Genomic DNA, 265,001 nt, shown 5'->3' with positions numbered 1-265,001 from the left:
AATGTATCCTCTGGCCTTCCTGACCATTTAATGATTCATTCTAATGAAGTGAAGGATAAAGCTGATATTGTAGGGCTCTTTAACAAGTACTTCATATCTGCTGGTTCAGTTTTTGATAATGATGGGGCCCACCTCTAATGTAAGCTCTGTTATGGTCAACTATGACATAGGCCCTCATGAGAACCATTTTATCTTTGAGCCTGTTTCTTATACTGATGTCTATAAAGCACTAAAGGCAATAGACACTAAATAGTCTGCAGGTCCAGACAACCTGGACCCCTACCTCTTAAAGATAGCAGCTGGTATTATTACTGAACATGTGGCTCACATTTTCAACTTGAGTCTCTTGACCAATTCCATACCCAGTATTTTGAAATCAGCTTATGTCCTCCCACTACTAAAGGGTGGAGATCCCTCAGATGCTAATAACTATTGTCATATCCTATCTTAAAACTCCCTATCCTGGCCAAATCTATGAATCCACAGTTAAACAACGTCTTAATTGAAAAGAACATACTGAGCGGGGCACAGCATCACAACGGCAGCTATGGCAGTGGCAAATGACAATCACAAGTCTGGCTTTCTTGAGATAAATAGAGGTGTGCCCCAGGGTTCCATTTGAGCTCCTGTATTGTTCTACATTTTTATGAATGATCTGGGAAATGGGATGCAACCAGCAAAGTTGCATCTATATGCAGATGATACAGTTATATATTAATGTGCTCCTTCTCTGGTTCAGGCTGTTGAAGAGCTCCAGACTGCTTTTCAGTCACTGGAGGCCTCCCTTTATGGTCTCAAACTCGTCTAGAATGTACAAAAAACTAAATTCATGACCTTTACCTGAGCCAGAGAAGGTTAGCATTGTCACATTTGGTTGCTTATCCATTGAAAAAGTGTCATCCTACAAATACCTAGGTATATGGTTGGATGACAAGCTGTCCATTAAAGTTCATATGGATAATCTTGTGAGGAAGCTTAAATTAAAATTGCTTTTTTATTTTCGTAATAAGGATTGCTTCCCATGTATGGCCAGAAAGAAGCTTGTTCAGGCTACTTTTCTCTCTGTAATTGATTATGGTGACTTGTTGTATATGCATGCAGCCTCCTCTGTCTTACAGAGACTATGTTTATCATGCATCCTTGCGCTTTATTACAGATACCAAGTCACTCACCCACCATTGCACCTTGTACCAAATTGTGGGTTGGACCTCACTTTAAATGCGCAGAAAGCTACATTTGTATGTGTTCATCTACAAAGCCTGTTTGTGTAAACTCCCTCTTTACCTCTGTAGTCTGGTCTCCTTCACGACCAGCAGTTACCATACCCACTCTGATAGGTGGTTGCTACTTGAAGTCCTCAGGACATTTACAGTATTAGGCAAGACTGCCTTCTTGTCTTATTCCAGAGGCATGGAATAGTCTACAACCCATGCTTCATTTAGATATGTTATTCCCACTGAATGAATTAAACATTTTGATGGGAGACTCTGTTACAGAGGAGTGTAAATGCTTTTTTTGGATCATGTTGTTGAATTGTATTGTTGTGTCTTTTAATTATGTAATGTATTGATTGGTGCTGCCTTCTTGGCCAGGTCTCCCTTGAAAAAGAGGCTCTGGGTGTCAATGGGCTTTTTACCTGGTTAAATAAAAAATAAAAAAAATGTCGTGGACAGATTTAGGACATTTCCTCTCTGATTAAGTCTTAAATAATTTTCCCTCTCTGAAGCTAGATGGAGACATTGAGTCTAGTTGCCGTTGTTATAGTCAATTGCCACACATACTCAGTCACACTGTCGTGTACAATCAGACTCTCGTCCACAGTGATTGTAGAATAGATCGAAGGAGATTTCTGCATCTCCTAAGCATTATAGCACCTCCTTGTATCTCTTTCTACCTGTGGAAGTGAAATGGCTCTTGGATTTTTTAAAATTTTGTTTGTTAATTGACTTGACTGAAAATATGATAATATTATTCAAATTCAAGATGATTCACAAAAATAGCAATTTATAATTAACCTCATGTTAGAAAGTATTCACACCTCTTAACTTTTTCCAAATTTTGTTGTGTTACACAGTGGGATTAAAACTGATTTAATTGTACATTTTTGTCAATGATCTTCACAAAATAATCTGTATTGTACATTTGTAAGAAATGTATGAAAAATAAAACATTAATATATCTTGATTAGATAAGTATTCAACATTCTGAGTCAATACATGTTAGGATCACCTCAGCAATTACAGCTCTGAGTCTTTCCGGGTAAGTTTCAAAGAGCTTTCCACACCTGGATTGTGCAATATTTGCCCATTATTCTTAAAAAAATTCTTCAAGCTCTGTCAAATTGGTTGTTGATCATTGCTAGACAACCATTTTCAGGTCTTGCCATAGATATCATGCAGATTTAAATAAAAACTAACTCGGACACCCAGAAACATTCACCGTCTTTTTGATAAACAAGGCCAGTGTAGATTTGGCCTTGTGTTTTAGGTTATTGTCTGGCTGAAATGGGAATTCATCTCCCAGTGTCTAAACAAGGTTTTTCTGCCTGTGCTTAGCTCCATTTCGTTTATTTTTTATCCTGAAAAATGTGCCAGTCCTTAATGATTACAAGCATACCCATACCATAACATGATGCAGCCACCACTGTGCTTGGAAATATGGAGAGTGATCCTCAGTAATGTGTTGCATTGGATTTTCCCCAAACTTTGTATTCAGGACAAAATGTTAATTGCTTTGCCACATTTCTTTGCCATAGTATTTTAGTACCTTGTTGCATCTTTTTGAATATTTGTTATTGGTACTGGTACTGGCCTCCTTCTTTTCACTCTTTCAATTAGGTTAGTATTGTGGGAAAACTACAATGTTGTTGATCCATCCTCAGTTTTCTCCTATCACAGCCATTAAACTCTGTAACTGTTTTAAAGTCACCATTGGCATCATGGTGAAATCCCTGAGCAGTTTCCTTCCTCTCAGGCAAATCAGTTTGGAAGGATACATGTATCTTTGTAGTGACTGGGTGTTTTGATACACCATCTAAAGTTTAATGAATAACTTCAACAGGCTCAAAGGGATATTCAATGTATTTTTTTACCAATAGGTGCGCTTTCTGAGGCATTGGAAAACCTCCCTGGTCTTTGTGGTTGAATCTGTGTTTGAAATTCACTGTTCGACTGAGGAATCTTACATATAATTGTATGTGTGGGGTACAGAGACAAGGTAGTCATTCAAAAATCTTGTTAAACACTATTATTTAGGCTTGCCATAACAAAGGGGTTGAATACTTATTGATTCAAGACATTTCAACTTTTCATTTTTAAAGAATTTGTCAAATTAATACAAAAAAAAAAACATAATTCCACTTTGACATGATGGGGTATTGTGTGTAGGCCAGTGACAAAACAATCTAAATTGTAATTCAGGCTGTAACACAACAAAGATGTGGAAAAAGTCAAGGGTTGTTAATACTTTCCGAAGTCACTGTAACTTCCATTCTTAATTAGTTTCTTAGCCAGTTATCTAATCAGTCCCCTGTAACGCAGGTGTTTTTGTGATACTGCAAGTTCAAGCTTTCACTTCAAACGACTCAAGGAGACAACTTCAGCCAAGCACTACAAGCTTTAATGACTGTTAAATTGAACAGGCTTAACTAAGGCAGATAATATCTCTTTGTATAAATGTGCCTCTTCGGTATTCTGTTTAATTAAAGGAGATGGTTAAAAAGCTTTAAATGCAGTCATGCTCATTATGAGTTCTCTGTTAATAGAATGTCTAGTTGATATGAAAGTAAAAACCCAAGTCATTACAGATACTCTAAGCAGCCAATGGAAGGAGCTTTTTTGGAGGGAGAACTATTTTGGCATTGAGGTACGTGCATGTATAGTACAAGACTTGGAGGCTTACTGAAGTGTTTGATTGGTGTAAGGGTCATTGCAAAGAGCATGATCAGCATTATGCTAATCACCACTTTTATGAGTGTGAACTCATAACCTCTTGTTATGATTGTGAACATGTCTAGCTGCATGCAGAGTAGTGATATACACTACCGGTCAAAAGTTTTTCTTTATTTTGACTATTTTCTACATTGTAGAATAATAGTGAAGACATGATTGAGAGAATTGAGAGAATGCCAAGAGTGTTTAACCTGTTGAGGCTGGGGGCGCTGTTGTCACTATTTATGCTAATCGTGTAATTTTTGAAACGGCTTCCCACAAAATTCTTGATCGTACAATATGCATATTATTATTATTATCATTGGATAGAAAACAGTCTATAGTTTCTATAGGAGTTGAAATTTTGTCTCTAAGTGGAACAGAGCCCATTCTACAGCAATTTCCCTGACATGGAGTCAGATTTCAGAAATGTTGGCCACTGTTCTGAAGTCAGTTAAAAGGGCACTGTTATTGCTATGACTATACGGACACTTCTTACGTCTTCCCCTGGATGCCTTTACGTGATGACGATTCCAATGGGGTCGATTGCGCGTTCACAGGCACTACAAATGAAAAAACCCTGAGGCTAGCAAGTCTTTTCTTGGTGCGTAACGCGCGTGGAGGACTCCGACCCGCTCCTGTTCCAAGCGTAAGTTTAGCCTGTTATATTTCTCCGGTCATCTTTTCACTCATTATAGGAGTTAAAAACATCATAAGGTAGTTAATTTAAAGCGTTTTATAGCAATTTATATCCGTTTAGTGCGATTTTGGGACATTTATTTTTGAAACGATGTGAATAACTGGGCACGCTTTTCAGTTCATCCCGAACGCAGTTGGCATTTCCACATGGCAAGAGGACAGCTTTCCACCAAAAGACGATTACTCCCAAGAAAGGATCCTTTGCCCAAGATACTGATGGAAGAACAGCTCAAGGTAGGACATTTTTATTATGATAAATCGTGTTTCTGTCGAAACATTTTAGTGGCTTAGGACGCCATGTTTTTTGACGTAGCTTCGCTTGGCGCAAACTGTATTGAAAAGTAAGGATAAATTAAAAAATGTAATTCCGCAATTGTATTAAGAATTAAATTGTCTATCAATCCCTGTCCACCCTATATTTTTTAGTCACGTTTATGAGTATTTATGTATAAGAGTAGATCACTGTCTAAGTGGCGCAAGGACATTTTCTGACCAGCTGAGTTACATTTCACATTGTCTAACCATGATTTTGGTGGCTAAATATAAACGTTTTCGATCAAACTCTATATGGATTGTGTAATATGATGTTACAGGAGTGTCATCTGAAGAATTCTGAGAAGGTTAGTGAAAAAATTAATATATTTTTGACGATGTTGACGTTATCGCTCACTTTGGCTAGAATCAATGCTGGGCTGCTATGTGCTATGTGCTATGCTAATATAACGATTTATTGTGTTTTCGCTGTAAGACACTTAGAAAATCTGAAATATTGTCTGTATTCACAGGATCTGTGTCTTTCGATTCGTGTATGCTGTGTATTTTTACGAAATGTTTGATGATTAGTAAGTAGGTAAACACGTTGCTCTAAGTAGTTTTTCTATTCCATTTGTGACGGTGGGTGCAATTGTAACCTATGCCATCTACCTGAAATATGCACTTTTTTCTAACAAACCCTATCCCATACCATAAATATGTTATCAGACTGTCATCTGATGAGTTTTTTTGTTGGTTAGGGGCTATAAATATCTTAGTTTAGCCGAATTGGTGATGGCTACTGGTGTTGGTGGACAAATAAAAGATGGTGGATTATGCTAATGTGTTTTTAGGTAATAGATGTACATCTTTACATATTGTGTCTTCCCTGTAAAACATTTTAAAAATCGGACATGTTGACTGGATTCACAAGATCTGTGTCTTTCATTAGCTGTATTGGACTTTAATGTGTGAAAGTTAAATATTTAAAAAAAATATTTTTTTTGAATTTCGCGGCTCTGCCTTTTCAGTGGGGGTGGGGGGGGAGTGCCGCTAGCGGCACCCTCAGCCTAGACAGGTTAAAGCTGTCATCAAGGCAAAGGGTGGCTACTTTGAAGAATCTCAAATATAAAATATTTGTTTAATACTTTTTTGGTTACTACATGATTCCATATGTGTTATTTCATAGTTTTGATGTCTTCACTATTATTCTACAATGTACAGAATAGTACAAATAAAGAAAAACCCTTGAATGAGTAGGTGTTCTAAAACTTTTGACCGTTGTGTATGCTTGTTTTTTCTTCTCTGCGTGAACAGTGTACAGTAGGCCAGCCTTGAAGCAGCTCTTTATAAATCAGTGTCAGTCTCTTTCTTATAGGCCAGCTGTCTGTAGCTCTATTTACCAATACCTACATCATGATAAATTATGTCTGGTGAACGACCAAGGCTGTCCGATTTTGTGCCTGTATTGTTATTGTGAATATATATTACATGATTATAAACATCACTATTAAGTGTTTAAATGTATATTTATATTTTTATACTACATTTATACTCCCTTTTAGTAAAACACCCAGTGATGTTTCTACTTTCTTCACAAAACGTGACAATAGTAACATTTTGTGTAAATGTTCTTTATTCCTGTGTTTCAGACAGCCAGAGGCCAGACTGACGTGCCCCAGTATTCCCAAATCGTCTTAGTTGCCATGGAGAGTCCATGCTTGACATGGTTAACCGTTACCATGGGGACTCCCTATCACAATATATCTCATTTGTATGCTTCTCTTGTTGCCTTTACATACATTTTAGATGCTCAGGGGAGAGTCTTTTGGGATCTATGAAAGACCTCTGTAGGCTTCCCTGACACTGCTTTCCCTATTCACTCAACACAATGACACATTTTATTTTCCATGATACATTTTTAGTAAAGATGAAGTATGATCATTATACAGAACAATCTGCCTCGTGTTTACATTTACGTTTTAGTTTGTTCGCAGACGCTCTTATCCAGAGCAACTTGCAGGAGCAATTTGCTCTGGATATTTGCTCTGGATATATTGACAGATATTCGACTCAGGAATTCGAACCAGCAACCTTTCGGTTACTGGCCCAGTGCTTTAACCACCATGCTACCTGCGGCACTGTTCATTAAAGAGTAGTTTGAGGGGGTTGCCAGAATGCTATAAACACCCGCAAATGTGTTACTTATATCCAAGATGATTTCATTTAGCTGGTTGTTTCCTCCAACAATCCTCACCTGTACAAGGCTTTGATTTCCCAGGTTAGTTTGTGTGTGTGTGTTCTCACGTGAATGCAACTGTGTTTGTGTAGGTGTTATAGGCTATGCTTATATAGGCAGCCCAATTTTTTCCACTAATTGTTCTTTTGACCAGTCAAATCTTTTCATATCACATATTTTTCAGAACTTATCTGATGGTTCAAAAGACCAATAAGAAGAAAAAAAGATCTCAATTAGGCTTCCAGTCTAAACCCCACCCTGTGCAATTGGGTCCTGGACTTTGATGGGCCTCCCCCAGGTGGTGAAGGTAGGAAACAACATCTCCACTTCGCTGACCCTAAACACTGGGGCCCCACAAGGGTGCGTGCTCAGCCCCCTCCATGTTCACCCACGACTGCGTGGCCATGCACGCCTCCAACTCAATCATCAAGTTTGCGGACGACAACAGTAGTGGGCTTGATTACCAACAACGACAAGACAGCCTACAAGGAGGAGGTGAGGGCACACGGAGTGTGGTGTCAGGAAAACAACCTCTCACTCAACAAAACAAAAAGGAGATGATTGTGGACTTCAGGAAACAGCAGAGGGAGCACCCCCCTATCCACGTCGAAGGGACAGCAGTGGAGAAGCAGATAAGTTAAGTTCCTCTGCATACACATCACAGACAAACTGAAATGGTCCACCCACACAGACAGTGTGGTGAAGAAGGAGCAACAAATTTGGCTTGTCACCCAAAACCCTATCAAACTTTTACAGATGCACAATCGAGAGCATCAACTGCAAGGCTCTCCAGAGGGTGGTGTGGTCTGCACAACGCATCACTGGGGGCAAACTATCTGCCCTCCATGACACCTACAGCACCCGATGTCACAGGAAGGCCAAAAAGATCAGAGGACATCAACACCCGAGCCACTGCCTGTTCACACCGCTACCATCCAGAAGGCGAGGTCAGTACAGGTGCATCAAAGCTGGGACCAAGAGACTGAAAAACAGCTTCTATCTCAAGGCCATCAGACTGCTAAAAAGCAATCACTAACTCAGAGGTTCTGCTGCCTACATTGAGACCCAATCACTGGACACTTTAATAAATGGATCACTAGTCACTTTATACAATGACACTCTAAATAATGCCACTTTAATAATGTTTACATATCTTACATTACTCATTTCACATGTGTATACTGTATTTTATACCATCTATTGCACCTTGCCTATGCCGCTCGGTCATCGTTCATCCATATACTTACATGTACATATTCTCATTCACCCCTTTAGATTTGTGTGTAGTAGGTAGTTGTTGGGGAATTGTTAGATCAAGACTGTTCTCAGGGCAGGTCTGCCGGTTTTGACTAGCGTAAGTTACTTTTCGCAGCAGATTAAGTGAATTTACGCAGAAGGTTAGGGGAATTAACGTGGAAGGTAAGGGGAATTAGGTTAAGGAAATGGTTAGGTAAAATTCTAAAATTGACCCCAAAGGGACTAACATATTAAGATACATTCAGACCTGCCCAGAGATCAGTCTTAGTTTCCTCTAATGAGGTGCTGCGACATTTGGCAATGTCTGCCTGCTTCAAAAGTATGTCTCAATTTAACTGTGGTTTCTGTCAAACCTAGCATCAGTTATATTAATACTACACAACCTATTTGGACTATTAGGTTAATTAAAAGTCTACATTGATCTTTAGATAGGCCTACAGGCTGCAATTTAACCAGTTTCATGTTTTCGGTAGGCTTTAATCCAGTTCTTTGAAGGACCTGACCAGTTAATCCTTCATTATTTTCCTGACATCCCTCCCCAGTTCTCTGTTCCAACCTGTTACGGCCTAATTAACCAGGGTCCCCCCAAGGCCTCGTCAAACCTGGCCAATCGTCTGTGCCTCACTCAAAACCAACACCACTGACAGGAGAGAGATACAGATCTGGGCCTCACTGTAACCCATTTTACAAATGTTGTGCTCCTACATCTGCATTGCTTGCAGTTTGAGGTTGTAGGCTGGGTTTCTGTAAAAGCACTTTGTGACATCCGCAGATGTAGAAAGGGCTTTATAAATACATTTTATTTCTGCCTAAAGTTTGAATGCTTTACGCCGGTGTGTTAAGTGATTTTTTCCCACCACCTAGACCAACGTAAACAATGTGAACCGTCACCCCAGTCTGAGGCCCTGAGGACTCTGTTAATGAATACTCAGGGAGAAAAAGGTGTAGATTCACGCGCAGACCAGGGCAGGTGTTTATTTCGCCTTCGCAGAAGGCTGAAATCGTGGTCACAGGCAGGCAATGGTCATACACAGGTAGGCAAACAGGCAGGTGAATCAAAACTAGGACTGAATGCTAGAATTGGTTCTCACAAACGAGCTAGGAAAAGGCTTAGTAGAGTCAATACCTCAAAGGCATAAACAGGAAGAACTGAACTAAATAAGGAGCTGATGAGACCAGGTGAGTAACTAACACAGGTGAAATCAATTAACAAAAATGAAAGACAAGGCTACGCTCAATAGTAGTTGGAGAACCCAATGAAACGTTGAAACGTCCTTAACGGTGGTGGGTTTGGGCCAGTTACTGACAGCGGTGACTTTGTTCTCATCCATGCTGACCCCTCCAGGTGTCAGTACTAAACCGAGAAAGTTTACCGAGGTTACATGGAAGGTGCTCTTTTCAGTCTTCACATAAAAGTTATGATCAAGGAGCCATTGAAGAACCTTTTGCAAATGCTGTATGTGTTCCTTCAGGGAGTTGGAGTAAATCAGGATGTCATCAATGTAGATGATGAGAAAGAAAGCGGTTGATCATATCCTGGAAAACCTCGTTCATAAAGGATTGGAAGATGTCGGGGGCGTTACTAAGGCCGTAGGGCATGACCAGATATTCGTCGTGCCCTCGTGTGGTGATAAAGGCCGTCTTCCATTCGTCGCCTTCACGTATACGGACAAGGTTATATGCACTTCGAAGGTCGAGTTTTGTACAGATGTTGGCGTGGCCCACTAGTTCAGGGGTCGCTGGGGTCAGAGGAAGAGGGAAATGGTTCTTGACTGTGACGTCATTCAGGGAACGGTAATCAATACATGGACGGAGACCACCGTACTTTTTTCCATTAAAGAAGAAGCTGGATGCATCCGGGGAAGAAGGATGAATGAAACTTTGAGTGTTTCATCAATGTAGTTCTCCATTGCCTCATTTTCCGGGATAGATAGGGGGTAAACACGGCCCGTCGGTGGGGACACTCCAGGGAGTAAGTCAATAGCACAGTCCACTGGGCGATGTGGTGGCAGAGTGGAGGCCTTGATTTTGCTGAAGACATTTCTGTACTAGGCGTATTCAGATGGTATGGTGGGTGGCACTGCAGAAGCAGAGTCCTCAATGGTGGTGGCTCTGCAGGGTAGGCTGAGACAACCTGTGAAGCAGGTAGAGGACCAGGACAGTAGTTCACCTTGTTGCCACGAGATGGCAGGGTTGTTACGACAAAGCCAGGGGTGAGTGAGTGGCGGGGTGAGTGGGTGAGTGGCGGTTTGGGTAATGAGAGTTCTATAAGTTTAATGGCTTCGGTGTGGAAGACTCCAATCTGGAGGGTGACGCTCTGGGTCAGGTGCGTAATGAATCCCGTGCCCAATGGCTGCCTGTCCAGGGTGTTAATCCTTAAGGGAGGGGTGACAGGTGTTAGATCAATGTCAAACTCTTGTAATAGCTGGTGATTGATAAAATTACCTGCTGCTCCCATTACCTGCTGCTCTCAAGCCCTGTACGTACTTAGTAACCCCCATCATGGTTATCAATACTGGGATGGAGAATTGCTTCTGGGAGATATTTAGAAATAAGAACACGCCTACCTGCGTGGCAGCGGAGGGACCCTTCTCATCTCTCCGTGGGGGGCGAACACGGCAATGGCTGAGTAGATGACCTTTCCCTCCACAGTATAGGCAGAGCCCTTCTTGGATCTGCCTTTGATGTTCGATACATGGGAGAGGAGCATAGCCCAACTGCATGGGCTCTGGAAGACTCGGACGGGATGATGGAATCATGGAAAGAGAAGATTTTGGGTTCCTGGGTGGCAGAGTTCTTCAGCAGTCGGCGATTGATTTAAATCCGGAAGGCCACCTCTACAGGCCAGCTCCGCCTGAAGTTCCCTGTTGAGCCCTCTTCGGTAGACGGTAAGTAAAGCAGCCTCACTCCATCCACTCCCTGCAGCCATGGTGCGGAACTCGAGGGCATACTCGGCAGCTGAATTGCGTCCTTGTTGAAGTTCTATGAGGTGGTCTCCTATAGGATGACCGGAAGGAGAGTCATCGAATAGCTCTTTGAAGAGGGTGTGGAAATGGGTCTCGGATCCAAGTTCCGTGCTGTTGGCAGTCTATATGGCAGTGGCCCAATCCAGGGCTTTGCCTGTGAGTAGAGACACAAATAAATCCACCCGGTTCTTGTCGGTGGCGAAGTTAGTGGGCTTGTGCTTAATGTATTTGCTGCATTGCATGAGAAATCCCTGACATTTCCCAGGTGAACTGTCATATTTTCCAGGCATGGATATGAATGAAGGAGGGCTATGGGTTACTATACCTGGCATCGGAGGAGTAGGGATAGGCTGGTGGAGAAGATGGCAGATTTCCTCCATACGCTCGTCTTGCTGGGTTAGGCGCCGCTGTAGCTCCGCTGAATCCATTCCGTTTTTTGGGCGAGGTATTCTGTAGTGAATACTCAGGAAGAAAAGGGTGTAGATTCACGCGCAGAGCACAGCAGGTGTTAATTTCATACACAGGTAGGCAAACAGGCAGGTGAATCAAAACTAGGACTGAAGGCGAAACTGGTTCTCACAAACGAGCTAGAAAAAGGCTTAGTAGAGTCAAAACGAACAATACCTCACAAAGGCACAAACAGAATGAAATTAACTAAATAAAGAGCTGATGAGACCAGGTGAGTAACTAACACAGGTGAAATCAATGAAGAAAAATGAAAGACAGGGCTACGTTCAAGAACACAAAGAAACACGGCTGCGTTCAAGAACACAACGAAGCAGAACACAAGGTTGACAAAGAATACAGAACCTTACAACTCTGGAGCAGGTTTTCATCAAGGATCTCTCTGTACTTTGCTCCGTTCATCTTTGCCTCGATCCTGACTAGTCTCCCAGTCCCTGATGCTGAAAAACATTCACCATAGGATGATGCTGCCACCACCATGCTTCACCGTAGGGATGGTGCCAGGTTTCCTCCAGACGTGACGCTTTGCATTCAGGCCAAAGAGTTCAATCTTGGTTTCATCAGACCAGAGAATCTTGTTTCTTAGGTGCCTTTTGTCAAATTCCAAGCGCGTTGTCATGTGCCTTTAACTGAAGAGTGGCTTCCGTCTGGCCACTCTACCATAAAGGCCTGATTGGTGGAGTGCTGCAGAGATGGTTGTCCTTCTGGAAGGTCCTTCCATCTCCACAAAGGAAATCTTGAGCTCTGTCAGAATTACCATCGGGTTTTTGGTCACCTCCCTAATCAAGGCCCTTATCCCCGATTACTCAGTTTGGCCGGGCTGCCAGCTCTAGGAAGAGTCTTGGTGCTTCCAAACTTCTTCCATTTAAGAATGATGGAGGCCACTGTGTTCTTGGGGACCTTTAATGCTGCAGACATTTTTGGTACCCTTCCCCAGATCTGTGCCTTCAATCCTGTCTCGGAGATCTACGGACAATTCCTTCGACCTCATGGCTTGGTTTTTGTTCTGACATGCACTGTCAATTGTGGGACATTATATAGACAGTTGTGTGCCTTTCAAATCATGTCCAATTAATCAATCAAATTTATTTACAAAGCCCTTCTTACGCCAGCTAATGTCACAAAGTGCTGTACAGAAACCCAGCCTAAAACCCCAAACAGTAAGCAATGCAGGTGTAGAAGCACGGTGGCTAGGAAAAACTCCCTAGAAAGGCCAGAACCTAGGAAGAAACCTAGAGAGGAACCAGCCTATGAGGGGTGGCCAGTCCTCTTCTGGCTGTGCCGGGTGGAGATTATAACAGAACATGGCTAAGATGTTCAAATGTTCATAGATGACCAGCAGAATCAAATAATAATAATCACAGTGCTTGTAGAGGGTGCAACAGGTCAGCATCTCAGGAGTAAATGTCAGTTGGCTTTTCGTAGGCGATCATTCGGACTATCTCTACCGCTCCTGCTGTCTCTAGAGAGTTGGAAACAGCAGGTCTGGGACAGGTAGCACGTCTGGTGAATAGGTCCCTGGTTCCATAGCCGCAGGCAGAACAGTTGTAACTGGAGCAGCAGCACGACCAGATGGACTGGGGACAGCAAGGAGTCATCAGGCCAGGTATTCCTGAGGACAGGGCCAAACAGTCAGGATATAACCCCACCCACTTGGCCAAAGCACAGCCCCCACACCACCAGAGGGATATCTACAACCATCAGCTTACCATCCTGAGACAAATCCGAGTGTAGCCCACGAAGATCTCACCCATGGCACAACCCAAGGGGGGGCGCCAACCCGGACAGGAAGATCACGTCAGTGACTCAACCCACTCAAGTGACGCACCCATCCTAGGGATGGCATGGAAGAGCACCAGTAAGCCAGTGACTCAACCCCTGTAATAGGGTTTGAGGCAGAGAATCCCAGTGGAGAGAGGGGAACCGGCCAGGCAGAGACAGCAAGGGTGGTTCGTTGCTCCAGTTCCTTTGAATTTACCACAGGTGGTTTCCAATTTACCACAGATGTTCTCCAATCAAGTTGTAGAATCATCTCAAGGATGACCAATGGAAACAGGATGCACCTGAGCTCAATTTAGAGTCTCGTAGCAAAGGGTCTGAATACTTATGTAAATAAGATATTTCTGTTTTATTTTTATTTCTAAAATACAGTTTTCACTTTGTCATTATGGGGTATTGTGTGTAGATTGATGAGGAAAAATGTATTTAATAAATTTTAGAATAAGGCTGTAACGTAACAAAATGTGGAAAAAGCCAAGGGGTCTGAATACTTTCCGAATGCACTGTACCCTCAAATTAAACCTGACAGTCCGCACTTTAAGCTTCTAGTCATTGTATCATTGAAAATCCAAAGCCCTGGATTACAGACCCCCCCCCCCCCCCAAAAAATGTCACTGTCCCAATACTTTTGGAGCTCACTGTATATGGGTGGCTGCAGGGGTGGATACATACACACTCCTAGGACTCCTTATTCGGGATCGGTGTCCCTTCCACGGGACGAATGAGCTAATGTAGGCTAATGCGATTAGCATGAGGTTGTTAGTAACAAGAAAATGTCCCAGGACAGAGACATATCTGATATTCTTGTTAATCTAACTGCACTGTCCAATTTACAGTAGCTATTACAGTGAAAAAATACCATGCTATTGTTTGAGGAGAGTGCACAATTTTGAACATGAAAAGTTATTAATAAACAAATTAGGCCTATTTGGGCAGTCTTGATACAACATTTTGAACAGAAATGCAATGGTTCATTTGATCACTCTAAAACTTTTCACATACACTGCTGCCATCTAGTGGCCATAATCTAAATTGCAGCTGGGCTGGAATAATACATTATGGCCTTCCTTTTGCATTTCAAAGATGATGGTACAAAAAAATATATAAATTTTTCTTTGTAAAAGATAACTTTTACCGGATCTATTGTGTTATATTCGCCTACATTTCTTTCACATTTCCACAAACTTCAAAGTGTTTCCTTTCAAATGGTACCACGAATATGCATATTCTTGCTTCAGGGCCTGAGTTACGTGTAGTTAGATTTGGGTATGTAATTTTTGGCGAAAATTGGAAAAAAGGGGTGGATGCTTAAGAGGTTTTAAGGCGAGGGTGCTAAGCTGACAAGGTTCGTCTTTCCCTTCTCTACAGTGACATTGATAGGGTCGTCTACCCCTCACGCAGCCAATACATCCTCACGACCATACTAAACACTTCCCACATCGTCTCGACTGTGGAAGTGTCCAGCTGGTAGACATTTATTACACAGCTTATAGCTGAGTCCCACTGACTTTCTGCAGTGTTCACACAGCAAAGCACAGGACACTTCCTTGACAAATTGGGTCAGCCCTTTATCAGAGCCCCAGTCTTTTCCACCCAGACCTCTGCTAAGCTTTTTCCCAGTCTTTCTTTCTCATTAGTGCTAGCTGTGCTTCTATTCCGGTCAGCCGTAGTGGACAGCACTAGCTCAGCGATACTGCAGGTTAGGTTGGAGGAAATGTTCAGACGGCAAGATAGTTTATGGTTATAAATGCTTATTGTTCCCTTGAGTAAGGTGTTTTACTTGGAATGGCCTCAGTGGTGGATATATCCAGCAACAGAAAGAACAAGGGTGTAAAATGCGAACCATGTAAGTGGCCTAGGGTAAAGGCAAGTGTAGAAATATAGAGAGACTGGGTGAGTGAGTCTTTGTGAAAGAAATCAATAGGGTCCGTCTAATGGAGCACAGATGAGAGAGGGCAACTTGTTAATTTCTCTTAGCCCCAATAAAAGATACAACCATATTAGTATAAAAAATATATATATTTCTACCAGAAATAAGCTGTTGTCTAATGACTCATTTTGTAGTCCTATAAAGGTGACTAGTGGAAAGAATATGGGGAGTGACCACCATACACACTCTTTCCTGTTATGGAAACCAACTTTACAAATGTCTAAAGGCTCTATCCTCCTCTGTCTGGGCAGGAGATAAGATGCCTTCCCTCCACTCTCTTTGTGAGACCCCTTTTTCCCATGAATCCCAGACAGTGTCTGTCTGTCTGTCTGTCTGTCTGTCTGTCTGTCTGTCTGTCTGTCTGTCTGTCTGTCTCTGTCTGTCTGTCTGTCTGTCTGTCTGTCTGTCTGCTGATAATATAATGGCGCTGGAGGAGATGGCTGCCGTTTTACCAATTGTGCTATTTTGTGTGTTTTTTTTTGCATTATTTGTGACTTATTTTGTACATAATCTGTCTCCACAATCCCTTAAGACTGAAAAGAGCTTCAGGATATCAGAACAGCAATTATTCACCTCAAACTTTTCTTTAACAAGTAGGACGCAAAGGATTTACTGCTGATACCGGACCAGGCCCAAATCATCGTCATTCTTATGAAAAAGAGACGCAGGGAACGCAGGTCTGGGTGCCTTGTGAGAATTTATCACCGAATGGGTAACCCGCCTCAACCATCCATCCTATTGGCAAACGTTCAATCATTGGAGAATAGACTGGATGAGATCCGTTCAAGACTATCCTAACTGTAATATCTTATGTTTCACCGAGTCATGGCTGAACGACGACATGGACAATATAGTTAGCTGTATTTTCCGTGCATCGGCAAGACACAACAGCTGCCTACGGTAAGAGGTAAGAGGGGTGTTCTTCAAGGGAAGCAACACTGAAGCATAGATGAGAGCACCAGTTGTTCCAGATGACTGTCTGATCACTGTCTCTGATGTGAGAAAAACCTTTAAACAGCTCAATATTCACAAGGCCGCAGAGCCAGACAGACTACCAGGACGTGTACTTAAAGCATGCACTGACCAACTGGCAACTGTCTTCACTGACATTTTCAACCTGTCCCTGACCGAGTCTGTAATGCCAACATGTTTCAAACAGACCACCATAGTCCCTGTGCCCAAGAACGCCAAGGTAAGCTGCCTAATTGAATTCCGAACCGTAGCACAAATGTCTGCCATGAAGTGTTTTGAAAGGTTGGTCATGGCTCACATCAACACTATCATGCCAGAAAGCCTAGACATACCGCCCCAACAGATCCACAGAAGATGCAATCTGTATTGCACTTCACACTGCATTTCCCACCTGGACAAAAGGAACACCTAGTTGAGAATGCTGTTCATTGACTACAGCTCAGCGTTCAACACCATAGTGCCCTCAAGCTCATCACTAAGCTAAGGACCCCGGGACTAAACATCTCCTTCTGCAACTGGATCCTGGACTTCCTGACAGGCCGTCCCCAGGTGGTAAGAGTAGGCAACAACACAATTGCCATGCTGATCCTCAATACAGGGACCCCTCAGGGGTGCGTGCTTAGTCGCCTCCTGTACTCCCTGTTCACCCATGACTGCGTGGCCAAGCAAGACTCCAACACCCTTATTAAGTTTGCCAACAACACAAACGTGGTAGGCCTGATCACCGAGAACGATGAGACAGCCTATATGAAGGAGGTCAGAGACCTGGCAGTGTGATGCCAGGACAACAAACTCTCCCTCTAGGTGATCAAGACAATGGTGATGATCGAGGACTACAAGAAAAGGCGGGCCGAGCACACCCCAATTCTCATTGATGGGGCTGTGGTGGAGCAGGTTGAGAGCTTAAAGTTCCTTGGTGTCCACATCACCAACAAACTATCATGGTCCAAACAATCCAAGAGGGCACGACATGCCTGACTGAAGAGAGTGAAGAGGGCACGACATGCCTGACTGAAGAGAGTGAAGAGGGCACGACATGCCTGTTCCCTCTCAGGAGACTGAAAAGATTTGGCTTCGGTCCTCAGATCTTCAAAAGGTTCTACAGCTGAGAGAGAGCATCCTCACTGGTTGCATCACCCCCTGGTTTGGCAATTGTTCGGCCTCTGACCGCAAGGCGCTACAGAGGGTAGTGCGTACGGCCCAGTATGTCACTGGGGCCAAGTTTCCTGCCATCCAGGACCTCTATACCAGGCGGTGTCAGAGGAAGGCCATAAAAATTGTCAAAGACTTCAACCACCCTAGTCATGGACTGTTCTCTATGCTACTGCACGGAAAGCGGTAATGGAGTGCAGCTTCTACCCCCAAGCCATAAGACTGCTGAACAGCTATTCAAATGGCTACCTTGACTATTGCATTGACCCCTTTTTTTCTTTTCTTTTACGCTGCTACTACTCGCTGTTCATTATCTATGCATAGTCACTTTACCCCTACCTACGTGTATATATTACCTCAATAACCTCGACTAACCTGTATCTCCGCACGTTGACTCGGTACCGGTACCCCTTGCTATTTATTCTTGTTATTGTTATTTTATTGTTACTCTTATTTTTTTACGTTTGTTTATTTAGTAAATATTTTCTTAACTCTTATTTTTCTTAAAACAGCATTGTTGGTTAAGGGCTTGTAAATAAGCATTTGCACCTGTTGTATTCGGCGCATGTGACAAACAAAATGTGATTTATTTTTAATTCACAGCGCTCTAGAACCCAGCCGGCCCGCTGGATGCCCGTCTCCATGGAGACAAGGGTGGGAAGGAGAGTGATGATGTTGCGTATAACAGCACAGCAGCCTGCCTGTGTCTGAATGAACTGTGTTGTTGTGTGATTGCTTCGCGTCTTGCTCAAAGAGGGCCATGTTATTGGCCCATGGCTGACTAGCACCATACAGTATGTGAGCCATGTCAACCCACACACAATTGCTTGACTTGTTAATGTTTGATTTTGAAAACTGGATCATTTTGTGAGCAGTGCAGAAATTGTGTCAGTGCAGAAATGACATGCATTAAGTATCACTCATTTTGAAAGCATATTCTGTATTTTTCTTCCATCTGAGATCTCAATGCACCAAAGAAAACACGATTGATCAACTCTGTCTTGACAGTCCTACCCTGAAGGAGAGCTGTCAACACAACACACGCAGTATTCATTTTAGTACCAGCTCTGCTACTGTCATATTAGACAGTGATGACACACAGACACAGGCAAAGATGTGGTTTAGACACGGTGTCTGCACCAGTAAGTACCAGAATACAAAGCCCAGCCATTACTTGGGATGATTATGCTCTTCTGCCTTAGTTCCTATAATACACTCTGGCCATCAAACACAATGCAGATGAGTTTGTCTTTGTCACAGAAAAGGAAAACAAAGATTTTATAACGACCTGAAATTGTTGTCATTTTGGACCTATCCTCAACCCAGCCAACCAAATTGAGGCACTGGATACCATGGCGACAGTGGCTCTGTGCGTAGAGAGGTGATAATGGAGATTTAAGAGGTGGGGAGAGGGGGGTTACGAGGAATTGCCACACTGTCAGAGGTGTCTCACGGTCGGAGGGGTTTCTCAAAGGACTAAAGGGTGGAAAACGTCCACTGATCAGAAATGAGCCAACCAAATGTCTGAGTAACAGCAATATGATATTTTTAATAATGACAGACGTATAAAGGCATTTAATGTAGCCTCTTCTGTACCATTTGTCCTATTGTCAAAATATGTATTGAATTGTATTAGCCTCTCGGGTACAGGGCCTAAATCATTTCAATATATTTTTAAGGTAAGCCAAATCAGAGTAATGCAATTTTTGGCCAATCATGCTGCCAGTCAGGCAACAGATGCTGGAATTTGTTGTGTATGATATTTGTAGTGTTCGATGCTGCTGAAGCGACAAGACTGGAATGATGTGCTTTGATTGCTGTGGTTTATCTTAGTCACTCTCCTCTCAGTGGCTCTCATTGCTGTGCTGGATTCTTTCTGTTTGAACACAATTTATTTATGATTACCACTGTCTTCACCATCCCCAGTGTCCTACATGTCTCCCCCATCCTACTAAAATGATTGACTGACATTAATAGTCCACTTTAGAAGGTACATTTAATTTTACCAGAGTTCCAAATAAAATGATGTCAAAATGTAATAGCACATAATGGGTTGAATGGCATGCTGAGTCCGAGGGAGAAGTTATCTTTTGTTTCCCAATATAGCATGCCAGGAAGAGTGAAAATAGCCTACTATATCATGCAATGGCACAATTAGGCACTAGGAAACAATAAAAGTATCAAATAAAAACATAACACCTTGGTTAACGCCTACCACGAGTGGCTGGTATCCAATATACATCAACAATAAAACACTGCCGCTCGTTAGAACATTTTGGAATTATTATTATTTATTTTTGGAGGATGGCAATTATCACAGTACAGTTATTATTCTCTTCCATAGCTTAAAAAAACCTCTAACACATGAAACAGTTCAAACCAAGAGAAAGCTTCAAAACAATACAAACAGATACTACATGACCAAAAGTCGAACATCTCATTCCAAAATTATGGGCATTAATATGGATTTGATCCCCCTTTGCTGCTATAACAGACTGCACTCTTCTAGGAAGGCTTTCTACTACATGTTGGGACATTGCTGCCGGGACTTCCATTCAGCCACAAGAGCATTAGTGAAGTCGGGCGGTTAGGACTGATTCGCAGTCGGCGTTCCAATTCACCCAAAAGGTGTTTGATGGAGTTGAGCTTCTTCCAGACCGATCTCAACAAACCATTTCTGTATGGACCTTGCTTTGTGCACAGGGGCATTATTATACTGAAACAGGAAAGGGCATTCCCCAAACTGTTGCCACAAAGTTGGAAGCACAGAATCGTCTAGAACGTCTTGTATGCTGTAGTGTTAAGATTTCCCTTCACTGGAACTAAGGATCCTAGCCCAAACCATGAAAACAGCCTCATTATAGCACAGACCACATTATGCATTCGGGCAGGTAGCATTCTCCTTGCATCTGCCAAACCCAGATTCGTCCATGGGACTGCCAGATAGTGAAGCGTGATTTATTACTCCAGAGAACGCGTTTCCACTGCTCCAGTGTTCAATGGCAGTGAGCTTTACACCACTCCAGCTGACGCTTGGCATTGCTCATGTGAACTTACGCTTGTGTGTGGCTGCTTGGCCATGGAAACCCATTTCATGAAGCTCCCGACGAACAGTTGTTGTGCTGAAGTTGCTTCCAGAGGCAGTTTGGAACTCGGTAATGAGTGTTGTAACCGAGTACAGATGATTTGTATGCACTACTCGCTTCGGCTCTCGGTGGTCCCGTTCTGTGAACTTGTGTGGCCGACGACTTTGCGGCTGAGCCGTTGTTGCTCCTAGACGTTTCCACCTCACAATAACAGCACTTACAGTTGACGGGGGCAGCTCTAGCAGGGCAGAAATGTTATGAACTGACTTGTTGGAGTACCACATTGAAAGTCACTGAGCTCTTCAGTAAGGCCATTCTACTGCCAATGTTTGTCTAATCCAATCTAATAAAATGTTATTACTCACATACACATGGTTAGCAGATGTTAATGCCAGTGTAGCGAAATGCTTGTGCTTCTAGTTCCGACAATGAAGTAATATCCAACGAGTAATCTAACCTAACAATTGCACAACAATTACCTTATACACACAAGTGTAAAGGAATGAAGAAGAAAATGTTCATAAAAAATATATGAATGAGTGATGGCCGAAAGGCATAGGCAAGATGCAGTGGATGGTATAGAGTACAGTATATACATATGAGATGAGTAATGTAGGGTATGAAAAACATTATAGGAAGTGGCATTGTTTAAAGTGACTAGTGATACATTTATTACATACATTTTTCTATTATTACAGTGGCTAGAGTTGAGTCAGTATGTTGGCAGCAGCCACTCAATGTTAGTGATGGCTGTTTAACAGTCGGATGGCCTTGAGATAGAAGCTGTTTTTTAGTCTCTCGGTCCCTGCTTTGATGCACCTGTACTGACCTCGCCTTTTGGATGATAGCGGGGTTAACAGGCAGTGGCTCGGGTGATTGTTGTCCTTGATGATCTTTTTGGCCTTCCTGTGACATTGGGTGGTGTAGGTGTCCTGGAGGCCAGGTAGTTTGCCCCAGTGATGCGTTGTGCAGACCTCACTACCCTCTGGAGAGCCTTACGGTTATGAGCGGAGCAGTTGCCGTACCAGGCAGTGATACAGCCCGACAGGATGCTCTCGATTGTGCATCTGTAAAAGTTTGTGAGTGTTTTTGGTGACAAGCCGAATTTCTTCAGCCTCCTGAGGTTGAAGAGGCGCTGCTGCGCCTTCTTCACCACGCTGTCTGTGTGGTTGGACCATTTCAGTTTGTCCGTGATGTGTACGCTGAGGAACTTAAAACTTTCTACCCTCTACACTACTGTCCCGTCGATGTGGATAGGGGGGTGCTCCCTCTGCTGTTTCCTGAAGTCCACGATCATCTCCTTTGTTTTGTTTTGTTGACGTTGAGTGTGATGTTATTTTCCTGACACCACACTCCGAGGGCCCTCACCTCCTCCCTGTAGGCCGCCTCGTCGTTGTTGGTAATCAAGCCTACCACTGTAGTGTCGTCTGCAAACTTGATGATTGAGTTGGAGGCGTGCATGGCCACGCAGTCGTGGGTGAACAGGGAGTACAGGAGAGGGCTGAGAACGCATCCTTGTGGGGCCCCACTGTTGAGGATCAGCGGGGTGGAGATGTTGTTACCTTCCCTCACCACCTGGGGGCGACCCGTCAGGAAGTCCAGGACCCAGTTGCACAGGGCGGGGTCGAGACCCAGGGTCAAATTGGAGTGGGTCTAGAGTGTCAGGTAGGGTGGAGGTGATATGGTCCTTGACTAGTCTCTCAAAGCACTTCATGATGACGGAGGTGAGTGCTACGGGGCGGTAGTCATTTAGCTCAGTTACCTTAGCTTTCTTGGGAACAGGAACAATGGTAGCCCTCTTGAAGTATGTGGGGACAGTAGACTGGGATAAGGATTGATTGAATATGTCCGTAAACACACCAGCCAGCTGGTCTGCGCATGCTCTGAGGACGCGGCTGGGGATGCCTTCTGGGCCTGCAGCCTTGCGAGGTTTGACATGTTTAAATGTTTTGCTCACGTCGGCTGCAGTGAAGGAGAGCACGCAGGTTTTGGTAGCGGGCCGTGTCAGTGACACTGTATTGTCCTCAAAGCGAGCAAAGAAGTTGTTTAGTTTGTCTGGGAGCAAGACGTCCTGGTCCACGACGGGGCTGGTTTTCCTTTTATAGTGCGTGATTGACATACCTCTCGTGTCTGAGCCATTGAGTTGCGACTCTACTTTGTCTCTATACTGACGTTTAGCTTGTTTGATTATCTTGCGGAGGGAATAGCTACACTGTTTGTATTCAGTCATGTTTCCGGTCACCTTGCCCTGATTAAAAGCAACGGTTCGCGCTTTCAGTTTTGCGCGAATGCTGCCATCAATCCACGGTTTCTGGTTTGGGAATGTTTTAATAGACGACATCGCCGATGCACTTGCTAATAAACCCGCTCACCGAATTAGTGTATTCATCAATGTTGTTGTTAGCCGCAATGCGGAACATATCCCAGTACACGTGATTAAAGCAATCTTGAAGCGTGGAATCTGATTGGTCGGACCAGCTTTGAACAGACCTGAGCGCGGGAGCTTCCTGTTTTAGTTTCTGTCTATAGGCCGGAAGCAACAAAATGTAGTCGTGGTCAGCTTTTCCGAAAGGATGGCGGGGGAGGGCCTTATATGCGTCGCAGAAGTTAGAGTAACAGTGATCTAGGGTTTTGCCAACCCTGGTTGCGCAATCGATATGCTGATAGAATTTAGGGAGCCTTGTTTTCAGATTAGCCTTGTTAAAATCCCCAGCTACAATAAATGCAGCCTCAGGATATGTGGTTTCCAGTTTACATAGAGTCAAATGAAGTTTGGGCCATCGATGTGTCTGCTTGGGGGCGATATATGCGGCTGTGATTTTAATCGAAGAGAATTCTCTTGGTAGATAATGCGGTCGGCATTTGATTGTGAGGAATTCTAAGTCAGGTGAACAGAAGGACTTGAGTTCCTCTATGTTGTTATGATCACACCACGTCTCATTAATCATAATGCATACATCCCCGCCCTTCTTCTTACCAGAAAGATGCTTGTTCCTGTCGGCGCGATGCGTGAAGAAACCAGCTGGCTGTATCGACTCCAATAGTGTTTCTCGAGTGAGCCATGTTTCCGTGAAACAAAGAACGTTACAGTCTCTGATGTCTCTCTGGAAGACTACCCTTGCACGGATTTTGTCTACCTTGTTGTCAAGAGACTGGACATTGGTGAGCAGTATGCTCGGGAGCGGTGCGCGATGTGCCTGTCTACGGAGCCTGACCAGAAGACCGCTCCGTCTGCCCCTTCTATGGCGTCGTTGTTTTGGGTCGCCGGCTGGAATCCGATCCATTGTCCTGGGTGGTGGGCAAAACGTAGGATCCTGTCACGTTCCTGACCTTATTTCCTTTATTTTCTTTGTTTAGTATGGTCAGGACGTGAGCTGGGTGGGCATTCTATGTTATGTGTTTCTATGTTGAGTTCTTTTCAATTAGCCTGATATGGTTCTCAATCAGGGGCAGGTGTTTTACGTTTCCTCTGATTGAGAACCATATTAAGGTAGGCTGTTCACACTGTTTGTTTGTGGGTGATTGTTCCTGTGTCAGTGTTTGTACCACACTGGACTGTTTCGTTTTCGTTCGTTTGTTAGTTTGTTCCTGTTCGTGCGTTCTTCATTGTCTGTAAGTTCTCAAGTTCAGGTCTGTTTACGTTTGTCACGCCCTGGCCTTAGTATTCTTTGTTTTCTTTATTATTTTAGTTAGGTCAGGGTGTGACATGGGGAATGTTTGTGTTTTGTCGGTTTTGGGTGATTATATGGTAAAGGGGGTGTTGGGTGTATTGTATGGGTTTGTGTGTAGTGCATGTGTCTAGCGTTGTCTATGTTGGTTTAGTTGTTTAGGAGAGTCTATGGTTGCCTGAATGAGTTCCCAATTAGAGACAGCTGATTTCTGTTGTCTCTGATTGGGAGCCATATTTAGGGTAGCCATAGGCTTTCATGTGATGTGGGTAATTGTCTATGTCAGAACGTTTGTAGCCTGTTGTATGTGCACAACGTTTATTAGCTTCACGATCGTTTGTTGTTTTGTTAGTTTGTATTAAGTGTTTCGTGTTTATTTTTCGTCATCTTTTAAAATAAAAGAAGATGGCTTACTTTCCAAATGCTGCGTTTTGGTCCATCAATCCGCCACACGATCGTGACAGAATTACCCACCAAAGGATCAAGCAGCGTGAATTGGAGCAGTGGCCTGCTACACAGGATTATTGGAGTTGGGAGGAAATATTGGACGGAGAAGATCCATGGGCACAGCCGGGAGAATATCGCCGTCCCAAAGCTGAGCTGGAGGCAGCGAAAGCAGAGAGGCGGCGATATGAGGAGGCAGCACGGAAACAAGGCTGGAACCCCGTAAGTCAAACCCAAAAATGTTTTGGGGGAGGGCTCTCGGGTAGTTTAGTTGGGTCAGTCGGGAGACGTGAGCCAACTCCTCCTGCTTACCGTAAGGAGCCGGTGAGGGCGGATTTGGAAGTGAGCGACGCAGAGACAGTAAAGGAATTAATGGAGAAATTGGAGGAGAGAGTTATGAGGGATGTACTGGTTTGGTGCATGAGGCACGGCATCCGTCCGAATGAGCGTGTTGGTGAGTTAATGTCACCGGGAACAGCTCTCCATACTCGTGCTGAGGTGCGTGCTAGCCGTCTGGTTAAGACTGTGCCTACAGCACGCACAAAGCCTCCTGTGTGTCTCCAGAGTCCTGTGCGTCCTGTTACTGTTCCTCCACGTACTAGCCCTGTGGTGCGTGTCTCCAGCACATTACCACCAGTGCCTACACCACGCACCAAGCCTTCTGTGTGTCTCCAGAGTCCTGTACGCACTGTTCCTTCTCCCCGTACTCGTCCTGATGTGCGGGTCCTCAGCCCGGTACCACCAGTACCGGTACCACGCACAAGGCCTATAGTACGCCTTGAGAGTCCAGTATGCCCTGTTCCTTCTCCCCGCACTAGCCCTGAGAAGCGTGTTCCCAGCCCGATACCACCAGTGCCGGCACCACGCACTAGGCCTAATGTGCGTCTCCAGGGTCCAGTATGCCCTGTTCCTTCTCCCCGCACTAGCCCTGAGATGCGTGTCCCCAGCCCGGTGCCACCAGTCCCGGCACCACGCACCAGGCCTACAGTGCGCCTCAGCCGGCAGGAGTCTGCCGTCTGCACAGCGATGCCTGAACTGCCCGTCTGCCAAGCGCCATCTGAGCCATCCGTCTCCCCAGCGCCATCTGAGCCATCCGTCTCCCCAGCGCCATCTGAGCCATCCGTCTCCCCAGCGCCATCTGAGCCATCCGTCTGCCATGAGCCTGCAAAGCCGCCCGTCTGCCATGAGCCTGCAAAGCCGCCCGTCTGCCATGAGCCTACTGAGCCGTCCGCCAGACAGGAGCCGCTAGAGCCGCCAGCCAGACAGGAGCCGCTAGAGCCGTCCGTCAGACAGGATCTGCCAGAGCCGCCAACCAGACAGGATCTGCCAGAGCCGCCAACCAGACAGGATCTGCCAGAGCCGCCAACCAGACAGGATCTGCCAGAGCCGCCAATCAGACAGGATCTGCCAGATCAGTCAGCCAGCCATGAGCAGCCAGATCCGTCAGCTAGCCATGAGCAGCCAGATCCGTCAGCTAGCCTTGAGCAGCCAGATCCGTCAGCTAGCCATGAGCAGCCAGATCCGTCAGCTAGCCATGAGCAGCCAGATCCGTCAGCTAGCCATGAGCAGCCAGATCCGTCAGCTAGCCATGAGCAGCCAGATCCGTCAGCTAGCCATGAGCAGCCAGATCCGTCAGCCAGCCATGAGCAGCCAGATCCGTCAGCCAGCCATGAGCAGCCAGATCCGTCAGCTAGCCATGAGCAGCCAGATCCGTCAGCTAGCCATGAGCAGCCAGATCCATCAGCCAGCCATGAGCAGCCAGATCCGTCAGTTAGCCATGAGCAGCCAGATCTGTCAGCCAGTCATGGGCCGTCCCTCAGTCCGGAGCTGCAGTCCCTCAGTCCGGAGCTGCCATTCCTCAGTCCGGAGCTGCCATTCCTCAGTCCGGAGCTGCCATTCCTCAGTCCGGAGCTGCCCCTTATCCTGGTGCTGCCCCTTATCCTGGTGCTGCCCCTTATCCTGGTGCTGCCCCTTACCCTGGTACTGCCCCTTACCCTGGTACTGCCCCTTACCCTGGTACTGCCCCTGACCCTGGTACTGCCCCTTACCCTGGTACTGCCCCTTACCCTGGTAATGCCCCTTAGTCCGGAGCTGCCCCTTAGTCCGGAACTGCCCCTTAATGCTATGGGGTTAATGTGGAGGGGGGTCATTTGGAGGAAGCTAAGGAGGCGGTTAGGGACTATGGTGACGTGGGGACCACAACCAGAGCCGGAGCCGCCACCGTGGATGGAAGCCCACCCAGACCCTCCCCTAGACTGTGTAATGGTGCGCCCGGAGTTCGCACCTTAAGGGGGGGGGGTTATGTCACGCCCTGGCCTTAGTATTCTTTGTTTTCTTTATTATTTTAGTTAGGTCAGGGTGTGACATGGGGAATGTTTGTGTTTTGTCGGTTTTGGGTGATTATATGGTAAAGGGGGTGTTGGGTGTATTGTATGGGTTTGTGTGTAGTGCATGTGTCTAGCGTTGTCTATGTTGGTTTAGTTGTTTAGGAGAGTCTATGGTTGCCTGAATGAGTTCCCAATTAGAGACAGCTGATTTCTGTTGTCTCTGATTGGGAGCCATATTTAGGGTAGCCATAGGCTTTCATGTGATGTGGGTAATTGTCTATGTCAGAACGTTTGTAGCCTGTTGTATGTGCACGACGTTTATTAGCTTCACGATCGTTTGTTGTTTTGTTAGTTTGTATTAAGTGTTTCGTGTTTATTTTTCGTCATCTTTTAAAATAAAAGAAGATGGCTTACTTTCCAAATGCTGCGTTTTGGTCCATCAATCCGCCACACGATCGTGACAACGTTGTTTATTCTTTTGTAGTTTGTTGAGAGTTTTTCCATCTTCGTCTTTCTTTAAAAAATCAAATATGTATTCTACCCAAGCTGCGTTTTGGTCCGATCCATGCTCCTCCTCAGACGAGGAGGAGAACGAACGTTACAGATCCGCTTCGGGAAAGTCGTATTCCTGGTCGTAATGTTGGTGAGTTGACGTTGTTCTTATATCCAATAGTTCCTCCCGACTGTATGTAATAAAACCTAAGATTACCTGGGGTAACAATGTAAGAAATAACACATAAAAAAACAAAATACTGCATAGTTTCCTAGGAACGCGAAGCGAGGCGGCCATCTCTGTCGGCGCCGGAAGTGTACCCAAGAGGACTCACTGCTGTCTATGGAGATTGCATGGCTTTGTGCTCGATTTTATTAGCCTGTCAGCAATGGGTGTGGCTGAAATAGTCGAATCCACTAATTTGAAATGGTGTCGACATACTTTTGTATATATAGTGTGAATGATATATAGTGTGATGACTGTGTGAAGTGGATCCTCCTGTTTTCCTATGGAGGTAGTGTTTAGGAAATATGTCTCAGCGTCATCAATACTTTCAGAACAGCAGTAAACCTTCTCACCCTAACAGTATTTGTCTTTTCAATTGTCAGACAGTAGGTACGGCCTCGTTAGATTTATCATAATGGTCTCTGCAGTGCCAGTTCAATTTGCACCTTTTTGGCATCTCAATGATTTGCATCTGGAATAGGGTAATGGGGATTAGTGCATCTTTCTGTTTCTCAGGTGTCAAGAGATATTCAATAGAGTTGTTTCTCTCCCACAACTGGGAGTTACTTATACGCCAAAATCCAGGAAATTACCTTTTTGACTAATTTCTCCCTTTGTTTATGGAAATTCAGCACATGTTCTCCAGGCCTGTTCTAGTTCCCTCAGCTGCTGCCATTTTGGGAGGGCAGTGAGGCAGACAGTCCTATGCTGTTCCTTTTGGCATCTCTGACACTGGGAGACTGTAGAGTACAGTCAGTGTGATGCTGGACATTGCTGAGTCAGCTGGGTGCACTGCTTGCCTATTCCCAGATCTGTTTGGGTGGTTTAGCCAACTCCTATGGTCATTGTCATACCAGCTTTCCAAGCATGCCCATGACTGTTGGAGTTTTTAATCAGATCTGGCACCAGGATAGTGCAAGGACCCTGACATATCAATATCACATAGTCAGTCAGAAACATTCAGCACTTAGACAGTGCAGCACTCTGTATGGATGTTAGTATGTTGTGAAAACTGTACCAGATCGAGCCATATACTCGTACTAGGTTTAAAATGAAATTAGAATCCATTTTGAAGGCTACTCAGGAAAGCAGATCTTTCTGCTTGCTGAACATAATAATGCAAGACTGTCCCATGGGGAAATACAAGAAAATCAAGGATACCTTTGTTATGTTTAGCCTAGTGGTTAGAGTGTTGGACTAGTAACTGAAGGGTTGCAAGATCAAATCCCCAAGGTAGAAATCTGTCGTTCTGCCCCTGAACAAGGCAGTTAACCCACTGTTCCTAGGCTGTCATTGAAAGTAAGAATTTGTTCTTAACTGACTTGCCTTGTAAAATTTAAAAAAAAAGTTTGCTTGCTGCATAAATTATTTGCACAGTACAGCTGTAACCCTATTGATTCATACAGAGTGAGGAACCTACGTATGAGCAAGCCTACAATAGTCAGAACAATGACATACATACATAAGCAATAAGGCCCGAGGGGGTGTGGTATATGGTCAATATACCACGGCTAAGGACACAGCCCATATCCATGGAATATTGGCCATATATCACAAACCCTGGAGGTTATTATGAACTGGTGACCAACGTAATTGCAGCAGTAAAAATAAATGTTTTGTCATACCCATGGTATACGGTCTGATATTTCACGGCTTTCAGCCAATCAGCATTCAGGGCTCGAGCCACCCAGTTTATAAAACAATATAGATCATCTTGTCGAGAAGAATAACAAAGCTGGAGAGTTTTATGGCTTCATATTTATTGGCTTTCACGTTGGAATGACTTTCATGTGCAGATATGTGATCTTATCACTGACTATAAATGTTACCGAACAGATTCTTAATACCAACAGGAATTGTGTGGAGGATTTTGGCAAAGTTTCAAAGCTCAAGCCCAGTATGGTGAGAACGGGAGATGTTTGTGTTCGTACCTTGACCCCTGTATGTATGCATATACTTGTTTATATGTGTGTGTGTGTGTCACGGTATTCGTTGTCTGAAGAAGAGGAATCATCGGACCAAAGCGCAGCGTGGTAAGTGTTCATGTTTGTTTTATTAAAACTGAACACTATAACAAAAATAAACAAGAGAATAACCGAAACAGTCCTGTAAGGTGAAAACACTAAACAGAAATGAACTACCCACAAAAACCATTTGGGAAAAAGCTACCTAAGTATGGTTCTCAATCAGAGACAACGATAGACAGCTGCCTCTGATTGAGAACCACACCCGGCCAAACACAAAGAAAAACAAAACATAGAAAATGAACATAGAATGCCCACCCAAATCACACCCTGACCAAACCAAAATAGAGACATAAAAAGCTCTCTACGGTCAGGGCGTGACAGTGTGTGTGTGTGTGTGTGTGTGTGTGTGTGTGTGTGTGTGTGTGTGTGTGTGTGTGTGTGTGTGTGTGTGTGTGTGTGTGTGTGTGTGTGTGTGTGTGTGTGTGTGTGTGTGTGTGTGTGTGTGTGTGTGTGTGTGTGTGTGTGTGTGTGTGTGTGTGTGTGTGTGTGTGTGTGTGTATTGATCTGCATGCATTTGTGTGTCTTTCTCAATTATGTAAGTTACTGTTTGATTAATGTTGACCCTTGTCAGTCTTTTGTGCTTTGCAGGCTCGGAGGGAGCTTAAAACAAAACAATAGTTGGTGAAGGCTCCTTTGTGCGCATGCCAGAAACGTAGTTGTGGGTTACCATATTGTTAATCAACCAAGCTTAAGCAAATGCATTCTGACTTATTATAACATATCAGTTTCCTCATCCCCTCTCTACCTATTATGTAGCTCATCGAGTAGCTTGAATGAGTGTGTACGCAATTCATCCAGTGTCGTTGAGAGCTGAGCTAATGGCCCTCAGTGTGTTCCTCTAACAGTCTGTAACCGTACCTCTTTATCAGCAGGGAAACACTTGTCCAGGAGTGACCTCCTTAGTGGGAAAAGTAGGTCTGAGTTTAACCTGCCTTGTGTTAGACTCTCAGCGGACCTTGACAGAGGCAAAATGAACTCCTCAGCTGTACAGAGCGCTAGCAGCTAATAAAGTTGTGTGAAGGATGGTGGGAGAGAGATAGGCTATACCTCTCTGCAGGAGCTGAGGAGGTGTGGAGGGGTTGGGGTCTGTGTGGGGAGGGGGGTGTCTACCTCTCCTCGTTTTATTAGACTCTCTACATCTCGAAACCTTTCTGCCCACTGTCTGTGCAGCTGAACCCTTTACAGGGTTTCCAAGGGAAGTCCCATCAGACTGGACTTTGCCCTACACACATGGACCTTTATTATATTGATCGAGGACCTTTTCCAAGATTTCATTCACACTTTGACTTCCCTTAAGTTTTAAGATGCACTAAAGAAGCACAAGGTCTTAGATCAGTATGTGCACCATGTCAAATCTTGAAGACTTGCCATCTCATCAATACAATAAATACCTTATGTACTGCCAAGGAGTCATCCTTAAATAACAGGACACGTCACTGCCAAACTGCAGATACAAGGGTTAATGAATTAGTGCCAATGAAGAGCTACCTTGGCCAATTTGTGAGGCTCTCAGTACAGCTTTATGGGTCTTTTAAAAAGGGTGGTTTTTAACAAATTTTCTTACGAAGCCATACTGCTTATGACGCCACTCAAGATGCAGTGGTTGCAGTGGCCTTTAGAGAGACAGCAGCTGTTGAAGTGTCAGAGTGTTAGCATAGAAAAACGGTAGTGGCTAAACAAAATTTCTCAACAGAGTAAGAAAAATCCCTTGCTGTCACTCACAAATATGGATTTCAGATAAACAAGACCTCTAAATATGAGATTCATGTTTTGTCGTTGATTGTGCACTGACATCCTCATTGACTTCAGGTTAGGTGAGGTGATTCATTTGAGATGGTTTCATGGGGAGAATGCAGTTAAGATGATTGATGTCTAGTGAGGGCTTTGATTGAATTGAGCCCCCTCAGTCAGTGTTGACTCTAGACGCTGAAACCCCCTAGCAAGCTGTCTGTCTGTCAGCACCAACGCCATGACAGTAACTCTTTGTCTTTATCAGAACGACTGTAGTTGATAGTCACAACCCAGAATAAAGAACATGCTGTTTACTGCCCACTGAAGGAGAACAAGCTCTCTCTCTCTCTTTCTCTCTCCCTCCCTTTTCTGTCTCACTGTCACTTTCACTCCCTGAGACTGTGTGTATTTTTCTTTCTTTCCTTCCGACCCTTTCTCTCCTCTCATCACCATCTTAATTTGTCAGTCTGTGTAACCTGGGGCTTTGTTCAAATATTGCTTCCTTGAGGTTGAGGGCGTGGCCCCTCGTTCCTTTTCTTCCTCTCTTTCTATCTCTTTGTCTGTCTCTATTGTTGTATGAACATTGCCTCCTGTGGTCTGAGAGAGGGTGGGCCGTCAATGAGTCTTGTGTTTTGGTGCGTGGGAAAGACTGCATATTCTATCTATGCAAAGAAAAGAATGAAAACTACAATGGCCTACATGCTCAGACATGTAGGGAGGATGTTTTGTTTGTGTGATGGCACACAATGATCAGTAGAGGGCAGACAGGAGAGTCAGTGTGAGAGATAGCAATCTCATAGATGTGAGGGCACTCCCTCACGTCCACAACCAGCATTATAGAGCAGCAGTACCATCATCTTACTGAATATATCTATATTAATACTGTGAACAATTACACATCTTTTTAACATGAAACAATATTTGAATGTCATAATCCCCTTTAATTTGTGTCACATCATACAATCCTCATGTAATGACACCTAACTCATATTCTGTTTGGTAAACTTCTAAAATTAATATTTCCATATAGAGAATGTAGAGGGTAGAGACGTAGAAGAGTCAGTTTATATTGGAGGAAGTCATTTAGAGACTGGCTACTCTGTCTGTGTAGATGAGTCTCCCTCTCTGTCTCTCTGTATTCTTTTCTAGCCTGCTAATGCCACATTATCTGAAGGTGCTACGCTGATTACGTCACGCCAAGCTCTCACAGGATTACTGCTGTGGGGGGAAAATTCCCCCTTTTGAAATGGAAATGAACATCCAAAACAAAAAAACACAAAAACTGTAGTGAGTGGCTACAGGTATAGGTAAACTGCCAGATGCACAGTAAACATTCATCTTCTGCTAGTAAAATAAGATTTGTTTTTAAGAACTGGATGTTACCCAATAAGAATATTAGCTGGCAAAATCAATAACCCTTCCTCGATCTCCCTAGACTTAGTAAGAGAGGCCATGCCCTTTGACATTAAAACAGTGACAGAGGTAAAATGATCGTCCAAAACACAGTGTAACCCAGCCCCTTTCCTAATTCTGTCCCTCTCTGTCTCCCTTTCCACTGAGTGTAGGTCAGCCACAATCTGGATAACTAACTGTATCTCCGCTCTCTCTCTCACCAGAAACACGTGGTTTCAGGGGCACGGTGGAGAGGGAGCGTAATGGTGGTGGTGGTGGTGGCAGTTTGTTTGGGATATTGCTGAGGGATGGTAGCTCATTTTTGGCACACTCCCCTCTGCTGGTGTAATGTTTGTGATAGGGGAGCATGGCTGGTGGATGACAGTGGAGACTGTAGTTGATAGTACCAACCCAGAATAAAGAACATGCTGTTTACTGCCCACTGAAGGAGAACAAGCTTTCTCTCTCTCTTTCTCTCTTTCTCTCTCCCTCCCTTTTCTGTCTCACTCTGTCACTTTCACTCCCTGAGACTGTGTGTATTTTTCTTTCTTTCCTTCCCACCCTTTCTCTCCTCTTATCACCATCTTAATTTGTCAGTCTGTGTAACCTGGGGCTTTGTTCAAATATTGCTTCCTTGAGGTTAAGAGGGCGTGGCCCCTCGTTCCTTTTCTTCCTCTCTTTCTATCTCTTTGTCTGTCTCTATTGTTGTTTGAACATTGCCTCCTGTGGTCTGAGAGAGGGTGGGCTGTTACGCTCTCCTCAGTAAAGCTGATCTTGCTGGCACAGGGTGCGGGGAGACATCATTTTCTGGAAGGACCTGATGCATCATGCTAATGATCCGCTCCTCACTCCTCTCTCTCCAGCCTGCCAAAGGAGCAGGGGTCTCATTTGATGTCGCCGCCTCATCCGGGAACAACAAAAGCAACTTTTACCGCGCAGGAAGCACCCAACGTTGGAGTCAACCATCCACTGATGATTTGGCTCTCTGTGTTCTATGTCTAGCTCTGTTTAGGTCTCTTTCCTCTCTCTCTCACTGTTCTCTCTCTGTATCTGTTTGGATCACACCCCCTCTTCTCTCTCTCTCACTGTTCTCTCTCTGTATCTGTTTGGATCACGCCCCTTCTTCTCTCTCTCTCTCTCACTGTTCTCTCTCTGTATCTGTTTGGATCACGCCCCCTCTTCTCTCTCTCTCTCTCACTGTTCTCTCTCTGTATCTGTTTGGATCACGCCCCCTCTTCTCTCTCTCTCTCACTGTTCTCTCTCTGTATCTGTTTGAATCACGCCCCCTCTTCTCTCTCTCTCTCACTGTTCTCTCTGTATCTGTTTGGATCATGCCCCCTCTTCTCTCTCTCTCACTGTTCTCTCTCTGTATCTGTTTGGATCACGCCCCCTCTTCTCTCTCACTCTTGCATGCTCTCTGTCTCTCACTAACTCCCTCTCATTCACTCATTCATTCTCTCACTCACCCATCTCTCTCTCTTTCTCTCTCTCTCTCTCTCTCTCGCTCTCTCTCTCTCTCGCTTCATCAGTTTCTGCATCAGCTTCAGTCAGGCTAGAAGGGAGTTAGATGCCACTGAGTCTACTGTCAGGTAGGCAGCATTAGATCCTCCAACCCACAGGATTATCCACATTTTCTTTCAGTCTTCCTTCCTCAACATCTTCTTACTCTTCTTCTTCCTCCTCATCCTCCTCCTGCCTTCTTTCTCTCTCCTACTTCCACACCCTGCCTCTGAGTGTGTTGGAGAGTGGCACCATTCGTGTGGTAAAGCAGTGGGAGTGGACCTCAGCGTGTGTATGAGTGTGTGTAAGTACTCTTGTGTGTGTGTGAGAGTACGCTTGTGTGTGTGTGTGAGAGCGAGGGAGCATCAGCCTCTCCAGTCCTCCACACTCTCTCCGTGGAACATCCCTTCTTAAATGGACTTTTAAATGGGTTTGAGACTTTATCGCCACTGAAAGCAACGCCACTGCCGAAGCTCTACATGTTGGAATAATATATAGCTCAGGAAAGTCCCAAGATGAGTGAGGAAGCTAAGGAAAAAAGCACTGGAAAACCAGCACATCGCAAGAAGAAAGGAAAAAAGGTATGTGAAGGAAAAACCTTTTGGCTGTCTTTGTAAAAGCTTTGAATGTTGTGTTTGTATTGCTGTGGTTGGTTTACATACATTACTCCCACAAGTTGTGTGTCTATGATCTATAGACTAAGTTTAAAGAGATCATTGTGTTAAGGTTCATAAAAAACAAGCCTCAAGGAGGATGGTGTGAGTGCCTGCGCTCGTATTCCTGCGTGTTTACTTTGGTTTAGAATCTTGTCTCTTCAATGCAGAGATAACGTTCATGAATCTAAACACAATATTCATCAACAAAACATTTTGTACAGAGCAGTTCTGCATATTTGTTTCTATGTGTGCATATTTGTTGTGGTATGAGTATTTGACTCACCTCGAATGCAAAGTCATCAGAACAGATCCTGTCACAAAACACTTTTTGGGACCACTTGTTGTTCTGGTATTTCCACTGCACCTGATGAGCTAAAGCAACTAGATGATTACCTAAGCAGGCACTCTAGGGGGGAAGGTGCAGCCTCAGGGTTAGTGTGGGGGCAGCATCTGTTGTTGTTTCTCTACATCACCGTCATTGTGAGTCCACAGCTGTACTTCTGATGTTGTCCTCCTCCTGTCCCCAGGGGCTGTGATCAAGCCTTTTAATTAAAGGTGTTCTTAGGCACAGCACAGTGTTTATGTCATGGAAGGCTAAATGGTTTTGTGTGTGTGTGTGTGTGTGTGTGTGTGTGTGTGTGTGTGTGTGTGTGTGTATACCTGCATGCATGCTTGTGTGTAACTGTGCATTTCCACTAAGTGCTGTTGTGCTTCGCTCTGCTCCTGTGGCCATGTTGTTTTGTCAATTGGGTAAACCCATGATAAATGGGATTCAGCAGGTTCCACTGATCCCTATGGGGCAGGACTCAGAGGGAAGGCTTGGGTCTGGTGCGTGAGGCAAGAGACTGAAGACCGGGATAGGGGAGATGCTAAAGGATTAGGGAAGCTTTGGGGTATGGCTTTGAACAGGGTACCAGGCAGAGTTATTAGGTTGGGATAATTGTTTCGGTATGAATCTATTGACAGGGGCAGGGCCATGGCTGATGTTGGGATTAAAGTGATTCCTTGTTGCCCCTGATGTCCCTTTGTGTTTGATGTGAGACCTGATATCACTGGACTTTGGTTTAATCATACTTCAACCTGTTGTTTTGTATTCCCAAAAGTAATGTAGCCACATGGGAACACAAATTAAATATTACTGGCATTTTTCTTTCTCCCTCTAGTAAGCTCAAATCTATTGGAAATCCATTTTGGTCACACACACACACACACACACGCATACGCGCGTGCGCACACGCACACACACACACACACACACACACACACACACACACACACACACACACACACGGTCATGGTCACCTAATAATCCCCAGTTTACAATTGGCTCATTCATCCCCCTCCTCTCCCCTGTAACTATTCCCCAGGTCGTTGCTGCAAATGAGAACGTGTTCTCAGTCAATTTACCTGGTAAAATAACGGTAAAATAAATAAATAAAATAAAAACACACACACGGCCTACAGTCGAATTGTGAAAAAACAATGGCTGCAGCTCAATGGTTTCTTAACCACAGAAAGTGAAAAGGCTGGTTAAAAAAACTCTTACCCCTCCCCTTTTGCATTTCATAAATATACCACAAAACTTTCAAGCACAGGAACAGGTGGTTTGCATGCCTAAGTTACTCTGGCCAGGTATTTGATTCGTTTCACATTCGCAGTAATGTATTGTAATGTATAGTAAAGCATGTTAATCACCACAGGCAATACTGATGCTCTAAGGCTAGGAAAGTCCTTTACCTCTTGGCAACTATGCATGTCAGTAGGGCTTTGGAGAATGCAAGCACCTCCCCTACTGCATCTAACTAGACACTTCACTCTCAATGTTTTCTACGGTACAAGCAAACACCCGGTATAGCATTGATAACATCAGGACCTAAAGCTAGAAGATTGTCAAGATTAGTCACCTCACACCTCACGGTCCACAATTAGGCTCTACCATTGGGAGGATAATCAGTACAACTACTGGTGAATGATCTCTGATGAGTGAATTGCATTGACTAGTGATGATACCCGAAAATACATTCTCTACTATATGCATACAAATGTGTTTCCGGTGTTGGTATGTTTATGTGTGCCTGTGTGATTATGTGTGCATGTGTGTGTGAGTGTGTGTGTGTGTGCCTGCATGTGAGAGTGTCAATGTGAGCGTCAGATAAACATGCCAGATGTGTTAATGATTGTAGCCATGGCAACTACTTTTCTGTTCTGAGGACGAGGGATATAGAGGGCGAGAGTGAGCGAGGGAGAGTGAGTAGAGGGGGCTGGTGTTCTAGTCAACCCTGTGGCAATCAGGCCAAATATATACACTGAACAAAAATATAAATGCAACATGTAAAGTGTTGGTCCCATGTTTCATGAGCTGAAATAAAATATCACAGACAAATTTGTTTACATCCCTGTTATTAAGCATTTTTCCTTTGTCAAGATAATCCAGCCGCCTGCCTCCCAAGTGGCGCAGCAGACTGAGGCACTGCATCACAGTGCTTGAGGCGTCATTACAGACCCGAGTTCGATACAGGGCTGTGTTGCAGCCGGGTGCGACCGGGAGACCCATGAGGCGGCGCACAATTGGCCCAGCGTCGTCTGGGTTAAGGGAGGGTTTTGCCGGCCAGGATGTCCTTGTCCCATTGCGTTCTAGCAACTACTGTGTCGGGCCGGGAGCATGAACACTGACACGGTCGCCAGTTGTACAGTGTTTCCTCCGACACATTGGTGCGGCTGGCTTCCCGGTTAAAAAAAATGTGTCAAGAAGCAGTGCAGTTTGGCAGGGTCGTGTTTCGGAGGACGCATGGCTCTCGACCTTCGCCTCTCCCAAGTCCATGCCGAAGGTGCAGCAATGGGACGAAACTGTAATTACCAATTGGGGAGAAAAAGGGGTAAAAAGTAAAAAATGTAAAAATAATTCCAATAAAATAATACATCCACCTGACAGTTGTGGCATATCAAGAAGCTGATTAAACTGCATGAGCATTAAACAGGTGCACCTTGTGCTGGGGACAATAAATGGCCACTCTAAAATGTGCAGTTTTGTCACACATCACAATGCCACAGATGTCTAACGTTTTGAGGGATTGTGCAATTGGCATGCTGACTGCAGCCATGTCCATCAAAGCTGTTGACAGAAAATCTAATGTTCAATCCTCTACCATAAGCCGCCTCCAATATTGTTTTATAGAATTTGGCAGTACATCCAACCGGCCTCACAACCGCAGACCACGTGTATTGCGTCATGTTGTGAACAGAGTGCCTCATGGTGGCGGACAACGAACACAATTGTATTTTATTGATGGCAATTTGAATGCACAGAAATACATTGAAGAGATCCCGAGACCCGTTGTGAGGCCCATTCTTTTAAGATATCTGTGACCAACAGATGCATATCTGTTTTCCCAGTCATGGGAAATCCATAGATTAGGGCCTCATGAATTTATTTCATTTGACTGATTTCCTCATATGAACTAGAACTCAGTAAGATCTTTGAAATTGATGCATGTGTGCTTACATTTTTGTTCAGTACATTTCATGAGACTGATGATGGGAAATACTGAAGGATACAATAAAGTATCTTTTGAGCCAAGGCTTCTGACCTATGGCGATTATATGACAATGTTATAAATCAAACTGAAATGTAATTTGTGTCTGAGTATCTGTGTGCAGCTTCAGATGACAATGCCTGGCATTCTTGTCAAACAAATTATGTAGGATCTTTGAGAGAACTTTGGTATACAATAAAATAATGTGACTGATAGATGAAGATTACTAATATGATACTCGTCTCTTCTTTCAGCATCTAGTCATAATGTATACATGCAGGTGAAGGATACACATACAGCTGTGATGTTTCTGCTCAAGATACATTCCCTCTCATTAGAGGACAGTGTGGGCCTCCTGTCCTGTTACCTCACATTACAAGTGGGGACAGCAGGTCATGTGTCTGCCTCCATTGTCATGGCAATGACCCAACTGTGTGATGATAAACGTCTGTATCAGACTGGGCGTCGTCCATGATGGGAGAGAGGGGGAGCGGGGGTGAGGAGAGGGAAGGAGGGCGAAGGGTGGTCAGGTTACCGTCTCAGTCGGTTTCCTGTGCCTTTCCCTTCAAAGCACAGTCTGTAGATGACGAGGGAAGAGAACTTTCTTAACCCCTGCTGTATGACTCACATGACATCAGTGTTTACTGAGACTCATAAAGGCCATCATCTACTGTATGATTGGTTGTTATTGTCTGACTTCGACATAGGCAGTGACACTGGTGTTTATCTATGACACAAAATGAGGTCGAAGGTGAGGCATTGGTTTATTTAGGATTGAGAAATATTGAGGAGTGTAGCAGTAAAAGTAACTGAAATAATATAGGGGACTGGACACAGTCGTGGAATTTCTCTGTAGAGTTCTGTCATTTCTTTCTTCCATTCTTGTTTTAAATGATGCCCCAATGTCTTCCTCCGTAGCAGCGGGACTGGTATTCAACGCTCTGGTCTTTGTCTTAGTGAAATAATTCAGTGACTAGCTAAGAGCCTTGTGTTTAAAGGATTGGCGATACACATGTAAGCTCTTTCGTGATGTAGCTTTCAAAGAAGAATCACACATCAGAGCATTGGCAATAACATCGCAGCCTTTCTGAAAGCGCTGACAGAATTCTCCCATGCAAGACATTGGAGAACCAGTCTGTGTTTTGTTTTCTAGATTAAGTTAACGGACCTGGCACAGAGTATATCCTTAAGAGGAATAGGTTTACACTTTAGATTAGAAAGTATATCAAGAGAAAAGCGGGATGTGTGTGTCTATGTATGTTTGACAGAGAGAGATAGAGTAGCCCAGACCAATGACAGATAAGAGACGAGAAGAGGGTGTGTCCATACTGTGACATACCGAGGTATCAAATTAAGACGTGGGGAATTGTTTTATGTGTAATGGTGGATAGGTTCTACTAAGATAACATATGACATTTTTTAAGATGGTCATATCAAAGATAACTTAGGTATTCCATTTTTAGGTATCCCTAAATAAGTCAACTCATAACTTGCAGCTGATTGTTGACACATCAACCAGGAGAGGATATCAGGGCAATTTGTGACTGTTGTTGTTTTGGTAATCAGGGGCTGTGTTGGAGGGGGAGTGGTTTCTCCTCCTAGGCAATCAGCAATTAGTACTGGGTGGTGTGCTCTTACCTCTGCTAGGCAATTAGCAATTAGTGTTAGTACTTCAGTATCTCCTATTATCACAGCAGTGGTCTTGTTGCCAAAACTAAAACCAATTCATGCTTTATCCAAAAATGTGGTCTGAGGCGCCGTATAGAGGGTGTGACGCAATTGCGGAGCCTCAGGAGGCATGCAGAAAATGAGCTCCGTACCTCATCTCCGTGCACCTCCCAAATTTTGTAACAATGCAGAGGGCTCGGTATAGATCCGCATTGACATGATTGGTTGACGGTAGGTTGGGGCGGGGGTTTTTATACTGGAGCTAACTCACTTCCTTCACAACAGCTCTGCTATGCGAAGTGCAAGAAGTATAAATGCCCTGACTTCTGAAGAGGCCGTATCGCAGTAAATGCTGTAAATGCTGTTACCATGCAGAGCCTTTAAGACAGTTCTGTCGAGTTGTTCGTCACAGTTAGAGGAAGGAAAGACAGGAAGAATCCACACCATGCTCTCACTTGAATATCTTACCTAGATATTTTTCAGATCAGTTTGGTCTTTTGTAGCTTTGTCAACTATGTGTGTGTTTTCTATACCTGTTCACTCCTCTCCATGTAGGCTTTACAGATGCTCCCCACCCCTTGGCCGCAACCCTTCTAAATTTAGTGTACCCTGCGCGCACAACCCATGTGGAATTCCTGGTCAAGAACGCAGAGCTCATTTTAGCCTATGGTGCCCTTCAGTCCCTAGACTTTTTGGCCCTGACAGAGACATGGATAACCGCAGAGAACAGTGCTACTCCACCTGCACTCTCTTCACTAAAGAGGCAACTGGGCAAAAATGGAGGAAAACTAAACTTCCAGAGGACCTATCATTCTTTCACTTCCTCCCCTCTACCTGCTCTTCCTCTCTATCTGCTGCTAAAGCCACTTTTTATCACTCTAAATTTCAAGCTTCTGCCTCTAACCCTAGGAAACCTTTCCACCTTCTTCTCCCTCCGTAATCCTACACCCCCTCACTCTCTGCAGATGACATTGTCAACGACTTTGAAAAGAAGGTTGACAACATCCGCTACTCATTTACTCAAGCTTATTGAATCTACTGGTCCCACTCATAGAGAACTACCCTACGCCATGTCCTCTTTCTCCCCTCTCCCTCCAGATGTAATCCTGCAACTAGTGAGGTCTGGCCGCCCGACAACCTGCTCGCTCGGTTCCATCCCCTCCTCCCTTCTCCAGACCATCTCTGGAGACCTTCTCCCATTCCTCACTTTCCTCATCAACTCCTCTCTGACCACTGGCTGTGTCCCCTCTGACTTCAAATTGTCCAGAGTCGCTCCCCTCTAGAAACGAACACTTGACCCCTCTGACGTCAAAAACCCAGAACTGTATCCCTCTTTTCTTTCCAAAATACTTGAATGTGCTGTCTGACCAACTCTATCTCTCTCAGAACAATCTTCTTGACCATAACCAGCCAGGCTTCAAGATGGGTCACTCAACCGAGACTCCTCTTTTCTGTATCACTGAGGCTGTCTGGACTGCCAAAGCTGACTCTCTCTCTTCTGTTCTCATCCTCCTGTATCTATCCACTGCATTCAACAGATTTCCTCTCCACCCTCTCAGAGTTGGTGGTCTCTGCATGCTCTTGGATTGCCTCCTTTGTGGCAGGCCACTCCTACCAGGTGACGTGGAGAGGATCTGTGTCTGCATCACGTTCTCTAAATACTGGTGTCCTCCAGGGCTCGGTTGTAGGTCCTCTTCATACACTAAGTCGCACACATCCTCACATGGTCTCTCCTATCATTGCTATGCAGATGACCCTCAACTACTTTTCTCCTTCCCCCTTCTGACTCCTAGGTGGCGACACGCATCTCTGTGTGTCTGGCAGATATCTCAGCTCGGACGTCAGCCTACCACATCAAGCTCAACAAGACGGAGCTGCTCTTTCTCCCTGGGAAGGCCTGCCCACTCCAAGATCTCTCTATCATGGTTGACAACTCCACAGTGTCCCCCTCCCAGAGTGGAAAGAACATTGGCGTAACCCTGGGCAACAACATGTCGTTCTCTGCAAACATCAAAGCAGCGACTCGCTCCTGCAGGTTCATGGTCTACAACAGAGTATTACACAGGTAGCAGCGCAGGTCCTAATCCAGGCACTTGTCAGCTCCCGTCTGGACTACTGCAACACGCTGTTGGCTGGGCTCCCCGCTTGTGTCATCAAACCCTTGCAACTTATTCAGAATGCCGCGGCCCACCTGGTGTTCAACCTTCCCACGTTCTTCCATGTCACCCCACTCTTCCGCACACTCCACTAGCTTCCAGTTGAAGCCCAAACTCGTTCCTGGGGCCATCGCTAGGTGCACGTTTAGCTTTTTGCCCTATCACTACACAGCTGAATCAAATGACCAACTCATCATTAAGCTTTGATTATTTGAGTCAGCCGTGTAGTGCTAGGGCGGGTAGCAGGACCGAGTTTGGGAAACCCTGCACTACAAGACCATGGTACGGAGCAGCAAGAGGAACTTCCCCTTCTACCTTCCGGCTATGCTCAAACCCTACATCCCAACCTGAGCACTCTGTTCTGCCACCTCTGGTTGTCCCACCTAGCTATCTTAAGAATAATGCACTAAATGTAAGTCGCACTGGATAAGAGAGTTTGCTAAATTATTAAAATGTAAATGTGTCCATCCATGCTACCTAGAGTGGGTGAAAATGCGCTTTGGGGAAGAAATGTCACTTCCTTATGTTATACATTTTACCAAGACAATATCCAAAAAGTCTGATTTCGTAACCTAATACAGCCAATAATAAACACTGAGCACTTAACAGAGCTTGCTTTTGAGGATGTTACATGCTGTGGTGTTCGTCTGCAAAGTTGTTTCCGTGGGTCGCAAAAGCCTAACTAACATGTCACAAACTGAATTAAATGCTCAGTGCTCCGTTGACATTTCACAGAGAGAAATCTTCTAAAAATAACAGTTTTTTAGCTTTATCAAAAGCATATACTAAAATATGAAAATACTACATGTCATGCCTGCTCCCGCTCCCCCTCTGGCGCTCAAGGACAACAGGTGACCCATCATTAAGGACACCTGTCACCATCATTATGCGCATCTGTGCAATATTGGACTCACCTGAACTCCATTACTTTGTTGATTGCCCCTTTATATCTGCCTGCTCCTCAGTTTGTTCCCACTTGTCAGCATTATTGTCATTATGTTTTCCCTGTCCAGATGCTGTCCTTGATTGTTTTTATGTCTGTTTTATTAAATGTTCACTCTCTGTACTTGCTTCTCGTCTCCCAGTGTCTGTCCTTACAATGTCTCAAAATCTATCTTAACTCCTATATTGTTTTATGTCCTCTGGATTCAAGAAGAAAGATTAGTTCAACGGTGAGCTTGTCAGTTAGCCTTAATTCTCACATGTATCTGGAAAATAGTATTGCATCAGCTTTTTTACTACTTTTTTCCCCCTGGCCTCTTGATTTAGTCACCCTAATTTTGGCCATCCTACCAGGGTAAAAACTCCAATAAATGTTGAACAGATTATGATAGAGACATGAGGTTTGATCCATTGGTTTACTTAGAGTATCTACACAATTGCAGTGCATTCAGAAAATATTAACAACCCCTTGACTTTTTACGAATTTTGTTGTGTTACAGCCTGATTTTTAAAATGATTATTTTCTGCTTTTTTTCTCTCACTGGCTGGCCTACACACAATACACCATAATGTCAACATGGAATTAGTTTTTTTGAAATTTGTACAAATTAATTGCAAATGAAAAGCTGAAATGCCTTGAGTCAATAAGTATTCAACCCCTTTGTTATGGCAAGCCTAAATAAGTTCAGTAGTAAGCATTTGCTTCACTGACATAATAAGATGCATGGACTCTGTTCTGTGTGCATTAATGGCGTGGCTGGCATGAAAATGAACCACGGGAAAAGTGTCCTCCATTCGCTATTTAAGTGCATAGATGACATTTATTTTTCCCCCTGCCACGAGACAGGTGCATGATAATGGTCCATTCAAATAAAACAAATTTCACACATATTATTTAGTATATGGAAAGACAAGATTAAATTAGGAATAGTCTGATCGATGACAATATTAGCCTATCACTTGTGAACGATGTATTATCACTTGGGAATGCTGCCCAGCATATGCAGTAAGGCAAGAAACAGTGCATGCCATTTTGTGCGTTTTTCATATCATAGTCGCATACTTCATGTAGCCTAGCCCATACGCATATATGTTTTGGTAAGGTTTGTATCACAACTAATGTGGCCAAACAACTTCTTAAAATGAATCACATTCATCCGCTTTACAACCGGTGTAGAGACTAACTGGCATACATAGGTGGCGTGTGAGTTTCAAGTTTAGGGAAGATCATTTTCAATATAAAAAGGCATCCTTTAAAATAAAGCAATCATGCATAATCGCATTTGCGGTCACTTCTGAGAACAGTGTTTTCCTGCTAATTGATTGTATTTTGTAACTTTGCACTTATAGTCTACTGCCGTGTGCACATTGCTGCGCTTATAATGTGAAGAAAATGCCTAATATTTCTTTCTTGCACAGAAGGACAAGTTGACCAGTAGAATAGTACTAGAATAGAATTGTACTATGGGAGATAGTAGATTGACATAGGCTAGTGCTTTTGTTGTTCGCTAGACCTACTCATCTTATTGGCTGATGAAAAGTATGTTCAGCCCAAGGGCCCAACGGCCACTTTGGCCGCAAAAGGCATGCATTTTTTAGGGGGCATTACGACCACACAAGGGGGATGCCGCCGGGAAATTCCAGGCCTGGTGAGAATATTATCAAGTACTTGTCAAATTGTGAATGAGAGACTGATGAAGTGGGTGCAGCCTCCACAAGAAAGAAAGCAGTGCTCATGCCTTTCATGTGACTTTAAAAAAATCATCATTAGTCGCATCATGCAGCCTTAGAAGGTAATAAAAATCTAAACATATATCCCAATGTTTTTATCACTAAAGTTCCATAAATAACTATAAATGTAGCATTTAGGAGGACCTGTTTCTTTGTTAACTGCTCAACACAGAATAGCTACATGTGCACACTCCCTCGGAAATTGTTTGGAGAAAATTTTATTATTTTATTCAGCTATGTTCAATTGTATTCTTTATAAAATAATGCCACGGAATTCTAAGCAAATCTTGTCTGCTAAATGAACTAGTGTAGCCCACAGCCATATTGCATAGCTAGATCAGGGCCTAACATAAGGAAAATCTGAGTATGCTATTCTGTTCTTCTGAAATAGACTACATTTTCTTCATATCATGTTTCTTTAGACCTGACTAAAATAAATAATGGATTTATTGTGATGGTGTAGGCTATATTAAATGGATTTATTAGACTTTTTAAAATGTAGATGTTCCAAAGGTCTGCATCAGTGGCTTGCAGGCTATGCGTGGAAGCCAGGAGATGGTAAACGTGTTTATGTTAATTCATGGTCAATTAATGTGATACCAGTAGTTATTTGCTTGACAATCACCGGCTGACAAAATGTAATGACTGCCACAGCCCTAAGCATGGTGAAGTTATTAATTACGCTTTGGCTGGTGGGTCAATACTCCCAGTCACTACAAAGATGCAGGTGTCCTTCCTAACTGATTTGCCTGAGAGGAAGGAATCCACTCAGGGATTTCACCATGAGGCCAATGGTGACTTTAAAACAGTTACAGAGTTTAATGGCTGTGAGAAAACTGAGGATGGATCAACAACATTGTAGTTAGTTACTAACCTAATTGACAGAGTGAAAAAAAGGACGCATGTACAGAATACAAATATAAAAAAACATGCCTGATTGTAACAAGACACTAAAGTAATACTGCAAAAAATGTAGCAAAGCAATTCACTTTTTGTCCTGAATACAAAGTGTTATGTTTGGTGCAAATCCAATTCAACACATTACTGAGTACCACTCTGCATATTTTCAAGCATAGTGGTGGCTGCATCAAGTTATGGGTATGCTTGTAATTGTTAAGGCCTGTGGAGTTTTTTAGGATAAAAAATAAACGGAAAGGAGCCAAGCACTGGCAAGAATCCTAGAGGAAATCCAGGTTCACTCTGCTTTCTACCAGACACTGGGAGATGAATTCACCTTTCAGCATGGCAACAACCCAAAACACAAGACCAAATCTACACTGGAGTTGCTTACCAAGAAGACAGTGAATGTTCCGAGTTCCGAGTGGCCAAGTTACAGTTTTGACTTAAATCTGCTTGAAAATCTAGGGCAAGACCTGAAAATGGCTGTCAAGCAATGATCAAGAGCCAATTTGACAGAGCTTGGAGAATTTTGAAAATAATAATATGGGCAAATGTTGCACAATACAGGTGCGGAAAGCTCTTACCCAGAAAGATTGCTACCAAAGGTGCTTCTACAAAGTATTGACTCAGGGGTGTGGATACTTATGTAAATTAGATCTTTCACTTTGTTATTATGGGGTATTTTGTGTAGATGGGTGAGAAAAAAAGTCATTTTAATCAGTTTTGAGTTCAGGCTTTAACACAACATGTGGAGTAAGTCAAGGGGTATGAATACTTTCTGAAGGAACTTTAATATATTATTTTACCCATTGGTCAAAAATGTGTTTTTTATTGTCTTATTATAATAAAACTATGTGGTGGCCAATCTGTAGACCATCTACAGATGGACTATCCAAATAAATTGTGACCCATTGTAATTAGCCAGCCGATTTGTAACTTTTCAAGCTAACGTTAGCTACATTAGGTTATGTTAGCTACAGCCTACCGGACAGTATCTAACCATTAGCTAGCTAGCTAACTAACTACCACAGAGGCTAACGTGACTGTGTTCTATTTAGAGTCCGATCCCATCAACATCCGCAGCGACATCAACATCAACCTCAGCACCAGGAACTAGTGTAAGTCAACTTTGCTAAATCTTTCCATGACTTCATGATCAGCAAATAAATATACTGGAGCTAGGCATAAACATGGTCCGTGTCTTGTTGTTATAGTTGGTGTGTTTACAAGTAGGCTACAACTTCTACTGTAGTTTTCTGTATTATGGAGGCTTAGTTGATTGTTCATGCATCGTTCAGGGGATGGTGTGGGTGACTGACTGGTGTCTGTTGGGGTGGGTATTGTGTGCAAAGGTTAGTGTGCCTGATCTATTGACATGAGGGGATGGGGGCTATAGTACCTTGATTGAGTGTGTATTGATGGGGACAAAGTAGTAATCACAGACTACTGTGTCCTACAGTAATCCTGCTGCTGCTAATGACGGTAACCTTGACACCAGCTTTAGTAGTACAGAGCTGGAAGACCCTTTGGATGAAAGTTCAGCTCAAGCTAAACATCATTTGACTAGGAAACAAGCCAGGACAGCCAAAGGTACTTATAAAAGTGCAATACCCTCTTGAAAAAATTAAATTACCAATAGACTAAACTGTTTACAAGCCAAGTGCTCCTCAAACCTTTCAATTCTTTCGCATGGAGGAGAGGAGCTGTTAGTATATTCTTCTAGCCTATTCACTCAATTGTTGGCAGTGCTTGCCTACTCAAGACAATACACTACTGTCTACAAGTCAAGCCCCCTTCAAACTTTTCACACATTTGATAACAGCTCACCTCAATGCCCCATCATTGACTCTGAGTGTAACAAAACACATAACATCTACTGTACCCTTTTTTTTGACAGATTAACATGGTATCTTGTATTGTTACACATCCTCATGATCAAATCAAATCAAATGTATTTATAAAGCCCTTCTTACATCAGCTGATATCTCAAAGTGCTGTACAGAAACCCAGCCTAAAACCCCAAACAGCAAGCAATGCAAGGTGTAGAAGCAGTCTTTATGTTTTACACATCCTCATGATCAGTCTTCATGTCTTTCCAGGAGACTTGCAGTACAAACAAATCTTCTGAGGTCAAAGCAGTGGGTGATCGAGGAAGTGTATGAACCCCGAACCCACCAATTCAGGGAGAGGCTTGTCCACCTGACTGTGGAGTGCACAAAGGACAAGACAGTTGTCTACAAGGAGCCAGAGTCACAGCTCCCAAAACCCAACATCGCTACAGCGCCAAAGCCTGCTAAACCAGCTGCTATTAACAAACATAAGACGAGGTTCACCAGCTGAAGAACATTCTGGAATATTCAACCAACACATTATCCATATTCAGTTAGACTGATGTAACATAATATAGAATGCCTAATATGCCCACAACTGTATTGTAGTAGCGCTATTGCCATCTCTTGTACATATGTATACACTCTTAGAAAATAAGGTTTCAAAAGGGTTCTGCGGCTGTCCCCATTGGATAACCCTTTTGGGTTCCATGTAGAACCCTCTGTAGAAAAACTACTACTTGGAACCCAATAGGGTTCTACCTGGAACCAAAAAATAGTTTTTCAAAGGGTTATCTTATACGGAAAGCTGAAGAACCATTTAAGGTTCTTGACAAGTGACTAAAGTATTCCAGTTTCATCAGAAACCAATAAAGCATTGACTTCAACTTATGGATCAATTCATTGTGATATTCATGAAATCTACTTGGATATTTTTATCTTACCTTTATTTAACTAGGCAAGTCAGTTAAGAACAAATTCTTATTTTCAATGACAGTGTGTTAACTGCCATGTTCAGGGGTAGAACAACAGATTTGAGCCTTGTCAGCTTGGGGATTCATTCTTGCAACCTTTCGGTTACTAGTCCAACACTCTAACCACTAGGCTACGCTGCCACCCCAATATGTTTGTATCATTTAAACTGATTTGTTGTTGAGTAAACATGTTTCAATAAAACAGATTAGTCTGTAAATATAGAAAACAAGTAGACCAGGCTTGTATTCAAGGCGTTTATTTGCCCTGGAGACTGAAGTGAGTTTAAACAGCAGTATGCAGGGACAGTTATGGCAATGTATGACATAAACAGTAGAGAAAAATATACTACTAACACTTATAATAAGTACTACAGTTCTACAAAGGGAATACTTGCATATGGTGTGTTTGGGTGGTGCAGTGAGGTGTTCAGAGTCACTTTGATACCAGGAGAGATTGTTGTTATGGGACCTAAACAAGATGGCCCTGACAGACATGGTCACCTTGTTTCTAGTGTAACCGGTGTGAAATAGTTATCTAGTTAGCGGGGTGCGCGCTAAAAGCATTTCAATCGGTGATGTCACTCGCGCTGAGACCTTGAAGTAGTTGTTCCCCTTGCTCTGCAAGGGCCATGGCTTTTGTGGAGCAATGTGTAATGATGCTTCAAGGGTGACTATTGTCTATGCGTGCAGAGGGTCCCTGGTTCGAGCCCAGGTAGGGGTGAGGAGAGGGACAGAAGCAAAACTGTTACACTAGCTCTTAGCCAACTTTGCAGTAATTATTTTGTGTGTGTTTTTTCTTACATTATTTGTTCAGAATATTTTTGCATTATTACCTACAGCCGAAAATAACTTTGGGATATAAGATCGTTGGTCCCTCATCAGCATTTCGACCAGAAATGAGACTTTCCTGAATTGGATTCTTTGTTTAAACTCCAAGGCAATTCCATTTATCCCAGGGCTGCTCCAAGATCCCATCGACGGAGAAGAGAAATAAGGAGTGGGCTTTTAGTCAGATTCAGGAGGTATGTATACCATCCACCACTTCGGAGTATATTACTTGCTAATATTCAGTCCCTAGACAATTAAGTAGACTAGCTCAGTGCGAGGATCTCCTTCCAGAGAGGCATCAGGGACTGTAATGTACTCCATTTCAACGGGATCATGGCTCTCTCCGGATATGCTGTCCCATTCCATTCAGCCAGTGAGGTTTTCCGTCCATCACGCAGATAGAAGGACAGGACTCTCCGGGAAAAAGATGGAGGTGTAAGTTTTGTGATTAACTACTAATGGTGTGATTGTGGTAATTACAGGAACTCAAGTCCTTTTGCCGTGTATATTCCCCCCCAAGCCGATGCCATGACAGCCCTCAAGGAACTACACTGGATTTTGTGCAAACTGGAAACTATATTTCCTGAGGCTGCATTTATTGTCGCTGTGGACTTTCATAAAGAAATTCGGAAGAAAATGCTACCAAAGTTTTATCAACGCATCTCCTCTACTACTCGCTCATCGAGCACTCTTGACCAGTGCTACTCCCCCTTCTGGGACGGTTACAGGGCCCTCCCTCACCCTTCTTTCTGCAAATCAGATCACGTCTCCATTCTGCTCCTCCCCTCCTATAGTTAGAAACTTAAACAGGAAGTACCAGTGGTAAAGACTGTTCAACGTTGGTCTGACCAATTAGAATCTATGCTTCAAGATTGTGTTGATCACGCAGACTGGGATATGTTTCGGGTTGCTTCTGAGAACAGTATTGACGTATACACTGACTCGGTGACTGAGCTCATCGGGAAGGGCATAGAGGAGTTTGTTCCCACTGTGACGATTAGAACTTATCCAAACCAAAAACGTGGATAGATTGAAGCATTCGCACAAAACTAAAAGTGTGAACCTCCACATTTAACCACGGCAAGGTGACTGGGAACACGGACGAGCAGAAATGGTCCAACTATGCTCTCCGTAAGCCAATCAAACAGGCAGAACAACAGTACAGGGACAACGTGAAGGTTGCAATTCAACTGTTCAGACACAAGACGTATGTGTTAGGGACTCAAGACAATCCCAGATTATAAAGGGAAAGCCAGCCACGTCGCAGACACCGCACCCAGACAAGCTAAACACCTTCGTCCGCTTCAAGAAAAACAGTGCCGCCGACAAAGGCCATTTAAGTTTATTTACCCTCACAAGGTTGCCGGCCCAGATGGCATCCCAAGCTGCATCATCAGAGCATGTTCAGACCAGCTGGCTGGACTGTTTACGGACATTTTAAATCTCTCCGTATTGCAGTCAAGATGTCCACAATTTTTCCTGTACCCAAGAAAGCGAATGTACCTGAATTAAATGACTGTCAATCGTAACACTCACTATTGTCATCATGGAATTCTTTGAAAGGCTAGTTAAGGACCATATCACATCCACCTTACTCGACACCCTAGAGCCACAATATTTTTTATAACGCCCCAACAGATCCACTGATGACACAAATCGCCATCGCACTGCACACTGCCCTATCCCATCTGGACAAGAGGAATACATATGTAAGAATGCTTTTCATAAACTACAGCTCAGCCTTCAACACCATAGTGCCCTCCAAGCTAATCACTAAGCTCGCGGCCTTGGGTCTGAACCCTGCCCTGTGCAACTGGGTCCTGGACCTCCTGATGGGCCGACCCCAGGTGGTGAAGCTAGGCAACACTTCCGCTACGCTGATCCATAACACGGGGGCCCCACAATGGTGCGTGCTCAGCCCCCTCCTGTACTCCTTGTTCACCCATGACTGCATGGCCATGCACGTCTCCAACTCAGTCATCAAGCTTTCAGACAACACAATAGTGGTTGGCCTAATTACCAACAATAACGAGACAGCCTACAGGGAGAAGGTAAGGGCCCTGGACGAGTGGTGCCAGGAAAATCACCCCTCCCTCAATGTCAACAAAATGAAGGAGCTCATCGTGGACTTCAGGAGACAGCAGAGAGAATTCCCCCAGCTACATCGATGAGGCCGCAGTGGATAGGGTGAAAGGCTTCAAGTTCCTCGGTGTGCGCATCACTGACAACCTGAATTGGTCCATCCACAGTGTGGTAAAGAAAGTGCCTCTTCAACTTCAGGAGGCAGAAGAAGTGACATTCTGTCAGGCTGTGTCATCGCCCTGGTACAGCAATTGAGCAGTCCGCCAATGCAGGGCACTCCAGAGGGTGGTTTAGTCAGCCCAATGCATCACCGGGGGCACACTACCTGGCCTCCAGGACATCTACAGGAACCAGTGTCACAGAAAGGCCAAGCAGACTTGAGCCACCCAAGCCATAGACTGTTCACCCCGCTACCATCTAGAAAGCGGAGACAGTACAGGTGCATCAAAGGTGGTACAGAGAGACAAAAAAACTGCTTCTATCTACAGGCCTCAGACTGTTAAATCATCACCACTAGCTCGCCTCCGCCCAGCACCCTGCCATGAACTTATTCACTGTTACTAGCCGGCTACCACCCGATACTCTACCATGCACTTTAGAGACTGCTGCCCTATATCACTGAACACTGGTCACTTTAATAATGTTCACCCACTTCATACGTATATACTGTATTCTTGTCAAGGCTCAGTCTGAATAACTTCTGCTGTACATACCTTTTCTATTGATATACTGTTCATACTGTATATAAACACCATCATATACCAGACTCTGACATTGCTCGTTCTGCTATTTCTTAATAATATATATTTTTTAAAGATATATATGTTTTTGTATTGTTTTGTATAGTTAGGTATTATTGCACTGTTGGAGCTAGAAACATAAGCTTTTCACTGCACCTGCGATAACATCTGAAAAATTAGTGTACACGACCAATAACATTTAAAATATTTTCGAGAGTCATGAACTTCTTTGTTTCCAAGCAAGTTTGTCTTAGAGAAAGACATGGGCAATTGTTGTGTACTGTCTGTATGTGTAGAAAATGAGACATCTTAGACAACACTTTAGCTAGCTAGCTACAACACAGGTATAGTTACTCAAAGACTAATATGAGTCATAAAGCCAAAGTCATTCCTTTACTCTTCATCATCAAAACATTTATCCAGTTTTGCGCCTAATGAGATGCACTGAGGCTCCCTAGGATGTTTAGCTAGCTAGCTATAACAATAGACTACAGTATATTTTAGGTATAGTAAACAAAGATAAATAGCTAAACTTGGCTAGCTTGCCTTGTAGTGGTATTAGCAAGCACCTTTATGGCAGAATTGATCACGAAATTGTACTGAACAACACTGCCTTGTATAAAAAGATAGATAATATTGTAAGCTAGCTATGACAGCAAAACAACTTCTTTGTTAGGCAGTGTTGTTCAGTACAATTTCGTGATCGATTCGGCCATAACGTGGCTTGCTAATACCACTGCAAGGCAAGCTAGCCAAGTTTAGCTGGTGGGAACACAACTGGGCAAGGAAGTAGGGATCCCATCAGGGTGTAGTCTTTACAAAGCCAGGGTAAATGACTCAACCTAGATATCCTGCAATGTCCTGGCAAATAGGAATATCGTCCAATGGCTCTATTGAACAAGGACCAATATACTTGCTGCTAGCGTGAAGCAATTGTCGAAACAAAGGCTACAATAATTGCTACAAAACATGACTCCATACAATTTTAGATCAGACAGCAGGCTCAATCAACCAAAGAAGTCATTGGTAGAACTCTCCTGGCACGAAAATTCTAAATTACCGCTATAGTGCATAATTATGTCTGGAACACCTCATCACTCAGAATTATGTAGGGAGACTGGAAAAACACCCCAAGTAGTGTCTATAAGTGAAGTTTCTCTTTAAGATCACGGGTGTGGCATGACAATAATACAGCCCCATCCTTAAACATGTGCATACACACGTCTTCCTCTGGGATCTTCCTTGTGCTCCTCCAGGCAGAGGCTGTCGTCACAGGGCCCGAGCACAGCTGCATGCCCCGGGGAGAGGGCAGAGGGATCAGTCTGTCAGGAGAAAACCAGACACAAATGAACTGTCTCCCACACAGCGAGAGAAAGAGAAGGAGGGCAGAGCATAGAGGCAGAGATAGATAGAAAGCACAACACATGGAGAGAGAGGAGACAGCAAGAACATGAAAGAGTGAGAGGAGAGTGTAGAGGGAGAAACTGAGCAAATGACAGTGAAGAGAGAGAGTGTATTTACAGCAGCAAACTGGCACTAAATCATCTTCACAGTGTGTGGGTCTGTTGCCATGGTTTTGGAAGCATTTCTCTGGAGCGTGGTAGGGGGGGGTTAAATACTCTGAACCCCACCCCATAGCATTGGTGACATTTTCCGCTGGTGATGTAAACCAATCCCAGAGGAGCAGAATGGCTTTTTTTCTTCTCCTGCGCCCCAGGCCTTCAGGGCAGGAAGTGAGTTTGAGGAGCTCTGGCTGGTAGCTCTAGAAACCAAACCACTGGACCAGTAATATGACTATTGTCAAACACAAACATATGCACAATCATAGGTACCCAACACATTCAGTAAAGTATCAGATCTAATAAACCAATGCCAGGAACAGGTGTCCTTCACCCACAACAGTCTACCTTTTAACCTTCTCTCTGTTCTCTTCTCCATCACTGCTGCAGGACAATTTGGAAAAATGTCACGCTTTAGTGAGTTTCATGTTCAGCGCTTGAAATAGTGAATGTACCAGCTTGTACTCAGCTCAGTTCAAACCTGTGTCTCTCTGTTCCTCTCTATGCACGAAACACTAATGCTGAGTCAATGCATAACCTTAAATGTTGCTGCATGCTTTCCAAATCCGAGGGCCACAAGGCAAATAAAAGGCCCACATTTCAACCTGTGCTGGCTCAGGCTTGGATGTCTTTGAGCCTAGTCCAGAGAGCTCTTTATGTGTTCCATTGGCAGTGTTGCTGAATCTCTGGCTTGCATCTCCCAGAGCAAAAATGTATTTATGTTCAGTGTCTCGCTTCTTGTTTACCCCGCCTGCCACCACATCGACTCCAAAGAACTGTCAGTCCTGGTCTGAGTCACCAGGACGCGAAAACCCTTTTATCAAGTCTGAGATCTTCTTTAAGCTCTCTTGAGTGTCACCATGGCAACTGTAAAAGCTCTATACCAAAAGACATTCATCCCATTCTGTACATTGACACTGAAGAATTTCAGCTTCAGAATGATTTAGCAGGGAACATTGTCTATCATGATAGCAGTCGATCCATATTCTTTTATAGTGTATAATTGTTTGCAATCTCAAAACACTATGCCTCCTCCTTTGGGGAAGATCACATTTGGCTAATACAAGAGTAATATAGGAATGTATCCTACGGGAAGTGCCGACTAGGCCAAGCCAAACTGGTCCCTCTGCTCGGTCCTCTAGGTTCAAAGATGTCTGTAATACTAGTCGGTAGATCCTCGACCCGCTCCAGAACATCACGTCTCTGCTTGGAGCTGCAGTGTTTTCCCAGGCTCTCTGGTGTCGGCGTAGGAACCCGATCGGCTGCTCCTGAGACAGGGGGCTGGGGGTGGAGAATGTGGTCTGGAAAAGCGTTTAAATGTCCCAGCGCTCCTCTGGGACCTAGATCTGGGGGTGACAGCAGTGTAATCTGACCTGAGAGGGAATAACATCACCTGGGATAGCCAGCTCCCCCACAGTGGGGTGGGGGGGGGGGGGGGGGGGGGGGTGGGGTGAGAAGGACGGGAAGGAAGGACAGAAAGAGAGAGAGGCAGGCACACAGACAGAGAGGGATGTCATCAAAAAGAGAGAAGGAAGTTGAGAGAATGTGAGATCAGAAGTTTACAAAATACAAAATGAACTGCTAACGACACAGTAATGTCACAATATTCATAGTGACTTTTTAAAGATGAAACTTTTTTCAATTTTCATCTGATACAATTTTCAGATTCAATGATCAAATGGTGTTGTTATTGGAGACTGGCAGGAGTGACGCTGATTATGATATTTGGATCTCTCTTTGGAACACTGAGTAGAACAGGAGAGGAGACGCCCTTTTATGGTGTTATTGCGTAATCTAAATGAGCGTTTTGCAGAGCCATATTGAGACTTCACCGAGTCACTTACTTTATATACTGTGTTTGGCATTGGGTTCACAGACACACACACTCTCACTCATACTTCACAATTATCTTCACCTCACGATTCATAATAGAGTGTGTGTGTCTGTGCTCGTGTGAGAGAGACAGAGAATGACAGAGAAGGAAAAGATCCTAACATGATATCTATTAAATTATGCCTCCACATCAGATGTGGGTGGGGTATCAGCTTTAGGTTCAGAATTCAGTGGAACAATACGATTAAATCAAAATGGAGAATTCTTTGATTAGAAACTTTATGTCATAGAATTCTAATTCTCATTAGATTAATGTCACAAAGGTTACCTGACTTGGAATGTTGACCGTTACCATGCAAACCTGTTTTTTAGCTCCAATTCTACATTTTGGAAGAAAAAAATATATCATTCTCTTTTTTGACAATAAAGTTTAGAACAAAGTGTTACGTCAGTCATTGTGTGTATCCTATAGAGCTAAAGAACACCGTCATTTGGAGGTTATAAAGAACTTGACAGGCCTGTGGGACAGCAATGGGCAACGCCAGCCTCAGTCGAGATCACGAGCCAGTCATCTCAGACCCGCCCTGGCACAGTACCTGGACTTCACTCCCACGCCGATGACCTCCGATCTCCAGATACTTGGCCTGACCTCTGACTTCTTGGACTTCATGGAGGCGCCCGAGGAGACATTGATTATGGAGGTGTGGGACCTTGGGAAAGACTGAGGAGACCAACACTACAAAGCCAGGTGGGAGATTGCTGGAGAGCACGGAAATCTGCTGGACGAGGACACCTGGTTCCAGAACAATGACAACTGGTGAAACCACATATTAAAGACACTCCTGTTGAGTGAACAATTATCTTCACCTCACGATTCATAATAGTGTGTGTTTGTGTGTCTGTCTAGAAACATTAAAATATCTTATTTCCTTAATAAAGGTATGTTTGTTCATCCCTATTATTCTTTAATATTCTTTAAAAGGAAATGGATATTCGACCGGCAGATCCAAAAATGTACTTACATAATAGAGAGGGGTGGAGGAATGAGAAACAGGATGAGAGAGAAAGTGACTTCTCTGGTAAGCAGAGGTGATACAGAAAGAAAATTAGAAATAAGAATGATAGGTAGAGGATTAGGGTGAATACACTGATCTACACCCACTCTGTGCTGACATGCTTTTAGCATATACAGATGTAGGATCTTAATTTGAGCTACAGCAGGAAAATAATCCTGCAGGCAACAGGAAATTTGAATTATTATGTAGATTATAATGATTGGACATTTTTCATTAGGGCAAATCAAGTCTGACATTTTAAAGTGGAATGTACAAACTTTAGAATAATTTTTAAATCTTGAATGCACTACAAGTTTGCAATTCCTGCTGGGCTAAACAGAGTGATCAAATTAAGATGCTACATCTGTCGATTTGATTCATCAGATTTTCCTTTGAGCCTGGGATAGTCCATTCCCCACACCATTGGCTTTAATGAGGAGCCCAGAGAATGGTTGTGCTGTTCTGTCATTTCCCTTCTACTTACCTCTTTCCTCAGCGAACAAATTTGAGCTGGTATTGCTTCTGTAAGAATGCTTTGCAAAAACGTACCATTACGCATCTGTTTAACACATTAAGAAACATACTATACTGAACTAAAGCCATCAGCTCAATCACAGAATAGGAACGTTTCCTGTACTTCTCCCTCAGTTTATTCTAGACAAGCCTGTTTTGTGTGACAAAACATGTTATTTGTAGAGGAGTGAGGCGAGGTTTTGTCTGTAGGTGTGAAATTACTGCTGGAATAGTAGGCTGGGCCAGGGAGGGCTGTAGAGGGATAATTTGGTATTTCTGGAGCCTGTGGTCAATAGGTGTGACAACCTCCCACCGAAAGACTTATCGAGATACCCCAGAGAGCAATCAACTGTAGGTGTAAGCGTGTGTGTGTGTGCTTGCATGTGTGTGTGCGTGTGCTGAGCGTGCATGTGTGCATTTGTTTGCTATTGAAACTACTCAGAGAACGGACATCATCTCTCAAGAGGACTGAGGTGTGTGAGGGTGTCATTTCTCCATGTGTGTGGGTGTCAGAGAGACAGCAAAAGGGAGCACACCATAGATCTATCCTACTTTACAAATAATATGGATGCATGTTGGCATGTTCGGTTGGTGTGTGCGTGTTTACTACATCTGTGAGCTTATAGACCCAAGATAGTTTCATCTCCATATTACCACACATACATAGCAGGGAAGGGTGCTGGCAGGCGGGTATTAACCCGGCCAACCCCTCAGCCAGACACTAATTGAACACAAGGAGCCAGGCTGTAGCCCGAGAAATCCGAGCAGCCTTTTGTAGCGTGTTGCACTAAAGGGTCCTGAGCTGTGCCTCGCACACATAGACGGTGATAATTCATTCTCTCTGACACTTAATGATATGTGATTAATGTGAGTGGAGAGAACAGGGAGGGAGGGTTGGAGGAAATATCAGAAAGGTCTGGCGATGATGTAATGGAGTCACAAGAACAGCTGGGGGGGTGGATGGGTGAGGACTAGCAGAGAAGGGAGGCTCTTATCCATTTGTGTCATGAATGATCACAGCAGATATCAGCAGCAGCTCAATTTAGCCCAGCCAAGCTTAGCTCAGTCTCCAATTTGGGGATAGAAAGAGAACTTTCCCCCTCAAAACACTGATCTAAGGTCAACTCTGGATGTCGTCTCTTGATGGGATTGGGATTTGGGTAGGGTTAGCTGATCCTGGGTCTGCATTAGACAGGTAACCTTTACCCTAATGCAGAGGCTGTCCCTTTCCACGGGCAGGCCAGAGGGAGAACCTGGTGGTGCCAGTTTAAGAACCTGGCAGAATTCCTGCTCCAGATCTGATAGGTGGCTCTCCAGACTCTGGGCAGAGGCAGGGTCACTGGAATAAAAATAAGTGACCAGTCTCTCAGTGGATGTATAACGGGTGTATAAGTCTGAGTGGGAACACGGGGAGAGGTCTTTGCATTTAGGAGACACTCTTGCCTAGTGTGATATACACTAATAAGTGCATTCAGGGAGGAGACAACACATAGCTTAATAATTACCATCTTCGATATAACGCAGAGGAAACACAGTGGAAATCTCTGACCTCTGGAATTAGCACATCAACAAGGTGTTACATAAAGCCATGTGGGAAGATGTGATCAACTCTAAGTCAGTCCATATTATGAAATACAGTCATTTCAGCTAGGAGCACTACTGTACAATGCTGTAGCAGAACAAAGACAAAAATAAAATTTTGTTCAAATTGAAAGGGACTGTATCATTAATCCTAAAATACATCTCATATTCCAGTCTCTCCAGCAACACAGAGAGAGACAGCTTAAAAAGGAAAGCCGTCTCTCATTATAGCTTTGATTGATAATATATCTGCTAAAATGATGATGACCTGAGATTTGTCAGTGTGGATAGGATAGGATAAACTTTAATGTCCCAAGGGGAAAACTGTCTTAGACAGTACTGCTGTATACAAAATAGACACTGTCAAACAGACCCAACACAATACATGCATTGCATGTTACCCTTATGATCATACACTTCTCATATAGCCACATGCATAATACTTAGCATATTCCCTTATTCTGTCAGTGGCGTACTAACACAGCTCAGCTTTGCTTATTGTTGTTCAGGTATTTGTTGAACATGGGAATGAAGGTGTGCTTATACCTGTTCAGCTTACATGTAAGGACCCTATAGCGTCCGCCTGAGGGGAGGAGGGACCCTATAGCGTCCGCCTGAGGGGAGGAGGGACCCTATAGCGTCCGCCTGAGGGGAGGAGGGACCCTACAGCGTCCGCCTGAGGGGAGGAGGGACCCTACAGCGTCCACCTGAGGGGAGGAGGGACCCTATAGCGTCCGCTTGAGGGGAGGAGGGACCCTACAGCGTCCGCCTGAGGGGAGGAGGGACCCTACAGCGTCCGCCTGAGGGGAGGAGGGACCCTACAGCGTCCGCCTGAGGGGAGGAGGGATCCTACAGCGTCCGCCTGAGGGGAGGAGGGACCCTATAGCGTCCGCTTGAGGGGAGGAGGGACCCTACAGCGTCCGCCTGAGGGGAGGAGGGACCCTACAGCGTCCGCCTGAGGGGAGGAGGGATCCTACAGCGTCCGCCTGAGGGGAGGAGGGACCCTATAGCGTCCGCTTGAGGGGAGGAGGGACCCTATAGCGTCCGCCTGAGGGGAGGAGGTACCCTATACATGGGATGAAGTACATGGGAGGGATCAGAAATAATTTTCTGTGCTTGTCTGGTAACGGTTGTTAAAACCTCTAACGAGTCACAAACCCGGATCCGGGACCCCCCCATCAAAAAAGCTGACTAGCATAGCCTAGCCTAAAGCCACAGGGATATCATCTAATAAAATGTTCATGAAATCACAAGTCCATGACACCAAATGAAAGATACACATCTTGTGAATCCAGCCATCATTTCTGATTTTTAAAATGTTTTACAGGGAAGACACAATATGTAAATCTATTAGCTAACCACATTAGCAAAAGACACCACTTTTTTTACTCCACCCTTTTCTTACTGCATCAGTAGCTATCACAAATTCGACCAAATAAAGATATAAATAGCCACTAACCAAGAAACACTTTCATCAGATGACAGTCTGATAACATATGCTATACAATAAATATGTTTTGTTAGAAAAATGTGCATATTTCAGGTATAAATCATAGTTTACCATTGCAGCCACCATCACAACTCTCACCAAAGCAACTAGAATAACTACAGAGAATATCGTGTATTAGCTAATTACTCATCATAAAACATTTCTTAAAAATACACAGCGTACAGCAAATGAAAGACACAGATCTTGTGAATCCAGCCAATATTTCAGATTTTCCAAGTGTTTTACAGCGAAAACACAATATAGCGTTATATTAGCTTACCACAATAGCAAACATCACAACAGCATTGATTCAAGCCAAAATAGCGATAACGTATAAACCACCAAAATATATAAATTTTTTCACTAACCTTCTCAGAATTCTTCAGATGACAGTCCTATAACATCATATTACACAATGCATATAGAGTTTGTTCGAAAATGTGCATATTTAGCGCCACAAATCGTGGTTATACAATAAAAAAAGTAGCAAAGCTGCCCAGAAAATGTCAAGAGAAATCTTTGAAGAGGCACCTATTCTAATCAGTAACTATTCCAAAACTTGACTAAAAAAACAGGTTGGACAGCAATTGAAAGACAAATTAGTTCTTAATGCAATCGCTGGGTTACATTTTTAAAATTAACGTTACTTCAAAATACAGCGTGCGATAAAGCGAGGCTGCACTGCAATTAATGGTGGCTTATGCATTTGACATTTTTCAACAGAACAACGAATTATCAGCATAAATAGTTCTTACTTTTTGATGAACTCTCATCAGAATCTTGGGAAAGGTGTCCTTAGTCCAAAAGAATCGTTGCTAGGTTGAATAACGTCCTCTTCAACGTTGCAATTAGCAGTAAACATTAGCATGAGAGAGAGAGATACCCAACCCCCTAGAACGTCAGGAAATGAAATACCCGAAAATCGCAATATACTGACATAAACTGATATAATTCGGTTTAAAATAACAAGATTATGATGTCTTTAAAGCCTATATCGAATAAAAACACAGCCGGAAATGTCTAAGATCTATAACCGATGGTTCTAGTACAATATGCCAAGGTCCTCAGTGCGTCAGAGCGAAGGGGGAAAAGAACATACACGTCTTTGCCAAGTGATTTATAACCTTTGAGATCTACGTAGAGACTCCATTTCAAGTCTCCCTATTCGCTAACATCCAGGGGAAGGCGTATGCAGTGCATGTCAACCAATAGAAGACAGGCAGATTTATACACAGGTCTCAAAGCAGCTTGGAAAATTTGGCATTCTCACATACACAAAGGAAAATTGCTCTAAGTCCAGTTCTGTTTTACTCACAGTTATAATTCAAATGGTTTTAGAAACTAGAGAGTGTTTTCTATCCAATAGTAATAAATAATATGCATAGTGTACGAGCAAGAATTGAGTACGAGACAGTTTAATTTGGGAACGTCATTATTAAAAAGTGCTAACAGCTCCCCCTATTGACAAGAAAATGTCTGCAGGGAGGGATGTTACCTCACTCTCATTACCTCCAGGGCAGTTTGCATCACGTGGGAAATTTGGGATTTCAGTTGGACTGATAAATTGCCAAACCAGACTGATGCCATATCTCAGGATACTCTATGACTACATGATAGAACAGGAGCATTATTTTCCGGTCAAATCCGCAGCGGACACTCTCTACTTGGACCTTCCAGCTCAGCAAATTGTCCATGTGTACACCTCGGTACTTGTATAAGCTAACCTGTGCTATGTTGGCATTGTGGACTACCACAGGCACGTGGTCACAGACAGATTTGGGGTCAAACATAATCTACTCCGTTTTCTTTACGTTGAGGATGAGATGGTGCTCATCACATCACTTGACAAACCTTTGAATCTCTGACCTGTACACAATAGTATCAGCATCTTTATACATCAGACCAAGAATGGCGGTATCATCAGAAAACTTGACAATATAGTAATCAGGATTACTGCTAGTGCATTCATTTGTATGTAGTACAAAATATAGTTGGCTCTCTCCCTCTAGATTCTCCAGACAACACTTAACTAGCCTACAGGCTCTAAGTCTGAGCAATTTAACACTTCTTAGACCTGCAAAGTCAACACAGCCTAATATCACTGTCCGGAGGCCGAAACTCCCAAAGTGCACTGCAGTATCAAATCACTATATTTGACCACAGTACAACCATGACTGTGAGAACCACCCCTCCTAATCCCCCCAATATATATATATATATATATATATATACACAACTTACAACACACAATACCTATTTCATAGAGAATAGTACTGCATATCTAGAAGAAGATAAATTGCAAAGAAATATGGCAGCGACACCTCTATGTGATATTGTTACGAAACCAATAACTAGCCTGATAATGTTATTGCACACGCTAAGTCTAAGGGACTTAGGCCTAGTTAACTGGTCCGCAACCTGATTTGATGTGTGTATAAATGTGTGAAGTAAGCGTATGCGACCAGGTGTTGAATGTACATGCGCCGAGGAGAAAGCCACCTTAACTTAGGTCCAGGGCCAGATCCTTCTTGACCTCTTGGCCGGCCAGTTCAAGCAGATTATTATTTGTTCAGATGGTGACGAAACATACACTACCGTTCAAAAGTTTGGGGTCACTTTGAAATGTCCTTGTTTTTGAAAGAAAAGCACATTTTTTGTCCATTAAAATAACATCAAATTGATCAGAAATACAGTGTAGACATTGCTAATGTTGTAAATTACTAATGTAGCTGGAAACATCAGATTGTTTTATGAAATATCTACATAGGCGTACAGAGGCCCATTATCAGCAACCATCACTCCTGTGTTCCAATGGCACGTTGTGTTAGCTAATCCAAGTTTATCGTTTTAAATGGCTAATTGATCATTAGAAAACCCTTTTGCAATTATGTTAGCACAGCTGAAAACTGTTGTGCTGATTAAAGAAGTAATAACACTGGCCTTCTTTAGACTAGTTGAGTATCTGGAGCATCAGCATTTGTTGGTTCGGTTAAAGGCTCGATTACAGGCTCAGAATGGCCAGAAACAAAGAACTTTCTTCTGAAACTGTACTTCAGTACTTCAGTACTTCAGCATAACAATTTCTGAAGATTTCCTCATGGTTCTGAGAACGTTAAGAAAACTTTCCATAAAAAAACAAGAAAACTTTTGTGATGTTCAGAGAACGTTCTAAGAATGTTATTTACAAACATATACATTCCATTCTCAGTGTCAACAAAACCTTCTCTAGCCTGTATCTTGTTAAGTGTGTTCAGGTGTGTTGGACACACCCACTGATTGGCCACACCTGATCTTAATGAGTGCTTTTTTCCTTTAAAAGGAGGGTCTGTTTGAATAAATAAAAATGAACATCTTTGTATGAATAAAGAAACATGGCATGCTGGTGCTGCAGTGAACTAATTCCATTGGCAGAGAACAGAAGATCATAGGTTGAGATATCATTGATGCTATGGCACAATAAAAAATATATATAATAATTCCTAAGCAACTTAATTTACATGTGTCCTATCTGTGCTTGGAGTTCAGTTAAGCTAGCAGTGTTATTGAAAGATTTATTGATACATGTTCTCAGAACGATATTTAATTACCTTCAAATAACTTCTCAAAACACTAATAAAGCCTCCAGGGAAAACTTTCAGGGAACGATAGTAAAACCTTCTCAGAATCTCCCTGTAACCAAAAACTTTTAGTTCCCAGTGTAACGGATGTGAAATGGCTAGCTAGTTAGCGGGTACGCGCTAATAGCGTTACAATCGGTTACATCACTTGCTCTGAGACTTGAAGTAGGGTTTCCTTTTGCTCTGCAAGGGCCGTGGCTTTTGTGGAGCGATGGGTAACGACGCTTCGTGGGTGTCAGTTGTTGATGTGTGCAGAGGGTCCCAGGTTCGCGCCCGTGTCGGGGCGAGGGTACGATCTAAAGTTATACTGTTACATTGATGCTGTTGACCCGGATCACTGGTTGCTGCGGAAAATGAGGAGGTCGAAAGGGGGGTGAGTGTAACGGATGTGAAATGGCTAGCTAGTTAGCGGGTACGCGCTAATAGTGTTTCAATCGGTTACATCACTTGCTCTGAGACTTGAAGTAGGGTTTCCCCTTGCTCTGGGGCCGTGGCTTTTGTGGAGCGATGGGTAACGACGCTTCATGGGTGTCAGTTGTTGATGTGTGCAGAGGGTCCCTGGTTCGTGCCCGTGTCGGGGCGAGGGGACGGTCTAAAGTTATACTGTTACACCAGTACAGGCAAACTGTTCACTTCCGATCACAGAATGTTTAAAAAATCTTTCAGTTTTACTGGTCAGGAAATGTATGGCTTCGTTCCCAGAACCAATGGGAAACCAAAGACAACGTTCCCACAACTTCCAAGGAACCAAGTGACAACACTTGTGGATCTGGCTTTTCCACCCAACTCACTTTTTCAAGCTCCTGATTATTATCACAAGACACAGACGTGTCACCCCACAAAACCCAGTCCACATCGTCCAGTGGATCCTCACAATATTACAGTGAAGAATCTCCTCATTAGCGTAGCTCAGTGAGACGCGTCAGCTAAATCAACACCTGACACCAAAACAACCGCATGGTCAGCCTGCTGAGGAACCACAACTTCCCCTACTTTTGCAAGGAGTGTGTCAGTTAAAAGAACCAAAGAATCACTGGCAACCAAGTTCCTTGGTGTCCACATCACTAACGAATTATCATGGTCCAACCATACCAAGACAGTCGTGAAGAGGGCACGACAAAACCTTTTCCCCCTCAGCAGACTGAAAAGATTTGGCATGGGTCCCCAGATCCTCAAAAGGTTCTACAGCTGCACTATCGAGAGAATCCTGACCAGTTGCATCACCGCCTGGTATGGCAACTGCTCGGCATCTGACCGTAAGGCGCTGCAGAGGATAGTGTGAATGGCATAGTACATCACTGGGGCCAAGCTTCCTGCCATCCAGGACCTATATAATAGGCGGTGTCAGAGGAAAGCCCATAAAATTGTCAGAGACTCCAGCCACCCAAGTCATAGACTGTTTTCTCTGCTACCGCACAGCAAGCAGTACGGGAGCGTCAAGTCTAGGACCAAAATGCTCCTCAACAGCTTCTACCCCCAAGCCATAAGACTGCTGAACAATTCATACAATCGCCACCGGACAATTTACATTGACCCCCCCTCCCTTTTGTACACTGTTGCTACTCGCTGTTTGTTTGTTACCCATGCATAGTCACTTCGCCCCCACCTACATGTACAGATTACCTCAACTAGCCTGTACCCTCGCACACTGACTCGGTACCGGTGCCCCTCTATATAGCCTTGTTATTGTTCTTATTGTGTTACTTTTTATTATTACTTTTTATTTTAGTCTACTTGGTAAATATTTTCTTTCTCTTTAACTACACTGTTGGTTAAGGGCTTGTAGTAAGCAATTCACGGTAAAGTCTACACTTGTATTCAACGCATGTAACATAAAGTTTGATTTGATTTGAATCTAACAGATCACTTGAAGGAACCAAATCTGTTATCAGATCACCAAAATAACCTATATGCTCAGTGTCACTCAATCCAACAAAGAACGTTTCCCCTAAATTGACACATCAATCAACCTCATCCTGTCTCAGTTAGAGACACACAAGAATCACCTTCTTCACTAGGGAGAACAATTTCCTGGAAACCACCGCCTAGTTTGGCAAGGAATGTTTCCTTCAAGTTCCCACACAATTCGTCCTCCTCCCATGCCTTGGATAACTTGGTTTAAGGATATAATAGCAGTAATTGGTGGTTTTGCAAGCCAATCCACAGCTATGATTAGCTAAAAACCAAATTATTATTGATGGGGCTTTGTCCTGTGAATTGGTAACGTTATGAGTGTGCTCCTTAGGAGATGGGGCTGATACTGAGACAGCCCGAGAAGAAATTTAGTTAGCATGAATTCCGCTCACTTTAAAATCAGCTTTAAGTTGGGTTTATGCAAATAACCTATGCAAGACAGAAATATCATCATATCCTCATAATCTTCAGACAATAAAATATCCCTTAAATGCACGTGTCAAACTAATTCCATGGAGGGCCAAGTGTCTTCCGGTTGTTCGCCCCACCTTTGTACTTGATTGACGAATTAAGGTCCATAATTAGAAAGGAACTCCTTTCACCTGGTTGTCTAGGTCTTAATTGAAAGGAAAAACTAAAAAACCTGCAGACACTCAGCCCTCCCTGGAATGAGTTTGACACCCCTGCTTTAAAGGATGCGTAGTGGCTTTTACATAATGCTATCTAAACTCTTCCATCAGTCTGTTTTGGAGGGGGTATACTCTGGTCTCTCAAAGGATAAAAAGAGGAGAGCAGATCCAGCTTCTATAGTTGGGATTTACCTTATTAATCTGCCTATAATGCTAGCTAATTGGAGCTGTCGAGCTGCTGCTAATTTTGAGTATGGAATGCTGTCTGAAGAGCCGAACAAATCTCAGCTTTTCGAGGGATGATTAGGTCCTGTTTGAATGTGCTGCTGTTCCTGTATCAGGAGATCACGCAAACACTCATTGTGGATAAAGGCAACCCCAAAATGAGTCTGACAAAAAATGTGATAGATTATCATAGAATTTCATTTCTTCAAACAAATTCTTAGAGTTGACTCTGTCAAAAGGGAAATAAAAATTAATGGAAAAGGACGCCTTTACAAATATTGTCAAATCTCATTTTAAACTCCTTCACACCATTTATCCCTGGCTTTTCACTGAATAGAGTAAAAACAATTATCTAAACCCATACCCTCACTTACTGTGTGGTAAAGTAAGGGGACATGTGTATCATATCTTAAACATGGGTGATTCTACAGAAGTAGTGTAAATTGCTGTCCCACCCCCAAAAAAGAATGAAAAATGATATTTTACATTTCCAAATTTAGGACATTTTTTCTAACTAAATCCAAGGCAATAACAAACATTACATTACATTAATGTTACATTAATATAGTACAAAGTCATAAAAAAATATATATCTTTTTTTTTAAGGGGTGGATCAGCTTAATATGCGGAAAGAATGTTGCTTCCATCAATGTAATTGTCTGCATGATTTCCAATCCCCCATATTTTTTGGGTAAATATATTTATCCATACACGCATGCATACATAAACATATATATACATACACATACCTATATAGACATACATAATTTCTGAAAGAATATGCCTTTATTATTATTCCCCGCGAACCCTACCACCGATCCCCCAATTGGAGTAAACTAATAAACACTTCTGCTTTTACCTTTATACATCTTATACACATTTTACAGACACAGTCTACTTTACAATAGTTCTCTCTTGTTTATTCTTAGTCCTTCCTCTATTTCTGATGTCCATCCAGTTTGATTTCTATTTGTAACTGTGCTATTTCACAAAAGTTCTGAACCTATATACATTTTACAGATCCCGTATGTTTTACATTGTTTATCTTGTTATTAGTCCCACCCTTCAGCTCCATTCAACCCCTCCCATCTATCTCTCAACATCATCCATTTTGGATTTCTATTTGCCATATATTTTTCAACTGTGCTGTGATGCTTCACAAAATAATTGAACCTTCCTATTCTCATAGCTTCTACAGATTGTAAATTAAACATATTTTTTTTGCTAAAATAAGTATTATATTATTGATTGATTGACTATGGCTTTTCAAATCACCCAGTATTGCTATTGATATTTCTATATGTCTGTGTTAGCTGCATGTGTGACATAACTCCACCAGTCCTATTTATGATATCATTCACTAAAAGTATACCTTTTTTTCCCCCTTCGATAAATACGTTTTTTTTAATCAATTAGTATATTTGAATTTAACCACAATATTTGTTGTACTATTTGTTCCGTCCTTTCAGGTGTATTAAACTGAAATTGCAACCAACTTTCTAAGGCTTGTTAAAAAAATTAAGATATTTTGGAGATTATTTCCTTTTCAAACAACCGAAAGTGAGCAGGTGTAATCTGAATAAAGGGAAAAAGGCCCTTCTTGAACATAGGATGAGACATTCGTACCAATTTACTAGAGAACCAGTTTGGATTTAAGTATAACCTTTGTATGACTGATGCCTTTAGTGAGAGGTCTAATGCTTTAATATTTAATAATTTCTGCCCTCCGAATTCATATTCGTTATATAAATAGGCCCCTTTAATTTTATCTGGCTTGCCGTTCCAAATAAAGTCGAATATTTTTTGTTCATATAATTTAAAAAGCAGGTCACTAGGTGTAGGCAAAACCATAAGCAAATAGGTAAACTGTGATATGACTATGGAGTTAATCAGGATGATTTTTCCACAAATAGACAGGTATTTTCCTTTCCATGATAGCAAGATCTTATCTATTTTTTGCTAACTTTCTATAAAAATGTATTGGAGTGAGATCATTTCTTTCTTTTGGGATTTGTATACCGAGTATGTCCACATCTCCGTCAGACCATTTAATTGGTAAACTACATGGTAATGTAAAATGTGCATTTTTTTGTGATCAAATACGTAATATGGTACATTTATCGTAATTTGGTTTTAACCAGAGAGGATAGCAAAAGTATCTAGATCCTCTATGAGGCTGTTGAGAGACTTAATTGTGGTTTTAAAAGAAAACATGAATCATCAGCGTACAATGACACCTTATTTTTTAAGCCACGGATTTCTAGTCCCTTAATATTATTGTTTGATCTAATCTTAACAGCTAACATTTCGATGGCAATAATAAATAGATATGCCAATAGTGGACAACCTTGTTTTACTCCTCTAGATAGTTTAAAACTTTCTGAGATGTAGCCATTATTTACTATTTTACACCTAGGGTTACTATACATAACTTTAACCCATTTTATAAGAGATTCCCCAAAATGTTAATATTCTATGCATTTATATATAAACTCCAGTCGTACTTTTTTAAAAGCCTTTTAAAAATCAGCTATGAAAACCAGGCCTGGTGTCCCCGATATTTCATAATATTCTATTGTTTCCAGTACTTGCCTTATATTATCTCCAATGTAAAAAACCTGTCTGATTAGGATGAATAATATCTGACAATACTTTTTTAATTCTATGCGCCAAGCATTTTGCCAGGATTTTTGCATCACAACACTGAAGTGTAAGAGGTCTCCAATTTTTAAAATGGACTGGATCTTTATATATACCACTTGGGTCCTGTTTCAGTAATAATCATATCAGACCTTCTTGTTGCGTGTCTGATAATCTACCATTTATATAGGAGTGGTTAAAACAAGTATGCCAACCAGCCCTGGAGTTTTCCCATCCTTAAAGGCCCCAATTGCATCAAGCAGTTCCTCCTCTGTAATTTGGCCTTCACACGAGTCTTTCTGTACAGATGTTAATTTTACATTATTATTAGGGGAAAAAATCCATACAATTAGTTTCAGTTAGTGGAGATGTAGGAGCCTGAAATGAAAACATATTCTTAAAGTACTTTACTTCCTCTTTCAAAATATAATTTGGTGAATCATGCGTGACTCCATCATTTGTAACAAGTTGGTAGCATTTCTATATTGAAGATTGAAAAAGAATTTGGTGCATTTTTCCCCATATTCCATCCAGTTTGCTTTATTCTTATAATATATTACACTGGATCTTTCTTGAATAAGTTCCTCCATTTCTTTTTGTTTTTCCTCTAACTTATTCTGTGCCTCTATGGTACCGTTTTTATTGCTATCTAACTGTACTGTTAGTCCTTCAATTTCCTTTGGACTCTTTTGGACTCTTTTGATCTAAATTGCTTTTGTTTCATAGATGAGTACTGAATTGCATGGCCTCTAAAGGCACAGTTAAAAGTGTCCCATACAATATGGGGATCTCCTGTACCCATGTTATGTCTGAAAAAGTCAGTTATAAATTCTTCTGTCCTAGTTCTAAACAATTTATCATCTAGTAGGCTTTGATTAAATTTCCAATATTCTCGCCCACGTGGAAATTCTGTAAGAGTAATATATATGCCAATTATGTGATGATCCGACTGCATTCTGTCCCCTATCAACACTTTTTAATCTTTTGGTGCCAGAGAGAATGGCATAAGAAAGTATTCAAGACGACTAGGTTGATTAAGCCTCCGCCATGTATATCTCACTAGGACAGGGTATTTAAGTCTCCATATATCCACTAATTCCAATATATCCATGAAATTCATGATTTCCTTAAGTGCCTGAGGGTGATAGTTTGTAGTGTGATTTCCTTTCCGGTACATAGAGGTATTTAAGACCGTATTAAAATCTCCCACCATAATAATAGAGTCTAGTGCTGCTTGTAGAGTTGATAAATTCTTATATATATTTTCAAAGAAGCTTGAATCATCATTATTCGGACCGTATAGGTTAATAAGCCATATCTGTTTATTGTCCAATAATATGTTTAAAATAATCCATCTACCTTGAGGATCTGTTTGGACAATTTGCACATTTGGATCAAAAATTATTGTTAATTAAAACCATCACCCCTTTTACAAAGTCATTGTTTATATACCTATTTATATTGAGAGGTGGCTGTCCCAAACCCTCACTACTAAACTTCATGTTTAAAAATAAAGCAATTCATGATTGTTGTAATAAAAAAAAAAATATTATTTCAATAGAACATCTTGAGTTGTTCTATTATCACATTGAAAGATACTGATCTAATTATTAGTTGTTTTTAAACATCTTTCTCTGAAAAAGGCTGTCCCCACTGTTGATGTCACTACAGAAACACACACTTTAGTTCTCACATGTGGTGCAGCGGTCTAAGGCACTGCATCACAGTGCTTGAGGCGTCACTACAGATCTGGGTTCGATCTCGGGCTGTGTCGCAGCCGGATGTGACCGGGAGACCCATGAGGCAGTGCACAATTGGCCCAGTATCGTTAGGGCAGGGTTTTGCCGGCCAGTATGTCCCATCGCGATCTAGCGACTCCTGTGGCGTGCTGGGCGCATGCACGCTGACATGGTCGCCAGTTGTATAGTGCTTCCTCTGACACATTGGTGCTTCCGGGTTAAGTGAGCAGTGTGTCAAGAAGCAATGCGGCTTGGCAGGGTCGTGTGATATGCAATGTCTAAATCTGGCTTCTCTGCCCTCTGCATGATCAATCATCAGGTGGAGACCCACAGCTCATCTCAGTATGGAGCGCAGTTCACAATGCATGTAGACCTATCAACTCATCATGGTAAAAAAAAACATTGTGACAGATAGGTCCTACATTTGCTGCAGCATAGCCCATGCTACAGTAATATAAGAACCGAAAGAGCGTCTAGCTGTGTGCTTGATTTTATACACCTGTCAGCAACGGGTGTGGCTGAAATCGCCGAATACACGAATTTGAAGGGGTGTCCACATACTTTTGTATAGATAGTGTTTATATGGTCAGCCTACTAATTATAGAAATAGGCACTATAATATTTCAGAATTAAAATACAATTCACTATCCTATACTTGTAACTTTGTGGGCCGCACGTGCTGCACCAGAATTGGATGTTCTCTCCCAACTTTATCATGGTTGGAACGAGATGCATAGTTCCAATCCAGTATAATACAATACCGTACAGTAATACAGCCCACACTCAAAAAGACTAGCCTACTGGAGCTTGTGTCATTTATTTACCCAAGATAGCATATAGCCAGCTACATATATGGGCTTTTCTGTTTTAAAAAGAAACCCAAAATGTTACACAACATGCAACAATTTCAAGGATTTTACTGAGTTACAGTTCATATAGGGAAATCAGTCAATTAAAATAAATTCATTAGGCACTAATCTATGGATTTCACATGACTGTGCAGGGGCACAGCCTTGGGTGGGTGTGGGAGAGCATAGGCCCACCCACAGGGGAGCCAGGCCATCCCAATGGGCAGCCAGGTTCAGCCAATCAGAATGAGTATTTCCCCACAAAAGGGCTTTATTACAGACAGAAATACTCCTCAGGTCGTGGGCTAGCGTGGTTACACGTGGTCTGCGGTTGTGGGGCTGGTTGGACGTACTGCCAAATTCTCTAAAACGACGTTGGCTTATGGTAGAGAAATGAACATGGAATTCTCTGGCAACAGCTTTGGTGGACATTCCTGCAGTCAGCATGACAATTGCAAGCTCCCTCAAAACTTGAGACATCTATGGCATCGTGTTGTGTGACAAAACAGCACATTTTATTGTCCCCAGCACAAGGTGCTTAATGACCATTCTGTTTAATCATCTTCTTAATATGCCACACCTGTCAGGTGGATGGATTATCTTTGCAAAGGAGAAATGCTCACTAACAGGGATGTAAACAAATTTGTGAACAAGACTTTAGAAAAATATGTTTTTGTGCATGTGGAACATTTCTGGAATCTTTTATTTCAGCTCATGAAACATGAGCATGTTGCATTTATATTTTTGTTCAGTATATATTGTGTGTAATGTGCAGTCACCTATATATCATAGGCCTATATTTAATGGATAATGGCACAATCATTTGGGCTTGGGCTCATAACATGTATTTAATGTATGGCTCATTAGACTCAGGGAGCATTAGGTTTGAATTTTCGATCAAATCGCAAAGGCTTTTGAATTACACTTCTGGTTTTGGCAGGGAAATACCTGGTTACCTGGGAGAAAAGTGATTTATTCTCAGGATGGAACATTTGTTAAATACTGAGAAAATGTTCAATGTGAACCCCACCCCCAAACTACTTCCTGCAGCTATGGGCACCTTCAGACCTTTGAGCAAGAACAGTGCTATGCCATGATCAGGACAGTGTAGAGATTTAGCACAGATACTGGGATTTTTGGGGGGCTACAGAGGGCTATATTGGTCCACTAATACAGGACTAGTAAAGGCCTAGTGCACGACTTTTGTGAGAAAAAAAATATATATATTAAAGAGGATTGGGACAAAATCCCCCCTGAGATGTGTGCAAACCTGGTGGCCAACTACAAGAAACGTCTGACCTCTGTGATTGCCAACAAGGGTTTTGCCACCAAGTACTAAGTCATGTTTTGCAGAGGGATCAAATACTTCTTTCCCTCATTAAAATGCAAATCAATTTATAACATTTTTGACATGCGTTTTTCTGGATTTTTTGGTTGTTATTCTGTCTCTCACTGTTCAAACAAACCTACCATTGAAATTATAGACTGATCATTTCTTTGTCATTGGGCAAACGTACAAAATCAGCAGGGGATCAAATACTGTACTTTTTCCCCTCACTGTATTTTTATTAATATATTTTTCTTGGGGCGGCAGGGTAGCATAGTGGTTAGAGCGTTGGGACAGTAAATGAAAGGTTGCAAGATCGAATCCTGAGCTGACAAGGTAAAAATCTGCTGTTCTGCACCTGAACAAGGCCGTTAACCCACTGTTCCTAGGCCATCATTGAAAATAAGAATTTGTTCTTAACCTGCCTAGTTAAATCATAAAATAAAAAAAATACTTCACACAGCTATGACACCGCCAACTCTCGTCCCTGGATTGAGTTATGTTTTCTGGAGGCATATCTGGCACTGTCCTAATCATTGCATAGCCCCTTTCCAATTAGAGAGAGAAGTAATGGACATTTAGTTGGATTCTTATGGCTATGTGTAGTCATGGCAGGGAAATACAGGAAAATAATAATTTATCATGTGTATCTGTATCTGTCTCTGTGTCTCAGACAGTCTCAGACTGTAGTACCAACATCAATGTCTGTAGTTGAAGAAACACACTGTAAAAGTCAGTTTGGCTTCAAGACTAAGAATAAGAACAGACTTTAAAAAACCTGTAATCACAGGGGATTAAAATGACTGGCAGCCGGTTCAAATGCATTTTAAATGTCACCCTTGTGTCTGAGCGTGTGCAGACAAAAGGAGCAGGCATCAAGTATTTCATTTGGTAGGCCAGACTAATAATGTGCACCAAACACAGAGTGTGAAAGACGCTCAAATGTTTTTTCTCTCTTGCGCAGTAGGCTACTCGTCTGTCTTCTATTTGCGGCTCTGTGCCTGCACTTCTCTGTCAATTGTCTAGGAGACCGCACGAGGCTGAGCGCTTGACCCCACCAAACAAAAGCAAGCGGTGCAGTTGGTGTAAGCTACAGGACTAACCACCACAACTGTGTATTAATTCACAGCAACACAAAGTGCCTGGATTCAGCTGTTTTACTATTTCTCTACATCCCTTTTAGTAGATGAAGGGTGGGTAAACGAATGTTGTCATATTAAAGGTCCAATGCAGCCGTTTTTATCTCAATATCAAATCATTTCTGGGTAACAATTAAGTACCTTACTGTGATCGTTTAATTTTAAATGGTATTAAAAATGTTCTTGTTAGCAAAGAGCAATTTCTCAAACAAGACTTTTGCAAGGACTGTCTAGGGGAAACTTATAATTAGCTGTTATTAACATTAAGGTCACTTTACTGGTCAGTTAGACACAAGGTCCAACCGAAATTTGACATCCGCTTTTAACCCAACCCCTCTGAAAGACACACATACAATTTTTGGGGGGGAGAGGTGCAGGGGGCTGCCACACTGGGCACCGAGGGAGCTGTTGTTGTGGGGGGTTAAGTGCCTTGCTCAAAGGCACAACGGCAGACAATCGCATCAAGGATTTGATACAGCAACCTTCCAGTTACCAGCTCACTTTCCCATCAGACCCGGGATTCAAACTGGCAAACTTTCAGTTGCTGGCTTGTCTCTCTAACCGCTAGGCCAGCTGCCGCCGAGAGGAACTCTCTATCATATTGGTCTGTTAACTATTGGCAGAAAGGTTTAGAACTCTTTCTTTTTGGTCGATTAACTCATTTACCGCCTGGTGATGTCACCAGGCAGGCCATACCTCCATCTCATCAAAACAGGCTGACATTTTCAAATAGATCTTACACAAAAAGGGCATTATCATAATTTTCACAATTTCACGGTATTATTCCAACCTCACAGTGTGGAAAAGACATATAAGCACAGGAAAATCTCAATTTTGACTGCACTGGGTCTAATGTATACCCCTACCTCCAGTTGCTTCATTCATACAATGGCGCTGACCCACTCTGTTGTCTCACGGGTTGCGTCCTCCTTTCAGGGTGAAGCTCATTTGTTGATCTCCTAACCTGATTAGCCGTTGGGTGATTAACTCACTGTAACCCTTCTGCCACTTGTTGCTAAAGTGTGTTAACAGCCTGTACACACTCTCCTGGTAAACACAACCACACTTTCCCTTGTCAGTGTGTCCACTAGTCTACTCTCATGCTTGCCTCACCCCTCTCCCACCTGATGACGTAGACTGACACTCGACCTCCATTGACTCAAAGATGAAAAGAGGGGTAACATGGGTAAGTCATATCTAATTATTTGTAGCTCTAACTATTCTACTATCCATTTGTCATTTATATTTATTTCAGTCTCTTGGCAAGCCACTGCAGTCTCCTTCCATCTCTAAAGGATGGAGTGTGGGTGATTGTCTCTAGAGTCAGGGAAAGGAGGTTGAAAGGAGAAAGAAAATCTGCTTTTGCCAATGCCAATAGTTGAGTGTAGGCCTTACAGGTTAGGCTACTATTCTGATTGTAGCCTAGTACCATGCAAACGTTGGTGTTTCCTTTCTGTTCTGATGTGTCTGATACTGTTGTAGGGGAATGGGGGAATCGTATTTTTTCAGATTCTATTCCGAACAGAAAGTCTCCCTATGTGATGTTAGTTTGTCTATAGGCCAAAATCAATGGTGTGGTGGAGGAAACAATAGGATTCCTCTGTGGGTCCGAGTTTGAGTGCTCACCTTTGACCTCTCAGCTTTTCATTTTCCCTCTGGCTGAGTAGCAATGACAGTATGAGGTCAGTGGAGAAGGTGAAGGTACAGACAGGACGGGTGAAGTTATGGGGACTTAAGAGTGATACACGCATCGGTGCCCAAATGTTATCTCAGCGTTGAGGTGGAGATGACAGCTCTCGTGTGGGGGGATGGGAAGGGGGAGAATGAGAGGGGGGTCTTATCCCCCCCCCCCCCCCCCTCGCAGAATGACTGCACTGACATTTGAGGAAATGTCTACTGATTTGAGACTGGAGTCGCAGCATTTGACAGGAGTACAAGAGGATGGAGGGTGGAGTGAGGCAAAAGAGGGGATGAGGAAGGGTGTTGCTTATCAGCTTTGCCCTGGATCTCATCTCAGAGCTATAAGGCTTGTAGGGAACATAGAGAGAGAGAGAGAAGAGCACGTATCACTCTCTCTCTCTCGCTCTCTTTCTCTCTCTCTCTCTCTCTCTCTGTTTCTCTCTAGGATATTGTGTTACAGAGATGGAGAAGATGATTGGATCTCATGTATGCATGACGTGGTTTAGTGTTGTTACTTTGAAATGCATCAATCACAAATTGATGATGGACTGATGTTTACTTAAGGTCCGATTTCAGATCCACATAATATGATAAAACATTATGCACATGTACTTTTATTCATGTTGTTTGTATATGTAATGCCAAGGCTTGAAAAGTGATAAGATCATTGTATTGACTAAAGTTCAATAGCACTAGGTTTATTGCAGACCTCATACAATAAGCTAGGCTGAATTGCAGCCATTTCTGCAGATCTCATGTCTGGCACTTCTCACTGTGTTTTTCTTGATTAAGGAAAGTCGTCTGTGTGGAGATCCATAATTAGGTACCAAAGTGCTGGGAGTTGATCATTTCCAATCAGCAGACTCCCTGATTAGTGGTCTTGTTTCTACGTTTTCAATCGTCAAGGACTAGGATAGTCAGGTAACGATTGGTGTTACAATTCATACAATGGTAAACCATTCATTCTAATTATAGCTGTGCTGAGTGATGCATGATTACTGTTCCTCTCCACAAGTGCATAACCCTATATCCTTTATAATAGACCTCTATTTTTGATGCAAGGTCTTGTTAGGTATGCATCTAACCAATGAGGCTAAAAGAAGCCGTGCTTGTTCGATCAGGCAGTGAAGATGTTAACACACACCCTTGCATGACTTTGCCATACAGCTGGATTAACTTGACATGACATGATTAACTGTTAAAATTTGTGATATTCTCATTTGTCCTCTTTAAGTATATGGGCATGAAGCAGGAAGAGGCATAATGGATCCGTATTAGCTACAGATATGCATTAATTCAGTTTTTGTGGATTACAGCCGTATCCGTAACTGACATTAATTGGCTATGGCATTTTCCCCTCATCTGAGTAGTGTTGATTGACACATGCACACAGTCTGATGGTTGTGTGTGTGTGTGTGTGTGTGTGTGTGTGTGTGTGTGTGTGTGTGTGTGTGTGTGTGTGTGTGTGTGTGTGTGTGTGTGTGTGTGTGTGTGTGTGTGTGTGTGTGTGTGTGTGTGTGTGTGTGTGTGTGTGTGTTATACACAGTGCATTCGGGAAAGTATTCAGACCCCTTGCCTTTTTACACATTTAGTTAGTTAGGTTACCGCCTTATTCTAAAATGGATTACATTGTCGACGCCCCCCCATCTACACACAATACCCCATAATGACAAAGCAAATTTATAAAAAACTAAAAACGGAAGTATCACATTTACATAAGTATTCAGACCCTCTACTCTGTACTTTGTTGAAGCTCCTTTGGCATCAATTACAGCCTTGAGTCTTCTTGGGTATGACGCTACAAGCTTGGCACACATGTATTTGAGGAGTTTCTCCAATTCTTCTCTGCAGATCATCTCAAGCTCTGTCAGGTTGAATGGGGAGCGTCGCTACACAGCTATTTTCAGGTCTCTCCAGAGATGATCGATCGGGTTCAGGTCCAGGCTCTGGCTGGGCCACTCAAGGGCATTCAGAGACTTGTCCCAAAGCCACCCCTGCGTTGTCTTGGCTGTGTGCTTAGGGATGTTGTTGGAAGGTGAACTTTCACCCCAGTCTGAGGTCCTGAGTGCTCTGGAGAAGGTGTTCATCAAGGATCTCTCTGTATTTTGCTCCGTTCATCTTTCCCTCAATCCTGACTAGTCTCCCAGTCCCTGCTTCTGAAAAACATCCCCACAGCATGATACTGCCACCGCCATGCTTCACTGTAGGGATGGTGCCAGGTTTCCTCCAGACGTGACGCTTAGCATTCAGGCCTAAGAGTTCAATCTTGGTTTCATCAGACCAGAGTATCTTGTTTCTCATGGTCTGAGATTCCTTTAGGTGCCTTTTGGCAAACTCCAAGTGGGCTATCATGTGCCTTTTACTGAGGAGTGGCTTCCGTCTGGCCACTCTACCATAAAGGCCTGATTGGTGAAGTGCTGCAGAGATGGTTGTCCTTCTGGAAGATTTTCCTATCTCCACAGAGGAACTCTGGAGCTCTGTCAGAGTGACCATAAGGTTCTTGGTCACCACCCTGACCAAGGCCCTTCTCCCCGATTGCTCAGTTTGGCCGGGCGACCAGCTCTAGGAAGAATCTCGGTGGTTCCAAACTTCTTCCATTTAAGAATGATGGTGAATTAATCTGTGTGTAAAAAATTGTTGTAAAAATGTATTTTGTCATGCACAAAGTAGATGTCCTAACCGACTTGCCAAAACCATAGTTTGTTAACAAGATATTTGTGGAGTGGTTGAAAAACGAGGTTTAATGACTCCAACCTAAGTGTATGTAAACTTCCGACTTCAACTGTATATATATATACAATTAAAAAATATATTTTTTAACCTGTTTTGGCTTTGTCATGATGGCGTACTGTGTGTAGATGGATGAGGAATTATTTTTATTTAATCCATTTTAGGGATTAAATTGAATTGGGATGATTTCTCACCTGCCTGTATTATGCGAGTAACATTAGTCCTAGTGACCGTGTGGACACTAGGCTACATACATCTATGGCCATCCTATGCTAAAGCTTGCTAGCTTCTGTAGGTATGTTTGAGGCAGTACATAACTAGTTTCTGTTGTTGACAATGACATACTATGCTCTCTCACTGCTCTTTACACTTTAATTTGATCTTGTTTAGTTTCTTAATCAAAGACAATCGCTGTTAAAAGCGCAGTATTTTTATTTATTTATTTTTACTACCAATAAAGTGATCTTAGCCCACATTGCAGTTTGGCTGCATTTAGGTCATTTCGGATACTAATGTTACTCGTTAGCTAGACAATCCTGTCTACCGATATTTGTGTATATTTACATTTTTTATTGGGGGTCTGCTTGATGTAACAGTTTTTTAAATAGTATTTTTTATAATTTTTTTAATAGACATTCTGAACTACCGTGGTTTACATTGGCCTTAATTGGTGATGTTGGTCACTGATGGTCCTCAGTCACATTCACTTTATCTTGGATTCTAAAACTATCACTCTTCTCTTCCAATTTTACTGTTGTTTAACTGTTGCACTAGCTGAAGACTTGAGACCTATGGTTGGTTTGCTTGATTGTACATATCCAAAATGTCACTGTTATTGAAGGACGTTTGTAACAATTTACAAATACAGGGGCTGACCCTTTTCATAGCCTACTAGATAATAAACATTATCCAAAGATTATTGTGCTCCGTTTCTGTTTCTCTAAAGGATTTGAGTTTTGTTTAATTCAGATGTTTTTTTTAATGCTGCTCCTCTCTCAATCTCTCTTTTCCTCTTTCTTTTTCATTTGACTTCTCCTTTTATAAGGATTCATGTCTAGTTCAACAACAAGTCAGGATGGTATTTTGGGGCTTCCAATCAGACTGGTGACAAGGAACGTACACGGGTTGTGGGAGGCAAATTAAGCGCTCCAGAGTATTTTCACATCTGAAGCGCATGAATGCTGATATCACATTACTTCAAGAAACGCACCTACGTGTTAATGACCATACTAGATTGCGTGAAGCATGGGTTTGACAGGTTTTTCATTCTAATTTTAACGGCAAAGCCAGGGGACGAGAAAAGAGTACAGTTTTCACCCTCACAGATAATTTCAGATCCTGGAGAATGGTATACAATAGTTAGTGGCACCCTCTTTCAGACCTCTGTAGTACTTGCGAATGTTTGCGCCCCTAACTGGGATGACACTAGATTTATGACATCTCTTTTAGCCTGTCTCCTTAATCTTGATACGCACCGCCTTGTCTTCAGCGGGGACCTTAACTGTGTTATTGAACCAAGACTCGACCAGTCTAATCCCAGAGCAAAAGCTCTCTCTACATTTATGACCCAAATAGGTTGTGTTGATCCATTGCGCTTCCTCCACCCTGTCAGAAAGGACCTACTTTTCAAGCCTACCTAAGCATAGACTACTTTTCAAGCCTACCTAAGCATAGACTACTTTTCAAGCCTACCTAAGCATAGACTACTTTTCAAGCCTACCTAAGCATAGACTACTTTTCAAGCCTACCTAAGCATAGACTACTTTTCAAGCCTACCTAAGCATAGACTACTTTTCAAGCCTACCTAAGCATAGACTACTTTTCAAGCCTACCTAAGCATAGATTACTTTTCAAGCCCTACCTAAGCATAGATTACTTTTCAAGCCTACCTAAGCATAGATTACTTTTCAAGCCCTACCTAAGCATAGATTACTTTTCAAGCCTACCTAAGCATAGATTACTTTTCAAGCCTACCTAAGCATAGATTACTTTTCAAGCCCTACCTAAGCATAGACTACTTTTTTTTAGATAGAGCCCTTCTCCCCTCAGTTAAAACTGCTGAATATTCTGCTATAGTAATTTTGGACCATTCCCCCCTCATTCTGGTCTTAGCTCTTACTCCGAACGCAAAAAAACAGTCGAATTGGAGATTTAACATGGCCCCATTGTCTAACAAAGAATTATGTGACTTTATTTCAACCAACATAGATGTATTCCTTCAAACAAATAAAAATGATGACACCTCCAGCTCTCTTCTTTGGGAGACTTTCAAAGCTGTATTACAATGCTCATTATGTCAAATAAAGAAAACTGAAATGTCAAGAATTGTTGGACTCAGTCCTGGCAACAGACCGGCAATATTCAACTTCACCATCCCCTGAATTATATGCAGAAAGGCGAAAACTTCAAACTCATTTTAATCTGCTTTCCACTGCTAAAGCAGAGTTTCTGTTGCAACGAACAAAGGGGACGTACTACGAATATGGGGACAAGGCCAGCCGCCTTTTGGCACACCAACTTAAACACCACTCAGCATCTCATCTTATCTCTCAGGTATATGACTCTTCCCGTAATCTTACAAGTAATCCCTCTGATATGAATTCAACTTTTGTGTCATTTTATTCTAACCTCTTCAAACCCGAACCCCCATCAGATAACACGGCTATTGACAACTTTTTAGATAACTTGGATATTCCATCCATTGATATGAACATAAGTAAAGTTCTGGTTAACCCTCTGCATCTAGATGAGATAACAAAGGGTCTAAAGTTAATGCGAAGTGGCAAGGCCCCAGGCCCCGATGGCTTCCTTGTCGATTTTTATTTTAAAAATCTCTCTCCCCCGACGCCAACTCAAGTCTCCATCTCACTTATACTCAAGAACGATAAATATTCAGCAGAATGTGGTGGATATCGGCCTATTTCACTTTTGAACGCTGATGTTAAACTATTAGCTAAGGTTCTAGCATGTCGGTTGGAACCCTGCCTTCAGGATGTCATATCTGATGATCAAATGGATTTTGTCAAAGGGCAACAACTGTTTTCCAATGTACGCCATCTTTTGAACATTATATAATCTCCTTCTGTCTCTCCAGACCCTGAAATTGATGTTTCTCTTGATGCGGAGAAGGCTTTTTACTGGGTGGAGTGGGATTATTTAGTTCAGAATTTGGGAAGATTTGGTTTTGGGTTCGATTTCATCTCATGGATTAATCTGCTCTATTCTGCTCCTACGGCTAGCGTACACTCCAGAGGGACCCGTCAAGGGTGTCCTATGTCCACACTCCTTTATGCACTTGTGATCGAACCACTTTCCTTGGCCTTAAAATTATCATCATGATTCACTGGAATCCACGGAGCTGGTGAAGAACACAGTGTCACTGAAGGCAGATGATCTACTATTATATATCACTAACCCTGTGAACTCTGTCGATAACATACTGCGTATTTTAAACACATTTGGATCATTCTCAGGTTACAAATTGAACATTTAGAAATGTGAATGTTTTCCGATCAACCCTCCTGCCAAGCAAATTTCCCCTGGAGCCCTGCCTTTCCGTCTGTCACCCTCTGGTTTTTCCTATTTAGGTGTGAATATAACACATTGTCTGGCTACCCTCCATAAAACTAACTTTGCAAGTCTAGTCACACAAGATAAAGCAGACTTACAACGCTGGGATAGTCTTCCTCTCTCCTTAGCTGTCAGAATCCAATCTGTTAAAATGAACATTTACCTAGGTTTCTACACCTTTTTCAATGTCTTCCGAAATAATTTTTTATCAAGTTGGATAGGCTCATCAGTCATTTTATCTGGGACCTAGGATACGTAGAGCAATACTTTGAAGAAGGAGACAAGATGGAGGATTGGCGCTTCCAAATTTACTGCTTTACTATTGGGCAGCCAATATGAAAAAGATTAAGGTATGGTGCTCATTAGAAGCACACTCCTGCCAATCATCCTTCCTTTCTGCTCTTGCTTGTGCCCCACTATCCTTGTGTCCTTCAAAGTTTACTGGAAACCCTATTGTGCACTCTACTTTGAAGATCTGGAGACAATTTCGTCAACATTTTAGACTTTCTGCCCCTTCTCTTCTAAGCCCTATCTGTAATAACCCATTTTTTTACCCTCCAAACTCCACCAGGCTTTTGTTTTGTGGCAAGAGAGAGGATTGGTATGTTTCAAATACTTGTTGTTTTGATGGGAAGTTTGACCGTTTTAATTATCACGGAACCAAATTATAATCTTGCTCATTCAAATCTTTTCTGCTATTTTCATGCATGTAACTGTGTTCCCTCTCATTTTCCCACCTTTCCTCAACTACCTCCCAAGACGTTGCTAGAACATATTTTGTCCCTGCTCGGTTAAGTTTCATTCAGTTCAAGGTCTTGCACAGAATTCACTACACCAAAGAAAAACGTAGTAAATTCCTCCCAGACACAAATGACGTGATAGATGTTAAATCACTCCGGCAGACCACACCCATATGTTTCATTAATGTTCTAAGCTGTCTGAGTATTGGTCATCCTTTGTTAATACTCTCTCTAAAATTGTAGATATTGACCTGCAGCCTTGTCTTTTGATAGCTATATTAAATATTAAATATAGCTATCAAAGGAGCTCGATCTTTGTTGCCTAGTCTCACTAAAGGTATAGCAGACGTTGTAGCGTTTGCTTCCCTCATAGCCCGCTGGCAGAACTTGTTTAATTGGAAATCTTCCAAACCTCCCACTGTATCATCCTCGTTGAAACATTTAATCTCTTTTCTACACTTAGAAAGAAATGTATACACTTTGAGAGGTTGTACTGATAACTTTTCTTGATGGCAGCCTTTAATTTCCTTTTTTGAACAGTTGCTTTCTATTTATCAGGAGTAAGAATTTTGGCCAACGGGATATAAGAGGGTGTGAGAGGGAAGGGATATTATGTTGTGATATTTTTTATTTATTTGTGTGTATGTATATATGCACAGTGCCAGTCAAAAGTTTTGAGACACCAACTCATTCCAGGGTTTTTCTTTATTTTGACTATTTTCTACATTGTAGAATAATAGTAAATACATAAAAACTATGAAATAACACATATGGAATCATGTAGTAACCAAAAAAGTGTTAAACACATTTTTTATATATTATATTTTTCAAAGTAGCCACCTTTGCCTTGATGACAGCTTTAAACACTCTTGGCATTCTCTCAACCAGCTTCAAGAGGTAGTCACCTGGAATGCATTTCAATGAACAGGTGTGCCTTGTTAAATGTTAATTTGTGGAATTTCTTTCATTCTTAATGGGTTTGAGCCAATCAGTTGTGTTGTGACATCATTAAGGCAAAGGTTGGCTACTTTGAAGAATCTAAAATATTAAATATATTTTGGTTTGTTTAACACGTTTTTGGTTACTACATGATTCCATATGAGTTATTTCATTGTTTTGATGTCTTCACTATTTTTCTACAATGTAGAAAATAGTAAAAATAAAGAAAAACCCTGGAATGAGTAGGTTTGTCCAAACTTGACTGGTACTGTGTATATATATATATACAGTGGGGCAAAAAAGTATTTAGTCAGCCACCAATTGTGCAAGTTATCCCACTTATAAAGACGAGAGAGGCCTGAAATTTTCATCATAGGTACACTTCAACTATGACAGACAAAATGAGAAAAAAAATCCAGAAAATCACATTGTAGGATTTTTAATGAATTTATTTGCAAATTATGGTGGAAAATAAGTATTTGGTCACCTACAAACAAGCAAGATTTCTGGCTCTCACAGACCTGTCCTCCACTCGTTACCTGTATTAATGGCACCTGTTTGAACTTGTTATCAGTATAAAAGACACCTGCCCACAACCTCAAACAGTCACACTCCAAACTCCACTATGGCCAAGACCAAAGATCTGTCAAAGGACACCAGAAACAAAATTGTAGACCTGCACCAGGCTGGGAAGACTGAATCTGCAACAGATAAGGGGTTTGAAAAAATCAACTGTGGGAGCAATTATTAGGAAATGGAAGACATACAAGACCACTGATAATCTCCCTCGATCTGGGGCTCCACGCAAGATCTCACCCCGTGGGGTCAAAATGATCACAAGAACGATGAGCAAAAATCCGAGAACCACACGGGGGGACCTAGTGAATGACCTGCAGAGAGCTGGGACCAAAGTAACAAAGCCTACCATCAGTAACACACTACGCCGCCAGGGACTCAAATCCTGCAGTGCCAGACGTGTCCCCCTGCTTAAGCCAGTACATGTCCAGGCCCGTCTGAAGTTTGCTACAGAGCATTTGGATGATCCAGAAGAAGATTGGAGAATGTCATATGGTCAGATGAAACCAAAATATAACTTTTTGGTAAAAACTCAACTCGTCGTGTTTGGAGAACAAAGAATGCTGAGTAGTATCCAAAGAACACCATACCTACTGTGAAGCATGGGGGTGGAAACATCATGCTTTGGGGCTGTTTTTCTGCAAAGGGACCAGGACGACTGATCCGTGTAAAGGAAAGAATGAATGGGGCCATGTATCGTGAGATTTTGTGTGAAAACCTCCTTCCATCAGCAAGGGCATTGAAGATGAAACGTGGCTGATGGAGCATGACAATGATCCCAAACACACCGCCCGGACAACGAAGGAGTGGCTTCGTAAGAAGCATTTTAAGCTCCTGGAGTGGCCTAGCCAGTCTCCAGATCTCAACCCCATAGAAAATCTTTGGAGGGAGTTGAAAGTCCGTGTTGCCCAGCAACAGCCCCAAAACATCACTGCTCTAGAGGAGATTTGCAGGAATGGGCCAAAATACCAGCAACAGTGTGTGAAAACCTTGTGAAGACTTACAGAAAACGTTTGACCTCTGTCATTGCCAACAAAGGGTATATAACAAAGTATTGAGATAAACTTTTGTTATTGACCAAATACTTATTTTACACCATAATTTACAAACAAATTCATTAAAAATCCTACAATGTGATTTTCTGGATTTTTTTTCTCATTTTGTCTGTCATAGTTGAAGTGTACCTATGATGAAAATTACAGGCCTCTCTCATCTTTTTAAGTGGGAGAACTTGCACAATTGGTGGCTGACTAAATACTTTTTTGCCCCACTGTATGTATGTACAGAAGTTGGGTGTATCTAAAGATTTCACTTTGAAGTTTATTTATATATAAATAAACTTCAAAGTGAAATCTTTAGATACACCCAAATTCTGTTTTCAACTGTTAGTCTAATAACGTCACCCCAACACAACCTTAATGGGAGATGACCTTTAATCTATGGAGATGAGTAAATGGTACAGGAGGGGGCTTGAGTGTGTGTGAAAATTCACGTATAAAAGCTGTGTGTGTGCCCATGTGCATGCGCATCAGCGTGTGTGTGTAGTTCAGGAGTTCTCTGTGTCCCTGCAGTGCTGCCCAACTGTTTGCTATGTGCTGATACACTGATACGGGAGAGAATGGGAGCGGGAGGGAGAGAGAGAGGCTCCCCGAGGTCTCTTGACTTGTCACCACTCTGTGATCCCATTGTGATGGGAAACTGAACTCCAGATATTCCACTGGCCACTGGCTTAAGCAAGCTTATAAGAGTAATAGATTTGGTAAGAGTACACTCGCACTAATTCACGCACACACGCTCACACATTTTCACGCTCACACACTCTCACAAACTAAATGTCTGCAATCATGCACAAACACTGGCATAAACGTGAATAGATTCATTTGTCAAATAAGCATGTGTTCACATTTTCAAACATACATTTAGGCACACACACCATTCCTAACTCGTACAAATGAAGAGTCCCATCCATAAGCAGGGGGATGATTGGCACAGAGAAAGCATTACACCAGCAGAAAAGGCATATGGCATTGTGACCCACTGATGGGCACACACATATGGTGGTAGTGAGTTGTGCTATGCACAGTACGCAAAGAGGAAGGTGCTGTGCTCTGCTTGTGTTTGATGTGCCTCCAAAACCCAGTGCAGTGTGGCTAAAATCGGCACCATTTTGCATTATGTCATGTAGCTACTAACTTCAGTTATCAATTCAAAATGAAAGCATTTGCATAGCATGTGGCATCCTCCCCATTGCAATAAACTGTTCCCTACAGTGTGACTGCTTACAAAGGCCTGTCTGAACAACAGTATTCTACTGTATGAATTGAATTGTCTGAAACATTTTCGGTATACTCAAAATAAATATTTTCCTGAATAGTATTTGCATAACAGATGCATTGCTGATTGTTGAAGAATGCTAGCTGTACTTCTACAGCAACTTGAAGGATAGACTGGACTGGGCTCAGTTTTAATATGGATTCCACACAGTGGAACTGAGGTGGTAATGGCCAAATTGAGCTTGGATTGTCATGGCAACCATTGTTTGCCTACTGCTCCTTTGTGAAAAGGTTCTGGAGTACCCTGGTGACAGTGCCTGGTCCCCACAGTGACTCTGGTGTTTTGTGACTGTTTGCTTGGTGACTGTTGTCATACTGTAGAGACCAGTCGCCATGGAGAAATGCTCTCCGAGAGGTACCTGAATGCAGGGGTAAACAGCTCTCCCCTGGGGTGTTGGTCAGGGTCGTGAGTGGCTGGAGTGGTGGGGTTGACCACTGTACCCTTCAACCTGCCCATCGCACCCCTCACACCCCTGTGGCCATTTGGTCCACATTCAGCTTGCCTGAGCTCACTCGTCTCTCTCTCTCTCTCTCTCTCGCTCCATCCTCTATCTATTAAAAAAAACTCAGCTTCTTGCCTGACAGCTTCTGTCATTTTGTTTTTCTGACTCCAGTTGAAAAGCAATCAGACAATCCTCTTCATGATCATCATTAGGATGTGACTTCTGTGGGAATGACTTGTGTTTTAATACACCCTGATGGTTTCTCATCAGAATGATCTCATCCTGAGAGCCTGTCTTAGACAGTAGGCTATGATTCAATTGGACCCAACACATTACTTCTGTGCCTTATGGAAATAAATTGTGTAGATGTGTAGATGACGTGCAGTTGACTACCACTCTTTCTCAGCCTTTTTCATGTCGTCTCATGTTTTATTCATTCAGATGGTGACAGATTATAGCCGGACTCTTTTGAAATGATCCATGGTATAGGTAACGAACCTCTGTTTTATTACAGTAGGAATCTTTAAATAAACCTGTGTTTTGAATTGGTAATACTGTAACGGCTTTCTTCTGTGGACGAAGGAGAGGACCAAAGCGCAGCGCGGTTAGTGTTCAACATGTTTTAATGAAGACGATAAACGTGAACACTACAAAATTACAAAACAACAAATGGGAAAAACCGAAACAGTCCTATCTGGTGCATAGACACAAAGACAGAAGACAACCACCTACAAAACCCCAACACAAAACAGGCTACCTAAATATGGTTCCCAATCAGAGACAACGCAAAACACCTGTCTCTGATTGAGAACCATAACAGGCCAAACAAGAAACCCCACATAAAAACAGACAACATAGAATGCCCACTCAGCTCACGTCCTGACCAACACTAAAACAACGAAAACACAAAAGAACTATGGTCAGAACGTGACAAATACTTTAGTTGATGGAGCATGGTTGTGCATTACCGACCGTCCCCATTGAAATGATATATTCTTTAGGCATTTTCATGTGAAAGAGAAAGGATTACGTCCTGAGACTATTGCAAAAAAAAAACAAATAGTGAACTCCGTGTCGTGTAGGTTACAACTACATCTAAGGACTCTGCTGTTATGTTATGCATTTATTTTGATGGTAAGAATGCTTCAATCGCCCTTGGCCCTAAGTTATCAGTCTGAAACAGGATGGAATCATACATTTTTAAACCTGTTATTTGAAGTTCAGAGAAATGCTCAATAGTTATTCATCAACTGAAGCCGAGTGCCTGTTTCATCTCATTGATCTAACAGTGCTGAGCTGAGGTCCAGGTATTAGGTATTCAGGTATACTATTTCTCATAGAGCAACCACCAATGTTTACATTTGATATTAATCTTGAGTTATTCCCTTGGGATAATTAGGCTATACAACGGTTGGTTAGTTCTGATCCTGGATGCTGACAGTCTAGTGTAGGTTGGACCTCAGCTCAGCACTGTTAGATCCGCTTACACCTTTAACCACTCTGACCTGAATGTCAGACTGTCATTGTCACTGACAAACAGAATGTATCCTCCCTATCTGAGGAGCTGACTACAGCGGCTGTGTGTATACTGTGTAACTGCCCCTCTGTGGGGAAACCTGGGAAATACATTTTGGTCTGATTTCAAAGGGACCAATTGTGACACACATTTAGGTAGGTTACTGGCTTTTAACTGGGTTAAATTTCAATTGCATTATTCATGTAAGCCTTTCCAAATGGAGACTTACAATAAGATGTATAAAACTAAGAATGGACTCCAGGAGATGAACCACTTGAGTGGACCCTGACCAATATCTAGTTCCAGATGACCACAGTGGAAGTGTTATTCATGGGAAAACCCTCAGCAAGGAGATTGCCTGAATGTTTCTACATCATCTATACAACATAACTGCAATTGTTGCACCAGAGAGTTTGGGCTGACTGAGATTTGATTAGCCTAGATTTTGACCCCCCCCCCTCTCTCTCTCGCTCCCTCCCTCTCTCTGTACTCTTTTTCTTTGTTCCCTTCATTTTCATCTGCCTCTTATTTTTGTCTCCTTTATTTTCTGTTTTTTATTTATTTATCTTATGTGTTTCCCTGTCATTCGCTGAGCCTTTTTTCTTTCTCATGCTTTATGTTCTTTTTCCACCAATCTGAAAAGCCATTCCGGTCAGAATAGTTAAATGGATTGGATCTTGGATCTTGGTCCAAGCTAACTAACCTTTCACCTTCAAACTCTTTTCCTCGACTGCTGCTTTGCTCTGGGGCTGGTGGTCCATTCAGACCAGAGCTATAATTACAGCATACCTGAGTTGCATTTGGTTGTGTGCAGCCAACAGTTGAATCTGTTAGCCAAACGAATTAATTGAAGAGTTCTGTAGAGAAGCCCAATCCAAAGAGTATTATAAACATTTTATCATACTTAATCAAAAATACTGAGTGTGTAGAACTTCAATACTTTCCTGGATATCAAAGGCAAAAACATAATCTGGCAGCAGTGACTGTAGCATACATAATGATAACATTTACTATTTGCCAGCCTGTTTGCACCATTGACCACTAGAGGGACTCAGAGAATAGACAAAGAACAAAAAGTACCTTGTTTCACAGAGAGCAAAATTTGTTGTTTCTCTCGTTATGTGGTTGACTTAAAAAGTCAGTGACCACAAAAAATAGTGTGCCACAAAAATAGCCATTTCACTTATGAAATGAACCCCTAGTTCACAGGAAAGCAGTTTTTCCTTGACATGGTCAAATAACTCAAGCAGAGAGTGGTAACTTTTCTTCTAATTTGGCACATAAACTAGAGGCCATGAATAACTTGGTAAAAAAGAATGTCACTGATTGGCCTATGGTGGTGCTGTTATAAGCAATCTCTCTTAAACCTTCATATCCACTACCCCATTTGACTTAAAGGCATAAAACCTTATATACTGAACAAAAATATAAACGCAACATGCAACAATTTCAATGATTTTACTGAGTTACAGTTCATATAAGGAAATTATTCAATTGAAATGAATTGGTTAAGCCCTAATCTATGGATTTCACTTGACTGGGCAGGGGCGCATCCATGTGTGGGCCTGGGAGGGAATAGGCCCACCCACTGGGGAGCCAGGCCCAGCCAATAAGTTTTTACCCACAAAAAGGCTTTATTACAGACAGATATACTCCCCAGTTTCATCAACTGTCCAGATGGCTGGTATCAGACGATCCCGCAGGTGAAGAAGCCGGATGTGGAGGTCCTGGGCTGACGTGGTTACACGTGGTCTGCGGTTATGAGGCCTGTTGGACGTACTGCCAAGTTCTCTAAAATGACTCTGGAGATGGCTTACGGTAGAGAAATTAACATAAAATGATCTGGCAACAGCTCTGGTGGACATACCTGCAGTCAGCATGCCAATTGCGCACTCCTTTAAAACTTGAGACATCTGTGGCATTGTGTTGTGTGACAAACTGCACATTTTAGAGTGGCCTTTCATTGTCCCCAGCACAAGGTGCACCAGTGTAATGATCATGCTGTTTGATCAGCTTCTTGATATGCCATATCTGTCAGGTGGATGGATTATCTTGGCAAAGGAGAAATGCTCACTAACAGAGATGTAATCAAATTTGTGCACAACATTTGAGAGAAATGCGTTTTTTTTTTGCATATTGAACGTTCCTGGGATCTTTTATTTCAGCTCAAGAAACATGGGACCAACCCTTTACATGTTGCATTTATATGTTTTTTTCAGTGTATATATCCTCCATCTTGGAAATGTTTGAAAACATTTGAAAAACTATTCTCATGAACCATAATGAGACGGGCCAAATACATTTTATGCTTGTTTCAAGGCAAGCAACACTGAAGCATGCATGAGAGCACCAGCTGTTCCGAACGACTGTGTGATCACGCTCTCTGTAGCCGATGTGAGTAAGACCTTTCAACAGGTCAGCATTCACAAGACCGCAGGGACAGACATATTACCAGGATGTGTACTCAGAGCATGTAAATACCTACATGTTTCATAGCAGACCACCATAGTTCCTGTGCCCAAGAACGCCAAGGTAGCCTGCCTAAATGACTACCACTACGTAGCACTAAAGTCTGTAGCCATGAAGTGCTTTAAAAGGCTGGTCATGGCTCACATCAACACCATCATCCCGGAAACCCTAGACCCACTCCAATTCACATACCACCCAAACATATCCACAGATGACGCAATCTTAATTGCAGTCCACACTGCCCTTTCCCACCTGGACAAAAGAAACACCTATGTAAGAATACTGTTCATTGACTACAGCTCAGTGTTCAACACCACAGTGCCCACAAAGCTCATCACTAAGCTAGGGACCCTGGGGACAAAGACCTCCCTTTCCAACTGGATCCTGGACTTTCTGACGTGCCGCCCCCAGGTGGTAAGGGTAGGCAACAACACTTCTGCCATGCTGATCCTCAACATGGGGGCACCTCAGAAGTTTGTGCATAGTCCCCTCCTGTACTCCTTGTTCACCCACGACTGCGTGGTCAAGTACGACTCCAACACCATCATTAAGTTTGCTGACAACACAACGGTGGTAGGCCTGATCACCGACAACGATAAGACAGCCTGTAAGGAGGAGATCAGAGACCTGGCCATGTGGTGCCAGGACAACAACCTCTCCCTCAACGTGAGCAAGACAAAAGAGCTGATGGTGGACCACAGGAAAAGGAGGGTCGAACACGTCCCCATTCACATCGACGGAGCTGTAGTGGTGCAGATTGAGAGCTTCAAGTTCCTTGGTGTCCACATCACCAACAAATTATTATGGTCCAAACACACCAAGACAGTCGTGAAGAGGGCACAACAGCGCATATTCCCCCTCAGGAGACTGAAAAGATTCGACATGGGTCCCCAGATCCTCAAAAGGTTCTACAGCTGCACCATTGAGAGCATCCTGACCGGTTGCATCACCGCCTGGTACGGCCCAGTACATCACTGGGGCCAAGCTTTCTGCCATCCAGGACTTCTATACTAGGTGGTGTCAGAGGAAGGCCCAAAAAATTGTCAAAGACTACAGCCACCCAAGTCATAGGCTGTTCTCTCTGCTACCGCACGGCAAGGAGTACCGGAGCGCCAAGTCTAGGTCCAAAAAGCTCCTTAACAGCTTCTACCCCCAAGCCATAAGACTGCTAGACAATGAATCAAATGGCTACCCACCCTATTTGCATTGAACCCCCCCTTTTTTTTACACTGCTGCTACTTGCTATTTATTATCTATGCATAGTCACTTTACCCCTATCTACATGTACATATTACCTCAATTACCTCGACTAACCTGTACCCCCACACATTAACTCGGTACCGGTAACCCCTGTAAATAGCCTCGTTATTGTTATTTTATTGTGTAACTCCATTTATGTCAGTCTTTAACCTTATACTGTAGTGGGCTAACTCAGGGTCACACAGAATGTTTCTTGGTAGTCTTAAACATATCTACTTTGAAAGAAGAGTATACACCTCATCAAAAAAAAGTACACACCTCACACATGGTTATGGGCTTAAAAAAAGAAGACACGTGTATCATATCAGATATAGAGATGACATTTTGAGTTTGCATCCCAATATTACACTTTATTAACATCACAGAAGACTGAAATTTAACAAAACCGTTTGACATAGAAACATCGGATTTCTTGTTTTGAGATTTTTTGTTGTTGCTGCATTCAAATATGGCCACACTGTACCTATAGATGCATGTTAGCACATATGCTAATGATAAAAATACTTTCGTAATCTTCTTCTCATGAACCATGAATCAGATTGACTCCAGATTTGGTATATAGACTCAATAAATTAGCCTCTAATGAATTTGAGAATGATTACCTGCATTCAAAAATAACCAACCTGCAGCACTAGACTAGACTAGGTGTACCAGCATAGAGGTTAAAAGCATTGGGCCAGTAACCGAAAGGTTGCTGGTTTGAATCCCCAAGCCGACTACGTGAAAAAGCTGTAGATGTGTCCTTGAGCAAAGCACTTAACCCTAATTGTGCCAGTAAATCGCTCTGGATTACAGTGTCTGCTAAATGACTAAAATGTAGATTACACTTCACTTGGGTCATCTTTGTGGTATTGAGAGATAAATATGGTAATGCTTTCACTGATTACATACAGTATAAAGGAAGATAGTTCCTACATGACAGAGGCTTGCTTTGATATCCAAATGATCTTGTGTCCTTTCTGTGAACCCTGTTCGTTCCTGCTTGCAGCTATATGTTTTATTACAACTGAATGGAATTATTTAAATTAATCAAACTTTTAGTGGGTTTAATTTTCAATTAATTCTGAAATGTATGGCAATATTCAAGTGCACTTTAAGAGCACTTTAAGTTTAACTTGGTGAGTATCTGAGGAATAGCCTTACACCTTACATTGTTGTCCTTGAGAAACAGAGTTGTTGTGGATACACAGGTTGTACAATAGAGTTACCACAATATTGACATAATGATTTCCTTCCAAAGACAAAGGAAACGTGTCGTAGTAAAGGGCCCATGGAGCAGGTGTAAACGACTCCGGTATCTTCCTCTAGCTTTTTGCTGTGAGAGTTCTGGCATTTGACCAGGGAACCTTTGCTTCTTTCCCTCAATTAGACCTTGTAAACATATTCAGTGTCAGAAACAAACTTTATGCCTTTGAATGCAGTCATCACCACTTTCTATTTAGAGAATGTCTCCTAACCTCACTTCGACCTACTTCAGTCTGTAACGGATGCACAGTGTTGCCGTCTTTGTCTGAGGCTGTGTGCTTGGTGTCACTAGTACAAAATGTTGTGGCTGTGGAGGTCCAAAGGTCAATAAGACTGAACACAGGGAACAGGGAACGCTTCTGTTACACCCAGGGGAGCAATCACACGCATTCATGATGAACAAAACAGAAGAGAGACAGCAAGCTAGGGACTAAACACAGCTGTCACTCTTCGAGGGACGTGTTTCAGTAAGAGTAGATCATTTTTTAAAGATTGTCTTTAATTCAAATTAACGTTTTCTGTCATAGAGATATTTAGCTGTTAGTAACTTGTCGTTAACCTGGCAAGACATGGCATAGCCTAATCGATTTGCACAAAGCAGCAAGTAGCCTATTTCCTGTATTGTTGTTGTTGAGTCGTTTACCGACCAATTAAAACTCTTCAGTTCAGTAGCTGTATTGATATGGTTTGTTGCTTAGAGTGAAGGTGAAATGGGTCTATTAAAAGTCCATCACTGGAATCAAGCCAGCTCTGCCCAAGGTTGTTTTAATCTGAACAGTGGACACATTTAGTCTGATGACAGCAAAAGCTATTGGGACTATTGGAGCCCTTCTATGTGACTTTGACCACTGAATATGGGTCTGTCTAATGGTTATGGATGTTGTACGCATTTAGCAAGCATTTCTCAATATTCCTCTTTACAATGATAGGCTGTTATATGACATACTGAAAGGCTATATATTACAACATATGAGTACAAATTATATTTATGTCTCAGATATCATTCCAGCACAAGCTTTTCATTGTATGGATGATCTTTTCTTATCCACAGGGAAACATTTCCTTTTCTCTCTGTCTCTCTGCATGCTTCTCATTGAGAAAGGATTTTTAGGAATGGTGGTTGGTTTTCTTGTGATTTCCTACATGCACCCCCCAACTGGTGTTGTTACATTTCTGTGCTCCTCAACCACCAGCCACCCCGAGCAACACCATTGGTCCTCGCCTAGCAACAACATGATAATGTGGCATAATGTGACACCCCCTGATGTATGATGGGGAGCTAGGGCCGCGCCCCTGAAGCTGGTGTCTGCGTCGCTATAAAAAGAGAAAGGGATAAAAGAAAAGGGGATTTCACGCTCATATCATTACATGGCTGGTGTCCGGAGAATAAACCTGTTATGTGTCCCTTGTGTGTGTGGCAGCCCTCTTCCTGACAAGAAAGAGGGATGATTCTTTTTTCTCTTTTCTACTCTTCCTCTCAAATACACATACGGTCACACACACACAAAGAGCCAGGCATGCGCCGGTGAAGGACCGGGGCGCAAGCGCTCAGGTGTTGAAGCAAAGACAGAGAAAACAAAGATGGCCGTTCCCTTTTCCACGTTGCCATGTTTGATGTGAGCAGTGGACCTGAATGACATTGTAAATAACATGTTTCTGTACTTTCTCTCCCTGAAAAATCGAACCCAGTCTAAAGTTGTCTCTTACACTGCTTTGGATATCCTCCCTCTTTCTCTGTCTCTGTTTTCAACAAAGAGCCATTATGTTTGGTGAAACAAAAGGTCCCCTGATCCCATTTCACCTTCCATCAAAATGGCACTGGCCTCAGATGGCATAATGACCACAGTGTAGGGACAAAGAATCTCAGTTATTGTTTCAGCACATTTGAAGAACTGGTATAGGGGGAAAAGGAAACCAGTTTTCATTCATTTGTTTTCTCTCGGCATAAGCATTAGTATGTCGGTGATTAGGACCTTTTCTCCTTTCTTTCTGATAATGTATGACCCAAGAAAAGTTATTGTTGTCATTCTTAAAAAGACACAGACAGCAGTTAGTATTCCAAAGCTATACAATCAGCCATCTTTTGTACAATAATAGAGTAAAATTGAAAAAAAAGGCTCAGCTCTGAATATGATTGGATAGGTCTTTTACTTCCTCCCCCTCCTACCACCGCACGCGTGCGCGTGTGCGTGTGTGTGTGTGTGTGAGGGACAGAAAACTACCATCAGGGCCATCCCACCTCCCCCTCCATAATCTACACTGTCTCCCCCATCCCATCTCTCACTTGGGCACTTCCAGCTAGTGGGTTGGGGGAAGTACACACACACTCACAGCCGTACACACACTCGCAATCTCCCTCACATTCCCCGTCCCTGCCTACCCCAGCTGTCTCCCTCACACTCCATTCAGACACTCACTCACTCACACACACTCTCTCCCTCTCTCTCTCTCTCTCTCTCTCTCTCTCTCACACACACACACACACACACACACACACACACAGATCCACGCGGAGCACCGACCCAGGTGCCGCCATGGACCAGGATGGGAACGTGAAGAGGACAGCTAGAAACAGAGGGTGGTTACCGTAGTAACTGGATCTCTCCTCTTATCTCTCCTCTTCACCTCTGTGCCTGGTGATGCTGTCTCTCCATCCGGCTTCTCTTCTCTCGCTTCTAGATACACTACCTCTACACTGATAGTGGATGACACAGACACAGGAGGGGCTGGTTTCTCATCTTTTCACCCTAACTGAGAAGGGAACCTTATTCTCCGACACTCTCCTTGTCAGGACGGAACCCTACACTTTTTCCCTTTCCTTATCTTTTTCTCTGAGATCGTTGGCTTCCACTTCCCTGGGATTTCTACCGTTTTTATTCCGCCATGGCTCACGCAGCCTCCGCATTGAAGAAGAACCGGGACGTGGATGTCAATGCTATCGAGGATGAGAAAGAAAAGAAAAGGAGAATTAAGAAACTTGCGTCTCGGGAACAAAAGAGAAAGGTACTATCCCTGGAGTGAGACTCCCGGCTCAGCCACATCCCCATTGTGTTTATATGGGCAGCACACACACACACAGGCACATGCAGCATGTGTGTGTTTGAGTGTGTGCTCGAGTGCATGTAACCTTGTTGAATTTCACCTGTTAGTAAAGTATCTGCCTGGGCCTTCGTGGTGTGCAGTGATAAGGTCACACTTGGAATTTCTAACAGCATTGTCTGATTTACAGCATAAGCACGGGGCTCCCCCAAATACTACAACATCACCACCACTGCCTTACGTCAAAATCAGCATCTCTTAGTGTGCTGATTCAAAAATCCTTGATCTTACAGCTTTTAAAGTGGACAGGGGTATGGACTGATCCAAACTATTCCAGGTTCCTTAGTGATTCAAAGAGTTCTGTACTCTTCTGGGCATGTGGTTGTGTTGTTGTCCAGTTGAGAGCATCTGTGTAAGGCTGGATGGCTGTACAGACGTCCATGGATAATGCGTATTGATATCATTTATTGATGACAAAGCTTTTCATATGATGGAGGAGGATACCCGTGTTTTAATGCTTGTTGTTTTACCTGCTGTACGCACATCACTGTGGTGTTGCTGGACAAATAGCTTGAGTTAATAAATAGCTAGAATATGTCTTGAGTAATACATCCACTGCTTGATGTTGACTGGATGCAATTATTTCACCCATGAGATCTATTCAATAAGGCTGACATTTATTGTCAATGGTCTGTCGGTTTTAATTATGGTCCATAGATAATGTTATTGGACCCCAGGATAAACAATGTTGGCTTTTTTACATTTCTGAAGATATTATTTATTTAACAAAAACCTTTTAGGTGACTGATTGAACTTCTTTAATTGTGTACATAATCTTTGTGTACATAATCTTTGTGTGTGTGTTTGAGTGTGTGTTTGTTCCTGATGTCCATGGGAGACATTATTATCGTTATTATAAAGACTCATATTTCATGTGAGGCTGAGGGAGCTCTTCTTTATTTATTGATTGGTGCAAGTTTGGCAGGCTCCACTCTGATAATCAGTTTCCCCTTCGTCCTGTCCTCATGCTTCTTTCCCCCTCTTTCTCTCTGTGACTCTCTCTCTCTCTCTGTGACTCTCTCTTTCTCTCTGTGACTCTCTCTCTCTCTCTGTGACTCTCTCTTTCTCTCTGTGACTCTCTCTCTCTCTCTGTGACTCTCTCTCTCTCTCTGTGACTCTCTCTGTGACTCTCTCTCTCTCTCTGTGACTCTCTCTGTGACTCTCTCTCTCTCTCTGTGACTCTCTCTGTGACTCTCTCTCTCTCTCTGTGACTCTCTCTCTCTCTCTGTGACTCTCTCTGTGACTCTCTCTGTGACTCTCTCTGTGACTCTCTCTGTGACTCTCTCTGTGACTCTCTATCTCTCTCTCTCTCTCTCTCTCTCTCTCTCTCTCTCTCTCTCTCTCTCTCTCTCTCTCTCTCTCTCTCTCTCTCTCTCTCTCTCTCTCTCTCTCTCTCTCTCATATACACAAACAAATGCATAAACACCTAATATGCTCCTTCTGTTGATAAGCGGAAATGGAAATGTGTTTGATACACACACATCACATGCCTAATGACAAACACACAGGACCTTCAAACCTTTCCTTTTTCATTTTTTTACACTACTGTATTAGCCTAGTTGTTTTTTGCTTCAGAACATCCAGTCTATCTCCTATCCTGTTTTTATTCTACGTTATGGGCTTGGCTGAGCTTAGCCTGTGTTGTTTACAGTACTCCTGTCTGGTGGGCCTCCGATGGGAGAAAGAAAGAGAAGGATAGAGATTGGAGAGATAAAAAGAGAAGGAGTGAGAGAGAGATTGGGAGAGAGAGAAAGAAGGAGTGAGAGTGGAGGAGAAAAAGAAGGTGAGAGAGAGAAATTGCTGACAGAGGAGCCTGCCTGCCTCTCTTATCAGCCTTCACTCAGTGTTGTATGGGCCTAATGGAGTGGAGGTGTTTGTTGGATTGTTTTTGGCAGAGGAGACCACTAACCTTCCTCACCGCCGAAGGAGATGCTGTGCATGGGGGTATCGCAGCCTACCAGTGAATGAGATACCTCCTACTGACACAGACACAGTGAGGGGGAACATGGGAGAGGTCAGGTAAATCAAGCCCAGACCTTATACTAGAAGCAAAGGAGGGGGAGGGAGGGGTCACTGTTACCTTATCACACAGGTTATCATACCCCCTTTACTTAAAATATTATTATCTCAGAGATTCTCTTAGAGCTCGGTAATAGCAACAGTAGTAAGAAGAGACTCCTGTAGGTGTTAGAGAGGAAAAGGAGACCTAGGAGGAGGCAGCCTTTAGGGATGATGGGAGGCACTCATCCTCTTCTAACCAGACTGAGCACGTGTAGCTCACAAAATGGGTCTCCCCCCCCCCCCCCTCTCTCTCTCTCTCTCTCTGTCTCTGTCTCTGTCTCTGTCTCTGTCTCTGTCTCTGTCTGTCTCTCTTTCTCTTTCTCTGTTTACCTCTCTCTCTCTCTATCTCTGTGTTTCTCTGTCTGTCTCTCTCTCTCTCTCTCTCTCTCTCTCTCTCTCTCTGTCTACCTCTCTCTGTTTCTCTGTCTACCTCTCTCTGTTTCTCTGTCTACCTCTCTCTGTTTCTCTGTCTACCTCTCTCTGTTTCTCTGTCTACCTCTCTCTGTCGCTGTTTACCTCTCTCTCTCTCTCTCTCTATCTCTATCCCTCTCTTATTCTCATTCATTTCCCTCCGTTTTGGGGCAAGCAAAACGAGCAGTCGTTCCTCTGTCAGGCAGAACGAGCAGTCGTTCCTGTCTTTCCCTCCTCCCCCTCCCCCCTACCCGTCCATAAAGATGGAGGTTAATGAATTCTGCACTCATGCATACCTCATGCATACCTCATGCATACCTAAGCTAATTGGATTGGCATTAGGAACACCACCCAGTATTACACAATTGTCACCAAGATGGCTGCCGGGAAGTGTGAGTTTAAAAATCCTGCCAAATGCCGGGTCGTAATTGTTACATAGCAGTGCTGCATGATTTAATCTACCTGATGGGAACATCACAGGTTTTGTTGTCAGGCCACATGTTGAAGTGATGTGATGTAGGCTCTAGCACTTTCTTCTACTCAGAAACGTGAATGAATGATAATTATCATCCTCATCCGAAATAAATGATTGCTGTAAGAGGATTCCGATTCAGACTGATTTAGGAACAGTCCTTATCAAACACAAGAGATACAGTATGTGGAGAGAGAGAATGATCCTTCCTTAACCCGCCAAAGGATAATTGCTGTGTGTGTTGCAGCTGATCCAGGACCAGTCCCAGGGGTGCAGTTGCGACCTAGAGAAAGCCCTCATCAGTCAAATGGGCAGGCCCCTCATCAAACTAAATGCTAAACTGCTAAACTGAAACCCTCTGCCCAGCTTTGCTTTTCAGGAACATCTACGCTGCTAGTGTAGTTTAACAATTCTGGTTCAAACGAAGTCAACACTTTATTTGATCTGATCATCGATTGCTTTCGTTCATTTGCATTCAATATGCTGGCACCTCCAAAGTCTTAAGCCATTTATTTCTGGCGAACAGTAGACTGTTACCCATAGTCCTCAACCCTTCAATCTACAGCATACTGCCCTATTCTGAATGGCTATCTATCTCACTGCAATAGATCCAGTCTCCAAGTGCCTATGAGACGCCATAATAGGGATTGTTGTAATTATCGATCGATTGGCCCAGTCGTGTAAAGCTGTAACTGGAGACTACACAAGACTGGTATGTTTGTCCTACTACTGGCATGGTACACCATAACCCATGTCATCTCTATGGTACATTAGAGATTGGAAGTGACTGGAAATGGGTCTGGTGTAGTGGAATAGAACACAGAGGATGTTACTGCAAAAAATAGGCTCCAGTGTAGCTTTCATGTTATTGTCAAAATCTACCATGTTCTGGGTGTCATCTCAGAGATGGACAGTGTGAGACAGAGAGAGAGAGAGAGAGATGTTAGGCCTAAAGGTCATTTGAAGGTGAGTGGCGTCCTCCTCTCTTCTCTCAGCTCAGTGGTAGTCCTGTAGTCTGTTGCTGCTCTTTCTCATAGAGGCTGTTTGTCTCCGAGGCTGTATTGAGCATTAGCCTAGATGCTTATGCTGTGTGTATAAACTCTGAATCTCTCAGTTTGGTGTGTGGCGTAGCAGACTTTGATTGTACATGAGAGCTTTAATGGCAAGATTTATCTTGTATTATTCTCTAGTAATTTATTAAGACATATCAGCGTGCCATTTTCCCTCTTGTTCAAATTCACAGAGAATAGCATAGTCTTTTCATTCTTAGCCTACATAGCAACAGAATAGCATAATCCTTTCATTCTTAGCCTACATAGTAACAGCTATGCATTATTACATTAGAAATGCAATATGTGCATTAGAAATTCCACTTACTATAAACATTTAAGGACAGACAGTATGGTTAGAGCCTTATAAGGAGAATATCATTATAGCCTTGCTTTGAAGCCATTGCTGCTCTACATACAATCCTGTAGGCGACTGTAGAACCAATCCTAAGGCATGAGATGATGTGTTTATAGAACTCAGAGAGAGCGAGAGACAGAGAGAGAAAGAGAAACGAGGGAGAGAGACCTGGCTCCTATTATTTATCCTGTTTAATGAAGTGCTCAGGGTTGGGGATGACATGGGCAAGAATGGAGGAGAGTAGAAAGGGGGGATGGGGGAGGAGATGAGAAGGCAGGACAGGAGACGATCTGGAAAGGTGAAAAGGAGGGGAAAGAAGGAGAGGTAAGGATGGGTGAGGTAGTGAACTAAGGAGAGCAGAGAATGGGATAAAGGAAATATTACAACTGACTAGAAATGGGTAGTGAAGAGCTAAAGGAAAGCATTAGGAGTAGGTTGCTGAAGTGCCATAGGGATGCTGTGCATTTGAAGAGTTGAGCTCCCACCCCCACACAATACACACACACACACACACACACACATTAATGCAGTGATGAGTCCTCATCTTTCATCAACAGTAGCTAAAAGCTAAAGCCCACCTCCTCCCCCACAGCCTGCCGGCGCTTCCCGACACGGCCCCTCAAACCCCCCTTCTCTACTCGCCCCTCAATCCCCCCCCCTTCTCAATAGGATTGTCCCCCATATGCACTCGCTCATACACATACACACACACAAGTATAGTTAAACACGTCCACACACACACACACACACACACACACACACACACACACACACACACACACACACACACACACACACACACACACACACACACACACACACACACACACACACACACACACACACACACACACACACACACACACACACACCAGCCAGTTGGGGCCAACCACCAACCATAGCAGCAGGGCATGTGCACTGGAGTGTGTGTTGTACAGCCTCCCTTTCTTCCCCCTGCCCGGCATCGTCACACTCATTAATCCCCCGCTGTGTATCAAGGCCAGGCCTCCTCCATCAGGCTCTTAACCCCCCCATCCCCCCGTTCCCATCCCCGTCCCCCACAAGAACACACATACCCTCGACCATGCTCCCCATTCCCCTCGCTCTCCTGCCAAACCCCTCCTCTCTATTGTGTGTAATGGAGAGTGTGTGTCTGTTATTGGCTTCTTAATCGATCTATGTCATCCCACAAGGCGGAGGGAATAAATACAATATATTTAACTAAACATCTCTACTAGAGCCATGCAAGGTAATGACAAAAATCCCAAAGGATATGCACTATCTTTTGTGTCATTTGAACAGTGTTTAGATTCTAGACCTATATTTGATTATTTGAACTTTTATTAAGACCCTGGTTCTACCACCCACTCTGGCCATCCTTGGTCCCCAGAAATAGGCCTCTCTTTGTGGGCAGAGTCAGCCAGTCGGAGCCTGGCTCTGTGTCCTGATGGTCTGGAAATGGGCTGTGTTGTGGGCAGATAGATGACAATCACAGAGCAGACACTCCTCCACAGTCAGCTCTCTCAGAGACACAGATTGATGATTAAAGACATAGATTGATGATTAGAGAAAAATGCATTCTGTCTCTCCAGCTACCCCCTTATTTACCCCCACGTGTTGGTGTCACACAACAATCAGTATGTCTCACATAAATGGAATCCAGTGTTTCAGCATTTATTTGGTTAGTCTTTGTTCTATTTTAAACATGGAGAGCTTGTTTTTCTATTTGGTTCTGTGATCCCAGACAAATCATGTGAAATAGAGAGCTGGATCCATTCTACCTGCTCCATATCTATGGCGCCTTGCTCTATACCAGACTGACTGAATTGATTGGACAATGGAATTGAATTGATTGGACAACTGAATTGATTTAGACTATATGGTTACCTGGTTTTGAATGTTCTGAGAGAATGAGTGTCATAGAGTGTGAATACTCTTTGTCTCAGACACAAACTGCTGCATCACTGCATGGACAAAAGCTTTGTTTTGTGTACAACAACCCCTGAGGAAAGAAATAATGTTTTCTCTTGGACGCAATTGAGCATGAAATGAACAGAGTCTTTGTTGAGCGGTAATTTGATTCTGCATGGAAATGTTAACATTTCTAAAATGTGTGTCACATGAGAGTACAGTGAAAGGAGGAGAAACAGAAAAGCAGTGGATAACACTGCCCACTAAACTATCTTGTGCTGTTCTGTGCTGCAGTGGCAATTCTAGCATGTAAATCTTGGTGGGGCAAAAACTAAATAAAAGTGGAATGCATGCAAGCAAAGCCACTACACGACACGATACAACACAACACTAAACAATACATTAATTGCACTATAACGGTGACAAACGGTGGCCAAAAACTGTTAAGGCCTACATAAAGCTGTCCCAACAGCAGTCCCAACATCTTACCACTGCTACACCTGGCTATCAGCGGAGCCTTGTCTCGCAGCGAAACAGTTAATTCAGCCTCATTTACTGCCTTCAAAAAAAACATAGCTGATATGTCTGACTTGCTTTAACAAATGTGGCTTCTACTAACAATTGAGATGTACAAACTATGGCACAAGGGGGCGACAAGCGGATAAGAGGCAATCCGTAATATCGATGAAGACAATGAGCGAGTTAGGACAGATGTAACGTTAGTCAATATAACTATTTATTCAGCACTTTTGAAATGTACAGTAACAGAATTCAGAACATGGGCCGTTCTTACAGTGTTTTCCCTGTGCACCAAGGATAAATAAAGGGGGCATATAGACAGACAATGAAAGCTCTTACAATATTTGATGATTACATTCCTCTAAAACAGGTTATAGGCTACAGTAAAACAGTCAGAACAGTAGGCAAAATTAAGAAATAGACCAAATTATTATGGTGAGGCACGTGGACTACTAACATCTTATTACACAACATACACTTAGTATTAGTGTCTTAGCTACAGTATACATATCTCCCTGGCACATTACATAATTTATGAAGCAGCATACAATACATTTTGGACTCACATTGTTTTGCTCGGCTAACTTAAACAGAAAGGTGGCGTGGCTGTCCTCCGAGTTAACAGTTGTTTTGAGCGTGGCACAAAAAATCCCAGATTTGGGACCACACAGCCACTGTCACTGATTCCTTCCAAACCACTCGCTGAATTTGCGATTTCCAACTTGTTGTGTAATGTTTATGCCAAATGGCCGATGAGCACCGATACGTTTTATCTGTAATTTCTCTTCATTATTACTCTTCATATGACAATGGCCAATGACCTTGAGCCTTCTTGAATGGGCACTTCTATGGCAGCAGTTGAAGGGCTAGAATTTTCATAGGTCTGCTCTTACACTTGGCAGTGACGTAAAGTCCCCATGAGTGTGTCACGACTTCCATCGAAGTTGGTGCCTCTCCTTGTTCGGGCAGCGTTCGGTGGTCGACGTCACCGGCTTTCTAGCTTCCACCGATCTACATTTCTTTTTCCATTTGTTTTTGTCTGTATTGTACACACCTGGTTCCCATTAAATTTGAATTATTTCCCTATTTAACCATCTGGAGCCATCATGGTTTTGTGCGTGTTTATTGTTGTCAGTTGTCTCGTTTATGTGATTCTGGATTTTCGTTCTCCTTGTTGGAAGATCATTTTTGAGTAAAGTTACTATTATTACTCATCTCTGTGTCCTGCGCCTGACTCCGCCTTACCCACATCACCTAGACTCTGACAGAAACATGCCCCTTCAATGGAGTCAGCAGGTGCACACAACCCTCCTCTACCTATGGAGGAGCGCGTCCAGCAGCATGCGACTATGTTGCAAAGTCTTCGGCACAGCCATGGATTGTGTGCTGCAAACCATGGAGCGATGGGAGAGAGGGGTTTTTCCAGCAACCCCATCATCATCACCCCAGCTCCTACAACAACCCACACCGCTGTCCACCCCTCCTTCACCTGGATTCAGTGGGATTCGGCTCGCGCTCCCTAGGGTATACGATAGAATGGCTGCCGGGTGCCAGGGGTTCCTACTCCAGCTGGCGCTCTACCTGGCAACCGTTCACCCAGCTCCTTCGGGACGCAAGAGTGTAAACGCCCTCATCTCTTGTCTGACTGGTAGAGCACTCGAATGGGCCAATGCAGTCTGGGGAAGGGAAGGACCGACGTTGGACAATTATGAGGATTTTCCCCACCGCTTCCGGGCAGTTTTCGATCATCCACCTGAAGGGAGAGCGGCTGGGGAACGCTTGTATTATCTCAGATAGGGGATGAGGAGCGCACAATACTTCGCTCTGGACTTTCGAACTCTGGCCTCCGGCGCGGGATGGAATGAGCGGGCCCTGATCGACCACTACAGGTGTGGTCTACACAAGGACGTTCGTAGGGAGCTAGCATGCAGGGACACCATCCTTACCTTTGACCAGCTGGTGGAACTATCCATCAGGCTGGATAACCTGTTGGCCTCCCGTGGACGTCCGGATCGAGGTCCGTCAGTTCCATCCCCCAGCACCTCAGATCCGATGCCGATGGAGCTAGGAGGTGCTGCTATGAGGGGGACCGGAGGGGGAGCCATTCCCTGCACCACCTGTGGCCACAGAGGGCACACTGCTGGTCGGTGCTGGGGAGGTTGTCCAGAGAATCGAGGCAGCAGGCAGGGCACTGGTGGATCATCCCAGGTGAGTAGGCACCCGACTCACCCAGAGTTTCCTGTTTCACACCTGTGTGTATGTATAGAATTTCCTGAGTTTGATCAGGGAGGTCACAGCTCCACTATGTATGATAACGCAGGGGGATCATAAGGAGAGAATTAGTCTCTTTCTGATCGATTCGCCGCCGTTTCCTTTGGTGTTGAGGCGTCCCTGGTTGGCCGATCATGACCCCACTATTTCGTGGAAACAGGGGTCTCTCAAGGGATGGTTACGTCAGTGCTCAGGGAGGTGTGCAGGTGTTTCCATAGGTGCAACCACTGCTACCGGAGGTTTATCTGGGGCTTTGGTCAGGTAGCTGCTCCCATTACCCCTTTGCTGAAGGGGGGACCGGTGCGACTGCAGTGGTCAGCTGGGGCGGACAGGGCTTTTGGTCACCTGAAGGCTCTGTTTACCTCGGCTCCCATGCTGGCTCATTCTGATCCCTCTTTGGCATTTATAGTAGAGGTGGACGCGTCCGAGGCTGGGATAGGAGCTGTGCTGTCTCAGCGCTCGGGTAATCCACCAAAGCTCCGCCCCTGTGCTTTTTTTTCGAAGAAGCTCAGCCCGGGGAAGCAAAACTATGAAGTGGGTGATCGGGAGCTGTTGGCTGTTGTCAAGGCTCTGAAGCCGTGGAGGTATTGGCTTGAGGGGGCTAAACACCCTTTCCTCATTTGGACTGACCACCGCAATCTGGAGTACATCCGGGCGGCAAGGAGACTGAACCCTCGTCAGGCAAGGTTTACCATGTTTTTCACCCATTTTGTTTTCACACTTTCCTACAGACCAGGTTCCCAGAACGCTAAGGCAGACGCACTGTCCCAGATGTATGACACAGAGGAGTGGTCCACGGATCCCACTCCCATACTTCCGGCTTCTTGCCTGGTGGCACCGGGGGTATGTGAGGTGGACGAAGGGCATCGAGTGGGCGTTACGTACAGCGCCTACTCCCAACCAGTGTCCAGTTGTGCGTCTGTACGTTCCGTCTGATGTCCGCGATTGTTTGATCTGTTGGGCTCACACGTCACCCTCCTCTGGTCATCCTGGCATCGGTCGGACAGTGCGCTGTCTTAGTGGGAAGTACTGGTGGCCCACTTTATCTAAGGACGTGAGGGTTTATGTTTCCTCCTGCTTGGTGTGCGCTCAGTGTAAGGCACCTAGACACCTGCCCAGAGGGAAATTACAACCCCTACCCGTTCCACAACGGCCGTGGTCACACCTATCGGTGGATTTCGAGACGGATCTTCCTCCGTCACAGGGAAACACCACGATCTTGGTTGTTGTGGATTGGTTTTCTAAGTCCTCCCATCTCCTTCCTTTGCCCGGTCTCCCTACAGCTCTACAGACTGCGGAGGCCCTGTTCACCCATGTCTTCCGGCACTACGGGGTGCCTGAGGATAAAGTTTCTGATCGGGGTCCCCAGTTCACGTCTAGGGTCTGGAGGGCATTTATGGAATGCCTGGGGGTCTCGGTCATCCTCACCTCAGGGTTTCACCCCGAGAAAAACGGGCAGGTGGAGAGAGTTAACCAGGATGTGGTTAGGTTTCTGTGGTCCTATTGCCAGGACCTGCCAGGGGAGTGGGCGGCTTTCATCCCCTGGGCAGAGATGGCCCAAAACTCCCTCCGCCACTCCTCCACTAACCTATCTCCTTTTCAATGTGTACTAGGTTATCAGCCGGTCCTGGCACCGTTCTATCTGAGGCAGATTGAAGCACCTGCGGTGGACGAATGGTTTCGGCGCTCGGAAGAAACATGGGATGCTGCCCATGTGCGCCTGCAACGGGCCATCAGGTGGCAGAAGGCGAGCGCTGACCGCCACCACCGTGAGGCCTGGCTCTCGACCCGAAACCTACCCCTTCGCCTGCCCTCCTGGAAGCATGGTCAGCGGTTTGTGGGGCCATTTAAAGTCCTGAGGAGACTGAACGAGGTTTGTTATAGGTTACAGCTCCCTCCTGATTACCATATTAACCCCTCGTTCCATGTGTCTCTCCTCAGGCCGGTGGTGGCTGGTCCGCTCCAGCAGTCTGAGGTGCGGGAGGTTCCTCCACCCCCTCTGGACATCGAGGGGGGCCCGGCATATACTGTGCCGAGCCATTATGGACTCAAGGCGTTGGGCGAGGGGCCTTCAGTACCTCGTGGAGTGGGAGGGGTACGGTCCGGAGGAGAGATGCTGGGTGCCGGTGGAGGACATCCTGGACCCTTCCTTACTGCAGGAATTTCACCGTCTACACCCGGATCATCCTGCGCCTCGTCCTCCGGGTCGTCCCCGAGGCCGGTGTCGGCGCGCTGCTGGAGCCGCGTGTCAAGGGGGGGGTACTGTCACGACTTCCGCCAAAGTTGGTGCCTCTCCTTGTTCGGGCGGCGTTCGGCGGTCGACGTCACCGGCTTTCTAGCCTCCACCGATCTACATTTATTTTTCCATTTGTTTTGTCTGTATTGTATACACCTGGTTCCCATTACGTTTGAATTATTTCCCTATTTAACCTTCTGGAGTCATCATGGTTTTGTGCGTGTTTATTGTTGTCAGTTGTCTCGTTTATGTGATTCTGGATTTTCGTTCTCCTTGTTGGAAGATAATTTTTGAGTAAAGTTACTATTATTACTCATCTCTGTGTCCTGCGCCTGACTCCGCCTTACCCACATCACCTAGACTCTGACAGAGTGACAGAACACTGAGCCATTTACGGCGCAACACTCCGTATTTTCTGCTGGCTTGCCCCACCACCACAGAAAGCAAAGAGCTAGGCTGAAACACCTGCCTTTTGGAGCTGCCTTACTCAAGAAAACAAAAAACAGATGCAGCTTTATTAACTCAATGATATATATTATTTTTACATTGTTTGCAAACTAATGTGTGACATGTATTAATGCCAAACAACATTATTTTGCAAAAAATGTGTGGGTCGCCACTGCTGTGCTGTAGTGTATTTGGCTATTGGCAGTGAATAAAAGGTTCAGTATGGCTTCAAGGTGGGAATGGTATTACCATTGTTGTGTATAAATTATTTATTATTATTATTATTATTATTATTTATATTTCCGCATAATGAGCCCCCCCCCCCCCCCCCCACACACACACACACACACACACACACACACACACACACACAGTACAATGTATCATATTACAATGCCCAGCGCCATTGCACACATTCAGACAGAGTCCCAGCCCAGCTCCAGGCTCACCAGCTGTGTTGCATACTCACACATGTTGGAACAGCATCTGCCTGCGACAGAGACAGAGAAAGCAAAGCACTCATGCTTATTAATGTTTGATGCTGAATTATTTAATACAGGCACTTTCAAAACATGCTACAGAGCCTCTTGTCAACAGTCAGCAATTATTGTTTGATGGTGTGGTATTTAAGAGGTGCAGGTCACAGTCAGCAAAAAACACACTGAAATCGATGTAAGAAATGACTGTAAAGAATTTTCTCTGCAAAGAAATGACAGTTATTGAGTATGTACATTTACTAAAAGGAGTGGTATAGGTTAAACTTTATTTAAATGTTTTATTACAGTCGTTCAAAACAAATTGCCTGTGTAGACTGGTTCTATGGTCTCAATAGGCTTGATGGATGTTTGGTTCCCTTGGCTGTACAATTACCAGAATTTATGTTTGTCTTTGAGTTCAATTGCCGTCTGAGGTCACTGGCCTGTGTTAGGAATCAATCAATGATAGCAAGGGCAAGAGTGTGGAAAGAGGGAGAGGAACATGAAGGAAAAGACTTGGCAAGAGAAAGGAGAGAAATGGAGGAACAGATACTATAAGGAACTACAGAGAGAGGATCAAATCAAATCAAATTGTATTGATCACATACACGTGTTTAGCAGATGTTATTGCAAGTGTAGCGAAATGCTTATTTATTGATTCATTTTTATTTATTTATTTCACCTTTATTTAACCAGGTAGGCAAATTGAGAACACGTTCTCATTTACAATTGCGTCCTGGCCAAGATAAAGCAAAGCATTTCGACACATCAAATCAAATCAAATCAAATCAAATTTTATTAGTCACATACACATGGTTAGCAGATGTTAATGCGAGTGTAGCGAAATGCTTGTGCTTCTAGTTCCGACAATGCAGTAATAACAACAAGTAATCTAACCTAACAATTCCGCAACTACTACCTTATACACGCAAGTGTAAAGGGATAAAGAATATGTACATAGAGATATATGAATGAGTGATGGTACAGAACGGCATAGGCAATGGTGCAGTACATGGTATAGAGTACGGTATATACCTAAGAGATGAGTACTGTAGGGTATGTAAACATAAAGTGGCATAGTTTAAAGTGGCTAGTGGTCCATGTATTACATGAGATGGCAAGATGCAGTAGATGATATAGAGTACAGTATATACATATACATAAGAGATGTGTAATGTAGGGTATGTAAACATTATATTAGGTGGCATTGTTTAAAGTGGCTGGTGGTACATTTTTACATAATTTCCATAAATTCCCATTTTTAAAGTGGCTGGAGTTGAGTCAGTATGTTGGCAGCGGCCGCTAAATGTTAGTGGTGGCTGTTTAACAGTCTGATGGCCTTGAGATAGAAGCTGTTTTTCAGTCTCTCGGTCCCTGCTTGGATGCACCTGTACTGACCTCGCCTTCTGGATGATAGCGGGGTGAACAGGCAGTGGCTTGGGTGGTTGTTGTCCTTGATGATCTTTATGGCCTTCCTGTGACATCGGGTGGTGTAGGTGTCCTGGAGGGCAGGTAGTTTGCCCCGGGTGATGCGTTCTGCCGACCTCACTACCCTCTGGAGAGCCTTACGGTTGTGTGCGGAGCAGTTGCCGTACCAGGCGGTGATACAGCCCGACAGGATGCTCTCGATTGTGCATCTGTAGAAGTTTGTGAGTGCTTTTGGTGACAAGCCGAATACATACAACAACACATAGTAACACATGGAGTAAAACAAACATACAGTCAATAATACAGTGAAAAATAAGTCTATATACAATGTGAGCAAGTGAGGTGAGATAAGGGAGGTGAAGGCAAACAAAATATATATATAAACAAATAAAAATATAAAAAAGGCCATGGTGGCGAAGTAAATACAATATAGCAAGTAAAAAAACACTGGAATGGTTGGTTTGCAGTGGAAGAAAGTGCAAAGTAGAGATAGAAATAATGGGGTGCAAAGGAGCAAAATAAATAAATAAATACAGTAGGTAAAGAGGTAGTTGTTTGGGCTAAATTATAGATGGGCTATGTACAGGTGCAGTAATCTATGAGCTGCTCTGACATCTGGTGCTTAAAGCTAGTGAGGGAGATAAGTGTTTCCAGTTTCAGAGATTTTTGTAGTTCGTTCCAGTCATTGGCAGCAGAGAACTGGAAGGAGAGGCGGCCAAAGGAAGAATTGGTTTTGGGGGTGACCAGAGAGATATACCTGCTGGAGCGCGTGCTACAGGTAGGTGCTGCTATGGTGACCAGCGAGCTGAGATAAGGGGGGACTTTACCTAGCAGGGTTTTGTAGATGACCTGGAGCCAGTGGGTTTGGCGACGAGTATGAAGCGAGGGCCAGCCAACGAGAGTGTACAGGTCGCAGTGGTGGGTAGTATATGGGGCTTTGGTGACAAAACGGATGGCACTGTGATAGACTGCATCCAATTTATTGAGTAGGGTTTTGGAGGCTATTTTGTAAATGACATCACCGAAGTCGAGGATTGGTAGGATGGTCAGTTTTACAAGGGTATGTTTGGCAGCATGAGTGAACGATGCTTTGTTGCGGAATAGGAAGCCAATTCTAGATTTAACTTTGGATTGGAGATGTTTGATGTGAGTCTGGAAGGAGAGTTTACAGTCTAACCAGACACCTAGGTATTTGTAGTTGTCCACATATTCTAAGTCAGAGCCGTCCAGAGTAGTGATGTTGGACAGGCGGGCAGGAGCAGGCAGCGATCGGTTGAAGAGCATGCATTTAGTTTTACTTGTATTTAAGAGCAATTGGAGGCCACGGAAGGAGAGTTGTATGGCATTGAAGCTCGCCTGGAGGGTTGTTAACACAGTGTCAAAAGAAGGCCCAGAAGTATACAGAATAGTGTCGTCTGCGTAGAGGTGGATCAGAGACTCACCAGCAGCAAGAGCGACATCATTGATGTATACAGAGAAGAGAGTCGGTCCAAGAATTGAACCCTGTGGCACCCCCATAGAGACTGCCAGAGGTCCGGACAACAGACCCTCCGATTTGACACACTGAACTCGATCAGAGAAGTAGTTGGTGAACCAGGCGAGGCAATCATTAGAGAAACCAAGGCTGTCGAGTCTGCCGATGAGGATGTGGTGATTGACAGAGTCAAAAGCCTTGGCCAGGATAACCTGTCTAGGATCAGCGTGGCGCTAGCGGCACACCCCCCCCCCCCCCACTGAAAAACCAGTGCCGCGAAATTCAAAAAAAATATTTTTTTAAAATATTTAACTTTCACACATTAAAGTCCAATACAGCTAATGAAAGACACAGATCTTGTGAATCCAGTCAACATTTCCGATTTTTAAAATGTTTTACAGGGAAGACACAATATGTAAAGATGTACATCTATTACCTAAAAACACATTAGCATAATCCACCATCTTTTATTTGTCCACCAACACCAGTAGCCATCACCAATTCGGCTAAACTAAGATATTTATAGCCCCTAACCAACAAAAAAACTCATTAGATGACAGTCTGATAACATATTTATGGTATGGGATAGGTTTTGTTAGAAAAAAGTGCATATTTCAGGTATATGGCATAGTTTACAATTGCACCCACCATCACAAATGGACTAGAATAATTACAATGAGCAACGTGTTTACCTAACTACTAATCATCAAACATTTCGTAAAAATACACAGCATACACGAATCGAAAGACACAGATCCTGTGAATACAGACAATATTTCAGATTTTCTAAGTGTCTTACAGCGAAAACACAATAAATCGTTATATTAGCTTAGCACATAGCAATTAGCAGCCCAGCATTGATTCTAGCCAAAGTGAGCGATAAAAGTCAACATCGCCAAAAGATATTAATTTTTTCACTAACCTTCTCAGAATTCTTCCGATGACACTCCTGTAACATCACATTACAACATGCATATACAGTTTGATCGAAATGTTTATATTTAGCCACCAAAATCATGGTTAGACAATGTGAAATGTAGCTCAGCTGGTCAGAAAATGTCCTTGCGCCACTTAGACAGTGATCTACTCTTATACATAAATACTCATAAACGTGACTAAAAAATATAGGGTGGACAGGGATTGATAGACAATTTAATTCTTAATACAATTGCGTTATTACATTTTTTAATTTATCCTTACTTTTCAATACAGTTTGCGCCAAGCGAAGCTACGTCAAAAAACATGGCGTCCTAAGCCACTAAAATGTTTCGACAGAAACACGATTTATCATAATAAAAATGTCCTACCTTGAGCTGTTCTTCCATCAGTATCTTGGGCAAAGGATCCTTTCTTGGGAGAAATCGTCTTTTGGTGGAAAGCTGTCCTCTTGCCATGTGGAAATGTCAACTGCGTTCGGGATGAACTGAAAAGCGTGCCCAACTTTTCACATCGTTGCAAAAATAAATGTCCCAAAATCGCACTAAACGGATATAAATTGCTATAAAACGCTTTAAATTAACTACTTTATGATGTTTGTAACTCCTATAACGAGTGAAAAGATGACCGGAGAAATATAACAGGCTAAACTAACGCTTGGAACAGGAGAGGGTCGGTGTCTTCCACGCGCGTTACGCAGCAAGAAAAGACTTGCTAGCTTCAGGGTTTTTTCATTTGTAGGGCCTGTGAACGCGCAATCGACCCCGTTGGAATCGTCATCACGTAAAGGCATCCAGGGGAAGACGTAAGAAGTGTCCGTATAGTCATAGCAACGACAGTGCCCTTTTAACTGACTTCAGAAAAGTGGCCAACATTTCTCAAATCTGACTCCATGTCAGGGAAATTGCTGTAGAATGGGCTCTGTTCCACTTAGAGACAAAATTTCAACTCCTATAGAAACTATAGACTGTTTTCTATCCAATAATAATAATAATATGCATATTGTACGATCAAGGATTTTGTGGGAAGCCGTTTAAAAAATTAGCCAAATTAGCATAAATAGTCTAAACAGCGCCCCCATCCCCAACAGGTTAATGAATACGGCTGCACAGTATTGTTTCCTATCGATGGCGGTTAAGATATCGTTTATGACCTTGAGCGTGGCTGAGGTGCACCCATGACCAGCTCTGAAACAAGATTGCATAGCGAAGAAGGTATGGTGGGATTCGAAATGGTCGGTAATCTGTTTGTTGACTTGGCTTTCGAAGACCTTAGAAAGGCAGGGTAGAATAGATATGGGTCTGTAGCTGTTTGGGTCAAGAGTGTCCCCCCCTTTGAAGAGGGGGATAACCGCAGCTGCTTTCCAATCTTTGGGAATCTCAGACGACACGAAAGAGAGGTTGAAAAGGCTAGTAATAGGGGTGGCAACAATTTCAGCAGATAGTTTTAGAAAGAAAGGGTCCAGATTATCTAGCCCGGCTGATTTGTAAGGGTCCAGATTTTGCAGCTCTTTCAGAACATCAGCTGACTGTATTTGGGAGAAAGAGAAATGGGGAAGACGTGGGCGAGTAGCAGAGGGGAGGGCAGTGCTGTTGACCGGGGTAGGGGTAGCCAGGTGGAAAGCATGACCAGCCGTAGAAAAATGCTTATTGAAATTCTCAATTATAGTGGATTTGTCGGTGGTGACAGTTTTTCCTATCTTCAGTGCAGTTGGAAGCTGGGAGGAGGTGTTCTTATTCTCCATGGACTTTACAGTGTCCCAGAACTTTTTTGAGTTTTTGTTGCAGGAAGCAAATTTCTGCTTGAAAAAGCTAGCCTTGGCTTTTCTAACTGCCTGTGTATATTGGTTTCTAGCTTCCCTGAAAAGTTGCATATCACGGGGGCTGTTCGATGCTAATGCAGAACGCCAGATGATGTTTTTCTGTTGGTTAAGGGCAGTCAGGTCAGGAGAGAACCAAGGGCTATATCTGTTCCTGGTTCTAAATTTTCTTGAATGGGGCCTGCTTATTCAAGATGGTGAGGAAGGCATTTAAAAAAAATATCCAGGCATCCTCTACTGACGGGATGAGATCAATATCCTTCCAGGATACCTCGGCCAGGTCGATTAGAAAGGCCTGCTCGCTGAAGTGTTTCAGGGAGCGTTTGACAGTGATGAGTGGAGGTCGTTTGACTGCTGACCCATTACGGATGCAGGCAATGAGGCAGTGATCGCTGAGATCTTGGTTGAAAACAGCAGAGGTGTATTTGGAGGGCAAGTTGGTTAGGATGATATCTATGAGGGTACCCGTGTTTACAGAATTGGGGTGGTACCTGGTAGGTTCCTTGATAATTTGTGTGAGATTGAGGGCATCAAGCTTAGATTGTAGGATGGCTGGGGTTATTAAGCATGTTCCAATTTACGTCGCCTAGCAGCACGAGCTCTGAAGATAGATGGGGGGCAATCAGTTCACATATGGTGTCCAGAGCACAGCTGGGGGCAGAGGGTGGTCTATAGCAGGCGGCAACGGTGAGAGACTTGTTTTTAGAGAGGTGGATTTTTAAAAGTAGAAGTTCAAATTGTTTGGGAACAGACCTGGATAGTAAAACAGAACTCTGCAGGCAATCTTCGCAGTAGATTGCAACACCGCCCCCTTTGGCCGTTCTATCTTGTTTGAAAATCTTGTAGTTAGGGATGAAAATGTCAGAATTTTTGGTGGTCTTCCTAAGCCAGGATTCAGACACGGCTAAAACATCTGGGTTGGCAGAGTGTGCTAAAGCAGTGAACAAAACAAACTTAGGGAGGAGGGTTCTAATGTTAACCTGCATGAAACCAAGGCTATTACGGTTACAAAAGTCATCAAAAGAGAGTGCCTGGGGAATAGGAGTGGAGCTAGGTACTGCAGGGCCTGGATTCACCTCTACATCACCAGAGGAACAGAGGAGGAGGAGGATAAGGGTACGGCTAAAAGCTATGAGAATTGGTCGTCTAGAACGTCTAGACCAGAGAGTAAAAGGACGTTTCTGGGGGCGATAAAATAGCTTCAAGGAATAATGTACAGACAAAGGTATGGCAGGATGTGAATACAGTGGAGGTAAACCTAGGTATTGAGTGATGATGAGAGAGATATTGTCTCTAGAAACATCATTGAAACCAGGTGATGTCATCGCATATGTGGGTGGTGGAACTGAAAGTTTGGATATGGTATAGTGAGCAAGGCTAGAGGCTCTACAGTGAAATAAGCCAATAAACACTAACCAGAACAGCTATGGACAAGGCATATTGACATTAAGGAGAGGCATGCTTAATCGAGTGATCATAAGGGTCCAGTGAGTAGAGGTTGGTTGGGGTCACGGCGATCCAGACAGCTGGCCGGGTAGCTGGCTATCGGTAGCAAGATAGCATAGGATGGAGGTCTATTTTTAGTCACCTCGTGCGTTTCCGTCGGTAGATTAGTGGGGTTCCGTGTGGTAGAGGGGATCAATCCAATTGGCAAAATAGATATAGTGACCCAAGAAAAATTGTCCGATATACTTATTCAGATAGCAGCCGATAAGACAGCTAACGATTAGCGGGCCCCAGATGAGCGTTCAGATAACGTCGCGACGGAGGTGCCAGTTGGATAACTCCCTCGGGCAGATAACGTCAGTAGCTTATGGAAATAATACATAAAAAACGAAATACTGCAACGTTTCCTAAGAGCTAGAAGCGAGGCAGCCCTCTCTGTCGGTACCAAAGGAGATGGATAAAAGGACAGAATACGAGGTTGAGACAAGGAGAAGGTGAAGGGAGAGAAAGAAAGAGTATACCGGTAGGCTATATTTAAATAAATGAGAGAGAAAGAGAGGAGAGAGGGATGAGGTAGTGAGGGCCTTCCACACACACTGGAGAGGAGCTACAGTAGCTACACACACTGGAGAGATGGGAGTGAGTGGTCTCAGCAGAGATACTGATGATGATGAGGAGGAGGAGGAGGAGGAGGGAGACTCATTCCTCTCTAGACAGTACACCACAATATCTACTTGGCAAAACAGCTAATTTCTTATTCCTGCTGCTACTCTACAATTCCACAAATACAGCAAAACATGTTCATCCACATAACTCAGTAAAATGCACACTTGTCAATTCCTCATACAACAGGGCACTTTTGTTATGATCTATGACTTCTATTATGATCACATACATGTAACTGCCAACATAAAGGAAACACTTGAGTAAATGAGGGATACAAAGTATATTGAAAGCAGGTGCTTCCACACAGTTCTGATTTTCAGAGTTAATAGAGCAATTAAAATCCCTCATGCTTAGGGTCATGGACAAAATGCCCGGTTGCCCATTACTTTGGCTACCATGGCTAGATTGAGCATAGGGGGTTTAAAGGGTTTGTGTGTGTGTATGGGTGTGTCTCAGTCACCAGATCTCAACCCAATTGAACTGGCGTTTTCCTCCACCCATCAACAAAACACCAAATTATGGAATTATCTCGTGGAAGAATGGTATCACATCCCTCCAATAGAGTTACAGACACTTGTAGAATCTATTCCAAGGTGCATTGAAGCTGTTCTGGTGACTCATGGTGTCCCAATGTCCTATTAAACACTTTATGTTGGTGTTCCATTAATTTTGTTCATACTGACAAAGAAGAAATCCCTTACAAAAAAGATTGCAGTTTTGAAACTGCAGTAAAAGTGCAGTAATTACAGTCAACTGGGGTATTTTGGATGCAGCAATTGCAGAATAACTGCAGGGTACTGCAGTTGAACCTCATTTATACTGCACTCTGAGTGCAGTTCAGTGGAGGCTGCTGAGGGGAGTACCGCTCATAATAATGGCCCGAATGGATTCACTCTATTCCAGCCATTATACTCCATTCTAGCCATTGTTATGTTCTGTCCTCCCCTCAGCATCATTACAATTACTGCAGTAAAAAAAACTGTGCATACTGCACTCTAACTGCAGTTATACTGCAATGTACTGCAGTTATACTGCACTCTAACTGCAATATTTCTTTGTAAGGGATGCAACATTATCCCTGTTAATAGTATGATTATTGCAGAGCACCCTGCCCCAGACTGTCTAGATGTTCATTCTTTAGCTCGCAAACTACATACCTTTGCTGTGGTGATTTATTTGATTCATTCTTGTCTCTCACTTTTGTCTCACATGATCTGTTCAGCTCTTCTGTGTCCTGCTCCCAGATATCAACCAAGTGCTATTCACCAAGCATAGGCTGATTCACTCACCTGTGAGGAGAACCATCCTACTGCAGTTTGATCCAGCCCTGCTGTCTCTATTTAGATATTGGGACCACATATGCACAAGTGTATGTAAACTTCCAGCTTCAGTTGTATATTCATGAAACATACATTATGGAAAACATGTCTCACACTCAGTTATAGTTAGTAGAATAAGGAATGGATTTGCCAGATTTTAGCACCGTCAACTTTTAGAAGGAAAGGGAATAATTTAAACCACCTAAATATACTCGCATTCACTGAACATTTAGTATTTGAAACTCAAACATTCATTTCCCAACTGCTTTTACCATAATCCTACAGGCTCTTTATCATTCTCCAAAAATTATGTTCCAGTGCATCCAACGTGATACATGTCCACCAGGGTATTGGGCAGCTGCTATTTGAGAATTCACCTGGTTTAGAAATCAAACTATGACTGGTCATCTTATTGCAAAGCACATTGTACAGCTGTTTTTGAAAATTGTATTGCAGGTATCCTATATGTGCTGGCTATGGCATAGATGGGTTGGTTGTTTAGCAACAAAACTGACGTGTGCGGAACTACGGGGAAAAACAGACGGGGTTGGCTTAGATTGTTGACAACATGTAAACTATATTTTGTCTCCAATGTTTATTGAAAACATACATTTGCACAATGTGCACTTGTTGTCTCTCAAATACATTGTTACAGTTGTTGGTTAGCTAGCTAGCAAATACACTGCTCAAAAAAATAAAGGGAACACTTAAATAACACAATGTAACTCCAAGTCAATCACACTTCTGTGAAATCAAACTGTCCACTTAGGAAGCAACACTGATTGACAAAAAATTGCACATGCTGTTGTGCAAATGGAATACTGGCCTGTCTCCTGGTAGCGCCTGCATGCTCTGGACACTACGCTGACAGACACAGCAAACCTTTTTTGCCACAGTTCGCATTGATGTGCCATCCTGGATGAACTGCACTACCTGAGCCACTTGTGTGGGTTGTAGACTCCGTCTCATGCTACCACTAGAGTGAAAGCACCGCCAGCATTCAAAAGTGACCAAAACATCAGCCAGGAAGCATAGGAATTGAGAAGTGGTCTGTGGTCACCACCTGCAGAATCACTCCTGTTTTGGGGGGTGTCTTGCTAATTGCCTATAATTTCCACCTTTTGTCTATTCCATTTGCACAACAGCATGTGAAATTTATTGTCAATCAGTGTTTCTTCCTAAGTGGACAGTTTGATTTCACAGAAGTGTGATTGACTTGGAGTTACATTGTGTTGTTTAAGTGTTCCCTTTATTTTTTTGAGCAGTGTATTATCCATATTAGCATCGACATTATTCCCCACATGGCAGCTACTTGTTATTCTATTGTATTATTGACTGTATGTTTGTTTATTCCTAAATTGGCTAAATGGTTAACAGAATTACCTCTTCATATGATCAAAACCATTCCTATTACATGCTGCATATTTCAAGTGCAATATATTTATCTTATTTCAGTCTTTGGGAGCTAACTTAAGTTCCTCTTAACCTGTTTGGGCTGCAAGCCCGAAATCGGACGAAAATGACAACAGCTGCAGGGCGCGAAATTCAAAATCTATTTTTTAAAAATATTTAACTTTTACACATTAACAAGTCCAATACAGCATTTGAAAGATAAACATCTTGTCAATCCAGCCAACATGTCCGATTTTTTAAATGTTTTACAGAGAAAACACCACATATATTTATGTTAGCTCACCACCAAATACAAAAGTGGACAGACACGTATGGATATGATTATGAAGTATGAATTATGATTGAAGTAGCATGCACAAGCCAACCGAAATAAACTAAAACCAACCTAAAGAGCCCAGAAAAAACTACCTCAGATGACAGTCATATAACATATTACACAATAAATCTATGTTTTGTTCATAAAAAGTGCATATTTTAGCTATAAATCAGTTTTACATTGATGCTACCCAAAAATGCTAACACATAGCTAGAGTCTGAATCCAGACGGGAGTAGCCAGAGAAAATACATACACCAACGTCGGCTACTAATTACACCTCATAAAACATTTCAGAAAAACATATGGTGGATAACTAATGAAAGACAGATATCGTGTGAATAAAGCCAACATTTCCAATTTTTGAAGTGTTTTACAGCGAAAACACAATATATCGTTATATTAGCTAACAACATAAGCTAGCATAAGGCAGCATTGATTCTAGTCAAGCGCTAGCCTAGCACAGTTAGCACAGTTAGCATACAACAGTTCGACAGATATATGAAAAAGCATCCCAAATTGGGTCTTATCTTTCTTGATATTCCATCAGAATGTTGTAACGGGGTCCAATGTCCAGTAGAGTCTTTAGTTGGGTTCCAGAACGAATTATTTCCCTCTTTGGTTAGCAAGCACGATAGCATTGCGGCGCTACACAGCGTTTCTTCAAAAAATTCTTCCGTCGTATCACATCTAAAGTCCAGAATAAATTGCAATAATATAATTAAAGTATATTGAAAAAACATACTTTAGGATGATTTTGTGACATGTATCAAATAATATCGTCGTCAGACATCATATTCACCGTTATCTACCTTGTTCCAGAAGCCGAGACCAAATTATCCTTCGCGCCCGGAATTTTTTTTTAACTGCGCAGGTCTCACAAGAAGGTGTGTTATTCAGTCCATGGACGAGATATTCGACTCCTTTCAATTCTCACTTCCGCATTACAGCCTGACGAACGCCTGTGACGTGTCCCTATGGTCCTAAGTCAAAGGGCCTTTTATAGAGAAGGTCTTAAAGAGACACATCGCATTTTGGAAAATCTCAATTCGGCTGGGAAAATGGCTGTAAAAATATTTCTGTTCGACTTAGAGAAACAATTCAAACCCTTTTAGAAACTACAGACTGTTATCTATCCAACAGTAGTAAATATATGCATATTGGAAAATAAAAAGTTTCTTAGGAGGCCGTTTGAAAATGTGCACACATTTTCCAGTTTTTTCAATATTCAGCTTGCAGCCCAAACAGGTTTAACACACTGACAACAGACCACGATTACATCTTAGATAGAAGCAGGTCGCTCTAACTTTTGCCACCTCAATCTCCTTCACCCTTACATGGCAGTCCAGGAACTCGGGGTCATGATGCCCCACCGCAATTGCAACACCGTCATATTTCTGCACTCCGTTCTGTCTGCACACAATGGAAACATGGCCAAATCCTTTACAGTTCTTACACATACACTGCAGTGGTTTGGTTTGTCGCCAGCAGCATACCACCCTGCATACCACTGCTGGCTTGCTTCTGAAGCTAAGCAGGGTTGGTCCTGGTCAGTCCCTGGATGGGAGACCAGATGCTGCTGGAAGTGGTGTTGGAGGGCCAGTAGGAGGCACTCTTTCCTCTGGTCTAAACAAAGATCCCAATGCCCCAGGGCAGTGATTGGGGACACTGCTCTGTGTAGGGTGCCGTCTTTCGGATGGGACGTTAAACGGGTGTCCTGACTCTCTGAGGTCATTAAAGATCCCATGGCACTTATCGTAAGAGTAGGGGTGTTATCCCTGGTGTCCTGGCTAAATTCCCAATCTGGCCCTCAACCATCACGGTCACCTAATAATCCCCAGTTTACAATTGGCTCACTCATCCCCCTCCTCTCCCCTGTAACTATTCCCCAGGTCGTTGCTGCAAATGAGAACGTGTTCTCAGTCAACTTACCTGGTAAAATAACGGATAAATAAAAAATAAATAAATAAAATTGGGGACAAAACACTTACAGCGTATCTTACATAACCAAGCTTCAGATAAGATGGCGCCGAAGACGATGGCTGACGTTTTACATGTCCGTGACCAATTGTGCTATTTTCTTTTTGTTTTGTGTTGTTTGTAACTTATTTTTTTACTTATTCTGTACATAATGTTGCTGCTACCATCTCTTATGACCGAAAAGACCTTCTGGACATCAGAACTGGGATTACACACCACGAACTGGAAGAAGCTTTTTCCTTTAACGAGTCCGACGAGAAGTCCGACGAGAGTCCGATGAGATCCCCGTCATTTGCATGAAGAAAAGACAGAGGGAAAGAGGATTCAGATCGGACTGCCTTTTGAGAATCCGTAGGCGAGAGAGTAATCTCCCACTGCCATCAATTCTACTTGATAACATGCATCATCATTGGAAAAAAAATTGATGGCTTACAATTACAGTTATCCTACCAATGGGACAATAAGAACTGTAATATCTTATGTTTCACAGAGTCGTGACTGAATGACGACACGGATAATATAGAGCTGGTAAGACGAGAGGTGGGTGGGTGTGTCTTTTTGTCAATAACAGCTGGAGCGCGATGTCTAATATTAAAGAAGTCTCGAATTATTGCTCACCTGAGGTAGAGTACCTTATGATAAGCTGCAGACCACACTATCTACCAAAGAGAGTTCTCATCTACATTATTTGTAGCCGTCTATTTACCACCACAGACCGATGCTGGCACTGAGACCGCACTCAACCAACTCTATAAGGCCATAAGCAAACAAGAAAATGCTCATCCAGAAGCGGCGCTCCTAGCGGCTGGGGACTTTAATGCAGGGGAACTTAAATCAGTTTTACCAAATTTTTACCAGCATGTCACATGTGCAACCAGAGGGAAAAAAACTCTAGACCACCTTTACTCCACACACAGAGATGCATACAAGCTCTCCCCCGCCCTCCATTTGGCAAATCTGACCATAATTCTATCCTCCTGATTCCTGCTTACAAGCAAAAACTAAAGCAGGAAGTACCAGTGACTCGCTCAATACGGAAGTGGTCAGATGATGTGGATACTACAGGACTGTATTGCTAGCACAGACTGGAATATGTTCCGGGATTCATCCAATGGCATTGAGGAGTGTACCACCTCGGTCATCGGCTTCATCAATAAGGGCATTGGCGACATTGTCCCCACAGTGACCGTATGTACATATCCCAACCAGAAGCCATGGATTACAGGAAACATCTGCATCGAGCTAAAGGCTAGAGCTGCCACTTTCAAGGAGCGGGACACTAAAGTAGACCCCTATAAGAAATCCTGCTAAGCCCTGAGATGAGCCATCAAACAAGCAAAGTGTCAATACAGGATTAAGATTGAATCCTACTACACCGGCTCTGACACTCATCGGATGTGGCAGGGATTGAAAACTATTACGGAGTACAAAGGGAAAACCAGACGTGAGCTGCCCAGTGATACAACCCTACCAGACGAGCTAAATGCCTTTTATGCTCACTTAGAGGAAAGCAACACTGAAGCATGCATGAGAGCACCAGCTGTTCTGGATGAATGTGTGATAACGCTCTCGGTGGCCATTGTGAGCAAGGTCAACATTCACAAAGCCGTGGGGCCAGATGGATTACCAGGACGTGTACTCAAAGCATAAGCGGACCAACTGGCAAGTGTCTTCACTGACATTTTCAACCTCTCCCTGATTGAGTCTGTAATATCTACATGTTTCAAGCAGACCACCATAGTCCCTGTGCCCAAGGAAAGGAAAGGTAACCTGCCTAAATGATTACTTACGATTACTTACGTCGGTAGCCATGAAGTGCTTTGAAAGGCTGGTCATGGCTCACATCAACAGCATCCTTCCGGATACACTAGACCCGCTCCAATTCGCATTCCGCCCCAACAGATCCACAGATGACGCAGTCTTAATCACACTCCACACTGCCCTTTCCCACCTGGACAAAAAGGAACACCTATGTGAGAATGCTGTTCATTGACTACAGCTCAGCATTCAACACCATAGTGCCCACGAAGCTCATCACTAAGCTAAGGACCCTGGGACGAAACACCTCCCTCTGCAACTGGATCCTGGACTTCCTGATGGGACGCCCCCAGGTGGTAAGGGTAGGCAACAACACTTTTGCCAAGCTGATCCTCATCACTGGGGCCCCTCAGGGGTGTGTACTTAGTCCCCTCCTGTAATACCTGTTCACCCACAACTGTGTGACCAAACATGACACCATCATTAAGTATGCTGATGACACAGCAGTGGTAGGCCTGATCACTGACAACAATGAGAGCCTATAGGGAAGGGGTCAGGGAACTGGCAGTATGGTGCCAGGACAACAACCTCTCCCTCAATGTGAGCAAGACAAAGGAGCTGATCGTGGACTGCAAGAAAAAGCAGGCCGAACAGTCCCCCATTAACATCAACGGGGCTGTAGTGGAGCGGGTCGAGAGTTTCAAGTTCCTTGGTGTCCACATCACCAACAAACTAACATGTTCCAAGCACACCAAGACAGTTGTAAAGAGTGTACGAAAAAACCTTTTCCCCCTCAGGAGCCTGAAAATATTTGGCATGGGTCCCCAGATCCTCAAAAAGATCTACAGCTGCACCATCGAGAGCATACTGACCGGTTGCATCACCGTCTGATATGGCAACTGCTCGGGATCTGACCGTAAGGCACTACAGAGGGTAATGCGAACGGCCCAGTACATCACTGGGGCCAAGCTTCCTGCAATCCAGGGCCTATATAATAGGTGGTGTCAGAGGAATGTCCATAAAATTGCCAGAGACTCCAGTCACCCAAGTCATAGACTGTTTTCTCTGCTGTTGCACGGCAAGCGGTATCTGAGCGCCTAGTCTAGGACCAAAATGCTCTTCAACAGCTTCTACCCCCAAGCCATAAGTTTGCTGAACAGTTAATCAAATGGCCACTGGACTATTACATTGACCCCCCCCCCCCCCCCCCATTTGTTTTGTACACTGCTGCTACTCTCTGTTTATTATCTATGCATAGTCACTTCACCCCTACCTACATGTACAAATTACCTCTAACCTGTACCCCCACACTGACTCGGTACCGGTACCCCCTGTATATAGCCTCGTTATTGTTATGTTATTGTGTTACTTTTTATAATTTTTTACTTTAGTTTATTTGGTAAATATTTTCTTAACTCTTCTTGAACTGCATCGTTTGTTAAGGGCTTGTAAGTAAGCATTTCACGTTAAGGTCTACACTTGTTGTATTCGGCGCATGGGATAAATAAAGTTTGACTTGATTCACATGTGTAGGTTGGTGCTCTTTATCAAATAACAACAGGACCAACAGACCAACAGACCCAGCAGGTCAGACACCGGGCACCATTCACACCAGGAATTCTCTTCAGGTATTCAACCTGAACATCAGTCATCACCCCTGAGATGACTCCTTTGACGGCTGCTCTTTGAAGTTCAAAGCACGAAACTTCTGTTGAGGCCCACTGCAATCTTCCAATGTTCTTCAGAAATATAATTCATCAAAATAAGACCACTCCTGGTCATTCTGACAGACTCCACTTTTCCCAGCGCATACGTATAGTACCAGTCAAAAGTTTGGACACACCTACTCATTCCAGGGGTTTTCTTTATTTTTACAATTTTCTACATTGTAGAATAATAGTGAAGACGTCAAAACTATGAAATGACACATATGGAATCATGTAGTAAGAAAAAGGTGTAAAACAAATCAAAATATATATCGGCCAACCACCTAAGAAGAGCGTGACATATTTGTGGCAAACAAATATTTTGTTTGTGTTTACTTCTGAAGGATTAAGCTTTTGGATAAAAAAAACTGACTTTGAAAAAGCACATAGCAAGGATTAACATTTACAGTAAGCCACTCACTATTCCAGCAAATAGGCCTAGATTGGGGCTAATCTTTTAATGGCAATCACAGATGCAATTTTTGGTTAATTCTTTGTGATTGTACTGTTGTGGGCGTGATATTGTATTGTGACTACTACAGCTAAGCTCTCCCATCATCAATATACAGGTGGCCTATATTGAGTGACACCCTGCTGTGAGAGAAACAACAGTATGCTTGGCTAACATCAATACTACTGTCAGTGTGGATGTAGTTTATTCAGTGTGATAGTGAGATATGAGTCAAGGCATTAGTGCTGACTCTCTCCGTGTCAGCTGTCAGCCATCTTGAGAGTGTGAAGGCTCTTGACAAGCAAATGGCTGGGCCAGTAGCACATTGGAGATGCATGGGAAGGGGCTGATGTGTTTATTGCCTGCAGTGCCTTGCAAAATTATTCATCCCCCTTGGCGTTTTTCCTATTTTGTTGCAATGCAATTTAAATGGATTTGTATTTGTATTTCATGTAATGGACATACACAAAATAGTCAAAATTGGCGAAGTGAAAGGAAAAAAAACAAGTTGTTTGAAAAAAATGTAAACGGAAAAGTGGTGCATGCATAAAGTTGAAGTCGGAAGTTTACATACACTTAAGTTGGAGTCATTAACTTGTTTTTCAACCACTCCACAATTTTTTTGTTAACAAACTATAGTTTTGACAAGTTGGTTAGGACATCTACTTTGTGCATGGCACAAATTGTTTACAGACAGATTATTTCACTTATAATTCATTGTATCACAATTCCAGTGGGTCAGAGGTTTACATACACTAAGTTGACTGTGCCTTTAAACAGCTTGGAAAATTCCAGAAAATTATGTCATGGCTTTAGAAGCTTCTGATAGGCAAATTTCCATAATTTGAGTCAATTGGAGGTGTAACTGTGGATGTATTTCAAGTTCTACCTTCAAATTCAGTGCCTCTTTGCTTGACATCATGGGAAAATCAAAAGAAATCAGCCAAGACCTCAGAAAAAAACAATAGTAGACCTCCACAAGTCTGGTTCATCCTTGGGAGCAAATTCCAAATGCCTGAAGGTACCACGTTCATCTGTACAAACAATAGCACACAAGTATAAACACCATGGGACCACATAGCCGTCATACCGCTCAGGAAGGAGATGTGTTCTGTCTCCTAGAGATGAACATACTTTGGTGCGAAAAGTGCAAATCAATCCCAAAACAACAGCAAAGGACCTTGTGAAGATGTTGGAGGAAACAGGTACAAAAGTATCTATATCCACAGTAAAACAAGTTCTATATCGCCATAACCTGAAAGGCCACTCACCAAGGAAGAAGCCACTGCTCCAAAACCGCAATAAAAAAGCCAGATTATGGTTTGCAACTGCGCATGGGGACAAAGATCGTACTTTTTGGAGAAATGTCCTCTGGTCTGATGAAACAAAAATAGAACTGTTTGGCCATAATGACTATCGGTATGTTTGGAGGATAAAGGGGAGGCTTGCAAGCCGAAGAACACCATCCCAACCGTGAAGCACGGGGGTGTTAGCATCATGTTGTGGGGGTGCTTTGCTGCAGGAGGGACTGATGCACATCACAAAATAGATGGCATCATGAGGTTGGAAAAGTATGTGGATATATTGAAGCAACATCTCAAGACATCAGTCAGGAAGTTAAAGCTTGGTCGCAAATGGGTCTTCCAAATGGACATTGACCCCAAGCATACTTCCAAAGTTGTGGCAAAATGGCTTAAGGAAAACAAAGTCAAGGTATTGGAGTGGCCATCACAAAGCCGTGACCTCAATCCTATAGAACATTTGTAGGCAGAACTGAAAAAGTGTGTGCAAGCAAGGAGGCCTACAAACCTGACTCAGTTACACTAGCTCTGTCAGGAGGAATGGGCCAAAATTCACACAACTTATTGTGGGAAGCTTGTGGAAGGCTACCCGAAACATTTTACCCAAGTTAAACAATTTAAAGGCAATGCTACCAAATACTAATTGAGTGTATGTAAACTTCTGACCCACTGGGAAAGTGATGAAAGAAATAAAAGCTGAAATAAATCATTCTCTCTACTATTATTCTGACATTTCACATTCTTAAAATAAAGTGGTGATCATAACTGACCTAAGACAGGGAATTTTTACTAGGATTAAATGTCAGGAATTGTGAAAAACTGAGTTTAAATGTATTTGGCTAAGGTGTATGTAAACTTTCGACTTCAACTGTATATATTCACCCCATTTTCTATGAAGCCCCTAAATAAGATCTGATGCAACCAATTACCTTCATAGTCACATAATTAGTTAAATATAGTCACATGATCACATGATGTCACATGATCTCAGTATATATACACCTGTTCTGAAAGGCCCCAGAGTCTGCAACACCACTAATCAAGGGGCACCACCAAGCAAGCGACACCATGAAGGCCAAGGCACTCTCCAAACAGGTCAGGGACAAAGTTGTGGAGAAGTACAGATCAGGGTTGGGTTAAAAAAAAATATCCCAAACTTTGAACTTCCCACGGAGCACCAGTAAATACATTATAAAAAATGGAAAGAATATGGCACCACAACAAACCTGCCAAGAGAAGGCCGCCCACCAAAACTCATGTACCAGGCAAGCAAGGCATTAATCAAAGAGGTAACAATGAAACCAACGATATCCCTGAAGGAGCTGCAAAGCTCCACAGCGGAGATTGGAGTATCTGTTCATAGGACCACTTTAAGCCGTACACTCCACAGAGCTGGGCGTAACCGAAGAGTGGCCAGAAAAAAGCCATTGCTTAAAGAAAAAAATAAGCAAACATGTTTGGTGTTCGCCAACAGGCATATGGAAGAAGGTACTCTGGTCAGATGAGACTAAAATTGAGCTTGTTGGCCATCAAGGAAAACGCTATGTCTGGCGCAAACCCAGAACCTCTCATCACCCCGAGAATACCATCTCCACAGTGAAACATGGTGGTGGCAGCATCACGCTGTGGGGATGTTTTTCATCGGCAGGGACTGGGAAACTAGTCAGAATTGAAGGAATGATGGATGGCGCTAAATACAGGGAAATACAGGGACAGAGGTTCACCTTCCAGCAGAACAATGACCCTAAGCATACTGCTAAAGCAACATTCGAGTGGTTTAAGGGGGAACATTTAAATGTCTTGGAATGGCCTAGTCAAAGCCCGGACCTCAATCCAATTGGGAATCTGTGGTATGACTTAAAGATTGATGTACACCAGCGGATCCCATCCAACTTGAAGGAGCTGGAGCAGTTTTTCTTTGAAGAATGGGCAAAAATCCCAGTGGATAGATGTGCCAAGCTTATAGAGACATACCCCAAGAGTCTGTCAGCTGAAATTGCTGCAAAAGGTGTCTCTACAAAGTATTAACTTTGGGGGGTGAATAGTTATGCATGCTCAAGTTTTCTGTTTTTTGTGTTATTTCTTTTTTGTTTCACAACAAAAAAGATTTTGCATCTTCCAAGTGGTAGGCATGTTGTGTAAATCAAATGATACAACCCCCCAAAAAAATCTATTTTAATTCCAGGTTGTAAGGCAACAAAATAGGGAAATTGCCAAAGGGGGTGAATACTTTTGCAAGCCACTGTATAGGAGACATTTGAAGGTGAGCTGAGATAGGGGTGGGGTAGAATTTTGAGTGTCTGTTTATGCTGACAGTGGCATTTGTAAAGATGTATGCTCTTTTGTAATTAGTTTATGAATAATATGGATAGATTTGGTGAGCAGACCGATAGACATTATGTAACAAAAATACCTGATGTCATAAGATAACCTTAATGTGCTCCAAATGTACCATTGCATCCATGCTTGACTGGTTGGTGGTTGTAATTAATTTCGCTCTTAGCTTTGACCTTGATGGTGTAACATGACGTAGTAGACAGAACAGACACTATAGGTGCACATACATGCCTTGAGAAAATATGAATACCCATTGACCTATTCCACATAGAAAGTGAAACACACCTACTCATTCCATTTAAAAAAAAAAATTAAACTATTTTCTACATTGTAGAATAATAGTGAAGACATAAAATGATGAAATAACAAAAATGGAGTCATGTAGTAACCAAAAAAGTGTTAAACAAATCAAAATATATTTTATATTTGAGATTCTTCAAAGTAGCCACCCTTTGCCTTGATGACAGCTTTGCACACTCTTGGCATTCTCTCAACCAGCTTCATGAGGGAGTCACCTTGAATGCATTTCAATTAACAGGTGTGCCTTTTTAAAAGTTAATTTGTGGAATGTCTTTCCTTCATATTGCATTTGAGCCAATCAGTTGTGTTGTGACAAGGTAAAGGAGGTATACAGAAGATAGCCCTATTTGGTAAAAGACCAAGTCACGTACAAGTCAAGTACATTAAACAGAAATATAAAACAATACATTCAACAATTTCAAAGATTTTACTGAGTCACACTTTGGTAAAAGACCAAGTCCATATTATTGCTTATTTCAGCTGTTCTTATGTTTGATGTGATGCCATTTGTCCCGTTCCAACCATTAATATGAGCCGTCCTTCCCTCAGCAGCCTCCTGTGGTGGAGTGTGTGGAGGATGTTACTCAGTCTCATAGACATACTCACAGGACTGATCTCTACTCTTGATGAAGGAAGGTACCTTCTGCTCCTATATCATACCATGCTGTTAGAGACAAGCAAGTGGCTGACATCATAACTAAAACCATCATTAGGCATAGCCTACTCAGCAGCATGTAAGTCTCAGCTTGAAGGGATTAAAGGGAAAATACACTCAAAAACTACTTTTGGTAATTTTTCATTATTCCACTGTTGATAAAGTCCCCCCCAAAAATGTATGTCAGCAGTCAAGTTTTCAAGATATTGGACTTTCAAGAAGCAAAATGTCATCGGTCACATCCTCAGCATTTGTGGAGATTGAAGGGATCTCCAGGGTTAGCCATCCCTGAGTCTGTGTCTGATACTTTATATGTCAGAAGGTTAACAATGTGGTAAGGTATGGCGGGAGTTTATGCAAGAGGGCTTTATAGAGAGATTTTCGTCAATACAGATGCCCAGATATTTATAAGTAGGGACACGATCAATGAGGGCACATTTATTTGATACTTATTTTGTCATTTAGCAGATGCTCATATCTAGAACAATTTACTGTAGTGACTGCAGACATTTTCATATTAGACTTTTTTCTCACACTCATGTAGCCTACAAAATTTGTATGCATAAATCATGAGATACGTTTTTATGTGATTTGAAAAATAACATATATTTGGTTTTACCTGAATTAAGTGGCAATTTCAGTATCAACAGCGGACTAGTGAGAAAAAAATGATATATATTTTTTTGTGGATTTTCCCTTTAACTGTGGATCAGGTTTTCTTTGCATTGTCTGTCTGCAAAAAAAGACAAACGAAACATTCAAAGACAGGCTATATTCCTGTATCTCTGTATTGATTTGATCTCAAGTATCCTGAGCTAAACATGGCACATTTGGAGAAACATTGAACTCAAAGTGTACACAGATTAAGCAGGTGGATGAGGCCAGCAGAGAGAGATAGAGCGTTAAGAATGTGAGACAGTAGGATTCATCCTAACCAGGGCTGTTTCCATTGAAGCTGCTGGGCTGTGACTGTATGGCTGTGGCGGGTGCTGTTCATCTCATTGGGTTTCTTTAACAAGACAGGATTATTGTTTTGGTGCATTGTCCTGTTCAACATGTCAGAGTGTGGCTTAGTTGCTTCTTGACCTGGCAACCTAAGGAATTGATTATTTAGCTATGATGAGACATCACTGTTACCATAATGGAGAGTGACTGTAGCTGTCGAGGTTGTGGAGGCAACTAGCCATTCAAGGTCATTTCACACATAAGCAATGTCAGACCTTCGTTCCAATCATCCTCAAAATAGCATAGGAATTGATCAAATAGATGGCTGATGGTACACATATTTGTTATTTGGACGATGCTGATGAAATCCCTTAAAATGTATTGTTGGTCATGAAACTGCATCTACCCTAATTGAAGGCATGATGTTATTACAAGCTTTGTGCCTCACACAAGAGGAGCTTATTATATTCGTTGTGCCTCACTCTTCATCGAAGAGCTTATTATATTCTGTAGCCTAGGGGCTAACTGTTACAGACAGCCATTATCATACTTGAGTTGCTTTTTGTTGATATTTGGGTTGCTAAAGCAGCCAGAACCCAATATATGTCCCAGGTGAATAAAAAAGTCTGATAACCTAGCCTATGTAGGGTTATGAGGGCTGATAGCTGTCACTTCCCTTGAAAAACAGTGTGCCCTACAACCAAATCTGTCGAATCAAAAGAATTTGCAAAAACAATCAGATTTTGACAGAAATATGGCTGAGACGCAAAGAAAATTCAAGGAGTGGGGGTCCAGAAATGGTCAGATTAATAATGCCATTGAGAAAATCCAAAATAAATCGAGACATGATCTTTTTCAAGGACAGTCTTGCAAAAAGAAGCGTTCTTGCATTCTTACTACCCGCTATTCAAAGTGCTCTGAACCAGTTAAGGGAATCGTTCACAAAAATTGGCACATTCTAAGATCCGACGACAGTATCGGTAATGTGTTTTCGGACCCTCCCTTGGTCGCATTCTCGCGAGGCAGAAATCTCAGAGAGCAATTGGTAAACTCTGATTTACCACCCCAAAATAGCCCTGCACAGCATCTATTGCCAGATGGAAACTACAAGTCTAATGGCTGTGCTCAATGCAATGGCACTTACAAATGTTTGATCCTTCAAACACCACCAAACAGGGAAACAAATCCCAATCAAAGGTGTTATCACGTGCTCCACTAAGGCAGTTATTTATTTTATAACTTGTCCTTGTGGTAAAAATGTATGTGTGTAAAATAAAGCGCAAATTAAAAGTATGAATCTTGGCTCATCGTTGCACCATTAGGTGCAAAAACTCGACGTACCCTGTTGTGGCCCACTTTTTGGAAGCGAACCACTCGATTTCGTCCCTAAGCTATATCGGCATCGAACACGTTACCCTCCCTAGGAGATGGGGTGACCTTGACAATTTATTGTTCAAATGAGAATCTGCCTGGATCTTTAATTTAAAGACCCTTGCTCCCTTCTGTCTCAAAGTAGACTTTGATCTGAAGAGGTTATTGTGATTATTGTTATTTTGCTATTCATTGAAAATTTTGTAGGCCTCTGTAGCCAAATTGTATCTATGATCGTATGCCTTCCATATGTCGAGACTTTAATTTAATTAATCTGATGACTGTTATTAATTTAATCCAGTAACTATATCTAATTGTAACTATTTAAATGAATCATGTAACAATTAACTCATTATACGGATGTGGTGTTCAATGAGGGTTGTGCGGCCCGGCTTCTCGGAGAACACCGCCGTGTTCCGATCGACGAGGTCCCTGAGCTCTTGTTTCTAGGCCCGGGTCGAGGTCCTCATTGCTCGGAACCACCACTGATACTGTTGGCGTCCTGGGTCCATAACACGGCCAAGGCTGTCCTCTAGTGTCACTTCTTAAACAGGTTCACGTGGTAAATCTGTTGGGGTTTCCATCTCCCCGGCTGCCGTACGCGGTAATTAACCTTTTATGGCTGCAGGCCGGTGTCGGGCTCAATATGACAACAGCCCGTCCAAGTGCAGGGCGCGAAATTCAAAAGATATTTTTTAGAAACATTTAACATTTCACACATTAACCTTTTTGGGCTGCAGGGGCAGTAGTGAGCAGCCTGGATAAAAGGTGCCCATTTCAAATGGCCTCGTACTCAATTCTTGCTCGTACAATATGCATATTATTATTACTATTGTATAGAAAACACTCTCTAGTTTCTAAAACCGTTTGAATTATATCTGTGAGTAAAACAGAACTCATTCTGCAGCAAACTTCCTGACAGGAAGTGGAAAATCTGAAATCGATGCTCTGTTCTGAAAAACCAGTGGAGGACTGGGGTACTTCTCGGATTGAGAACATTAGGCGGGGTAGTAGCTGGTCCCAGTTCTTCCCGTCCTGTTCGATGACCTTCCACAGCATTTGTTTAAGCGTTTTATTGAACCGCTCGACGAGCCCAAGACGGAGACCCGATCTGCTTGATCTGCAAGAGAGCATACAAATCTTACATAAACTCAGTACCTTGGTCTGTCAGGATCTCGTTCGGGATGCCCACCTGGCTAAAAAGGTGGAACAGCTCTCGGGCGATCCTCTTGGATACTGCCGCCCATAGGGGAATTGCATCGGGATACCAGGTGGCATAATCTACTATTACCAGGATGTACCGGTGTCCTCGTGCTGTTTTTACCTAGGGTCCCACGTCCATGGCGATGCGTTCAAAGGGCACCCCGATGATCGGTAGGGGGACCAGTGGGTTTCGGAAGTGTGCTTTTGGGGCAGTGATTTGACACTCCGGGCAGCTGCGACAATGGTCCTTCACGGCCCTCCTCATCCCCTGCCAGTGGAACCGGGTGACGATCCGTTCCAGGGTCTCCTTTATTCCCAGGTGCGCCCCCAACAGGTTGGTGAGGGCCAGCTGAAGAACAGTTCCCACGTACCGTTAGGGCAGTAACAATACCTCTCGAAGTTCCCCCTGTTGGCGCGACACCTGATACAAAAGGTTGTTCTTGATTTGGAAATGGGGTTATCGTCAGTCACTCACCCCCGGAAGTAGCTGTCCATCCACCACTATCACTTGGGCTGCGGTGGCTTTCAAGTCTCGACTGGCCACTCGAAATCGATGAGGGGGAAGCTGGGCTCCTCCTCCAGTGGTTCTCCGGGGGTTTGGGTTCCGGTGCCCAGCCGACTCTGACTTTAGACCTGTAGATACAGGTTGGTCAACCGTTTGCTTCCGGTCCGCACAGGCGATGGGTCGTCCTCGCTCTCGTCTTCGGCCGGCTCATACCTTTTCCCTCAGCTCGTGCCCCAACAGGGCCGTGAACCACAGGGCCGTGAACAGCGGACAATCTCGTCCCACTAGGAGAGGTACCGGCAACTCTGGCAGCTCCCTTGTGGCGTCACGGCACATACGGTTGGATACCGCTTTGTGTCACCGTGAACACAGGAAATGGACATCTCCCTACCACGTTCAGTCCTCTGGTTCAGCAGGCTCGTGGTTACGAGCGTAACCATACTTCCGGAGTCTAATAGAGTTTCCGTGTCGTGTCCGTCAACTTTAACCCGGACATTGTGTGCAGTTGATTCGTGGTGCACCCAACAGGAGGTGACGTAGTTCACTGCGTGACCCACCTCACCTCCGGGGCTTGCTGATGGCATCGATTTCTCTCGAGCCGGGCAATTCCAGGAAATGTACCACCGGGCGCCACACTCAAAACACCTCCTTTGGTCTCCATCTACCTGGGGTCGTCGGTGGCGGGTCGGCACTACTCCAGCCGTCTCTCCACGGGTTTGCGGTCCTTTGGCCCTGCCGACTGTCGGTACGGGCTACACAGCAGTGGGGCTGTCCTTCCGTTGTGCCGAACGGGTCGCCGACTCGGCCCGGCTCCCACTCAGCAGGGCCTGAGTGTTCTGATGCATCTCCACTGTTTCGAGGAGGCCCTCCAAGGTCTGGGGCACGCATAGACTCACTGCCCTCTTCTTGTCGTGGAGTAGTGCACGTAAGATGCAATCCAGGACCACTTTGTCTAGGATGGAGAGGGTGGATACGTCGGTTAGAAGCCATGCCCTGGTAGGTCGCTCATCTGGGCTCGGGGCGATGTGTCGGTTACGAACCTCCAGTTGTGGAACAGTTGAGCCCCATGGGTCAGGCTGTACCTGTAGCAGCTGAGTATCTCCCTTTTCAGTCCGTCGTAGTTAGCCGCCTGTTCGTCGTTCAGGTCCCAATATGCCTTTTGGGCATTCCCAGAGAGGAACGGGGCCAGCAGACTTCAGCCTTGGCCATCCTTCCCGTAGTGCTGTCCGTTCAAATGTACAGAGCTATGTTTCGATGTCGTCATCTTCCGTTAGCTTGATTAAAAACTGGTTTGGATGTGATTCAGTAGACGCTCCTCCTTGTAGCTTCTTTATTTCCTCAACGAGACGGACATTTTGTAGCCGCTGTTCCTCCAGCGTTCGTTCCTGAACCGCCTGTTGTGTTTGTTGGGCCCGGATCAACTGAGCTATCAACTCGTCCATGCTGATGCTGCGTAAACGTCAACCCTGATCAGACCACGTTATCAGATTGCCCGCACTCTCCACCACTTGTGGCAGACCAGGGGGTTTGGTCAAAACGTTTACACAGATCAGACACGGACAGAGTAGGATTAGCTTGGTTTCAAGGGTGTTTATTTGAATAACAAACCAAAAGAAAAGAATAGGTCCCCCCATGAGACCCTTGAAACCTGATTGTCACCAACCACAATCAGGCCCAATTAGTCCAGCAGAGGGAGCGATCGCCTCGTGATATATACTCCGTCTGTCACCAGGCCTCGACGAGTCTCCAACTGGTGGCTAACCTGTGGACTTAACAATATTAATCATAAACACTTATCATATCATCATTCTGAACAGTCATAACCTCATGCATCTGCAAGAACTACAGACTTTCTCATAATTCAGTACTACACAAATGAGTTGAATGATTTATTTACTAGCTAACTAAAATGAGAAAACAGGATAACATAGACACTTAATACATGAGAAGAAAGTCCCTAGCAGACTGACAATATGGCGGTTTATTACACAGAGATTGAAAATTCCAGAAAATTGTGTATTGGCTTTAGAAGCTTCTGATAAGCCAATTGACATAATTTGAGTCAATTGGAGGTGTAACAGTGGATGTATTTCAAGTCTAAACTCAGTGCCTCTTTGCTTAAAACTTCTTATGGCTGCAAGCAGGGCGCGAAATTCAAAATATATATTTTTTTAAATATTTAACTTTCACACATTAACAAGTCCAATACAGAAAATGAAAGGTACACATCTTGTGAATCCAGCCAACATGTCCGTTTTTTACAATGTTTTACAGCAAAAACAGCACGTATATTTATGTTAGCTCACCACCAAATGCAAAAAAAAGGATAGACATTTTTCACAGCACAGGTAGCATGCACAAAGCCAACCTAACTAACCAAGAACCAACCAAACTAACCAACAAACAACTTCATCAGATGACAGTCTTATAACATGTTATACAACAAATCTATGTTTTGTTCGTTACATTGCAGCTACAATCAGAAATTGCACCGAAAGCAGACAATAATTACAGACACCAACGTCAAATACCTAATTACTCATCATAAAACATTTCTGAAAAATACATAGTATACAGCAAATGAAAGACAGGCATCTTGTGATTCCAGCCAATATTTACGATTTATTAAGTGTTTTACAGCGAAAACACAATATAGCGTTATATTAGCTTACCACAATAGCCAGAAAGACAAGCCATTTCCCAGCAGTAAAAGTTAGCGATCGTAACAAACCACCAAAGGATATATAATTCTTCACTATCCTTGATATTCTTTATCAGATGACAGTCCTATAACATCAGGTTATACATACACTTATGTTTTGTTCGAAAATGTGCATATTTAGAGATGAAATCAGTGGTTATACATGTTGCTATCTTAGCTACTTTTTCCACAACGTCTAAACAGGAACGATATTTTTCTGACACGTTTTCTGACACACATATTCTGACCAAATAGCTATTCATAAACATAACTAAAAAATACATGTTGTATAGGAAATTATAGATCAATTAGTTCTTAATGAAATCGCAGTGTTAGAATTCTAAAAAATAACTTCATTACGACATCCAGCTTCGGTATAGCTGAGTACCCCAAAGTTGGGCGCCGGCGACTAGTTCACATGCACGACAGATATATGAAATAGCATCATAAAATGCTTCTTACTTTTGGTGATCTTCCATCAGAATGTTGGACATGGTGTCCTTTGTCAAGAACAATCGTTGTTTGGATTTAGAACGTCCATTTTCCCTCTCGATTTAGCAAGCACACTAGCCAAGTGGCACGACGCTCTCCATGTCAACAAACGGAAGAGAACGGAACACGGCAAAACTCCCGAAAAATTTTCAATAATCTGATGAAACTATATTGAAAAAACATACTTTACGATGATATGGTCACACGTATCAAATAAAATCAAAGCCGGAGATATTAGTCGCCTATAACGGCAGCTAAACAGAAGGCAAATCCAAGTCCCCTTTCGCGCTCTCCAGAAAACAGGAAATGGGCGGACACGTCATACAAAGAGCTTGTATTCCACTTCAGACCAAGATAAACATGACATTTCTTCTCTCACCGCCTCTTGACATCCAGGGGAAGGTATATGAAGTGCACGTATACTAATACGTATCATGCCCATGTATAGGCAGGAAGTAGAACAGAGCATCAATTTCAGACTTTCCACTTCCTGGTCAGGAAGTTTGTGCCAAATGAGTTCTGTTTGACTCATAGATATAATTCAAACGGTTTTAGAAACTAGAGAGTGTTTTCTATCCAATAGTAATAATAATAATATGCATATTGTGCGAGCAAGAATTGAGTACAAGGCTGTTTGAAATGGGCACCTTTTATCAGAGCTACTCAATACTGCCCCTGCAGCCATAAAAAGTTAACATCATGGGAAAATCAAAAGAAATCAGCCAAGACCTCAGAAAAACAATAGTAGACCTCCACAAGTCTGGTTCATCCTTGGGAGCAATTTCCAAACACCTGAAAGTACCACGTTCATCTGTACAAACAATAGTACACAAGTATAAACACCATGGGACCACGCAGCTGTTATAACACTCAGGAAGGAGACGCGTTCTGTCTCCTAGGGATGGACATACTTTGGTGCGAAAAGTGCAAATCAATCCCAGAACAACAGCAAAGGACCTTGTGAAAATGCTGGAGGAAACAGGTACAAAATAATCTATATCCACAGTAAAACAAGTCCTATATCGACATAACCTGAAAGGCTGCTCAGCAAGGAAGAAGCCACTGCTCAAAAACCGCCATAAAAAAAGCCAGACTACGGTTTGAAACTCCACATGGGGACAAAGATCGTACTTTCTGAAGAAATGTCCTCTGGTCTGGTGAAACAAAAATAGTACTGTTTGGCCATAATGACCATCGTTATGTTTGGAGGAAAGGGGGGAGGCTTGCAAGCTGAAGAACACCATTCCAACCGTGAAGGACAGGGGTGGCAGCATCATGTTGTGGGGGTGCTTTGCTGCAGGAGGGACTGATGCACATCACAAAATAGATGGCATCATGAGGTTGGAAAAATATGTGGATATATTGAAGCAACATCTCAAGACATCAGTCAGGAAGTCAAAGCTTGGTCGCAAATGGGTCTTCCAAATGGACATTGACCCCAAGCGTACTTCCAAAGTTGTGGCAAAATGGCTTAAGGACAACAAAGTCAAGGGATTGGAGTGGCCATCACAAAGCCGTGACCTCAATCCTATAGAACATTTGTGGGCAGAGCTGAAAAAGTGTGTGCGAGCAAGGAGTTCTACAAACCTGACTCAGTTACTCCAGCTCTGTCAGGAGGAATGGGTCAAGATTCACCCAACTTATTGTGGGAAGCTTGTGGAAGGCTCCCCGAAACGTTTGACCCAAGTTAAACAATTTAAAAGCAATGCTACCAAATACTAATTGAGTGTGTACTAATGTAAACTTCTGACCCACTAGGAATGTGATGAAATAAATAAAAGCTGAAATAAACTATTCTCTCTGCTATTATACAGACATTTCACATTCTTAAAATAAAGTGGTGATCCTAACTGACCTAAGACAGGGAATTTTTACTAGGATTAAATGTCAGGAATTGTGAAAAACTGAGTTTAAATGTATTTGGCTAAGGTGTATGTAAACTTCCGACATCAACTGTATTTACTTGTGAGTGTCCTTGTTCGCTGTCTATCTCTATTGGATCGAGGCCTTCTTAGGAAGGAGGTGGGTTGGCTTTTCACAGGCACGCTTGTAAGGGTCCGAACCTCCCTCTTCTACTGTTGTTCACTCTGGAAACCAGCCAGTCGTGTCGACAATTACCATTGGTGATGATAGTCTTAGAACACGGTGATTTGAGGCTCGTAGTAGCATGGGATGGTTTGAAGCGTAGTAGAATGGTCCCTCTCTGATTCGCTTTCCTCAATATCTGACTTAGGACAGCTAATCAGCTGTAGCAGTTATTGTCTGAGAGGGGAGTTTGTCGCCTCTTCCTCCTCGTGTTGACAGTCAGGATTTAAATCACTTTAGGTGTGGGCTGCAGCTCCCTGTCTTTCCTGGTCTAAAGAGAGGTGAGTCTATTTCTTTACCTCGAGTTGAGGTTCAAAGTTTCAACCAATTTCAAGCATGTAGATACCGCTCCACGCTTTTCTGGTCTAATGTTAATATCTTACCAAGGCTTTTTATGCACTCTGGACAAAGGGGATGGCTCCAGGACATCTGACATGCTCACCGACCTCACTCTGGGCTTGGCTACTTACGCATGCACAGTTTAAAGGAGATAGATTCTCTTATACCTCCTAAAAGCACATTCCTGTCTTAACAAAAATATGTTCATCATTTTTCATATTATATGCACAATGTATTGAATGGAAAATTGACAGATAAAGGGGATATACATTCCAAGTTACAGTATTTAATCCAAAATGATAACCTGTATTTCATTCCTTTGGTTGCTAAAGGGGGAGAAAGAGCCCCCCCTTCTCCTTAATTTACAACAGGGTGTGGAGGTGTCAAAAAAACCACACCAGTTCCCTCCTCCCTCTGCGGGTGAGAGGAGGTTGTAATTGTCAACCATTGCCAAGTTGATCTGACCCATTGTGATCCTTACAGGACAGTCATGACACATTTATGTTTTGTATATGTTCTATTTATATCTGTAATTAACCAACGATATCAAGCCACATCCAGCTATGATTACAGACACCTGTGTGTGTCCTTTGACACTATATAAACTAGTGACCCGCAGTGTTTGTCATTATACCCTGATGAAGACAGCTTGTCTCTCGAAACGTTAGTTATTAGGTTATTAAATTATTCCATCTGAGCTCCTAGAGTATGCGGCTCTCCTAGCCAGCACCTCGCTTAACTTCTTTGGGCTTCAAGCCCAAAGCCGGGCACAATATGACAACAGCCACTTCAAGTGCAGGGCGCGAAATTCAAAATATATTTTTTTGAAATATTTAACTTTCACACATTAACAAGTACAATACAGCATATGAAAGATAAACATCTTGTGAATCCAGCCAACATGTCCGATTTTTTAAATGTTTTACAGCGAAAACACCACAAATATTTATGTTAGCTCACCACCAAATAGAAAAAAGCTCAGACATTTTTCACAGCACAGGTAGCATGCACAAAGCCAACCTAACTAACCAAGAACCAACCAAACTAACCAACAAACAACTTCATCAGATGACAGTCGTATAACATGTTATACAATAAATCTATGTTTTGTTAAAATGTGCATATTTGAGGTATAAATCAGTTTTACATTGCAGCTACCATCACAGCTACCATCACAAATAGGACTGAAGCAGCCAGAGTAATTACAGACACCAACGTCAAACACCTAAATACTCATCATAAAACATTTCTGAAAAATCGATGGTGTACAGCAAATTAAAGACAAACATCTTGTGAATCCAGCCAATATTTCAGATTTTTTAAGTGTTTTACAGCGAAAACACAATATAGCATTATATTAGCTTACTACAATAGCCTACCACACAATCGAATTCATTCATCAAGGCACGTTAGCGATAGCAATTGGCACGTTAACGATAGCGAATAAACCAGCAAAAGATATATAATTTTTGACTAACCTTGATAAGCTTCATCAGATGACAGTCCTATAACATCAGGTTATACATACACTTATGTTTTGTTCAAAAATGTGCATATTTAGAGCTGAAATCAGTGGTTATACATTGTGCTAACGTAGCATCTTTTTCCCAGAATGTGCGGATATTTTTATGGCACTCAACTATTCTGACCAAATAACTATACATAAACATTACTAAAAAATACATGTTGTATAGGAAATGATAGATACACTAGTTCTTAATGCAATCGCCGTGTTAGAATTCTAAAAATAACTTCATTACGACATCCAGCTTAGGTATAGTGAGAGAGTACCCAAAATCTGGGCGCAAACGACTATTTCACATATTCGACAGATATATGAAATAGCATCATAAAATGGGTCCTACTTTTGACAATCTTTCATCAGAATGTTGTACAAGGGGTCCTTTGTCGGGAACAATCGTTGTTTGGATTTAGAATGTCCTCTTCTCCAGTCAATTAGCACGGAAAGCTAGCAAAGTGGCTCGAAGCTCTCCTTCTTGAACAAAGGCACACAACGCAACACGCCTAACGTCCCAAAATTTTTTCAATAATCTGATTAAACTATATTGAAAAAACATACTTTACGATGATATTGTCACATGTATCAAATAAAATCAAAGCCGGAGATATTAGTCGTCTATAACGACAGCTGTACAGAAGGCAAAACCAGGTCCCTTCACGCGCTCTCCAGAAAACAGGAAACTGGTGACACGTCATACAAAGAGCTTTTGTTCGACCCCAGATCAAGTTATTCTTCTCTCACACATTTCTTCTCTCACTGCCTGTCGACATCTAGTGGAAGACGTATGAAGTGCATCTATACTAATAAATATCAAGGACATTAATAGGCAGGCCCTAGAACAGAGCATCGATTTCAGATTTTCCACTTCCTGTCAGGAAGTTTGCTGCAAAAGGAGTTATGTTTTACTCACAGATATAATTCAAACGGTTTTAGAAACTAGAGAGTGTTTTCTATCCAATAGTAATAATAATATGCATATTGTACGAGCAAGAATTGAGTACGAGGCCGTTTGAAATGGGCACCTTTTATCCGGCTACTCAATACTGCCCCTGCAGCCCAAACAGGTTAATAAACAGGTGTGTGTTTTCTTTTGCCTCCAGATTAACCTAGCCTATGTATTCATGAAAGTGAGAAATACATTGTCATGTAACGCAAACTATTTGGAAGGTGTGAAGGATGAGGTCCTTTTGACCAGTTTACAGGAATAGATGGATAAGGTTAATAAGATAGAGGTCTCTCTCCAGATGAAATCCTATGACTAGTGATGTCCGGCCGCCGACAACCTGTCCACTCGACCCCATCCCCTCCTCCCTTCTCGAGACTATCTCTGGGTACCTTCTCCCATTCCTCTCTTCCCTCACCAACTCATCCCTGACCATTGGCTGAGTCCCCTTTGACTTCAAAATGGCCCTTCCCCTTCTCAAGAAACCAACACTCAACCCCTATAACATAAAACAATACAGACCGTTATCCCTTCTTTCTTTTCTTTCACCACCTCTCTCGTTATCTCTCTCATGACGATCTTCTTGACCCTAACCAGTCAGGCTTCAAGACGGGTCACGCAGCCAAGACTGCTCTCCTCTGTGTCACGGAGTCTCTCCGCACTGCCAAAGCTGACTCTCTCTCCTCTGTTCTCTTCCTCGTAGATCTATCTGCTGCCTTCGACACCAAAAACCATCAGATCTTCCTCTCCACCCTCTCAGGGCTGGTAGTGTCAGGGTATGCACACTCTTGGTTTGCATCCTCCCTGCCAGATCTTTCCTACCAGGTGACGTGGAGAGGATCTAAGTCTGCATCACATACTCTGACTACTGGTGTCCTCCAGGGCTCGGTTTTAGGCTCTCTCCCCTGCTCTCTATACACAAAGTCACTTGACTCCGTCATATCCTCACATAGTCTCTCTTATCATTGCTATTTGGATGACATTCAACTACTTTTCTCCTTACCCCCTTCTGACACCAAGGTGGCGACCCGCTTTTCTGTGTGCCTGGCAGACATCTCAGCTCGGATGTCGGCCCACCACCTCAAGCTCAACCTCGACAAGAAGGATATGCTATTCCTGCTATTCCTCCCAGGGATGGCCTGCCAACTCCAATACCTCTCCATCACGGATGACAACTCTACAGTGTCCCCGTCCCAGAGTGCAAAGAACCTTGGCGTGACCCTGGACAACACCCTGTCATTCTCTGCAAATGTCAAAGCAGTGACTCGCTCCTGCAGTTTCATGCTCTACAACATCCGTAGAGTACGACCCTTCCTCACACAGGAAGTGGCGCAGGTTCTAATCCAGGCTCTTGTCATCTCCCCTCCAGACTACTGCAACTCTCTCTTGGCTGGGCTTCCTGCTTCTGCCATCAAACCTCTGCAACTTATCTAGAATGCCGCAGCCCACCTGTTTTTCAACCTTCCCAAGTTCTCCCATGTCACACCGCTCTTCCGCATACTCCACTGGCTTCCAGTTGAAGCTCGCATCCACTACAAGATCATGGTGCTTAGATAAAGAGCAGCAAGGGGAACTGCCCCTCCCTGCCTTCAGGCTATGCTCAAACCCTACAACCCAACCAGAGCCCTCCGTTCTGCCCTCTCTGATCTCTTGGTTGTCCCACCCCTACGGGTGGTCAGCTCCCGCTCAGCCCAGTCAAAGCTCTTTTCTGTCCTGGCACCGCAATGGTGGAGCCAGCTTCCCCCTGAAGCTAGTGCAGCAGAGTCCCTCCACATCTTCCGAAAATGTATTCAAAGAGTATATTAAATGAATCCCACGCACTGACGTTTCTCATAACAACTTTTTTGAGGGAAAGTGTACTTGCTACGAGTGTTATATGTGGTTGTCTCACCCAGCTATCTTAAGGTAAATGCACAAATTGCAAGTGCAGCAGGTAGCCTATAGTGGAGCATTGGGCCAGCAACTGAATGAAGGGTTGCTGGTTCGAATACCGAGACTGCTAGGTGAAAATTCGGCTGATGTGCCCTTGAGAAATGCACTTAACCCTAATTGCTCTGGAGAAGAGCATTTGCTAAATGACAAAAATGTTAGGTAACACTTTACTTGACATAACCATGTCATAACAGCTGACATAACTTGTCATAACCTATTATAATATGGCCATAACACTGTCAGTACACATATTTAGACCTTTTTTGACATATATTATGCTATTTTATGGATGGTTTTGACACCTACATAAAAGTGCAAAAACCATCAAAACCTACCACACAAGGCAAAACATTCCATTACACCATAGCCTACATGTCAACGGTATATTTATGTTCCATAAATGTATATATATATATTTTTTTTTTTACAATTTTCAATTAACATTGTGATTGCGCACACAATGATCACGTATGCCAATGCCGTGTTGCTGATGACTGGGATGAATGCAGGAGAAGATTTCAGGAGCAGGACAAGACACCTTCTTTTTGACTGATGACTGATATAAGGGCATGTACGTGATAGGCCTGTCTGGCTTATATGATTATGATGGTCATAATGCTTCTTGACAGTGTCCTAAAGTATATTTTTTTTAGTCCAAGTAAAGTGGCACTGGATAAGTCACAATGTTTCATGACAGTGTCATAAAGTGTATTTTCTACAAGTTATTTTTTTTAAAGGATGGAAAAATTGCAAAGAATTATTTCTAACGACTAAGGATTAAAAAAAACTAACTTTCCATGGAAAGGAAACTTCTTGTCAGGGGAAAAACGAATTTGAGTACATGTGGGTTTTGACACTCTTATGTAGGTGTCACAACCAGCCATAAAATAACTCAATATATGTCACAACAGTTGTAAATAAATGGGTCAATACCATATTCAAAAATTGTCTAATAAATTCAATCAATCCATCAATCAATATGATGGTGTAATAATGGATGATCATTTTGTTATCCTGTCTCTTTATGACAGTAGGGTTAGTGAGACAGAGACAAGGCAGATCAACTGTGGTGGTGTTGTTGTGGTGAGACAGAGACAAGGCAGATCAACTGTGGTGGTGTTGTTGTGGTGAGACAGAGTGGGTTCAAAGGGGGACAGATGGCTCACGGTCCGCTCTCATCTGCTGCTCTCTCTGTGCCAAAGTTCAGGGAAAAACACTTACACACACTCCACTTCATTCACTTTCACTGATCCACATAAACAGATTTCCACACAGTCGCTGACATGATGTGCGAAGATTAACAAGTCGGTGTCAAAAGTAAGAGGGTTTTTGTTAGTGGAGTTTCAATGTTTCTATTCCGCTATTATAACATTTATTAAGCAGTAATTCTACTCAAGGTAAAAGGTCTCAGTGTGTACCTAGATCATTAGACTGTCAAAATATCAGTGCTGCTTATTTATTTGTCTACTCTAATCTATAAAAACGAGCATTCTGTTAGTGCTGTCTCACAAGGGACTGCTGTACTGCAACTCCTGACACAGTCCCAGACTAGACACAACTCAGAATGCTCTCTCACGGTGGCGTCAAGAAGCATGTGATGTTCATTGATGTTGTCAGCATTTCAGTTCATTTTCTTTCCCTCCATTTCATGCTGTTGGATTCAACCAGTGAAGAACCTTCCTTTTTCAGTTTTCCCAGATGACCGATAATCTGCAACATCGCACAACACAATGGCAAATTTGTCCATGGTCATTATTAGCAGAGATGTGATCTTTTCAGGCTATAAAGTTGTCTAAGTTCCTTTCATCCTTGTTTCCTAATTGAATTCAAACAGAAAAAGGTTTCATCCTCTGCTGTAGCGTTGTAGACAGATGTTGTGCTTGATGTAAGATTGACCTTAAAACCTTTTAATACAGTGTACTAAATTATGGTCACACAGTGTTTCTTGGTAGTCTTAAACAAATCTATACTCAACAAAAATATAAACGCAACATGTAAGGTGCTGGTCCCATGTTTCATGAGCTGAAATAAAAGATCCCAGAAATTTGCCAAATGCATAAAAGCTTATTTCTCTCAAATTTTGTGCACAAATTTGTTTACATCCCTGTGAGCATTTATCCTTTGCCAAGATAATGTGTGGTATATCAAAAATCTGATTAAACAGCATGATCATTAAACAGGTGCACCTTGTACTGGGAACAATAAAAGGCCACTTTAAAATGTACGGTTTTGTCACACAACACAATGCCACAGATGTCTCAAGTTTTGAGGGAGCGTGCAATTGGGATGCTGACAGAGAATTTACTGTTCATTTCTCTACCATAAGCCTCCTCTAACTTCGTTTTAGAGAATTTATCCAACCAGCCTCATAACCGCAGACCACGTGTAACCATGCCAGCCCAGGACCTCCACATCCGGCTTTATCTCCTGCGGGATCGTCTGGGACCAGACACCCGGACAGCTGATGAAACTGAGGAGTATTACTGTCTGTAGTAAAGCCCTGTTGTGGGGAAAAACTCATTCTGATGGCTGCGCCCATGCCCAGTCATGTGAAATCGATAGATTAGGGCCTAGTGAATTTATTTCCTTAACTCAGTCCTTCATTTCCTTAAATCGTTGAAATTGTTTGCATTTTGATTTTATATTTTTGTTCAGTATACTTTGAAACAAAAGTATACACCTCACACACATGGTTAAGCGCTTAACAAAGAAGACACCTGTACCATGTCAGATATAGAGTTGAAAGGTATTACATTTTGAGTTTGCATCCAATATCACACTTTATATCACAGAAGACTGAAATATAACAAAACAGTTTGACATAGAAATACAGAATTTGCGTCGTTTTTGTTTTAAATAATGAAACATCTTAATAACATTCTACCCATGAAAGGCGATTTGGTCATTTGACCGCATGAAAAGGTTACTGTATGATTCAGCGCGTCCCTTTCCAAGTTAGATTTTCTCCATTAAATCCAGCCAGAAAGGAGCTTTTTCATTGGCTAGGGTCTCAGAGGATAGGTGATTAGCATCAGACAGACACTCTCCAACAGAAAATTATAGGAGGGTGTTGCACAGTAAGTCTGAAAGCCTTGGGCCTTACTCTACTCTGTATGTAGTAAGGTTAGTGCTCTTACAGAGTCTCATGTATCAGAGAGGAGAGTAAAATCTGTATTATACGTCAACTCTAAAACCCATTCTTCATTGGCAATGCCAAGAAGTAAGCTAGATGGTCTGTTGTTTGACAGAGACAAAAGAGAGAGACTGAGACAGAGATGGAGACATGCTGTCATCAGTTGGATAAAGAGTTCAGTGGATCCTGGTTGCTCTGCTCTCTCTCAAACACATTTTCTCTCTGATCCAGTTCAAATGACCTGTGTAGAGACTTTTGCCTCTGAGATTGGAGTTCCTGGTGATCAGTTAGCAGACAGACGAGAGACCGACAGACACTGGAGTCAACACATTTTTGGCACCTTGACTCACTTTACCTTCATACAGTATCTAGTGTGTTGAATACTTACAGGAATTATGGTCTAACTCACACTAAGACTCAGTTCGATCTGCTGCCACATGTAGCTGGGGAGTGCAGCCAGAGAGTTATCATATGGAGGCTAGCTACTGTGCTGTATGTTATTGCACCTGAACCAGCTGGCCTAGCCTGACCTCTGCCTCCCCACAACATATTTACAGACTTTGAACATCACCCTCTGCCACAAACATAATTAACACAGATCAGCCTAAAGTGTTCATATGAATACTACAGAGGAAGGACTACTATTACCGTACCTTTACTCTGTCTTAGAAATGAGGAGTGAAACGTAAGAAAAACTTTGTGTGTCTGAGCGTTTTGGCCTTATCAACTCGAGGCAGTCTCATCTGTGTTGAAGAGTGAATCACTAAACTGTTCATCTCCCTGACAGCTTTTTGTGTGTGTGTGTCTGTGTCTGTGTCTGTGTGTCTGTGTGGTTGGGAGGAAGCCTCTTGTGTCCACCCCCTCTCCTATCCCCTCCATAACCTCCCCCTTCATCATCGTGGGCTGTGCCCCATCGGAGAGGCAGCAGTCTGGGACAGAGAGTACTGTGATGGCCCTGGAGAGAGAGCTAGGTGTGTGTGCAGAGAGGGACGGGAGGGTGTGGACGGTAGTTAGGGCATCATCTGGAGTTGGGCACATCCCTGACACACCACTTTACTTCCAATTGGGACAGCCAATCAGCTGTAGGATGAGTAGCAGGGTGTCTCTAGGCTTGTGGCAGAGCTGTATGGCAAAGTCATCTGCTGTGTTCTTGTTATGCCAAACATATATGGCATCGAGTGACAAATGGCTTGGCAAATGCACAGTATAGATCTGAGACCAGGTATATCTGTGATCTTGGTTGAAGTTGCCCGTACACACAGACAGGCAACTTCAACCAAGATCACAGACATACCTGGTCTCAGATCTGTACTGTGCATTTGCCAAGCCATTTGTCACTCGATGCCATATATGTTTGGCATAAGTAATTAATTAGCATTTTATTGCATGACAAAAGTATTTGATACATCAGAAAAGCAGACTTAATATTTGGTACAGAAACCTTTGTTTGCAATTACAGAGATCATATGTTTCCTGTAGTTCTTGACCAGGTTTGTACACACTGCAGCAGGGATTTTGGCCCACTCCTCCATACAGACCTTCTCCAGATCCTTCAGGTTTCGGGGCTGTCGCTGGGCAATACGGACTTTCAGCTCCCTCCAAAGATTTTCTATTGGGTTCAGGTCTGGAGACAGGCTAGGCCACTCCAGGACCTTGAGATGCTTCTTACGGAGCCACTCCTTAGTTGCCCTGGCTGTGTGTTTCGGGTCGTTGTCATGCTGGAACACCCAGCCACGACCCATCTTCAATGCTCTTACTGAGGGAAGGAGGTTGTTAGCCAAGATCTCGCGATACATGGCCCCATCCATCCTCCCCTCATTACGGTGCAGTCGTCCTGTCCCCTTTGCAGAAAAGCATCCCCAAAGAATGATGTTTCCACCTCCATGCTTCACGGTTGGGATGGTGTTCTTGGGGTTGTACTGATCCTTCTTCTTCTTCCAAACACGGCGAGTGGAGTTTAGACCAAAAAGCTCTATTTTTGTCTCATCAGACCACATGACCTTCTCCCATTCCTCCTCTGGATCATCCAGATGGTCATTGGCAAACTTCAGACATGCCTGGACATGCGCTGGCTTGAGCAGGGGGACCTTGCGTGCGCTGCAGGATTTTAATCCATGACGGCGTAGTGTGTTACTAATGGTTTTCTTTGAGACTGTGGTCCCAGCTCTCTTCAGGTCATTGACCAGGTCCTGCCATGTAGTTCTGGGCTGATCCCTCACCTTCCTCATGATCATTGATGCCCCACGAGGTGAGATCTTGCATGGAGCCCCAGACCGAGGGTGATTGACCATCATCTTGAACTTCTTCCATTTTCTAATAATTGCGCCAACAGTTGTTGCCTTCTCACCAAGCGGCTTGCCTATTGTCCTGTAGCCCATCCCAGCCTTGTGCAGGTCTACAATTCTATCCCTGATGTCCTTACTCAGCTCTCTGGTCTTGGCCATTGTGGAGAGGTTGGAGTCTGTTTGATTGAGTGTGTGGACAGGTGTCTTCTATACAGGTAACGAGTTCAAACAGGTGCAGTTAATACAGGTAATGAGTGGAGAACAGGAGGGCTTCATAAAGAAAAACTAACAGGTCTGTGAGAGCCGGAATTCTTACTGGTTGGTAGGTGATCAAATACTTATGTCATGCAATAAAATGTAAATTAATTACTTAAAAATCATACAATGTGATTTTCTGGATTTTTATTTTAGATTCCGTCTCTCACAGTTGAAGTGTACCTATGATAAAAATTACAGACCTCTACATGCTTTGTAAGTAGGAAAACCTGCAAAATCGGCAGTGTATCAAATACTTGTTCTCCCCACTGTATATAGTATCAGGTTACACTTCACAAATCCACTTTAACCATTAGGGGAAATGCTAAACTGACCTTAGATCTTCCAACTCCTATCTTTGCTGCCCAGAGCTAGAGCCTCTGTGTTTTGAATAAAAGTCAGTGAAAAGCTTCAAAACATCAGTTTTGGTCATAACTTAACCATAGTGCTCCACCTAGGCTTAGATAGTGCTGCTACAATATGGCTCTGCTCTGCACTAACACGGAAGCTTATAAGAGATCCCGCTGTGCCCTTCGACGAATCATCATACAGGCAAAGTGTCAATACAGGACGAAGATTGAATCATACAACACCGGCTCCGATGCTCGTCGGATGTGGTAATACTTGCAAATCATTACAGACTACAAAGGGAAGCACAGCCGAGAGTTGCCCAGTGACACAAGCCTACCAGACGAGCGAAATAACTTCTGTGCTCGCTTCGAGGCAAATAACACTGAAACATGCATGAGAGCACCAGGTGTTCCGGACGACTGTGTGATCACGCTCTCCACAGCCGATGTGAGTAAGACCTTTAAACAGGTCAACATTCACAAGGCCGCAGGGCCAGACTAATTACCAGGACATGTACAGCGAGCATGCGCTGACCAACTGGCAAGTGTCTTCACTGACATTTTCAACCTCTCCCTGTCTGAGTATGTAATAGCAACATGTTTTAAGCAGACCACCATAGTCCCTGTGCCCAGGAACACTAAGGTAACCTGCCCAAATGACTACCAACCCGTAGCACTCACGTTGCATACTGCCCTAACAGATCCACAGATGATGCAATCTCTATTGCACTCCACACTGCCCTTTCACACCTGGACAAAAGAAACACCTATGTGAGAATGATATTCATTGACTACAGCTCAGCGTTCAACACCATAGTGCCCTCAAAGCTCATCAATAAGCTAAGGACCATGGGACTAAACACCTCCCTCTGGAACTGGATCCTGGACTTCCTGACGGGCCGCCCCCAGGTGGTAAGGGTAGGTAACAACACTTCCACCACGCTGATCCTCAACACAGGGGCCCCTCAGGGGTGCATGTTCAGTCCCCTCCTGTACTCCCTGTTCACTCATGACTGCATGACTGCAACACCATCATTAAGTTTGCCGATGACACAACAGTGGTAGGCCTGATCACCGACAACAACGAGACAGCCTATAGGGAGGAGGTCAGAGATCTGGCCGTGTGGTGCCAGGACAACAACCTCTCCCTCAACATGATCAAGACAAAGGAGATGATTGTGGACTACAGGAAAAGGAGGACTGGGCACGCCCCCATAGGGTAGTGCGTATGGCCCAGTACATCACTGGGGCCAAGCTTCCTGCCATCCAGGACCTCTATACCAGGCAGTGTCAGAAGAAGTCCCTAAAAATTGTCAAAGACTCCAGCCACCCTAGTCATAGACTGTTCTCTCTGCTACTCCACAGCAAGCGTTACTGGAGCACCAAGTCTGTGTCAAAGAGACTTCTAAACATGTTCAACCCCCAAACCATAAGACTCCTGAACATCTAATCAAATGGCTATCCAGACTATTGCCCCCCCACCCCCTTTACGCCGCTGCTACTCTCTGTTATTATCTATGCATAGTCACCTTAATAACTCCTACATGTGCATATTACCGCAATTACCTCAACTAACCGGTGCCCCCACACATTGACTCTGTACCGGTACCCCCTGTATATAGACTCTCTATTTTTACTTTACTGCTGCATTTAACTACTTGTTACTTCATTTCTTATTCTTATTCATATTTATTAAACTGCATTGTTGGTTAGGGGCTTGTAAGTAAACATTTGACTGTAAGGTTGTATACCTGTTGTATTCGGAGCATGTGTCTAATAAAATTTGATTTGATTTATCCAGCCTTGATTATGAGTGTAGAAGTGAGTATATGAAAGCACCTGGAAGACTGTCTTCTTGCTGTGGAACACTTACCATTGAGAGATATTACAGTCCCCCAACTGTATTCCTGTTTTGGTATAGCACTGTATATGTAAGGGGTGCATGACTGGCTGCATGGAAGTCAGGCGCAGGAGAGCAGAACTGGGTAATAACCGCAGCAGATTAATATGCAAAACCAATGGCACCCAGAACAACAAAATATGGGTACAAAATAACCCGCCGCGAACCAGTCAGAGTGCACAAACACTTTAAAACAAACAATTTCACACACAGACATGGAGGGAACAGAGGGTTAAATACACGGCAAGTAATGAGGGAATGTTAACCAGGTGTGTGGGAAAACAAGACAAAACAAATGGAAAATGAAAGGTGGATCGGCGATGGCTAGAAGACCGGTGATGTCGACCACCGAACGCCGCCCGAACAAGGAGAGGAACCGACTTCGGCGGAAGTCGTGACAATATAGCAATCCACTCAATGGCTCAATTGACTTTTGATTCATAATCATATTGCCAGGAGGAAATACATTAGAATGCGTGGGCCAAGGTTTATGTACCCAAGGGCCATGCCAGTTACCGGGCTGAAAATGAAGTCATAAGTCGTCGACCTCACCCAAGGGTGGACAGTAGTGTAGAGAGCCAATGGGGGTAAGGGCAGAGAAGGGAGATGATGTGCGATTCATTGACGTGTGTAATGGGAAAAAAGCAGTGGGCCGCTGCAGCTATGTGATATCAGAAGAGCTCTGTCTTTTTCACTGTCTCCTCTCACTCTCTCTCTCCCACACACACTCAAACAGACACATGCTCACTTATGCTCCCTACTCACCCAAGATTGGATGTAATTATTGTGGCTCCTTTCATCTTCATTTTAAGCAGTGTACCAAACCTTCATGGTTTTACCATGTTATTGTCACAGCTAGCCCATGTGTTGACCTCTAAAAAGGTAGTGTTACAGAAAGCTTGGTTTTACCAGCAGCTTTTGAAAGAGAGTCGTTTTGTGTTTATAACTTGTTAATACAAGAGACACAGGTTCTCATGCATGACTGTGTGTTTGGCCCCTAGGAAGTATCATCCATGGGAACATCAGACCTAGTAGGAGCAGTGCACAGCATACTTGTTACTTCCGCACAGTGTCTGGCTGTTATTATGTTATGTTAATGGTGGCATTGTCATGGATCCTCCACTAGAGTCCTGTGTTCCTCCGCTCAGCACACACACTGCCGTGCAGGTCTCTGCACGGAATGTGATGATGTCACTGGATTCCTACCACACTGTACCACAATTCTAGACTATCTTCTCTCCCTTTCTCTCCTTCCCCAATGACAATGGTCCAAAAATACGGACCATCCATTCTAAGTTTTCTCTCTTTCCTTCTCTCTCTGTCTGAATCTGTGTAAAGCTACATAATGAGTGATGTGTGTAGGTTTGAAATATTCAGCTGAGTTGGATTTTGGAGGAAATCCAATATGACACCCAGATCCCCCCCATGTCAGCGGATTCCCCTTCTACTCACACTCAGCATGGAGGTGTATTGACAGTAGAATGGGTCCCTCTGTCTGAAGGTTTTCTCATGGTCCAGCCTATTATTTTCCTTCCCTCTCGTTTGCTCTTTGTTGCTTTGCGTCCCCCATCTCTCTCTCTCTCTCTCTCTCTCTCTCTCTCTCTCTCTCTCTCTCTCTCTCTCTCTCTCTCTCTCTCTCTCTCTCTCTCTCTCTCTCTCTCTCTCTCTCTCTCTCTCGCTCTTCCCTTTCCACCCACATCTTTGAAGTTTTCACGTCCCAGGTGACTTAGTGTTGTTGTGCCCTTGAGCCAGATCTCTGCAGTACATATCTTGCTCCTCTGGTGGCTTTACTACACAAGTCCTCCACATGGATTTTCCTGCTGGATGGCTTCTATATTTTTACATTTAGATGTTGTGATGTTTTATCCTATAGCCTTAGACTATCTTATCATTTTCTATAACTTGGTTTCATGTTTGTTTAGCCAAGGGGTAAAGCGGTCCCTGAGGAACAAATACTATAACTTTTTTTAGAATTCGGTAACTGACTTTCTGGAAGATCACACTGATAGAGCTTTTATTAAGCGAATGTGCTTTTGATGTGAGATTCATTTAATGTCAACTCATTTGGAACACTCATAGTTTGTCTGGTCTCAGAAGACCCATGCTGAGCTGCTACTAAGAGCTGTACAATACCAAGAAAACAGTCTTTGCTTCTTAGCTCTGTTATACAGTACATGCTCTCAATTCGCTCTGAAGGCAGACCCTCTTTAGTCATTTGTTATCTGTGTTCAACACACCAAAGGCCACCAGTTAATAAAAAATAATTTAAAAAAAGGCAATGTGCTGTTTTTGGCCTTTGATAGCCTTAAAAAAGGGGTGTGCGTCATGTGATTTTATTGATCATTATTGCATGATTTTCTATGTAATTTGATCAGACAGGCTACAGTACATTGAAATCATATGACATGATACTTCATGTTGCCTTCAAAGCCCCTGTGCAGAGTTGATTCGCTTGTGTAGTGGTTGTTGATTAACAGTGTGTGATTGTGTGTGTGAGCATTTTTTGCAAGTGGGCTTGACTCTCTTCCTCCTCCACTGTAACCTCACGTGTTGCCTTGGTAACAGCCCCGTTCCAAAGCGGATGCTGTTACTGGGAAGGACCTGTGATCTACCAGTCACGTGTTCCAGCTGACTGTTCCATGGCACATCACGGTGCGTCACTCACTCCACTGTGTGCTTTTGAAGTAGACATTGTACTTACCCAGAATGCAAAGGAGGCTATTCCTCTGGAGCTGTGACAGCCAATGACAACCCAGCTTGGACGTGTGTGTGTGTGTGTGTGTGTGTGTGTGTGTGTGTGTGTGTGTGTGTGTGTGTGTGTGTGTGTGTGTGTGTGTGTGTGTGTGTGTGTGTGTGTGTGTGTGTGTGTGTGTGTGTGTGTGTGTGTGTGTGTGTGTGTGTGTGTGTGTGTGTGTGTGTGTGTGTGTCTGTGTGTGTGTGTGTGTGCGTGCGTGTCTGGGGACGTGTTTTGTCTGCAGAGTTGGCAGAACAAAGACTTGCTGGCCTATAAATAGTTGCCTCTTGTCTCATGTTGATGAACTGTGTCTGTCGTATCTCCAAATACCAGAGGCAGTCCAACAAAATCACATTTGAGAGAAGAACAAGACATTTTGAAAAGCAGGGGTACATTTCCCAATCTTGGAGCTTTGCACTGACACATAGCAATACAATAGTGATGAATTACAGAAAAAATAATGTTCAAAGCATAAACAAAACCAAGAATCACTGTTTTCAGGATCAATATTGAGGCGTCAGTGTCTATAATATGGTGACAGGGGGAGGGTGTGTGCAAAGCCGTCCGAAAGGGATAGAGATCAACTGGGGGGGGGGGGGGGGTTCATGCCAGATAGTGGGACCCAGGCTGTCTCCTGTCTGATCTATGTGGGGCGTGTGTTAAGGGGGTGGATGTGGGAGGGTGGGGTGTCCTTAATACCGGAGGGAAAGTCCCCTTAATCCCTCCTCAAACTGTCCCCATTGACTAGTTGTGCCCCCCGAAATAGCGTCTGGCGGCATTGTTGTGCCCTGCAGGTCCCCACCAGCCCTCAACCTCCCTGTTGTTTGGATAGGAAGCCCCCTTATACACACACATACAAACATGTGCACACACACACACAAACACACACGTGCATGCACGCACACACACACACTCCCTTTGTGGGGGAAAAGAGCTGATAAGCAGGATGACAATAAATAGTCTCGTGCTGGCAGTGACGGAGGGACTGAAGGAGGGAGAGAGAACGACAGAGTGAGGAGAGTGGGATGACATGGTTGACCCCTTTTAGCAAAAGTATTTGTTTCAGCTGCTATTTTCAGTGTCCCCCTCCCTCCCTATCCTTGGATATCACGATTACATTTCCCCCCCTCCCCCCTCTGAGAGATCGTGAGTGAGAGACGGGGGAGGAAGTTCTATCTACTAGTATGGTAAGTCAGGGTGTGCTCCCTGTCCTAGACCCTGCCATCTCTAGGGACCTTTCTGAGTGATCTCTGGGAGATCTGGGATGACATAAAGAGTGGGCAAGAGGGAGGGAGAGGGAGAAAAGGATTTGGCATTTTGTATGTCGGAGACAGACAAACACTTACAGAGGGGATTGTTTACTTCTCTTGGAAGGTTAGATACAGAAGCTAACCTCTCTTCCTCTTCACCTCTCTGCCTCCATCCCTTCATTGCGTGGAGCATCAAGGAAGCGTTATTTTGGGTGTCCTGCTGGGTTGGGATTTGTTCTTTTTTTGCCTTGGTCACCTGACATAATGGCATCTTGCTCTTCCCTGTCCCTCTCCCTGTGCTGTGCTGTGTACTGAGTGTGGTTTTGCTTGGAACAGAGCTAATTGAGAGCTCAGGTTTCACTCCTGAACTGCAGAGAGAGAGAGGGGGAAACATGGCTGTGGAAGAGGCAGCAGACTTCCTGACAATAGTAAGTGTTCCCTGGAATTGTTTCAATGTTTTGTATCACTACTCTGCCTTGTGAGGAGTTGTGAAAGGGGATTGTGGTGAGGAGTTAGTATGGTGTTTCGATTTGATTTGATATCCTGGACTGTGAAGAGCTCAGAGGTCACCAGTCCCTATAGTATAGCCATGTGGTGCAGCGTAGTGCATGGACGCAGGATGGTTACGGGACACAAACATATAGCTATCTGTGTTGGAGAGGCTGGTTCTCCTACTCCAGAGGACATGTTGTTTGTTTGGCATAAGGGCATAAGGGAATAACACTGGTGGCAATATGGGCTTTGTAATTTCCAGTATGTGTTTGCACTAGAGCGAACTATCTGAAGGATGCTCTTTGTCAGGAATCCAGTGCAAACCAGCTGACCTTGACAGGTAATGTGATAAGGGAAAATCAGATGTGCAGCGTAGAGCATCGTGCTGCTTGCACAGGGAATTTCTTAAGGCTTTGTGGATGGCTTGAATTTGGTGGATAATCTCTCCACTGATAATTGTCCTCTGATCTGCTATACAAGTGTGTGTGTGTGTGTGTGTGTGTGTGTGTGTGTGTGTGTGTGTGTGTGTGTGTGTGTGTGTGTGTGTGTGTGTGTGTGTGTGTATGTGTGCACGCAAACCATTGTAGCACTGACCTAGAGATAACTTCTTTCCCTTCCCTATATTTAGTCCCTGGGTGTGGGCTCTCATATCTAGATGTATATAGTTGTATAAGAGTTATAGCATGTTGAACTCCCGAGTGACGCAGCGGTCTTTGGCACTGCATCGCCGTGCTAGAGGCCCCCGAGGCCCCGTGTTGGCCCCGTGTGGCTCAGTTGGTAGAGCATGGCGCTTGCAACGCCAGGGTTGTGGGTTCGATTCCCACGGGGGGCCAGTACACAAAAAAAATATATGAATGTATGTACTTGTAAGTCGCTCTGGATAAGAGCGTCTGCTAAATGACTTAAATGTAAATGTAAATGTCACTACAGACCCGGGTTTGATCCCGGGTTGTATCACAACCGGCCTTGATTGGGATTCCCATAGGGCGGTGCACAATTGGCACAGCGTTGTCCGGGTTAGGGGAGTGTTTGGCCGGGGGGGTTTACTTAGCTTATCGCGCTCTAGCGACTCCTTGTGGCATCCCGGGCACTTGCAGGCTGACCCCATCGTCAGTTGAACAGTGTTTCCTCCAACACATTGGTGCGGCTGGCTTCCAGGGTTAAGTGGGCGGGTGTTAAGAAGCGTGATTTGGAGGGTCATGTTTCGGAGGACGCATGACTCGACCTTCACCTCCCGAGCCCCGTTGGAAAGTTGCAGCGATGAGACAAGATCGAAATTTGGGATAAAAAGGGGGTAAAATACAACAACAATATAGCGCCTTCGGAAACTATTCAGACCCCTTGACTTTTTCCACATTTTGTTACGTTACAGCCTTATTCTTTTCTTAGAAAAAAAGAAATGTCCCTATTTCATGACCCTGTCTTTCAAAGATAATTCATAAAAATCCACAGATTCACAGATCTTCATTGTAAAGGGTTTAAACACTTTTCCCATGCTTGTTAAATGAACCATAAACAATTAATGAACATGCACCTGTGGAACGGTCGTTACGACACTAACAGCTTACAGACGGTAGGCAATTAAGGTCACAGTTATGAAAGCTTAGGACACTAAAGAGGCCTTTCTACTGACTGTGTGAAAAGAAAGATGCCCAGGGTCACTGCTCATCTGCGTGAACGTGCCTTAGATATGCTGCAAGGAGGCATGAGGAATGCAGATGTGGTCAGGGAAATAAATGGCAATGTCCGTGCTGTGAGACGCCTAAGACAGCGCTACAAGGAGTCAAGACGGACAGCTGATCGTCCTCGCAGTGGCAGACCACGTGTAACAACACCTGCACAGGATCGGTACATCCGAACATCACACCTGCGGGACAGGTACAGGATGGCAACAACAACTGCCCGAGTTACACCAGGAACGCACAATCCCTCCATCAGTGCTCAGACTGTCCGCAATAGGCTGAGAGAGGCTGGACTGAGGGCTTGTAGGCCTGTGGTAAGGCAGGTTCTCACCAGACATCACCGGCAACAACGTCGCCTATGGGCACAAACCCACCGTCGCTGGACCAGACAGGACTGGCAAAAAGTGCTCTTCACTGAGGAGTCACAGTTTTGTCTCACCACAGGTGATGGTCGGATTCGTGTTTATCGTCGAAGGAATGAGCGTTACACCGAGGCCTGTACTCTGGAGCGGGATCGATTTGGAGGTGGAGGGTCCGTCATGGTCTGGGGCGGTGTGTCACAGCATCATCGGACTGAGCTTGTTGTCATTGCAGGCAATCTCAATGCTGTGCGTTACAGGGAAGACATCCTCCTCCCTCATGTGGTACCCTTCCTGCAGGCTCATCCTGACATGACCCTCCAGCATGACAATGCCACCAGCCATACTGCTCATTCTGTGCGTGATTTCCTGCAAGACAGGAATGTCAGTGTTCTGCCATGGTCAGCGAAGAGCCCGGATCTCAATCCCATTGAGCACATCTGGGACCTGTTGGATCAGAGGGTGGGGGCTAGGGCCATTCCCCCCAGAAATGTCCTAGAACTTGCAGGTGCCTTGGTGGAAGAGTGGGGTAACATCTCACAGCAAGAACTGGCAAATCTGGTGCAGTCCATGAGGAGGAGATGCACTGCAGTACTTAATGCAGCTCGTGGCCACACCAGACACTGACTGTTACTTTCCCCCTTTGTTCAAGGACACATTATTTCCATTTCTATTAGTCACATGTCTGTGGAACTTGTTCAGTTTATGTCTCAGTTGTTGAATCTTGTAATGTTCATACAAATATTTACACATTAAGTTTGCTGAAAATAAACGCAGTTGACAGTGAGAGGATGTTTCTTTTTTTGCTGAGTTTACACACAATACCCCATAATGACAAAGCAAAACACAGGTTTTAATTTTTTTGCAAATGTATATATACATTTTTACATACCTGATTTACATAAGTATTCAGACCCTTTGCTATGAGACTCGAAGTTGAGCTCAGGTGCATCCTGCTTCCATTGATAATCCTTAAGATGTTTCTAAAACTTAATTGGAGTCCACCTGTGGTAAATTCAATTGATTGGACATGATTTAGAAAGGCACACACATGTCTATATAAGGTCCCACGGGAACTGTCTGTAGAGCTCCGAGACATGATTGTGTCACGGCACAGATCAGGGGAATGGTATCAAAACATTTCTGCAGCATTGAAGGTCCCCAAGAACACAGTGGCCTCCATCATTCTTGAATGGTATAAGTTTGGAACCTCCAAGACTCTTCTTAAAGCTGGCCGCCTGGCCAAACTGAGCAAACGGGGAGAAGGGCCTTGGTCAGGGAGGTGACCGAGAAACCGATGGTCACTTTGACGGAGATCCAGAGTTCCTCTGTGGAGATGGGAGAGCCTTCCAGAAGGAAAACCATCTCTGCAGCACTCCACCAATCAGCCCTTTATGGTAGAGTGGCCAGACGGAATCCACTCCTCAGTAAAAGGCATATGACAGCCCGCTTGGAGTTTTCCAAAAGGCACCTAAAGACTCTCAGACCATGAGAAACAAGATTCTCTGGTCTGATGAAACCAAGATTGAGCTCTTTGGCCTGAATGCCAAGCGTCACGTCTGGAGGAAACCTGGCACCAGCCCTACGGTGAAGCATGGGGGTGGCAGCATCATGCTGTGGGGATGTTTTTCAGTGGCAGGGACTGGGAGTCAAGTCAGGATAGAGGCAAATATGAACGGAGCAAAGTACGGAGAGATCCTTGATGAAAACCTGCTCCAGAGCGCTCAGGACCTCAGACTGGGGTGAAGGTTCACCTTCCAACAGAGCAATGACCCTAAGCATACAGCCAAGACAACACAGGAGTGGCTTCGGGACAAGTCTCTGAATGTCATTGAGTGGCCCAACCAGAGCTCGGGCTTTAACCCAATCGAACATCTCTGGAGAGACCTGAAAATAGCTGTGCCGCAACGCTCCCCATCCAACCTGACAGAGCTTTAGAGGATCTGCAGAGAAGCTTGTTGCGTCATACCAAGAAGACTGAATGCTGTTATTGCTGCCAAAGGTGCTTCAACAAAGTACTGAGTAAAGGGTCTGAATAGTTATGTAAATGTCATAAATATATTTATTTTTTTCATAAATTTGCAATAATTTCTGAAAAACAGTTTTTGCTTTGTCATTATGGGGTGTCGTGTTTAGATTGATGAGGAGAAAAAACGATTTGATCAATTTTAGAATAAGGCTGTAACGTCACAAAATGTGGAAAAAGTTAAGGGGTCTGAATACTTTCTGAGCTGAGAGCACAGCATGTGCAGGTACCAGTGTTTTTGTTGTATTCTTTGAGATTCCATCTTAGGTTAGAATCAGAAGGATGCCCTCGCTAGCCACATTTTCAGCCAATCACATGTCGTCTAACTAAGTGACTCACAGCCTGTGAGTCAAAGATAGAGATGGAAGTCCACATAGAGATGTGTAGCGTAGCTATTTAGATCAATATTATTGAAGGAAGCTAATTCATTTATTTCAATTGACTGATTTCCTTATATGAACTTTAACTCAGTAAAATCTTTGAAATTGTTGTATGTTGCATTTATATTTTTGTTCAGTACACATGTGGTATAGTCAGTCATTTCCCTCGCATCCTTTACACTTCAACATTATATATACTGTAGGCCGGATTTTCTGTTTTGTCCATTTTTTTCATGGTATTAACCATTGTGTAACTGCATAAAATGACTTTGAGCATGACCTATGGGGATGATTTGCTAATGATAAATAGAAGTGCTTACGATCCTGCTGTCAATACTTTCCCATTATAAGCCATTAAGTATTCTAGTACTGGTCCACATCCATCTAATGTACACCAATGGCCCTTTGAGAAAAGCATCATTTGCAATGATATTTGTCTAACTAATAGTTCCACAATGAATGCATTAACCTGTCAATAGTGTTGTTTTTCGACAATGGAAAGTGCGTGTCTGTGTGGTGATTGGATGCTTTTTGGCACCAATCGGCATTCTAAGCTCATGTGGCCCTAGGCTGTGTTTTTGTATCGATGGAGGCCAGGGATAAATGAGACAATGATGCGGGTTCTGGGCTCAAACTGAGCTAACCAGCAGCCTGGAGCACAGACATCAACATGCCGTGTGTGTGCGCGAGTATATTTCCATGTAGAATATAGAAGATATGTGTGTGTGTGGGTGGGTGGATGCTTTGCAGTGCCTCTGTGTGGGTATGTCTGTGTTTTTGTTCTACTACCTACTTGTCACATTGACATCATGTGGGGGATATCGCAAAGAAAATCACTCCACACAAAACAGTAACCCCCGGACTCAATGATGTCATAAGTGATATTTGGGCCAAACACTAATTCAACAAAACTCTTTGCAGCGCTACTCTGCCTCAATATTGGATTGTCATTTTTATAGCAGCTTAACAGAAAATGTGCCACATGTTTGCTGTTGATATGCTGTTGGCCTAAGTGGAGCTGTATCATAATTCAGACTGAATTAGTAAATAAGAGCTTTCTCTTTAACAGGGAATCAGTCGTCAGTCAGAGCGACGAAGCCTCACTCCCTTTAACTATCTAACAGTAGATTAATGCTATTCCTTCAGGCTTAGCCTACTCTTTAATGGCCTAATTTCTTTGAACTTCTGATCTGCAAAGTTTAATCATATTTTCAAAGCTAATCTCTCTCCATCCTCTGTAATGCTTTACACACAAAGACGATTTTCTCCCTCCGACTTGAATGCGATGGGATGGTATTTGAAATGGCGGTCACCCGTGTCACTAGTCATTTGCCTGTGATGGAGAGACTGGTTTTAAAAGACTGTTGCCTAGTAGCTTTATATACTGTACTGTAGTCTGGCCAATTCTGTGTTGAGCCAGGGCCACTTGGGTCACTGAACTCAGTGTGCCTTCAAATTGAACGTCTTATCTTTGGAGGCCTCTGCTCCAACTTCCTTGACAGTGCGTCCCCTTTAGATACGCTGGAGCAGAATGATAGACATGCAAATCATCTGCTGTAAAAACTCCACATGATCACTCCACCGTTGTCTTGGTGAGAGTGGTGACAGTGGTGAAAGTTATTGTGAAATAAATGTCAGACAAACATAAGTCAGTTATGCAGGCTTGAATGGGAGGGCTCTTCAATGAAAGTTATACTTCAGAGGGGCACTAGCACTGTATCCACGATACCACCATCCGTGATCCTATACTTTGTATGTTGACATGGGTTGAGGCATAAGTGAATGTTTGGTTGTCTGACTGTCAACAGCAATGAGACACCATAACGCTAAGTGGCCTCACATGTTGATGTCAGAGGTCTGAGTTAAGAGTCAAGCATCTGACACTGAACAAACCTCAGAGCCAGTAGCCACTCTATCATAGACTATTCTCAGAGATCCTTGACAGTCACTTACAGCATGCGCTTGTTATGTGACCATCACACACTGTGGGAAAGTGTGTCTGCGTGTGCGTTTGCGCTAGAAAAAAACCTGAATAATGAACCTATGACACTTGTCCTCATGTTTTGTTTTGAAGATTTTTTTGGGGGGGTACAGAGCTCAATGTCACGACAAATCATTGAGATAATGTGTTGTCTCTAACTGAGAAAATAAGAATTGGAGGAAGGGTGCTAGGAGTAATTTAATGACACAGTCTGGAATGGATTTTGTTCTGAAATGAGGGAAGGAGTCTGCCAACTAGCTGAGTCTGGAGAGAAGCCAGCAGTACTAACTGTTCACAATGAAGGACAGGGGTTACCAGTGTTTTGGGTCAAGGAGGAGTTGTCCAACGCTTTATACAGGAGAGATATACCTTTAGAGGCATTTGAGTCATAGGATGGAAAGTTCTCACCTGTTTTGAAATTACCCCTCCTCAGATTCACATTGCCATTGAGAATCACTGCCTCTGCCATGTGCCAAACAATGCCCTTTAGCTATGTTAATATTCATAGTTACAGCACTACGGTTATATTACAGAAAATGCCCAGGTGTTTAAATGAGAAACGTTATGGCATTTGTCCATATACTGTTACATTAGTCTCTTCAAAGACGAAAGCAATGAAGTTGCATTAATAGTTCACTGCCACTGTTCTGCCATAGAGGCTTGTGTTTGGAAAAGGAAACAGGCACACACACACACACACACACACACACACACACACACACACACACACACACACACACACACACACACACACACACACACACACACACACACACACACACACACACACACACACACACACACACACACACACACACACACACACACACACACACACACTTCTGACATTGCTCCCACAGTCCACTCTGAGTCCCTATCACTGGAGCAATCTGGAAGAATGTCTTGTTCATTTGTCAAGCCATCAGAGCTATTCCTGGAAAAGTATGGGGGTGGGGAATAGGTTGTGGCACTCATGTTGTTTGGGTCTGCCAGTTTACTGTAAGTGTCTCTGGAAACGGGCTAAATTTAGAAGGTCTGGGCATTGGTTAATTCAGGGGAATTTAGCCTCGGAGACCATTTGATGTAGTAGTCTATCTCAACTGCATGCTCTGAGGGCATGTGTACTGGTGCTGGGTTTTGGAAATCAACTTCATACAATTACAACAAGCAAAGGTGCAGACTTTGCTATGTGTCCGTTTCTGTTGTGTAATGTCCCAGACACAAACAGAACAATCTGACGTGAGCTGGCACGACAGACAAGCACACATAAGCACACTCATGCATACACAGACACATGCATGCACAGACACAGACGCACATACCCGTCCACACACGAACAATTGTTAGATGGGCAAACCCCAAAATGGCTTGTGTCATCATTTTTTTTGTTCACAAAGCCCTCTCTATTTTAAAATAAAGAAGAGCAAAGCAGAAAGGAGGGATAATACAGTACATTCTTTGTTTCTAGAAGAGGAGGACTGAGAGAGTTGTCTCCTGAGAATGTATTTTCTTATCTTTACTGTTTTTGCGAGAGGTTTCTGTATAGACAATCAGGACCACCCACCCTTGTCTTACTCTGGAGTCGTGAGATATTTGGGTTTGTCGCTGCTGGCATCACAACGTCCTTGGATCTGATACGAAGAAAGGATGACGTAGAAGGCCAGTTTGTTGGGATAGTAGCTCAATTTATTTGGCTGGATCTTTGGGATGTGTTATTTCTGTCCACCGTTACCGTACTTTGCAATACAGTTCAAATGTAGCTACAGTTCTACACAAAACAAAAGACCTTTGGGTTTTTGGGATTAGAGAAAGACATGACTCTGGTACAGTATCTGAGATTTTTGATTTGTGTGTAATACCTGTGTTTGCATGGGTGTGTGTGACTGTTTATGGCAGTGACTCCCTGAGAACGTGAACCGATGTTTTCATTCTAGCCTTCTGCTGTTGAGCAGTAGACACATGTCTGTTTAGTATGTGGACTGTATTTGATCAATATTTCTCTCTCTCTCCATCCTTAGTCGGACAGCAATGCCAGTTACTTGCGAGCAGCGCGGGCTGGGAACCTTGAAAAGGCCCTGGATTACCTGAAGTCTGGGGTGGAAATCAACATCTGCAACCAGGTGGGTGGCTTAATATCCAACATCTGCTGCTCAGTTCATTCATTTTGTACATAATACATTACTTTTAATGTAACTGAAACTATATGCATCAAATACATTTAATCCTGTGGCTGTGTGATAATTGTGTAACATTGTATTTAACAAGGCCACAACACAAATGGACTTGAAAGGCATAGCAGCTCCTCGTCTGAATAATCTCACGCCATGTGTACAATCTGTCTGTTCTACAGAGAATGTATGGGTGCCAGAGATGTATATTAACACTTTATGTCATTTCTTTCAGAATGGATTGAACGCTCTTCATCTGGCCTCTAAGGAGGGTCATGTGGAGGTGGTGGCTGAGCTGCTGAAGCTAGAAGCCAATGTGAACGCAGCAACCAAGGTTAGTCCCACTCTGCATCTATTACTGCTTTGTTGCTGTCGGCCAACACTGTAGGGCCACATGTAGCGGAGTTGGTTTAGTGAACAGTATGCATGATGAGTAACATTTGCCTGAGACCTGAAGACTTGTGTTAGCTCCTAGGGCTGATATTCAGTGGACTTAGCTTCGAGGTGTGCAGATGACAAATGTTCTGGACCCAGTTGGTCACAAGCACAACATGAGCCGAGCATTCAGTGGTTAGCATTGGTGTGGCCAGCAGCATGTCCATGTTTGTTCATAGAAAGACTTGGAGACTGTGGCTACCATTAGTGTTCCCTCTCTTCCATTGAAAGCAGACACAGGTTATATATAAACACTGAGCACTATGAAAAATTCAACACTAAGGACAGCCTTCAAACTACTCAAACACCGAGCAGAGACTAGGAGCTCTCACGAAAGCGGTTGTCTTTACCAGCTGTTGTCTTTATCCATAGGTCAAACATGCTCACCTCCTCATGTTCAGCACTGTACTCTATGTGAGTTATGTTGATATTGTGCAACAGTGTTGCTGACATCAGAGACTCCATCACGTGGATGCTCGGGGGTCAACACACCGCTCAGAACCCGCTTGCAGTTTATTAAAAACGACACCGGTTTTATTTATGGTGGTGGTACGAGGGCCCCTTGTTTATGTGCTGGATGTGGTACATCGGAAGTGACACATCAATGGCAGCCAGGGCCAGAGGGAGGCCAGAGCTAGAATGCCAGCGCTACAAAGGCATAACTGAGGTTTGGCAAGGCGGTGCGGGGAATGGTACACTGGGACAGGTGGGGGAGAGATTAACTGGCATGCCTCTCATTCTCCTCTCTAATGCAGAAAGGAAACACCGCTCTTCACATAGCCTCCCTGGCCGGCCAAACGGAAGTGGTGAAAGAGCTGGTCACCAATGGAGCCAATGTCAATGCACAGTCTCAGGTATGGTATCCATAACACACACACATAACTCAGGTCAGAGAAACAGAACATATCAGAACACACCATTAAACACACATTCAAACGACAAGGAGTCTGTATAGGACTCACACTGTATTCCACGATGGAAAGCTTTTAACATATTAACATTACCATATCTTTATCATTGAAACATCTACACAACCAGATCTCTATATATCTGTTCACCACTTGAAAATCGTTAATTTGAGAGATCTGCCAGAGCAGCGGTATTAGTCTGTCAGGGTTGTGACTGGGAATATACTCTCTAGGATTGTGCTGTCCATGCGTTTCACATCTCTGAGACAGGGGGAAATATCCTTTCATCAAAAATCCCAATCTTCCCCCGTTGAGACATTCCTCAGATCAATAGCAATAAACTGGGCTGACAAAGATCAATGGGATGTTTCACTCCACCAAAGAGTGCTTTGTATAGTACTGTATGAATTGTCTGAGCTGTGGTATGATAAAGTATAATATATTTGTCTGTCATATGATAGGCTACTCTGTGTGCTTTATGATTGATTGTTGAGTTTCCTGTTGGTCCTCTCCTGTAGAATGGCTTCACCCCACTGTACATGGCTGCCCAGGAGAACCATCTGGAGGTGGTTCGCTTCCTCCTGGAACACAACTCCAGCCAGAGTATGGCCACCGAGGTGTGTGTCCCCGCCCACCCTGCCTGTTATGTTGTTCACTGCTCTCCTCCCCCTCTCTCTCCCTGCCTCCATATTATCTACAGCTTTACATGCTTACCTCCATCCTCTCCCCCACCTCTTTTACTCTCTCTATACATCACCTCTTTCTTTCTCTATTTCCATCTCCCTCTTTCTCTCTGTTACTACCTCCCTCTCTTTCACTCACTCTCTCCCATTCTCGCTCTATTGCTCTCTCTCTCTTGCTCGCTCTCCCTCTCTCTCTCTCTCTCTCTCTCCCTCTCTCTCTGTGGTGGGTTCAGGGACTCCAACAGGCAGCGCCTCATTGATTGGTAGTGTATAGTAGAGCTGAATGACCTTGAGCAGGCCAGAGATAAGGTCCCTTATACCCTCTATGGTCTGGTTTACACTGAGAGCTGCCTGCTGCTGGAGCCAGGATCTGCTGCCTGTAAGGAAAAGCCACCAGTACAACCAGTTAAAACCACTGGTCCAGTCCACAAAAACTGTCCATGAGAACCCCCCCCCCCCCCCCCCCCCCCCCACACACACACACACACACACACACACACTGTAACGGGAATTATGTAAGGGATTAGACGTGGGAGAGAAGTGCCCTATACTGTGTTATGTAATGTATACAGTTTATCCTCCTGCACGCTGTCAGATGTACTGTATATAGAGTGAAATGTGAAGTATCTGTTTGATGTTTGACGAAGTGCAATAGATTTGGGGATTTTAGGCAAGTAAGATATTTGGTTAGAATTTGAGGAATATACTGTAGATGTATTATTTAAATTGATTTCATGACGTCATCTGTCCGACATTTGATACTTGTGGACATGTAACATTGTGTCCTTAGTAACACAGTATTATAGTCCCAAGTGGCCCAGCATTGCTGTGGAAATGTGGGATGTCTATGTCACTCACTTCCCCTACCCCTCTAAGTTTCCCCCTGCCTCCCTCTAACAGGACGGGTTCACTCCTCTGGCGGTGGCCCTGCAGCAGGGGCATGACCAAGTGGTGTCTCTGCTCCTGGAGAATGACACCAAGGGCAAGGTGCGTCTGCCCGCCCTGCACATCGCCGCCCGCAAGGACGACACCAAGGCTGCAGCGTTACTTCTCCAGAACGACCACAATGCAGATGTAGAGTCCAAGGTGACCACTACACTACATTCTGCTGATGTTATCTCTCTCGCTTTGCTTCTCACCTCTGTCTTTCTGGCTCTTTTCCCATATGAGTAGGTCCATCCGTTTTAATCTATTTTTTTATTTTTTATTGTTTATTTACTTTGAGGTTTTGTGTAGGTGCATATGTAATAATGCATGACATTATTCTGAGTCAGACAGAGGAGAGAAAGAATAATGCAGATAGATATAAAGAGATATGGCTGATGCTGTACTGTGACCTTATATCCCGTGGAACAATTTAACCACAACTGACAGTTTGGTTTGGAATTTAGCAACTTTTAATCTTAACATCAGCGGCAGTTTCTGTATTGTAAAGTTGAGTGATTCACAACTTCTCTGGCCAACTAAAGACCTACTCCAGTAACTCTACCTATAATCTCTCCTTGTTGTGTGATGTTGTGTGCACACTAACCACCAATTCTCTCCTCTCTTGGCCGGTTTTGTGCCCTCTCCCCTAGATGATGGTGAATAGAACGACAGAGGTATATCTGTACATTGTACAGTACTTACTCTATCCATTGCAGCCCCCCCCCCAAAAAAACAGAAACAACCCCCTATACCATATACTAGTGTTGCTGCAGCCCCATATCTCCCTTCTCTTTCAGTTTTTTTTGCCTTTTCCCCATTGCTTCATTCATGTAGTGTGTCTCTTATTACGGATAGAAAGAGAGCGATAGTTCTGTAATAATGCAGCATGTCTTACTAATACTGATGTGGACTGTGGATATCTGTAGCTGGAGGCAAGAAGGGTTCCAAGTTTTCTGTGGGTTCCAAGGATTCCACGAGTTCCAAGGTTTCCACGGGTCCCAAGGTTTTGAAAGAATTCCATAGGTTCCAAGGTTTCTTTCCAAGGATTCCATGGGTTCCAATGTTTCCATAGGTTTCAAGGTTTCCACAGATTCCATCGGTTCCAAGGTTACCATGGGTTCCAAGGATTCCATGGGTTCTAAGGATTCTATGGGTTCCAAGGTTTTAATGGGTACCAAGATAGATATCCTGCCATAACATGGTTAATGATAAATCACGTTATGGCTCAAGACAGACAAGTCTTACTGTTTAGCAGACTATATTTTTATTATAATCTGGCCTTTTAGAATTAAGGAACCCAGCCTCCCAGCAGCAGAGAAATAGTCTACTAGTTTGTTTATTAGACTGCATTTAGATCTTCATTTCCCAACCCCAGCCCCTTTAGGCTTGTGCATGGGACATTAGTTACTTCTGTTAGTGCTGTTTCCAGAGAAAAAAGAGAAGGACCCCACCCCACCAAAAACAATAGCAGAGCAGGCTGCCCTCTCAGAATGCCTGTTTTGGTCAGCATGGCTACCAGGCTGGTGGATATGGCTAGTATCTTTACTTGGCTTTGTAAATGTAGATATCACTGTATGATAGTAGATACTAAAAGCATTGTCAATAAATAGTTTGGATAGTTGGATTAACTCCTTAATGTTTTAAACTTCATGGAACCATCTGTGTCCCATGGTGAATGTCAGATATATTACATTTATGACTAAGTGTTTAATGCAAAAATATCTCGTATTTGTATGAAACCTCAAGCTGATTTGTTTATTCTTAGAACAGAAATAGAACAGTGTATAATGCTCACAGCTTAGGTGGTTTATGTGCTGGAAGCTTGGTCAACCACCTGCTTTGTATTGGATTATTGGCTAATTGAAAATGGGATCTCTGTGAATTGATAGCTTTATCTAAAATTCTCTCCCTGATTGGATAGCTTTAGCTGAGATGTGCCATTTCCCTTATATTCCACTTGCTTTGAATGCTGCTTCCCTCTAAGCCATGGTTTCATTAGGAAGTCCCCAGTGAATGAAATAGGTTACATTCACATATGAAGACACCATGTATTTATGATACATGGGGTCAACAGGCTGTTGTAATCCTACATAAACTACAGTCTGTAACTGCAGACTTTATGTCCCTATGTCTATCCTTATTGTGTGGTAGTTAATGTGTTACGGTTCAGTATAAAACTATTGTAAGGTTGAAATAATCATGAAAGCTCATGATCACTTTGAATGGTATGACATATGAACATCAACATACCATTCACACTCTAGTCTGCAGGATTTGTGTTCGGGTTTTCAAAACAAAGACTTGCTCTGCCACGGTGAGAAAAGTCATGTTTGATTGTTTATGTGTACAGTAGTAGCCCGTATACTTATTAGAGTATAGATAATATGAGAGACTAATATCAAGCCTTTGGTTGTCTCTGACTCCTGTGTCGTCGTTGTGTGCTCTGCTCTCCTGCTCCCTCAGAGCGGCTTCACTCCTCTCCACATCGCTGCTCACTATGGCAACATCAACGTGGCCACGCTTCTGCTGAACCGAGGGGCCGCTGTGGACTTCATGGCCAGGGTAAGGCTGCTCTGCCCTCTGCTGGACAGGAGGAGCTACTAGCCACACTCCACTACACTCTATGGAAAATTACACACGACAGACTGCATCCTCTTTCCATCATATAGTGCTTCAAATCACCCCACCCTCCCACTGCCTATATACTGTACTCAGATCATACAGTGATAGTGTTAAAATCATAACAACACGTATCAAGGAGTGTAACAACAGACACCCTATTTGCGTCAACATTAGAGCTTAGCTTAATGATAGCTTGTAATTATATGAAAAGGCAGCGTCTGGCTGTAGTGTTTGTGTTTCAAGTCGACAGTAATGAATGATTCGCTCCATAGTAAATTACACAAGAGATGGCGTATAATACTCAATAATGAACAGCTTTCCACCCACTTAGTTAAACATACCACATGTGATATTCAGAATACTTTGAATATCAGTTTGTCAAATTGTTGTTTGTTTCTCAAATTATGTTTTTGTAACAATATAAGGCTGGCGTCTTTCCCTTGCTGGATTCAGATGCTGTTGAGGTTTATTAGTATTGCCATATGGACAACGTCCAGATAATATTCACAGCTCTGTACTGTGTGGCTCACTCCTACCTCCTCTCTCTGTTCTAACAGAATGACATCACACCTCTCCATGTGGCATCTAAAAGAGGAAATAGTAACATGGTCAAACTGCTGTTGGACAGAGGCTCCAAAATAGATGGCAAAACCAAGGTGAGTGCCTTCACAGAATTAAATAGAACACTGTTTATATATATGTATATATAATATATATATGTATATTATATATATAATATATATGTATATTAATATATATATATATATATATATATATATATATATATATATATATATATATATATATATATATATATATATATATATATATATATATATATATATACAGTACCAGTCAAAGGTTTGGACACACCTATTCTTTCAAGGGTTTTTCTTTATTTTTTACTATTTTTACTATTTTCTACATCATAGAATAATAGTGAAGACATCAAAGCTATGAAATAACACATATGAACACATATGGAGTCATGCAGTAACCAAAAATGTGTTAAAAATCCAAATATATTTTATATTTGAGATTCTTCAAAGTAGCCATCCTTTGCCTTGATGACAGCTTTGCACACTTTTGGCATTCTCTCAACCAGCTTCATGAGGTAGTCAACTGGAATGCATTTCATTTAACAGGTGTGCTTTATTAAAAGTTAATTTGTGGAATTTCTTTCCTTCTTAATGTGTTTGAGCCAATTAGTTGTGTTGTGACAAGGTAGAGTTGGTATACAGAAGATAGCCCTATTTGGTAAAATACCAAGTTCATATTATGGCAAGAACAGCTCAAATAAGCTAAGAGAAATGACAGTCCATCATTACTTTAAGACATGAAGGTCAGTCAATCAGGAACATTTCCAGAACTTTAAAAGTTCCTTCAAGTGCAGTTGCAAAAAACCATCAAGCTCTATGATGAAACTGGCTCTCATGAGAACCGCCACAGGAAAGGAAGACCCAGAGTTACCTCTGCTGCAAATGATAAGCTCATTAAAGTTCAGAAATTGTAGCCCAAATAAATGCTTCACAGAGTTGAAGTAACAGACACATCTCAACATCAACTGTTCAGAGGAGACAGTGTGAATGAGGCCTTCATGGTCGAATTGCTGCAAAGAAACCACTACTAAAGGACACCAATAACAAGAAGAGACTTGCTTTGGCCAAGAAACCCGAGCAGTGGACATTAAACCGGTGGAAATCTGAGTCCAAATGTGAGATTTTTGGTTCCAACCGCCGTGTCTTTGTGATATGCAGAGTCAGTGAACGGATGATCTCTGCATGTGTGGTTCCCACTGTGAAGCATGGAGGAAGAGGTGTGATGGTGTGGGGGTGCTTTGCTGGTGACACTGTCTGTGATTTATTTAGAATTCAAGGCACACTAAACCAGCATGGCTACCACAGCATTCTGCAGCGATACGCCATCCTATCTGGTTTGGGCTTAGTGGGAACCATCATTTGTTATTCAACAGGACAATGACCCAACACACATCCAGGCTGTGTAAGGGCTATTTGACCAAGAAGGAGAGTGATGGAGTGCTGCATCAGATGACCTGGCCTCCACAATCACCCTACCTCAATCCAATTGAGATGGTTTGGGATGAGTTGGACCGCAGAGTGAAGGAAAAGCAGCCAACAAGTGTTCAGCATATGTGGGAACACCTTCAAGACAGGTTGAGAGAATGCCAAGAGTGTGCAAAGCTGTCATCAAGGCGAAGGGTGGCTACTTTGAAGAATCTCACATATTTTTTATTTGTTTAACACTCTTTTGGTGACTATATGATTCCATATGTGTCATTTCATAGTTTTGATTTCTTCACTATTATTCTACAATGAAGAAAATAGTAAAAATAAAGAAAAACCCTTGAATGAGTAGGTGTGTCCAAACTTTCGACTGGTACTGTATATGCCTAACATGCCTAGCATGCAGCACTTTGTCACTGATGACAGGTCATGTTATATTGTTTTAACCCTGTTCTAATACAGTATGTATGCACTCAAATATTATCAAGACTTGTTTTTTTCAGAATTTCAGTCCATAGTGGGCTGAATGTTTCATGTCCTTCCACTCTGTGGTCCTATTGACCATGCTGTTGTGTGTAGGATGGACTGACACCTCTTCACTGTGGAGCGAGGAGTGGTCATGAACAAGTGGTTGAGATTCTGCTGGACCGCGGAGCACCCATTCTGTCCAAGACAAAGGTAACACCAGCTCCTATCGTATACTTTGTTGCTGAAATTATAATAGTTGCATCTAACTTGTAAAACACATGTTCATCCAGGTAACTTTCAAGGAGAATTGATCTAAAATTGTTTGCAAATGTCTCCTACCACTGATAGAATTGTGATTGTCACAAAACTTTGCTATAATGTTACATTTTCAACCGCTATAGATCATTGATATAACATTATGTCTGTAACACTTCTAGAACGGGCTGTCCCCTTTGCACATGGCCACTCAGGGCGACCACATCAACTGTGTCCAGCTACTCCTCCAGAATGACGTCCCTGTCGATGATGTCACCAATGACTACCTGACAGCCCTACACGTGGCCGCCCACTGTGGACACTACAAAGTGGCCAAGCTCATAGTGGACAAGAAAGCCAACCCAAACGCTAAAGCACTGGTGAGAAAGAGGGGTGGATGGTTGGGCTGCATGTGTAAGAAGAGGGAGAGATTTTCAGGGTAATACAAATTCAGGATTTAAATGCAAATGCTGTGGGTACAAACAACCTTTCATAGCAGCATTTCCGTGCACACAGAACCCTGAACCTGCGACCTGAGGGTCGGACGGATTGTCATGTCACTCTGCTGACTACTCTTGTGTAATGTTCTGGTAGTTGTTTCTGTTTGTGTCCTGTTTGCGGTGATGATGAGAGGAAAATCTCAATTGCAAGTGACAACGAGATAGAGTGAGGATGGGGGAATAAGAAAGGGAAAGACATTGAGATGGAAGTTATGACTTTGTTACACTTTTGTGCCCTGGGTGGGGGTCGGCAACTGTCTTTTTCTTTAGCCAGGCTCATTTCCTGATTGCACAGTAACTTCCCCTTTCCATACTGATAAAAGTAATCAGAGACAATGCACGCCCATCCCTCAGTTATGTGCCATTCACAACAACACAGTGGGTCGAGCTCTCATAAAGCTCTCGTATAGATACTCCCTTCAAATGGCTTGTGTTTGATGATCTGCAGAGCTACGTTTCTGGGTATGTTTCTGTGTGTGTTTGTGTTTGAGAGTGCACATATGTGTGCGTGCCTGTGTGTGTGTTTTGAGAGAAAAGACTGATTTGGGACACATCACTGAGTATGTTGTTATACTTTGTGGTGACTGAAACTGTGGTTATGGTCACTCTGAGGTTTACTGGCAGGAGAAACTGTGTGGATAATTGTTACACGACTGTGGCATAAAACTTCGTTAAGGTTTACAACACGAGCTTACTCTCTCACATGTTTAAACTATTACATAAAAAATAGGGGTAAAGGGAAACTGCCATTTTCTTTAGAAACTAGATCTGTGCCAAAATACCTGAGGAGTTGAGTAGTTTCTGTTTCTAGACTTGGTTTTGTGGTATTCTGTTTCTAGAACGGCTTCACCCCGCTTCACATCGCCTGCAAGAAGAACCGCGCCAAAGTGATGGAGCTGCTGCTGAAACACGGCGCATCGATCCAGGCTGTGACCGAGGTACGCTAGGGTTAGAAGGCTGGGCTGGGCCTGGGGTAACACACAGGGCGTTAGGGGTAGGAGGACAGACTTGGCTGGGAACTTCAAAGATCATAGACAAATTAATAATTTAGTTTAGGTACAGTTGAAAATAATTAATGTGAGCATTTCTCTTACTATAAGACAGAAGTGTCAAACTCATTTTGCCTCATGGACTGCATTTGGTCTTCAACGAGGTCTGTAGGGTGGCACTGAAAATGTGTTATATTTCCTTGGCGTCAAGATTTTCAAAACATAGTCCCTTATCCATCGTTTTGGGAATTTTCCACGCTCCCTGACTGTCTAGGTTTCATTTCAGTGATTATTAGCAAGCTGGACACAGTAAAGAAACTGTATGAATGTAGGTCCATTACCATTTCTACACAGTTTCGATTTCAGGACATATGTTTGACACCCCTGTTTGAAGGTATACAGTATAGTTGAACCCATGCTATTGATTGGTAACTATCATTGTGATTTGCTTGCAGTCTGGACTTACTCCTATCCACGTGGCAGCCTTCATGGGACATGATAACATTGTCAACTCTCTGACACATCACGGAGCTTCACCCAACACCACCAATGTGGTGGGTGTCACACTACACTCAGCTCTTCAGAAATTCAACAAAAAATGATAAGCTAGTCAAAATTGAGTAATACATACATACATGCAGATTAACAATGTCTGTCTGTCTGTCTGTCTGTCTGTCTGTCTGTCTGTCTGTCTGTCTGTCTGTCTGCCTGTCTGCCCGTCTGTCCGTCTGTGTGTTCCAGAGGGGTGAGACAGCGCTGCACATGGCAGCACGGGCGGGTCAGGCAGACGTTGTGCGATACCTGCTGCAGAATGGAGCTAATGTGGAGACCAAGGCCAAGGTGAGCAGGGGTCAGGGAGCCCTCCACACACACCTTCGTGGTCTAACTGGGTTGAGAACCGATGTGGTGTCACTTTGTTGCACATTGTGAAGAGAATGGACAGAATATAATAGTATTTGTCTCCCCCCAGGACGACCAGACGGCGCTGCACATCTCTAGCCGGCTGGGGAAGGCTGACATCGTCCAGCAGCTGCTGCAGCGGGGGGCTTCTGCCAATGCTGCCACCACGTCAGGCTACACACCCCTCCACCTGGCTGCCCGCGAGGGCCACGAGGACGTAGCTGCCATGCTGCTGGACCAGGGTGCATCGCTCTCAGCCTCCACTAAGGTCTGTGTGATTAGGTTAGGGTCCAACCAGAAAATTAAAAGCAAGCACTCACAAATAACAGTTCAACCATGGTCGTTGTAGTTTAGTCAGTTGAGGATCAGCAGGTTCAGGCTAAGGACAGTGTGGATTGAACATTTCTACCATTGATTGGAGAACAATAGTCCTTTTGAAGATGCTTTTCCTCATCACTGGTGTTTATTTTTCATTTCCTAAACCTTATCAGGATGAAAATGACATGGAAGCTAATTTCCTTACGCTTTTACACATGTAATTGAGCTATGATCTTCTTGAAGGTCAAATAAGACCTTGGGGAATTGGTGCATTTGTACGTGATTTTGTGCCTCCGTCTCTCTCTCTCTCTCTCTCTCCAGCTATCTCTCTATCTCTCTATCTCTCTCTCGCTCTCTCGCTCTCTAAAACACACACTATATCTGAGGGGACAGTACCTTAGATACCATAGCTGTCCAGAGGCATGACGTCAAGTCATAGTGGGACCAGTTGATTGGCTGTGATGGTACTGCACAGTACAGTGACTGCAGAGGGCGCCAAACAGCCAAACCAAACACAGTCATTTTGTTTTAACAATAATACCATTTAATGTTTTATTTATTTATTTAAACTTTATTTAATAACTAGGCAAGTCAGTTAAGAACAAATTATTATTTACAATGACGACCAACAATAAGTATAATTCCTTTGGAGATTTTAGAAAATAGAGAAAAGCCCCTGAAGAAAAATAGGCCATAACAGGACATCACAATTGCATGGCAATATTGAGTGTGTATTACAACATTAGGAAAAATTAGGCCAAACGTTGCTGTGCGTGATATGGGAGTTATCTGTAGGAGTTCCACATTCCTCTGGAAAATATGACCTAATTTCTTAAAATACCCTCCCTAACACAGAGGGACTTCGCCAAGATTAACATGATCACATTATACGCTATCCTTTTATAGATGACGAATAGGATATGAAAAACAGACCCAGTGACATCATTTCTCAGGTTATCGCAACCCACTGAGCAAGCCAAACACCTTTCCCACCCACCATACTTCCTTTCACATGGCAATGAAGCTAAAGTGAACGAGACCCTACTATAAGGTTATTTAACAGTATGCCATTGCAGTGTCCCCGTCTGTTGCTGTTTGCAACATTGCAGAACCTTGCACATCTTGAATGCACTTCAGCTCTCATGTTTAACAGACAGTGCTGTCAGTTAGGTCGTCAGAGCAGGTCTGTTGTCCCTGGCTGTCTTATGTTGATGCCTTGTCTCCTGATGTCTTCTACAGAAAGGGTTCAGTCCTCTTCATGTGGCAGCCAAGTATGGGAAGATGGAAGTGGCCAGCCTGCTTCTTCAGAAGAAAGCAGCTCCAGATGCAGCTGGAAAGGTAGGATATGTGAGAGCAACTCTTGAAGTACAATAACATTCACTTGGCAATTTGAATTGCTTCTAGTTCTATGGGATTGTTTGTGGTGTTTGAGACCAATATAATTCATTCTAATAGAGTGAGTGAGATAGTAGAGGTCCACTCTCCCCTTCCCTCTGTTGGAATGGATGTCATACGACATCCTGTAGGACTTTGGTCTCCTACCATGGTATCACCTGCGTCTTTCTGAAAAGGAGCAGAACCCTACTGGAGATAGACTGTAGGAGCAGCAGCGGGACTGAGGGAAATCATGATTTCTCCCAAGACGGCACAGCAAACAGATGCTTGTCTTCCACTAAAACAATTTTTTGCATAGTTGTTTTTTTTCCTCCTGTTGACACCCACTCATTCATTCTCTTCTGAGACACACACACACACACACACACACACACACACACACACACACACACACACACACACACACACACACACACACACACACACACACACACACACACACACACACACACACACACACACACACACACACACTTATAAGGAGCCTACTGGTAATAATTATGTGTCAGATCAGTGTCTGTGTCCATCCATCTGAAAGTGCTAAATATAAAAGCAAGAAGGTATCATAATGAAGATGGAGTCTCCTAAAAAAAACTGTTTGTGGTTTAACAGTGCTTGGTGGTGTCACGCTAAAACAAGTTCCCATCTAATGGTGTATCCACACTGTAGCAAAATAATATGCAGGCTGTCACGCACACACAATAACATAATTTGGTTTCCTGGGTGACTGTATATCACTATAAATATATTTTCTGTTGAATATATTTCTGTTGAAATATTCTTTATTTTGCTAGTTGTGTGGATGCACTGTAAGTGGGTTTCATTCAGCTTTGTGTGCTCAGTGGTGTCACACTAAAACAGGTCCCCGTCTGAGTGGGTTCCATCAGCTCCATGGCTTTTCCGTCTGTTCTGATTATGTTCTGGCTTCCCCCCTGCTGATGCTTTGGTGTTTGTTCCCCTTCTAATGTCGTGTTGCATGTGTGTGTGTTTTAGAGTGGGCTAACTCCACTGCATGTAGCTGCTCACTACGATAATCAGAGAGTGGCTCTACTGCTTCTGGATCAGGGAGCATCTCCCCACGCCTCCGCCAAGGTACTTCACTCAAACACACAATGTCATACACAGTCAGCATAATGGGACTAGTACCATACTGATTTGGATTCATTGATCTGATTACAGTTTTTTTAATTGCTTTGGTACAATTTTCAGAAGTATGTGGTGAATTTTCTAAACTCTTAGTACAAAACTCCAAACTGGTAACACTTGCAACACAGCCAGTCTCGCATTCAACACCTTTCATTCTGCATTCATTTTGTTTGTAGACATCTTGCGCCACACAACCATTGATCCAAAATATACGTTTAATCACCAAAATAGAGCATAATGATATATTCTCAATTTAGTTATTTTAACAAGCAGTTAATCCAATAGCAACAAATGCAACATATTGTACAGTCTCAACGTCAACATTGAAGAGGCGACTCCGGGATGCTGGCCTTCTAGGCAGAGTTGCGAAGAAAAAGCCACATCTCTGTCCAGCGTCTATGTTCTTTTGCCCACCTTAATCTTTTCTTTTTGTTGGCCAGTCTGAGATATGGCGTTTTCTTTGCAACTTTGCCTAGAAGGCCAGCATCCCGTAGTCTTCACTGTTGATGTTGAGACTGGTGTTTTGCGAGTATTATTTAATGAAGCTGCCAGTTTGAGGACTTGTGAGGTGTCTGTTTCTCAAACTAGACACTCTAATGTACTTGTCCTCTTCCTCAGTTGTGCACTGGGGCCTCCCACTCCTCTTTCTATTCTGGTTAGAGCCAGTTTGCGCTGTTCTGTGAAGGGAGTAGTACACAGCGTTGTACCAGATCTTCAGTTTCTTTGCAATTTCTCGCATGGAATAGCCTTAATTTCTCAGAACAAGAATACACTGACTAGTTTCAGAGGAAAGGTCTTTGTTTCTGGCCATTTTGAGCCTGTAATTGAACACACAAATGCTGATGCTCCAGATACTCAACTAGTCTAAAGAAGGCCAGTTTTATTGCTTCTTTAATCAGAACAACAGTTTTCAGCTGTGCTAACATAATTGTAAAAGTGTTTTCTAATGATCAATTAGCCTTTAAAAGGATGAACTTGGATTAGCTAACACAACTTGCCATTGGAACACAGGAGTGATGGTTGCTGATAATGGGCCTCTGTACACCTATGTAGGTATTCCATAAAAAATCAGCAGTTTCCAGCTACAATAGTCATTTACAACATTAATGTCTACACTGTATTTCTGATCAATTTGATGTTATTTTAATGGACAGAAAATGAGCTTTTCTTTCAAAAGTAAAGGACATTTCAATGTGCCGCCAAACTTTTGAACGGTAGTGTATGTTTCGATTGAAATCATTGCATGCTTCATCTATGGCCTGAAGGAGGGTGGTACACTTGTGGGGAAGGCAATCATACATCTTCCAGCTGTATTGTAATCGTCTATTGTATTGTAGTGGTCCCACTGGGGTCACATACCAAAATGCGTGGACTGTTGACACTTTGGATAAAAGTCTGCTATGTAAATGGAATATATCACGTTATTACAGTACTGAATTCTAGAGCAACCTCATTTTGGACAGATGTTTACTGTATACGGGATGCATTTCTTTCTTGTTTTGGACTTTCTGGATTATTTGCGTATTGGTATTATATTGATATTGTATTACTGCATTGTAGGAGCTAGAAATACAAGTATTTCGCTGCACCTGCTGTAACATCAGCTAATTTGTGTACGCGACCAATAAACTTGAATTTCATTTGTGACTGAAGTAAAATCATAATAGTTACCTAAGGTTTAAGTGATCATCAATTAAGAGCAGTAGGATTAAGTAATGGGAACATGTATTTTTAATGAAAGTGAAGAGAATCATATCAAAATTAATGAAACATTGCATTGCGAAAGGCAATGACTTGATATGAACCTGTATTGCAATGTGGAACATGTATTTGTAGATGAAACACTGATCAAGTTTGGTGAAAAAGTGACTGATTTTGTCTGTTTGACTTAGTCAATTGAAAATGTGCTAAGAGTTTTGAAACAACTGTCTTTTTGATGATGTGTTTTGAGTTTTGTATTAAGTGTTGTGAAATGCACCACATACTGTAACGCAGGCATAATGTAGATTTTTGACCTTTTGGTCCACAGTGCCAGCTGATAAACATTACAGTACCAGCTTATAACGAACTGATGAACCATTCATTCGTTTGTATTTTTATACTCTTAAATGTGTTTATGCTTGTTGTCTCTTGTCCTTGACCTGTCTTGTCTTTAACATTGTCTTTGAGAGTTAGGTTTAATCTTTGGATTGGCTTAACTTTAAAGACATCTAGTAGCTGAAAGAGTACACTTCAGTAAAATGTAGATCATGCTACAAACGGATTGTTTTATTAACCAATGATGATGAGAACAGGAGAGGGTAGGAGGGATTTAACTTCCAGTGCTGTCTTTCAAAGAGCAACCATGGATGATATAGGCTAGTAAATGTGCTATTGTGTGACAGGATTGAGTGCTAAATTGACTGCTTCATTCTGCTTGTTTGTCAAGACTGTCACAGCCTTCTGTGTGGTCCCATAGAAAAGCATGGTAACTTAGTTACTGCTGTTGTTGAACCGCATAACAGTTAGACAAAGCTCTACGTGTGCCAGAGTGGACCATGCCCAGTGACTTAGGGTCACCTTTTGGTTGGCTTGTGGTCGTACAGGCCCTGCTGTAGTGTTGGAAATTATCCACTTACATCCAATACTTACATCCAATACAACTGTCTTGGATGAAGGAAGCCTTGTAAAACAATATTTCTCTCTCTTTCTATTCACACCCCTTGACTTTTTCCACTTTTTTGTGTTAAATAGTGGGATTAAAATGGATTTAATTGTCTTTTTTTTTGGTCAACAATATACACAAAATACACTAATGTAAAAGTGGAAGAAAAATGGATGGAAAATAAAACACTAATATATCTTGATTAAATAAATATTCAACCCCCTGTGTCAATACATGTTAAAATCACCTTTTGCAGTGATTACAGCTGTGAGTCTTTCTGGGAAGACACACTTGGATTATACAATATTTGCACATTATTCTTTAAAAAATCCTTTAAGCTCTGTCAAGTTGGTTGTTGATCATTGCTAGACAGCCATTTTCAAGTCTTGCTATAGATTTTCAAGCCTATCTAAATCAAAACTGTAACTAGGCCACTCAGGAACATTCAGTGGTATTCTTGGTAACATTCTTGGTAAGCAACTCCAGTGTATATTTGGCATTGTGTTTTGGGTAATTGTCCTGTTAATAGGTGAATTTGTCTCCCAAGCAGACTTTGTTCAGTCTGGAAAGCAGACTGAACAAAGTTTTCCTCTAAGATTTTGCCTGTGCTTAGCTCTGTTCCGTTTCTTCTATCCCCAAAAAACTCCCTTGCCAAGGACAAGCATACCCATAACATGATGCAGCCACCACTATGCTTGAAAATATGAAGAGTGGTACTTCGTGATGTGTTGTGTTGGATTTTCCCCAAACATAACGCTTTGTATTCAGGACAAAAAGTTCATTTCTTTGCCACATTGTTTGCAGTATTACTTTAGTGCCTTATTGCAAACAGGATGCATGTTTTGGAATATTCGTTTTCTGTACAGGCTTCCTTCTTTTCACTGTCATTTATGAGTATTTTGGAGTAACTACAATATTACAATAACTACAATCCTCACTTATGTCCTATCACAGCCATTAAACTATGTAACTGTATTAAAATCAAAATTGGCCTCATGGTGAAATCCCTGAACAATTTCCTTCCTCTCTGGCAACTGAGTTAAGAAGGGCCCCTGTATCTTTGTAGTGACTGGGTGTACTAATATACCATCCAAAGTGTCTGCTTTTTTTACCCATCTACCCAATAGGTGCCCTTCTTTGCAAACCATTGGAAAAGTCTCCCTGTGTAACGGTCCTGACCTGTTTTATGTTGTTTTTGTATGTGTTTATGGTCAGGGCGTGTGTTTTGGGTGGGCAGTCTATGTTTTGTATTTCTAGGTTGGGTTTTGTGTTCGGCCTGGTATGATTCTCAATTAGAGACAGGTGTGTATCGTTTGTCTCTAATTGAGAGTCATACTAAGGCAGCCAGGGTTTCACTGGGGTTTTGTGGGTGTTTGTTCCTGTGTCAGTGTTTGGGCCACACAGGACGGTTGAAGGTTAGTCACGTTTGTTGTTTTGTAGTTTTGTAGTGTCTTGTTTGCTGTTTTCATTAAAAGTATGATTAATCACCAATCCGCATCTTGGTCCGATCCATGCTCCTCCTCGTCTGAGGAGGAGAACAACAATGACTGCCTTTACAGAAACACCCACCACAACAGGACCAAGCGGATTGGAGCCGGAGGAAAGGAACTAAAGCAAGGGAGAGAAGAGGAATGGAGTTGGGAACAAATATTCAACGGAGAAGGACCCTGGGCTAAGGTTGGTGTGAATCGCCGCTCGCGGGAGGAGAAGAAGGCAGCCACAGCCCAGGAGCGGTGGATTGAGGAGGCAGCACGTATGAGAGGCTGGAAGCCCGAGAGGCTCACCCAAAAATTTCTTGGGGGGGAAAAAGGGGAGTGTGGCGAAGCCGGGATGGATACCTGAGCCAACTCCCCGGGCTTGCCGTGGAGTAAGAGGGCGTCGTACTGGTCAGACACCGTGTTATGCGGTAAAGCGCACGGTGTCCCCAGTACGCGTGCTTAGCCCAGTGCGGGCTATTCCACCTTGCCGCACTGGGAGGGCTAGGTTGGGCATCGAGCCGAGTGCCATGAAGCCGGCCCAACGTATCTGGTCTCCAGTACGTCTCCTCGGGCCGACGTACATGGCACCAGCCTTACAGGTGGTGTCCCCGGTTCGCCTGCATAGCCCAGTGCGGGCTATTCCACCTCGCCGCACTGGCAGGGCTACGGGGACCATTCAACCTGGTGAGGTTGGGGAGGCTCGGTGCTCAAGAGCACGTGTCCTCCTTCACGGTCCGGTATATCCGGCGCCACCTTCCCACCCCAGCTCAGTACCACCAGTGCCTACACCACGCACCAGGCTTCCAGTGCATCTCCAGAGCCATGTTCCTCTTCCACGCACTCTCCCTATGGTGCGTGTCTCCAGTCCAGTGTCTCCAGTTCCGGCACCACGCACCAAGCCTCCTGTGCGTCTCCAGAGCCCTGGACGCACTGTTCCTTCTCCCCGCACTCGCCCTGAGGTGCGTGCCCTCAGCCCGGTACCTCCAGTTCCGGTACCACGCACCAGGCCTAGAGTGCGCCACGTGAGTCCAGTGTGCCCTGTTCCTGTTCCCCGCACTCGCCCTGAGGTGCGTGCCCTCAGCCCGGTACCTCCAGTTCCGGTACCACGCACCAGGCCTATAGTGCGTCTCAGCCGGCCAGAGTCTGCCGTCTGCCTAGCGCCAGAGCCGTCCTGCCATGACCAGCCAGAGCCGTCCTGCCATGACCAGCCAGAGCCGTCCTGCCATGACCAGCCAGAGCCGTCCTGCCATGACCAGCCAGAGCCGTCCTGCCATGACCAGCCAGAGCCGTCCTGCCATGACCAGCCAGAGCCGTCCTGCCATGACCTGCCAGAGCCGTCCTGCCATGACCTGCCAGAGCCGTCCTGCCATGACCTGCCAGAGCCGTCCTGCCATGACCTGCCAGAGCCGTCCTGCCATGACCTGCCAGAGCCGTCCTGCCATGACCTGCCAGAGCCGTCCTGCCATGACCTGCCAGAGCCGTCCTGCCATGACCTGCCAGAGCCGTCCTGCCATGACCTGCCAGAGCCGTCCTGCCATGACCTGCCAGAGCCGTCCAGCCAGGACCTGCCAGAGCCGTCCAGCCAGGACCTGCCAGAGCCGTCCAGCCAGGACCTGCCAGAGCCGTCCAGCCAGGACCTGCCAGAGTCCCTCAGCCAGGACCTGCCGCCCCTTATCCCGGTGCCGCCCCTTATCCCGGTGCCGCCCCTTATCCCGGTGCCGCCCCTTATCCCGGTGCCGCCCCTTGTCCCGGTGCCGCCCCTTGTCCCGGTGCTGCCCCTTGTCCCGGTGCTGCCCCTTGTCCCGGTGCTGCCCCTTGTCCCGGTGCTGCCCCTTGTCCCGGTGCTGCCCCTTGTCCCGGTGCTGCCCCTTGTCCCGGTGCTGCCCCTTGTCCCGGTGCTGCCCCTTGTCCCGGTGCTGCCCCTTGTCCCGGTGCTGCCCCTTGTCCCGGTGCTGCCCCTTGTCCCGGTGCTGCCCCTTGTCCCGGTGCTGCCCCTTGTCCCGGTGCTGCCCCTTGTCCCGGTGCTGCCCCTTGTCCCGGTGCTGCCCCTTGTCCCGGTGCTGCCCCTTGTCCCGGTGCTGCCCCTTGTCCCGGTGCTGCCCCTTGTCCCGGTGCTGCCCCTTGTCCCGGTGCTGCCCCTTGTCCCGGTGCTGCCCCTTGTCCCGGTGCTGCCCCTTGTCCCGGTGCTGCCCCTTGTCCCGGTGCTGCCCCTTGTCCCGGTGCTGCCCCTTGTCCCGGTGCTGCCCCTTGTCCCGGTGCTGCCCCTTGTCCCGGTGCTGCCCCTTGTCCCGGTGCTGCCCCTTGTCCCGGTGCTGCCCCTTGTCCCGGTGCTGCCCCTTGTCCCGGTGCTGCCCCTTGTCCCGGTGCTGCCCCTTGTCCCGGTGCTGCCCCTTCTCCCGGTGCTGGCCGCTCATTTAGGGGATGTTAGTTTTAGGGTGGTCATTGGGAGGGGAAGACAGAAGCGGGGAGTGACTATGGTGGTGTGGGGACAGCGTCCAGAGCCTGAGCCACCACCGTGGTCAACTGCCCACCCAGACCCTCCCCTGGACTTTGTGCTGGTGCGCCCGGCGTTCGCACCTTGAGGGGGGGGTTCTGTAACGGTCCTGACCTGTTTTATGTTGTTTTTGTATGTGTTTATGGTCAGGGCGTGTGTTTTGGGTGGGCAGTCTATGTTTTGTATTTCTAGGTTGGGTTTTGTGTTCGGCCTGGTATGATTCTCAATTAGAGACAGGTGTGTATCGTTTGTCTCTAATTGAGAGTCATACTAGGCAGCCAGGGTTTCACTGGGGTTTTGTGGGTGTTTGTTCCTGTGTCAGTGTTTGGGCCACACAGGACGGTTGAAGGTTAGTCACGTTTGTTGTTTTGTAATTTTGTAGTGTCTTGTTTGCTGTTTTCATTAAAAGTATGATTAATCACCAATCCGCATCTTGGTCCGATCCATGCTCCTCCTCGTCTGAGGAGGAGAACAACAATGACTGCCTTTACACCCTGGTCTTTTTGGTTGAATCTGTGCTTGAAATTCACTGAGGGACCTTACAAATAATTGCATATGTGGGGTACAGAGATGGGGAAAAACACTATTATTGCCCACAGAGTGAGTCCATGCAATTTATTTTGTGACTTGTTAAGCACATTTTTACTCCTGATCTTATTTAGGTTTGCTACAACAAAATGGTTGAAAAGTTATTGACTCAAGACATTTCAGTCTTTTATTTTTAATTAATTTGTAAACAATTGTAAACAATTTGTCAAATAATTCCACTTACGGGGTATTGTGTGTAGATCAGTGACACAAAATCTAAATTTAATTCATTCGAAATTCAGGCTCTAACAACAAAATGTGTAAAAAGTCAAGGGGTTTGAATACTTTCTGAAGGCACTGTAAATCTGTGTTAACAAGGTACAGTCAGTGTCTCTTGTCTAATTTCAGTGTTTTGGAAATAAATTAAATCTTCTCTTGGAGGCTCAGGCTTGGCTTGGTGAGATGTTGAGATTAAAAGGGTTATAAGTCACATGACAGAAAACAGTTGATGTGTTTCTCAGCTGCCTGCCCTTCTGGCTTCAGTCACAGCAGAAACGCACGCACGCACGCACGCACACAGACAGACAGACAGACAGATGGAAAACTGTAAATTTATACAGTCTGGAAATCTTTGCCAATGGCCTGAAACAGTCTTAGAATACAAAAATCAAATCTGATTTAATACACGTAGTCGTACTATGTCATCAACTGTGATATGATATGCTTGTTATCATGGTATGAACTAATATTACTGCCTTGCACTGAGTTACCTTATTTATTATATGACAGTTGAAGTAGGTGTCAAGAGCTTGTCTCACTTTTCCATATCTGCCTACTGCATCTACCCACGGTCTCAGCTCTGTCTGCATTACACCCCCACTGCCCTGCACTCCTTGGACTTTTCATGGCGTTAAAGCCTCCCTGTAGTGTCATACCACCAGTGGAGCTCCTCTAATGGTCCTCCCCAGGGAAACCCTTTGGGAATGTTGGGATGGATCCGGCTTTAACATCCAGCCAAATACTCTTTTTCTGTCTGCCTGGCGCTATTGTTATTTAGTAGTGTGTGTCTGGTGAAGGGAGAAGAGGGTGAAACATGTAGTTTCTGTTAACATCATCCTGGTGGTTGAAATTTGTCTGACAAGACTATTTCAATTATATCAGTAAAACTAAAGATATCGCTAGGCTTAACAAGGCCTTAAATTAAATATTGCACCTAGCTAAGATTATGGAATGTCTAGTGTACTGTGTGTTATCATCTCTTTATCTAGAACCCTAATGAGGTCCCATACAGATAAATATTTGGAAAAATAATAGAAGAGAGTAGAATAGAGCAGGGGGCATAAATACACTGTAATTTTAACTTAAAAACTGCAAATGGCACGATCTGCCCCATGGCAAAATGTGTAGAATTGCAAGAAATTAGCTTAAAAACTGTTAAATGCCCCAAGGCAAAGTGTTCTCTCTGATGGCAAGAGGGCCTTTAAAATCTTCTTTGACAGGGCCTGAGACTTGATTTCTCCGGTCATGCACTGCAGAAGTCATAGCAAAATGCTTGTATGCTATTTTCATCGCACTCTAAAGTAAGAGTTGTGTTCTGATATTATGAGGGGGTCCCTGATGAATTTGTTATCACAAAAGGGGTCCCGATGTGAAAAAGTACCCTGGAATAGAGTACACTCAGAGAGTGCTGAATACCTTTCCCCTGTGTCTCTTCTTCTTAGAATGGCTACACACCCCTCCACATAGCTGCCAAGAAGAACCAGATGGACATAGGGACCACGCTACTGGAGTACGGGGCGGACACCAACGCTGTGACCCGCCAGGGCATCAGTCCTGTTCACCTGGCTGCACAGGAGGGCAGTGTGGACCTGGTCTCTCTGCTCCTCACCAAGAACGCCAATGTCAACATGGGCAACAAGGTAACACACACACTGTGTATACACAGAGAGACAGACATACAAAGCACACATACAGCACACTATACTACATTCACATAAACACACACACACACGCAACAAACACACACTCTCACCTGGCCTCACAGGATGGTAACTTATGTGGAAATTACATTTTTACAGCTCAACACTCATAGGCCTCAACACCCATCAGTACCTTGGACACACACACACTCAGACTTTACACTACTGTTCACATACACACATGCACTACAAGATGGCGCCGACAGACATGGTCGCCCTGTTTCTAGCTCCTAACCAACTTTGCTGTATATTTTTTTTACATTATTTACTCAAAACTTTTCTTGAATTATTACCGACAGCTGAAAAAGAAAATGGATATTAGATCGGCAGTCACTCACCAGGATTTCGACCAGAATTTTTTATTCCCTGAATTGGATTCTTTGTTTGAACTTCCTGAGGCAATTCTATTAATCCTGAGGGCTGCTCCAAGTCGCCGTCACCAAAGAAGAGAAACACAGAGTAGGCTCTTAGTCAGAGTAGGCTCTTAGTCAGGAGGTGTGCATACCGTTCACCGCTTCCGAGTATATTACTCGCTAATGTTCAGTCCCTGGACAATAAAGTAGACGAGCTCAGGACGAGGATCTCCTTCCAGGCAGCCACCAGGGATTGTAACATACTCTGTTTTACTGAATCATGTCTCTCTCCGCATATACTGTCCCCATCCATTCAGCCAGCGGGGTTCTCCGTCCATTGCGCGGACAGGAAGAAAGAATTCCCTGGGAAAAAGAAAGTTGGAGGTGTATGTTTCATGTTTAACTACTCATGATGTGATTGTGGTAAAGTGCAGAAACTCAAATCCTTTTGTTCTCCCGACCTGGAATACCTCACCATCAAATGCCGAACACATTACCTCCCGAGAGAATATTCCACTCAAGGAACTACACTGGACTTTGTGCAAACTGGAAACCGTATATCCTGAGGCTACATTTATTGTACATGGGAACATTAATAAAGAAAATCAGGAAAACGCTACCAAAGTTTTCTCAACCGATCTCCTGTGCTACTCGCTCATCGAGCACTCTTGACCGTTGCTACTCCCCCGCCCGCCCTTTGGCAAAACAGATCACGCCTCCATTTTGCTCCTCCCCTCCTATAGGCAGAAACGTAAACAGGAAGTACTTGTGTTAAGGACTGACCAATCAAAATTTGCAGCATTCGCACAAAACTGAAAGTGTGAACCACCGCATTAAACCACGATAAAATGACTGGGAACATAATCTGTACAAACAGACTAGCTATGCCCTCCGCAAGGTAATGAAAAAGGCAAAACGACAGTATAGGGACAAAGTGGAGTCGCAATTCAACGGCTCGGACATTAGACGTATGTGCCAGACAATCACGGGTTATAAAGGAAAAGCCAGCCACGTCGCAGACACTGATGCCTTGCTCCCGGACAAGCTAAACAAACACCTTCTTCGCCGCTTTGAGGAAAACACAGAACCTCCAACTCAGGCGGACGCCGCTCAGATGGACTGTGAGCTCTCGTTCTCCGTGGCCGACGTGAGTAAGGCATTTAAGCATGTTTATCCGCGTATTCCAAGCCACATCATCAGAGCATTTGCAGACCAGCTGGCTGGAGTGTTTACGGACATATTCAATCTATCCCAGTCTGTTATTCCCATTCGCTTCAAGATGTCCACCATTGTTCCTGTATCAAAGAAAGCAAAGGTAACTGAACTAAATAACTATCACCCTGTAGCACTCCCTTCTGTCATCATGAAGTGCTTTCATGAGGATCATATCACCTCCACCTTACCCAACACCGTAGACCCACTACAATTTGCATACCGCCCCAACAGATCCACGGATGACGCAATCGCCATCGCACTGCACACTGCCCTCTGCCCTCTGCCCTATCTCATCTGGACAAGAGGAATACCTACGTATGTAAGAAAACTTTTCATCGACTACAGCTCAGCCTTCAACACCATAGTGCCCTCCAAGCTCATCACTAAGCTCGGGACCATGGGTCTGAACCCCGCACTGTGAAACTGGGTCCTGGACTTCCTGATGGGCCAACCCGAGCTGATGAAGGTAGGCAACAACACCCCCACCACATTTAACCTCAACATGGCCCCACTGTGTGGTCACGCATGTCTCCAACTCAATCATCAAGTTTGCTGACGACGCAACAGTGGTAGGCCTGATTACAAACAATGACGAGACAGCCTACAGGGAGGAGGTGAAGGCCCTGACGGAGTGATGCCAGGAAATATAACATATTCCTCAACGTCAACAAAATGAAGGAGCTGCCTGCCCTCCAGAACTTCGACATCATCTGGTGTCACAGGAAGGCCAAGAAGATCATCAAGGACCTCAGCCACCCAAGCCAGGGCCTGTTCACCTCACTACCATCTACAAGGCAGAGACAGTAAAGGTGCATCAAAGCTGGGACAGAGAGACTGAAAAACAGCTTCTATCTCCAGGCCATCAGAATGTTAAATAGTCACCACTAGCCAGCCTCTGCCCAGTACATTGCCCTGATCTTAGTCAGTGTTACTAGCCAGCTACCACCTGGTACTCTGACCTGCACCTTAGAGACTGAAGCCCTATGTACATAGTCATTGAACACAGGTCACTTTAATTATGTTTACATACTGTTTTACCCACTTTATATTTTTATACTGTTTTCTAGTCAAGGCTCATCCTATATAACTACTATATTTCTTCATTTCTTTATTTTTGGGGGATTTGTGTGTATTGGGAAAGGGAAAGGGGGATACCTAGTCAGTTGTACAACTGAATGACTTCAACTGAAATGTGTCTTCCGCATTTAACCCAATATTTTACCCAATCCGAGAGGTGCGGTTAGGTATTACTGCACTGTTGGATTTAGAAACATAAGCATTTCACTGCACCTGCGATAACATCTGATAACAATATGTGTATACGACCAATTAAATTACATTTTTTATACGATTTGACAATCACAGACACGTGTAACCAAAGGCACATACACAGACATACCAGCTTTTCTGGGGTTGATTTAAGCCCGCTAATATTAGCCGAGAGGGCCTGTGTCATCGTAATGAGCACTAGTTGAAGGCAGATTAACACTTCTCAGTCCAGCACCATCATTAGCATAGTGGATCAAATCAAATCAAATGTTATTTGTCACATGAGCCGAATACAACAGGTGTAGAAGACCTTACAGTGAAATGCTTACTTACAAGGCCATAACCAACAATGCAGTTTTAAGAAAATATTTACTAAATAAACTAAAGTAAGCTAGTAGACCAGTGACGACAACCTCCGAGCGCTGCCTGAACAGGGAGAGGAGCCACCTTCGGTGGAAGTCGTGACAGGATTAGACCACAGCTGAGTCTCTCATTTTCACTGATGCTTTTCACTGAGTTCAAAAGCAGCCGCAGGATTTAAAAAATATTTTCAAAACAACCTCCTTGCTATCTAACGTCCTATCCCTGTCACTTTTTAAAAACGTGGTTGAATAAAGAGCCTTTGCTTTGACAAAGCTGTGATCCCCCCCCACCATGGAAAAGGCATTCTAACCGTGTGTGTGTGTGTGTGTGTGTGTGTGTGTGTGTGTGTGTGTGTGTGTGTGTGTGTGTGTGTGTGTGTGTGTGTGTGTGTGTGTGTGTGTGTGTGTGTGTGTGTGTGTGTGTGTGTGTGTGTGTGTGTGTGTTTATGCGCGCTCTTTCAGAGCGGCCTCACACCACTCCACTTAGCAGCGCAGGAGGACAAAGTCAACGTGGCAGAAGTCCTGCTCAACCAGGGGGCGGACATCGACCCCGAGACAAAGGTGAGGGTCACGCTGTTTCTACGGTAACCACAGGGAACAGACTGTACAGACTATCACAGTGAAAGACTGTGGGACAAAGAGATGCCCTTGATTTCAACTCTCCTCTGTCAATCATAGACCAGGGGTTATAGATGGTTACTTCATGTGTTTAGAATAGTGCATTACTAAAGTGATAAAAGATAATCACCTGCCCACACACACACACCTTTCTGCAGCACTGTGTTCTCAGGTGTGCCATGAATAAAGTATAGGAGGACACCTGAGTGACAGGTGTTTGTGTCTGTACATACGGCACTACCAGTAACCGCCCATTGTCAACCTCCCCCCATAGCAGGGACACAGACAGAGGCCTGCAGAAGCTCAAGGTTACACAGCACAAGGTTACACAATGTGTTTGGGCTGACAGCACACTGGTTTACAGCCAAGGCTGTTCATTCATTCATCTTTTCTATCAGGTGTGTCTAATAGAGAAGTGTTATTAAGTTCTTGATGAATAATAGTAATTTTGTGTCACACTTGGGTTAAGTTAATGTTAGGTACGTCCTATTCACACAAGGGCTGTGACATCACAGGATGAGAAGTAACAAGCTCACACCTTCATTTCTTCGTCTCTTTCGTTCCCCCTCTCTCTGTCCCTTTCCCTTGGGTAAAACAGATGGGATACACTCCGCTGCATGTGGCTTGTCACTATGGCAACGTCAAGATGGCAAACTTCCTCATACAGAACCAGGCCAGAGTTGATGGCAAAACAAAGGTAAACAACTGAAGATCTCTCCCATGTGGTGTTCATTTGAGCTTATTTACTTTTGTCAGGTTGTGTGTGTGTGTTATTTCACCTCCCTAACACTCTCTTTGTTTTGGTCCCACTCTCTCTCTCTCTCTCTCTCTCTCTCTCTCTCTCTCTCTCTCTCTCTCTCTCTCTCTCTCTCTCTCTCCCTCCCTCCCTTGCTGCCCCACTGTTTGTATTAATATTTTCTCCTCCTCGTTTTTCTCTTTGCATTCCCCTTTCCTCACTCCCCTCAATTTCTCCCCGTCTCATTCTTTCTCTCACTATCATCCCTCTCGCCATCCCTCCCTTTCTCCTCTGTCCGCAGAACGGCTACACGCCCCTCCACCAGGCGGGGCAGCAGGGTCACACCCACATCATCAACCTGCTGCTGCAGCATGGAGCCTCGGCCAATCAGCTGACCGTGGTGAGTGAGGCACCATAGGAAAACCTGCTGTCTCAGCAGCTCTTTGACAGACGCCCCAGTCAGCAGGGATACACAGAGACAAATAGAGCAGAACTGTACAACATACATTGTATACTGTACATACATACACATACACAGCACTAATGTGTCCACAATAACAAAGTAAAAACACACACATATTACAACCTCCTATCCTTTACACCTCCAATTCTTCTCCCCCTCTTTACAGAACGGGAACACAGCCTTGTCCATTGCCCGTCGCCTTGGTTACATCTCAGTGGTGGACACTCTCATGCCGCTGACTGATGAGAATCTGACCTCTGTGGTAAGACCCCAAGTCTGTCTCTTTGTCAGTTTGTCTTTGTTTGTTTGTTTGTATGTTTATCTTTCTGTAAGTTTGTTCGTCTCTCTGTTTTCATTTGGACCAGTGGGGCCTAGCCCCATTGTTATCGCTTGTCTTTGTCCAGTGAATATTGCTTCTGGCACTCAATTTGACTGTAAATCTCAATTGGTGTATTGTACTCATTGATGAGTCTACTCACCTGGCATGAACACAGGCCATTATCTGATAGTAATTGAGCAAGCAGACACAGCAGCAGTGGAAGACTTGAGTTGTGTTCCTTTGCTGTACTGGTAGCAGGTATAGATTACGCATTATGCACACCTAAACACTAGTCCAGTTATCACACGTGAGACACCTTGCAGTGCGTACTGTAACGTGCTGATCTCTCTTTGTGTTAATGTGTTATGGTAATGCAAAGCAAATATCGATTTGCATTCCTAGTGTATGTATGTAAAACAAATGAAAATCCAGACTAGTGGTCTGTCTCTATGTACAGTATTTGTTACAATCATCTGACCATGTGCTTGGAGTTCACTAACCTTATGTGTTCATCTGTGTGTGTGGTGATTTATAAGTACAGAATAAATTAATAAACATTTGTTCATTCCTCTGATGAAATTGGGCTGAATCCTAACATGAGGTCTGAAAATACTGTACAACTCAAACCTTGAAATCACTGGATGAGTTACTAATGTGTATCTCAAATTAGTACTTGGCCCTGAAACAGTATACACGAGTAACTGCATGTGATTCCACAAATTCTCTCGCACATGTTTAATAATGAATCTCCTGGTGCTCCTCAAATAGCCCCTGAGACCTGATCTGTCCACGTGTCAGGAGGGATTTATTAATAGTGACACCCAGGGCCAAGCAGAGGTCACTGGATACAGTAGCATTCATCTACATTACTCATGTCTCACTCTTTCCTCTTTTATCACCAGACTACGACAGAAAAACACAAAATGAACGTCCCCGAGACCATGAACGAGTTTCTGGACATGTCTGAAGATGAAGGTATGAGTATATGTGACGATGTGACTGTTTCAAAACTTCCCTGATAACCTAAGCCGTGCATTCCCCCATGAACTGACAGTGAAATAGTGTGTTTGGATCCTCGCCAGTTAGGGTTGATCTGTGTTTTGTGTATGCAAAGCATGTGTGGATGCATCTCATATTTGTGAAAGTGTGCCATTTGACGTGTCTTATTAACATCCGATTTACTCTATGTATTCAAATCACACAGTTAAGGCTAATGTGCCGGAAATTCTCAATGAGGACTGTATTTCAGATGTTGACGAAGGTATTTGCCCCATTTTTCTACGCAGTAGTTTTATGTATGTTTCACTCTTTTCACGTAAACCCATTCCTTCACCTGCGCCTCACCCGTTGGAAACCGAAACCAACTCACCACATTGCTGATACATTGCTTCACTAACTGTCTGCTGTTGCTTGAGGTTTGCCTGGCTATCTGGGACATAATAGCCAGAACACACCTCTTTCTCTCTGCTTACTTTCACTGAAATCCAGCTTTCTCTGAGTACCTTGCTTGAGCTATGTATCCGCAGTTGATGTCACTGGCTGAATCATTGTCTCCAAATGTAAATCAGCAGAGAAAGTAAGCACTGGACACAAATTAAGTTTGTGTGTGAGCTTTTGGACTTTTCTTTTGCTTGCGATAAGATATGTTAGGTGTGACCTATCTGCAGTCATTCTGGTTACACTGCATGTAGCTAAGTATTCGGGCCCTAGAGCAATTTGCTATAAAGGATAGGCCTTCCTTCTGTAAAGCTGAATTAACTTGTGTCTTTTCCCACATTCATTATGGGTCATTTAACTTTGTTGCCAAAATACCATGCATGGTAGTTACATGGTATTTCAATATATTTGGTAACAATACAATCATTATTATACATCACTTTCAACTACACAGAAACTGTACATGCAACAACTGAAATAGTAAAGTGTATGGGACAAATCAAGTGTTGTTACATGTTAACTGACCTCAAGTTGCATTTTTATGCTGAGTGGATGGACGAATACCAATCTATCGGTAGTTGTTAAGACAAAACTTAATATCATAGAACTGCCCATTTCAGTTATCACCAAGTGTTTGGGAAGCAATAAACGGACTCCACTGTAAAATGGATGAGTTTTTCCATGGAGTGTTGCAGAGGAAACTGTAGAGAGGGGTGTCGGGTTTCTGTGTCAGATGATACTGCTGGACTCAACAAGTTCCACACACTCACCTGGCGACTGATCAGAGGTGGTGCTTACTATGTCTACACTGGGGCTGATAAACACATACTGCAATGTTTACTGCTCTCAGTGTTCAGGTTATCATCACAGTTTACTACGTTGCTAAATGGCCTTAAGTGTAAGACCAACCAAGGCAGCTATGTTGAAAAGTATTACTGAACAATGGCGTTACATCTGGCCATACGTTACACCAGTAATCCTAGACAGTCAGTCCACAGTGCATGTCATAGTCTGGACAGAAAAAGTTTACATCTCTCCAAATCTCTTTATCTGGAGGGCAATCTAATTGGCCGTGACAGGTCACTCCTGTCCTGCTGTAATCAGAGTGGCACGCTGATTCCATTACCCGTTCCTTAGATCATGTCTAAAGTCCTCACAGCTTTCTTCTGGGATCAGTGTCCATGGTACAGACCCTAGGTAGAAAATAACAATATATATATAGTACCAGTCAAAAGTTTTAACACACCTACTCATTCAAGGGTTTTTCTTTATTTTTTACTAATAACGCCAAGAGTGTGCAAAGTTGTCATCAAGGCAAAGGGGGGCTACTTTGAAGAATCTCAAATATAGAATATATTTTGATTTCGTCTAACACTTTTTTTTGTTACTATACATGATTCCATATGTGTTATTTCATAGTTTTGATGTCTTCACTATTATTCTACAATGTCAAAGGTTTGGACACACATACTCACTCAAGGGTTTTTCTTCATTTTTACTATATTCTACACACACATATATATATATATATATATATATATATTCAGCCTAGTATAACCACAGGATATAAATCTATATGAGTGTAAAAGTGGTCACCAGTCATAATTGTTGCCTAATTCTCCCTAACACCCAAACTACAAAAATGTGTTGATTTAGAGGAGTAATAACTTGAAGTGTAGGCTACTTTGAGATACAAAACGATGCACCAATTATCAGTTTTGGTCCACCCATTTGGAATGCAGACAGATTTCCACCGTCCACCCCCTCCTCAGGAAAAACAATCCTGGAGGGGTTCCAGTGGGTTGTCCTTCAAAGCCTTTTTCTCCCTCCAGTCTCACCAAACGGAGTTTATCCCCGTCCTAAAATAAGTACCTCTCTATCCCTCTGCCGCTGTGTTTTTGGTGCCATTCTGCCTGCACATTGACGGAGATGCTAGTTTATCCGGACGGATAGACTTTATCTCCAAATCCAATGAGATGAGCTTTCACTGAGCCGACTAGATGCATTAGCAAAGCAAACTCTCTTGTTCCGACCTTAAATGGCTTCCACTTTTACTTTTTCGCTCAGGGATTTACTCTACCGGGAAAAGTCTGCATAGTTTGAATTTTGTTTGCAGCACGAAACGGAAGAGCAGCGGCAGGGGTGCAGTTCGCCCCTACACTAGCAACAACTGCAGCAGTTACAATAAGTAGGCTTTCGGGTAGTAGTCATTTGCTGTAAAATAGCCAAACCTGACAGTTCAACCTCGGACCTTTTTTCAGCTGCAACCACATGACTGCATGGGATTTATTTTCTACCTCATTCGTCTCGCTCTGGATTTATTGGGGGAAGTTATTCTGTTCTGCGGATAATTGGAATATAAAGACCAACACGGGAATCTAATAAGAGTGGTGACAGACATGGCAGTTTTTCTATGTAAGTCATAAAGGCTAGGCTGTAGTTTATGGAGAGCTGCTGTCGAATGGATTTTACACAGGCAATTGGTGCATAAAGCCATTTCGTAGTTGTGTGGCAGAATGCAGCACTATTCCGTTGAATATTGTAGGCTACAGGGTAGCTGAGGCGGGAGCCGTGTGAGAGAGAGCAAGCTGGGAGAGGGAGAAGATAATTGTTCATGCTGGCTTGGCTTGCTATGACGTTATATTCTTCAGTAGTCCACTGCATTAGCTTTGAAAACCCTACTCACGTTTGATGTTATACAGTCAGTGAGCGAATTGGGACCGTATTTGAATCAAATGTAGCAAAGAGCTGTAGCGACATTGCAGCCCATCTGAGCAAGAGTGCGGCAGGGGTAGGACTGCTGGGGGGAGGGGCTGCGGTGGAAGAGTGAAGTGTTTGTTGCAGGCTGGAGTCGGGGAGAAGGGGATAGATTGTCGCTTCAAGGACTGCTGTCTTATTTCTCCTTGATAATCGAGTTGCTCTCGCGGCTTGAGTTCTGCTAGCGTTTAACCCTCTCGCTTTTTGGCTTTAGTGTCAATACAAACTGCGTTTGGTTTTACTGGACAGGAGAGCTATGCTGCAAGTAGCTTTTCTCTATCTCCAAGCTAATGGACTTCGTTAGCCTGTGAATAGATTGTAATGGATTTATTACTATTGTCATTCATTTCAAGTAGCCTAGTGCTGAGTAGCTGTTATTTAGTTTCACTATAGCCCAATGTGTAGCCCACCAACTGAGCATAGGGCCTAGTAGACTTACTGGTCCACTAGTTATCAGACTGACACTGATCAATTATTCAAGGCCTCTTATAAAGCTGTGGTAGGGTTTTTCTAGGAGTACCACAACGCTCTTTTACCGGATTGCCTTTGAAATATTGATGAGGGACTTTTCCACCAGGTGAGGATGCAATGACCGGAGACACTGACAAATATCTGCGGCCCCAGGACCTCAAGGAGCTGGGGGACGACTCTCTTCCGCAGGAGGGCTACATGGGGTTCAGCATAGGAGTCCGCTCAGCGAGGTATGTGACCCTATTATGACATTATATGCTCTTGATTGTGATGTCATGTTTGGCATTGCTACTGTGTTTGTTCATTCTATACACACCGGTTTAAGATGTGCTGATGTGTTGATGAGATGCTGTACGTATGGGAGCAGTGAAATTCGAAGAAGTAGTGGTCACCTAAGTTTTCTTCATAATAACACATGTTATAAAGATGTAATGAATATGCAATACTGCTGGTTCAGCATGACATCATGATTCAGTCGTTTTTAATTTTTTACGGGCCATAGCGGGCCTATTGTTTACCGTCACTGATATCTACACTTAAATTGTACAGTGCGTTGGGAAAGTATTCAGACCCCTTGACTTTTGCCACATTTTGATATGTTTCAGCCTCATTCTAAAATGGATTAAATAGATTTTTCCTCATCAATCTACACACTACCCCACAATGACAAAGAAAATCTTTGCACATTTTTTCAACAAAAAAAACTTAAATATCACATTTACGTAAGTATGCAGACCTTTTACTCAGTACCTTATTGAAGCACCTTTGGCAGCGATCTTCTTGGGTATGACGCTAGAAGCTGGGCACACCTCTGTCAGGTTGGATGGGGAGCATCTCTGCACAGCTATTTTCAGGTCTCTCCGGGTTTAAGTCCGGGATCTGGCTGGGCCACTCAAGGACATTCAGTGACATGTCCTGAAGCCACTCCCTCATTGTCTTGGCTGTGTGTTTAGGGTCGTTGTCCTGTTGAAAGGTGAACCTTCGCCCCAGTATGAGGTCCTGAGCAATCTGGAGCAGGTTTTCATCAAGGATCTCTCTGTACTTTGCTCCATTCATCTTTCCTGACTAGTCTCCCAGTCCCTGCTGCTGGAAAACATCCCCACAGCATGATGCTGCCACCACCATGCTTCACCGTAGGGATGGTGCCAGGTTTCCGCTAGACATGACGCTTGGCATTCAGGCCAAAGAATCCAATCTTGGTTTCATCAGACCAGAGAATCTTGTTTCTTATGGTCTGAGAATCCTTTAGGTGCCTTTTGGCTAACTCCAAGCTGGCTGTCATGTGCCTTTTACTGAGGAGTGGCTTCCGTCTGGCCACTGTACCATATAGGCCTGATTGGTGGAGTGCTACAGAGATGGTTGTCCTTCTGGAAGATTTTCCCATCTCCACAGAGGAACTCTGGAGCTCTGTCAAGAGTGACCATTGGGTTCTTGGTCATCTCCCTGACCAAGGCCCTTCTCCCTCGATTGCTCAGTTTGGCCGTTTGGAAACAGCATGCACCTGAGCTCAATTTTGAGTCTCAAAGCAAAGGGTCTGAATACTTATGTAAATAACGTATTTCTGTTTTTATTTGTAATACATTTTCTCTTTGTCATTATGGGGTATTGTGTGTAGATTGAACAGGATTTGTATTTATTTAACCCATTTTAAAATAAGGCTGTAACGTAACAAAATGTGGAAAAAGTCAAAGGGTCTGAATACTTTCCAAATGCGCTGTACATTCTGCCTTTGGTCAGATATGTATACATTATTTCCCAGTACAGTATTCAAAGAGAGGATAACTTGCTGTAGGCTAAGAGTTGAGTGCCCAGCAGAAAACTGGCAAGTTTGGCTGAAAATACATCACCACATTAGATGAGTATTGTGTATCCCACAGCACATCATTGGCCATCTATTGTGGTGCCCCTGACAGCTGGCAAATGCATAGTGATGCTTGACCGACTAAAAACAACAACAGTGTCAGCCTGTCAGGAAGCAGCACACTGTGGAACAAAACAGCCCAGAAAACAGAACCACTGTTTGTCTCATCATGAAATAAGTGTTCAATCAGCTTTTAAGCAATAATGGATGTCAGATTTGTATAATGTTTATCACATCATGTCACAAAGTCAATATGAGGCGTGACCTCACTTCAGCTCTTCCTTGTTTGATCAATCAAGGCAAGGGGTTTGAATTGGGCTGTGCCATTTTTATAGTCTCTAGAGAAGCGTTCAAAGGTTACAGTGATGACTGTTCAAATCAAGTGCTTTCTCTCATAAGGTATTGCATCTAGTGTATAAACTATGCCATCATTTACTATCCTGTATATTATGCTATGAGAAACTTCTATCATTCTTCTGTTATTTTAATTGCAGAGTAAACCGGTTGAATATGTGTGGTGAAAAGATATTGCTGGATATGTTATGCTTTATTATTTCAGTCAGTTATTGTATTGATTGATTAATGTACTGTGCTGAGCAGCTTCTTTCTTTTCCCCTTACCTTTCTGTTTATGACGTCGGCCTTGCGTGGTCTGCGCATGGACTCTCTACACACACACACACACACAGAGAGAGAGAGAGAGAGACTATGAGCCCAGGCTTGGAGCATGCCCCATGCAAAAGCAGAGCATCGATGTCACATGAAAATAAAAACACAGCACCTCTGCTTTGACGTTTTAAAATGCTTTGCTTTTCACCACTCTACTTTTCTTTTCCTTGTTTCTTTCTTGCACTCTGTCTGTTTCTCACTCTAGCCCTAGGATCAGGTAAGAGCAGAAAGCAAATTTCACAAAACACATTTCTCTCCCCTGACCCATCCTCATTGTGACGTCATGAACCATTGTCATTCTTTGTGTGGTATATTTACACAGTTTATTGGTGACTTATTATTTGGAAAACTTATTTTGAGCTCACTAACATTTTCCATTGACACGTTCACCTTATTTTCTCATCAGTAAATAGAAACCCCTCATCATTTGCAAATAAACCAAGTCATATTTAACACAAGTTATGAATAGAGTAGACATGAGAAAATAAAAGCGACAATTATATGTTGTGACTTAATAATGACATGTGCTTGTGTTTAAGTTTATTAACCCAACTTTTTGTATAGTGGTGTGGTTTGAGGTGACACCCTGCCCTTTAGATTTTTTTTAAGGTGCCACTTTTTGTAACTTCCAGGGATCAATATGTTTCAGTCAATTTTCAATCAATTTGACATATTTTAATCCTAAAAAATGACCTATTGCTTTAAAATGACCTACTCTAGTATGCGGAGATGGAAACTTCAAGGCCAAAGAATGCCTTGTTATCTAACAATCCCACATTGACCTATCTGACAAATAACAGACCAATAGCAAGCACAAGCACACACACACACAGCACACACACACACACGGATACACATTTTGCCTTGGAACTATATAATAAATGACAGAGTAAGGATGATCGAGCAACGATAGCAATGATCCGCACAACCAAGTCATTGAGCTGACTTAGATAAGCAAATATTCACTTTCTTTCTAGATCAAATAACACTGCCTCATCTTAAAATGTGGAGAGAGAGTGAGAGTGAAAAAGAGAGGATGAGAGAAAGCAGTGAGAGAAATGTGCAACGCAGTGTTCAGAATAGCAACGAGGGAAGGGGTGAGGGACAGAGGCAGATTGATCAAGGCCACTGAGAGGTATGAAATGGTACATAAAGAAGCCGGAAGGAGAAAGTGAGGGAGTAATAGAAAGGAAGGGAGAAGGCTTCCACTAAGTGAAAATGTCATTGTAAACAACTCTGTACAAATAAAACAAAATGAAATTGAATTGGCGAGAGAAAGATTTGGGGAAAGGAGGAAAGAGAGAGGGAAGGAGAGAGGAAGGGAAGCTGTGAAGAGAAAACACAGGCATCACCACAGAGAGAGTAGGCCAGGGGTTCCCAAACGTTTCTGGCCTGCAAACCCATTTTAATAAAAAAAATAAAAAAGGTGATGTAATCAACGGCCAGCGATTTGTTTTTTTTAATTAAGGCTTTGACATTCTGTTAGAAATCAGTCTCGGGCCAGTATCTTAAAGAAGTGTGGGTTGAAGTGACTGAAATGCATCAGAAAAGTACTGGGAAGTCCTTTGATAATGTTGTTTTCCCCCCAGTTTGATTTAGTGCCTAGTCTTGTCCACTCTGTTCTATTTAGTCAACAAACAGAAACCGATCTGTTTATTACACCCGCGTATAGCTGCTACCAGAGGTTACTGACACAACGGTTAGGTTCTATGAACTAAGCACCAAAAACAAATCTGAGTTTATCTCGCGACCCCATTTTCAAATCAGGCGACCCCACATGAGGCCGTGACCCCTAGTTTGGGAAACACTGGAGTAGGCAAAGCAGATTTGTGATGCCAGTCCATTCAGGCAGTGGAGTTGCTTAGAAACTTCAGCTGCAGTGCTGAATAAAGGACTTCTCTCTGTGCTGAATAGCATGCCCAATCAAACACTCTGCAGTTTTTCTCTCCCTCTCTCTACGCACGTATACACACACAGACGCACGCACGCACGCACGCACGCACGCACGCACGCACGCACACACACACACACACACACACACACAATACAGTGCAGCCCTACACATTTGACTAGGTTATACACACACTTCTTCTGAGAAGACACCTCTAGAAGCGTGTGTGTATACTCACAAACAGTGTAGGGCTACACTGTTTTAAACAGTCAAGTAAGAAGATTGGCTTTTTCTCAGAAAGGGGAGCAGCCTAGTCAGTGTGTCTTCATCTGCAACACCAGGCAAACATCAACAACACAGCAAGCAAGACGCAGCAGACTGTCATCTCTGTAGCACCCAAACGAACACACATCCAAGTCATCTGAGAAATGAAAGACACAGAACTTTGCCCATCGCAAAACAAATGTTTAATTGAATTAGCTACATTATTTTAACTGAATACAAATTAGGATACTTCAAAGTAGTTCAAGATTATTTTTAGGAACCGTTATAACTAAATATTTATTTAATAAACATAAAGAATCCAGATGTTTTAGTGACGGAATGGAATTCCTCAAAGTTGGTTCCGTACTCTATGTACTGTAGTGTAGTTAACACATTCTTTGTTTGTTAGTAGATCAAATTGATTCTCCACCCAGTGTCCTCTCTGAAACATCTACAGTAGTCAGACTGTATTTGACCTCACGTCAGTGTTCATGATACACAGACACAAATACAACTCCTTTATCTCTCCTTCTCTCCCTCTGTCTTTCTGTCTCTCTCACTCCCTCTCTCCCTCTCAGTAAAAACTGACCTCCTTCTCATTTCCATCTCTGAATAACTCCTATCTACCTAGCTATCCCCTACTGTGGGACTCTAATCTTGCTCTGCACTATATACAGTACATTGTACAGTAACATTCAGTTCCCTGGAGGTTGCATGTAGTAATGGATTATTTTTTTTACTTTTGCTTTTCTTTTGGTTTGGGCCTGCTGTTCATTGTCACCCGCTGTGTTGCGTGGTAACATTTAAACACCCCAGCCTCCGCTCCTTCAGTTCGGATAGGTCCAACACCCTCAACCGCAGCTCCTACGCACGGGACAGCATGACGATAGAGGAGATCCTCGCCCCGACCAAGGATACAGTACGTCCTCCTAACATCCTCACACCACCTTTTCCTTTACCCCTTTCTTGTCTCTATCCTCTTTCTGTGGTCACTCTCTCGGTTTCTCTGTGTCACTCTCTTCCTCCTCTCTTCTCCTTTTTGTGTTTTTGTCAAGGGCATTGCGTGACACAATTAAAAAAGAAAAGAAATGTGAACTCTGAGATGGGGTTAGTGATGGATTTGGCCTCCCCCATGGTCACATTTTATTTCCAATTGCCTATTTTGGGCTTTTTCATTAGTTTAGTTTATGTTTGGCACTTACAGTCCTGAGGCTGTGTAGGACAATTTCTGTAAGAGCTTATTCAAACTTCTCTGTGGCTTCTTTAAGATTTCCAGCTGCCTTGGGAAATCCACACTGCAGTGTTTGTCCTAAAACAAGTTTTGGTGATCACAATGCAGGATCTAAAACAGGAACTTTGACCTGATGGATGTACTGTAAACAATATTTGCAACTTCACTGAAATCACATTTGACAAACAAATGTGGGTCAAAGGGCAGCCAGGTATTTGAATGCATGTAAAATCTTGTTCTCTCATATTGTTCAAAAATAGTTTCCTCCAACTTGGTTGTTAAAACTGATTAAACAGATGTGTCCTGTGCTTTTTCAACGGCTTGAGACATCATGCTCTATAGTTGATCTGTTTCATATGATCACATGTATCATTCTTGGGATTTGGTGATGTTTGTGGCACTATCACATCTACTTATCACAAATAAGGTTGCCTTTTGTGATAGTATCACTCTTTGCTAAAGCAGAAATCTCGTGGGAAAGGCCACTGCAGCCTCTTCTCACTGAATGAGTTGTTGTATGACTAGGGACTGGTAGAGAAATCTCAAGACTCTTCAACTGTTGTTCCTCGAGAGGAGTCCCCTTTGTAATTTCTCTTCTGCCTCTTTTTCCTCTAAAGCTTCAGAGTGTGTGTAAAGACCTTTCCTACTTGGTTGACCCTCTCAATAAGGTATATGATGTCAATAGATGGTCTCCTCGCTCACTCTCCATGACCATCTCTCTGGCTCCATTCATGTTTGTTTGTTTGAGCTCTGAAATTCTCATTCCGTTCATTGGTCCTCATCTCAGTGAGGTAAATAGTTATTTATTTCCCCATGCGACATCTGGTCACTGTAAATTCCATGTTTTTTTTTTCATTTTTATACAAACAAATTATTGTTTCAGTTTGGAAGTTTGCCACTTTTTGTGGTTCAAATGGTTAATCATATTCAGCATGTTTCATCGAGGTGATACTGAATGTTTTAGATGACAAAAATATATTTCTGTGAGACACTGTATGAGTCCTGTTAGATCACTCGTCTGTAGGGGTAAGAGGTCATATTCTCTTATTGTGTGTTAGGAATGCAGAAGGTCATTAAACGTGTCACCTCTAATGTCTATCTGCAGATCAGTGAGGGTCACCGTCAGGTTAGGTCATAAACCATTAAGTCTCCTTCCGAACTCACCTGTTGACCCTCCTCCTGTATCTTCCACAGCACCTGGCTGTAACCCGAGACTACGATGCAGAGTGTCTGAGGCGTTACAGCTGGACCCCAGACACCATGGACCACAGCAACGCTGTGTCCAGCCCCATTCACTCAGGGTAAGAACCAGCCGTCTCCCAACCAGTCTGACACCCAGCCTCAGCTGCTGTAGCTCTAGCCATGTCAGACAGGGGCTACTGCTAATCCAGACACAGGAGAATGTTACTCTACATACTCCATTTTATCAGCCCAAGAAAGACCCAGCTAGCAGTTGTCTGCAGTGACACACTGTTAGGAGTTTTTCCTTTCTGCAGTCTCTTGTGCAATTTCAATTTGCTGAGCCGCGGTGATGAATAGTTTGAGGGAAGTCACCCTCACATACAGTAGATAATGGACTTGCGCTGTAGACTACATGATTTAGTCTTATTGGAAATGCTCGAGAGGCCAATGTCCTGGGCCGAGTACAGATGGAAGATATTTTGTGTTTTGTCAGGTCTCATGTACTGGGGTTTCTGGCCCTTTCAATGCCCTACATTTTTTCCAGTTCTCCTGTATTTCAGTCCCTCTCTTTTATTTCTGTACCATCTTTTTATTCTTTTTTTGACTGACACGGTGAAATGCATCAGACCTAAAAAACTAAATTGATTGTGCTGTATTACTAAATGGAGTTTTTTGCCTCCTGCATTGTTTTGGTCTTTATTTTGCAGCGTGTCCTCCCCGCTCCCTCAGTATGACTCCAGGTGATGATTGTGTCTGGTGATGTCACCATGATGTCACAGTGATGTCACAGTTTCCACTACTTCCTCTTTCCTCTTATGTTTCTGTGCTTGTGTCATCTGTGTGGTCTGGTCTCTCATCTACACTGTGTAGCTGTAGTGCTAGTGATGTGTTTACGAGTTTCTCACCAAGGTATCATCTCACAGTGCATATATGGATAAAGCCCCTAAAAAAAATCTATGAGCAGGTCTGCAAAGTGCACACAAAGACAAATGAATGGAAAAAAGATCAGAATTTGTCTGCATGTGTAAACGCAGCCAATGTGGACAGTCAAATAAGAACATTGTGTATGGTTTTAGGTCAGACATGTAACAACTCAGCCGTCTCAGATCAGCATGTCATGCCGAATGAAAATGTTGGGTATCTTTATTGGGTAAGGTTTTATGGCTTTAGGTAAATAGCGATATGACATAGATGCAGAAAGTAAACAGCATAGTAGATCAATTTCCACAACAACTAAGAGCGTTGAAGTGCGAGACTGAACTTCTCAGCAGTTTTTTTGCCCTGGCTACCACGCTGTGAACAACGTGACGCGAACCCGTGCACATGCGCCGATACTGTGTGTGACTGTGAGAGCGAAGTCTGGCATCTCGCTCATTTCAATATCTGCGGTGCTGCTCGTGGCAACGTCATTTTGCTGAGTCTACCTTTAACAGCTGGCATACTATATGAGGCATTTCAATTTAAACATACCCTTGTTCGTTCTACGAATAGCTTAATATAACTGATGACAGTTTCCACAATTAATGGGATGCCAAAACTGCATTTATTAGGTAGAAGCTAACACGTCACGTATTTAACACATTCATTTGTGATTTAATTGAGTTTCTACTCGGGGGTGAAACATTTGTGAAGGTGTTTAATATAGATCACTGCTTCAGAGTAATGGATCTTGGCAGGAAACTCACATGTTCCCTATTACATCACCTCTGAGTTCTTTAAAGTTTCAGTGTCTTGAGGTCATATTGTTAAGTGTCAGAGGTGAGACCTGCCAAGTTTGAGAACTCAAAGCACCATCTCTCTCCCTCTGTCTCTGTCTGTCTCTCTCTCTCCTTCTCTAGTATTTTCTTTCCATTCTCTCTCTCTTCTCGGAGTGTTTGGATGTACGGTGGTCACAGCATGGGATTCGTCCGTCTCACGTGTCAGTGGTTATGGCCTCTCTCTCTCTCTTTTCCCGCTTCACCCTTCCTGGTCTAATATTTGTATTTCTGTGCGCCGGCAGATTCCTGGTTAGCTTCATGGTGGATGCTCGTGGGGGGTCCATGAGAGGAAGCCGAAGCAACGGCATGCGTATCATCATCCCGCCCCGGAAGTGCACGGCTCCCACCCGCATCACCTGCCGCCTGGCCAAGAGGCACAAGCTGGCCTACCCCCCGCCCATGGTGGAGGGAGAGGGCCTGGTTAGCCGGCTGGTTGAGGTCGGCCCTGCAGGAGCCCAATTTCTGGGGTAGGTTTTCTCTTATCTCTATAGCAATGTTTCTTAATCCTTGTTGCACATTCTAGTTTTTGCCTTAGCACTACACAGCTGATTCAAATATCAAAGCTTGATGATGAGTTGATCATTTGAGGGATTAAGAAACATTGCTCTGTATTTATGCTATTTGAATGTAAAGATCCACCTTTTTGTCTCTAAGGGTGCTCTGAACAATCTCTGGGTGTTCTGTTCCATTCCAGCCCTGTGATCGTGGAGATTCCTCATTTTGGCTCCATGAGGGGGAAGGAGAGGGAGCTGATCGTACTCAGGAGCGACAACGGTGACACATGGAAGGAACACCAGTACGACTGCCATCCAAGTGACATCACAGACATTCTGAATGGGATGGACGAAGGTATGTTACACAGATGCACATCTGCATTGACACCTGTAAATATCTTTGTTTGTTGTCTGTGTTCTATTTTCTGTGTTTTGGATCGTTTTTATTAATATATAGATATATTTTTTATTGCACGGTGGGTGTGAGAAAAGTGCTTTACCACTTAAATGTATTATTATTAGTATTACAGGTCAACATTGCTAATGTAACTGAATACCTTCTCTGACATTCCTTCGTCATTCGCACATACATAACATATTGAATATCCTTTATCCATCTATATTTGTTCATGTGTTCTCCAACAGAACTGGACAGCAATGCTGAGCTGGAGAAGAAGCGCATTTGTCGGATCATCACCAGGGACTTCCCCCAGTACTTTGCGGTGGTGTCCAGAATCAAGCAGGAGAGTAACCACATGGGTCCAGAGGGCGGGACGCTGACCAGCCAGACAGTGCCCATGGTCCAGGCCTCCTTCCCACAGGGGGCGCTCACCAAGAAGATACGCGTTGGCCTGCAGGTCTGAAAGCCAAGTCAATCAGTTAGCTGTATTGTTTAGAATCTCCATTAGTCTCTGTTTTGCTTTAAACTTTGAGTCTAATTTCCCAACTTTTGAGCTAAGAGCATTGTTTTGATTGATGATGAGTTGGCTACCTTCATCCAATTGAGATTTATTTAACCATAACTTTTTAAAAGATAATGGCTTTTGTCATGTGTTATGCTAATGTGAACAAATGAGAGAACATTGATTCACCTCTTTCATCCGTCCTCCCCCTCCCCCTCCCTGCAGGCTCAGCCCGTCCCAGACGACATGGTGAGGAATCTTCTCGGCAACAGGGCCACATTCAGCCCTATAGTTACCGTGGAGCCCAGGAGGAGGAAGTTCCACAAGCCCATTACCATGACGATCCCTGTCCCGCCCCGATCTGCAGAGGGCCACCCCAGTGGACACAGGGGGGACTCCACCCCCTGCCTGCGCCTCCTCTGCAGCATCACAGGCAAGTCCACCAGGATGTTCTGAACAACCTTTGTGGCTGAGAACATACCTCTATTGAAATTGATTCAGACCTTCAATGATAACAAGGTTCACTCCTACTTGGAGGACAGGATGGAAGGACAGGGTTTGCAGTAGGTGGATGAAAGGTTAACCAGGGATGGGGATTTGTCTTTTCTCATGGTTTTCCATTCAGGTGGAACATCTCCTGCCCAGTGGGAGGACATCACAGGGACCACTCCCCTGTCCTTTGTCACAGACTGTGTTTCCTTCACAACAAACGTGTCGGCCAGGTAAGGCCATGCTCATATGCTCACAACCAGTTAACTGCAACATTTTCTCAACACCCCATGGCAAAAGGAAATTAACTCTAAAAACAAAATGTTCTCTCTGCTGTCAAGGTGGGGGAATTCAATTAGCTGTTAGCGCCCATTGCTAAATCAACGGTGTGATGAGCTAATGCTTTTGATTTTGGAGATCATTAACAGCCAACTGGACGTTCTTTAAATCCCTGCTATGTAAACAAAGCTGATTTCCGCAAACAATTGTTCTCTGCTAAAACAAGTTTTCTTTAGCTAATAATATGAATACATTACTTCAATCTACTTTTCAACAACATGCAATTCGTTAACCTACCTTTCAGATCGCAAAGTGAGCTCCTATGCAGCTAATATTATTTAATTCATGTGAAAATCAGTTCAATTCATACACTGGCTCGTCTGGCTGGCGTGTGTTTATTTTGAGCTTCCCTTGTCTTGTCTTACACTAAAGTATGCTATTAGTCCTATTATGATTGTTTTCCTCCACCACATGGCATAGCTCAGTACTACAGTAGTACACTTGTGGTTGAATATAATGCAGGACATGACAGACAGTTGAATAATGTTGAACTCACAAATACCAAAAAGGGATTTACAACAATTCATTAATTAAATGAACACCTTGTGAAACCCAACTTGGCAATATTTAAGATTGAAATATGAAAACCTTGCCCTTTTTGTGGAACAGGTGTGCCATTTGATATACCCACATGGAAGTTATAGACTGAAATACACGAGTATAGGCTAACATCAACACATAAACAATAAAATACAATTTAGTTGAGAAAACAGAAGTATGAATGACAAGAAAAGTAGGAGAGAGGGGAATCCTCAAAGAGTCTTGGCAGAAGTAGGGTATGGGGGATTTGTTTTGTATCTCTGTTCTAGCGTGTAGGATAAAGAGGAGGTGGGTGCTACGGGTGGTTCTGCCTGTCACTTTCCCTCAACAGGCAGTCAGTCTCAGAAGGGAGAGACTGAGTACCCAGGATGATATGGCAAGCACAGTTTCTTAGCAAATTAGATTGAACATTTTGACAATAACAGCTGTAGATCAGTCGTAACCAACGGGTCGATCGCGGTCGATCTCCAAGGCATTCCTGATCGATCACCAAACATTTATGTAAAAAAAAACTACGATAAAGCCTTGCATTCCTATTTGTTTTGCGCTGTTGGCAGTTGGTACATTTGATTCCGGGAAGGAAAAGTGTTCCCATTTTGAACTGTTTGAGAAGTGTTTTTTTCTTGAGGGGTCCAACTGGCTTTGTTGAAGTTGGAGTGAAAGCAGCCAAGCAGCCAGTGGTCAGACATAGGAGGGATGAAGTGGGTTAGGCAGGTTGTTGGACAATCAGACGTAACTAGACAAGATGTCGTCTGAAGGAAGAGGAGAGAATGAGCAACAGGATGAGGAGAAGGAAGGCACAGACTTTCACGTCGCCTAGCCGAGATCTGCTAGGAGAAAACCGAACCTAATATGCAGACGCCATAAGAAGACACAGGGAGAGAAAGCCATTTGGACTATTTCAATGTTTACCCTTGTTTGTCACTCAGCATTTTCTGATTGACATGATTAAAGTTGCACTCACTTCAGTGATTGTAGAGATTCCAGAGGAATGGATCTTAAAAAAAAGGACGGTAACATTATCAATGCACAAGGCGAGACCCAAATGCAGACACTGGACCCAGATGGTTGAGGTCCTATAATGTTTATTAATCCAAAGGGGTTGGCAAGAGAATGGTCGTGGACAGGCAAAAAGGTCAAAACCAGATCAGAGTTTAGGAGCTACAGAGTGGCAGACAGGCTCGTGGTCAAGGCAGGCAGAATGGTCAGGCAGGCGGGTACAGAGTCCAGAAACAGGCAAGGGTCAAAACCTGGAGGACTAGAAAAAGGAGAACGCAAAAAGCAGGAGAACAGGAAAACTGCTGGTTGACTTGGAAACTTACAAGACGAACTGGCACAGAGATACAGGAAACACAGGGATAAATACACTGGGGAAAACAAGTGACACCTGGAGGAGGTGGAGACAATAACGAGGACAGGTGAAACTGATCAGGGTGTGACAAACATACTGCTTATAATTGAGACGTTATGCTAATAAAACATTATATAATCAGATAATTTATTGTGCACTGTGAACATGGTAAATATCTGGTTGTCTTACCTCCTTATGTGATTTTTGAAAGCTTAGCTTGCGTTGCTGGTGCTGCTGGGAGGAAGTTGTTTACACCATGGCAGCTTGGTATGGAACAAGAAAAACAAAGGGTAAACTACATATAATGAATGTAGTAATTCAGCAAGAAGTCTATTAATTTACACAAACACATTAGTATTAAATAGGCACTGTTATTGCTACAATAACCTTACTGCAACAGGGTTTCCTATGATCTACTAATACAGGTCCTTCCCCTTTTGCATTTCCCTGGTATAGGCCACAGCATGTCCTATACTTCTAGATAGGGTTGCACATTTTGGGGAATATTCAGAGGTGGAAACTTTCTGTGGGAATTAACAAGACAATATGGGAATTAACAGAAATATATGCAAATTAATATTAATACCATTTAAATGTAGATGTTTTTTGCATTGGATATATTTACCATATCATATGGAGACAGAAACATAAACCTTTTACCTTATCATAAGTAGACATAATTGCAAATTATTAAATCCTTCCAATATATAAAAAAAAACATGTGTTACGAATTGAACTTTAATTAAATGAGTTGACTCTTCACATGGGATGATTTCACTGAACAACAAAAGAAAGGGAATATTGAATGATCCCCAATGATCCATCGTGTCTCCCAAAAACTTCTTCAACATACATCTGTAAAATGATAGTCTATAAACTAAAGCTTTGGTTGTCTTCCTCTCAGGCTTCCATGTATTCTCCCTGGACCTCCTCAATGTCCACCTCTTGAACATCAGACTCTGAGGTCTCATCTTCATTGTCACTTTCCAACCTTGTTGAGGATAGCTCGTTGTCAGGCTCAAAAAGCCTCAAATTTGTCCGGATGGCCACCAATTTTTTAACCCTTGTATTGGGTCAGCCTGTTGTGTGCTTTGGTGTGTGTGTTCCCAAACAAGGACCCGTTGCGCTCTGAGGCGGCTGATGTTGGTGGGATTTGGTGGATGATGGAGGCAACAGAGGAAAGAGCATCAGATCTTTCTGATGAGATATGTTGGCACCACTGCCATATTGCATCTCCATCCCAAAGCCCTTGCTTGATAGTGTACTTTGCCAGTCTGCCAAGAACCTTGCCCTCATCCAGGCCAAGGTGGCGAGACATGGTAGTGATGACACCATAGGCCTTGTTGATCTCTGCACCAAACAGGATGCTCTTGCCAGCATACTTGGGGTCCAACATGTACGCTGCGGTGTGTATGGGCTTCAGGCAAATGTCTTCACATTTTTTGGTGTATTTCAGAACTGCAGTTTCCTCTGCTTGGAGCAACAGGGAAGTGGGCAGGGAAGTACGGATTTCTTCTCTTACATCTGCAAGCAAAGTCTGAACATCAGACAGGATGGCATTGCATCCCTCAATCCGTGCAATGGCTACTGCTAAAGGTTTCAGGAGTTTCAGGCTGCTTACCACTCTCTCCCAAAATACATAATCTAGGAGGATCCTCTTGATGGGGCTGTCCATATCGGCAGACTTTGATATGGCCATTTCTTGGAGCGACTCCTTCCCCTCCAGGAGACTGTCAAACATGATGACAACACCACCGCAATGGGTGTTGATGGGCAGCTTCAATGTGGTGCTCTTATTCTTCTCACTTTGCTTGGCGAGGTAGATTGCTGCTATAACTTGATGACCCTTCACATACCTAACCATTTCCTTGGCTCTCTTGTAGAGTGTATCCATTGTTTTCAATGCCATGATGTCCTTGAGGAGCAGATTCAATGCATGAGCAGCACAGCCAATGGGTGTGATGTTGAGGGTAGGACTCCTCCACTTTAGACCAAGCAGCCTTCATGTTCGGAGTACTGTCTGTCACCAGTGCAAATACCTTCTGTGGTCCAAGGTCATTTATGACTGCCTTCAGCTCATCTGTAATCTGTTGTCCCTTGTGTCTGTGCTCTTGTATAATACTGGTTGAGGGGTGGAGATGATGTAGTTAATTATTCCTTGCCCATGAACATTCGACCACCCATCAGAGATGATTGCAATACAGTCTGCTTTCTCAATGATTTGATTGACCTTCACTTGACCTCTGTTGAACTCTGCATCCAGAAAATGATTAGATAAAGCATATCTGGTGTATGTTGGGCGAAGAACATTCAGAAATCTCTTCCAATACACATTGCCTGTGAGCATCAGAAGTGAACCAGTTGCATACACAGCTCGAGCAAGACATTCATCACCATTTCTCTGACTATGTTCCTCCATTGAGTCAAAAAAGCATCTGCTTCCAGGAGAACCATTAGCTGTTGCTATCGATAAGGTGTCTGATTCGTCATTTTCACCTCGAATAGAAGTAGAGGGACTTTTGTCAGAGGTTGCTTGTTGTGAGCGCTGAGGGAACTTGGCCAGATGATTCTGCATCTTTGTTGCATTCTTCACTCATGATTTGGCAAATGTACAGCTTTTCCTTCTACATTAGCTGCAGTGAAATGTCTCCTCACATAAGATAGGGCCTGTGGCATTTTCCTGTAAAGATTAGAAAAAATGAGTAAAAAAACAACAAATACAATTCCATGTACAGATAAATAGTTATGCAGTTAGATTAAACAACTCATTTGTAAGATAAATGTTTTAAAATGAAACATGTATGAAAACAGGTGAATTAACACTCCTCAGATAGCAGGCTCAAGCAAGCTAAAAACCCACGTGGTAGTAAAAACGAACTATCAGAAATTATTTGAAATCACTTTGCTGTAGGCTACTATTTACTAGTTTAACAAAACTTACCAGAAAAGTGTGTAGTCCTTGGTTCAGACAGTGTAGTAGTGTGGGCTCAATAGCATCTCATTAGTGTGCAAGATCCTGAGAATCAGCTGTACATGTGATGGAAGAATGCACTGTTCATACAGAGGGTTGGAATTCCATTGAATTGGGGATAGTTTAACCAAAATATGCCACAAGACCTAAAATTGCCTGATGTGTATCCCACAATAAAGGTTCACTGTTATAAGCTAACTTTTTTGATGAATTTAAGCAAAATTACCAAACTTAACTTCCCATAGAAAATTTCCGGAACAATTCCGGAGATTTCCCGGAAAGTTTCCAACCCTTTGCAACATTACTTCTAGATTTAGTCTGGAACCAGCATCTCTAAGGGTACCCAGTTACAATCTGATCACTCATGACCAGAAGATTGACTAATAGAGTTCACCTTTTCCCCATAACATGTTACAGCTGATATAGCACTTGTCATAGGCTACTTAGTACAAGAGATAACTATTTAAATCAACTGATTATCTACAAACACAAATAATATAATTTAAAAAACAAAGTTTAGCTAGTTAGCTGGCTAGCTAAATAAAGATATTTGGAAAAGTGGTGTTAATTTGCAGTAGTGTTTGCATCCATCATTTGCAGCATCCATGCTTGCTTGCAGCATGTTCATGTTAGCTAAATCAAGGTTTTCAAGCAAGTAAACATCATGTTTTGTACTTTATCCACTAATAATCGGTGAGATTTAAAGATAAAACAACTTGTAAATAACATGTAACTTCAATCACATTTTCCCCTGTCTTTTGACTGCATGCGCCTCTCTCTCCGCGCCCTCAGAACATAGCAACCGGCATAGCAATGAAGGCTATAGATTTTTTTCTTTCATTACGTTACCTGGGCAGAATTTGACAAGTTCTAGCAACTGTCCAGCAACGGACGCTAACAGCTAATCAAATTCCATTATGATGCAGGGGTGGACACTATTTGGCATGACATGCCCCCCAACAAATGTCACTTAGGGCCCAGAATAGGCTAGGTTCTGACTGCATGTATAGGTATGGATGTGGGTACAGTATTCACACACTTGACCTTTTCCACATTTTGTTGGCTAACTCAGTTGCTGGAGAGGAAAGAAGCCGCTCAGGGATTTCACCATGAGGCCAATAGTGACTTTAAAACATTTTAATTGCTGTGATTGGAGAAAACTGAGGATGGATCAACAACATTATAATGTACTTACTCCACAATACTAACACGAATGACAGTGTGAAAAGAAGGGAGCCTGTACATAATAAAAAATATTCCAAAATATGCATCCTGTTTGCAATAAGGCACTAAGGTAAAACTGAAAAAAATGTGGCAAAGAAATACATTTTATGCCCTGATTACAAAGTGTTATGTTTGGGACAAATCCAACACAGCACATCACTGAGTACCACCCTTCATATTTTTGAGCATGGTCGTGGCTCCATCATGTCATGAGTATGCTATCGGCAAGGACTAGGGAGTTTGTTTAGGATAAAAAGAATAGAACTAAGCACAGGCAAAATCGTAGCGGAAAACCTGGTTCAGTCTGCTTTCCAACAGACACTGGGAGACAAATTCACCTTTCAGCAGGACAATAACCTAAAACACAAGGCCAATTATACACTGGATTTGCTTACCAAAACGACATTGAATGTTCCTCATTGGCCTAGTTACAGTTTTGACTTAAATCGTCTGGAAAATCTATGGCAAGACTTGAAAATGGCTGTCTAGCAATGATCAACAAACAACTTGACAGAGCTTGAATATTTTTTTAAAGAATAATTTGCTGATATAGTACAATCCAGGTGTGGAAAGCAGTTAGAGACTTACCCAGAAAGACTCATAGCTATAATCACTGCCAAAGGTGATTCTAACATGTATTGACTCAGGGGTGTGATTATTTATTTAAATGAGATACACTATATATACAAAAGTATGTGGACACCCCTTCAAATTAGTGGATTTGGCTATTTCAGCCACAACTGTTGCTGACAGGTGTATAAAATCAAGCACAAAGCCATGCAATCTCCATAGATAAACATTGACAGTAGAGTGGCCTTACAGAAGAACTCAGTGACTTTCAACGTGGCACCGCCTTAGGGTGCCAACTTCCCAACAAGTCAGTTCGTCAAATTTCTTCCCTGCTAGAGCTGCCATGGTCAACAGTAAGTGATGTTATTGTGGAGTGGAAACGTCTAGGAGCAACAACGGCTCAGCCGTGAAGTGGTAGGCCAAGTACTGAAGCGCTTAGAACGTAAAAATCTTCTGTCCTCTGTTGCAACACTCACTACCGAGTTCCAAACTGCCTCTGTCAGCTGGAGTGATGTAAAGCTCGCCGCCATTGGACTCTGGAGCAGTGGAAACGCGTTCTGGCAGTCCGACGGACAAACCAGGGTTTGGCGGATGCCAGGAGAATGCCAGATTGCGAACTGTAGTGCCAACTGTAAAGTTAGGTGGAGGAGGAATAATTGTCTGGGGCTATTTTACATGTTTTGGGCTAGGCTCCTTGGTTCCAGTGAAGGCAAATCTTAATGCTACAGCATACAGTGACATTCTAGAATATTCTATGCTTCCAACTTTATGGCAACAGTTTGGGGAAGGCACGTTTCTTTTTCAGCACTACAATGCCCCTGTGCACAAAGCGAGGTCCATACAGAAATGGTTTGTCGAGATCGTTATGGAAGAACTTGCACCTGCAAGTTCTGCACAGAGCCCTGACCTCAACCCCATCGAACACCTTTGGGATGAATTGGAACACCGACTGCGAGCCAGGCCTAATTGCCCAACATCAATGCCCGATCTCACTAATGCTTTTGTTTCTGAATGGAAGCAAGTCCCCGCAGCAATGTTCCTACATCTAGTGGAAAGCCTTCCCAGAAGAGTGGAGGCTGTTATAGCAGCAAAGGGGGGGACCAACTCCATATTAATGCCCATGATTTTGGAATGGGATGTTCGACAAGCAGGTGTCCACATGCTTTTGGTCATGTAGTGTATTTCTTTATTTAATTTTCAATACATTTGCAAAAATCTCTTAAAACTTCCTATGGCTAGGGGTTCCGCTAGCCATAAGTTCCGCATATTTTTTTTAGAAATATGTAACTTTCATACATTCACAAGTGCAATTCACCAAATTAAAGCTTAACTTCTTGTTAATCTACCCATCGTGTCCGATTTCAAAAAGGCTTTACAGCGAAAGCACACCATATGATTATGTTAGGTCAGAGCCTAGTCACAAAAACACATACAGCCATTTTCCAGCCAAAGAGAGGAGTCACAAAAATCAGAAATAGAGATCAAATTAATCACTAACCTTTGATGATCTTCATCAGATGGCACTCATAGGACTTCATGTTACACAATACATTTCTGTTTTGTTCGATAAAGTTCATATTTATATCCAAAAATCTCAGTTTACATTGGCGCGTTATGGTCAGTAATGTTGTGCCTCGAAAACATCCGGCGAATTTTCAGAGAGCCACATCAATTTACAGAAATACTCATCATAAACTTTGATAAAAGATACAACTGTTATGCACAGAATTAAAGATGTACTTCTCCTTGATGCAACCGCTGTGTCGGATTTTTTTTTTAAATTACGGAAAAAGCACACCATGCTATAATCTGAGTACGGCGCCCAGACACAAAAACAAGCCATACAGGTACCCGCTATGTTGTGGAGTCAACAGAAGTCAGAAATAGCATTATAAATATTCACTTACCTTTGATGATCTTCATCAGAATGCACTCCCAGGAATCCCAGTTCCACAATAAATGTTTGTTTTGTTCGATAAAGTCCATAATTTATGTCCAAATACCTCCTTTTTGTTAGCACGTTCAGTTCACAATCTAAACTCACGAGGCGCGGGCAAGTCCAGGCGAAAGTTCAGACGAAAAGTCCAAAAAGTTATTTAACAGTTCGTAGAAACATGTCAAACCATGTATAGAATCAATCTTTAGGATGTTTTTAACATAAATCTTCAATAATGTTTCAACCGGAAAATTCCTTTGTGTTTAGAAATGCAATTGAACGCAGGTCGCTCTCATGGCCATACGCGTGACCAGCTCATGGCATTCTGCCAGACACCTGGTTGAAACAGCTCTCATTCCCTCCTCCTTCACAGTAGAAGCCTCAAACAAGGTTCTAAAGACTGTTGGCATCTAGTGGAAGCCTTAGGAAGTTCAATATGACCCCATAGACACTGTATATTAGAAAGGCAATGAGTTGAAAAACTACAAACCTCAGATTTCCCACTTCCTGGTTGGATTTTTCTCAGGTTTTCGCCTGCAATATGAGTTCTGTTATACTCACAGACATCATTCAAACAGTTTTAGAAACTTCAGAGTGTTTTCTATCCAAATCTACTAATAATATGCATATATTAGCTTCTGGGCCTGAGTAGCAGGAAGTTTACTCTGAGCACGCTTTTCATCCGAACGTGAAAATGCTGCCCCCTATCCCAAACAGGTTAAAACATGTTTTCACTGTCATTATAGGGTAGTGTGTGTAGATGGTTGAAAAAAAATATGATTTTATCCATTTTGAATTCAGGCTGTAACAAAATGTGGAATAAGTCAAGATTTTTTTTTAATGCTAATTAGTTTTCCGCAATGGCTCTAGGGGGTTGTAAGCTACAATGCGGCCTCTGTATGGAAACTGTAGCCACCCGCTCATTGGTAAATCCAACCCTAATCCTGGAGAGCTACCCTCCTGTAGATTTTTGCTCCAACCCCAGTTGTTTCTAACCTGGTTCAGCTTATCAACCAGCTAATTATTAGATTCAGGTGTGCTAGATTAGGGTTGGAGCAAAAACCTACAGGACGGTAGTTCTCCAGGAACAGGTTTGGAGAGCCCTGATTTAGATCAATTGTTCTCAAAAAAGCTATATCAAGCTTTATCAAGCTGTATGCATTATAATGTTCATGGATACCTCAACCAAGCTCTTGCCAAAAGACTCTGTGGTTGGCTTCAACATATGTATTAAGCTTTACTCATCATCTCTGTTTTTCCTTACCTCCAGGTTCTGGCTTACAGACTGTCACCAGACTCCTGAGACGGTCAGTCTGGCCTCTCAGCTATACCGGGAGCTGATCTGTGTGCCATACCTGGCCAAGTTTGTGGTGTTTGCCAAGATGAACGATCCTGTGGAGTCACGCCTCCGCTGCTTCTGCATGACGGACGACAAAGTGGACAAGACTCTGGAACAACAGGAGAACTTTGAAGAGGTGGCCAGGAGCAAGGACATTGAGGTGGGTCTTATTTGCACCCACACACTCATGCGCACACATACACAAAATATGCTGACATAGGTAGACACAAGCACAGCTACATGGTTTATATGAATTTACATGCTATTGTTGATAATGATTTTACAGGTCTTGGAGGGCAAGCCTATCCATGTGGATTGCTATGGCAACTTATCTCCTCTTAGCAAGAGTGGGCAGCAGCTGATCTTTAACTTCTTCTCTTTCAAAGAGAACCGGCTTCCTTTCAATGTGAAGGTAGCGTCACATTTTCATCCTTCTCTTATATGTAATAAGGTCACACTTTTCTATTATAGTGGTATGTGAGAGGATGATCGTCCTTCAAACTTGCTGACATGTTGTAAGCTCTAATTCTCATTTCTTTTTTTGGCACGTATGCCTTTTTTGAGCACCAAGAAAAGAATGTCATTATACTCTTATTTTATATATTTTTTATTGTACATGCTTTTTTTGCTCCTTAGGTCAGAGACATGGGCCAAGAACCATGCGGTCGACTCTCATTCTTGAAAGAGACAAAAACCACTAAAGGTCTTCCACAGACTGCTATATGTAATTTGAATATCACACTGCCAACTCATAAGAAGGTAGGCTGGATATGTGAATGATGTTTCCTCTGGGCCATATCATGTCATCCTCATGTAAATGAATTGAAAGACAAAGTACAGTAACAGCAGCAATTCCAGAGTGGAGAGGTTGTCCTCCATTTGGTTAGAATGCCTGCTGCTTGTGTCTTTTATCTGTATTTTTGCCAATGCCAATTATATGCCCCCACAAAACACACATTCTGTCATACACATTATATTACTAATTTACCTCGCTCAAAGTGTGGAAGAGTAATAGGGCTACGTTATGGTGGCATTTCTCTTTTTGTTTCTTTATGCAGTGTTCAAAAACTCTGAATTACGTTGCTGTTCTTTTTGCTGCTTTTCTGGGTCTTTGGTGGCCTGTGGACTAGTTAATTCCATGGCCTTTTCCATTGCAATATGGTTTGCTGCTCTCAGCTGCTTCATTCTCATTTCCTGATGTTTATTTCCACCCACACCTATTATAAACCACCCGCTGTCCATTGTGTCATCTTTCCCCTTGTCTGCAATGCATCTTGGGAACCACCAGGACATGATGGAGTCTGATCCTGATGATGAGGTAAATACATGATTGCTCATCGCATGAACTGCTTTGTTGTTTTTCCGTTGCTTTATTATTGTGAACGCTAGGATCGATAATGTATATGAATGTGTGGTGATTATCGTTATTTGATTAATGATGTATACGAGCCTTTTGCAGCAGATAGTAGTCTTTGTCATTGGTGAGAAGTCAAGTGACTTTTTGTAATGCATGAATGACAGTTCAATTCAACTGGTTTTATTATTATTGTCCTCGTCCCAAGCAAAGAGGACCAATTTGTGTACCACACCCTGGCTTATTTTCCATATCGTTCTTTCCATATGTGTTCAGTAGGCTAGTAGAAAACACCATCCCTCCACACTATTTTAAGATATAGAATGATATAGATGTGCATTTGGGTGGCAGATAGAAGTGGATAAACTGCTCCATAGTGCATAGTACTCCAGCTTAGTTGTGGTTTCAGCCATCTTTGTGCATGCTTTGGAAACACCTACAAGACCAATGAGTTATTTGTTGCATGGGGGAAACTCAATATAACCTAGTCAGCAGACGATGACAAGAATGTGGAATGGTTTATAGCTACATCTCAGAGTTTTCCTTCATTTACATTAAGTCTCGTGATCTCAAAAGAACATTCATCCTCCTCTTTAGATGATTTATTTGAAAGATCAGCTGCATTCTTAGTGTCAGCTTGTTGACATCTCAATGGACTCCTCCAAATCTTAGAATCACATATTGCATGTGTTTCTTCAAAATGAGATTGATTAATGCACTTGAAATCGCGCCACCAAGGTCACACTCAATCTGTCCAATCGGAGGAAAGCATGGATCTCTTAGTCAATCACTTGCAGTGCCTACTACCTCAACAACATGGACTCCCACACTGCAAAATGCATCATTTCGATTTGATTTCAAAATCACAAAATGGGAGAAATTCTGGCCGTAATGTCAAAAAAGGGAATATACCTTTTTGGCTTTTAAATCCAATCTTTATTTTATGTTAAAAGATATTTTGTTGTTTTTGTTGTTGCAGACTGAAAAACCAGACCGACGTCATACCTTTGCCTCCTTAGCTTTGCGTAAGCGCTACAGCTATCTGACCGACCCTGCAGCGAGTGAGTTTAACATCTTTACTTTCATAAATCCTCAGTTCATACAAAATATCAATAACGTTATACAACTTCATATGCCGTGTACGATATTACCTTTATGATATATTCATATATCAATAGTGTAGAATTATGAGCACTTTCCATACTGTCATCATACACGTCATGATTCATATCCATCCCGGACAACCCTTGCTTGGTGTCTTATACACCGAACAAAAATATAAATGCAACATGTAAAGTGTTGGTCTCATGTTTCATGAGCTGAAATTTTAAAAAAAATCCCAGAAATGTTCCATACGCACAAAAGCTTATTTCTCTCAAATGTTGTGCACAAGTTTGTTTACATCCCTGTTATTGAGCATTTCTCCTTTGCCAAGATAATCCATCCACCTGACAGGAGTGGCATATCAAGAAGCTGATTAAACGGCATGATCCTTACACAGGTGCACTTTGTGCTGGGGACAATAAAAGGCCACTTTAAAATGTGCAGTTTTGTCACACAACACAATGCTACAGATGTCTCAAGTTTTGAGGGAGCCTGTAATTGGGATGCTGACAGCAGGAATGTCCACCAGAGCTGTTGCCAGAGAATTGAATGTTCATTTCTTTACCATAAGCTGCCTCCAACGTCGTTTTAGAGAATTTGGCAGTGCGTCCATCCGGCCTCACAACCGCAGACCACGTGTAACCACGCCAGCCCAGGACCTCCACTTCTGGCTTCTCAAATAGTGTGATCGTCTGAGGGGCGGTGGGGGGTTGTACCGAGGAGTATTTTTGTCTGTAATAAAGCCCTTTTGTGGTGAAAAAATTATTCTGATTGGCTGGGCCTGGCTCCCCAGTGGGTGGGCCTGGCTGCCAAGTATGTGGGCCTATGCTCTCCAAGGCCCACCCATGAACAAAACCCTGCCCGGTCATGTAAAATCCATAGATTAGGGCCTAATTAATTTCTTTCAATTGACTGATTTTGTTATATAAACTATAACTCAGTAAAATCTTTGAAATTGTTTCATGTTGCGTTTATATTTTTAGTCAGTATACTTTGCAGACCCTCTCCATTTTGTGGAATATATTTTCCTTGTTTTTGTCTCATAACATTTGTGTGAAAACTACTGGCATTGCAACATCCAAATGTCAAATACAATTATTATCTTGTATCTTTTTCATTATTTTGAAGAACACCTCACTTTTATTGGCTTAGTGATTGTTCAGGGCATTCATTTCTTGTGAACCAATCAATAAGTGAACCCTTGAGACAATTGTTGCACTAATAATATACTAAAAGGATTGTGGGGTCATTTTTGGCATTGAAAATATATGATCATGGTGTGCACCAAACATATAAAAGGCACTGCAGCAAAACGGCAAACAGACAAAGCACATCAATGGTCAATAGAATGGTTGTGTTGGTATGTTTCAAATTGTTTCTTCTTCACTATTATGTCAAGCATTTTGTTGCCATGTATGCTTCATCATGTGTTATCTTGTATCTGTTCTATTTTATGACAGATCATTGACCGTGAACAATCACTTTTCATCACATCTTTGTTTAGATAGTAATTGACGTTTCATAAATGATATTATTCTTACTGCTTTGATTAATATTGGTCTTACTGACTCCAACTTTCTCTCTCTGGTTCCTCTGTTTTATTATTTCAATTTTTTTCCGTTGAATTTATGTTAAATCTTTGGTTTGGTTATTCAAGAAACAACTGATCGGAGCTCGCCGAGAACACAGCCTACTGGCTACACTCACAAACCTGTCTTTTCAACGAGATCTTATCAGGCGTGGTCGGCTGTTCCTGTCTCCGTCCCTGGCCAAGCCAAGTCTGGATTTGGTTCCCACTCCAGTTCATCGTCCAACACGCCCAATGCCTCTCCACTGAAGTCCGTGTGGTCCATCACCTCGGCGTCCCCCATCAAGTCCAACATAGGCGGCTCACCGGCCCATTCCATCAAGTCAGTCAGCGACGTAGCTTCCCCCATCAGGTCGTACAGGACCATTTCATCGCCAATAAAGACTGTAGTTCAGCAGTCCCAGTACCCAGTTCAGGTTACCCCCAGTCTCCAGTCATCGCCAGTCAGAAGCGTTCCAGACCATGTTTCCATCAAGGGACTGGCAGCATTGTCTACTAGAACCTCTCCTATCACCACTGGTGGAGGGTGTCTGCTAGAAAGGTCATCAATCGCCATGACGCCACCTGCTTCCCCTAAATCCTCACTGAACATGTACAGTTCAACTCTTCCATTCAAGGGTGTCATTGTGGGCACTGGCACCACAGCATCGTCCTGTCCTATAAAAACTGTTCCTGGCCTCTCCTCTGTCCGGTCCAGTGCAGACCCCTCAAGCCCCTCAAGGAGTCTCTTTTCCTCCCTCTCATCACCAATTAAATCCAACACTCCTCCTAGTGCTGCAGCTCTGATCAATGGAACAGTTTCCCCTACAAAGTACCGCTCCTCCTCCCCCACGTCCCTACTCTCCAGCAGCTTACAGGGGAGGATACAGGCAACCACCAATGCAGCAACAACAAGCGTAAATGCAGCCTTTGATGAGGTTGAAAAAACGTTCAATTCCTGCTCTGCCTCTGGATATGGCACTCTCAAGTCCATGTCCTCCTCAGCGTCATCCTCTTACCAGTCCATAAGATCCTCAGCCTCTAGTTCCCTATATGCCTCTTTAAGGTCCCCACCAAACCCACCAAACACAATGACTGTCCCAGTGTATTCAATTATAAATGTTTTGCCAGAACCCCAATTTAAAAAGCTCCCTGAGGTGTCAAAGTCAGCTGCTGCCCTCTTGTCCCCTCGAAAAACTATGCCTGCTGAGACAAACTCTCAAGCCCAGTCTTCCTTTGCCAGAACTCTGTCACCTGTCAAATCCCCCTTATTCATGTCCCCGGCTGCCCTAAAATCCACCACCTCATCACCGCTGTCCTCCAGTCAAGAGATACTGAAGGACGTGGCAGAAATGAAAGAGGACTTGATACGGATGTCTAACATCTTGCAAACAGAACCAAGTTCAGCCTCCAAAGGTTTCCAGTCTGACTTCCCAAAAGAGGCTAGAATGGAGGATGAGGAGCCTTACAGAATTGTAGAGAAAGTGAAACAGGACCTGGTCAAAGTTAGTGAGATACTAACAAAGGATACGGTCAAGGATAACAAGACAGCTTTTAAAACAAATACAACACATGAGGCACAGTTCTCTAAACAAGTGCCAGTGGATCCCCAGCAAAGCAACTGGAGTTATCCACCAAGATATGAGACAGTGGTCCCTCAAATCAAAACTAAGACTATACCAGACAGAGATTTCAATCTATCGAAGGTAGTAGACTACTTGACAAATGACATTGGCAGTAGCTCTATCTCAAAAATTGCAGATGTAAAGCATAGATCTGATGAGGTTAGAAGAGAAGGGGAGGAGAAACAGAAACGTATGCTTAAACCTGAGCACAAGCTGAAAATGCCACCCGCAAACATGCGGTCCTCTGCCTCAGAAAAGGAGCTCTGTAAACTAGCAGATGTGCTATTTGGGCCTGACGCCATGTTAGAATCTCCAGATGACATCTCACATGACCAGGACAAGAGTCCCCTCTCAGACAGTGGCTTTGAGACAAGGAGTGAAAGGACGCCATCTGCCCCACAGAGTGCAGAAGGCATGGGACCCAAGACGCTTTTCCAGGATATTCCACCGGTAATCACGGAGACAAGGACTGAGGTTGTTCATGTTATTAGGAGCTATGAGTCTCCTGAAGATAACAAGCAACCAATGATGGAAGATACAAGGGCGGTTAGATACATTGATGCTGAACCCAAAGGGCTGAATGCATCCAATGTGGACCAAACTAAATCATTTCAGATGAAAATCAGCCCGGACGATGACTCGATGGGCAAGGGCATGCGAGTTAAGGAAGAGACCCACATCACGACTACCACCCGAATGGTGTACCACAAACCCCAGAGTAAAGAGAATACATCAGAGAGGATTGAAGAATCAATGTCAGTGCATGATATCATGAAAGCTTTCCAGTCCGGCAGGGATCCCTCCAGAGAAATTGCTGGACTGTTTGAGCACAAGGCCGGCAATGATGACACATCACAGAGAGTTCTTGAAGATATCAGCTTAAAGCCAAAAGTTGAAAGAATAATTGAGGTTCACATTGAAAAGGGCAACAAAACTGAACCAACTGAGGTCATCATCCGGGAGACAAAAAATCGCCCAGAGAAGGAGATGTACTTCTACCAAGGGAACAGTGGAATGTCACAACACGGAGAGGAGGAGCCTGAAGAATCGCTCCCCTGTTACCTAGAGTCTTCCAGAGTAAACACGCCCATGACACAGGAAGATGACAGTCGTCCAAGCTCTGAACAGCTCATGGCAGACGACTCGTACAAAACCCTGAAGCTACTCAGCCAGCATTCTGTGGAATATAATGATGATGAATCATCAGAACTCAGAGGAGAGTCTTACAACTTTGCAGACAAAATGCTTCTCTCTGAGAAACCAGACTCGTCTCACTCTGACACTGAGGAGTATTTAAGGGACAGGTCTCGTTTTCAATCCCCAGATAGGAGTCGTTATCGTCAGGGAAGGTCTAGTGGATCAAGGCAAGAATATATTTTGAAGTCATCAAACACAAACAAATCAGGTCAAATTGCCAATGTAGATGATAACTTTGACAAACTAACACTGTTGCAGTATTCCTCAGAACCTGGTAGCCCAAAGCACTCTGTTTGGATGCGTGTCACTGATGACAGACAGAGCAAGAATAGAGAAAAGCTGATATATGAAGACAGAGTAGACAGAACTGTTAAGGAAGCAGAGGAAAAGCTTAGCGAAGTCTCTCAGTTTTTTCGTGATAAGACAGAGAAACTGAACGATGAGCTTTCTTCCCCTGAGAAGAAGTCCCGTAGGTCCGACTTTAGGGAAACGCGATCAGGGCCTAGCTCTACGCACAGCAGTCCTGAAAGATCAGCATACAGGAATGGGGGCAGTGGTGAAGAATATAGAGACCGTTTCAGAGACAGGTTTGGCTCCAATGATAGAAAATGTGCTAGTTTACCAAGCAGCCCAGAGAGGAGAGTGCTGCTACAATATAAGGATGACAATAGAAAACCAGGGGATGGCATCTCACAGGGCAATGTGGGTGATGCCTCTAAACCTTTTCAAATGTCATCCTCCAAAGTCAGTGCTGTTAGGCTACATTTTGAACAAGAGGCTCAAAAGCAAGATACGGGTCCACAATGGGGACACACGTCAAATCCCCCAGTAAGAAAACTCCTGGAAAGTAAGCTGCCTGTGTATCAAGTTTTTGCAGGCTCAAATATCCCCAAATCACCAGACAGTCCAGGATGTACAAGGAAGGTTCTAGAAAGTGAGGTAAGAGGATCTAGTGGACCAAGCCCCAGTGCTAATAGGTATATTTACTCATCTCCTAAACATGGCACAAACAGAAATGAACAGGAAGAAAAAAAGTCCTTCAAAACTTGGGAATGTCATGGAAATGGAAACTATCAACCACAAGTGTCAAAACTAGCCCACACTTTAGTTCAAGATGCACATGGCAATGACCACAATTCACAAAGAGAACAGCAGGGTTTTAGAGATGGAATAGCCAGAAAACAAGAGACAACCAAGAAAATAATTTACACAGAGCTTGTGGTCCGAGAAAACCCAAATAGTACCGGTAGTCTAAAAAAAAACTCGGAATCGCAAATTCCTGTTAGAATGCCATCTAGTTTCTCAGAAAATCATCAATCCACTTCATTAAAATGTGATACCTCTGTTAAACTGTGTGAAAGGCCAGGGTTACAAATACCTACTTTAGCTAGAAATAGATTACACAGCGGCTCTGAATCCAGAAAATCTACCAACGGCTCATCGGTAGAAAAATCATCTGATTCTTTTGATAGTAGTCAGTCAACTGTAGTGTGTAATGGTATAGACAGCGATCAAGTAGAGTACTTGGAAAACATAACCCCTGTAGTTGTTACTGAGGGTTTCAAAGACATCAAACCTTTGCCAGTTTATGTTAGCATCCAAGTGGGAAAGAAATACGAAAAAGAAACAGCTGAGCAGCTGGGAACATACAAAAAGATAGTGAGTCACGAGAGCCGAACAGTGCATGAGACACGGGGAGCGCTTTACACCATTAAACAAAAACAGCCCCCATCTCCTCAAGGCAGCCCAGAGGATGACACTCTAGAGCAAGTTACTTTCATGGACAGCTCTGGCAAAAGTCCTGTTACTCCTGAGACACCAAGTTCTGAGGAGGTGAGCCTTGCCTCCAGAACGCCAGATTCCGTGATTGGATACATGCCCGGCATGCCCATTCCAATAGCAGAGGAGTCGGAAGAAGACGAAGGAAAGACCTTCATCTACAAGGAGTCTCTGCCAAAGAAAACCAAGCCTGCCTCATCAGAAACCTCCAACCGAAATCAGGAAACACTGAAACGACCCAAAGAGAAAAGAGTCGCTTACATTGAGTTTCCCCCACCTCCGCCTTTAGAGGCAGAGCATTCTGACCCTGAGAAGAGGGGGTCTTGTGCCTCCTCAGAGGCTGAGTCAGAGATGATGGAGGTGAACCTCCAAGAGGAGCATGATCGGCACCTCCTCGCAGAGCCCATCATCAGGGTTCAACCTCCCTCTCCAGTTCCACCTGGAGCAGACGACAGCGACTCTAGCGATGATGAGTCTGTCTTCCATCCCATTCCCAACAAAAAGTACACCTTCAAGATGAAGGAGAAGGAGGAAGGAGAGAAGCATCTAAAACCCCAAAAGCCTGAGAGGAGCGGAAACAACAAGGAGTCAGGCACTAATGGCATTGAAAAAGAAGAGGATGTAGACTTAGAGAAAAATGGCAACGACCAATCAATCACAGACTGCTCCATAGCCACAACTGCTGAGTTCTCTCATGACACAGATGCCACTGAAATAGACTCTCTCGATGGCTATGACCTTCAAGATGAGGATGATGGATTGAGTGAACAGGACCCTAAAACATCAAGCCTGTCCAATGACGGCAAGACATGTGATCGTTCCTTTAGTCAATCAAAGCTTGAAGTCATAGAGGAGGAGAAAACACCAAGTGAGGATGGAGGGGATAATGGGAAAGCAAACTCAGACGAAAACACCGGAGATGAAAAAGACTACACTCTTGAGGGAAGACATCCAGATAGACAAGACTTTGCAGATAACTATTTTCGTTGTCAACTCGAAGAGGAGTTAAACTCTACCTTCAAAACAGTTGCCACGAAAGGCTTAGACTTTGACCCCTGGTCAAGCAAAGGGGAAGAAGGAGAAGGAGTTTTTGATGCCAAAGTGAGAGAAGAAGATCCCAAGCCTTTCGGTTTGTCTGTGGAGGACAAATCGCAAGCCACCACTCCAGACACTACCCCTGCTAGAACCCCGACTGACGAAAGCACACCGACTAGCGAGCCTAACCCTTTCCCCTTCCATGAGGGGAAGATGTTTGAGATGACGCGCAGTGGTGCAATTGACATGAGCAAGCGGGACTTTGTTGAAGAGAGGCTTCAATTTTTCCAGATTGGTGAGCATTCCTCTGATGGGAAATCAGGGGACAAGGGGAGAGGGGGCAAGAGTCCGGGGGTAGTTACCTCTCAGTCAAAAACAGGGGAGAGGGGTGAAGGGGTGAAGTTAGAGACTGCCACAGACAGCAGCACATCAGCAAAGTGCAGCCCTGCACAGACTGGCACTGACACTGGCTGTACCGATGCGCCTTCTGGTGACACAGTAGCCGAGACTACATCCTCATTCACGATTACGGCCTCTAAAGTTGACCCCAAATTACGCACCCCCATTAAGATGGGAATAGCCATTACAGTGAAAAAAGACTCGGGGGATCACACAGATTATAAGGCAGAGATGTCAGAAAGTCAGATGTCAGAATACATTAGCTTGGAAAACCAGTCAGTGGGGAGTCTGTTTAGCGGATACAGAGACCCAAAGCTGTCAGAAAGAAGAGATTATCCTGCAGAGAACTGCAATAACAACAATAACCTTGAGTCCTCTAGCGTCCAGGCTAACTATATACAATGTGGCAGTGTGGTGTTTAATTTGCAGTCGTCTTCTGAACCCACCCTTCAGAAAGCCAGTAGGATTGAAGCTTTGTTTTGTAGAGACTCTCTAGAGAGAGTAGAAGAAAACAGTGTTCAGGCTGAACACAGACAAAGTGAAGCCATCAAGGAAGCTGAGGTGAAGCAGCAAAGGTCTAGGCTGCCTGTCAAAGCGCCAGGGTGGTCTTTTCATACACAAGGCACAGCAATAGGGAAGCAAAAACCCAAACAGGTTGTCAAGGCTGAGGTGAGGAGAAGAGCAGAGCCTGTCATTGCCAAAGTAGAGCCCAGGTCTAGAATCCCAATCAAAGATATTAAAAAGAGCAGCACACCCAGCTCCCCAATATCAGTGCAGGTAACAACTCAGTCTAGCAGGGAAAGAGTAGCTATACAGTTTCCCTCCAGGTTGCCCATCAAAGACAGGTCTCAGGTTAGCTCGTCAGGTGAGACGAGTAGGGAGAACGCCAGCGAGGTTTGTAAACGCACCATCGAGTACTTTAAGGGCATTAGCGGGGAGACGCTAAAGCTGGCCAACCGCCTATCAGACGAAGAGAAAAAGACACAGGGAGAACAGTCCGAGGAAGACAGCACCTCCAGGAGCACCTCTCTGTCGGACCCCTCTCAGCCCTCCCGCTCGTCGAGGTCTGGTAGAGGCTCGAGAGCTGAGGCCGGGGCCTTGTCCGTAAGGGCAAAGGTCGACAGGGCCTCCGGCAGTGAGAGGAGCAGGAGGAGTAGGCGGACTGGTGGGAAGGAGGGCAGTCAGGTTGCGGGGCCTCGGGCGCCCCCCGTCGCGGAGATCAAGCCTAGTTTGTAAAACTTTCACACTTGTTAAAACCTTAGTTGCATGAAGTCGTTGTGATTGATTGCCTGTGGCGTGTTTATTCTCTTCAAACAGTAGCTGTCATTCTGTCATCGTCATCTATGTACTGTGTACTGTACTTGTCCTTGTCAGATTCTCCTCCTCCCCTCAACCCCTTAGTTGTCAGATACCTCAGCATGCCAGAGTAGTGACTGGTGCACTGGCACAGCCAGTCTCCTGTTGACGGCTACTGAGTCTGTCTATCTGTCTGTCTGTGCAGGGTGGCTACTGAAAACAGCAGTTCTAGTTTATTCTATTTCATGGTCAAGTTGTGTCTCTGAGCTAATTAGCCTTAGCGAAAACAGAAAGGTTGTCCGCATGTGTACTGTGTAGTCCCATTTAAGAACTATGAATCCACCCTAGAGTTCCTACGAGTACATGACTCTTTTGACCCATTATTACATTATTTTGTTTGTATGGTTCTTATGATAGTTACTGCCTGCTTAGAGGATACATATTCACAAACATTCACAGAGCACCTGTGTCCAAATAACCCACTGTAGTCCATCATATAGTGTCTATTCTGCCTTTTCTTGCCATTCAGGAAACTAGATCTGAAGTGCTGTCAGCCTAAACAAGCCATTGAATATTAAAATGCACATTTACAGTAAACCTGTTGATTCAATATTTATATATCAAACACAGAGGAGAGGCTGCAAAACAGTCTGCTTTTTTATCATTTGCAAAATACCACGCTTGGCCAGAAAAGGAAAGAGTCCTCTGTACTCTTATTTCAGTCAATAGAAAAGGTACTGAACCGTGTTGATTATTTAGATTATCTCTGCCCTTTAGGTCCTCAGAGTCCCTGTGAGCGAACAGACCTGCGGATGGCCATTGTGGCCGACCACCTGGGACTTAGCTGGACTGGTAAGGAAATAGTGCTCCCTGGTCTCAGTACCATCTGTCTTCATGGCTCTCTATTCTTCTGCTTTCCCCTCTCTCAAGAAAACAACATAGATATTATTGTGAGGAAACAGTGCCCTTTACAGAGTGATGCTCTTCTTACACTGCAGCTCTACATACTCATGCATGTGCAGAAATGGATGTCTTGAACTGATGCAGTGTTAATTTCATCAACAAAAATATTGACTTAAAATATTTGTAAAACACATTTTTCGGTGGTATTTGATGAGACTATAATTGACTAAATAGACCCACAAAAAACTGAAAATTATTTTTCATTTCAGTTGACTTAAACGAGACGAGACAAAATTATCTTGACTAAAATCTGACTTCTAAGTGGACTGGACAAGAGTTTTTGGAGCGACTGAGAGCTTTTCAGGAATAAGCACAATTAATATTAACAGCACAGATATGCAGCGCAAGTTCTGTTCAGCAGTGGGAAGGACGAGCCGCACCCGGTACATACAGCCTAAATCACCTGCTGAGCTGAGGGGTAGCAAGCGATGAGTGTGGGCAGACAGACAGGCTTCGCCCCGGCTGTTCCACCTCCGATTATACACATCACGAGGGAGACTCTTTTGCTTCCCTGTAGCTAACCAGTCACCACCAGCCTTCTCAGCCTGGTCTCAGACTAAACGTAACATAGTAAATGTCAATCCGGGACACTCAAATTAGTATGATATGTTACGTTTGGTCAGGGTTGGGGAGTAACAGAAATGTTGACTGTCATCCGTTATGTTACCAGCAAAAATATTGTAGTCAGATTACAGATACTTTTGCAAACCTAGATGATTATTTTGAAGATTAAATTCAGAAAGGATGTTTGCGGAAAAAAACTTTGACACTTCTCTGTTTTCTCAATGACATTCAAATCAACATTGAAAAAGGTGCAAGTTTAAGTTTGTTCCATCTGAGCGAGTCTGACAACAAGTCAGAGACCACTATGATGACACACCAAATAGGTTTGATGGATCGCGGGAAAATAACAAGAATAGGCTTTTGTAGACTACAGTCCAAGCTATGTCTTCCAATGTTGCGACTTCTGTCGGCATCCAAAGATTATCCAACTTGAATAAACCCTTGGAGGTAAGGATGACAGCAGTGGTGTAGTCTACGGCGATACAGATATCACTCATTATTGATATCTACATAGCACATTGATGTGAATCACACTACTGCTCTCTCATTTAGCTATTTGTGCCTTACGGAATGTGGTTGTTGTGGATGGCTATTCACAAATCTTAATGTGTATTTAAACCCAATAATGGTTGAATTCAAAAAGTTTAAGCTGCCTACTGTATCAATCATTGTTTTTGAAACCAGTGGACAGCCAGTGAAAAATGTGCTCTTGCAAAACTGCATAGTGCAGATCCCAGCCTATGGAATAAAAGTGGGGATTTTATTGCTCAATTTAATTCATACAGATAAAAATGTATAAATCCATAGGCCTAATGGACACATGCTCAAACTCGTACACTTTTGATAGACTTAAGGGGGCAATCTGTAGTTGCTACATCCATTTTTGGACATATACATTTTATATACAGTACCAGTCAAAAGTTTGGACACACCTACTCTTTCCAAGTTTTTTCTTTATTTTACTATTTCCTACATTGTAGAATAATAGTGGAGACATCAAACTATGAAATAAAACAATGGAATAATGTAGTAACCAACAAAGTGTTAAACAAATCAAAATATATAAAACATTTGAGATTCTTCAAAATAGCCACCCTTTGCCTTGATGACAGCTTTGCACACTCTTGGCATTCTCTCAACCAGCTTCATGAGGAATGCTTGAAGGATTTCCCACATGCTGAGCACTTGTTGGCTCCTTTTCCTTCACTCTGCGGTCCAACTCATTCCAAACCATCTCAATTGGGTTGAGGTCGGGTGATTGTGGAGGCCAGGTCATCTGATGCAACACTCTCCTCCATCACTCTCCTCCTTGGTCAGTGATTTATTTTGAATTCAAGGCACACTTAACCAGCATGGCTACCACAGCATTCTGCAGCGATACGCCATCCCATCTGGTTTGTGCTTAGTGGGACTATCATTTGTTTTACAACAGGTCAATGACCCAAAACACACATCCAGGCTGTGTAAGGGCTATTTGGCCAAGAAGGAGAGTGATGGAGTGCTGCATCAGATGACCTGGCCTCCACAATCACCCAACCTCAACCCAATTGAGATGGTTTGGGATGAGTTGGACAGCAGAGTGAAGGAAAAGCAGCCAACAAGTGCTCAGCATATGTGGGAAAAGCATTCCTCATGAAGCTGGTTGAGAGAATGCCAAGTGTTACATGTTTGTTTGGTCTTCATCCTCGTGCCTATACACGGCACGCCGTAATCTGGGATTAATTTCAAAAACTATTACGCATTCCTGCGTCTGTCTCCCGATCCTTCATACCAACGTGACAGAATAATCGACCATTAAGGGAGACAGCGGGAATGGCCCGTCCGATGTCGCTGCTACTGGTCCATCCGGCTCCGCCGCAACTTCGGCAGCCACAACCGGTCTGTCCGACCAACGCCACTGCTACTGGTCCGTCCGACGCAACTTTGACAGCGGCAACTGGCCCGTCCGACGACGATGCAACTTCGGCAGCTGCATCGGGTCCTGATCGACCTGCACTGCGTTCCTGTGATCGTCCTTGAAGCTGGTGTTGCGCGTAGAGGGGGGGGGGGGTACTGTCACGGATCCCTCCGGAACTTTCATTACACACACCTGTCCCCTATTCCCACTGATTAGTACTTGTATAAGTGTGCCCTTTGACTTCCATTGGGCTGGCGATTATTGTTACAATGTCCGTTGGTGCGTGTGAGTACCTGTGCTGTGTGTTTTGGGCTTTCATGCCCTTGTGGATTGCGCAGATGATTACTGGTCTCCTCCCATGTGTTAATCATCGTGCGTGTGTGTTATTTATTCAAGGTACTCCTCGCTCTTTTTGTTTGGGTTTCAACCCTGTGTTTTTGTATAGTGTTTGGTCTTCGTCCCCGTTCCTTTACACGGCACGCCGTAATTTGGATACAATAAAAACAACTATTACACATTCCTGCGTCTGTCTCCCGATCCTTCATGCTAACGTGACAGACCCCTTGACCTTTTCCACATTTTGGATAAAGTACTGAGTTAAGTGTCTGTATACTGTAAATGTGATATTTCAGTTTTTTATTTGGAATAAATTAGCAAAACTGTCTAAACTTTTATAATTTTTTTGCTAATTAATAAATAAAAAATAGAAACAGAAATATTACGTTTACACAAGTATTCAGACTATTTAATCAGTACTTTGTTGAAGCACCTTTGGCAACGATTACAGCCTTGATGCCTCTTGGGTATGACGGTACATGCTTGGCACGCCTGTATTTGCTGAGTTTCTCCCATTCTTCTCTGCAGAGCCTCTCAAGCTCTGTCAGGTTGGATGGGGAGCGTTGCTACACAGATATTTATAGGTCTCTCCAGAGTTGTTCAATCAAGTTTAAGTCCGGGCCCTGGGTGGGCCACTCAAGGACATTCAAACACTTGTCCCGAAGCCACTCCTGCGTTGTCTTGGCTGTGTGCTTAGGGTCGTTGTCCTGTTGGAAGGTGAACCTTCGCCCCAGTCTGAGGTCCTGAGCACTCTCTCTCTCTGTACTTTGCTCCGTTCGTCTTTGCCTCAATCCTGACTAGTCTCCCAGTCCCTCCCCACAGAATGATTCTGCTACCACCATGCTTTACCGTAGGGACGGTGCCAGGTTTCCTTTGGACGTGACGCTTAGCATTGAGGCCAAAGAGTTCAATATTGGTTTCATCAGACCAGAGAATCTTGTTCTGATGGTCTGAGAGTCTTTAGGTGCCTTTTGGCAAACTCCAAGCTGACTGTCATGTACCTTTTACTGTAGAGTGGCTTCCGTCTGGCCACGCTACCATAAAGGCCTGATTGATAGAGTGCTGCAGAGATGGTTGTCCTTCTGGAAGATTCTCTCATCTTCACAGAGGAACTTTAAAGCTCTGTCAGAGTGACCATCGGGTTCTTGGTCACCTCTCTGACCAAGGCTCTTCTCCCCCGATTGCACCGTTTGGCCGGGTACCTAGCTCTAGGAAGAGTCTTGGTGGTTCCAAACTTCTTCCATTTAACTATGATGGCGGCCACTGTGTTCTTGGGGACTTTCAATGCTGCAGAAATCTTTTGTTACCCTTCCCCAGTTCTGTGCCTTGACACAATCCTGTCTCGGAGCTCCGAGGACAATTCCTTCGACTTCATGGCTTGGTTTTTGCTCTGACATGCACTGTCAACTGTGGGACCTTTATATAGACAGGTGTGTACCTTTCCAAATCATGTTCAATCAATTGAATTTACCACAGGTGGACTCCAATCAAGTTGTAGATACATCTCAAGGATGATCAATGGAAACAGGATGCACCTGAGCTCAATTTTGAGTCTCATAGAAAAGGGTCTGAATACTTATGTAAATAAGTATTTCTGTTTATAATGTTTTTGCTTTGTCATTATGGGGTATTGTGTGTAGATTTCTGTGGATTAAAAAAAATGTAATCCATTTTAGAATAAGGCTGTAAGGTAACAAAATGTGGAAAAGCCAAGGGGTCTGAATACTTTCCGAAGGCACTGTATATATATCTATTGATTCTTGAAGAATATAACTTATAAATGCATCATGAGCTTAGTTCAACTGTCACACTCCATGAAAATATAAGCTTGTTTTTCTCCAATGTTTATAAACATTGTAAATGTAGCCTAATAACATGGTTAAAACATTATTTTAGATATAATGGATGGTCAGTCCTTGCATTCACTGCTCTGTCTATTAATCTGAGGGTGGTTACATTTCTCCAGGCCCATCGCTCAGCTTTTTACCAAAACACAGGCGGGGCGACCGTTTTGTTATTGTTTCATCTGTGGATTTGCCTTTTAAACAATTGCATATTATCAAGATATCAAAGTGTCACCAACAAGAAAGGTAAACAGTAGGCCTATAGCAAATGCAGCATATGGCATTCATTTTTCACATGTAAATAGCACTTTTCAGTCACGCTCAAAGCATGCCATTCCATGAGCGCAGCATTTCTTTTTCAACTCAAATCAATGACCCCAATCAGTCCTCCATGACAACAAAATCAGAAACAGTAGGGCTAGCTAAATCCTTTGTTTTGGGGTTATTTGGCTAATCTCTACTTCCATATTTCAAGGTCCTATTCTTGAAGATCAAAGGGTATAATATTTATTGGAATGACTGGAATTCTGATAGACTTTGGTTTTTAATGTAAAGATATAATTTAATCGTATTAATATATGTAGTAGAAAGCGATGGGTTAGAAGAAGCCTACATATCCAACCCATAAAGTACAATTTAACATCCATATATGGCCAGCTATGTCAACTTTAACATTGATTTATCCTGCAATAGATGTGGTTCAATTGGTAACATACATTTGTGTCTTCTTCTAATGCCTTTTAAGGGGAAAATAATCTAAAAGTAACTGAATATAATCAGATTACTTTACTGAGTTAGGGTAATCCAAAAGTTACCCAAAATTTGAACAGGTAACTAGCAACTGTAACAGATTACATTTAGAAAGTAAGCTACCCAACCCTGCGTTTGGTATGGTTACATAAGACAGATGGTTACTTATGGGTGGTTGGTCAGGGTGGGTGGGCGTATAACGCAAACGTCTAGTAACCCAGAGGTTGTGAGTTTGAATCTCATCAGGGACAATTTTAGCTAATTAGCAACTTTTCTATGACTTACTACTTTTTATCTACTTTGCAACTACTTAGCATGTTAGCAAACCCTTCCACTAACCCTTTAACCAAACTCCTAAACTTAACCTTAACCATAACCCCTAGCCTAGCTAACGTTAGCCACCTAGCTAGACTTCGTAAAATACCATACGTTTAGCAAATTCGTAACATAGTACGTTTTGCAAATTAGTAAAATATTGCACGTGTTGTAAATTCGTAACATATAATACAAATTGTAATTCGTAACATGTCATACGAACTTGGTGATGTACATCCACAAATTAATACATCCCATACGAAATGTAACATATCATACTAAATGGAGTGTCCCGGATTTACATACAGAATAATACGAGATGCTCTGAGACCAGTTTGGCCTTCTAGTTAGCTACCCTTTGCCTGGTTAAGAAACACAAGCTGCTTTCCCGAAATTAAAAACAATAGCAGTATTGAGTTGTTTATAAAAAAAAGTAGCCTGTCTTTGAATTTGTAGTCTCGCTCAACCCTCCCACTGGGATGGCAGGTAGCCTAGTGGTTTAACTGTTGGGCCAGTAACCGAAAGGTTGCTGGATTGAATCCCCGAACTGACAAGGGAAAACTATTTGTTCTGCCCCTGAACAAGGCAGTTAACCCACTGTTCCCTGGTAGGCTGTCACTGTAAATAAGAATTTGTTCTTAACTAACTTGCCTAGTTAAATAAAGGTTAAAAAAAAAAAAAAATCCACTGTCCCCACTGCATTTCATAGCCAAGATCTGTAGCCAAGTCTCCCTCTTTTCCTCAGTGAAAATGGCTTGATTCAAGCCATTACCTCTCAAGAGATTAGACCCATAATACTGGCGCTAATTTATTTTCTTTCTATTGTGCATTGGCGGGCAGCATTTTACATTCATAAAGCATATCGCAGGCTGTTCTAAAACTAGGTTACTTGCATACCGGACCGTTTACCATTTGTTTAGGCTACACCTTGTTCAGTCATGTTACCTCATTAAAAACCTGGTGCGTGTTCAGAAGCACACAACATTTTGAAAAGTTCAGATAGAAATATACTATGTAGAACAAACATGCCTCTGACATGTTGAATAAGGAATAATGTCGCCTCTAATCGTGGAATTTCTAACTGCAACGTTTGAGAACGTTTTGCAACTGAACGTGGCCCTGGTAACATTACCAGTAGCCTATATGCAAAGTAACATTTGGTAAATCTCATCAGGGACAAGGGACATCAAAAGAAAGGAAAAGGGACATCAAACTATTTATTTACAACATTCCTCTTGCCAATACGCTACATCTGACTGGGTGAATAACTTCATTTTGAGTTCATGTGGACCTAGTGACTCAGACTTGAGCACTTGGTCCAGGAATCGAGCACTGGGACTTGGACTCAAGCACAGGGGACTTGGGACTTGATTCAGGCTCGACTACATCACTGTGCGAAACCGTCATTAGCTCCCATTCAAAGTCATTAGCCCTCGTTCAACTTTTGGACATCAATGAGGCTGCGACGTCTGTGGAACGTTGATAACAATGGCAATGATGCGACCGAGTAACAGAGGTGCAACCCATACTGTGGCTTGCGAAAGTATTCACCCCCCTTGGCATTTTTTCTATTTTGTTGCCTTACAACCTGGAATTATAATTGATTTTAGATTTTTTGTATCATTTGATTTACACAACATGCCTACCACTTTGAAGATACAAAATATTTTTTTATTGTGAAACAAACATAAGACAAAAAAACAGAACTTGAGCGTGCATTACTATTCACCCCTCAAAGTCAATACTTTGTAGAGCCACATTTTGCAGCAATTACAGCTGCAAGTCTCTTGGGGTATGTCTCTATAAGCTTGGCACATCTAGCCACTGGGATTTTTGCCCATTCTTCAAGGCAAAACTGCTCCAGCTCCATCAAGTTAAATGGGTTCCGCTGGTGTACAGCAATCTTTAAGTCATACCACAGATTCTCAATTGGATTGATGTCTGGGCTTTGACTAGGCCATTCCAAGACGTTAAAATGTTTCCCCTTAAACCGCTCAAGACTTGCTTTAGCAGTATGTTTAGAGTCATTGTCCTGTTGGAAGGTGAACCTCCGTCCCAGTCTCAAATCTCTGGAAGACTGAAACAGGTTTCCCTCAAGAATTTCCCTGTATTTAGCGCCATCCATCATTCCTTCAAGTCTGACCAGCTTCCCAGTCCCTGCCAATTAAAAACATCCCCACAGCGTGATGCTGCCACCACCATGCTTCACTGTGGAGATGGTATTCTCGGGGTGATGAGAGATGTTGGGTTTGCGCCAGACTGTCACGTTCGTTGTATGAATCGGACCAAGGTGCAGCGTGGTATGCGTACATTCTTCTTTATAAAGAAAGAACACTGAACAAACTAACAAAACGAAGGAAATGTGAAGCTATATGAAATAGTGCAGAGAGGCAACTAAACATAGAATAAGAACCCACAAACACCAAAGGGAAAATGGCTACCTAAATATGATCCCCAATCAGAGACAACGATAAACAGCTGCCTCTGATTGGGAACCATATCAGGCCACTCTAGACATACAAATCACCTAGACCTACAAAAACCCTAGACATACAAAAAACCCTAGACAATACAAAAACTAACGTACCCACCCTAGTCACACCCTGACCTAACCAAAATATAAAGAAAACAGATATTCAGGTCAGGGTGTGACACAGACATAGCGTTTTCCTTGATGACCAAAAAGCTAAATGTTAGTCTCATCTGACCAGAGTACCTTCTTCCATATGTTTGTGGAGTCTCCCACATGCCTTTTGGTGAACACCAAACATGTTTGCTTATTTTTTTCTTTAAGCATTGGCTTTTTTCTGGCCATTCTTCCGTAACGCCCAGCTCTGTGGAGTGTGCGGCTTAAAGTGGTCCTATGGACAGATACTCCAATCTCTGCTGTGGAGCTTTGCAGCTCCTTCAGGGTTTTCTTATGGTCTCTTTGTTGCCTTTCTGATTAATGCCCTCCTTGCCTGGTCCATGAGTTTTGGTGGGCGGCACTCTCTTGGCAGGTTTGTTGTGGTGCAATATTCTTACCATTTTTTTATAATGGATTTAATGATGCTCTGTGGGATGTTCAAAGTTTGAGATATTTTTTATAATCCAACCCTGATCTGTACTTCTCCACAACTTTGTCCCTGACCTGTTTGGAGAGCTCCTTGGTCTTCATGGTGCCGCTTGCTTCGTGGTGCCCCTTGCTAAGTGGTGTTGCAGACTCTGGTGGCCTTTCAGAACAGGTGTATATATACTGAGATCATGTGACAGATCATGTGACACTTAGATTGCACACGGGTGGACTTTATTTAACTAATTATGTGACTTCTGAACGTGGTCCCGTGTGGCTCAGTTGGTAGAGCATGGCGCTTGCAACGCCAGGGTTGTGGGTTCACTTCCCACGGGGGGACCAGGGTTCAATTCCCACGGGGGGACCAGGATGAATATGTATGAACTTTCCAATTTGTAAGTCGCTCTGGATAAGAGTGTCTGCTAAATGACTTAAATGTAAGGTAATTGGTTTCACCAGATCTTATTTAGGGGCTTCGTATACATATGCACGCACCACCTTTCCTTTTTTATATATTTTTTTATCAAGTAATTTTTTCCATTTCACTTCACCAATTTGGACTATTTTGTGTATGTCCATTACATGAAATCCAATTTAAATTACAGGTTGTAATGCTTCGCCAAAACTTTGCGGCACCATCTGGTGATTGTGTTTCTCTCCCTCTCTGCATTTGTATGTGTGTGTTTGTTTTGTATGTGATTTGCAGTATCTATGTGGGCTGAATTAGGAATTTATATGGCCAGATCATTATTATATGTTGTTATATGTGTTTGTCATATTTCTGCTTTTGGGAAGAGAATAGGATGTTATGCAGAAAAACATGTTGGTAGTACAAGGCTATGTACACTGAGTATACCAAACATTAGGGTCAGCCATAGTGGTATGGTGCACCTGGAGCAAAGTAGGCTTAAGTGCCTTGCTCAAGAGCAGGTGTTCTTAATGTTTTGTATACTCAAGTGTATGTTTGTGCACATGTCAGTGACGTATGTTTACTATAGGTTAATGATGCAATACAAATGTGATGTGACTAAAATGAAAGGGCATTTAGATGACTAAAATGTCCTACTGTTTTCGTCATTTAGACAGTAACTAAATAATTATTAAAATGACAAAAAAAATATTTCCTGCAGTCAAATGACCAAATCGCTCTCTAGTGGCCTCATGGGTGGAATGTTTATTTTAAAAAATGTACTTTTAAAAAATATATATATATATTTTTCTTGATTTCATCATTCATAAACATTATTTTTTAAACGCAGAAAATCCAGTTTCTATGTCAATGCTTTTTTAAATATATATTTCAGTCTTTGATGAATATAAAGTGTAATATTGGGATGCAAACAAAACATGTAATACATTTCAACTATATCTGACATGGTACAGGTAGGTGTCTTCTTTTTTAAAGTCCTTAACCATGTGTGTGAGTTGTATACTTTTGTTTCAAAGTAGATTTGTTTAAGACTACCAATAAACACTCTGTGTTACCCTGATTTAGCCCACTGCAGTAAAAGGTTAATGATATTTGAGTCAAAATGACTGAGACTAGACTAAATCCTAAAACTGAACTGTTGTGATGTAATGTATTTTTGGATGCGTTTGCAGAGTTGGCTCGGGAAATGAACTTTTCTGTCGACGAGATCAACCACATCCGAGTGGAGAACCCCAACTCCTTGACAGCGCAGAGCTTCATGCTGCTAAAGAAATGGGTCAGCCGGGACGGTAAAAACGCAACGAGTGAGTGTCTCTCCTTCTCCCAAATGTATTTCTACCCACTATGGCTTTCTCTTCTATCACATCTCACTATTACACTTGTATTATTATGTACTACAGAGTACCTCGCTACTGTATTTTTCCATGTCCATAAAAAAGGCCTCACTACCTCTCTCATCCCTCTCTCCTTCTGAACTCCCTGTCTTTCCCTCTCTTCGTGTCTGTAAATATTTCATACTGAATGACATTGAAAGGACTTATGTAGAAGCAGAATGGCTTCTATGTTTGTTAAGATTCCTAATGCAGCTGTCATTCAGCTTAATATGAAGTCTCATATTATGTTCATGCTCCTACTAAGGACATAATGTTTAGTACAGGAAAATATAACTTGGCCCAGTCTCCTTGTAGAAGAGAAGAATACGGCAACCCTTTTTTCACCTTCATACACTGCAGTGTGATTGTAAACTATTTACCTTGCAAGAGTTATGACAATGACAACATCTGGGTTAAGGAACAGTGCATATTGTTCAGACAACTGTCATATTGTACAACAGTGTCTTGTCTTTGTTTGACTGACTTCCCGGTTGTCTGTTTTTCTTACAGCGGATGCCTTAACTGCAGTGCTGACCAAAGTCAATCGGATGGATATTGTGACTTTACTGGAGGGGCCGATATTTGACTATGGTAACATTTCAGGCACGAGAAGTTTTGCCGATGATAACGCTGTTTACCTGGATCAGGCTGATGGTAAAGTTTAGCTCCATCTAGCTGACCTCTTACCTCTCCTGCTACCTCTTTTGTTTTTGCCGTACAACTGTAGCAAAAATAAGAACAAATTGCCTGGCTATACTATTGAATGCAGTTTGCCTATGGAGACTACAGTACCTTATCTTAGATAGGCTGATGTCTGACCCTTCGTTTTCTGCTTTTATTTGTCAGTTTCGGTCTAACCATTTTCTGACACTCAAATGAGTGTGAGGAAATGTTAGCATGCAGAGTGCCATGGGTTCACTTTTAACTTAGTCAATTCAGGAAATGTATTTTAATTCACTTTCTGAAATAACTGGGCTCCTATTAAATTGACACCAACCAACCCTGATGATGAGAATAGCATGTTAAGCCCAAAGATTTTCTAGAGAGGTCTTGATTGACATGACCTTTTATATTATTTAAGCCCTCTAAAAATCAAATTGCATTTGTGCTCCAAGGGTTTTGTAAGATGAATTGATGACAAACACTAAAACTATCCATAATGCTAACCAGTTGCATGCTGTAACACACTGCCTTTACCTGATTACCTTGTACCTTCAACAGAACACTACTGTATAAACCCCTTTGTTCCCTAATGCATGGAGTAGCTATAGACTCAACAGTCTGTTGTACTTTGTTCATCTATAGCTCTAGATCTGTCTAGTTCTCTAATCTACCTCCAGTTCCTCTGAGCCCTCTCCGGATAGAATGACAGAGCTTCGTCCTCTGTGAAACCAGACTACCTTCTTCCTCTTACGCGCTCGTCCATCTCCACAGCCCAATCTCCAGGGCAGCTTATAACAGCTCCTAACGGCTTATTAAGAGTATTGTGCTGTCATCTCTGCACTTCCCCATTCCCTTCCCTGCCACCTAATCAAAATCATCTCTCTGTCCTCTCATTCATCATTGTCTTGTCTTGTTAATACGTTTTTGTATTTTGTTAGCTTTTTTTGTGTGTCTTTGTTTCTCTTTTATCGTCGTGTGTCCTCACCAGTAGCATGCTTTGTTGTTCATGAGAGCGCCTCCATCTCTGCATTTCCAGTGTCTCCCTCGATTAAGAGTCATTCCCTAAACCCTGATTCATTCTTGGTCTTGCAGACCTCCACACCTCTCTCCCTTACTATGCCCACACCGCTGATCCCTAAGTTATGAATCCTCTGTCTCACTCATGGACCTCACACCTTTACCCCCATCTCCACCACCCAATCCAGCTCCCTTTCCTTTTCCATGTCTCCTTCTCATCCCCCAGTCACCAAGTCTTCAGCCCACTGGGGACCCCAGTCAACCCACACACCTGTCCTCTACTCCCATGCCCCAGCTCTCTCCCTCATCCCTTCCAAGTATCTCCCTCAATGCTCAGTTTTCGAGTCCTCAGGCTCAACCCACTGGGGAACCCAGTCAACCCACACCCCTCTCCTCTACTCCCATACCCCAGCTGACTCCTTCATCTCCTCCTCAGTCACCAAGTCTTAAACCCACAGGAGATGCCAAAGTCCTCTCTTCTTCTCCCACCCCCCAGCTGTCTCCCTATGTGACCCTATGCCAGTCCCACAGTCTGGAATCCTTAGAAACCCCATTTCCCACTTTGTCCCACTCTGTCTCCCCCATCTCCTTTGCTGTCCTCACCCTAATATCACCTGCAGGGTCTCACTGCCCTAGTCCTGGCCCTTCCTCCCTTCTCATCTGTTCCCTGCCCCCCTGTCCTGTGTGTCAATATCCCTGTGTCCCCCGTACCTTCTCCTTCTGCACCTCCCTCTTGGGTTCGCATCGACCCCTCTACCCTAGAAATCTTCATCTAAGCCCCCTCCTATCCTCTTTCATCTTTTCTGTGAGAGCATGACTAAACACCCACTCAACTGTTAACTAATAAAACCCACTCATCACACATATGGGCATTTCTACCATTCCTTACTTATTTCTGTTTTGTTTTCTTATCCCATCTCAATGGCTGCATATGAACCCATCCCTTTAAAGAACAAAACTATCTTGTCATAAAACTGTTAAAAGCTGTGACGGACATAAGTATTTATTGTTTTTGTCAGTGTAAGTATAATTTGTTTCATACCCTTTTTACGTTGGGTTCCTCAAGTGAAACAAAAGTGCTGCATATTGTGCTGAGGATTCATGACACCAGTGTCCCCTCTGAGGGTCACCATAATTAGTGGGTGTTTTGTTGCATGCTCTATAGTCAGTCTCTGTTCCATTGTCCATGTCACTCAGTCCATGTGGTGTGTGGTTTATGTGGGATTCTTTGTGTCATGTGCGTCCATGTGAGTATATCATCTCCCAACAGATTATCACAGCATCCTAGCGGAGCTGCAGTCCCCAGCCCAACTGCACTCTGACCCTTCCTTCACAGAGCTCTACTCTGAACCCCCTACCCTCACCATTGACCCCGAACCTACCCCTGTCCAGCTCAACCCAGACCCTCCTATCTTCATCCTCACCCAGTCCGAGTCCTGGGCCGACCACATGGAGCCTAGTGTGCAGCCTGACTCCTCCACTAGGAGCCCTTCTAGACCCTATGAGCTGTCCCTGTACATTCCCACCCTTGACTTAGATCCCACCGCTGCCACCAACACAGGAATGGCTGAAGTTGACCAGGTGCTGATAGTGGAAGAAGAGAAAAAGGAAGTGGACATAAGCCTCCAACAGATGTCATTCGCTTCCCCTGAACAGTGTGAAGTAGAAAAAGAGGTCAAAGAGCAAGTCTCCTTCCTATCATCTTTGTCCTCCCCATCATCACCTTGGCAAGCACAGCAGGACAGCAGACAGGCAGGGGCGGAGGAGGTCATGAACGGAGATGGTGAGGAAGTGGTGGAGGCAGGTGAGATGGCGGAAGAAGGGGATAAAGTGGTAGAAGAGGGGGGAAAGGAAAGAGAGAATGGGGCTGAGGTGGCTGAAGAGGGGGCTAAGGTGGTGAAAGAGGGGGATAATAAGATGGTGTTGGATGGGGGTAAGGAGCTAGAGAATGGGGCTGAGGCGTCGGGGGAGCAGGGAGTGTCTGGTTCCACTGAGGAAAAGGATGGAGATGAAAATGAGATGACAGAAGACAAGTTGAAGTCGCTGTTGGAGGATATTCATTTGGAGGAAGGCTCAGAGGAAGAGGAGGGTGAGGAGATGACGGAGGCCAAGGTTCAGGAGATTCTCAGTCAGGTGAAGCAGGCAGAAAAAGACATGTGTTCACTTCCAGGTTGGCACAGTGAGACATTCAGCGTCAACGTGGAGCCGCCCACACCCGGCCGCTGTGTAAGCTCAGACCTGCTAGACCTCCAGGAAAATAGGTACACAAAAAGAATATATATTCCATGGATTATGGATTAAGGATAAATACACTTTCATGTAAATCTACAACTGGGATTCAATATCTTCGCCTCAGTCTTTGTCTTTTTACATAATCTGCCTTCATCACAAACTATTTGATCAATAAATTTGATAACAACCCCATCCTATTCTCAATATTGAGCTTTATCTTAGTCAATGTTCTCTGAATTGTAATCCTTAACCATTAATCCGAGTTTCAATCTAAGTCTCCACCTTACTCTTTCTCCCAATCTCTCCCCACAGCCAGGAGAACTCCAGTGACTCCGTCACCTCTTCCTCTAGAGGGGAGCCAGGGAGGTCCAGGCACAATGGCGATCACACGGAGCTACCACCTCATGACGGGTCACTTCCTGTATCACAGGACTCAGCCAACAGAAGAGCTGGACATGGGACGGAAGAAGGCGTACTTGTGTCTGAGAAGAAAGTCCAGGTAATTGCAATGACTATGCAAGATAATGTACTGTAAATATTTTTGTACAATGTGTGTCTACTACAGTGAATACGGCTCATCGGGTACATCACTGTTGTTTCTTTTTCACAGTGACATAAACTGGATGTCCATTCTTTTAAATCAACTGGTTGACTGTAAATTTAACTTGACCCTTATTTCCAGATGTGCCATTGTTCATTGTTGCTGATGTCAGAAGAACCTTGGGATTGTGTGACGCTAAAAAAATCTCTCTCGCCTGCTTTTTTTTGTGTTTTCTATATCTCCTTCTCACTGTCTGTAATGTTGCTTTAACTGCACTCTTCGGCAGCGTTTTAGTGAGTCTGGCACTGATGAGGAACAAACCGTCACCACCAGGGTGTTTCGGCGCCGGGTCATTCTTAAGGTACCCTGCTGAGACTGGGTGAAGGTTTGGTTTAGGTTTGGCTATAGATGGTTAACCTAGCTTTGCCTCTGGTGTGCAGTGGACTGGTGTGGCTTAACTGACAGCTATCAGTGGGAGATAAAGGAAACTTCAGAAATGTGTGTGTGTGTGTGTAGTGTGTGTGTGTGTGTGTGTGTGTGTGTGTGTGTGTGTGTGTGTGTGTGTGTGTGTGTGTGTGTGTGTGTGTGTGTGTGTGTGTGTGTGTGTGTGTGTGTGTGTGTGTGTGTGTGTGTGTGTGTGTGTGTGTGTGTGTCCTGGCCGGTTAACCTGCTTTCATGTTTTCAATCAAGGATAATTTTGTGTCTCACTGTTGCCTCTGTGATGCCATTTAAAGGGACATGCCACATTCAATTTGTTATCGTTTCAATCAACAACTCTTGGGGAATTCTAAAATATTCTGTCTCTAGAGGTTTGCTTGCAGTTTGATGGTGCTGTTGCTGCAGAGTGTGTTAGTGGTTTGCTGTTCCACTGGCTGAAGTGAATTTGGACCAGTTCTGATTTTAACCATGAGCACTTACAGGGAGAACAGGCAAAGAATATTCCGGGTGAATCAGTGACAGAAGAACAGTTTACCGATGAGGACGGTAACATCATCACTAGAAAAGTAACTATCTGCCTCTGCCCTCGTCCTAAAAATACACCTCTGAATTATCATACCCACCTTCTCAAAGCATCCTCGAAACTCTCCTCCCAAAAAATCCTAAACCCCATCCACTTGTGTTTGTGTGTGTATCCCTGCCATACCCTCTCCATCTCGACTATGATCATTATCTCCTCCACTTTTCCCAGGTCATCAGAAAAGTCATCAGGCGGGTGTCCATGCCTGACGACCAGGGCGGGGACAGGGGGAGGTGGGACCGAGGAGACCTCTGGCCTTGCCCTTTCTCACTGGAGGAGGAGCTAGAGGTTGGCATGACAACAAAATAGGCCGCATAGGTTGCCCCAAGGGGGTTCTGGGGTTCTGAGCTTGAACAGAAAACGGGTGGGGGCCTTAACTCAGGATGCGGTCGTGGGATTCGACGTTCAAGTTCTGCCGCTAATGTTACCAGTGTGTGTGTGTCTGTGTGTCTGTTTGAGTGTCTGCCTGTCTGTGTGTGTGTGTATCTGTGTCTCTGTTTGAGTGTCTGCCTGTCTGTGTGTGTGTGTGTATCTGTGTCTCTGTTTGAGTGTCTGCCTGTCTGTGTGTGTATCTGTGTCTCTGTTTGAGTGTCTGCCTGTCTGTGTGTGTGTGTATCTGTGTCTCTGTTTGAGTGTCTGCCTGTCTGTGTGTGTGTGTATCTGTGTCTCTGTTTGAGTGTCTGCCTGTCTGTGTGTGTGTGTATCTGTGTCTCTGTTTGAGTGTCTGCCTGTCTGTGTGTGTGTGTGTGTGTGTGTGTGTGTGTGTGTGTGTGTGTGTGTGTGTGTGTGTGTGTGTGTGTGTGTGTGTGTGTGTGTGTGTGTGTCTCTGTTTGAGTGTCTGTGTCTGTCTGTGTGTGTGTATCTGTGTCTCTGTTTGAGTGTCTGCCTGTCTGTGTGTGTGTGTATCTGTGTCTCTGTTTGAGTGTCTGCCTGTCTGTGTGTGTGTGTATCTGTGTCTCTGTTTGAGTGTCTGCCTGTCTGTGTGTGTGTGTATCTGTGTCTCTGTTTGAGTGTCTGCCTGTCTGTGTGTGTGTGTGTGTGTGTGTGTGTGTGTGTGTGTGTGTGTGTGTGTGTGTGTGTGTGTGTGTGTGTGTGTGTGTGTGTGTGTGTGTGTGTGTGTGTGTGTGTGTGTGTGTGTGTGTGTGTGTGTGTGTCTCTGTTTGAGTGTCTGTGTCTGTCTGTGTGTGTGTATCTGTGTCTCTGTTTGAGTGTCTGCCTGTCTGTGTGTGTGTATCTGTGTCTTTGTTTGAGTGTCTGCCTGTCTGTGTGTGTGTGTGTGTGTGTGTATGTGTATCTGTGTCTGTTTGAGTGTCTGCCTGTCTGTGTGTGTATGTGTATCTGTGTCTCTGTTTGAGTGTCTGCCTGTCTGTGTGTGTCTGTGTCTCTGTTTGAGTATCTGCCTGTCTGTGTGTGTATGTGTATCTGTGTCTCTGTTTGAGTGTCTGCCTGTCTGTGTGTGTCTGTGTCTGTTTGAGTGTCTGCCTGGCTGTGTGTGTATGTGTGTCTGTGTCTCTGTTTGAGTGTCTGCCTGTCTGTGTGTGTATGTGTGTCTGTGTCCATTTGAGTGTCTGCCTGTCTGTGTGTCTCTGTGTGCGTGCATGAGAGCTCAATGACTAGGATGCTGAATATGTTTCAGCTATTGTTTGTGGCCCACATTGAATTTGAAAACTGATTGTTCTGTAATGAACCAGGTGCGCTCTGCCCTGACACATCTCGTTTGTTTGTGGTAATACAACTCCTCTGGGCTGTAATTATTTCTCCGGGAATTTAAACACTCACTATGTCTTTAGAATGTTGTGTGATTTCACTTCACGGTATCTTGCTATCTGCGTATGTGTGTGATGCTAACATTTGCCTCTGTGGACTGGTTTACTGCTTTCAGGTTGATGGTTTCAGGTTGCTAATATTAAATCATCTCACATGTTGCTTATCTCTGGTCTAGCTGCACTCGGGTTGCGGTTTTCAGGTTGCAGTGTTGGGTTACTGCTTGCCAGGATCCCTCTCAGGATGTGGGGTTTTGAAATTGGCCTCATCTCACTCGTATGTGTGTGCATTTGTGTGTTGCAGCAAGGAGATGGAGCTAAAAGCAGGAGGAAGGAGGAGAGGTTGGGAGAAAAGAAGCTTCACTCGTAGGGCTAGCTGTGCTCCACCAGGTACTTTACCAAATAGTGCTTTACCCCACCACTTCTCTCATAAACTCATTCATTTCTATCCCCTGTCACTGTTCAGTGGTGTGCTCAATATTTTCTGTTCCATTCCATATACATGTTTAAACTTGGTGCAGCTCTGCTCCATTTCACTATACTGTACTTGTTCTCTTCTGCAATGTTGTCCACGGTACTCTCCTGACCTGATGATTTACGTATTTCATTCTACTCCAAACAGACCTTTATGTTTCAAACTGAAAGCCTGACTCTTGTCTGTTTTGATTCTGGTTACATCAGCTGTGTGGCTGGGTGACTAGTCACAAAGGGAAAATGGATAATGCTCAAAACACACCTCAGCATATATTGTCACACAGACACTCTCTGTCTAACGCTCTCTTTATCCACTAAATCCCCCCAAAGGCCAGCTCATAGACAGTACTATCGTGTGGGAATTGCATCAAACAGAGGTCGCTATCTGAGTGGTTACTGTTAATCCCTGAAAGGTGTTGTTAGCTATATGCATCGGTGAAATATTCAGTTTAAGCAAACCTGAATAAAAAAGAGTAGTAGCACTCTCATGATCTCTGGCTCAGCTGGTGGTTTCCAAGACAACCAGGGTGACCATGACAACCCGTGGCCCAACAGACTTCTTGATGCTCTCTAGCGTCATCGAGGGAATGACTGCTCCAGTAAATGGTAGCTAGCAAAATGGAACATAAAATTCAGATGCTATGATGTAGTGGTAATACATCTATCAAGTAATCAGAATTAGTAATAACTAAGGGACTCAAACTCAACATCTGCCTAAAATAATAATTGTTCTTGTTTTTCAGGTGTGCAGGAATTATTCTCATCGGTTTCCACGGCAGAAAGTTACAAACAACTAGAAAACTAAAGGAAAATAGGACATTTCAGCCAATACTTCCAACGTGTGGTTTTCAAGCGTGAAGAACTTGACCCGTCTGGTTTTAGCATGAGCATGAAAAACTCACTCCCTGTCAATTGAGGGATCTGGAAGGTTCTCACCATGGCATCTGAATTCTAATTGTACAGCTCTCACTTCCTGTGGTCTATGGACCAGAAGAATTATGCTTCCTGTTTGTGACTCGTAACGTGCCATTGGTGTCATGAGAGCTTTTGAGGAGCATTGTGGTGACACTGAAAAAGGACTCCATTACAGAAAAACTACAAGTGGTCGTGAGTAAAACCATTGGTGTCGTGAGAGCTTTTGAGGATCATTGTGGTGAGACCGAAAAAGGACTCCATTACAGAAAAACCACAGGTGCAACTGAACATACACTTCCCTGTGACCAAAGAAGGCACAAAAGCTCAGTTCTAGTAGTAGGAGAAAGAAACTCAACAAAATTACACAAAAACAAGAGGATCACTTCCGATCCACCTCCAACACTCGCCTTATATTTTTTTCTTGGACCCATAAATGTCAGGTTGTAAATTGCTGGGGTTTTTGTTTTCCTTTTTAAACCTGAAAATAAAAATACTTTTTTCTGTATAGAAATTACAATCTGTACAATTCTAAAATTATGAGTTACAAGATGATAATGCAGAGGAGAGAACTTTACAAGTGCTTTCAACATGATTATCAAAATGGTTCCACTTTTTTGGAAGATTTGAGTGAACTTCACATGTTGTTACATAATTAATTATTATAGCAGGTATAACATTTGTATAGGAAAAAAGCTGGTTTGATTTTAACAGGGGAAATTTCCAGAAAATCTGCTGCAAATTTCAGTGATTCCCAAAATGGGGATGTATCTAATTCTGCAAAAGCAGTCTTTCAGAGTACTCATATTTTCATGCATGCCTTTCACATTATTTTAAGTAAAATTTGTACAAGTTTGCAAACACTGTATTAAAATTAGAATTAAAACCCTTTATCTGTGTACAAATATAGCCCTAACATTTGTCACCAGTTTTATATTTGAAATGAGAGAAAAAATAAAAACCATAAAAGTGTTTTTTTTTGTCTCGGACGAGGAACAGTATGAAGAAAGTTTGTTCTATAGCTTCTTGAGGATTACCGTTTGTCTATGTATAACTGAAGGGCGGTTTCTGCAGGGTTTATCATAAACGCTACGAGAAAGGAGTAATCTGAATGTATATGCTAGAAGACTGGCTCGCTGTAAAATTCTAAATGTATTGTGTGTATTGGCTATAAGGTGTAGAGGTCGCTGTACGCTGTAAGACTGTTAGTAATCATTTTAGCAGTGTGTCAATTGGTTTTATAAAGGCTGCTGTGGTTTTAAAGAAGAGGGTTTGGGGTTTTTGTGAAGTATTTCCTTAAGTTTAATCTACTCACATAGAGACACACAAGACATTCTTTGATTGTACCTCTTAATAGCATATGTATGACAAAAACACTGGATGGTCAAAACGATTATTTAAGCATAAAATAAATTGTGTTAAACTCTGAAATTGTGTGATCTTTTTAGGCTTGAGAATCTATGCAGTGTCTAACTAGCATTGTTTTGATAGCTCATTGGCGATTACTTTGCATTAGATCTTCTCTTTGTATTGGTTAGACTAGAGGCCCATGTAGTTCAAGTGTGGTGTTATTCTGGTGTGAAGGCTCAGACTTAGTGTGATGATGTTTATGCTGTGGACATGACAACCATGTAAAGGACTTCATTTCTTTTGACAAGTGAAGCAATTTAGGGTATTGTATCATATATCCTATCTTACATGTCAATCAGGGGGTAGAGGGTAATTTGATATGGTTGAACTATCAATTTTGTCAATTTTGTTTGATATCTGTTTTCAACTGAGCAAATTTTTCGATGTACAATTCTTACTAACAGAGTGAAGCCATTGAAATGTAACTATTCTAGCACTTTGGTTATTCAAAGTCTTCTTTTAGAGGCTATAGAAGCAATGACGCCACCACAATGTTTCAAGCGTCTTAAAAAATGTAATTTAAAAACAAAATAAATAAAAAAGCATTGGTTTTGAAATATTTTGTTTCTGTTTTATCTTTGTGTTTATGTGATGTCGAATCTCTTATGTTTGTAAGAAATTCCAATGGGTTGTGAAATGTTTAGGCTAAGGAATAAAAGAGGTTGGTAGATATACAGTGGGGCAAAAAAGTATTTAGTCAGCCACCAATTGTGCAAGTTCTCCCACTTAAAAAGATGAGAGAGGCCTGTAATTTTCATCACTTCAAATATGACAGACAAAATGAGAAAAAAAAATCCAGAAAATCACATTGTAGGATTTTTTATGAATTTATTTGCAAATTATGGTGGAAAATAAGTATTTGGTCAATAACAAAAGTTTCTTAATACTTTGTTATATACCCTTTGTTGGCAATGACAGAGGTCAAATGTTTTCTGTAAGTCTTCCCAAGGTTTTCACACACTGTTGCTGGTATTTTGGCCCATTCCTCCATGCAGATCTCCTCTAGAGCAGTGATGTTTTGGGGCTGTTGCTGGGCAACACGGACTTTCAACTCCCTCCAAAGATTTTCTATGGGGTTGAGATCTGGAGACTGGCTAGGCCACTCCAGGACCTTGAAATGCTTTTTACGAAGCCACTCCTTCGTTGCCCGGGCGGTGTGTTTGAGATCATTGTCATGCTGAAAGACCCAGCCACGTTTCATCTTCAATGCCCTTGTTGATGGAAGGAGGTTTTCACTCAAAATCTCACGATACATGGCCACATTCATTCTTTCCTTTACACGGATCAGTCGTCCTGGTCCCTTTGCAGAAAAACCTGCCCCAAAGAATGATGTTTTCACCCCCATGCTTCACAGTAGGTATGGTGTTCTTTGGATGCAACTCAGCATTCTTGTCGAGTTGAGTTTTTACCAAAAAGTTCTATTTTGGTTTCATCTGACCATATGACATTCTCCCAATCTTCTTCTGGATCATCCAAATGCTCTCTAGCAAACTTCAGACGGGCCTGGACATGTACTGGCTTAAGCAGGGGGACACGTCTTGCACTGCAGGATTTGAGTCCCTGGCGGCGTAGTGTGTTACTGATGGTATGTTTTGTTACTTTGGTCCCAGCTCTCTGCAGGTCATTCACTAGGTCCCCCCGTGTGGCTCTGGGATTTTTGCTCACCGTTCTTGTGATCATTTTGACCCCACGGGGTGAGATCTTGCGTGGAGCCCCAGATCGAGGGAGATTATCAGTGGTCTTGTATGTCTTTCATTTCCTAATAATTGCTCCCACAGTTGATTTCTTCAAACCAAGCTGCTTACCTATTGCAGATTCAGTCTTCCCAGCCTGGTGCAGGTCTACAATTTTGTTTCTGGTGTCCTTTGATAGCTCTTTGGTCTTGGCCATAGTGGAGTTTGGAGTGTGACTGTTTGAGGTTGTGGACAGGTGTCTTTTATACTGATAACAAGTTCAAACAGGTGCCATTAATACAGGTAACGAGTGGAGGACAGAGGAGCCTCTTAAAGAAGAAGCCAGAAATCTTGCTTGTTTGTAGGTGACCAAATACTTATTTTCCACCATAATTTGCAAATAAATTCATTAAAAATCCTACAATGTGATTTTCTGGATTTTTTTCTTCTCATTTTGTCTGTCATAGTTGAAGTGTACCTATGATGAAAATTACAGTCCTCTCTCATCTTTTTAAGTGGGAGAACATGCACAATTGGTGGCTGACTAAACACTTTTTTGCCCCACTGTATGTAAAGTAATGTATGATTGAATAATTAGCCAGTCAAAGAAGAGGTAGTAACAAAATAACATTTTCAAGAAATGAAATATTCTATACAGTGTATTTCTAAGCACTTTCAATATAACATCACAGTAAGCGGCAGGTAGCCTAGTGGTTAGAGTGTTGGGCCAGTAACTGAAAGGTTGCAAGATTGAATCCCCGAGCTGACAAGGTAAAAATCTGTCATTGTACCCCTGAACAAGGCAGTTAACCCACTGTTCCTAGGCTGTCATTGTAAATAAGAATCTGTTCTTAACTAACTTGCCTAGTAAATAAAGGTTAAAAAAAACATGCTTTTAGTACATTTATTATACTTTTGAATGAGTTAAATGCAAAAAATATATAAAAAATCAGTAGCTAAGCCAGAGATGAACACATATTTGACAAACTGTCATACCTTGGCAAGGTGGGGTGTGTTCTCAGTCCTACAGTCCTTTCAGATCTACAAAACTGTCACGAGAATTATGTTCTCAGTGTTCATAACCCAATTCAATTGAACTATTCCGTCTGCAACCCAGAATCTGTAAGATACTGGTTGAATGAAACAGACGAAGGCCCAGCTACGATAGTCAGAAAGTTTATTTACAAGAGCGCTAGTTCGTTGTACAAAACCATTCATTTTATACGAGCTCCTTACGCACATACTTTTGCACACAAACAGAATTCATACGCACATACATTTTCACACAAACAGTAGGTATCCTACGCACATACTGTATCAATACCCAGCCGACAAAGATTAGGGACCGTGAGAAGCACTCCCTGTCCTCCCTCAAATCTCTCAGTGGCCCCTAGCCAAGGTCGGCACCGAATCTTGCTCAGACAGTCTGTGTTTAAGATACTATAGAGACATATTGTACAGATATATTGTTTTACCCTAATTCTGACTAAAACTACATACATAATTTATTATAATTTTACTAAGACTACACACATCATTAATAATAATTTGATGATTCTAATGTATTTCATTGATGATTCTAATCAATTACATACAATTATATAGTTTCGGGGTGGAATATTCTAATCATTCATTTAAACATATAAATTCCATCAACAATCCACCCTTAATGACTAAATAATACACCCTGATACATCGATTGTATACAAGGATAATCCAAACCAATACATGTATGTACATTCGATATTCATCAATGACTGTTATAGGCCTATATCCAATCATAATGCTTCCTGTTAGGATTTTTATTACAATCTTCATAAAAAAACTGTCTAAACATTAAAAACAGTCTCATCCAACATTGGCTCCTCGTAGTTAAAAGAAACGAAGCCATCTCCTAGGCCTGGAGGCCTGTATTCGTCATCCCACTGGCCAGAGCTCGGAATCGGTATGTACCTCACCATCTGTTGCGTCATTGACCTCTCCAGAGTCCTGTTGATCAAACCTCTCATACACGGCATCAAACAACATCCACACAGAATCAAAACACTCATACAGGTGAAAGTTGCCCACAACACAGTGATGATTAAATTTTTCCATTTCCCAACATACTGTCAAACCAATTTGTTAGAGAATTATCCACCCCAGAGTTCTCTGCTAATTCGTGAGCTAATGTGGTTAAACCAGCCAGGGCCTTGGTCACTGATCCGTCTGGAGCTGTGTTATCGGGGATGAAAGTACAACATTCAGATCCGAATATCACACACACCCCACCCTTTTCAGACAGTAACATATCCAATGCTATTCTATTCTGCCATACCATCAAACTAGTTGCAGCTGTTTATTCTGCTAACCCTTTTATCGCCTCTAGTATAGTTGATGAAACGCTGTTGGTTATAGTAGATATAATTTATCCAATCTACATTTTTATTGAGAGTTGACCACCAGAAGATGCTTGATTCCAATCCAGCCCATATCTGATTCCTAGCTTTGAACTCATCAGGCACCCCCCTTGGAACCCCAATGCTATCAATGTAAACTCTATTGTCAAAACATCCTGACGGAGCACTCCTTCTTTCTCTTCTACCTGGCCCTAGGTCTTTGTGTTGGATAAGGGTGAAGGGCATGCCTAACTGCACTAGTGCACAAATACCGGTCCAATTTGTAGGCAGGTTAGACCACAGCTTCTTACCTCCACACAACCACCAGACATCCGCTCTAGGTCTTTTTATCTTACTAAAGTCCTCGGAACTCAACCCCCCCAGTCAGGTCCCTCATTGTCTTGTCGGTTGTAGCATTCTCTGTCCTATTGCATGTTCTTACTTCCCCTACGTCCCATCCGTGTGTGATTATCGAGCCATACAATAATAATTTCCTCCTGTAACTGTGAAAGGGGAAAGTCTGGATGTAATGGGCACATGGGGATACAGATAATGCAGATCAATGCAACTGCCATTGTCTGGCTTCCCTGCCTTCATGAACAGCTTTACCATACAGGCCATTCCCCTGGGTGAATCAATTCCATCAAGTGGAAAGGGGATGGTTGTCAACTGAGGTTTGGCTGTGGCACAGGCATAACATTCTTCTTTAGCTACTGATCTGGCGGTATACTGAATCCATTCCAACCACAGGTTGGAATCCCCATAACCAGTTTCCACCTCAATCACTTCCTTAAGATCTTTCGTCTGAACTATCTGCACTGGTCCTTGGCTCTGGATGACTCGACGGTCAGTATCTGTTTTGTCAGGGGCTCTGCTTGCATCCTGGCAGGCTGTAGAACTATCACCGGCCCTAACCTCTTCTACCCGGAATGGTACTATGGTGTCAACAGAAACCTGATCAAAACCCACATACCATAACCCAAGATCCTCTTTTTTTTACGTTATTAATGGTAATTCGTACCTTTATGCAATACTTCCCTCGCTCCGGATTACAGTCAAAAACCCTCACCTTCACTATACTCCATCTTCTTCCATACTGGGTATGTGGATTTATATAGCCCTCTCTCTCGGCGTGAGCTATGACCTGTTTCCATGCACTACACGGGGACTTGCACAGATATCTTCCATAATGGCTCATAGTCCCAGACTGCCAAGGGGTCAGAGACAAATACATTTTGTTATTTTGTATTTGTTAAGTGTTCACGTTTATCGTCTGTATTAAATATGTTGAGCACAAACTACGCTGCGTCTTGGTCCTCCTCTCTTTCACGTAACGACGATCGCGCCAGAACCACCCACCAAACTCGGACCAAGCAGCGTAGTAACGGGCAGCAGCGACAGCAGCAGCAGCAGCCCATTACACAGGACTCCTGGACATGGGAGGAAATTCTAAAGGACCCTGGGCTAAGGTTGGAGAATATCGCCGCTCTCGTGAAGAGCTGGAGGCAGCTAAAGCCGAGGAGCGGTGGTATGTGGAGGCAGCACGGAAGAGTGGCTGGAAGCCCGAGAAGAAACCCCAAACATTTCTTGGGGGGGAGGGCTAAAGGGGAGTGTGGTGAAGTCAGGTAGGAGACCTGCGCCAACTTCCCGGGCTTACCGTGGAGAGCGAGAGTACGGGCAGACACCGTGTTATGCGGAAGAGCGCACGGTGTCTCCTGTACGGGTGCATAGCCTGGTGCGGTACATCCCAGCTCCACGTATCGGCTGGGCTAGATTGAGCATTGAGCCAGGTGTCATGAAGCCGGCTCAACGCATCTGGTCTCCAGTGCGTCTCCTCGGGCCGGTGTACATGGCACTAGCCTTACGCATGGTGTCCCCGGTTCGCCTACACAGCCCAGTGCGGGTTATTCCATCTCCCCGCACTGGTCGGGCTACCAGTACGCCTTCACGGTCTGGTATATCTGGCGCCACCTCCTCGCCCCAGCCCAGTACCACTAGTGCCTACACCACGCACCAGGCTTCCTGTGCGTCTCCAGAACTCTGTTCCTCCTCCCCGCACTAGCCTTGAGGTGCATGTCTACAAACCGGTACCACCAGTTCCGGCACCACGCACCAGGCCTACTGTGCGCCTCAGCAGGTCAGAGTTGGCCGTCTGCCCAGCGCCGTCTGAGCTGCCTGCCTGCCCAGCGCCATCTGAGCGGCCTGCCTGCCCAGTGCCATCTGAGCTGCCTGTCTGCCCAGCGCCGTCTGAGCTGCCTGCCTGCCCAGCGCCATCTGAGCTGCTTGCCTGCCCATTGCCATCTGAGCTGCCTGCCTGCCCAGCGCCATCTGAGCTGCCTGCCTGCCCAGCGCCATCTGAGCTGCCTGCCTGCCCAGCGCCATCTGAGCCGCCCGTCTGTCCCGAGCCGTCAGAGCCGTCCGTCAGTCAGGAGCCGCTAGAGCCGTCTGTCAGTCAGGAGCCGCCAGAGCCGCCCGCCAGTCAGGAGCCGCCAGAGCCGCCCGCCAGTCAGGAGCCGATAGAGCTGCCCGCCAGTCATGAGCTGCCCTCCAGTCATAAGCTGCCCTCCAGTCATGAGCTGCCCTCCAGTCATGAGTTGCCCTCCAGTCATGAGTTGCCCTCCAGTCATGAGCTGCCCTCCAGTCATGAGCTGCCTTCCAGTCATGAGCTGCCCTCCAGTCATGAGCTGCCCTCCAGTCATGAGCTGCCCTCCAGTCCGGAGCTGCCATTCAGTCCGGAGCTGCCATTCAGTCCGGAGCTGCCATTCAGTCCGGAGCTGCCATTCAGTCCGGAGCTGCCATTCAGTCCGGAGCTGCCCTTCAGTCCGGAGCTGCCCTTCAGTCCGGAGCTGCCCTTCAGTCCGGAGCTACCTCTCTGTCCTGAGCTGCCCCTCTGTCTTAAGCTACCTCTCTGTCATAAGCTACCTCTCTGTCATGAGCTGTCCCTCAGTCTGGAGGAGTTTCCTCAATTTAGTGGGGACCTTGGTGAAGGTTCCTAGGCCAAGGTCGGCGGCGAGGGTCGCCACTCAAAGGACGCTAAGGAGGGGGACTAAGACAATGGTGGAGTGGGGATCCTCGTCCAGCGCCGGAGCCGCCACCGTGGACAGATGCCCACCCAGACCCTCCCCTAGAGTTTTAGGTGGTGCGTTCGGAGTCCGCACCTCAGGAGGGGGGTACTGTCACGTTCTGACCATAGTTCTTGTGTGTTTTACTTGTTTTAGTGTTGGTCAGGACGTGAGCTGGGTGGGCATTCTATGTTGTGTGTCTAGTTTGTCTGTTTCTATGTTTGGCCCAATATGGTTCCCAATCTGAGGCAGGTGTTTTGTGTTGTCTCTGATTGGGAATCATATTTAGGTGGCTTGTTTTGTGTTGGGGATTGTGGGTGGTTGTTTCCTGTCTTTGTGTTTTCTCTGCACCAGCTAGGACTGTATCAGTTTGCCACATTTTGTTATTTTGTATTTGTTAAGTGTTCACGTTTATTGTCTGTATTAAATATGTTGAGCACAAACTACGCTGCGTCTTGGTCCGATCCCTGCTACACCTCCTCTTCAGACGAAGAGGAGGAAGGCTGCCGTTACACCAAGCGTTTCCCCAGCGAGGATTCCCCTTACTCTCTCTCTCTCGTTGTCTCTGCCTCTCACTTTTTCCTGTATGTCCCCTTATTTTCTCTTTTCCTTTCCTCTCTTGACTCTTGTCCACTTTTCTTGACTTTCTCCCTTCCTTTTTAAAATCTTTCCTGCTCTTTCCTACAATTTCCCCAAGAGTAGCAATAAATATTAGACTCCTGTCTGTCCGCTCTCTCTCTCGGTCTACAGCCCACTGTAAAACTACCGCTGCCCCCTGTCCTGGGGTCCCGTCTCCTTTTACAGCCACCCAAACCTTTTTCTGTCTCATCTTCTTCTATGTGTATGTGTTTTTTACCTTCTATGTGTGTGTTCTTTCTACCGTTATCCAATTACTATAGTTATGTTCTACAGTATATTCTCACAATCTATGTGTCTCACAATTGATGTATATGGCACTACTCCCTATGTGTGTGCTCACCTTCTATGCTCACAATCTATGTGTATTTTGCTATCTCGATGTGTGTTTCTCCTTTCTGGAATCCTTATCTATAGAGGTGCATTATTGGACATGAAATCTTACCCGTACAACTATAAGCTATTTCCCAGGGGTCTTAAAGTCCCAGTTAACAACCTATTTTCTGTTGTGTCAAAGGACTTTTAAAGTTAATATCTCGTATCTTACTCCGCTATATTAGGCTTCCCTTCTTTCTAGAATCTATTTCAGTACTGTCTTTTGAATTGGTTGGGTTATCCTGTTCGCATAGAATTACCGTCTATTTCACAAAGACAAAACCCAGTTTATATCCTCGCTGTATATCAACCAGTTTCATGAGGACTTTATTTAGGTATGTCTTTTGAATTTGATCTAGGGCTAATTTACTACATGTTAATTAACCATTTAAGTTATCCTATTTGTACAAAATCCCCGTCCTATCTCACAACACCTATTTAAATCCCGGCTTTAACAAACCCTGCATGCCGTCACAAAGTCGGCCAGATCTATTAAGCTATCTTTATTTATGGTAGCGCACCTTACCTCAGGTCATTTCGGACCTGCACAATTAGATAACTATCGACGTACACAAAGTAGCGCTTGGTGAATCTGTTTAGAATGATTAAGCTTCTATTGTTGCTAAATTCTAAATATTTTAGAACATCAAATCAAAGATATCTTAAATCATTCCCCCCCAATTCGTGAATAAAGATTACTGACCTTTGTCTTGAAGACTGGGGAAAGCAATGTGGGTTAGATTCCGTCACCGTCTCTGCCAACCTTAGATATATACCGGCCTGTTATAAAACCCCAATGTCAAGGGACAGGTCTTTAATTTACGGGTCAATGACCCGCCCGTGCACGGTTTTCGGCATGGCACCTTCGGGTGGCAGGGACAGGTATTGGAATCCGGCTCTCGAAGGACCAAATTGTCACGAGAATTATGTTCTCAGTGTTTATAACCCAATTAAATGTAACTACTCAGTCTGCAACCCAGAATCTGTAAGATACTGGTTGAATGAAACAGACGGAGGCCCAGCTACGATAGTCAGAAAGTTTATTTACGAGAGCTCTAGTTCGCTGTACAAAACCATTCATTTTATACTAGCTCCTTACGCACATACTTTTGCACACAAACATAATCTATATGCACATACATTTTCACACAAACAGTAGGTATCCTACGCACATACTGTATCAATACCCAGCCGACAAAGATTGGGGACCGTGAGAAGCACTCCCTGTCCTCCCTCAAATCTCTCAGTGGCCCCTAGCCAAGATCGGCACCGAATCTTGCTCAGACAGTCTGTGTTTAAAACCTCTTGGCGCACGGATCCCTTTAGCGGGATAATTTTCATCAACAACTGCTGAATTGCAGAGCACCCCAAAAAAAAAAGAACAAAAAAAAGAATTTCATGAAATCACAAGTGCAATATAGCAAAACACAGCTTAGTTTGTTGTTAATCCACCTGTTGTGTCAGATTTTTTAAATATGCTTTACAACGAAAGCAATTCAAGCGTTTGTGTGAGTTTATCGATCACCAGACAAAACATTACAAACACCTAGCAGCAATGTAGATTTGTCACGAAAGTCAGAAAAGCAATACAATTAATCGCTTACCTTTGATGATCTTCGGATGTTTGCACTAACGAGACTCCCAGTTACACAATAAATGTTCCTTTTGTTCGATAAAGATTATTTTTATATAAAAAAAACTCAATTTGTTTGGCGCGTTATGTTCAGAAATCCACAGGCTCAGGTAGGTCATGAAGGGCAGACGAAAATTCCAAATAGTATCCATAAAGTTCGTAGAAACATGTCAAACGTTTTTATAATCAATCCTCAGGTTGTTTTCAACATAAATAATCAATAATATTTCAACCGGATGGTAAACTATTCAATACAATAGAGAAAGAAAATGTTGAGCTACCACTTTCGCGCGCAAGTACCAATCAAAGGACATCTAGCTATCCACTGACGCGATTTAATAAATCTCGCTCATTTTTCAGAATAAAAGCTTGAAACTATGTCTGAAGCCTGTTCACAACCTGTGGAAGCCGTTGGAAAAGGAATCTGGTTGATACCCCTTTAAATGGAGGATAGGCAGGCAATGGAACAGGGATTTTTCAAAATAAGAGGCACTTCCGGGTTGGATTTCTGAATAATGCCAAGACTATGCAAAGCTGTCATCAAGGCAAAGGGTGGCTACTTTGCAGAATCTCAAATATAAAATATATTTTGATTTCTTTAACACTTTTTTGTTTACTACATGATTCCATATGTGTTATTTCATAGTGTTGATGTCTTCACTATTATTCTACAATGTAGAACATTTAAAATAAATACCCTTGAATGAGTAGGTGTGTCCAAACTTTTGACTGGTACTGTACATGACTGGTAAGGAGATATAAGGGGTCATATTCAATCAAGCCCACAGTGCAGAAAATGATATTGTTCATACACTGCAACTTTTCATTAGACTACTGTTGGATAAAGCAAAAGATGAACAGCTTTGCTTTTGGCTTCCTTTTATTTAACTAGGCAAGTCAGTTAAAACCTCTAACGTGTCTCCTTCCCGGATCCGGGATCCTCCTCATCAAAAAAGCTGACCAGCATAGCCTAGCCTAACGCGACAGGGATATCATATAATATTATTTTCATGAAATCACAAGTCCAATACAGCAAATGAAAGATAAACATCTTGTGAATCCATCCATCATTTACGATTTTTTAAATGTTTTACAGCGAAAACACAATATGTATTTCTATTAGCTAACCACAATAGCAAAAGACTCAACCGCATTTTTTCACCATTTCTCTACCGCATAGGTAGCTATCACAAAACAGACCAAATAGAGATATAATTAGTCACTAACCAAGAAACAACTTCATCAGATGACAGTCTTATAACATGTTATACAATAAATGTATGTTTTGTTCGAAAATGTGCATATTTGAGGTATAAATCATAGTTTTACATTGCAGCTACCATCAAAAATATCACCAAAGCAGCCAGAATAATTACAGAGAGCAACGTGAAATACCTAAATACTCATCATAAAACATTTATGAAAAATACATGGTGTACAGCAAATGAAAGATAAACATCTTGTGAATCCAGGCAATATTTTGATTTTTTAAGTGTTTTACAGCGAAAACACAATATAGCATTATATTAGCTTACCACAATAGCCAAACACACAAATGCATTTATTAGCAGCAAAAGGTAGCGATCGCAAAAACCAGCAAAAGATATAAAATTAAATCACTAACCTTGACCAACTTCATCAGATGACAGTCTTATAACATCAGGTTAAACAATACACTTATGTTTTGTTCGAAAATGTGCATATTTAGAGCTGCAAACCGTGGTTATACATTGTGAATATGTAGCATCGATTCACCAGAATGTCCGGAGCTAGTTTGGACACTCACCTAATCTGACCAAAGAACTCATCATAAACTTTACAAAAAATACATGTTGGACAGCAAATGAAAGATACACTGGTTCTTAATGCAACCGCCGTGTTAGATTAAAAAAAATAACTTTACCGTAACAAACAGCTTGCGTTATAGCGAGACAGCGCCTGCCAAAACGGCGGAGAATAGGACTCAACATTTTACACAGAAATACGAAATAACATCATAAATTGTTCTTACTTTTGCTGAGCTTCCATCAGAATCTTGTACAAGGAGTCCTAGGTCCAGAATAATCGTTGTTTGGTTTTAGAATGTCCTTTTCTCCTGTCGAATTAGCAACCTTAGCTAGCCATGTGGCGCGAACATGCCCATCTTGCCTTGACGCAAAGAAAGGAAAATTCCAAAAGCCGCAATAAACATTGAATAAACTGATACAACTCGGTTGAAAAAAACTACTTTATGATGTTTTTATCACATGTATCAAATAAAATCAGAGCCGGAGATATCCGCCGTGTATACCAAATGCTTTTCAGAAGCCAATGTCGATGTACTTCGCGCGCCAGAGAAGACAAAGACATTTCCAGACCTGCCACTCCAAAGGCTCTTGTTCGACCTCAGATCAAGCTAGACACCCCATTCCACCTTCCACTGCCTGTTGACATCTAGTGGAAGGCGTATGCAGTGCATGCATATCCATAAATATTAGGCAATTGAATAGGCAGGCCCTGGAACAAAGCATAATTTTCAGATTTTTCACTTCCTGTCTGGAAGTTTGCTGCCAAGTGAGTTCTGTTTTACTCACAGATATAATTCAAACAGTTTTAGAAACTTGAGAGTGTTTTCTATCCAATATTAATAATAATATGCATATTGTAAGATCTAGAATAGAGTACGAGGCCGTTTCATTTGGGCACGATTTTTTCCCAAAGTGAAAACTGCGCCCCCTATTCACAAGAAGTTTTAAGAACAAATTCTTATCTACAATGACGGCCTACCCTGGTCAAACCCTAATGACGCTGGGCCAATTGTGCACT

General features: G+C 43.3%; 1 protein-coding gene and 1 non-coding gene across 39 annotated transcripts; both read left to right on the top strand.

Annotated features, from left to right (window-relative positions):
- The first annotated feature begins 34,369 nt into the window (after nt 1-34,369).
- LOC129857963 (ankyrin-3-like) lies at nt 34,370-252,996 on the top strand. Of its 38 annotated transcripts, none has more exons than XM_055926959.1 (50): nt 96,741-97,184; nt 165,678-165,779; nt 166,063-166,161; nt 167,018-167,116; nt 167,689-167,787; nt 168,754-168,939; nt 169,431-169,454; nt 171,244-171,342; nt 171,960-172,058; nt 174,006-174,104; nt 174,332-174,529; nt 175,489-175,587; nt 176,094-176,192; nt 176,380-176,478; nt 176,609-176,806; nt 178,096-178,194; nt 179,245-179,343; nt 188,263-188,460; nt 192,182-192,280; nt 192,936-193,034; nt 193,375-193,473; nt 193,703-193,798; nt 194,758-194,830; nt 195,060-195,116; nt 198,627-198,750; nt 204,021-204,123; nt 205,053-205,103; nt 205,630-205,736; nt 206,325-206,357; nt 207,617-207,841; nt 208,069-208,223; nt 208,514-208,725; nt 208,996-209,203; nt 209,396-209,492; nt 219,461-219,689; nt 219,816-219,941; nt 220,166-220,288; nt 220,818-220,847; nt 221,863-221,944; nt 223,645-229,485; nt 231,663-231,737; nt 242,209-242,340; nt 242,920-243,063; nt 245,360-246,350; nt 246,634-246,820; nt 247,149-247,223; nt 247,783-247,866; nt 248,052-248,168; nt 249,948-250,033; nt 250,861-252,996. In XM_055926959.1, exons 1-49 carry the CDS (start codon nt 97,065-97,067, stop codon nt 250,011-250,013), a joined length of 12,255 nt encoding a protein of 4,084 aa, XP_055782934.1. In that variant the 5' UTR covers nt 96,741-97,064; the 3' UTR covers nt 250,014-250,033; nt 250,861-252,996. The 38 variants fall into 38 exon arrangements, with proteins under 38 accessions (XP_055782786.1, XP_055782971.1, XP_055782978.1 ...); XM_055926893.1 differs by having other exon boundaries at nt 96,782-97,184; nt 223,645-230,817; XM_055927039.1 differs by lacking the exon at nt 205,053-205,103 and having other exon boundaries at nt 96,783-97,184; nt 223,645-230,817.
- Nucleotides 157,989-158,064, top strand: trnaa-ugc (transfer RNA alanine (anticodon UGC)). The gene has a single exon. It is a non-coding gene; the product is annotated as a tRNA-Ala (tRNA).
- Nucleotides 252,997-265,001: the final 12,005 nt, after the last annotated feature.

This window comes from Salvelinus fontinalis, chromosome 1, assembly GCF_029448725.1.
Source record: "Salvelinus fontinalis isolate EN_2023a chromosome 1, ASM2944872v1, whole genome shotgun sequence".
In the NCBI taxonomy this organism is placed as follows: Eukaryota; Metazoa; Chordata; class Actinopteri; order Salmoniformes; family Salmonidae; genus Salvelinus; species Salvelinus fontinalis.
This window is presented reverse-complemented; position numbering and strand designations above follow the sequence as displayed.

Excerpts from the sequence above, each read along its gene's own strand:
- LOC129857963 (XM_055926760.1), top strand. The coding sequence starts at position 97,065 with ATGGCTCACGCAGCCTCCGCATTGAAGAAGAACCGGGACGTGGATGTC. Across the intron at positions 97,185-165,677 it reads CTCGGGAACAAAAGAGAAAG|TCGGACAGCAATGCCAGTTA; the intron begins GTACTATCCCTG and ends CTCCATCCTTAG. Across the intron at positions 220,289-220,817 it reads CACTGCCAACTCATAAGAAG|GACATGATGGAGTCTGATCC; the intron begins GTAGGCTGGATA and ends GGGAACCACCAG.